The sequence below is a fragment of the Lissotriton helveticus genome, chromosome 1_1 (assembly GCF_964261635.1).
Source record: "Lissotriton helveticus chromosome 1_1, aLisHel1.1, whole genome shotgun sequence".
Taxonomy (NCBI): Eukaryota; Metazoa; Chordata; class Amphibia; order Caudata; family Salamandridae; genus Lissotriton; species Lissotriton helveticus.
The window spans coordinates 1,449,458,692-1,449,747,049 of record NC_136057.1 but is presented as its reverse complement, the minus strand read 5'-3'; the positions used below and the strand labels follow the sequence as shown (position 1 = coordinate 1,449,747,049).

The window sequence follows — 288,358 nt, the reverse complement described above, 5'->3', positions numbered from 1 at the left end:
TCAATTAGATCATGGACAATGCATACAAGTGCTTCTTTGCCTTCTTGAGAAATTCTGTATTGAGGCAAGCGTGACAATGAAGCACCCTCCTTGACACTAATGTGTACTGGCGGAATAACCATTTGCCCTACATCGGTGTCTGAAGTTGCCCGGTGTCTGAAGTACTAGGGAGAGAAGCTAATGCAATGTCCTCTTGAACAAGACAAGATCTCTCAATCATGGGGTAGTTGTCATTCAAAATAACACGCACACCTTCTGGAGAACAACTTATCGTAGCCCTGAAATAATTGAGCATATCAAGAACCACAATATTGTCCGGTGTGTTTGGAGAAAGCAAAAATGGACATGGAGCAGTAAATTTGTCAACATGAAATGCAAGTGGTTGTGACAGTGGGCTAAGGGAAGGTGTTCCGTCGAAACCTATCGATGTAATGGTTAAGCCAGACAGGGGAGCCCTTGGAACCAATTGTTTAGACAAGGCGCTTCGAGTAGCTCATGTATCAACCAGAAACTGATCAGTAGAACCCAAAACATGTGCTGTAACATAGGGACCCTTCTGATCTACTGGAACTTCACCTGATTCCTTACCCCATCCTAGGCAGTCCTATGCATAAGCAAAATCTTTCAAATCAGATGGCAAATAATCAGACATTTGATACTGGTTCCGTCTAGCAAAAGTGTTAAACCCATCCTGTCCACGTGTATTAGCATCAAACCTAGCACGATCATCCGTGCTTCCTCTAGGCCCTGAATATCCTGAACGATTTCTCATTTGTCCCCGTCCATGTGGATACTGCTGAGCACGCAATGCTGGACAATCGGCAGCTCAATGTCCAAATTTCCTGCAGTACGCACACTGGTCAGCAGACAAAGTCTGACGAGGATAAGGAGGAAAAGACGGACCATAAGAACCACGTCCACCTCTATCATTACCTCTAGAAAGCGTACCATAAGCCTGAGCCAACATAACCTTCGTTTTTAACTCTTTAGTCTTCCTATCCGTATTGCCCTTCGCTTTTAACTCCTGTCGTTCATAATACTGAGCCATAGTCAAAAGAGAAACCAGAGAAGAAGTAGTCCATGAACTCTCACTGGCCTTTAGGCGACTAGCTATTCCTGGCAACAGGTTGGCGACATATTTATCGACAAACAGATGCCTGCCCGTGTCATCTGTCAATGACTGGCCACTAAAATCCTGGAATGCCTCCTCAAAGCGTGTAAAGAAGTCAGAAACTGATTCATCTTCTTTTTGCTTGCAAGATGCTAACACAGTCCAGTCTATCTTTTTAGGGGGAATGATCATCTTTAACTTAACTAATATAGCTGCAGGAAGATGTAAAATTAGCTGACATGGCTTCTGTGCGGGTTCCCTTTCTACATCCATTTGTTCCAATTCTTTCCATAACGCCCCAAAAGTCGCACGATCATCAACTTTACGAACAGATCTCCACATATCAGGGGGTAATATCAATCCAAAAACATGTCAATATCAGGCAGAGTCATAGTACAAGAGCTAGCAGCTCCCTCAACTTCCTCATAAAAAGTGGCTGGATTTTTCCGCGGATCAGGTAATGCAGTTTTAAGGGCCATAACATCTCCTCTATTCCAAGGAGTATAAACCCAATTATAAATAAAATAACCCTTTGCATCAGCAGAATCCTTATTATCACTTGTTCCCTCACCTCTAGGAGAAACATACAAAGGTGCAGCTTCCCGCATAGGTTTTGCATGAACTATCATACTCTCATCTGTTCCGAAGATAGAAGACTGTGCCACGCCGGTCTGAGATGTTTGTGCAGCTGCCCCTGCTGCCTTTTTCTCTTCTCGCAAACGGACTACTTCAGCACGCAGTTTAACCAAACGTCTAATTGAATCAGCCACCTGAGAGAAGAGGAAAAGACCATCACGCATTTGCTTACAATCATTTGCTATATCATCAGGTTCTAATTCCTCAGAATATTTCCTAAACCGCACAATGACTTCTGCGGGAAGTACCTCAGTAAAATATATTTGCTCCCTTTCCTGCCAACCTTTCATGTTATCTATAAGTTCAGAAGCAGGAGCAGTACTACGAACGGCTTTGCGAGCAGCGGATCTAAGATCAGCCGCACGTTCGCCTGTCAATATAGAACGAGTTCTGATGATGACCTCAAGTCATAGAGGTTGAAACGCCGTCGACCCTGCAACGCCATTTGCGGCTACATTTTGGTCAAATTGCAAATGATATAAATGTTTTGTATATAGCTGTAAATATTGTATTTTGACCCTCACATTATAATTGTCTATTCTGCGCCGCCTTACGTTGGTATATAATCACTTGTGTCACTGCGCCGTCCATTCACTTTCACCTTGCCAGTACACCTTTGATTGTTTTGGTTACTACAATTCATTTGTTCCTGTGTCCTTCTATATGCAAATAATAACTGTTAACTATCCTTTGGTCTTCCTTGTTTTCCTTGCCTGGTGCTGTTCTCTTGCTCTGAAGCAGAGTCCTCATCTGACTCATGAGGAGCAGAAGGGAGAACATAAGGAGGCGGAGAACGATCTAATAACAAGAAATCATCTTGCGGTTTATTAAGGATAGGATAGAGGGGTTGTCGAAAAGCGTATTGGCCAGTTACCTGCAAATGACTTTCCCTATCCTCTCTCTCTTTTAGTTCTTTCATTTCTTTATTTTTCAACTCTAATGCTTTCGCATAAATATTCTTTTGTTGTTCCTTGTCAATCAAGGCTTGCTCACGCTTCATTCGTTCATGCACTTCTTTCTCCCACATTCGTACACAGTCAAACATATTTTGCCTAGTCTTTCGCTTAAACATACATTGTTCCACATACTGAATCTTTCGTAAATCAAATGACCCATGCATAGGCCAACGCAACTCAGGATCCTTTCTAGTATATTTCTTCCATAACGTGCTGTACATTATAGAAGAAATACCATACTTAATATACATGTCCCTATTAGGCGTCCCCTTCGGGGGGGCCAGTTGTGCTTCATCAAGTCTCAAACTGGTACCACTACAAAAGCAACACATTCTACGAAGTGTGCTAGAAACAGGCCTGCCGAAATAGTGCAGAATATGCAGTATTATACACAAAGTAGCGCTTAAAGTACACTTGTACGGTGCACCGTTCAAATCTTAGTCAAAACAGAGAAAATTCTCCTCATTACCTGCCTATATAAATTGCAATTTATATATTCTCAATCACAAATTCCAAAACCAACAGTAAGTCGCATAAACGATCTTACCAATCACTGGTATCAAACCAACAGCAAGTGTCGCATAACGACCCTTACCAATCCCTTGGTGTCCAGATTCCAACTGCCAACTTCTTGAATCGACCAAATGGTCTCTGCACGGAGAATCAACAGAAGAGATCTCAGTCGAGGACCGGTGCCACCTGGAGGGTCAGATCAGAAAGAGAAGAAAAACGCGGTGGTTGCGAATACGCGGGTCTCCTCGGGCAGCGATCGTCTGCAGCGAGATTCCAATCCTTCGTTTTGACCACTCCTTCTGGCATCTGAGTTGCCGATGAGCCCCACTGGTTGGGCGCCAATTTGTCGGGGTAGGCCTCAGCTAGGCCTACCAGTGCTAGGGGTTCGCCCTTCTCTGCACAAAGTACTCAGACCAATGGGATAGAAGTTGGCACGGAAACTGGAATATAAAACAAAGTTTTATTAACCTCATGAGCTGGAACTACATTCACACAACACCCTTTGGTAGTGTATGAAGTAGCACACTGAACAGAAGGAGCATGGTCCTTTTATACCCACACAGGGGCTCAAAAGAAGGTGGTACAAGTACAGAAGAGAATGGTTACATACAAGAAAGGTCATACAGAAATGCACAGTCAACAGTAGGGTGGAGCTAGCAGCTTGCTGACTCCGGTAAGAATAATCTGACATTTAAAGACTAGGACAGGTGTACGGACAGTCACAGTCTCCTCTGCGCATTTGCAGAGTAGCAGAGCACGACAGCAAGGTAGGACAGAGCACATGGTGAGCACATGGCAGACAAGATGGCTGCCGAATACAAGATAGCTTCAGTTAAATGCTAACCCCGATCGCTGCCAATTTACAACAGTAGGGTGGACAGAAACCCAGCGAGGTCCAGCAGAGGCCATATCTCCAATTTATGAACCAAGCCTGGCATATGGTGGCAGGAATGATCGTTAGAAAGAGGAGACATCTGAGTTGCACTATCCAAGTCTTCCCTGTGTAAGCCTGTCCTAATTTTAGCCTCTAATTGTGCTTGGATAGTGGCTACCTTATTCACAAAGAACCATGCTAATTCTGTACATTGAGACTGAGAAAGGGAGGGTGTGGAGGACATTAAGGTCAGATAGTTCTTTAACTACCTCATAGAGTGTCTTGGAACAATCCTGCGATTTTGAAATTTTGTCTGGGTAGTGGGATGCTCTTACTACTCTGTAAAGAGCATGATATTTATAAATGGCAGTTTTGTAATTAATGTTGGCCTCCAGCTCGTAGGTTTTTCTCCAAAGTCTTTCGAGGCCCTTGCATTTTTTCTTTTCTAAGTGAAGCATATTGTTAAACCAAGCGGCCGGCGAATGCACCCTAACTGCTTCCTTGGCTATTAGAGGGAGAGTGGACTCCAAGGCCTCTCCAATCCAGAGGTCTATTAGAGGCTAATCTGGAGCTGATATCCAGTTTTGTCTCACTGCTACAGAGAAAATGGATATACCACTACTACTAAAACTATTCCAGAGTGATAAGGGTCATCTTTAGGAATCAAAGGAAAGTGGGAAAAGCCTATACATAAAAGACCCCAAACAATTCTGTTCTGGGAACATGGAGGCAAAGTCAAGGCATTTGGCATTTCCTACTATTGTGAAGATGTCCTGTTCGGGAGTTCTTTAGTGCATAAATACAACTACAATCATATACATTGCTCTGCCTTTAACAGAGTGCTGCTGAACGTGCCTACCTCTATATTTCCTTGTCGGAGGGGTTAAAGGCTGCCATTCAGGGTGATCACTTGTATTCACCAAATACCAGATCCCTTTATTCTCAATAACCTTTATTTTTTAGATAATATAATTTTGTCATGTGTTTTGATTGCATAGAAAGAAGAACACCATCAGTCTGACTAACTCTTTTGAACTGCTAGGATGTTCTTGTGATTACATTATTCCACTACCATTAACACACCTGTTGCGATGGCGTGAACTGGAGTAGGTTTCTGAAACATGGTCTTTTCTTGGAGCCACCAGGTGACAGCCTGTTATGCCATTACAGGCAAGTGGATTGATCTTCTTGGTTCTAATGGTCTGAACAAGGGTTTTTAGTCAGGTTCTAAGAAAAGGGCGCACTGCTAAGTATTAGCGCAATCTCATTTAGCAATTCTCATTGGGATTTGAGGTGCAAAAGGGTGAGGAGATAAGCCCCATAACCCCTCCATGAAGTGTCAGCCCAGGCTGCCATTGCGTACGTTAACAGAATACCCATGCACACTCCAATAATATATAAACAGTAATGTCAGTGTCGACACTTTAAGCAATGGAGACAAAGCCTTTCATATACAAAATAAATAATTATATTCTAGAATCAATCGTTGGTATATGGTGTCTTTTAATGTTCTTAACGAGAAACCAGCCGACACGTGTTTCGTCGCAATGGGACAACCTTCCCGCGACTCCTCAGGGCTATAGAAATTTGAAGTGTCGTAGGGAAAGTCGCTCCGTCGGTGATACTTCCAACCCGACAGGGGCCTGGACTGTTGAATAGCGTGCTGATGAAGGAAAAAAATCTTGCAATTGGTGTTCGTTGTATGATAATAGTATGGTAAGTCGATTGCGTGGGACACTCAAGGGTGCATTGGATTTGATATGTAGTAATCTACTCGTATTTGAGGTGTGTGTCTCCACGGTGCTGTGCGCTAGGGACGGTCACATCTCCATAAGGTAGTGCCTTGGTCATCAGCCGGGTGCATCTGAAACAGCCTGTCACTCTGTGGTCCGGGTGTGGATTGATCTTCTTGCTTCCACAATTTCTGAGAACACTGGTCATATAAGTATAGCTTGAGTGGTCTCATATGCAGTTGCACACAAGTTAAAATGAAGATGTTGGGTACCACTAAACCAGAATGAGGACATTCTTCTGAAATAAGATAAGCATTTGTTTGAATGGGAAGGCACTTCTGATGCAAGGTTTATTATCTGCTGAATGATAAATATTTGCGTGACCTATGATAGGTTGGCTTTCAAGCCATCCTAGACTTTAAGTCATAGTGTTGCTTATCTTGGGAAGGCTACAATCACAAGATATCTCTGCTCAAGACCACCATATGAGCCACGTAGAGGTTGGGAAGGCTGGCTTCGGCAATAAACTTTTCACTGATGGCCCTTCCATCACAGGGCTGATGAATAATGTAAGTTGGAAGGCCCGCCCTATGTAGGTTGATCCTTCTGAAGTTAATTTTTCCTGGTAGTCCAGAAGAGGAACCAATACAAATGGTCTGCAGCCTCTGGTGTGCATTCGTCCCATCAACAGATGCACAGTAGGCAGTGGGATCCCGCCAGAGAGGGATAGATCTCATATATGGCGAGGTCTAAATTATCTACTTTCAACTTATGTTACCCCTTTGGGGGTCTGTGCTTGCCCTGAATATGCAGACATCCTTATTCCATTCCTTTTCCATTCCATCATTTAAAGAAGTATGTGTATTGAGTGGCATGATACAATTACAGAGAAAGTAGGGCTTTCCAGACTTGGGACACTCATATAAGTGCATCTAAGATCTGTCCTATCCCAAAGATTAACAAGTTGCGTACCTTCAGTAACACCTTATATGGTGGATACTCTGTCTAGCCACAGATTTCTTACCTTAGAATATTCCCCAGGCATCAGACTGGATCTGGAAATTTTCAAGCAGTACCTCTTCATGCTGATAGGTGACGTTGATCGTCACAACGTTGGTGTAGTCACGCCGCATGTGCATAGCACAGTGCCTATATAGGAGCCACCACAGCACGCTGACATGAGTTTATTTTGTGACATTACTGGCCTGAAGCACGGAGCCACACCAAGAACTGATGAACTAGTGTGCAGATAATAAGGACCTACAGGGGCCTTCTAAATGGAGAAAATCCGTTCACAGAAGCAGGGAGGATGGAGGGGTCAGTAAGGAATCCGCAGCTAGATACAGTCTCTACCAGCTAAGGCATTACTAAAGGTAAGTAACTTGTTCATCTGTAAGAGACTTCTAACCACAGATTCCTTACCTTAGAATAGATACCCAAGCAATACTTCCTTAGAGGCACTTCTGCAAAGAGATTAAATCAAGAAATCCTGGTAGACCAAATGTGCAAAGTGCCTGTCGCGACAGACCTGGATGTCTAAGCAGTAGTGTTTGGTATAGGGTGGAGAGATTCCCACATAGCAGCCTGACAAATGCCCAGGACACAACTGCGCAGGCTTACACAGTGGTCACAGCCTTGGCTCTGGTGGAATGAGCCCTCAGGTGGTTGCTTCTGCATCTGGTAATGGTCTGTTTCTACACAGCTTTTCCTTTCTTTGCTCTGGTGAACCCAACAAAGAGTTGATCGTCCACCTGGTTTCTTTGGTGCAATCAATGTAGAAAGACAATGATGCTGTACTTGTAGCAATCAAGCGCTGAGTCTGCCTTGTCACCAAAAAACTGGATGCCGTCAAAAGGCATTTCCATAAGGGATGCCTGCATATCTCCCAAAACGCCAGTGGACCTCAACCAGGTGTGGCGACGGAGTGCCAATGACTATACAATCACTTGGCACAGTGAGTCAGTCGTATGCAGTCTGCAGTGTATGGTAAACTTTGCTGTGTCCCTGTCATTGACAATAGCCTGGTACAGGATGGCTCAGGCCTACTCCAAGACCATGAGCTACACTTGTGCAACAGAACCCCAAACTCTGTGGGCATACCGGCCAAAGAGGCATGCCGTGCTCACTGATTGCAGTGTAAGGCTGGCAGAAGAGAACATCCTCTTGTCCAAGGTGGCCAGCCTCTTGGATTCTCTATCTGGTGGAGTAGAGGGAATGTGGCAGGGTTTATTTTGGGTTCAAAGGCCTGGACAAACAGGTTCTCCATGGTGGGGTGCTGGTGGAGGAAACCTGGAACCTTAAGAGCAGGGTGATGGTGCACATGAGCCCTTTCTGTGCACATGAGCCCCTGTGCAGGGCTTGGCTCATCATGCCCAAGCAGGACATCCTTAAAGGCTTTCTTAAAAGGAAGGAGAGGTTCTGCAGGGAACCTCCCTGCTGAAATACCTCTGTAATAGCATGTGTCTTTACTGCCACCAAGGGCAACATAAGGCCCAGGACCTCAGCTGCCCTCCTCACCAAAATAGGAAACGAAGAACCCAAATCCATAGCCACACTAGGAGGAGAGGCTAGGCCAGTGTCTGGGGAGGTGTCCAAACCGCTGGCATCTGCAAGTAGCTCATAACAGTTATCCTCGGGCTCTTCTATGGGGTAGAGATTGCCAAAAGAATCCTCAGATCCTTCCCAGTCATACTCCCCACAGGATCTATCAGAAAAATTAGACCCTGGCTCCGACTCGGAAGGTCGTGTTCTGGCCGGCGCTGGAGTTAACGTCAGGTAATGCTGATCCGGCTCCATATTGGAGTTGTGTATAATGATGGTAATGGCACCACTGGTATAGGCTATGGGGAAGGTCAGGGCTTCGCAAACAGAGCCGATATGGGTCCAAGAATGGATCCGAAGGGTTGAGGGCAAACCCGATTCCGGAAATTCCATGGGGGGTACCTGCCAAACCCGTTTGGCTTGAAGGTGCTCCAAAGGGGTCAGCCTGCCCAAATATGAGGGGCATGGACATTTTGGCTGTGGGAGATTCTCGAAAGAGTGGACCCAGACTCGGGCTCCATGGCTGTCGCATGGGAGCAGAACCTGGATCTGTGGTGTCATTCCTGCACCTCGTCCGAAGCCTTGAATTAGCGCAGCAAAGTCAAAGAGTGATTCAACTACTTGGATTTCCTATGGAACTTACGTGACAACATCAAGCACGATGATGCATGCCGGGAACGGCTCGGCAAATGGAGCTAGGACCTGCCACATGACCGGGAACTGGAGCGTCGAAGTCAACTGACATATGCTGACCAAGAGCTTCAGGGAGTGTTCCCAAACAACCTTGGGATTCATGGTGTGACAGTCGGCGCAGGCCTTAGAGTGGTGGCCTGGCTCCAGGCACCAGAGCCAAACTAGGTGGGGGTCTGTCACAGACATCTGCCATTGACAGGATCCACAGGGTTTACACCCCTCAAGTTTTATAGGGGACATCACCAATAGGACAATGGTAGCAATAGTTAAAAACAGGTGAACAAAACATCAAAAAATATAGTGCAAAAAATGGATTGAGGTGCACTCCCTGGATCTGCGCTGATGGCATGGAAAGAAAAGAACTGATGTTAACTTGCAGGGGTGGGGCCTATCTAGGCACCATGCATTTCACATCCAGCCTGGATGACAGTGACGCAGACTCGATCCATGCCACCTACCGGCGCACAGAGGTACTGTTTTAAACTTTTCAGATCCAGACTGATGCCTGGGGGAATTTCTAATGTAAGGAATCTGTGGCGTTAAGTCTCTATCAGATGGAATGGTTATTTACCTGTAATCCTAGTGCTTTGTTATCGTCCTTCTCTGTGAATACATAAACAGAAAAAACTCTCAGAGTACCTATGGGGTCCCTTAGCACCTTTTAAAACAACTTTGTTCACCCTTAAAATGTTTTAACAAAAGAAAATATGTCTATAAGACACAGATTTTCTTGTTTTTTTCAAACATTCAATTAGCCAAATTAATAGAAAAATTCATATAGAGAATTGTACTGTATTAAGCCCTTTACTAAAAAAACTAAAGGGAACATATAGCCTCTAATAAGTTATGGTCTAACACAGTATCTTTAAGAACTCCACCATCTGCCAGCATTCACAGTATTTAATGTAGGATCAGGGAGGCAGGTCATTTTCAGGACTGACAGTGGAAGATTATGTCAAAGCAAAAAGTCTGTGCAGGAATCTTGAACCACTAGGAAGTTGGAATCAATAGAAGAATAGTTACCAAATGTATGTATTGAGCTAAAGTTCGCTGATCTGCAGATTCCTAGAATAGGAACATTCCTCATTAAAGCCAGTACAAACTTTCCTTTGAGTGGAAATACCCTGGGTTTGCCCGATAGTGACATGTTAGCTTTCTGATAACCAGATGAGACCACCCATCTAGGTATGGTTTGCTCAGAGTGTGCTTGCTGCCAGTAACAGGCCAATAAATACTGGATAGCCAGTTGAATTGTCAACGATCTCAGTCTTATCTAGATAGTACCTTAAGATACCTTTTTTGTCTAATGTATGCAGAGTTCTTTTTGGCGTGGAAGAATGGTCAAGAAAGGACGTTGAAAGTGAAATAGACTGATTAATGTGGAACACAGAAAATACTTTGGGGAGAAAGGAAGGGTGAACCTTTATGGAGATTTTTTTTTGATGACAAACCAAGTAAGAATATTTTCCTTAGAGAGCCTGAGGTCATTCACCCGCCTAATACATGCAATTGCACCAGGGAATCAAGCATATTTGCTCATAATCACAACCATTAGAAACAGAACATAAAATGGGACAAGCATAAGAAGGAGCACACCGCAATTCATTGTCACATTCAGGGCACAAGTCCTAAAAAAAGAAGTGGGGGGACGCTGACGTCACAACAGGAAGTGACGTCACGAAAGGTGGCTTGCACCATCAGTCATTGCCTCCCGTCGCTCACCACTTAGATGCAATTGCATCAGAGAAGCCAGCGCGTGAGCAGCGTTCTGAATGAGCTCCGATCCCGCCCCAGAGAGGCCAAAGAGTGAATATGTGGCTCCATTTGCTCCAGTTATCGAGCTCCCGGTAAAATAAGTGGGGGGACGCCGTCCAGCCGCGTGGTACCCCGACTCGAGCACTTGTTACATTTATCTCTGCTAGAAGTCGGACTTAATCAGACTAGGTCAAGAGGACACAAACAAAGGTTTGTTTTCTGTGAAGGGTTATCACATATATTTGAGACACAAAGGATAAGATCGTCACCAGAATGTTCTCTCAAATGTTTTTATTTTTGTTCATAATTGGTACCCTTATCAAAAGGGAGATACCACAGAGAAAAAGGCCAGCCGACACGTGTTCCGTCAACGGGAGATTCCCGCGACTCTTCAGGGCTGTTCTCGTGTGAGTCGGACTGACCTGCTAGTCAGCCCAGGGATCAAAGAAGTAAAAATACCTACTGTACCCAATAAGTTACTTTTTGTGTCGCCTGTACAGAATTAAAAAAAGATCTCTTTTCCATTTGAGCCATGTCTTTGCAGCATCACCCCTCATGCAAAGAGCACATGTATATGCCAAGTAGACACCTGTCTACCTTCCAATAGCAACATTTAATGCAAGGCTCAAACATGTTATGCAAGACTTAACCAGACACCAAAAGTCCAAACAATCAGGTGGAGGGGTCTAGTGTTCAAACCCTCCTCAGAGACTCCAACTACCAAATTGTCAAATCTTGTATCATAAACTTTACTGTAGCCTCATACATGGGGAAGTAGGTTGAAGCATGTGAATCTTTGAAAGTTACCAATGCTCAAGAACTGTAGTTACAGGTAAGAAACCATTTCGTCTCCAGCATTGGATCTTTGATAGATTTCCTTGCTTGAATTATAATTCCCAAAGCAGTACATTCCATACAAAACAGAAGGAAAAAGGTTTACCTTAATGGAAAATGTTGCATAGCACTGCCTATCAAACAGTTGTCTCTGCTTTCGACTTGTCAGCCACACTGTCATGCTTGGCAAAAGTGAAGGTTGAAGAATAAGTTGCTGGCTTGCATGTCCAGTGGCCACCTGAACGAAGAGTGGTGTTGTGGGAGTTATGCCTTTTGTAGTATGCGCCTGTACTCTCCTTCTCAGAGAATGCCCAGCTTTGGCATGGCAGAAAGAGATACATGGCATAATCCAACGTTGTGTGCCCTGTTTTGACAGAGGGCATTCTTTATGACATTTTCCATATAAAACAAATAATTGGACCGTCACCCAAAAGTCCTTGGTTCCATGGATGGGAAACTTTAAGCACCTCTTTAAATGTAAAGAAGAAAGAGATCTTTCTACAGCCATTGGAAACATGTTGGTACATGAATCTTTTAAATTTGGTAAAATGTAGTTGGTACCATGGGCATACATTTTGAATTCGTAGACAGCGTGACTCTGTTTTTATTGAATTTTCATGCAAGGAGTTTTAATGGCAATCACCTGTATGTCTTGCATTGTTATGGCAGTAAAAAACAGTCTTCCTTGAAAACATGTGCATAGCTGCTTTGTTAAGATGCTCCAAGGGTTCCCTGGTTAGTTCTCTGTGGTCAGCATGCGCACTGGTGGATTTTTTGCCAGATAGGAAAAAGAGTAGAGTACACCTCTCAATAATTCTTTAACCGCCCTGGTCAACAGCAAGGATGGTGCAGCGGGAGTCCTTAGAATATGACAGCTAGATGTACCCTGATTGTGGAATACTCCAAGGGGAATTTTAACAAGTGAAGGAGGTAAGGTATGAGGATGCACTGAAAGGGGATCAATATTATTCCCTGAAATCCAAATGCTAAATCGCTTAAAGAATATGTTTTAACAGTGTAAGTAGCTCTAAATGACTGTTGGATTTTCTTGTGGTTTGGTGACATGTTCAGAAAAACATATTTCTAGGTCTGCAGCCGCCAGGGAGAAACTGAAGGGGTGCTCGGCTCTTGAAGGTCTCGGAGCACAGGGACACAGTCAGTTTCTGTGAACCCGGGCTTGGGGGCTCGGGTGCAGAGGTGTTTTGGCCAGCGGGTCGCTGTGGTTAGAGACTCTCACTTGGCTTGGCTGACCAGGAGAGAGAGAGAAAACAGGACAGCAGTGACACTCTCGATGCTGGCCTCGGTGATCCTAAAGTCCCTCATTGGCAGTTCAGTTTTGGCATCAGTGTGGACCGGACTGGACACACAACAAGCCTAGGTTGCGGCAAATGCTCCGGTTACCAGGTTATTGGTGCTGGGTGACACCTGAGGGCCTGGCATCTTCAAATTCGGCAGGGAAATGAATCTGACCTCCTGGAGTAGCAAAGACTTCTTCCTGGTGAGACGCTCACTCGGTGGACCCGATGGTTTGCCAGTCAAGGTACAGGGCAAGTGCAGTCGTGCCTGAAGTTGCTGTGGGATGGCTGCTCCACCCCAAGGAAGATGTTGCTTGGTTTTTGAAGTGCTTGACAGTCCCCACAGGCTTGGAAGGATGAACAGCTTTTGGATGAGCTTGGTCGGTCCAATTATCAAGGTCCTAGCAGCAAGGCAGGGTTTGGTGCCAAGTTCAGGGTAAGTCCTCAGTTCTCACAGTGACTGCTCTCTTCTGTCATTCGTTCCCAGGTAAATGAATCTGAGTTTCTGGTGTCAGGAAGACCCCTAAATACTGATTTTAGGAGGGCGGAGTGGCTTGGACAGCCAACATGGCGGGCATAGTCTAACCGGGCTTCCACGTCCATGCCACAAAATCCTTTTTTAATCCACCTTAATCCTGCTCAGTGCTGCCTACCGGACATCGGTATTGCTCCGTCAGCGGCTGGAAAAACATTTGTCGGCGAGGAGTGCAAGACAGCGGCTTTCGGTTGGCGCGCCGCAAGTCTGAGTCGCCAGGGGCGTGGTGCGGGCCTGGGCCTGAGGGAGCCCGTCTTTCATTCAGCTCCTGAGTTGGGGCACTGCTGCAGTTTGTGGGGCCAGATCGGGCCCCAGATGTGAGGCGGGGCGTCCGGTGCTGGGAGAGGCAGTGGTGGCCGCCTGCGAGGCCCGAGACCCGCGGATCGCAGCGGGCCTGCTGTGGGGGCAGGCCCGTTGTGCAGCAGCCGCCGGGCTCCCTGAAGTAATCCCCACCGCATGTGTGCCTCTCTATCTGGCTTGGTTCCCCCCGGTGGCGGAGCACTCTTGGGTCTGGACGCCGGCCGGGCCCAGCATTGATTCGGTGCCTAATGAAAACCTGCTGTGATGCAAGCCGGCCCCAAACGGCCCCGTGAGGCCCTATGCCTTGAAGATCCTGGGTGCCCAGTGCCTCGCCCCTCTCCCTTTGCATCCCGTGGGGCTGTAGTGTACCAGGCTGGCTGCTGTAGTGGGGCCCCAAGGCCGGGGTTGGCCGCCCCTCCCCCTATTGGACTTCTGAGGACGTCCCCACACCTTACTGGCCATAACTGGAATTTCTGGATCGTGCCCTCTGGTCGGGCACGTGGAGCTTTGCCGCTGGGACCGCACTGGCGCTACCTGTAGAGTGGGGTGCCCCACCATCGTGGCCTGGGCTATGACATTGGGCCTGACACCCGACAGCTTGGTGGGGGCATGTGGCAGGCTGGTGGTCCGGCGAGTCTGGTCCCATTAGGGGGCCTACTTGGCTGGCCGTCGTGGGCTGCAGAGGCGGCTGAGCTAGGCTCAGTGCAGCTTGTGGCCCAGGACATGCTGGATTCCATAAGGACCGGCCTGTAGTGTTCCCAGTGCGCCGCCAGCGGGATACATCTGCGACGCCCCGAGGCCCATTGTAAACATCCCTATTTAGAGGTGAGCCCCCTGCTGCCGGCTCCCAAGGACACCGGATTAGTCATTCCACTGCATGTAATCATGGTCAAAAGCAATCTGGGTGGTGCAGGAGCCAAACAGAGCACCCTCAACCACTACACAACGACCCCTGGCAGAGGGGACGCAAGTGGAGCCGTACAGGACAATGCAGCGCTCTTGGCAGTTATCATAGAGGCCAGAGACAAGCTTGATGCCAAGATCAGTGCTGTGGGATCGGAGGTCTCCTTCCTGCGAAAGGCAGTGGACCGCATCAGGGAGGCGGAGGTGTGGGTCTCGACTGTTGAAGACACCATGACTACCCTACAGAAGAAAGTCCACAAGCTGACAGAAGTGTCGCAGGAGCTGGCATATTGGGTGGAAGATGCACAAGGCCACCCCAGGCGCAACAACATCTGCTTCATGGGCTTCCCGGAGGGCAGTGCAGGCACCTCCATGTACTGCTTTCTCACCCAATGGCTCAAGGATCTCCTACCAGAGGACATGCTATCCACCTGCTTCGTGGTGGAGACAGCCCATCGAGCGTTGACGAAGAAACTGCCCCCTGGGGAAAGCCGACGGCCAGTAATAGCTAAACTGCTCAACTATGCGGACCGGGATGCCGTATTGGAATTTGCCAGATCGCACAAGGACAAACTCATATTCGATTCCCGACCCATAAGGATTTTCCCGGACTACGCCCGCTTAGTGCAACAACAACGCCAATCCTTTGTGGCGGCAAAACATAGGTTGCGGGACCTTAACATCCAGTATATGCTCCTATATACTGCCAGGCTGCGCATCATTTTTAACTCCAAATCCCACTTCTTCGACACACCAGAGGCTGTCTTTACCTGAATTGACGAACAGACCCAACTGAAGCCCCATTCTCCGCCGCCGCTGGAGTTGGACTCCTCCTGAGGCTCACAGTGGAACAGACCAAAAAGGACAAAATCAAAACGGCGACACAGATCTGGCTCAGACCGACGTTCCTTCAGCCCCAAACGGACATTTGGATCTGGGCCGGCCGACAAGGTTCCCTGGCTCTAATACCATACTGACTGTTCGGCATTTGGAATATCCTGTTCCATACTAAAGCCTGAGTTGGCGTGGACAACTGTCCATGAGGCTGCCTAGCCCCGGACATTAGTATCCCATGTTGAAGTTTTGTGAGAGGGTTGGGAACCATTGGCAGAGGGGCTCTGGGTTCCCCAATGGGGGCCTGGGGTGTCCTTCACCGCGACAGATGCTCCTTGTTTATGGCAGTATCCGGGGTAGGAGGGAGGGGGTTTCACAGGGTTTCTTGTTATGATGGTGTCAGTTTTTGCATGAACGCAGACACATAGTCCAGATCCTGCTACGCTACGTCCTCAGAGCGCGTACATGGACGTTAGATGACTACATAGGCTCATATACGCCCAAATCGGGACCTGACCGTGGTATACTGGAAATGTCAGGAGGTTGCTCAATAAAATCAAGAGGGGCGCCATATTTCGCCAGGCCAAGTGCTATGAGGCCAATATCCTTCTCCTACAGGAGCCTCACCTTGGGCACCAAGGCTCCCTGCTTGGCCAGATTTGGATACCACTTAGTATATCACGCAGGTTTCACCAGGGGATCCTGGGGGACCGCCATCCCCATTCACCGTTGCGTCCCCTTTGTCCACATAAAGCCCTGGGTAAATCTGGGGGGACGCTACGTCATAATATCAGGCACACTATATGGGGAACACATTAACATTGGTAGTATTTATGCTCCCCCTACTTTAGGGAATACATTTGTTGACAACATTTCCCTGCTCTGGGGTGAACTCCCGGATGGTTTGACCCTTCTTGGAGGAGACTGGAACGATGTCATGTCACCACTAGATAGAAGGCGTGGGTCTGACCCAGCCCCCTCAACTGACACATCTAAGTTGCGCCTCCTGGCCACTATAATGGGATGGTCGAACATCTGGCGCGAGTACCATCCCGACAAACTAAGTTACGCATACATGTCTATCATTCACAGCTCCCTATCCCAGTTGGACTGCATGTTCACACCACGTAGCATAGTCATAGGTTCTCTCAGGTCTCCCACCTCCCTAGGGGACTGTCGGATCGTTCCCCGGTTAGTCTCAAAGTCCATACACACTCCCAAAAAAAAACCTTTAGGTCGCGTATGTTCCCATGGCACCTCCGGGATCCTGACCACCAGGAGACACTCACCAGGGCAGTCCAGGACTATCTTGATGCGAACATAGCCTCTGCCCCATCCAAGGGTACCCTATGGGAAGTCCTAAAGCCCACAATCCGAGGGGTTGACATTAGTTATCGTACGAATGAGAAACGCAAACGCTTCGCCCAACTGGCCGATCTGGAAGCCCACCAGGCATCACTAGAGGCACAGTTTATCCATGAACCCAACCCCTCCCTCCAATGCAACATACTTCAAACACAACAACACATACAGCAACATCTCATGGGTGAGGCAAAAAAAATCTGGCTAGCGTCGCAACACCCGATATACCAACGGGGGACAATCAAGAAAAATGCTTCTTAGGCTATGTCAGGCGGGGAAATGCCCTGCCACTATCCTAATTATGCGAGGCGCAGACGGCGCCCTGCACTCGTCCCCCGGGGCGGTCGCCAAGAAATTTGCGCAATTTTGGCCTGTGCTCTTTAGCATATGTCCGCCTGCTTCACACAAATCTCTCAGCTTCGGTACACATAGCAGGGCACCGGTTGGCCCACTTCTCGGGGCTTTGATTGGCCACAGTCATGATCTGATCGTATTGCACTTTATGCAAATGACGTCCTTTTCATTATGACCGACCCATGGATCTCGGGCCCACAAATGCTGCAGATCCTTCGAGTGTTCGGCCAGACCACTGGGCTCCATAATTACCCCTATAAATCTGTGCTATTCCCGGTATGCGGAGACCAGGGACGAGGAGCCTGGGTGGCACAGTCGGCCCATGCGACCGAGGGCTTCAAATATCTGGTTATCTTTATGTCGCCTTGCCCAAAGATTTCATGGGCACGCAATATAAATCCGCTTGTCGCCAGTCTCGAGATGAGACTCTCGTTGTACGAGCGCTCAGCGATTTTCAAAATGGTCTCTCTGCCCAGCGGCCTATATCGGCTGTAGAACTTCCCTTACCATATACCACATCCTGGTTTTCACAAATAAACACCATTCATAATAAATTCCTATGGAATGGTGGGGCAGTTCGGGTGACACTACATACTTGTTGACAATCAACGTACTGTGGCGGCATCGTGGCTGCGGATGTATATGCATATTATGTGGCCTCCCACTTATTAATCATAAACGAATAGTGGTATAGTTCACCAACGGACCTGGCATTCACACTTAAACACGCGGCAATGGAAGGTGTCCCACTTCTTCAGCTTTTACACAGCGCACAGAGCCTGGACTTCTTACCTCCTGCCAGTAGAACAGTCGTCCGGCTTTGGAGGGACACGATTAGACAAATGGAATATAGCTGGTTACATTGCATGCGTTTACAACGCATGCGATTACAACACGGTTGTTACAACGACACGTTGTTACATCGCAGTACCTTTACAACTCAAGTCGTTACATCGACTTGCTGTAGGGGGCGCGCTGGACTTAGAATAGTATAATTTACTATTCCAACTCCAGTGTGTGCAACAGTAGGGAAGGTGTTGGAATAGTAAATTATACTATTCCTTAGGTTAGCATGCCCCCTACAGCAAGTCAATGTAACAACTTGCGTTGTAATGGTACTGCGATGTAACAACACGGTCATTGTAACAACCGCGTTATAATCGTATGCGTTGTAACGCATGCAATGTGATGGCTGTTTCAAGACAAATGGGATGGCATAGTTGACTGACTCAGGCTACTCCCTTGTGGCACGGTACCAATCTACGGCCGGTGGCGGATCTAATGGGATTTCGCAAATGGGATCTGGTGGGCATATCCACCCTGGGGGATGTTATGCAGGGCACTACTTTAAAGTCCTTCCACCAGTTACAAGAGGAATACCAGTTACATAAGCTGCAATTTTACAAATATCTCCAACTGCGCCATGCACTCGTCCCCACAATTCTCTCCTTGGACAATCTGTAGGAGTTCCATCCCCCTGAGGGCTGGCTCCTAATGGGAAACCTGGGTGCACATAAAATCCATCAGATTTATCAGACTTTAACGACACACACCAGAACAACATTGCATAAGACTAGAAGGGCGTAGCAAGATGACATACCAGACTTAACCGATGATGACTGGGCTGAAGTCCTAGCTAGCCCCCGGGGTGCGGCAGCTTCTCGCTATCGTCTTATTCAATATAAATACATACACCGCGTATACTATACGCAATCCCGTCTCTGGAAGATGGGGGTCATCAAACACCCCCTATGTCTGTGCTGCGAAAGAGAAGAGGGAACATTTATAAATACAGTCTGGAGCTGGATAGCACTACAGCCCTTCTGGCGCAAGGTCTCAACCTGATTCGGCAGAGTATTATGCTGGGATCTCCCATTCAACCCAAAGTTATTCCTACTTCATATTACTGACGTGATATGGGGAACCAGTACAAACAGCACCTACTCTTCCTTGCCCTCACTATTGCTAAGCGCAACATGGCCCAGTTATGGAAGGGGGCGTCCCCCCGACATTAGGGGGGAGGAGAAAGGACCTAGAAAGATGTATGGGTACAGAGATTGCTGTTTTCCAAGCCTGAGGCGGCCCCCAGAAAAACAGGAAAATATGGTCCTGATGGGCAACATATTGGGGTATAGACTTAACTCCCCTTCCCTCTCAGACCCCCTGATAAGAGACTCTTCCCGCATTACCCTGACCACTGTACAACCTACACCACACTACATCACCTTCTGTACATGTACTAAGTCTGCGCCATGTTTTTGTTATTTTATATGCAAGTTCTGCAGTTAATAATGTATGCATGCTTTGGTACTTTTGAGTAATTTTCGTCTCCGATATGTATACGCAGGGCTACAGCCCAGACTGTACTATGGAAATTCAATAAAATGTGTTATTTAAAAAATAATACTGAATTTAGGGGCATTTAGGGAGTGTAGGGTAGTAGCTAATTGGCTACTTACCCCTGGGGTGACTACACCTTCTTTATGACCACTTCCTGTGGAGAGTGGGCATAATATTGACCCAGAGCTCCTAGTTTCACCAAAAACAAGATGGTGAAACCCTTCTTCGACTGTCCACTTAAGGGGGCATACCTTAGGGGTGTGCCCTGCCTGTAAGTGTTACACGCCTTCTGACTAGCCAATTTTCTCATCTGCACTGGTGCCAAAGGGTTGCATATTAAAGGTGGCAGAAGCTTTGGAGCATTTGGCCTAGATATGTTAAATCACTAGCCATCTTGCTTGAGGAGGTGTGAATATTTTCCTCCGGAGCAGGCATTGTTTCTGGCCTCTGAGCACGTGGACTCTCACCTCCAGGGGGTCAGAAACCTGTCGGTTGTGGCAGGCTGTATAATACCAGTCAGCCAGCACACTAGAGGATTAGTTGGTTTCAGGAAGTACCTCTAAGGTGCCTTCTGCGTGCTTGTCTTCATAAATTGCTGATATCAGTACGGATCAGTGGCGTAATGAAAATTGAGGGGGCCCCCCTCAATTTTCCCCATTCTTCGTGCCAGTCAAGAGCTCTCAGGCCAGCGACCCGCCATACTGACCATGAAACACATAAAAACGTGCCTCCCTATGTCTTTAGTCGACCCTCTCTGAAAACCAGGACATGTGCTAAAATTGTTGAAATCTAATGGGACAGCTGGTGAAAAACCTGGACTGTCCTGGTGAATCCAGGACACCTAGTCATTCTAGGCCCTCCTGTGCCCTTCTCTAGTAGTCAGTGCTAGCTGCGAGGCAGGGGTTCCTATTGAGGCACTGCAGCAGAGGCAGGAGCCAATGAAAAGTACCAAGAGGAAGGTTGCAGCCATGGACTATCATTTAGAAGTCGCCAGGGATAGCACCTGCAACACCTTGCTAACAATGGCACTCCCCTTGCGACCCATGGCACTCCCCTTCCGAACCACGGCACTTCCCTTGCGACCCACGACAGGTAGATCAAAATGAAGAGCAGAGGGCAAACAGGATGCCGATAAGAACTGTTTACTTTCAGAAACTTCTTGTGTCAGCAGCTTTCTGTTTTGTGAACTAAATATATTCATCCTGGCAATGTACGTTCTGAAAAACTTTCCTCGCTTGTCTTGATTGCAAAGATTAATACAATATACTATCCTTAAAATGTAAAGCCTTATTTCTCTATTCTGACCAGATGGATAGATTCCAAATTACAGTACTTTGTAAAAGGAATAGATGGCCCTGAATAGGGTGCCCCTGGTGGCCCTCTGTTTGAGGTAGCTGTTGGGCTTTACAAGTGTCTGTATTATTATTATTATTATTATTATACATTAATACCAGCCTAAGGGGAGATTGTATATCTGATAGATATTGAGGACAGAGCCAAACGTTGCAATTATAAAAACATTTTAAAAATAAATTATGTGACACCCCACCAAGTCAGCTATGCCAGGTTTGACAAACTCCAGACAGTCCTGACCTTCGAGCCTATAGCATGTTGGATTTTTGGAGATGTTATTAATTTCCCTGATGTATGAGGTTGGAAATCCCACCAATCAGTGTGCTTCGATGAAGAGCTGGAAATGGCTGAGGGTATCACACTTGCTATATATCAATCTCATATAGATGCACATATTCACTCCCTGCCTCTCTCTAGAGTATGCACACGCACAGCCTGGCCATTTGGAACTTCATGATTCTTATTGTGTGGAGTCAAGGGATGCCTACCCGGTCTTAAATCCAGGTTACTATGCTTCACAGGAAGGAAAAGAGAATGAGGAGACAGTGAGGCAAGGGAGAGGGTAAACAAGTGTGGCAAATAAAGAGCATAAGGGAGAAGCTGAGTGAGACAGAGACAGAAGGACAAATAATGGAATAGTCAAAGAGAAAAAATATTCTTATAGAGGGGTATTGAGGAGAACAGTGAAAGAGAAAGAGAAAGTGAGTCAGACAACTAAGCAAAGAGCTAGAGAGAGAGTATGAGAGAGATAGAGGAATATATATACAAAGACAGACAGGGCAAAGCAGGTCACGAAAGTGAGCCTGGGTTAAAGAACAAAAAAGTGGAAAAGATAGAAAAAGAACACAAGCATGGGGGCGTGGCTTGCGCGCCGCTGCAGTATGGCGTGTTGCGCTTGAGCTCCGGGGTGAGTTGGTCCCGTCGAGCGTCTCTCTCCGTCTCTTCTTGCCCTTCTGATCGGGAAAATCATACACCAGCAGCGGAACATGTGGTGAACTCGACGGCGCTGCTTTTCCGCTGTTTTAGCCATCGGAGATATGCTTTCTGCTTCAAACCTCACAGGCGCTCGCATTCCTGAAGAGCGGCCGCCATTTTGCCGCGCATGACGTTCCTGTCATCTGTCTTCTGAGGCGCCGCCGCGGATACAATTTTGCAATGTCAAGTGTCTGACTAAGGGTTTCTACACACGACGTCTAAACTGGTAACATTTATGCTTTTTTTCTACTGTTACTCTCTTGCTTCTTGGCTGGTTTTTACGCTGCTCACAGTTTATTTTTTTTTATTTTTTTTTTCCTTCTCAAACTGTTCATGGAGGTGTTCATATCGCTTCATTGAGGTGATTTCCTGCTCAACTATGCTCATACTTGAACCGCTAGATTAGCGTAGCGTGATTTTGAGCGTGAACTGCCACTTTTTTCACTGTATTTGACTATTTTGCGCAATTTTGGTGTTATACCCTATTCCAGTGGTATTCTGTTAGGCTCCTGCTCCAATACTGTCAATATGAATCGGTCCTCGAACAGCAGAGACTCTAAGGACCCGGGTGCATCTTTGAAAAGACTTAAGGCAGTCTCTCCGACTCCTGAATCCCCTCAGGCAGACAATACTTCCACGTTGAACACCATATTGGCGCGCCTTAATGAGGTTCATGATATTGCGCAGTCAACAAAAACTAATACTGACTTACTACAAGTGGAAGTGTCTGCTATCAGGAATGACTTTAAAGCCCTTTCTCTACGTTTATCAGCGACAGAAACACGGATAAGTTCCGCAGAGGATGGTATGCAAAAGCAATCCAGGTCCCTTTCTCAACTGGAGCGCTCTATGGCGGCGATGCGCAGAGACCTCACGGAGCAGGAGGACCGTAATAGGAGATCTAATCTGCGTATTTTTGGCCTACCGGAGGACTCAGAGAAATCATCCTCCTCCATGATTGAGTTCTTATCTCATTGGATTCCGGATACACTTCAATTATCTTTCCACAGGGATTTTGAGATTGAAAGAGCACACCGTGTTCCAACGTTCCGTTCTAAGGCAGCCACCCAGCCAAGAGCAATCATTTTTAAGCCCTTACGACATCAACACACTGAGCTGATTCTGTCTCATATGCGCAAGATTAAACAACTCAACTGGGAGGGTCATCGCATATCCATTTCCCAAGACTTTGCCAGAGACACGGTTATAAGACGGAAAGGATTCTTGAATCTTCGAAAACGTCTCACTGACTTGGGCATCCCTTTTTCCTTTTCTGGTCCATCCAAGTTTCGCATTACATATAAAGGGCGTTCCAGAATCTTCGATGAACCGGCGGACTTGGCAACGTTCTTAGATAACCAGGAGGAAATAGAAATGGAAATTCAAAGAGCAACTTCACAGGCTCATGGTGCCTCAGGAACCTGATTTGTCTTTCTCTCTATTTCTGGTTGTGTCTTTTTCTGGATAGTTACCTCCTCTTTTTTTCCAGCCATGTTTACATGTTGATCTAATCCTCTGCTATTGTACGTCCTATCTCTTTTCTCTTCTCCATACTACTCTTGAAGCTCTCCTTCTTTCTCGTATCCGTCCTCCCCATCTTTTTCTCTTGTTTATCCTTCGAGAAGACTTTTTTCAGATCCTTTCATTTTTTTATTTTTTTTTATTTTACCCGACTTATCTGGCCTCTTTAGTTTTTGTACCTCTTTATCTTTTCCTTTTTTCTTTCTATTACCTATTTTTGTTACGGTGTGTCTCACTTATATTGTTGCTGTTTAAACTTACATGCTACCTGCCTTTTTATAGCTATTGTGTGCAGATTTATTGCCTGTAATTACAGTATTATTACTTCTTTTACTAACATTTTGTATTACATTTGCATTATACTAGGTTTCATTATATTATGGTTGTGTAGATTTCTCCTTATTCTTTCCGCTCCTTTTTATCTTCCCTCTCTGTTTCTTCCTCGTCTCTATAGGCTGTTCTCATGCTCCTCTTTTTCTTTCTTATACAATTCCACTTTATAGTATAGTTATATGCAGGTGTTTTTTTATTATTCATATGCGGTTTCAGTGCATATTTGTTCCTGTATTCACAAAATGATATATGTTTTTTAGGATGTTTCGTACATAATTAAGCTTTTATTACATTTTATATTATTGTTATTTAATATACGATCTTGTTCTCGCTGTGGTATTGCTAATCTACTCTGAGTTGTATTATTCTTCTTATAGCAATTTAGTACTTCATTATCAAATGTATTTCTAGGAGTATGGTTTTTCTATTGCTTTTTTATCTCATTGACAGTTGTTTGTTAATAGTGGGCTATTCTTCTTTACCAACTTTTGCTCCTAGTACGGGTCTCCTACTCGCCTTTTCCACGTTCTCCCTTGCATGATATGGGTCTCTTTTAGACCTCCCCCTCTGCCTCTTCTCTTTCTCTTTTCTAGTCTTTCTTCTCCTCTTCTGTCTTTTCTTTTTTCCTGGTTCTCCCACATGGATGCTCCCGTAACATCTATTTTGATTAATGGTTGGTCTACTATATTTTTGACCTTCGCCCTTTCTCTGTTATCCATGTTGTCTTCGTTTGTATCCCCTTCCGTTATATGCCAGGTTTAAATGTATTATCCCTTAATGTTAAGGGTTTGAATCATCCGGTGAAACGATCTAAAATCTTAGATTATTGTAAGTCTCTCTCGGCGGACTTAGTCCTATTTCAAGAATCTAAGATCACTAGTAGAGAAGCATTATTCTTAAAGAAAGAATGGGTGTCGGATGTGTCTTGTTCGGATGCTTCTGGTAAACGCAATGGTGTGGTTACGTTAGTTTCGAGGAATTCAGGTTTATCAATTCTCTCTTCTGAGCATGATTCTGAGGGTCGCTGGCTCTTATCTAAATTGTCGGATGGACAACATGATTTGTTTGTTATGAATATCTATGCTCCGAATGTTGATAACCCTGCTTTTTGGAAATCCATTTCTAAAAAATTGCACAACACCCCACATGCTGGCAATCTCATTGTTGGTGGGGATTTTAACTTACCAATGGATCCTTTATTGGACAGGAATTCGGCATTTCTGTTTCGTCCGCCTAAAGCACACAAACAGATGCTCAACATGTGTTCCATTGCTAAATTGCATGATATTTGGCGTCTCCATAATCCCACTGGTAGTGACTTTTCTTTCTTTTCCTCCCCTCATTCCTCATTCTCTCGTATTGATTATCTCCTAGTTCACTCTTCTCTTGTCTCAGCTTCTTCTTCCCCGCTTATACATCCCATTGTCATCTCGGATCATGCTGCGGTCACTTTTACACTATCGTCCTTTGCTCCGAAACCACGTGGTCGTTCCTGGAGACTTAATACGGAAGTGTTACATGACTCTTCCCAGGTGGAAGAATTTTCATCGGCTATAAACACTTTTTTCCGTGAAAATGAGGATTCTGTCTCTTCTCCAATAACTTTATGGGACTCTTTTAAGTGTACTTTCCGGGGCCAAGTTATTGCATGCATGTCCAAACGTAATTTCGCGATTAAGAAAGAACTTACTGATTTATCTTCTGAAATCAAGACTCTGGAGGCTTCCTTTAGACATACTAAAGATCCGACTATCCTGCAACAAATTAAGCTCCTAAAATACAAATATAATTCAATTGTCACTAAAAGAGCTCATATTGGTTTCCAAGCACAAAAGTCCAAAAAGTTACTTTTGAAGAATCGGGCTGGCAAACTTTTGGCTGCTACCTTAAAATTCCAAGATTCTTCCTATAAATCCTCACAGATCTCTTCTATTAAGGATCATACTGGCTCTAAAAAATTCCAAACTGAGGAAATTCTTGAAGTTTTTCGCGATTTCTATCACAAATTATATACCCCCTCTCACCAAGCCTCTTTTGACAAATGGCAAGATTTTTTAAAATCGATTCCGATTCAATCAGTATCAGAAGAAGATCGCTCCACTCTGAATGCACCTATCTCACCTGAGGAAATAGTTTCTGCTATCAAGGCCACCCGTTCGGGGAAAGCACCTGGCCCAGATGGATACCCGATATTATTTTATAAAACCTTTCTCCCGTTGCTTGTTCCTAAGTTACAAGCTGTCTTTGACGCTTTTGTTCATAATGGTTCTGTTTCTGGTACGGCTGCTGAAGCCACCATAGTAGTGATCCCGAAAGAGGGGAAGGACCATTCGGACCCTAAGAATTTCCGCCCTATTTCGCTTCTCAATATGGAAGCGAAGATTTTTGCTAAAATCCTGGCTAAACGTCTAGAATCTTTTATTCCCAATCTAGTTCATCCCTCCCAAACTGGTTTTGTTAAGGGTAGGCTGGCAAGAGATAATATTCGCACTTTCTGCCATATTATTGGGGCGGCTAAGCGATCCCAATTACCTGCCGCGGCCTTGGCCCTCGATGCGGAGAAGGCCTTCGATAAGGTCTCTTGGCCTTTTCTTCGAACTGTCTTATGTGCACATAACCTTGGGGACTCTTTTATTAACATGGTAATGTCTTTATATTCCCAACCTAAAGCTAATATTAGAGTTAATGGTTCTACATCCTCTTTTTTTAATCTTTGCCAGGGCACGAGACAAGGATGTCCCTTATCCCCTCTCTTGTTTTTGTTATCTATTGATCCTCTCCTTCGGCTGATTGATTTACACCCTGATATCAAAGGGTTTTCTTTTGGCCCTCATTGTCTTAAAACTGCAGCCTACGCTGACGATGTTCTCATTTTCTCAGACGATATCGCGTTGGCCATTACTGCTATCTCTGACACCATTTCTTTGTTTTCTAAGGTATTGGGTTATACTCTAAACAAAGATAAGACAGAAATGTTCCCTTTAAATGCCTACTGCTTTCCTGCTAATATGGGTTCGGCTGGCTTTAAATGGCAATCTACCCATCTCAAATATCTAGGCATTTATTTCTGTTCCACGCTACATACCACGGTTGCCTATAATGAATCTCAAACTCTTACTAAAGTTCGTCGTCTTCTGGATACATGGTCTCCAAAACATATTTCATGGTGGGGTCGCCTACAAACCCTTAAAATGATGATCACGCCGATTATCAATTTTGTCTCATCCATGATTCCGATTAAATTATCTGACTCTTTTTTTCGGGAAATTGATGGTATCACCTCCAAATTTTTATGGAACGGCAAACGTGCCCGGTTAGCATATAAATATTTACGTAGACCTTGTGACATGGGGGGATGTAATTTCCCGGACTGGGAAAAATACCAGACTGCTTTTTTGGCCTCTCAAGGTGCCTTATGGTTTTCTCCCCCAACCCGTCATATTCCTCTATGGCTACTCATAGAACAGGATTTAGCTGCACCTTTACCAACTGCCTCTTTTTGTACTACTTCCACTCTGCATGTTCTGTTTTCCCGCTCTATAATTATTGATACAATTGTCGCATTTAAGAAAGTGGACAGAAAGATGGCATTTCCTCTGCACAAAACTAGATGGTCTTCCATTTGGCGTAATTCCAAAATTAAACTTAATATCACTCCCACCCTCATGTCATACTGGGCGACGAAGGGTGTCTCTCTTGTACAACATTTGTTTACTGATTCTGGTGAGCCCTTACCTTTCTCTACCTTAGCGCTCAAACACTCTCTAACAAATCTAGACTTCTATACCTTTCTTAAGATCAAGGTTGCGGTCTCGAAAACTCGTCTTCACCCCTCCTCTTCCACCATCTCGCTGTTTTGTATTTGGCTCAAAGCGGGTCATGTTGCTTCCCACATATATAGGTTTCTATCCTCTACTTCGCTTCCTGATCAGACAGTGGCACAGCAAAAATGGTTGCGTCATTTTGATCACAATATTACGGATCATATATCCTCCGAAGCTTGGCAATCCATTGGCAAATTAGCGCTTCGTAATAAAATAGCTCCTTCCTTAATACAGTCCAAGTTTTTCTCGATCAATCTACTCCACTGGACTCCTGTACGTCTTCATTCCCTCAACCTTAAAGAGGATGACCTCTGTTGGAGTTGTGGCGTAGAGTCGGGTGATTTTCCACATATGTTCTATAACTGTTCCTTGCTTAAACCTTTCTGGGACCCTATTCAGCAACATTTGTCTCTTATCTTTGACATTGAGCTCCAGCTCTCTTTTCCTTTAGTTATATTAGGTCCCTGGGCTGCTCCTACACCTCTTCCCTTGATCCGTTGCAATTACAACTGTTAGACCTTCTTTTATCTGTAGCGGTCAAAGTTATCCTTATGGAATGGAAATCTTTCTCGTCTGTCTCCTACCATACATGGTGGGCATGGGTTTCCTTCTTACGCAGTGCTCACACCTCAGTAGATCTAGCACACCTGTCGCCTTCCATCTCTAATGGGGTTTGGGCAACCCTAGATGACTATATGGAACTCTCCGCGAAAGGTGTAGTCCCTCAAGTTCCTGTTGTTCTGTCTACCTAATTTTTGTCTGGTAGTTGCGTTACATTGGGTTATTCCTGTGGGATTCCTTCTTCCTTTCTTCCTCTTTCCTGTCCTCTCATCCCGTTCTTTCTTTCTGCTGCTTTTTTCCTTTCTCTCCTTCTTTCTTCCTTTTCTTCTTATTATCTTCCCCTGCCCCTATCCTCATCTTAGGGACTGATACGTTCTGCGTTCTGAACAATGTACTCCTTTATTGGCTCATTTCATTAACTTCATATTGATTGCCTTTTCTCCAATTCTACTTACATTGAGCTTAGTTACTGATCAAATGTTATCCATGTTTTCACGTTCTTCTCATATTGGAATGTATCACCTCTTTGTATTTTGATTGCTATTATTTGGTCATTATTTCTCTCAATAAAATCTTCTTGAAATGAAAAAAAGAAAAAAGAACACAAGCATGAGAGAGAGGGGTACACACATACAGTTTCTAAGCGCTGTTATTAAGGTTCCAACTCAATCCCAGTATTGCTGATTTTCAGTTTTTTAAACTCTTTTGTTACAGCCCAGGCATTTCTAAGTGAAATAAGTGCATAACCTTTAGATGAGCAACAAGAACAAGCACACTGATACAAATAAGTGGGTGTGTTTTCATTCTGGGCAATGAGGACCTACGTGTTTTGTACATGACTGCAATCCCTTCCTTGTTTTATGGTCACTAAGCCTGAGGCACTCAGCTGTCTCCGGCTGTGCACCTGATAACACTTAAATTAAGTGCCCACGTGCTGCTTGTAAGCTGAACAAGTTGAATCAAAAGAACTGGACACTCTGACAAGTCTGAATCAGAGCTTTGAGTACCAAGACATTAGTAAAGGAAAAGCCAATAGAGCACATTGTACGTGGGAGCTATTCTGTTGCTGAAATCTGCCATGTATCTGCAGAAGCAGTCAATAAAACCTTATTGATAATATTGTCCAAACTTGGACCCCGTAGACTCCTCAAGTCTGAAACCGACTCACGCATCCATGATGTCATCAGCAGGTGGTTAGCCAAAGCGGAGGTGCGCAACGATCTTAGGAGTATCTGTTGACCGTGAGCTCATCCAATCATGTTGACCGAGTCCCTCGAGCGCTTGCTGAGATAGACGTCACAGGGGGTTGACTCACGAGTGGCAGGTCTTGTTAGTGAAACTGCTCTTCAACACTTGTTTACACGCTTTCATTGCTAACCACAGGGCAATAACTTCTAAAAGAGTTCCTGCTTTTATTATTTGTTTTGTAAATCGTTTATAGGTGTGGCTTTTTAACGTGGTGTGAAATAAGCTTATAGTTTTATTTACAAATTCATATTGAAAACTGAATTAAAAAAAAAAAACTAACTGGTCGAACATTTTATTTTTCTGGTAGGAGCCAGAACCCTGCCTGCTCAATAGTATGTCCCTCTCTTGTCCTTCTTCTATTTCTCTACACAGTCCTTCCGCCCCCACTCTTTAGTTTCCCCCCTCTGCCTGACCCCTTCCCTTCCATCAGGTCTCTTGCATCTTCTGTTTCTCGCCCTCCTGGCCTCTTGATCCACTAGTGAGAGGGAGTCACTGGCCCTGGCACAGAGATGTGCCCTTTGGTCCATGAGCCCTGCAGGAGAGGCCTTACTGAGACACCCCTCGCCCACCCCCCACTCACGCTCTCTAGTGACCCTCGTTTCAGGATCAACTGCTTATTCCTGTATTGTCATCCAGTCCAACAAAAGCCGTTTAATGAAAAGATCCGATTTAACCAGAATTGCATTATCAGGCAGCACAATACAGCGCTTCCTGCCTCACTTCGGGTGTTTCTAAATGCTGTAAATAATGGGTGATGGCTTATCCAATGTCATGATTCTCAATTTACCAGCCTCAGAAGGATATAGAGACAAGTCGGGCTCGCAAGGATTCAGGCTATGAACTGCAGGTCACTGAAGTACCATTGAGAAAGTTCTTTTAAAAGTAGATATAATAAAACTTTGGTATAAAAACGTGATACTTTTTAATTATGTTTGAACTTGTAAGTCTTGAATATTCCTTTTTCAACGTGGAATACATATTCAATAATCGAATACCATAGTCGACTGTATGATTCTTTAATAAAAAAACATAAAGCTAAAAGAACATGGACAATGCCTTGGAAATATGACAAACAAGCATTTTCACTCTGGGTTTGTATGTGTAGGTTCCGAACTATAAACATTTAGGCCTTGAATACGAATGCGTTGTTATTTTGCGATCCCTGTGCAAACACCTGTTTGCAAACATTGAAGATACAAGAAATCTGCCCCACGGAGTTTTGCCTTCGTTTCAGCAAATTAGACGCGTGGAAATGCAGCGGATGGAAACGACAGAGTAAATAACCAAATGTCCAGATTTTGGTGCAGAAAGCTTCAAAATCCACAGTTATTTCCTATTATTGGGGGAGAACTTGCAATCGGTGCTGTTTGTCACAGCTGCTAAAATCAATCCTCGGGCCCCAGTGGCTGTACTCACAGGTTGCCACTAGCACTGTCCTCATGGCCATTGGGTTACTCACAGGCTGCAGACAGCACCTCTTCCCTCCCCTCCCTGCCCCTAGCGGAAGCTGCACCCACAGGGGACCCACAGGACACCTTCCTTTATCCCCTGTCTGGGCCATACTCACGCCCCCAACCCCCCAGCCCGGGCAAAGCTTCTGTCTGTAACCGCGTCAGAGGCAAAGTAGCGTTGTTGTGGGTACTCACAGACGGGCAGTGTGCATCCTCTGGGGCCCATGCCCCTCTGTCCTGCCATGGAGCAGAGTATAGGACTGAGCGGACAGGTGCTCTCCCACAGTGGAAGAGAGGGCAGAGAGGAAGGCCGGGCATCGCACAGAATGACTTGCCCTGTCTTGACGCAGAAGGTAGTGAAACCTTCCGCATAATCAGTCTTCCACTACAACATAATCCTGGTCCCCCCAAACATCCCCAACCCCACCCCATGCAGAAATATCACTGGGTTAACACGCCTACTTACAGAGATCCCTGTAAATGCATATCCCAGGCCTGTAACTCTGAGGGCCCCCACCCCCATCCTTGTTCTGGACCCGGCTCTAACTGAAGAGAAGCAATGTAAGTTGTTACTTTGTTTCTCTTCAGTCCTGGGTCCCGCGAGGAGCTCAGAGGAGGCTGCAGACTACAGCTGCTTTAGAGCAAGAGACATACTGCTTTCTACTGATGAGCTGAGGGGGCCCCCTTCACATATTGAAGACTTGGGGCCCCGCACTGCGGGGGCTGCAGCGGTGTTTGTTATGCCCCTGGTACAGATTTATCAAGACAAGCTGCTTGATTCCAAACACCATAGTTTACAGTGAAGCCATCATGTAGCTGGGTAACTTGCAATGACCAGTGCCCAGTATATACCTTTAAGATGGCTTCCCTGATCACTTGAAATATCTAGTAATCGAACTAGACACCACAGGGGCATAACTGCTCATGTAGTTAAGTCCTCACATGTAATGTAGTGCACCCTGCCTTAGCGCTCCTAAGGCCTGCTGTAGGGGTGACTTAGATATAGTACATGCAGTACAAGGGCATTGCTCACAGGGTGTGTGCAATGTATTTTCAAACGGCTTGCTCTCTTTCATGCATCCTGCAGTGGCAGTTTGCTGCAGTTTTTAGATGGGTCTCTTTGGATGGTACAATACATGCTGCAGCCCATAGGGACCCTCTTTAGTACCCATGCCCTAGTCCCATAGGTACCATTTATCAGGTCCTTACAAGGGTGCTAAAGTCCTTGCCAATTGGGTTACAATTGAACATGTGGTTTGTTTTAGGGAAAGAACACTAGCACTAAGGCCTAGATAGCAAGCTTCAGTTTACGGTCAGAGTAAAAAAACTAGCATCTAGTAGTTCAAATGGAATCAAATAGTGGGTAGGCATCTGCAAAGAAGTCAAGCTTTTGACAGTCATCATTCTTTCAATTGAGAAAAATCGGGAATAAATTCTTGATTTTTGTGATCTTGCACTAGCTCTCTTGCACCCTTCTGTAATTGATTGATTATTGCTCATTCTAGGGCTTCCAAGTATTTTTATTTGGAATTTTCTATAGCGCTAGCCAGACCCGGAGGTATCGGAGCGCTTTACAACATTTGTTCATTACAGTTTATTACACCAAGAGTGACCAGGTAAATAGTGAGTCCAAGGAGGTTCATTAATCTGTAAAACGTCTGGTAGTAATCGATGCAGAGTTGAGAGTTTGATGTTCAAGTAGGTGGGAGTAGTGTTCAGAATGGGGGGAAGTGATGTCAGGAGTGACTTTAACGTAGTTGCTGGGTCTTCTGTCTTGTGGTCAGAAATTAAAGCAGATCCGTTGTCACTTTGTGAGGACTCGATTGAGGAAGAGCGCTTTGAGCTGGCTCTTGAAAGCTTTGTAGGAAGAGTTCGTCCTAATATGTATGGGGATGGCATTCCAGATTTTGGGTGGATTTCCTGTGAAGGACCTAGATAGCGTCTTTTGTTTGCAGGTTTTCGGAGGGATGAGTAGCAGCGAGTTGGTGCTTCTGAGGTTGCTTGTCTCTCCCGCTTTTTTGAGTTTGGCAGCTAGATAGGTGGGTTTGCCAGTGTGCAGAGCTTTGTGTGTGAGGCAGGCGGTACTGAAATTGGCTCGCAATTCTACTGGGAGCCACTTAAGTTCTGTTAGCGCGGGAGTGATGTGTTCGTATTTCCTCACTCCTGACACCATTCTGGCTGCTGCATTTAGTGTTGTTCTGAGCGGAGCCAGGTGAAGTTTCGCCGTACCTGTCCCGTAGTCTAATCTGGATTGAACAAGGGACTGCATGGCTTGTTTAAGGTCCGTTGGTGGGATGAAGGGTTTGATTTTGCGCGTTTCTGACCGAGCACTGTCGGTAGCGGTTGCATTAATTTAAATTGCACCGCCAGTGAGCACGTGATCTTGTGACACGCTGTTCAAAGCCAATGATGGTTGCTGGTATGCAGTAACGGGCAGCCATCAGGTCGAGTGAACTGGGAAAAACAAAACTTGATTTCAGAACCCCGAGTTTGCCCTGACGAATTTGCTGAAGTTATAGCAATGAAACATGTCGGCACCATACAAACATGGTATAATATGAACCATTTTTAATCCTGGACTACTTGCAGCAGCAGAATAAAGTTATTATAGCCAGCAAGTGGTTCCACATTTTAGCAGCAGTGGCCATTTCGCCTTTTGGCCATTGCAGGGGTTTTAGGTGCACACACCCACTTCATTACTTTCAATATAGATGAGTGGATAGTTAGATTGTTTATATACACGGCACTTATATGAGTTGGGACTTCACCTTCATTATTACTTTGGTGTTTTCCTCTGTTCTTTTGTCACTACGAAAAGAGAGCAACCAATGATGAGAAGTGGGTAAACTGGCAATCACATGCCAGGTACCCCCTTGGGTGTTACTACCGTGAGGCGCTTTCTCTTTGTTCACACATTTTTTCACTTTTTCCAGCAGCAGGAATTAGATTAGACCTTAGTAAACTTGTTAGTATACACGCCACGACCTGCAGACTAGTGTAAAGCAAACACATCTAGGGTTGGAATACGACTGATTGTGCAACTCTGCCTCTGGTCATTTGACGTTTTGGTGTCTGTTGGAGGAGGCATTTATTGTTGAATACTGATTGAGTGGGGGGCTGCCTCCTCCTTCATATTGCTTTCCTCCTTGAGCTCCTTTTGTCTGTTATAGTTGTTCTGAGCGGAGCCAGGTGAAGTTTTGCCGTTCCTGTCTCGTAGTCTAATCTGGATAGGACAAGGGACTGCATGGCTTGTTTAAGGTCCATTGGTGGGATGAAGGGTTTGATTTTGCTTAGTAGCTTTAGGTTGAAGAAGGCGCCTCTTGCGGAGTTCTTGATGTGTTCGATCATATCCAAATTGGGGTCTAGAGTGATACCCAATGACTTCACGGAGTCTGCTGGGATGAGCGTACAATCGAGAGCATCAATAGACTTTATCCATTCTGTGATTTGCGGGGTCTTTTCCTTTCTGGCTATGAGAAGAAATTCCGTTTTATTTTGATTTAGTTTCAGATGGTTAAGGGACAGCCACTTTTGTACTTCTCTTAGGGTGATGTTTAGTCTTTGCATGTCTGCTAGGGAGGAGATTTCTAGGTAGATCTGGGTGTCGTCGGCATAGAGGTGGAAGGGAATGTTGGCTTTTTTGAGGATGATGGTGAGTGGCTCCATGTAGATGTTGAACAATGCGGGTAATAGAACTGAGCCTTGGGGGACACCTCTGATTATAGGGTGTAGGTCGGACGTGGAGTTTCCTATTTTTATTCTTTGTGAGCGGTTTCGTAGGAAGGAGGTGAACCACTGTGAAACCACCCCTTTTGCTCCTACCCTGTCTTGGAGAGTGTTAATGTGTAGTTTGTGGTCGACCGTGTCAAAGGCCGCTTAAAGGTCACGGAGTATGAGTAGACAACAGCGGTTCTTGTCCAGTGATTTGTGCATATCATCTATGACATTTAAGATGGCAGTTTCTGTGCTACATCCTTTTCTGAAGCCTGATTAGTGTGGGTCGAGGAGGTTGTTGATGTCCATGTGGTGGGTGAGTTGACGGAGAACACATTTTTCTAGTAATTTTGATAGGAAAGGAAGATTGGAGACAGGCCTGTAGTTGTTGAGATCATTAGGGTCAGCACCAGCCTTTTGTTACTAATGGTGTTACCTGGCCTATTTTGAGGCAGTCAGGTATGATTCCTGTTTCCAGGGAGCTGTTTATAATCCCAGTCCAGATGGGGGCTAAGGAGTATGTGAGTTGTTTTGCCAGTTGAGCGGGGAGAGGGTCGTCAAGGTGCGATGAGGGTTTGGATCCGGTGGTTAGTTCAATAATTTCCATTTCAGTAGTGGGAGTAAAGGTTAGCCAGTTGTTGGTTGGTTGGCTGGGTGGGTTTGCATCATCTTTGGTGAGTAGCGGGCCTGCCTTTGATGGAGGCGAGTGGTCCGTCAGTGAGAGCTCAATCTTTAGAATTTTTTCGCTGAAGAAATTGGCAAATTTGTTGCATAGGTCTTTGGAGGCCGGAATTGCAGCAGGTGTTGGTTTGGATGTTTGTTGTCTGATAATGTTGAAGAGTTCTTTGGGGCGGTTTTTCGCATTGTTCAGCGAGTCACAAAAGAAGGAGGATTTTTTGTGCGCGATGTGCTTATAATACATCCTACGTTTCTTTTTGAGTAGTTCGAGGTGGGTTGTCGAGGGGTTATTGTGCCAGAGTCTTTCAGTTGCTCTTAGTTGTCTTCTTTCCAGGTTTAGTTCAGTGTTCAACCACAATCTCGATGGTAGGGTCTTGCTCTTTTTTAGTTTCATGGGTGCTATTTTGTCCAACATGTCAGTCAGGGCCTCATTTTATTGAGAGGTAAGTTCTACTGTGGACCTTTCACCTTCATTGGGGGGAAGAGTGTGCTCAGTCTTTCTTCTAGTTCTTCCAAGGGGATCTGTCTCAGGTTTCTTGTCCAGTGGTAGTGATCATTCACGCTAGGAATTCGATGTGTTTTTTGATTGATGTGGAAGAGGATGAGACGATGGTCTGAATAGTCGACAGGGAGGGTGCGAACGATGGTGATTGCATCTTCATGGGCTATGATGGCATCTAGGATTGAGCCTTTGTCGTGGGTTTGTACAGTGCAGTGTTGGATCAAGTTGTTGTTGTGAAGGAGATCGTTTAAGGTTTGTATTTGAGGGTTGTTAGTCTCATTCCAGTGAAGATTTAAGTCTCCTAGTATTAGGTTGTTCTCGTTTGAGAGTGAGCAGTGCGAGATCAGGTCAGCCAGCTGTTCACCAAATATGGTATTGTTTCCTGGTGGTCGGTAGATGAGGTGACAGTGAAGCATTTTGTTGTCAGACATTTTGATGGTGGCTGAAACGTATTCCAGTTAATGATAATTGAGGGAGTCGGTTTCTGTTATAGAGATGTTCTTTTTATGTATGATTGCCGTCCTTCCACCTCTTTGGTTGTACCTGTCCTTGTTGAGGATAGAGAATCCTGGAGGTACGAGCATATCGAAGATAGGTGGGGAGGATTCATTCAACCAAGTTTCGGTGATGAACAGGATGTCTATGTCATGTGTTAGGATGGTTTCTGCCAGTTCTGTTGCGTGTTTGTTCGCAGATCTGCAGTTTATGAGCATGCAGTTGGCCACCATCTTGTTGTTTAGTTTTACAATTGGGGGGGCCCTAGGAATGTTTGTGAGGTGCGCTGGAGGTCTCGCTATTTTTGTGGTTGTGATTTCTCTCCCAAATCCGGTGATTGCTGGAATCATAGAACTTGGGGTGGTGGTTGACGCTGCTTTATAGGATTCGGCAAGATCCCTCACCTCTTGCATGGACATTGCAGTGATCGTTCTCTTGGGTCTATGTGGACGGTTACTGTGGGTGGTTGTCTTCCAACTCAGTCGTGTATTTTTGTGGTGATATCTATGTTTGTGAGGGAGCCAGGGAGTGAGAGGGGTAGGCCCTGAGTAGAGGGGATGTTTTGTTTGGATAAGATTCTGTTAATATTTTGGGTAGCTATTCCTAGTTGGAGTTCTAGTCGAGACAATCGTTGGGTTATGCTCAAGGAGGGAGGGGTGGGGGGGTTAGGACTTTGTGTGTCCCGTGTCCAACCATTGGTGGTTGGAGGGTGATTTGTTGTGATTGGTGGTGATAGCAAATCTATGAGGTTGTTCTTCCCTATGTCTGTGGTCTTATTATGGTTTATGGGGGTAATCACAGGTATCGGTGGGATTGCTGGGTTTAGAGTAGGCAGGGAGTTCGGGGTTGTTAACAGCGGGTCGGTTTCTTTGGTTACTGGATGGGGGTAAGGGGAGAGGGGTGTACTGGAGGGGGGTTATGGCGTATTGTCTAGGGTGGGTTCAGAGATGTGTGTGCCTAAGTGGGATGAATATTGCGGGCTCAGGGAGGCGTTGAGGTAGATAGTGAAACTGGGGGGCGGTAGATTGGCGGGGACAACCGGGGGGGGGGTTGAGTGGGTGGATGGGTTGGAAGGTTTTCACCGTGTGTGTGGCTTGAGGCTAGGAATTCTTTCGCGTTGGGCTGGCATGGATGGATAAGGGCAAGGCGTAGCGTGGGGAAGAGTGAGTCGAAGGCCTCTAGGTTGTCATTGTTGGCTTTGATCAGGATTTAGCCATTGCTGTATATAGTCACAAAGAAGTTTTCGCAGAGAGTGCGGTGGTTGGGTATTAGTAACGTTAGTTTGCAGCTTACAGGGGTGGTGGTAGTTTTATATATGTGGAGGTGGGATCTGAGGATGGAGTTCCAGCCCCTAGGATTCTGGGTGTGGAAAATGAGATCCATTTTCTGTAGTCCTTTTGTGGCGCAGTAGTATAAGTCCGCAATTAGGCATTCTTGATGTTGTTTTAGCAGCTTTTGTTTAAAATGTCTTTTCGCTTTGGGTGAGAGGTTGGGGGGGTACATGATAGAGAAGGAGTTTCTGCCATGGGGTTTTAAGCCATGTGCTGAGTTCGTTTGGGGGAGAGACAGGCTGACCAGTGGTCCCTTTATTCTGTTTTGTAGGTGCATTGTAGTCCGCTGGGGGGCTAGAAGGTAGGGAACGGAGGAGCCAACTGTGTCGGAGGATAGATTTCGAGAGTTCAATACAATCTTACTGCCTGATTTGTCATTCTCGGATTGAGGAGCTAAGTCAATGAGTGCTTTTCCTTGCCATGTACTGGTTTTACACTGTAGTCAATTTTTAAGTTAAGGCCAATGCTTATTTGGCATGGTTTATTATGTCCTGTTTTGTTGCAGGGAGCTCCGGGATGATTTGTCCCGACTGGGTGCCATTTTGGGGTCAGGCTTTAGGACTGTTCGGCTTGTGATGAAGTGTAGAGGTTACCCTTCGGGATTTTATTATTGTTGAGCTCTCTTAGATTCACTGGCCAAGTGTCTGCTGAGGTTCACTCGAGTTATTAGGCACAAACCGGGTTATGGACAGATAGGTTGTCGATGTGAATGTCCCCGTGTGGCCGCCATTTTGGGATCAGGCTACTTCAATGATCCATTGGTGTTCCTGAATTAGGCTATCATGTCTATCTTGGCTTTAGGGGAGCTTCATATGCCTGTTGGAGTTAACCGATTGTGGGGATTGCAGAGGCGGATCCTGTTTTGGCTTAAGATCAGGACAGTAACTGAGCTTGCAGTTTGACTGTCCTATGCGATCGCCATTTTGGGGTCAGGCACCGGGGCTCGATGCTCCTGTAGACGTCGCCTCGCATCAATAGAACGTTCCCTGTTGTTGGGCCTGTGCCCTTTGCCTCATTGCCACTCACCATATATTGAGGGAGTGAGGGAGCGGGCGAACGGCGGCATGCAGGTCGGCGGCTCTCCTATTCAATTGCTATTTTGAGGTCAGGCACCGGGGCTCGGCGCTCCTGTAGACGTCGCCTCGCATCGATAGAACGTTCCCTGTTGTCAGGCCTGTGCCCTTTGCCTCATTGCCACTCACCGGATATTGAGGGAGCGAGCGAACGGCGGCAGGCAGGTCGGCGGTTCTCAGTTTGTGTTGTCTTTCACGCGGCGGTGGTTTCCTCCATGGGAGCAGGGGACCGGAGGCTTTGCTTGCGCAGTCAGCAGCTCCTTTTCCCGGAGGGCAATGATTCAGCAGCTCAGCAGCTCCTTATCCCGGAGGGCGATGATTGCGAGGAGCGTTGGTATTGCCTTCTCTTGATGGCGGTGTAACTCGCTGGTCGTTCATCTGTGTAGGGGGAGACGAGGTGCGGATCACTTTTTTCGGGCGTGCACACACCTTCAGGCTACTAGTATCTCTTCTGGCAGGTACGTTTGTGTTTTCTGTATTCCTTGTATTATCCGTTCGTCTGGAGGGGGGTGTAAGCGAGGATTTCCACTCTTTCGTGATCCAGGCGACAGGAGCTCCGGATCATAGCTCCCTCCTCTCGGTCATTTTGGTGGTCTGTGATAATGGTGGTCTATTGATGAAGTCATTGTTTGTGATTTTGATGTAAATTCTTTTCTATGACCAAGCTCTATTATGTACAGCATCCAGCAAGATATTGTTGTCCTCCGCGAGGCTGAGGCTGACCAGGCTGTGGGACCTATCCACCCACAGAGCATGGAGCTGGAAGAACTGCATGGGAAGCATGCATTAGCCAATACTATTTGCCTCACTCTAAGTGAGCTGGGTATATTTAAGCAGAGATCTGCTTGCCCTGAAATCTTATATACCTCGATTCCCGCTTCCCCTACAATATTGCATGTCCCCAATACCTCACATAGTAAGGAAATGATGGGTCTCTTAGTCAGTTACCTGAACACATGGTCTCTGGTGAAACATCAACTTGAAATCTACCAATTCTTAGAGTCTGAGAAGCCCGATTTATTTCTTCTCTCTGAAACATGGCTTAATGAAGAGTCCACCCCTGATATTTTAGTGGCAGTACCAGATAACTACTATATCGTACAAGCCAATCGCTCCCCTGGGAAAGTGGGGGATGGCGTAGCAGCCATTACCCATAAAGACCACTAGTTTCAGATATTAGGGGTCAACAGCCTGCCCTCTGTTGACAGCTTAGTATTTAAACTAGTATCCCCTCAATCATCTTTCACTTGCGCTCTCTTTTATAGACCTCCTTGTTATATGTCTACATTTCCTCAGGCTTTGGGTGAAATGATTTCCCACTTAGCCATTGCCCACGCCCGACTTCTTATCATTGGTGATTTTAATTATTGGCCTCATGATGAACAGGAGAGTGCCAGCTCAATTGAACTGTCAGACCTTCTGTCTGGTATGAATTGCACCCAACATGTGCATGAAACCACCCACATTGGATCAAGTTTGGACAGCCAACTTGATGATTTCGCCCCTTACGGTCTACCCATGCACTTGGTCGGATCACCATTTTATCTCTTTTACTCTCTGACATACCTCTCACTAAAACTCAACTAATAAAGAACTATAAATGTAGAAACTGGAGAAGAGCTAATGTTGATCCTCTCTGCTCTCTTCGAACCACGACGGTCCCGGATGCCCGGATGGAGTGGTGTGGCTCACTGGTTAGAGGCGGCAGACCCGGGAGCAGAGGACGGCCCGGGACCAGGGTTCAATTCCCGATGCGGCAGGGTGTTGGACCAGGGTCAGCGGATTTGATAATTCTCGCCTCGGTGCCTACTCTAACTAGGGATCATACTCGGCAACTCTGGGCATTAGCTTGCCTCCTCTCCACAACGGCCCCCCACATACGCCGGGGATGCCTGGTTTCACCTTGGAGATACCCAGTAGGGACCATCTCACAGGGAAAGCCAGGACGGGTTCCCCAGCGGTCTATAGCGCAGAGATACTCCTTCGGGAGTCGATTCTAGCACGTTAGAAACCTACAATTAATTAATTAATTAATCGGAATCGGTTCAAACACAGGCAACAAACTTTAAGGCCTGGCTTGAGTCTGCCTGCGACTGTGCCGCCCCTCCTAAGCTCACTAAGATTCTCAGACCCACATGATGCACAGCAGGGGTTCTCTGATGATCTTAAGATTAAGAAGTTGGCACTGAGACAGGCAGAACGTAGATGGAGACTTCACTATCATGTAGGAGATAAGATCAGTTAAACCAACTTGATGAGAAAAATATAAAAACTCTCTTCTTCAGCCCAAAACTGATTATTTCTCCAATAACGTTCCCAACTCAGCCAACAAGTCTAAAAATATCTTCGCAATAGTAAATGAGCTCTCTAAACCTGATAGAATTATGGCAAAACCGAATCCCTCGCAGATCCTTTGTGATTCTCTCAATTCCTATTTTATGGAGAAAATCACTGCCATTAAGGCTAGCATCCCTACCTCCGCATCTTTGCGGATGCCTCTAATTTTCGTGGATCGTCGCCTCAGCTGACTATGATTCCCACTATTTCTCAGGAGACCTTTCTAGGCCTACTAAAAAAAGTCGCCTCTGGCTCTCCAACTGACTGTTGTCCTCCTCACGTTTTTCAAGAAGTTTTCTCTAAATGCTCAGATTCCCCACTCTCCCTTCTTAATACCTCAATCAAGTCAGGCATAGTTCCTGACCTCTTTAAAAGTGCAGAAATTATTCCTATCCTAAAAAAGCCAGGTGCTGACTCAGCCTCTCTTGGTAATTACAGGCCAATTTCATTATTACCTTACCTGGCTAAGGTTCTTGAAGCGCATGTGTCAAATCAACTAAGCACCTTTGTTGAACAGTCCCATATCTTGAACTCCCACCAGGCTGGGTTTTGACCATTCCATTCTACAGAGTCAGTCATACTGACAGTAAAGGATGATCTTAGAGGGGGGTGGTTGGAGGCCTTACCCAGGCATTGGTTCTCCTAGATTTGTCAGCAGCTTTTGACATGGTCGATCACAACATCTTGATTGACCGTGTCTGTAATGCCGGGATCCAGGGCCTGGCCTTAAAGTGGCTCTCTTCCTATCTTAGTAACCGTTCTCAATCAGTACCTCTTGACAAGTTCTCCTCTAAGAAAATGGAACTGACCTGTGGGGTTCCTCCTCAGGGCTCCTCCCTCTCCCAACTTCTTTTTAACTTGTGCCTCCTCCCTCTAATCTCTTCTTTGCGGGAAAGGAAAGTTGGGACCTATAATTATGCCGATGACCTTCAACTGGTCTTTGACATTGATCTCCTTCCATCTTCTGTGTCTCATTTTCAAGACACTATGACATTTATCAGTGAGTGGATGAACAAAAAACCAATTGAAGCTCAACCCTGATAAAACCGAGCTTATCCTCACTGGAGGACTCGCTAATCCTTGGAACTCCAACTTTTGGCCTTCTACACTGGGCAATCCTGCTCTTCCTGTCAGCTCAGCCAAGAGTTTGGGTATTGTGGTTAGCAATAACCTATCGATGAAGGCTCAGATTAGTTTGTTGGTTTCTACTGGGTTTTTCCAATTGCCCAGAATCAAGAAGATCAGTAGATTCCTGTCCCGGGATGCTCTGATCTTGGTGATCTTGGCATTGGTTAGTTTCCGACTGGACTATGCCAATTCACTCTATGTAGGCATCCCGGCGTTTCAACTGAGACGCCTCCAGCTAGTCCAGAATCAGGCCGCTAGATTAATCTTCCACCAACCAAAATAGCACCGGATTTGACCATTGATGAAAAATCTTCATTGCCTCCCTGTGGCTAAGCGTGGCTTGTTTAAGATGGGTTGCACGATTCTCACTGTACCAGCCCAGCTTTTATCTCGTCCAAGTTTCTTTGCTATATCCCTACTCGTAATCTACGATCTTCCCACCTGAACCTATTAGTCACTCCTACTTTTAAACGCAAAAAACATGGTGGCTCCCATTTTACTTTCTTGGCCCCACAATTCTGGAACTCGCTCCCTGCAGAAATGAGTTCAGTCACCTCCTATGCACCTTTCAGGAAATGGCTGAAGACATGGCTGTTCTCTCAGGCATATAATGATTATGCTTTCTCTCTGATGCTCCATTACATCCCACCCAGCGCCAAGAAACCGTTGGTGAACGTGCGCTTGATAAGAACCTTTTAACATAACATAACATAACATGTCGAGGGAGGCAAGCCGCCCAGGAAGTCATGTGCGGTAGCTTCTCTTTTGGCTCTTACTAGTCGTTTAACTCCTCTGATATTGCTGCTTCCTTCCCCTGACTCACATCTTCCAAGTTAAGAAGCAAATTGACTTAGGGAATAAGAACCCTATCTAAAGGGACACAACGTTGTGGAAGTTCCTAGCTGGAATGCTTTTGCCTGAACTGTGGTCTTCTGAACTAAGAAAGAGGCCTGTCAATTTTGAGATCCTCCCAATCACCTTGCTATGTCCTTGTCAGTTTTGTAGCCCAGGAAGCATAACTGTCATGTTAGACAAACAAATGCTGGCCACTGAATGGAATGTTCAGTACCCTAGACTTAACCCCTGTTCAAAACGTAGTGCTGCGAAGCCATCCGCACTGTCGCAAAAAACTCTCCTGCCTGAATCTGGTATTTGAAGCATCCAGTGACGAGTCTGAATGTCTACATCTTGGCAGTCATCCAGGAGTTTCTCGATGTTCTATAATTACCCTATTTGTATACCACAAAACAATTCCACTTAAAAAATGTATGTATGAATATATTATTTCTTATTTTTTTCAAGAAAAACAAATCCAATGTTACACTCATAAAAGAATCCATAAAACCAGTAATATTCACAATATTGCACATCCCATTCCTTATTTCATTTTACACAATTGATCAGAAAAGGACTTCAAATATCATCCAAAACTGATTATAATTATTTTTTTTTGTGATTTTTGTTTGTGGTATTCAAAAAGAATGAAACCGCTAATTATAACATTTATTTGTACATAGTGATAGTGTGTCACAGAGGGAAGATTTTAAGATCACCGTCAGGAGTGACTATGTCAACGATGGCGTTTTTGTCAATGAGAGCTTCGTAAGCGATGAATGATAGATTCGTAAGTGATAATGGGTTAGTCGTCGGTATTGATTTTGTCGCCGGTGGATGCTTGCTCATCGACGTTGGTGTCTTCCTTGCCGACAATGAAGACATACTCGTTGATGGTGTCTTTGTTTCTGATGCGGCTTTTGGTGTGGCTAGAATTCCTCACTTTGCTGATAATCTACTCGTCAAAGGTTTTGTGGTTGACAGTACAGACACAACATTCGTCATCAAAGTCGTCGATGACTCTTTTTTAGTAACAGACTTCTATTCTGAAGGAGAACTGGACTCAGGCGTAGTTGAGGGCGACCTCATCCTGACCAGAAATCTGTTCCTACAAAACAGGCACAGGTGTTTTTTTGGTGGGAGTTGCACAGGACTCTGTGACAGTACTTGTGACTAAACCTTTTGGTGCGGTCATCTCCATTTCACGCTTTTTGGTTTGTCAAATGCTCTTCTCAGATGTTGATCCAGGAGATTTAACTTTGAAGAAACGCAGCAGCCAAGCCTCTATAAGGCATATTTACAAGGGCATTTCACCACTGGAATATCATTTTTTCTGATGTTCTGGTGGCGCAATGCCCTGCTCCATATTTGCAAAGTGGCATTAAGCCACTTGGCATGGCTTAACGCCGCTTTGTAAATAGCGTCCCCTTTCAGACAGGTATCTGCGTGAAAGGGGCGTGCAATGGGTGTTGCCGTGGGCGTTTCACCTCAACACCCATTGCTTTTTTATGCTGCCCCTGATTTACATGGATCTGTAAATCTGAGGCAGTGCCAAAAACCAACACCACTGAATAAATAGCAGGTGTTAGATTGGCGCAACGAGGAGGAATACTTTTATTTCTCGTCGTTTTTGCTCTTTCTATGTGTGCTGCATTCTGCAGCACCAAAGAAAGAGCAAACCACCTTTACAGATTGTTTATGCACAGGAAGGTGTCCCTTTCTTCACATAAACAATCATCCCTTTACCACAGACACCCTTGCACCATGGTGCAGCTTTTTTTTTTAGCTCCAATGCAAGGCAAAACACAGGGGTGCGCTGTATTCTTGTAAATATGGCACATCCCTGCATTTTTTAAATGACGCAGCACAGCGCTGCTAAATTCCTCGCAGCCTTGCACCATTTCCTAGTAAATATACCCCAATATTTTTTAAAGTCACAACTCCTGGGTTTGAGGTCTGACATGTGAAGACAAATAATGAATTTTTCATGTGGGTCACCCGTAAAAAATGTACTAGCTCCGCACACCTCACTTTGTTTAAGGAGTGTTTCTCAGTAGGAAGTTTCGGCCATGATGCCCCATTAGGCAGTCAAAATATTTTACGTCAAATCTTTAGCACAGGAAGGAGAAAACAATGTCTACTTTCTATAGCAGAAAAGAAATAGACGTTTTCCTGTGAAAAAGAGGTTCAAAAGGATGAATTTGAAGGAAAAAATTGAATTGAGTAGACCTCAAAATTATCTGTAGCCAGATACCATGCAGTAGAAGATCTGAAAGTTAGAGCAAATGAGGAATGTTAGAACCCAGCTTCCATCCCTCGTTGTATAGACGTTGGCTCATAAAATGAAGTGGATGAACTACTTTTGGATCATGGAGGTCTTCCATTTTGTTTTTAGTCTCAAATGCAGTATTGAAATACTGCTACGTGGACACTGACTAACGAGGGTTCCCAGTCTGATGTCAGGGAATAATATAGCATTATCGCAAGCTGTAGCGGGCTCTACCAGCCATTAAAGGCCTGCTCCAGCGTTAAAGGCTCGAGAAGAAGGTGAGGGGCTTTAACAAGGGAGTGGGCCTTTAATGGCCGGTATAGCTTGCTACGGAGGGCTCTAAGGCTATTAGAACATTTCGCCCCTATAGGGCAGAATGTTCTAATTTGTAAAACAAAGGACTCATGGAGTCCATGGGGGTTGAAATCCCCTCGGGCTCCGTGAGGCCTTTGTTCACAGCAACAGCTGTGAAAGGAAAACATTAGACTGTTGATGCTCTGGGCTTCTACCACCCATTAGCAGCCCGGAGCACTCCATTGTCTTCAATTGAGCGATCAACATTCCAATGTTCTAATCAACCATATAAATCTATGAAAGATCCAATGCTGATGAAGCTGATGAATCTGATATTCTAGGTTTTAATATTTGGCATCCATGATATACAGGGATGCTCACCCTTAAGAGGAACACTGGTATCTTTAAAACATACAGTCTACTTCTCTTTCCTCAAAGAAGTCCATGTACTGTGGAATGTTGTGCGGCATATAACGGAATTTGCACCAAAGTGGCCTGCCACAATACCCCAAGAGAGATGTACTAACAGCAAAAGGTTTCTGAAAACAGTAAGACCATAGAGAAGGGAAGATGATGAAGGCTTTCCAGTCTTGTAATGAGGGGGGGTGGCTGTAAATCATTCCAATCTGAATGGCATGACTGTCTGTAACTCACTGGAGTCTGAACCTCCTCCAGCAAAATCTGTTTCAAGGAACAAAAGTCAAGTGTCTCTACATACCCCTAGATGTTGATAATGACAATCACCTGCATTCTCTTAAGTGTAGCACATGAAAGGCTACTTTGAGGAGATCCAAGCAGATGTAACTGTCCGAGGCACAAAAAAAGTTTCAAAATAATGACGACTATAGCATTGAATGATGCTTTGAGGCTGAGCATTTTCTCAACAACAAATGCTATTTGGATGTTACATCTCAGTTTTAGAAGACTCCAATGATTAAAAAGGCACCTCAATGTTGTGTGCTGTCTGCCCTATGGGCAGTCTGACGAGTGCGTCGACGGTTGCCTCAACCTCTAATGTGGCTACAATCTGATCGCCAGTGCAGGACATACCACAGGCACTTGTGATAGACATTTATTAATGCCAGATGGAAAGTCAACCCGAAGTGCCTTTTAAATGGCCGATGAATCTACTCTCTCTTAGCAAAGGACCAGCTCAGCTGCTAGAAGTCTCTGTTGATGGGGCTTCAAGGAGCCTACGCTCCCTAACAGGACCTGTTAACCAAAAGACCCAAATGATACTGGAACAGTCGTCCCTTCTTTTCTTCAGCGCCCTCAAAGGGTGCTTCCCTGTCTTATGGTGTATGGTGAAACAGAAGAGGGACTTTGAGTGGCTTTCTTGCAACCCCTTTTTCACATCAACTCTCAGCTCTTTTCAAACAGTTGGGCCATGCTGAGCTAAGAGAAAAAGAGGACTAAAGGTGCCAGAATTTCAACAGGAAATAAACAATGAAAAAGAAAAGGCCCAATAGTAGAATCTAGAAACAGTATCACCGTGCGAAAAAAGGTGTACATTTAGGAAAGGAAAATTGGTGTGTGTGTGTGTGCGTGCGAGTGTATGTGAGTGTAAATCGCAGCTAGACATGTAAAGGATGTCCAGGAGGCTTCTAACCCAAAACAGATTGATACTGTGGTGCAGTGCATTGTGGGAGCTTAAATTCATTAATGTAATCCACAAATGGAGCTTATGCCTTTCTAAAACAAGAAAGAAGAGCTAGATAGTTTCTAGAGAGTGTTTCAGTGGATGTTAAAAACACAAGAATCATTTGAAATGCTGCTATCAACATGCCGATGACCCCATCGTGGAGAATGGACATCTCTATCAGTAGTGCAGACACTGCGGTGCAGGTGGCCTGGTATACATTCGTAGCATTTGCTGCAAATGTGGTTACTAGTGGAATTAAAAGAACAGCGGTGTCTGCTAAAGGCAAACGAAAAGGAACAAATAAATTAGCAAAGGACAAGGTAATAAAGTACAACGTTGCGGTTTAATTTATTTGTTAGAAAGACATAATACATTTTTGAATAAATAACCTCCTTTGATCTCCCCTAATGGACCAGCCTCCTTCTCTCATCCGCCTATGCACTCCCATGATTTTAAAACGGTGTGAGTGGCATCGCCAGGGCACTGCCTTCCACCCAGACGCCACTGGTCCAGTAAAGAAGCTGTTGGAGGCAACCCCTGCTTACTAGACTGGCTCTATGCACAAGGGAGGCTCACACTGCTCGAACTACCGGAACATACCAAGACTCTTCCCAACTTCCATGAGCAGTTAGACTACAAGTTGTCACCACTTAGATGTAGTCACAAAAGTGTCCTAGCGTCCAGCAATGTCTAAAGCCGGCAGGCGAGAAGTCCACGGTGTGACTGCTTATATGTACAAGGTAGGACAGAGGGGTCCTTCTCCCAGTGTAATCATATGCCTTCAAGTCTTAAAATATTTTTTTTACTTTGACTCTCACACAGGAAAATACGTTGGTTCATTGGGGTTCATGTGCCGGCTTCCCTACGTCGTACACCTGTGACACCCAGGAAGTGCTTTCCGAACCCTACAGAAGCAGAGGCGTGCCAAGCACTTAAAGTTTGTTTTTCAAATTCTCATTGCTGAGCTGGCAATACACGAGTGCCAGGCCGTCGCATTCATATTTTTGTAGCTGCTGGTGGCATTGGTTGGAACGGCAGAATCTAGCTCTTGTGCCATCAGGACATTGTTTGGATGTGGGCTGCAGGAGGGCGGATAGTGGCCAAGGGGATTCCCACTATCTGTGCTTCTCCCATAAACAAGCCTATTTTTAGCCTTGTTTGTTTGGCACCGAAAGCAGCTGCGACTTGTTCTCACAAGCCGTGACCCTACCTAAAATACCTCTTCAAATTAGGTTTTGGCGCAGCTTTGGCGACCATAGTGGGATACACAACAAGTTCCCACCCTGTAGGAGGAGCTTTGGAAGACAGGTCCACATCTTGTGTTTTTGAGGAATTCTGCAAGTTGTGACGATGTGGCACATAGAACTTTGTCTCTGCTTCTTGGCGAGGTCCACTCTTACTAGACTAAATCCGCTCGGTGGGATTCCAGACTTTTAATAACTCCTACAAGGTGAACAATTCAGTAGCTTCTCATATGTGTGTTTTCATCCCTCATTCTGCTGCATGGAAAATTGACACGTTGTGTCCAGTCCCAAGCTGCACTATGGGTACCTTTTCTACGCCTTTTCACCAGCGCACTCCACGAATATGTTAAATATTCGAACACGCAGAGCATTCTATGACAATGCCTGATCCATGAGCCTACAGGAGCTTTCATAGACTCATAGTGCTCAGAAACAATGTAGGACATGACAGCCCCTGTAGAACCCTGCAGTCCCTTCACTTACACACGTTCACCCATTCTGTGACCTTGCACTCCTCACAGAGCACGTAGCAGCACCAGTGGAAGCGGCAGTTGCAGCGCTCACTGCGCGTCTGCATGAGGATGTTGTGGCCCCTCCCACAGCACAGGTTGCCGCAGCTGTCCATCTGATGACTGGTCTTATTGCAGATACGCCCCTGAGTGCCGGGGGAGTCCACCTTGGAGTCCTTCTCACAGAAATCGGGAGACTTCTCAAAGTACACAAGCTCCTTAGCTAAACGCTTCTTCTTGAGTCTGCGTGGATGGAAGACCCCAGTGTTCTTGTTATGGGAGTTGATGAAGGTAGCACGCTGGAACTTTTCCTTCAGCATGGCGCCGACAGATCGAAACTCTGGGGTGACGTGCCAGCAGGTCTTGAACTGGCAGCTGCCGGACGTGCCATGGCATTTGCATCGACGCTTCATATTTTCCATCACCGTCTGGAGAAGAAAAGAAAGGGTTTTAGTCAAGACTATACATGCAAGTAGAGGTCCTTTTCACATTCACCCACTTTGGGTACCATGGACCATATTTACCATCATCTCTAGTTCTAACTAATCCTCAGCCCCCTTCCATGCCTCCCGCCCCCACCACCACCACCACGACCACCAAGGTGAAATTGGAAGCAGTAATGGAATTCCTACAAACCTACTCACTCCTTAAAAACATTCTTACATTTTTCGGTTGAACCTGGCCAGCGCATGCGCTGCACTGCGAAGCATGCTGTATTTGAGTATGGCCTTGAAGCTCCACCCACTCTCTGCCTATATTTTTCATTGGCTTGTGTCATTGTCCTTTGTACATTCTGGCTTCTGATTCGTTAATAGGCTTGTTATTCCCTCCTTAGTACTGCCTTGTCTTCCTTTGTAGCCTCTCATGAGGACCGGCCCTTTTACTTCTGTTGTTACACGGTATGTCTTATTTAGTTTGTAAGCACTATTTTCTTTAATGAGTTTCTCCTAATGCATGCATGACATGCTTTCCTGCAACATTCTGCGCTCCATGTGTGCTTTTACTTTCCAAGCAGCCTGGGACAATGGCGACCACTACTTTGAAATTAAATAGGTCTCGCATTTACAATAGTTTGAGCATTTGGCATTGTAATTGACAATCCCTTTCATTTATGTGCTAATTATCAAAACAGATAAATAAAAGGCATTGTCATTTACAATGCCAATAGCTTAAACTCTCGCAAATGCGAGACCTATTGCATTGCAAATGCTTGTTAATAACTGCCTCTGGTGCTGCTGGTAAGTACTTCACAATGGCTCATTACCATTTTGGTAATTCCATCCCCCTTATCTTTTTCCATTACTGCTGTACACACCTGCTGTCAGCCCTCAACAAGCAGTTTCCCAGCTCTGATTGCATAAGATGAACCCCGACTGTTATCATAACCATGGACACTAAAGGCCAAAAGAGGAGGAGGAGCTTGTAGAAAAAGGCATGTCTATTAAGGAGAAACTGCAGTCTATGAAAGAGGTCTGATTTACAGGCTAGAAGGATGGTCTACAAGAAGATGTGTTCTAGTGTGTGGTCTACAGAGATGTGAGCTTGTCGGAGATGTTGTTTAGAGAAGGAAGGCATAAGTGTAAGCAGAGGAATGGAGGCTTACATTGAAAATCTAACCGTACGGCGCACAGCCAGTCAAGGTCGCGTATGTTCAGCTAGTCTGGGGGAGGCCTGGTTTACTTGGAGGAAGTGTGATTTAAATGGGTTTCCTCAACAGTCAATGGTTACCCTAAAACGTTTGCATAGATCCAGACCCCTGACTCCAATCCTACACCAGGCACTCCAGGTGGAGTGAAAGTGAGCTTAGATGGTGTGCTGCTTCAACAACAGAGAACGCGGGTCTACAAAGTGAAGCAGTGAGCTGCAGTGAAGAGGCGCAGTCTAGAGGAAGGCAGCATGGTCTATGTGAAAGAGATGTAGCCTAGATAGAGTAAGGCCTAGGCGGAATAGATGCATCTACAAGGAAGAGGTATTGTCTGCAATGAAGAGCCACGAGCCAAATGGAGTCTCCATAGAGAAAAGGGAGGATATGCTGCCATAAGAAAGAACTTTTTTCAACACGGAAGAATTTGAGAAAACTTGTTGTGACGTGAGGGATTTGCATTGAATCGTAAGCCCCACGCACACACTCTAAACATTTTCCCGTGTTTGGCACTTGTTTGGCCCAAAAAACAATATAGCTCTAACGGTATTCTAGTTTCTGATGTTATGATGCAAAAGTCCAATGTTGTTGTATACAAATGTGTTTGTATATACGTATTTCATGCACTGTCTATTGTGAAACGTCATAAGTATTTTTCATGTTTTGTATGTAAGATTGAAAAATGTGTGTCTCTTTACTTCTCATGCAACTAAAATCTTTTTGGAAAATGCAAACAATTGCAAAGAAAGGAATGGTTTAATAAAAATTCCATTCAAACAGAAAGATAGTGGTCTATTTGTTGCTCAAAAATAATAAGAGCATAATGTCAAACGGAGCCAGGTTCCTCTTTTTGTATTCAATAAGAAAGAAGGCATATTACATGGGGTAGCCGCTAACACAAACCAGAAGATGGCACCTGGGTCTATAGGGAAGAGACTTGGTCTACAAGGAAGAGCCATGGTTAACCAGGTCCTATGAACCGAACATCCAGAAGCTCTTGCTCCCATTGAGGAAATAAATAAATGAACGTATTCAGTAAAAAATATTCAATAGTGACATGTTTAAATGGGCTGCTTTTAAAATGAAAACTAAATACAAGTATGTCAAAAGACCTTTGCCTGGCAACACCCTGGTTAAAGCTGCTTACAAGAAAAATATCTCTGCGCGAGACATTTGAGTGCAGCCACTCGGAGGTCAGTATGTCAAACACTACTGAATTGATTCTGGCTCCAAACCAGATACCCTGGTGAATCAAGTCTCCATCCATAAACTATTTGCGTAAAGAAGGATGGTATTTTCCTTTCTAGTTTGTCCCTGCCTTCAAGGCAGGGTCAGTCTTCAGCGTGTTACTCTCATCTACTATTCATGAATATCAGAAGGAAGTCAACGAAGGCTAGAGGATGTGGTGCAAGGGCCAGAGCTGACAACTTTGGAGCTGGGGAACCAGGTTCGAGTCTCTGCATACTTAGGGGCACATTAGGATAATGAGCGGATCGCCACTGCCCGTATGGCAGTGGCGATCTGCCCGCCAAAAACCTTCACCCGCTACCAATTCCCCCCGCCACATTACCATGGCGGGGAGGACTCCGGCGGATGAGAAGACCGTCTGCCGGTTTTCCGTCGGTAAGCAATCCGCCCGATTGCCTACCGGGCATAAAAGCAGTTTATATGGCGGCGGGGTCTATTAGACACCACCAGCCATATTACAATGAGGGCGGAAGCATGCCTTTCCGTGGCGGCATTGCCGCCACGGGAAGGCATGCGGGAATTGCTTGTGGGGGCCCGTTGCGGGCTCCCTGGGACTCTGCAGGGGTGGGGGAGGTGCACATGGGGGTACCTATAGTACCCCCTCTGCAGTTCCATGCACAACATGGGAGGCACCGCGCGGTGCCTGCCATGTTGTGCATGGAAGTGCACGACATGCCTTCCTGGCATTGTGGCAGGCGGTGCTGAGTGCACCGCCCACCACAATGTTAGGAATGCAGGATGCGCTCACCACTGTCGCAGGCGCATCCTAATGGCACCCGCGGGACCACCGCCCTTATGGCGGCGGTCCCTTTTTTACCACGGGATGGCGGCCGGACAAAGTCCACCCGCCATCCTAATATGCCCCTTAGTCTCCCCGAGTCACCAAACAATGAGCGTGACTTGTGTTCTGTAACTGGTGCTCATATAAAGAACTCCAGTAGCTTTGGGTCGCGTTCGCGCTATATAAAGCTTAATAAAATAAATAAATAATAATAAGATGGAGAAAAAACACTACTAAGCTGTAAGTTCTCCACCAAGGATACTCCATTTGAATGTTTGATCATTCCTCCCATATACCAAAACCATAGGATAGGAAATGTTAGTTGCTTCGGACCCTTTCACTGTGTTTCCTTCAAAAATGAAATGCCTGACTGACCAGACAGTGTATGATAGAAAGGTGCAGCTTTGGGAATACTTTTTCAAAAAGTAAAAATATATTGTACAAAATGTTGTGGGGGTCCTGCACACACAGGACGATATTCTGGTGTTAATTTATATCCAAAAGAATCCCATAATGGAGACAGAGTTCTTGAGATGCCGCTGCTGCTTGGAAATATTATGGTGCTAATATAGCCTTAGAGCCCGACGTAGCGGGCTCTACCTGCCATCAAAGGCCCGCTCCAACATTCGGCGAGGGCCTTTAACAAGGGAGCAGGCCTTTAATGGCCAGTACAGCCCGATACGGAGGGCTCTAGGGCTATTGGAACATTCCGCCCCTAAGGGCAGAATGCGTTAATTTGAAAAACAAAGGCCTCATGGGCCTGAGAGGATTGAAATACCCTCGGGCTCCGTGAGGCCTTTGTTCACAGCAACAGCTGTGAACAAACAACATCAGAATGTTGCTTCTCTAGGCTTCTACCAGCCATTAGAAACCTGGAGCACTCCATTGTATTCGATGGAGTGCACAACATTCCAATGTTCTGATGTATATGAGAGAAAATTCAATGTTGGAAAATGCTGAAGACCTCATCAGAGAAGAGGCTCTCTGCGAAGCCCCCTTGAATTTCCCAAGGTCAGATTCAGCATCTTCAAATGAGAAAGTGGAAAAGAGAAGGTGTCAGCACAACCCAATATTATAGCAACCTCACTAGCAACTTAAACTTGTACAACAATACAAATTCACCCAAGACCTCTTAAAATGTAGTGCTAAAATGTAGTGTGAGAAGGCAAATATGCACCACAATCCTTCTGAGAATTCAGAAGCCTAGATCAATCTAAAGGGTGAAAAGAGGAATTTTTTAATATCCTCTGGCTGGCTGTCTCTAGGCAGAAAGACCAACCTTGCATCATCAAAGAAAATATATGCATACCACTTGTCCTTCGCATCTTGAATTGGCATCTTCCTCAGCCTGATTGTCATTCTTTGTCTAATTGCCTGTGTTCCCTTCTTTTTCTGCCTCCTTTACAGCAGGTAAAGGAGCTGTATGAGGAAAAGCCTGAGGCATGTGATGCCTTTGGCAAATATGGAATTGGCTGAGGTGCCTCAAAACATGGTGACAAGGGAACTGGAGAAAGTGCCTTTGGAGGCTGAGGTATAGGAGGAGATGGCAGCTGAGGTTTAGGAGGGTGTGGTGTTAATGCCACAATGAAATGCCTGGCATGGAGAACTTGTCATACTAGACCAACATCACGTCCTTCAAAGCATTAAAAAAAGCGTCTGATACTTGGATCATTGAAGGGTTGTCTCTCAGGCTGAAAAAAGTTTCACCTTTTCCTCAGTGTTAGAAAATGGGTTATTGGTTGGCAGAGGTATGCACCCTGTCCAAGTAAGAACCACAATCCTAGTCCGGGTAAGTCAGATACAAAGCATACATTAACCTGTGCTCACCCTCTGGTTGCTTGGCACGGAGCAGGCAGGCTTAACTTAAGAGGTAATGTGGAAAGTATTTGTGCAACACTTCAAACAGTAACACACTGAAAACACCACAAAAAGACTCCACACCAGTTTTGACAAATAGATTATGATTCTATAAATAAAACAAGAACAAAAGGACAAAAATCCAATAAGTAGAAGTCGAGATATTTTTTTTAAATTAAAAGTAAAAATTGCGCTAAGCTAACTATAACTTGTGCCCCCACCATGCACAGTTTTCTCATCAGTAATTTAACAGCAAATGTTAGAGTGACGTTATCAATGATGTCATAGAAGATGTCATGAGTGATGTAATATGTGGGGTAATTAGCAGTGCATGGCGAGGGCGCGAGTTATAGTTACCTTAGGGCATGAGTTATAGTTACTTGAGATAACTATAACGATAACTCCGAAATGTCTATGGTTTTGTGTGTGTAAAATCTGAACTTGACCATGATGTCCCTGTAACTTTTGTTTTTTAGTGAATTTCTAAGATTTTTTTAATTCTATTTCTTAGCAATAATGTGCCTATAACCTGTGTTTTTTTCAGTAAATTTCTACGTTTTTTAATGCTATTTCCTAGCTATAACATCCCCGTAGCCTTTGGTTTTTTCAGCGAATCAATGTTTTTTTTTTTACCTAAAGTAATATTGAATTACCATACGTTAATCCAACCTCTGCTGCGCACGGCCAAAGGGCTTGGCGACATTGGCCTGGCCTGTGGCCAGGCACTGTGACCAACCCCCTGCATGCAGCCAACTCCATGCCGCGCAAGACCTTTGGTCGTGCGCAGCAGGGGTTTGGTCATAGGGCCAGACCTGTGCCAGGCCGGTTGGCTGCCCCCCCCCAATGGCAGCCACTCGGGAGGAGTGCACACAGCACATCCCCCGTGGGCCGCCACATTTGTATGGGAAGGGGTACGTAGCCCACCTCCACGGGCCATATTTGGCCTAGGGAAACCATCTCCTAGAGCCCATTGCTTGATTTATGGGGGTGGAAAGAAAGCAGCCCCCCTTCCTGGGATAATTTGGGCCCTGGGGACCCCATCTCCCGAGACCCAACTATATTGTAAATGGGGAGGGGGCATGCAGCCCCCCTCCCCAGGCTGATTTCTGGCCCCGGGTACCCCATTTTACAGGGCATGGCCATATTAAGAAGGGGAAGGCGGACATGCAGTACCAGTCCCCGGGCAAATACTGGCCCCGGGGACCCCATATTCTGTGTCCTATTCAGTTATTCATGAAGGCACACAGCCCCGCTCCCTGTGCCAATTTTGACCCAGGGGACCACATCTCCTCAGACCTGGCCACATTATGACATTGGGAGAGGGCACGCATCTCCCCCTCCCAGGGCCTATATTGGCACTGGGAATCCCATCCCCCGGGGTCCAGCCAGTAAAGGGTGGGTGCCCTGGAGCCCACCAAGGACACCCACTACATCATTGTTGGAGGCCGTGGGGGAAGCCTCAATGTCCCATGGCCCCAGCCGGCTCCCCGCCTCCAGCGGGAGGCGGCATTGCTCCCACCCACAGGGAGCAGCTAAAAATGATGCTCCCTGTGGGCGGGAGCATGTTTGATACTCCCACCCGCTGGGCGCAGATTTAGGGCCTTATTAAGATGGTAGTTGGTCAGATTGCCGACCGTCATCATATCGGGCATGACACCGCCCGACAATGAGTCAGCGGTCCCACCCACCCAATTATGATGAAACTGCCATTGCGGTATGTGCTATGGCCCAGGAAAAGGACCACAGCACAAGCCGCTGCAGTAAAAAGTACTTTGTGCACATCCATGCACCGTGTGCCAGGCACCATCTGGTGCCTAGCACACGGTGCATGGATGTATAGGGGGGTCACTACCTGGGCCCCCCAGTCCACTTAGCAGTGGCCCACGGGGGACAGGGGCCCTGCTTGGGGCTCCCAAAGTCCGTTTCCACCTGCATTTTCAGGACGATGGGACCACCATGAAAAGGCAGTCAGAAAGGGATATCCTAATCCCTACGCCAGTGCCTGCGCAAGCACCGCCTCCATTGTAGCGATAGGATTCTGACTACCACTACAACAGGATCTTGCATCCTGTTAGAGTCAGTGGTCTTTCTCCGCAAACTCTGCGGTCCGCCTGCATGCATCAAAATGCAGCAGTCGGACCGATGGCAGGTCTGTCAGGCAAACCGCCACTGACACTGTCAGTGGCGGTCTGCCCAAAATCCTAATGCGGCCCTTAGTGTTTGCTCTGGCTTGGTGGTAGCTTTAAAATTGCTCCCGCCAAGCCAGCACAAGCACAGGTTTTCCTGCCCACACCAGTGCAGCACCCCGGGAGATAGCTGGAGCTGGCCCTGGGGGGTGGGGTCCCCAGAATCATTAATGGCTTCAAGAGTGGGGCTGCGGAGCCCCCTCCCATTTGTTTGCAAGGGGCTGTTGGGGTCCCCAGGTCGAAAATGGCCAGGGGAGGGGGTTTGCATGTGCCACCTCCCTAATTAAAATTCTAAATAATTCCGCCTGGGACCTGGCCCACCTTACTCCTTTTTTTCATGGCTCGGCCTTGGGAGATGGCAGTCAACGGAATGAAATCGGGACCTAGCCCACCTTGGGGGCAAATACCAACAAGCTCGGGAAACTGTACTTGTTATTTTTTATTTTCCTGTGGATCCTCTGAGTATTTGCAGAAAAATTAAAAACATTTATCCCCCCCCCCCCCATCAGGGCCCTTGTGGGACACCACCACCATACTTAGGGGGTCAGGTTATTCCTACCCTGCCCCCTTTTTATTTTTGTGTGAATGTTCGCAATATGGCTGCCACCTCTTCCTGGTTGAAGTGGTGGCAGCCAATCAGATCTCACCATGAGCGCTGCAGGATCCGTGGAGATTCTGCATCCCTACGTATCTATTAATCGTTTTTCTTTAATAACTCCAAAACTACTGAATGGGTTTACACCAAATTACAAAAAGCACATTTTGTCCGGACCAAGATCCAGCTTTCTGCAAAATTTGGTCTAATTCCGTTCAGCAGGTCGGACTGCACTCATATCTAAAATCCCTATAGGAACTTGCATGGGGAAAACGGATTTTGGGACCCCCCTTTTTTCTTGGCCCTCGCTTGATGGATCACCCCGAAACTTTCCAGACAACAGCTGAATGTATACAGCTCGACCCTGAACCATGCAGGGTTCTCAGAAATGATGTAATTTGAGATGTCATGAGTGTTGCTATGAATGCTATGTTTTAACGTGGTACAAGTGATGTAATATGAAAGGGTAACAGCTGTGCATGGGGAAGGGGCGAGTTATGGTTCACTTAGTCTGGATAGCAAGTAGGTTATCTTCAATCTTTGTTTTTTTCATTGAATTATTATTTTATTTTTGAAAAATTGGTTTCTAATCATATATTGTTATTTATTTTGAAATTCATATATATATATATTAAATTTGAATAGTACCGATGTACTTTGTCTGATAGAGTTGCGTACACTGGAGTGCCATGGCGTAGACTGGTGTGGTCTGGCATAAAGTGAAGTAGAGTAGAGTGGAGTGAGGTAGAGTAAAGTCGGTGGGGTAGAGTGGCTTGGAGTGGCATACAATAAAGTGCCATAGAGTAGAGTTGCACAGAGAATAGTGGTGTAGAGTGTTGCAGAGTAGAGTACAGTGGTGTAGAGTGCAATAGTGTAGAGTTGAGGGCATCAGAGTAGAGTAGAAGGGTGAATAGATCACTGAGGTACAGTGAGGTACAGTGTAGTGGAGTAGAGTGGTGCAGACTAGAGTAGAATGCATGCAGTGCAGTGGCATAGAGTACAACAGTGTACAGTGTAGCGGCGTAGTATACAGTTGCATAAAGTGCAGTTGCCTAGAATAGAGTGGTGCAAAGTAGAGTGGGGAAGAGTGCAGTGGTGTAGAGTAGAGTGCAATGGTGTAGAGTGCAATGCCTTAGAGTAGAGTGGTGCAGAATAAAGTTGTGCAGAGTGCAGTAACACAGAGTTCAGTGGCGTAGAGTGCATTGGTACATAGTAGAATTGAGTGACATACAGTGCAGTAGCGTAGAGCAGAGAGGTGCAGACTAGACTGGAGTGTCATACAGTGAAGTGGCATTGAGTGGTTTGGAATGGCATAGAGTGGAGTAGAGTGGTATAGAGTGACCTAGAGTAGAGTGGAGTAGAGTAAAGTGGAGTAGAGTGAAGTGGGGTAGAGTAGAGTGGCATTAAGAAGAGTAGTATAAAGGACAGTCGCATTGAGTGTAGTAGGATATAGTGATGTGGGGTAGTGTGTGTGTGTATGTGTGTGGCATAGAGTCCAGTGGCACAGAGTGAAGTGGGGTACAGTGAAGTTGGGTAGAGTAGAGTGGCATAGAGTGCAGTTGTGCCGAGTGTAGCGGTGTGGGGTAGAGTACAGTGGCATAGAGTGGAGTACAGTGGTTTGGAGTGGTGTAGAGTTAGAGTGGCATACAGTAGAGTGCCTGAGAGTAGAGTGGCATAGAGTGAAGTGGGAAAAAGTGAAGTGGGGTAAAGTAGAATGGTGTAGAGTGGAGTGGCATAGAGTAGAGTGGTGCAGAGTGAAGTGGGGCAGAGTGAAGTGGGTTACAGTGAAGTGAGGTAGAGGAGAGTGGCATAGGGTAGAGTGGTGTACAGTAGACTGACGTAGAGTGAAGTGGAGTAGAGTGAAGTGGGGTAAAGTGGAGTGGCATAGAATAGAGTGATGTAGAGTGACATGGGGTAGAGTGAAGTGATGTAGAGTAGGCTGGTGTAGAGAAAAGTGGCATAGAGTAGTGGCATAAGCTGAAGTAGGGTAAATTGAAGTGGAGTAGAATGAAGTAGGGTAGAGTAGAGTGGCATTAAGAAGAGTAGTATAAAGGACAGTCGCATAGAGTGTAGTAGGATATAGTGAAGTGGGGTAGAGAAAGTGGCATAAAGTAGAGTGGCGTAGAGCAGAGTGGCATAGAGTGCTGTGGCACAGAGTGAAGTGGGGTACAATGAAGTTGGGTAGGTTAGAGTGGCATAGAGTGCAGTTGTGCCAAGTGTAGTGGTGTGGGGTAGAGTACAGTGGCATAGAGTGGAGTACAGTGTTTTGGAGTGGTGTAGAGTTAGAGTGGCATACAGTTGAGTGCCTGAGAGTAGAGTGGCATAGAGTGAAGTGGGAAAAAGTGAAGTGGGGTAAAGTAGAATGGTGTAGAGTAGAGTGGTATAGAGTAGAGTGGTGCAGAGTGAAGTGGGGCAGAGTGAAGTGGGTTACAGTGAAGTGAGGTAGAGTAGAGTGGCATAGGGTAGAGTGGTGTACAGTCGACTGACGTAGAGTGAAGTGGAGTAGAGTGAAGTGGGGTAGAGTGGAGTGGCATAGAATAGAGTGATGTAGAGTGACATGGGGTAGAGTGAAGTGATGTAGAGGAGGCTGGTGTAGAGAAAAGTGGCATAGAGTAGTGGCATAAACTGAAGTAGGGTAAATTGAAGTGGAGTAGAATGAAGTAGGGTAGAGTAGAGTGGCATTAAGAAGAGTAGTATAAAGGACAGTCGCATAGAGTGTAGTAGGATATAGTGAAGTGGGGTAGAGAAAGTGGCGTAAAGTAGAGTGGCGTAGAGCAGAGTGGCATAGAGTGCAGTGGCACAGAGTGAAGTGGGGTACAATGAAGTTGGGTAGAGTAGATTGGTATAGAGTGCAGTTGTGCCGAGTGTAGTGGTGTGGAGTAGAGTAAAGTGGCATAGAGTGGAGTACAATGGCTTGGAGTGGTGTAGAGTTAGAGTGGCATACAGTAGAGTGCCTGAGAGTAGAGTAGCATAGAGTGAAGTGGGGAAGAGTGAAGTGGGGTAAAGTAGAATGGTGTAGAGTAGAGTGGCATAGAGTAGAGTGGTGCAGAGTGAAGTGGGGCAGAGTGAAGTGTGGTAGAGTAGAGTGCCGTAGTGTAGGATGCATAGAGTGAAGTAGGGTAGCGTAGAGTAGATTGGCATAGAGTAGAGTGGCATAAAGTGAAGTGGGGTAAAATGAAGTGGGGTAGAATATAGTGGCACACAATAGAGTAGCATAGAGTGCAGTAGTGCAGAGTAGAGTGCAGTGGAGTAGAGTACACTTAAGAAGGGTGGCGTAGAATGGCTTCAAGTGGTGTACAGTAGAGTGGGATAGTGTACAGTGGCATAGAGTGAAGCGGGTAGAGTAGAGTGACGAAGAGTGAAGTGGGGTTGAGTGAAGTGGGGTGGAGTAAAGTGGTGTAGAGTAGAGCGGCATACAGTAGAGAGGCGTAGAGTGAAATGGACTATAGTAGAGTGTCAAGAGTAGAGTACAGTGGCATTGATAGCAGTAACACACAGTAGAGTGGCAAAGAGTAGAGAAGGGTTGAGCAGAGTGGCATAAAGTGGAGGGGAGTAGAGTGGCTTTGAGTGGTTTAGAGTAGAGTGGTGTAGAGTAAAATGGTGTAGAGTGCAATGGTGCAGAGTAGAGTGCAGTGGCGTAGAGTGGAGTACACTAGACTGGAGTACAGTGGAGTGGAGTACAGTGGTTTGGAGTGGCATAGAGTGCAGTGGCGTGTTGTGGAGTGGTGCAGAGTAGAGTAGAGTGGCATAGAGTACAGTGATGTACAGTAGAGTGGTGCAGAGTAGAGTGGCATAGAGTGCAGAAGCAAAAAGAAGAGTGAAGCAGACTAGACTAGAGTGGTATACAGTGCAGTTCCGTAGAGTGCAGTGGCATACAGTGGTGTAGAGTGGCTTAGAGTGGAGTAGAGTGGCGTAGAGTGGAGTAGAGGTGCGTAGACTGGAGTAGAATGGCTTGGAGTGGCGTAGAGTAGAGTGGCGTGGAGTACAGTGGTGGAGAGTACAGTAGAGTGGCAAACAGTGCAGTAGTGTGGCGTGCAATGCAGAGGTGTAAAGTTCAAAGGACTACGGTGTAGTGGTGTAGAGTGCAGTGGCATAGAGTGCAGTGATGTGCTGTAGAGTGTATTTTGTCACATATAGATTTTTTTTGATTTCCTTATGTACCGCAGTACTTTTGCGAAACTACCATGGTACTCAGTAAACTTTTAAAAATATATATTTATCAATAAAAATGATTTTTCCTACCTCTACAGTTTCCTAAACAAACCTATGTCTTCCTACACATTAGGAACATATTAGTAATGTAGACAAAATATTGATTTAAAAATACCGGGAGGCAGAAATATCAGAAAGTAAATTAGGTAATACACAAATATCGAGACAGGAGTATTATTTTATTAGGTAACAAATATCATTTTGAATATTATTGACGTTTTTAATATAGTTTTCAATAAAATAGCAGTTAAAATATTGTTGATTTAAATTATTTGAATATGTTTTAGTTGATATATTAATTTTATGTGTTACTGTTGTTATTTTTTTTAAATATAGCTTGAAATTTTAAGTGATTTAGACTTTTTGTAGTAATTTCTAGTATTGTAGCAGGTTGTTGGGTTTATGAAGGATAGGGAGGAAATATAATTGTTGCTATTAATTATGGATTACTTAATACATTTTATTTAATACTATGATTGATATTCATTATGCAAATTATGTTATACTGATTTATTTTCATTATATGTTATTAGCGAGCTGTTAAGTTGGTAGGGGTACAGGGTGGGATGTTAATTAAGTAATAGTTAATTAATAATTAATTATTAATTTTGAACTTATTATTTTACTGATTTTATTTGTGTAATTTAAGGAATACTTGTTTATTTTATGTATTTTTTAGTTGCAAGCTACTTGGTTTGTAGAAGTCTGAGATGGAAAGTTAAGTAATAATGAATTAATAATTTAGTAATAATTCTTAATTAGTTATTTAATCATTTTTTCATTATATAAAATATGGAATACTGATCTATTATATTGATATTTTAGTTGCAGGATGCTAGATGTGTAGGGGTATAGGGTGGGAATTTATCAAATTTAAATTCATTAATTATTATGTGTGAAATAATTATTTCATTGAATTTAAAATCTTTAAATTAGGAAAAATTTAATTGTTTTTATTATATTTTAGTTGCTGGCTGCTAGGATGGAAGGGGTCAGGCTAGAAAGTGTATTCATTAATAACAATGAATTAATTATTTAATTAATGTATGTAAATTATATAATATATATAACTGCTACTAAATCCTCCATCCAGATATTTATATTTATATATCCACTCAAATTGCTATATATATAATACATATTTAAATAACAAAGCAAACCACATTCACTTGATGATGTCATCAGTTATGTCATTTGAGATGTCATCAGTGATGTCACTGACTATGTCATGAATGATGTAATATGTGACATCATCAGCAGTGGATTGCGGGCGCGCGAGATATAGTTAGTTCAACTAACTATATCGGAGAAATTTGAATGGTTTTGTATCAGTGAAATGTCCAGCTAACTATAACACCCCTAAAACCTATGGTTTTTTCAGTGAATTTCAAAGGTTTTTTAAATGCTAATTCCTAACTATATCAAACCTGAAACCTATGGTTTTTTCAGTGAATTTCAAAGGTTTTTTAAATGCTAATTCCTAACTATAACATGCCTGAAACCTATGTTTTATTCAGTGAATTTCAAAAGTTTTGTAAATGAAAAATTTTAAATGTATTAATTGTTATATTTATTTTTTGATACTGATTTACTATATTTTTTAAACTATTTATTTTTAGATATTTTATTTTTTAAATTACAATATAATTACATTATACATTACATTACAAAATATACTTTCTCAGAATTAATAACTTTAGTTTAAATACTTTGCAAATAGGCAATAGGCTTTTAAGTACAGTAGTTACAGTTGTTGCAAAGGGCAACACAATTTCAAACAAAATGCAACATTGAGCTCAATGTGAATTTCTAGTTAAATGCAATTAGTTACTTTATGGATTACTTTTCTAACCACAGGACTGGATCCTAGATTCAGTCCTTGGACATCTCCTGTAAACAGTTGAGTAAAAGCGTTTTGGTTACAGTAGTGATTTTTAAGGAATATTATTGTATTTTAAAAGTTGACAGAAATTTTTTCACATGGAATCACCAATGTTATCCTATGGCAGGAAATTCACTTAGCAGGTAAGTAGTGTTATCGTCACTTTTTCTTACTCAGTGGTGGATCCTGGATCCAGCACTGGTGAATCTCCTGTAAACAGTTGAAAGAATGTGGAACTGGGCCTGGGTTGCTTGTGTTTCAGTTCAGGGAGGACCTGGCCTGGCTGTATGGCCTGGATTGTTCCATTGAGGAGCAGGGTCAAGCCTGATTTGCATATGGCCAGGTCTAAACTAAAGTGACATGGTGAGCAAAAGAATGATCGGTTGTGTTGCTACCCAAGTGATTGCTAGTGGTTAGACACATAATTTTTAAAACCCAGGGCGCAATATGCTAAGGACCTTGGGTAGGTACTTAATTTTTAAAGACAGTGGTCCTTAGACAAGAGGAAGATTTTAGGAGAATGAATATAGACCAAATGGAACTATATTTTTATAAGAAGTGTCCAGCCGGACAATTTATTATCTTGATAGAAATAATCACAAAACGATAAAACACAGAGTGTGATAGAAGCGAGACACCAGCCGATGTCCGACTAACACACTAGGGGAACACAAACAAAAAGGGAAAAGTAGTAGGCAATATCAGGTCATCTGGATATCGTAAATCATAAAACAGATAATCCACAATATACACATATGCATGAAAGATTTGTGTCAGCTATGCATTGGACATTTATTGGGTTATTTCTACTGTTCAATGAACTTCATTTACTGAACACGAGATGTTTTGAAATTTGAACTTATGAAAATACAATAAGATTTTTCAGTTCGAACAAAAACTTTGTATGAATCTTTCTTCAAAAATTGTTTAATTTGATCATAGAGCGGAGCGCCGGGGGATGCTTGTAATGTCCATTGCAAGCACTTCTTTGCATATTTTCCGACGTCTTTGACAGGAGACGCCACCCAGGCTGCATACCACACAAAAAAGAAAACGTTCTTTCATTTGAACTTTTAAAAAAACATTCAGCTGTGCGACCTTCCACCTAACTTTTAGCTATGCATTTAGTGCATTTAGGTCAACGACATTTCGAACCTTAAACAATATCGGTTCATCCTCAGGACAAAGAATAATTGCCTAAAGAGTTAACATTCACAGTTGTCCCCACGGTGGAGTGAGGCTGAAAGGGGTTCAGCACGAAACTCGATATAGGGCTGTATTCAATGGGTGAGTCCAAATCTAGACTCGAGTGGATCAGCAGGGAAGATGCCCTCGTTTTCCTCACGCCTGCAAGGACCCCCATTGCGGACCTGCTCCTTATACTGTCAGAATTCTAAACGAGGGCATCTTCCCTGCTGATCCACTCGAGTCTAGATTTGGACTCACCCATTGAATACAGCCCTATATCGAGTTTGAAGCTTCAAAATATATGTATGTTTCACTCCGCAGATCCACGGTGGATCCTTCGCGGTGGATCCACGGATCGTGCTGAACCCCTTTCAGCCTCACTCCACCGTGGGGACAACTGTGAATGTTAACTCTTTAGGCAATTATTCTTTGTCCTGAGGATGAACCGATATTGTTTAAGGTTCGAAACGTCGTCGACCTAAATGCACTAAATGCATAGCTGACACAAATCTTTCATGCATATGTGTATATTGTGGATTATCTGTTTTATGATTTACGATATTCAGATGACCTGATATTGCCTACTACTTTTCCCTTTTTGTTTGTGTTCCCCTAGTGTGTTAGTCGGACATCGGCTGGTGTCCCGCTTCTATCACACTCTGTGTTTTATCGTTTTGTGATTATTTCTATCAAGATAATAAATTGTCCGGCTGGACATTTCTTATAAAAATATAGTTCCATTTGGTCTATATTCATTCTCCTAAAATCTTCCTCTTGTCTAAGGACCACTGTCTTTAAAAATTAAGTACCTACCCAAGGTCCTTAGCATATTGCGCCCTGGGTTCCCTTGTTTTGTTTAAATAAAGTGGTTAGACACATTGCAAGCATTCCTCACATCACCTTATGTGTAGTTCATGTACCACCATAAGTGGCATGGGTATACCCAGACGTGGGTCCCGTGCACACTGTGTCACTGGAATCATGCTGTACCCAGCTGATGAGCCCATAACCAGGGCAAAACTGATCCTGGGTTGCTTGATATCTCTGATTCCCCTAATTCGATCTTTGTCATTTTGGTGTTATTTTGTTTATTACATTTTACTCTGTTTTTCAAATTTGTTTTTCAAATAATTGCAGTGCACCAATCACAGTGCGAGAGGATCCGTGGATCCACCGCGAAGGATCCACCGTGGATCTGCGGAGTGAAACATACATATATTTTGAAGCTTCATTTTTCAAAAGCTACTGAACGGATTTACACAAAATAACCAAAATCACACTTTCTGGATGAAAAACTAGCTTTCTGCAAAAGCTGTTGTAATTCCGTTCAGCTGTTTCCTATGGAAAATTGCACAGGGAAAACTTGTTCTGGGACATGAATATATAAATGTTCCAGGAGCACTCTTCCAACAATTCAGTGTTTATGACTATACTAAAGATCCCTTTGGAGGTACACTGGCATTGCAGGAAAGTAACTATTCCTTCATTAGCAATATTCACATAATGCATCTAACATTGGTTAATCTTGCATCTCCACGTTAGCCAATGAGGTGAAGAGACTTTGAACTCCAACTTCCTCAACAACTTTCATAGCTCAGATTTTCTGTCATATATCAAATGCAAAGTGGGATACCTCAGAGCTCTACTTTTCTATACCTCATTTCTTTTGTTTTGGATTCTTGATTGTAGACTGCAATCTCACTCTCAGTTTCCGGAGGTTTCAGAGACTCATTTTTGTGTAATTGATCTTCTTAAAATGAAAATTAGATTAAATCTGCCCATTTGAGCCTTCTTTTAGTTTATATGTAAAATACTGTTGTAAACAATTTATATGCATATATGTATAATTTGTAAAACTGCCCCAGGATCCTAGCGTGTGGGTGGGACTATTCAGTGCTTATGACTGTTGATAAGAATCCCCTGGAAGTGAACACCATTTTCCACCACTGCTGACAATACAACTGAGGCCATAAAGTCCTTATTTGGGGTGAGTGACACTTTTCATTCCCCTTCCTCCAAACCCTCTGTTTCTGTCATGCATGAACATATTTCTGGTTTGTGAATGGCCTATTCCAACAAGGCTAAAACATGGTCGAAGAGTAGCTTTATGAATAGGCCTAAACAGGGGACACATTAATTTAGACAAAACCAGATTTAGTTTCCGGAGAAGGGAAGGTTTCCTTAAGGGAGGATACACCTTCTTAAGTCCTCCTAGAAAGTCTTGAACATCAGGGTACTTCAAAAAGAGTACAGGTGTGTTAAGGTTTTTTTTTCTCTAAGCAGTAATGGATGCTCAGTATATATTTATAGAAGAAAATTGCAGCCCAGACTTCAGTAAATGAAGAAGGTATAGGCGTACCAATTCCTCCTGACATCTGAATAGATCAAAATTCTTTTGTAGACACCAGATTAAAAAAACCTCTTTTATTTAAAGAAATAGGATGTTCTTTTGGCGGGGGCTTCAGGCTTTCCATAAAATGTTCAAACAGTCTTCTGAAAAGCTAAATGACCATATTGCTGATGTTTTGGAGCACGGCTGCCAAGCTCAATGACAGAAGGTTGTGGCAGGATCAGGCTCCTAAATTTGTATTAGAAGATCCTGACTGGATGGCAGCCTCCTATGTGGTTATTCCAATAGGTGTAGTTGGTCGGCGAACAAGCACTGCCATGGCCATTTTGGAGTGATGCAGATCATCTCCGCCTTGTCTTTTAGCAGTTTGATGAGTACCAACAGAATGAGTGATTTAGATGCCATGCATACGCAAATGCTTTTGACCAACTGATCCAAAGAATATCCCATTGTATTCCTGGTTTGTAGAACCTGGTTGTGTAATTTAGGTATTGTTTGTGCATGCATGTGCAAATAAGTTAATATCTGAAAAGCCCCACTCGCAAATTATTTTGTACAGAACATGCATTTTTCTGTTGACAGAATCCGCTACTGAATTCTGAATGCCAGTCATGTGAACTGCTGTGATAGGCAGGTACTTTGCAATCAGTCACTTCCACAATGTTTGGGGATCTAGAGACAGAGCTCTGTATTTTATGCCTCCATGTTTGTTGATGTAATGCAATGTTTTTGTATTTATTATTTATTTATTTATTTTTAACACTTATAAAGCGCACTAATACCAACCGGTGTCCTGGCGCTGAAGTGGTAACTCCCTGAGATTAAGAATACCCGGTTAAAGGGTGAAAAGCCATGTTTTAAGGTGTTTTCTGAACGCTAACAGATTGGTGAATGATTTAAGGGTCAGGGGGAGGGAGTTCCAGGCCTTTGTCGCTCCTCGGACGAAACTCCTGCCCCCCCAGCGTGCCTTCCTGATCCGAGGTATTTTTACCAGTCCCATACTGGCAGACCTCAGCTGTCTCTCAGGTCTGTACCATTGGAATTGATCTTGAAGAGACACTGGGCCCAATCAGTGCAGTGCCTTAAAGACAATGCAGAGGGCTTTAAACATAATCCTCTTTCGCATCGGGAGCCAAGGCAATTTCTCCAGTTCCTTGGTAGCTGAGGCAAATTTAGGCAGACCTCCAATAAGGCGGGCTGCAGCATTTTGAAGGACTTGCAGCTTGTTCAAGACTCCCTGTTGGGCCTCTAGAAAAAGACTATTACAATAGTCGAGGCGCGACAGAACAAGTGCCGTCACTACCGTCTTTTTGCTTCCCTCCGGTAAAAAGGGGAACACTTTCCTGATGGTTTTCAAGAGCCAAAATATGGACGAGGTCAGCGCCATAACTTGGGGTTTGAAAGAGAGTTGGCTATCTATAACGACTCCCAGATTTTTTACCTTCTGAGCTGGAACTGGCGGGTCCCCCATATCTGTTGGCCACCATCTTGGACTCCAGAGATTTGAGTTGGACCCAAAGACGATCACCTCAGTCTTGGAGGAGTTTAGTTTTAGACAACTTTTAGCCATCCAAGAACTGACAGCAGACATACATTCCTGAAACCTGGCTGCCACCCCCAGCTCTTTCTCTGGATGCACCGAGACCACAATCTGGGTATCGTCAGCATACGAAGTTAATTCAAACCCGAAAGCTCTAATCACCGGAGCAAGAGAAGATACATAAATATTAAACAGAGTGGGGCTAAGGGAGGATCCCTGAGGGACCCCCCCGGGGAGTTCGAAAGGTCTTGATTCAATGTCCCCCATAGCCACCACTTGTACCCGGTCTTTCAGGAAGGCTTTCAAGATGTTAAGTGCTCGCCCCTGGATCCCGCAGCCCTCCAGCCAGTCCACCAGCAAAGCGTGGTGAACCGTGTCGAAGGCCGCCGTCAAATCCAAGAGGATCAGCACTGCTTGGCCCCCATCATCAAGCACCTTCCGGATCTCCTCTGTTGATTTAATCAGGGCGGTCTCGGTGCTGTGTCCTTCTCTGAACCCGTGTTGAGTCGGGTCTAGACCCTTAGCGTGACGAAGAAAGGAGCAGAGCTGGGAGTTCATGATTTTCTCGACCAGTTTTGCAGGTAGGGGTAGTCTGGCAATAGGTCTGTAGCTGTTCGGGTCCATAGTGTCCAATGAGGGTTTTTTAAGTAGTGGACTGATGGATGCCCGCTTCCATACTGAGGGGAAGTCACCTTTTTCGAACATTAGATTAAAAATACCGGTTAGAGAGTCTGCAATAGTGACAGCTGCCAACTTTGCAATTGACGTCGGACACGGATCATGAGGTGAGCCTGACCTGGTTTCCATCAAAAGTTTTAAGACCTCATCTGAGTTTACTGGGTTAAAGGCCTCAAAAGTTTCCTCCCATGTCCCGGCCGGGAGATCACCTTGTAGATCCTCTGCCCTACTCAGAGTTACTTGCCTTTCCAGTGTGGAGAAAATAGCTTGAACTTTATTTAAAAAGAAGTCAGCCAGTGATTGAACGAATTCGATCTTGGGGGGAACAACCACCAATTTCGGGGAGGTTAAACTAACCACCGTGTCAAAAAGTTCCTTTGCTGAGTTCTGAGCCTTCTCGATTTTCTCTGTGTAAAAATCGCTCTTGGCTTTCCTGATGAGTTCTTTATATGACCTAAGGCTGGTTTTCAGTCTCTCTTTGTCTGGTTTGTGATAGTTCACTCGCCAAATCCTTTCTAGCTTTTTGCAATTTGTTTTGCTTTCTCTTAGCTCTGCCGAGTACCATGGGGCCGAGGGTACCGACCTAGTGGGTCGACAAATTTTGGGTGGAACTAACCTATGACATGCTTTATCAAGCCATTCAGTGTATTCGATGGAAGCTTTATTCACATTAGATTGTGGGAGTGGCCTGGACGCTATCAGCAAGCCCTCCAGGGCTGTCCCATCAGTGTTTTTCCAGGGCCTACACATCCTGGATGATTGTCCCTCTCTCGCCTTCTTTCTAACCAGTGGACTAAGGATGGTAAATAGCACAGCTCCATGGTCTGACCAGGTCATAGGTTCAGCCTTGCTAAATATCAGATTGGGATTGTTTGAAAAAATCCCATCTAAAGTATGGCCTGTCATTGTACTGTCTGTTTGAACAAGCAGCGAAGATGAAACTTGGTAGAAAAGACTGGAGGGCCAGCTGGCCCACCCTCAGTCTAGAAGGTTGATATGGTAAGCCTATTCTTTTGCTGGCCATGCACCTTGAACCTGAAATCTTTCCATGTGGGCTTTCCAATCCAGCAAAAAGTCATCTGTCATGATTTTCTGAGACAGAGCCTCAAATTGGAAATGAACAACCATCAGGAGACTTGGTGATCAGCAATACCATGGAAAGGAGTCAACTGCAGCACCTGAGAGACTTAACTTGTCCTCCCATTCACCTCAAAGCTGATACCACTAGTCTTCCAGGCACTGCTGCAATAGCCTCATCCACAGATGAGGGTTCGGAATAAGAAATATACAGAGCACCATCAAGTCCAATAGAAATCTGATGGGCAGTCAGAAGATTAATTTTAGAAGTTTCTGACACCTAGGAAAGATAAAGCACCGGCTCTCTTGTGAAGGTTACAATTTTGCTGGTAACGCATCTATGATTGTCCCCAGGTAATGGGTGGATTGAACAGGAGTCCTAGCTGCTAAAGTGTTAAAAGTGCCATGTTATCATAGCTGTGTTGCTGCTTTTATGAGCAACAGTTCACATAGGGCTAGATGAAGATTTTCATTTTTCTGACATGGACTGCGACCGCGGCCATGCACACTGAAAAAGTTTGTGGTGCTGACTTAAAGCTGAAAGATAGTACTTAGTAATGGATATTTCCTACCAGAAACTACAGAAATGTGTGATTCTTCAAAATGATGGAGATGTGAAAATATACATCTTGCGAATGTATGGTACACATTCAATTCTCTTGACAGAGCTATGGGTAAATCTGGTGAAGCACCAAATTTAAAACTGCTTTTGCTATATGAAATGGTTCATTGTGTGGAGATCTAGAATAGGGTAGTATGCCATTTTTGGTCCTTTCTTTTGAAACAGAAAGTAACAGGAATACATGCCTTTTCAGTTTTGGAATGGAGGGATTGGTTCCACTGCTTCTTTGATTTGGAGAGTACTCATTTTCAACGGAAGCATTTCTAGACAGTATTGGAATCTTTTCCTGAGAGGAATGGAAAGAGGTGATGATTTTGACCTCAAAGAATACCCATTTTTCCACAAATTTGCCATTTTCTTCCACTCATCTAGATGATTGCTGGTGCTTTCCCCTACTGGAATGGGGAACGGAAGTGTGGAAAGAACGGAGTCACTGCTCGGTTGGCTTTCCTAATGCAGCTGGAGTTGCTTTCCACAGATCCCTCTTGCTTTTTATGAAGTTGGAGAGATCTCTGGTGTTGAGGTTGCTGTAGGAACTGCTGTAGCCACTGATGGACTTCAACCCTATGCTGTTGGTAGTGTCTGCCATATGGTATGTACCGGTGTGTTTTTGTACTGCTTACACTTTTCAAGCACACACCCTCATTGCCTCTGGTTCTGTCTTCATATACTGCATCTCATCATCTGCATTAACTCCAGAGGGGTTCCAGAGAATGGAAGATCAAGGATTCTCCTCTAGCAGGCCTCAGGTTTTAGGCACTTAAGACGCTGCCATGAAGAATGGCGAAGGGCTAAACCACGACAATAGCAAAGCGCAGCCGAGTGCACTAAATCAATAGCAGCACTAATGACCTCACTGAAGACCATCATTTGCTCTTTTACCTCTAGGAAATCCTGCCTGTCTTCTTGAGACATCTTTTCTGGGAAGCATTGAAGGGTATTACATACTGACCTCTCATAGTGACAAATAAAGCTGTGGCATTCACAATCTTCATTGTCATTGTCATCTAACAAGTCCCAATCCAAAATATCTGTAAATCAGCCACTTTGAGAATAATACATACTTTTGCAAGACACTACTGTCTAGACACAGACACTCAAGTTGAAGCAAGGGTTTGCCACAAAACACTTAGGAACCTCTTTAAATAGATGAGCGACCTTTCCCTTGGAACAGACCATATTCTCAGATTTTCTTCTACATTGGAGTGTGGTATTTTATCTTCTTATAGCATAAGGACAGCCACAGAAATGGTTCATCTGATGCTTGCTACTTTATTTAATGTTTATGACTATCTATGAAGATGCTATGATGCAGAAGAAAGGTTACAGGGCCTAGTTCTGCATCATAGGTATCTTCATTGGAGTCATAAACTACCTACCCTCCTCCTTGGCTGTTTGGACATATGAGTCCTAGTACAGATAAAAAAAGAACTGACTCTCACAGGCAGACTGCCAGTATAAGGCATTATGGGTAGGGGTGTCTCTCAGGTCGTTAAAGGAACATGCATCTTTTTTTCTCTTCTCCCAGTGTAAGCCTATCACGCTGCATTTTCTCTTCATGCTCTTTATGCTAAAACTAGCTTTTTCCATGACAGGTGAAGTACACTCAAAGAGCTGATCAGTGTCATCACATGTTTCCAGCAGTCAGAAAGAAAGTGACATCTCTGACAGTCTAACACTGAACATCCATCGGAAATTAACTTGAATTTGGAACATTCTACAAGGCTAATTTCTCCAAGGACTATATATATTTAAAAGGTGTTACGGGGTCAGCGCAGACCGCAGGAAATTAATCAACGCTTATGACTATCAATGAAGATCCCAGGATGCAGAAAATTAATTACCTATGATTCCTAGCCTGATGATGGTGAATAATTGAAGCATATGAATCCATAAGAAATCCAGTGCTGGAAAAAGAGAGGATTTTACAGAAGACCCTGAAAAAAAGAGTGTTTTTTAAACCAAGATAGCCACCATGCTTGGCTACCTTAGAGATAAGCATTATGGGTGTTACTTCTTGTGGTAAAAATGTAAATGGACTTATTCCTGGCAGCGGAACAGCGGAAGACTATGAAGCTTGGGAAAGGACAATCAAGCTACTAATCAAATGAGAATGTCTTATCTTTGGTGCTTCATAATGAATATACACCTACGACTAATAGATACCAAAACAAGCTGCCACCTCGAAAATGAAAAAGATGCGCAGGCTAAGGTGATGAAATTCCTGTTTAGGCTCCGTGTGACCTTTTGTTTGAAAATAAGTGATAATGTGAGTTTTTCTGCTGCGTAAGTAAAAGATTGGTGGGGCTGAATTTGCAGAACCGAAGACAAGTACTCAGATAAGAAACACTTTTGTCACCAAAGAATATATATTTTGTACATATGATCTGTACATCTCCCAATCCGGCTTCGGAAGCAACCACGCCACTTCTCGCGAGACCGCATTTCTTGCCGCCAGTGATGACATCCGCTCCCTCTTCGACTGGGGCAATACCGCAGCCCTCATCCTTCTGGACCTCTCTGCCACCTTCGACACTGTCTCCCATTGCACCCTAATCAAGAGACTCCATCACACCGGCATCCGCGACAAGGCCCTGGACGGAATCTACTCCTTCCTCATTGGTCAACATAGCGTGTCAGACTACCTCCGTTCCTCTCCAAACCCATGGAAATCAGCTGCGGAGTACCCTAGGGCTCCTCCCTCAGCCCCAGCCTCTTCAACGTCTACATGGCTCCACTCATGGCCATCGTCAGGAACTACGGACTCCACATCGTCCTCTACGCTAAAGACACCCTACTGATCCTCTCCCGCACCAACAAACCCACAACTGCCAGCGAGATGAAGGCTTTTGCCACCGGGATGAAAAACTCAACTAAGACAAGACTGAAGTCCTCATCCCGGGACCCACCCCCTCAGCTTGGGATGACTCCTGGTGGCCCACCACATTGGGAACCCCCCTACACCCCCACTGACTATGCACAAAACCTCTGCATCATACTGGACACCTCGCTCACAATGAACCTTCAGATCAACGCCGTCTCCTCTTCATACTTCCACCCGGTTTGGCTGCTTCGAATAACATTCAAATGGATCCCAACCAAATCCAGAAAACTGTCACCCATGTATTCATCAGCAGCAGACTCTACTATGGCAAGGCACTGTATGCCGGCATCACCTAGAAATTCCTCAGGAAACACCAGAAAGTTCAAAATGCTGCAGCCAGACTGGTACTCGACATCCCCCACCACAGCCACATCACCGCACACTTTTAAGAACCCCACACTGGCTCTCAGTCAACGAAAGAATCACTTACAAGCTCCTCATGCATGCCTACAAAGCCCATCACGATGCAGGACCAGAATACCTGAACGACAGCCTCTTAGCTGTGCGCTATATAAGCTCAACTACATTATTCCACGTACCCAACAGACACCTCACCTCCACTCAACATGCCCTGGCCGCCGTCCCTTGAATCCACAAGACTAGAACTGGAGCGAGATCCTTCTACCCCACTGCCAAGACCTGGAACACCCTGCCTCTCCACCTCAGACAATCCCTGTTGCTGAACCAATTCAGGAAGGATCCCAAGACCTGGTTCTTCGGCTGAACCCCAGCGGACACACGGAGCAGCAGCCCCCCCCCCCCAATTCCACCCCAGCACCTTGAGACCCTCACGGGTGAGTAGCCCTGCTATACAAGCCCTGATTAATTGATTGCTTGCTTGATTGATACATAGTGCAGAATCACATACTTTCCACATGGCCATACTTTTACAGACTCTGTGACATCAGAACCCTTTAGCTTAAAGCCCACGTTACCTTTCGACCCACACGGTTGTTGTGAATCCTCATTCGGGCGTGGATGTCCCGGGGGGATTCTTTGGAATCTAGGAAGTCCCTCGAGAACTTTTCCCCAAATTCCAGTTCATGGCTGCAGCCTCCCCACTCCCAGGTATCCTGTGGGTTGGGTTCTGCAGGCTGACGGAGTAATGGTGACAGATCTGGGTGGTAGCCTTTCACCTTAGCCAGAGCCTGTAGCTGCAGTTGGTTCAACTTGTGTCGGATCTTCTCCTCATTGCTACGCCGCTTTCCCTCACAGCCACAGCCATGCAGCTTCCCAAGGCTGCATGCTGTAGCCACTGAGTGCATGACACCAGCTGCCAGCAGTGAGAAGGTGAATGCACTCTCACGGAAACCTAGGGACAAAGGAGAGTTAAACATTAATGATGGTCAAAGGAAGACAAAGGACAATGCTTTACTATTTGTCTTTGGGTGTTTAATTCAACACAAATGCTATAACTACTTCCCTTTCAATTAACTACTTGCTTATTACCCAGCTGTATTTGCTATGACTTCGTTTCCCCTCCAGCCAGTCACCTGCTGCAGCTGCTGGACAATATCACCTCAGAGCCCCCTGTTAATGCTCCTTCCAACTCCAAGTGCCGAGCCCTTCCTTCCCCTTCACTCCTCTTCCATCTGGTGACATGATGAAGGTTGTTTCTACAGAAGGTCCTGGTTCACTCATGCTTTTTTGAGGCACTTACTGTTGCTGTGACCAAGAGTAGGCGCCCTAACCGTTGATAATCTTTTTAGTGACTTTCTGATCTTCCATCCTCCATCAAGAGCAGTCCTACACACTCTAAACATTCCTCACTGGAATCCCTAACCACTCCGATTTATATTATATGCTTATGGTCTTCTCCCTTCTTTCTAGTGACTTGCTTGCCAACGAGAACAGTCCACATGCCCATCCATCGTAACCGTCTTTCTAGTGATTTACCAGTTTTCCACCCAAACGCAATTATTCGGCCTTTGCCTCATTTCCTTAAGCCGAAATGCTAACTGTCTTCCCATTCTAAGATACACCTACTTGGTTTTCACTCATTCCAGTGACCTATTGGGTGCAGCTCTGAGTGCCTGGCCTTTCTTCTTTTCTTTCCAATGGCCTGCTGGCCCTCCACCCTATCTTTTGTGTCTTATCCTTCCTTACCACCTTCCATGATCTGATGATTCTTTAGCTAACCCCAAAGTGTCCACTGTTTATCACCATTCCTTCTGGTGGTCTGATGACCCTCCATCCAACCCCAAGTGCTAGCCTTCCTTCCAGTGACCTGCTGATCCTTCATCCATTTTCATGTGCTCTCTCCTCGTTCAAACTAACGATCATTGACTCAATAGTAAAGGCCCTGTCACTGATTTCTTTTTTTATATCGGGCCTCTGACCTGAATACATTTGTGGGTTTTCCGTTCCTCTACATTTATCTTCAGGCGATACACAATTTTGGGACTGCTGTGCCTTTTTCTTTCCTCTCTCACTGTCATCCTGGACACAATAAGGCAAGCTCTGCTCCCTCTTCAAGCACCTGTGTCTCGTGGGTTCTCCACAAGTGTGTTCTGTGCATTTCTATACACCATTTTCTCCTCTTTCTCTCTCTCTCTCTCTCTCTCTCACTCTCTCTTTTTTCTCTCTCTTTTCTCTCCCTGGCACCAACACATGAAGATAGCCCCTGCCTTCCTTGCCATTGATATGTCCCTTCTTGTACACAATGTGTTCTCTCTCTGGAGCACTGCTCATGCTGAGTTGAGTTGTACCATTCTTTCAGCTTTACGACTGGCCATCAAGCCCTCCACATTTTCTCTGCTGGCGGCAAACGTTTGCAACTGTAAGCCACAGCTATCTTAGCCTGTATTTTGTAATTGTTTTGCTCTAGTAGTACTCCTATTTTTGCTGTGCAGAACCCTCAAATGACCACAGGTATAAGCACCTCTAGCGCTCCGTCAACTGAGCCATGGTCTGCATCTGGCAGAAGTGTGTCTCTACAACTTCTCAAGTGAGAAATTCCCTCCATTAATTGCAGGTAGACTGCTTGGTTTGTGGTAGTGTAATCCACATTTGAGAGGAAAACTTTATACTGACCCCCAAGGGGTGTTATCTGTTGGGCTGTATACATTAAATAAAATCCATACATGTCCCCATATTTTGGCCCATCTCTCCCCCTCCTCAATTGCTTGGTAAAAATGAAATAATGAGTGTCTGTGCCTTTAATTAAAGGGCTTGATGCTTGCAGTATAGAGATTGTTCCCTTAAAGGCTCGAGCTATGGGCATGACCCTCTCCCCTCTATCAGCTGCATTCAATATCTCTCCCATGTATGAGCTTATTTACACGATGTCTATAATCGGGCAGGTTACTGCACAATAACCAAGTCCAGCCAGTCAAAATCAGCCTTTGCATGAGAAAACCCATACAGAAGTGCTCCTCCTTGTATTGTCAGGCCACCGTAGGAAAGTGGAATACTATGTGGTATGGCTGGGAAGCCTTACCATGTAATACAATCACAATACCCCAAAGATGGTCCTCGGATTCACACTAATAAATCCTTAGCTCAGTCCTGGCAGAGTGGCAAAGAGCAGTTAACAGGGCCGGACTGGCCATAGCGGGCACCGGGCAATTCCCCGGTGTGCCGCACTGGTGGGGGCCGGTTTTGGGCCCCTGGGGGCCGTTTTTGTTACAGGGCCGTTTTTGCAGCATAGCCCTGTACCAAAATCGGCCGAAAACCGGCCCGGCAAAGAGCTCGGCGGCATCTCCAACCCCCTCACCCCGAGTGGGGAGGGGCGGCCGAGCACTTTGCCAGGGCCGGTTGTGGTTCCCAACCCGGCCCTGGCAGTCAAGCTTTAATAGAGGAACATGTGTACCAACATGGGAGAAATCCAACACCAATTTATATAGAATGTATTCTTATCTTAATTTATACACCAAAAGGAATGGAATAGCATACATATAACCAGAATTATAGATTTTTGTAGCAATATTCAATCAATTCAGTAAAATACATAGACAATATAACATTGCGGTCAATGGCAAAATCCACTAGTGACAGTCGGTCTCTTGCAGGGCGAGTTACTTGGAGCTCTTATAGTGATACGGTAATGCAGGCCCCAGGAAAAGGCCAAAAACATCACATCAATTTTACTTAGCCTGGGGAGTCCGGTGGTGTAGGTCACCTTCTCTACCCAGAACAGACTATTTCTGCCCAGAATTCAACTTTAGGTGTACAGAGCAGGCTGCCCACCCTAGAGGTGGGGCCAGCCTTGCTGGTGGTATACACCTCCTGCATAGCTAATTTCCCACCTTGCCTGGGTGCAAGAGTGCCTGGAGAAAAGGACTGCTTCCTCCTTAGGAGCAGTGGTGGCTCTTCCACAATGGTGGAGGAGCATCACCTCACTGGCTCAGAGCCAGCAGCTGAAAAATAAAACAGTAGTTTACTACTGTTTTAGTTTTCAGCTGCTGGCTCTGAGCCAGCACGTGTAGGGAGGGGCAGAGTGGGACCAATGGGGGGAATGTTGTGTACTTTTAAGTGTGCATGTCTCTTAAGCCGTCCATCCTAGGTCCGCCAAACAGACATCCGCACGTAGGTTTCTGTAACCTGACTGTATTCATGAGCCGGGTTAGAGAAAGTCACAGACTCCCTGTACCTGAGCCGAGCGTAAAACCAGACAGATGAGGCTAAACCCGAAGCTTCTCTCATGGTATGAGAGCAGCATCTGGATTGGATGGGGAGTCTGTTGCCCCAGCGACTGCGAGGGGACCGAAGCACGAGGCGGGTGTAGGAACAGATATGTTCTTTTAAAATTCAATCCCCCTGCTCTCCGTCCGATGCTTTTGCTGCCATGCCGCCCCGCCACTCTGTAGTGGTAGTAGCCACGACTGCTCAGGAGGACTGCCCAGATGCATATCAGAGGCGATGTAGTCTTAGGTGGTCACCGCTCCTGGTTTCCGTAACATAAGAGGAAGATGGCAGATTGACTCCGCCGTGAGAAGCCGTGCTTGACGAGAGCTCCTAACATTCCGCAGTGCTGAATGCTAAAGATTGAACCCCGTACTGGGAAACGGCATGCAGTGGTGAAGATAAAGCTTACTTTTCGAGCTTTAAATGCTTCAATTTGAATCCTGGCAACTATTTCTTTTCGGAGACATCCGAAGCTACCTGCATCGTCGGAGCGGTCAGAGCAGTCTGCTCTGCCTGGTGATTAACAGCCCCGGCTTATCGGCTCGGCCGCTTATGGCTCCTCCTAAACTGAATGCTCCACAAGGTGGACGTGTAACACGTGCTTCTGTAGCAGCTTATGTGGGTAATTCTACTACAAAAATGAATGATGGCAAGCTGAAGAAAGGGGCCTCCCGAGTGGGTAGACCGGTAATGAAGCTGCTTAACTCTGAAAGAGCCAAGGATCTCCTTACAGCTGCGCCTGAAGCCGCCATGGCTGAGGTGGTGTTGGAGGCGGTGCAGCGCAGGTTAGGAGCAGGCGCGCAACACCCATTGGGCTCACCGGGCTTCAGCCCCCCCCCCGTCGCCTCCTCTGCCCGGGCTAAGATGACACGCACTGAAATCATTAACTAACGCTGCGCATCGGAGCCGAGAATGTGATTTTTATTATGCATTCTGAGAGGCCCAGCAGCCCGAGCCAGACAGCCAGCCTCTGAACAGTTTCCTCGAGTGAACCCCCCTGCCCTGACCTCTTGATTTCCTTTAGAGTGGCGCCGCCGAGGTGAAATCCTTGCCTGAAGGCAGGGATTTCACCTAAGCACTTGATGGGTTATAAGCATGGGGTGTGAAGTGCACACCAGGGGGGAAGGCATGGCCAGTGCAGGCGACGCTTTTCTTTTGTATGGGAATTCCTGCTGGCGTCATAGCCCAGGGTGTGCTGTCTGTGCACTTGTATAGATGTGTATTCCATACAAGTGCACAGACAGCAAACCCTGGGCTATGACGCCAGCAGAAATTAATTTACAAAGGATAAGCGTCACCTGCACTGGCCATCCCTTTCACCCTGCTGTCTGTGCACTTTGATGGAATTCACATCCACTGCACTGCTCACTAGATCAATGGTGAACAGGGCCATGGATCTTTCTATTTTCGCATCCAAGGGCAGCAGCGAAGAAGCAGAGGGGACCCAGGCAAGGAGAATCCAGGAGACCTATCTACTCTGAGACCTTCGAGGGGCTGGATGCCAGGACGCAGTGCTGCTGATCAGCCCGACTCCACAGTATAGTATTAGAAGAGCAGGCAGCAGTTTTTTATGTAAGTTCCAGTAACTTTAATGCATTTTTCAGCACATCATTACATACTGCCTGCATATCTAGGTTACTGTGAATGTTGTTCTTGACTTACATGCATAGAAACGTCAAAGAGGACAGTCCCCTCCAAATATGCAAGTGTAATGTAAGTTTGTAGTGTTCATTTTTTTTTGGGGGGTGCTAGTGGGTAACTTTAGAGTTCAGAGTGGGTGTGGGTTTTAGGGAGCCAGTGAGTAATTTTATGGTTCATGCTGGGTTACAAATTGGGGTGCCAGGGGTTAATTTTAGGGTTCTGAGCGGGTATGGGTTTTGGAGTTCCAGGGGGCAATTTTAGGGTTTAGGGTGGGTATGGGTTTTGGGGTGCCAGGGGTCATTTTAGGGTTCAGCGTGGGTATGTGTTTTGGTGTGCCAGGGGTAATTTTAGGGTTCAGGGAAGGTGTGGGTTTTGGGGTGTCAGCGGGCAATTTTAGGGTTCTGGGTGGGTATGGGTTATGGGGTGCCGGGGGAATTTATGGTTCAGCATGGGTATGGGTTTTTGGGTGCCAGAGGGTAATTTTAGGGTGTGGGGTGGGTATGGGTTTTGGTGTGCTAGGGGTGGGGGGATACTTTTAGGGTTCAGGGTGGGTGTGGGTTTTGGGGTGCCATGGGATTAATTTTAGGGTTCAGCGTGGGTATGTGTTTTATAGTGCCAGGGGTAATTTTAGGGTTTAGGGCAGGTGTGTGTTTTGGGATGTTAGGGGGCTATTTTAGGGTTCAGGGTGGTTATGGGGTGCCAGAGGGGAATTTATGGTTCTGCATGGGTATGGGTTTTGGGGTGCCTGGGGTAATTTTAAGGTTCAGGGTGGGTATGGGTTTTGGAGGGCAATGAGGGAATTTATGGTTCAGCATGGGTATGGTTTCTGGGGTGCCAGGGGTAATTTAAGGTTCAGGGTGGTAATGGGTTTTGGGGTGCCAGGGGGTAATTTTAGGGTGTGGGGTGGGTATGAGTCTTGGGGTGCCGGGGGGACAATTTTAGGGATCGGTATGGGTTTTGGGGTGCCAGGGGTAATTTTAGGGTTCAGGGCGGGTATGAGTTTTAGGGTGTGAGGGGGTTAATGTTAGGGTTCAGCGTGGGTATGTGTTTTGGTGTGTCAGGGGTAATTTTAAGATTCAGGGTGAGTATGGGTTTTGGGGGGCAAGGGTGTAATTTTAGGGATCACTGCGGGTATGGGTTTTGGGGTACCAGGGGTCATTTTAGGGTTCAGGGTGGGTATGGGTTTTGGGGTGCCAGGGGTAATTTAAGGGTTCAGGGCGGGTATGGGCTTTGGGGCTCCAGGGGGGTGATTTTAGGGTTCAGGGTGGTAATGGGTTTTGGGGTGCCAGGGGGTAATTTTAGGGTGTGGGGTGAGTATGGGTTTTGGGGTGCCAGGGGGGGGATAATTTTAGGGATCAGGATGGGTATGGGTTTTGGGGTGCCGGGGGTAATTTTAGGGTTCAGGGCGGGTATGGGTTTTAAGGTATGAGGGGGCATTAACCGATCCTGATTATCTGCCATTTTAGCTCCGCCCCATTGATTAACATTAGCCATGCCCCTTCTTTTGCCATGTTAGCCCCCCCGAAATGAAGACCTAGTTGCGCCCCTGGTTAGGAGGGTCACCTGAAGCGAGGCTGGAATCTCCGAAAGGAGCGGAGACAGCGAATGCTCTTGGAGAGGTACTCCAGGTACTTGAGACTCAACCTGACGGCGGCAATGAACTCAGAACTCCAGCGTCCTTATCTCAGGTAACCGGCAATGATTATTCACTATCAAAGACCAGCGATATTAGCGCAGCTACAGGGGGCTCCTCTGTTTCTTTTACAGATGGTGGGCGATTATCTGTCTCAATCGATCCAACTATGCCTATATCTGCGCAGCTAATAGATCAATCTGCAGCAACGGTAGATCCTGCTCCCGCTAGTGGGCTAATTGAATACAGTAAAGCTAATCTCCAGTTCGAGAGCAGTGTATCAGCTGCAGTGAATTCGGACTTGGAACCGCAGCGACAGGGCAGGTTCAACAGAATCATCGAGTATACACGGAACAGGGGAAATGCTCGAGCTGCCCACAATGCTAGTGATTCAACAGAGCAAGGAGAATGGTGAATTATCTGCAGATGCTGTTGCTGATGGGATATCTTTATCTCCGATTTCAATAAATACTGATGATTTATCGATACAGTCATTAGATGGGACTATTACCCCACAGTCAGCACAGTCAGCAAAAAAGAAAAAAATTTACTTTAAAGCTGGCGAAACACGCTAAGACTGGCCTAAAAATTGTTGAAGTTAATCGCAACAGTAATGTAGCTCAACAACAAGCCGGCACAATTTTATACATGTAAGAGCAAAAACTAAGAATCACGATAGACCTTTGCGCAAATGGGTGACTTCAAAAGGGGAAGTCAAAGCAATCATATTGAGATTGTCTGGATCTGGCTTTGGTCCGGGGCAAAATCTGGCAACTACTGGTGCCCATGCTCTTCCCCCTTCTCAACAAACGGCACATGGCTTACTAAACGGTGATAGTGCTGTCGGAGGTGCTAGTGTTGCTGAGGACTTCTATAATACTGAACTGTCTAACACTGAACACCTGACGAGGGACGCCTCAGGCCCAATGACTGCCCCAGCTATTGTAAATACATCAGGTACAACAACAACACTGGAGCCCTCATCAACTTTAATTATGCAGGCATTATCAATGCAAAGAGCTGAAGCACAGGAGCACTTCACACAGCTTAAGGCAGATAACGCCAGTATACAGCAAACTTTGGTGGCAGTAACTGATAAGGTGGCAGCAATTACAACTGAACTGACTAATCTTCAGCAAAGGCTATTGAATAATGAGGATGCAGTTTCACCCGCAACTAAATTACTTCAGGAACATGATATACAACTCAATGCTATACAGGCGAAGGTCGAAGATTTTGACAATCGGCTGCGCCTGAATAATCTGCGAATATTTAGGATCCCGGAAGGTAGAAAAGGGTCAGATCCACGTGCGTTTATAGTTCAAATCTTTCAGAAAACTTTCCCCGACTTATCAGATTGGAACTCTCAAATACAGCGAGCACATAGGCTACCAATTTTTCGAAACCAAGTATATCAGCTTAATCCGTGCCGACCACGACCAATACTCATTAATATAGGTAATTTTTTGCTATGCCAGGCTATTGAAATTAAAGCCCGACCTACTACACCAATTTTAGCTGAATCATTCTCTATCGTTGCAAGGTCTGACTTATGTAAAATTACAATGGAGAATGAGACAATTTATCGGTTCTTAGAAAGCTCTTGGCGCTCTGTTATATCTGCAAGAACCAGCTCGAATGAAGGTCATTAGGATGACAGATCACAGATCTACTACACAGATCAGGAAACAAAATTGGCACTTACTAAAGCTCAACAAAGCTCTAAATAATAATTTTCAGATTTGGGAATATTTAAAGTCAGGACGAATTGGGACATTGAGTATGGATGTTATAAAAATGTTTTTTTTATGTTGTTTTTTTCTTCCTCTGTCCCTGACACTTGGGGTGATTATCTCATCATAATAATTTTTATAATTACGTCTTACTAAATAATGTTGGGAGATTCTCGAAGAAGCACTGCCTCTTCAAACTGTCTTTGATCAACAGCAGGGTGGTGGGGGTGATTCCTTTTCCAGGACACTGGGAGGGGGTGGGTAACCTCTCATGGTTTTGTAGGGGTGGAGGAGGGGAAGGGGAGGGCAAGGGCTGTCGATGATTAAGGGGTTCTGTGCCGATAAACAATGGCTATGGGGTGTAAATTAAGGGGTGTACAGACTAAATTAGTTCATAATGTACATAATGACACAAGCGGCAGAATCTGCATGGGCAAGAATAGTTTACTTATGTCTTTTATTCAATTACTTAAAAGGCTTCTATTTTTAAAATTAATGTTGAAGCCCTTTATGGCTGAGAATCAGCGTGAGCCTGAAGTACCTCAAATATATGTAATGGGGACAATCAGATGTATAAGCTGGAATGTGGCTGGGCTAAATTCATCTACTAAGCGGCGCTTGGTAAGAGAGGAGCTTAAGATATATAAGCCACATTTGGCAGTTTTAGTAGAGATACACTTAGCATACAAGGATAGGGGATTGCTCAAACAGCTTGGTCTAGGAGTGTTAGAATGCACCCCACAGGGTGCAGCAATCAGAGGTGTAGCTCTTCTTAAAGATAAACACTTTGCTTGTGAAAAAATGTAAAAAGCTTTTGATCCAGGTGGTAGATGGGTAATCTTACAACTTGAATTTAACAACAGGAAGTTAGTTCTGTGTGCATTATACAGGCCAAATCAGGATAACCCTACTCTCTTTGATAAATGAATGCTTGGACTTTTGGACTGGCAGGGGGAAATTATAATCTTGGTGGATTTCAATTGTACCTCAAATTATTCTATTGACTCAACAAATCGTCATGCCTTTCCAAGAATGAGTAGAGTCCGAAGGTCAATTCTTGAACTGGCTCCGCTCCAAGGGCTGACTGATCTAAGGCGTGCATTATACCCTGCAAAACCCCAGCTTTACGTATTTCTCTAGACCACATCAACACTACTCTAGAATTGATTCAGTTTGTGTGAATCACTCCCTCTTAGGGAAATTAAACATAGAAGTATGCCCATGAATAACATCTGATCATAACCCATTATTGATATACTTGCAGTCTTTCACAGAGGACAAGAGCAATCACTCTTTTTCATTTCCTAGGCACCTGCTGTCTGATCCTGAATACATTTCTCATACTTAAGGGGTTCTTACTGATTATCTACAACATAATATGGATACTGCTTCTCCTTTTATAGTATGGGACACAATGAAAGCTGTCATACGGGGGTCCAGACAGCAATATATTTATCATCTGAATAAGGTTACTCAAGGGCGGATGAAGGAGCTTTTTAATACTTTAACAAAATTGGAGTCATTACATGCTCAAGAGATTATGCCGAAGTCATTTTTTAAATATTTACAATTCAGAGATTACTTTCTCAAACAAAAATTAATGCATTTGCCCACTCTCATGTAGTTCTAACATGTTACAAGTGCTAATCTTAGTGGACTAGCAAATAAATGGAGTCAGATTTTGAATATGGATATAGATATATCTGAAATCACACTAGCTTTAGATAAATTAAATAATTCAGTACATTCTGTTAATTTAAAGCTGCAATCATTTTGGACCATTTGCATGTTATACTACACTCCGGATAAAATAACAAAGTGGCAACAATCCGCACAATTATCTGGTAGTGAAAGTAAGGATAGAACTAGTTTTTGATACGGTTCCCCACCAACTCCTCCTGGCGCGCCTTACATCTATCGGCATCACCGGGTCAGGGTGGGCCTGGCTGGAATCTTTTCTAGACTCCCGCTCCCAGCAAGTTTGGATGCCCCCGTACTCCTCCTCAGCCAGAGAAGTTCAGACGGGGGTCCCACAGGGCTCAACATTGAGCCCGCTCCTCTTTAACATCTATATGACCCCGCTGATCTTCCTGGCTGAAGAGCTGGGCGCCAAAATTATGGCCTACGCCGACGACACCCAGCTCCTGTTTACCTGGGACAACTCAATGGTGGAAACGGACGCGGCACAAAAATACCTTGCTGCCGTATTTACATGGCTGGCTCAGGCCAAACTAAAATGCAACGAGGGAAAATCCGAAATAATACTATATGGGCAATTCCCTGCCCGATTCACAGAATCAATATGGCCAACTGATTTCCCATGTCCCCGGTCGGAGGGCGGCCCAGCAAAAAATCTCGGCATTTGGTTTGATGACGACTTGAGGTTCTCAGAGCATATAAAAAGACTCACGGGCATTTGCTTTGGGACCCTCAAATCTCTAGGCAAATTTTTTCCTCTGCTCCCCCAACCAGCAAAGGAGACGGTCGCCCGAGCCCTCATACTGTCCCGTCTGGACTATGCTAACGCTCTCTACCTGGGCTCCCCCTAATTTCTGGTGAATAAGTTGCAACTTATCCAGAACGCGGCGGCGAGACTTCTGTTGGGCATCCCCAAACGCTCCAGCATAAGATCTCAACTGGCTTCACTCCATTGGCTACCGGTGGCCCAAAGAGTCCAGTTTAAGGCCCTGGTGCTAACTCATAGAGCCCTGCATGAGACTGGCCCCGCCTACCTAAAGAAAAGAGTGGCCTTTTATACTCCCAGTCGACCACTTAGGTCGGCCTCGCAGCGTCTGGTGACAATCCCCCATTTCCGACGAACCAGGCTGGGTGGCCAATCGTTTTCGGTGAGAGCAGCTTCTCTCTGGAACTCTCTCCCACTAACACTCCGCCATATACAGGACCTAAGAAGTTTTAAAAAACACTTCAAAACCCACTTATTCAGTCAGGCCTACTAAAATGCTTATCTCTCGCTGTCTATGTAGCATTGCTCCGCGCCAGGATACTCATGAGTAGTTGTGCGCGCTACAAATACCAATATAACATAACATAACATAACTAGTTGCCTAAAATGTGGTCAAAAGGCTGCCGATATCCTTCACATGTTTTATTTATGTCCTAAACTATCGGATTTTTGGGAAAAGGTTATACAATATATTGGTCAACATTTGAACCTTTACTGAACTATATCTCTTAAAGAGATTATGTTGGGGTTTAAGATCTGTGATGACCCCTATATGGGATGTTTAATGTCCATTTTACTAGTAACGGCCTGTCTCTGTATAACTAGAGTGCGGATCAGCTCTAATCTTCCTTCATTATTTGATTGGCTGGTTCTTATGAAGGATACTTATGAAAAAGAACGAGCACTAGCTAAAACTCGATCTATTTGTTCAAAGTTAAGATTCAATCGTATTTGGAATTATTTAGAATATTAGTGCGATATGTTATCGAACTGATTGAGGATGGTCTTAGAATGTCTCTATATAAGTATTTTTCTTTTGGGATCTATTTTGAATGTGGCTATGACTTGTTTTCTAAAAGCCTTGTATGGCCCTTTTTCTTTTTATGTAATGCATAACTTATGTTCTCCTTCTAATAGCTGTCTGTGTAACTTGTCAAAATAAAATAGGTCACCGCTCTGATAGGCTAATTTAACAGTGATGCATCTGGGGCGGACGGAGCTGTGACCTCCTTCCTGCCCCGCCTTTGTCTCTGACTCCTGGTAGTGATCACACTGCCGGGCAGGAAGTCCGAATTCTGTCTTGGTGGCAGTAGGTGCAGGAAAGCACAGGCTGGTCAGCAGTGCGGAATAAAGATGGGGCAACCTGAGGATAACCTCTGAGGTGTCCTCTTTGTACATGCCAAGTCCCCCAGGGCATGATAAATGTGTCAAGGGTGAGACAGCACGTTATTTGATACCAAACATGACTTATTTTAGTAGTACCATAATGGAACGGCCAATCTCATGGGTGCCCAGTTGGCAGCCCTTGTTATCCAATGGAACACAAACACATATAGTAGTTTCCAATGGGGAACGCACAATAGAGCCATATAGGCTTGCACTTATATTTTCACAGCTCTAATATAATGTTGATATAGTGCACCCTGCCTCCTGCGCTGAGGAAACCTTTCTTAGGGATGCCTTAGATGTACTAAAGGCAGTGTAAGTGACTGTGCCACACGTGGTGAGGGCACATTCAAGCTCGAGTCGTTTGCACTGCTCCTGCAGTATGCAATGGCATGCCTGCTGTCAGTAGGTTGCATGGGTCACCAAGGGTGGCACAAAACCATGCTGCAGTCCTGAGGACCCCTTTACCACCAATGCCCTGGGTACCATATACTAGGGACTTATGAGGGGGTAAGTCTTTTGCCAATTTGGCATTACCCAGTCGAACATAAGTTTTAGGAGAGGGCACAGGCACTGGGGTCTGGGCAGCGGACTCCAGTGTACTATCAGAGTCATAACCATCAACATTTGGAGCAAAAAGTGGGGAGTGACCATACAAAAAGGGGCACTTTCCTACATCCAGTCAAACAGTCAGTCAGTCAGTCACTTTCCTACATCCACTAAACGCTGTTCAATTATCTCTGTCTTTAAATCAGTACTTCAAAGAGCCACCCTGACAAAAACTGTGTGGCTTTGTGGGAGCACACCAACTATTTGGTGCTGTGTGTTGGAAGTCCACCTTAGGGGGAGAGCAAGCTTTAAGAGATATATCATGGACCCTGCTCGACTACTTGCTTATATAGGAGAGTTTGTGTGTGGGAGCAACCTTCATACCAGAACATGACAGTGGGACCCTAGGGACGTATGCTCGCCACTAGCCACCAAAAACGATACAACAGAATTTTAGGGCCCAAAAATGACTAAGACAGCCAGAGAATTATCATTTCAAAGATAACTCTACGGCGAAACTGGCATAGGAAGTGAGGGTGGGGGGATCAGACAGTCCCAGGTGGGAAACAACCTTTACATCGCGGACATTACTCCGCAATACCTTCACAACGTGGTCGTTACAACGACCACATTGTTACCACACAATGCCATTACTACGCAAGTCATTACCTCGACATGCAGTAGATGGCACTCAAACATAAGGAATAGTATAGTTTAATATTCCGACACCTTCCCTACTATTGCGTAGGCTGGAGTTGGGATAGTAAATTATACATTCCTAATGTTACGGCGCCATCTACTGCAAGTCGATGTAATGACTTGCGTAGTAATAGCATTGCGTGGTAACAACGCGGTCGTTGTAACAACCGCGTTGTGAAGCCACGCGATGTAATGAGTCATGTAGTAAAGAGTCATATTCGTCCCAGGTGGCACATGTTTTGGGGGAGGCGGCCGCAGGGATTGCCAGCACCACCACTCTTAAATTAGACCGCAGCGTGCGGCAAGCGCAGGGTGCACAATGGGCAGCCTAAGGCCTACCTATGCCACTGTCTGACCAAGGAGTCAAAGGGATTTCTCTACCACAATTGTTCAGTCAGATATATTACATTTTAATATTTTAAGAGATGCACAGTTCCATGTGAGTACACAAAAACCTCAATTAATTGGTACAGGCACACATGTCCGTTTTAGACCACAATAGTCACTAATCACAAATCAACTTGCTTCTCCATGGAAGTGTACATTTCATCAATAGCATTAAGGAAAGTGCCAGAGGTATCCTCGCAGCTGACATTTCATAACATAACATTGATCTACTATATCATATAAGAACTCAGATCAGCGGAAAGGATTGAGGCCCTGCTATGTTTGTGTGTAAGTATATAAGTATGTCTGCACATATGTATGTCTGTATATCCATATATATATATAGACATTGGGTGTCCTACGTAATCCAGTCGGACTTTGCTGAACATTCAATTCCGGGGGGCGGAGCTTACTGACACTTGGCAGGAGGGGCACTAGGTACTTAAAACCCGTGATTGGCCCATTTCCTGCTTGAACCATCTGGCGCTGATGAAGGCAACAGACAACGCCGAAATGCATTCGCCCTGTAAGATTGGTTTACCTGCTGATTAAAAGCTGTCTCCGCTGTTTCCCCAGTGTGGCCTCTTCTTCTTGGTTCCCGAGGAGGTTCTGTGCATATAAATAGCGCGACTGTCAGATTCGCGCATCAAGAGGCCCCCGCACTGCAAAGCTGGCCCTGGGTTACTGGCGTCCGCCTTGGAGGCATTCCTTCGACCCAGGTTATTGGGACGCCCGGGGCCCACCTCCTGACCTGGACATAGGAAGAAGCAGTGTTGGGTGATTGTCACGCCACATCGGGCGAGCTGGATTTCCGGACTTGCCCCTGCAATTTGCTATTAAAGGACAATGAGGTTGGTGCGGTATATTGGGGAGCAGAGGAGGCCTTTTATTTTGCCTTAAGTGACAGTATCCTGCATTATTGGTTGTTCTACTACCCCCGAGGTCCGACCGAGCCTATGCAATGCATGCTGGGACTTGTAGTGATGTGACATTGGGTGTCCTACGTAATCCAGTCGGACTTTGCTGAACATTCAATTCCGGGGGGCGGAGCTTACTGACACTTGGCAGGAGGGGCACTAGGTACTTAAAACCCGTGATTGGCCCATTTCCTGCTTGAACCATCTGGCGCTGATGAAGGCAACAGACAACGCCGAAATGCATTCGCCCTGTAAGATTGGTTTACCTGCTGATTAAAAGCTGTCTCCGCTGTTTCCCCAGTGTGGCCTCTTCTTCTTGGTTCCCGAGGAGGTTCTGTGCATATATATATATATATATATATATATATATATATATATATATATATATATATTAACTCAACCTCCTTTTACAGAGAACCAGCCACACTCCACAATGAAGATTGCATCCATTTTATTTCTATCGCAGTCGGCATTCCTGACATGTTTCGTTCGCCTTGAACTTTCTCAAAGGTGCGCCGCTGACATCGTTTTGAGGACAGTGAAACAAACAAGTTTATCCACCCATTTAAAGTCTTCGCCCCCTGGTGTACGCTCGTAGTGAGTACAGTGCATTGTGGTCCTTGCAGTTTCAAAGTTCTGGTAATTTGTACCCTCCAGTGGGTGATGTCAGTAATTATTTCTTTTTGCTGCATTTTAGAATTCATTGCGTCTCAGGACCAGCCCATTTTCAAGGCTTCCATGATCCATACCAAAGTTTGTCTTTGGCGGCACCTGTTTATATATATATATATTTACATACATACATATACGCAGACATAGCTATATACTTATTATACCCTACCTTCTTTCTGTCCAGCACTAATGGCTCACCTTATACTGTGGTCAGGTGGGCCTTCATTTCTCTTGAGAGTGCTTTCTGTTAGCTCTCAGGCCCTTTGAGAATTGAGGTGTGCTTTGTGTTCATCATACTACCCTTCAGCCCTTCAAATATTGACCATTACTGTACATGTTCTCACTGGGCCATAAGCTCTACATACAAGATGTTTGCTATTCATTCATGTGTCTCCTATTTGAGACTCTGCTGTTATTAGCCCCCTCAGTGACTAGCATCTGCCCTTCTACAGTCCACACCAGGCAGGCCAACACCTGGCAGTAATCTTGCTTCCTACGTCAAGACAACCAATCTTGCCAGTGATGACCCTCTCCTTGCCAATGCCATACACTTAAGTCTCCTCGTACCTCTCTATTGACAACGTTTACAACAGTTGTATATCTCTCTCTTGCCCCAACTTCTGCCACCCAAGGTTTTGTCCCTCCCTCCTGGCCTTCTTCCTCAGATTTGTTACTGTCTCCGCCCCAACCTCTACACACAGGGTTTGTACCCCCCTCTTGACCTTGTTCCTAAGAGTTGTGTCTCTATTCTACCCAGTACCTCACAATCTTATGCCTTCATCATTTCCCACTGCTTCAGACTTGTATATCCCTTCTGCCATCAGCTTCACAGTCATTTGGTGCCTTTCTGGCCTCTGCCCATCTTCTACTTTTCTTCTCCTCTTGGCTTTTGACTCAGACATATGTGCACCTCCTTCTTACCCAGTCTCATGCCGCCAGGCTTTCCTCTGTCTCATACTGTCTTATGCCTTCCACCTTTTCCTGTTCTCTGCTCTCTATCACATATTTAATAGTGGGTGAATCAATGAAAGCCTGAGCCAGGATCAAGCCAGGCTCTCTTGGATCCTTGATTCCAAAACGAGCTGAGCTTTCAGAAGGAGGCGATGTGGCCTAGTGTTTAAAGTTGCTGACCATGCAATGGGGAGCAAGAACCAGGTTTAAATCATAGCATTAGGTCTGTGTATCCCAGCAAATCTCCTTGTGCCTCAAAATGAAGGTGTAACTAGTGTGTGTCTGTTGTGAAGCACTCTTATGCTCTTGTGCAAGGTATGTGGTATGTAAAACTGCCAAAAATAAAATGTGAATTCTGCTTGTCATCTCTCTTAGCTCATCTTCCAAGAATTAAGAACAAAGCACCAATCTTTGATGTGGAAAGAGATAACCATCTCTAGTGGCTGAATTGCATAGTGCGAAACAGGTAAATAAGGGGAAACATCCTTTACAACGCAACTTTTACCACGCAGTGCTATTACAACGCAGGTTTTACAACGAAAACCATTACAACGCATTGCGCTGGGGGGCGCTCTAGGATAGGGAATAGATTTAATTTACTTTCCAACACCTTCCCTAGTGTCCACGGGGACTGGAGTTGGAATAGTAAATTAAACTATTCACTATCCAGCACCCCAAAGCGCTATGCGTTGTAATGGTATGCGTTGTAAAAACAGCGTTGTAACAGCATGCGTGGTAAAAGCATGCGTTGTAACGTCATACATCCGTAAATAAGCATAAATAAATTCTAGCTTCCCTATGTGACCGAGTTTTGTGATCTTAGGCAAGTACTTATTTCACTGTGCATCCTTTGTGTTCATTTTGTTAGTTCAAGATGTGCGCTGTACAAAAACAAATCATGTTTAACAGCCTATAATGTTGCTACGTGTACATTATGAATCCAAGCCACATAAATACTACACATGACAACTGGCTTGCCTCTTAGTTCACTGATAGCATTCTCATCAGGAGGAGAGGCAGGATTACTTTTCAGTTGCATGTTTAAAAATGATTATATTTAATAAATACTTTCCAATGCAGAGCTATAAACTGATGTACTAAGGTTACTAGCTTCAGTGTGTCAAAGAAACACACATTTTTGAATTCTGAAAACACCTTGCCATATTCTAACATGATGTTTGTTGCACACTTTTCATGCCCAATATTTACTTGGCTTGGCTCGTCCACGTGCTCTTAGAGCCAGAGCCTACCCTTTAATCTGCTCTGCCTCGGCTCTCCTTGCTAATTTGTTGGCTTGTCCACTTCTAAAAAGTGCACGTTCAAACCCTGTCAAAAATGTATAGTTAGAATATTTAAAATTCAGGACAAACAAGCAGTCAGAAAAAAAATGGAAGCAGTATTAAAACCATAGGCTTCCCTCAAATACGTTTTTCTGAGTGCAGGTATAACAGAGAAATGTGAAGTTATTGACAACTGTGGCACACCTAAGGGGTGGCAGGCATTCACTGTACACCCGCAGTCTCTACTTTCCATGCTGTCAGCCCCAGACTGTCTTGCTTTGTTTTGTTTCCTAACTTCTATTGGCTTTAGGGCTGAAGATGTTCTTACTTGTTTCAGGGAAAGTCCCTTCAAGGGAAAGGCTTACATTAAGTGTTTCATTGCTGCCTGACAAATAAGATGCTTCGTTTCCCTTCTTCTTTTCCTAGCCATTTCTGTTATTTTCATTTCTGGACACCTCAAATTAGGGGGCGTAGCTTGGTCAGGAAGATTGGAGGGTTGTAAGCTTCAGATTTTCCAAAAATCAGGCTGTTATGTAATGTTTAAATACATTATGTGACATGAAAGGGGCCTAAGAGGCAGTGGAAAGGGAGAGGAATACGGATTGATAGGAGTACTAAGAGAAAACACCAGGGCAGATTTACAAGAAACTGATGCATCTGTACAGATGCTTCACTTTCCCTGCACCTCCATGTAATACCCTTGCGCCACTATGGATGCACCGTACGGCGCACCATGGTGCAAGGATTGATTGATGCGGAAGAAATTCTGACACATCTTTTGGGGCAAAAGTCACGCATTGCTAGAGTCGTGTCACAAGCACGACACAACTCCGGCAATGCATTTTGAGCCCTATTCCCACTACACTGCGCCACTCCTTATGCCTCCTTCAAGCAGGCATAAGGTTTTGACTCCGTGGCGTCCTAGTAGTGAACTTTAGGAGGCTTTCCTGTGTGGGAAAGCCCACCCTGCATACATTCTACCTGACACTGGTATAATGTGACTCAGGGCTTTACAACGCGACGCATCTCCCTAGATGCGTCATGTTGTAAATTGGACGCATTTTTTACGCCGCCGTTGCGTCACAAAAGTGATGCAACGGCTGCGCAAAAGTGTTGCAAGGGGCTTGTAAATCTGCCCCACGATATTTGATAAAATAACCAATATTTTTGAGACCTTCCAAAACAGAGAGGGAGAGTGTGTGTGTGCGTTTTTGTGTGTATGGAAATAATCCTGCTGAAATCCGACTGACATCTCACAATACCCGACTGAAAGCACCTGTACCCAACTATTTATCATAAAATACATTTGTTAGGGAGATGTAACACCCCAAACATCCCCCTGAAACTACGGCCCTGCTCACATTGAATCCTCACACTCAAACCTGCATTCACACCAATTATTCCCGATTCATTACATTTGAAACTAACGCCACATGATTCAATTATTCTCATCAACTCATAACATACACAACAGCTAGACTTTTAGCCTCGGACACACTCGTATGTTTAATGAGTTATGATAAAAACGATATCTCTGTTTTAACAAATATCCACATTCGTTGTCCATTGTAAAGGAAGGACGTGCTTCGTCTCGTTAAGAAAAGACACCTGCACACTCCCTGTACCAATGGGTAAGAGTGATGTCAACCATGTTACATCTGATTCCACACATCTCACCTGAGTCTGCAGACTGAAAATTGACTCTAAAAGCCTCGCGCTGAGCCCTCCTGCCTTAGCCTGATTCAATAAACCTCAAAATGAGCTCCTACACCTCAGCCTTGCTTTGTAGTGAGAATGTTCAAAATTGCTAAGAAAAAGACACTATGAAAACGTTACTTACCTGTATTCCTACTTTTTTGTTCAGTACTGCCCATATGCAGGATTCTGGAGCACATGTATGTTCACACTTTTATACTAGGAAAGTAATTTGTAAAAAATAAAATCGAATTTTAGTTGTGGGAATAGAGCTTATTATAGGTTACCAGACCATTGGTACGGGACATGTTATGTGGGTTTGGTCTTTTCAAAATGTTTTCATGTAGACAGAAGCACTAATGGAAAGCATGAGATAGGTAAAGTTCTAAGTCGAAAAAGAAGAGAAAGTGTGTTAGAAATAATAGGCGATGTATTTGGAGCACTGATACCAGCAGTGGGAATTTCGTTTAATGCAAATAGAATCCGAAAATTGTCCACAATAGTTGATCGATTATCAACAGACACAGCAGGAGGATTCCAGATGGTCAATACTGAAATTGTTGCTATGAGAGCTATGGTTATGCAAAATCGACTTGCCCTTGATATAATTTTAGCAAAAGAGGGAGGAGTCTGTGGGATTTTTAAGGTGCAACATTGTTGTACTTATATCCCAGATAAAAGTCAGAATATTGAAAAGTATATTATAAATATTACAGATTTGCATACAGAAATTGAACCACTGGAGGTTGAAGGTGTCCTTGAAAGGCTGGGTAAAAGTTTCTCAGCAATTAAGCATTGGTTCCAAGAAATAGGTAGTTCAATTATAGGTAAAATACTAATACCGATAACAGTCTTAGTGATAGTATTTTTTGTGATAAGATTATGCTGTATATACAAAGGTAGAAGAAATTTTAGAAAGTCAATAAGAAAAAGTAATGAAGAGCAGCAGGCAAGAATGAGAGAAAAGAATGAAATAGAAATGGAAGAAATAAGAGAAAAGATTTTCAAAGACTCAAAGGAGAAAGAAAAAAAAGTATAGATAACATTAAACGGAAGAATTCGAAACATGTTCTGCTAAATTTTCCACAATTTTGAGAGATATTTGGTGATAAAATCACCAGATGAGGGAATTGATGGAGCGAGGTGGTAAAAACAACATTTTGTATACCCCTCTCAAAGTCAATGTTCCATAACGTTAACATTTACTAATGGAATGTTTTTGTGACTAAATCAACCTTAGTATAAGATGCATACATTTTTACACCCGGGAGTACTAATTTTGCCTGCATGTTGCAATAAAATGAACTAATATGTATTGTTATCGTGTTGTGAATTAATGCACAGCTTAGATATAAACAAACGCAGCTTAAATGTGCTTATTGTACACGTTTTGTGCTAAGAAGTGGTCGAATATGTAAGTATAAAACGCATTTGTGTGGCTTATTTGCTAGGTAACAACTAATGGGGAAACATTAGTATGGTGGGAGGTAAACAGAAGGGTTTTATTTCCATATTTAACATGAATTTGTGTTTGTTTCTATGATAGTTCCAAAAAGTGGCCTCTGAGGCCTGTATGAAAGATGGCTGCCCGGGTAAACTGTGAGCAAAAGCTGGACAGCGCAGGCGCGCCTAAAGCCTGCAAGTCAGAGTGAACTGCCTGTGCTCGGGGAGGTTCAAGGCTACCCTGCCCCGGAACCTAGGATGGGTGCCAAACATGGACGTTTGAATGTTCCGATCCTGGGAAAAGGTCCTGATGTTGCCACTGAAGGAAATGACTAGGCCATGGACTGTCCTAAAACAAAGCCCCTTTATTTTTCTGCTGAATCGTTGTGAAAATGATGTTGTGATGGTGAGGAGATGCTCACCCACCTCAAATTTGTCCAATCAGAATCCAAATAAGTAATAGTAGATACTTTTAGATAGATTAAGTTAGGAAATTAGTGTATAAAAACCCCTGGTTTCGTCTAGAGGGGGTCGCTTTTTCGATTTGTACTCGAAGTGCTGCCCGACTGAAGATTGACTCCTGGATGTAAGAACTCTTTGAATTTATTTGATTGCTTTACAGGACTGAAGGATAAGATGAGGGTGTTAGTTAGGGATGTTAGGAGAGAATGAATTTGGAACCATCTGTTCTTTGCTAAACTTGAACTGATTTCTAAAATTAAGCGATTTTCCTAAGCTCTAAATAAAATGATCATTTTGAAATAAAGTTTAAGATTTTACTGAATAAAGAATTAATCAATGCATAAATGTCAGACATAATAAAGTTTTGCTTTAATAAAATTGGGAAGATGGAATTTTAAAAGCTGGTCTTGTGATTTTCCTACGCCTAATTTTCTTTCTAGTAGATCCATTGCCACTATGGTGGTGCGTCTGAATAAATAAATGTTTGAATAAACCATGGTAAAGTGTAATAAACTGTAGGTGTAAATAATAACTGACTAGATAGGTTTTAGACACTCCACCAAATGTTACAGCATTTCTCCATTGCGATTCACCAAAAGCCCTGAAGCCAAGTGTAAGTGAATAGAGTAAATGTGCAGTGTTATGGGCCCCACTGACGAATGATTGTGTGTTTAAAGGGTTTCAGGGAAATGGTGAGTATTGATTAGAAATGATTTTTGGAGTCCCGCTGTAGCACCTCTACTTTTGAGAGTTGCTTATATTTTCAATGGAGATTAGACTGAAGGAGAGTAGGATTACAGGAAAATTTCTCTTTTTTTTCAGGGGATCTCAATTGATAACCATAAGCACCGAATAGACAAGAAAGCCTATTCCCCAAAACACAGCAGAAGAGAAGAGGCAAACAAAGGCCTTACCTTCTTTATCCAACCATATTTCTCAGATAGGCTTTACCCACTTGAGGATCGGCTCTAGGTTAGAATTCAAGACATTAATGCCTTGTGAATGCATGGACAGGCCTCCAGGTATCTGATTTACAAATGTCTGCTAAAAGGATGTTCCTTAGCAATGTAGTAGTGTCATATTTACCTCTTGTAGAGTGAACCTGAGGTCTATCTAGAATAGACTTGTTGACTTTTTGTTAACTACTATCCATCTTGAAATAGATTTTTTTGAAAGTATATAAAACTGTATGAACGGACTCTTAATTCACAAATAGCTGTTTAGAATTACAATTGTCTTTTGTTTCGTCCAGATAAAACGTAAGAACTCTTCTAACATCTAATATACTCAGACATTTTTCTGCTTGAGTGGAAGGAGTTGGGACAGAAAAGTCCCTTGCATGGAAATGGCAGTGCACCCCTACCCAGAGTGCCCCAGCTGCATGGTATTTCTGGACCCCTGGCTGATTTCTAGTCAAGGTAGGCTGGTGCATACCACTCCAGCAACACAGGTGATAAAGCCTGCTCACTCTACTGATTACTACAAAGCGCAAAAAGGGTATGCAGCCACCACTGCGCTTGTGTCACTTAACTTCTGGCAACGGCAGTAGCCCTGTACCACTATCATGGTAGCACTTGGTGCACCCCTCCCTGTCTAGCAAGACCACAGGACCATGAGACAGGCCTAGGTAATTGTGCACACTTTATTTTTACGGAATATCCTGTAAGGTTCATGAGAGCCTAGGGCCTTGTTCCTATACCTTGGGAATCTTTCTAAACTAATGTGTATATGTGACAGCAACCAGAAAAGTGGCTTTCTACAATGTATGTTGAGGGGAAGCTTTGTGAATTTTTTTGAAAGGACTACCCATGATGTTTGAGAGGATCACATTATGTTTTCAGGGAAGGAAAGGTTTCCTAATCGGGGGGAAAACTGGCATTTTGTTGGCACAATGGTTCTCTAAATTAACCAAATGCAGAATCTCTTCCATTTAAAGGAAAAAAGCGTGTTTGGCCCCTCTGAGAATAATCAAGCAATCTTGCTGAAGGCACAAGTGACCATGTTTAGGAGTCGAGCAGTCAAGCTCAGTAATGGTAGAATGGGAAGTAGAATCTTGAACTTGACCTTGTGAAGAGAATCTGGTCTCCAGGGCAGCCTCCTTTGTGGCCGCTCTGACAGTTGAAGAAGATCTGTGCACCACCACTGTCTTGTCCACTCTGCTGCAATGGGAATCAGCCTGATTTTCGAATAAGTCAATGTCTACTGGAATCAAAGGAACTGGATGGAAGGCATGGAGAAATTTCCCTAACTAGTCTATCAAAATGGCATTCCCTTTAACTCTGGGTGGTACAGTCTGGAGGCAAAGTCGAGGCATCCTTGTTTTCACCATTTGCAAAGAGGTCTAGCTAAGGGAACCTGCAAAATTAGAAGAGGTACTCTAAGACGTCATTGGTTATGACCCATTCAAGATTCTCCTGAGAAATTCTGCTGAGAAAGCCCACCTCTGTAATTTTGCTCCCCTGGGAGAGGTAATCGTTTTGAAATATGCGGTCAGAAGCCACTTCCAGATTATTTGGGCCTCCAGGCACAGCCGGACTGGGAACCGAAACCGGCCCTGGCAAACAGCTCGGCCTGCCCGGGTGGGGGTGCCAATGGAAACCACCACTCCCGTCTCACCGCTACCGCTTTTGTTCGAAGGGGCCGATATTGCAGCTATGCTGCAAAACCAGCCCCCAGTAGCCATAATGCCTCCCCCCAGAGGTCCAAAACCCGACCACACCCTGGCGGCCCATCGGGGAAACAGCAGGTGCCCGCTGCGGCTAGTCCGGCTCTGCCTCCAAGGAAAGAACCCCAAGTCTAGTTCCTCTCTGCTTGTTCAAATAATACATCATTGTTGTGTTGCTGTTTTCAATAAGGATGAAACTGATCTTGAAACTTTAGAAAAAACACTACTATGATTTGGGAAGGAACATCCTGGTGGAAGTGAACTCCCCTTTAGGAGACTGATTGGATTCCACTCCATAGGAATTTGCCCAGAGAATTCAGACCACTGGTCTTTGAGACATCATTGGAGGGGTTTCATGTGAAGGTGGGCAGTGGGAACCAGGAAGATTCATAACGCCACTGAATGCAGAGGAGAGTAGAGGAGACTTGCTGTCGGATCATTTAGACTCTGAATATTCTGATATTTCAGATAGATAGAAGAGAGTCCTTCCTGCCAAGGAAATGCTTTTATGCTTTAGTTGTACAGCACAGCCCCAGATGATGACTGAATTTACCTGGATTACGTATTAACTTGGCATGATGGACTTGTAAATCTAAGCTCCGAAGCATGTCCTCAGTCAATCTAAAATAATGACAACTGATTGAGGACAAGCTTTAATCAGTATGTCATAAATATAAGGGTAGATGAAAATTCCCATTCTTCTTAAATTTACAGCCACCGCTGCCATGCACTTTGAGCAGGTACTTGGGGCAGAATTTAGCCCAAACAAAGGGGTCTTGATGGGTGATAGATGGGTGAACAGCGTTCTCTCTTTTTTTACTAAGTAGATAGTGGAGAACCTGGTCCAGAAAGACTAACCAGAATTGATGGTGACTACCCTATCCTAAAAGGCCAGACAGGAGGGGTGGACCCAAGGTATCTGCACCACTGAAAGTAACAGGTCCTGTGTTGTTAATAGTACATAGAGAGGGGGACGACCTGTTCCTTGTATCCCCTAAGCTCCTTTTTGGAATAGGTATTGAGAACGGCAGCCTAGCCGTGAGAGCCAAACAATATTTTAAGACACACAATCTAACATTACCTCCTGTCAGGGAGAGGTATCCACCTCGGCAGACTACTCTACAGCAAACATTATAAATTGGGAACACACCCTAACCACAAGAGTCTCTATCGGCAGTGGTATGGCTAAAAACTGTTTAGCCTTTACAGATGAACACATAGCCTCCATTCTATCCGCCCCCTCACTATTACCAGACGCCCCCTGAACACTAAATCCACCACACGGGATGAATGGGAAAAACTTTCGAATACCAGGAAGCGACAGATAAGGATAGCACTGCATGGGGCTCTAATGACAGAGTACCTCAGGGCAGGAGCAGCCCCAGCCAGCCTTTTGGTCCGTATAGAACCCAAGATCTTTCTAGAAGATAAAAGGTTCAGGGTAGACTGGAGTTATATCGCAAATAAGTGTACAAGGGACTGGCTGGTATTAATAATAGAAACAGCCATAAGACTCAGCGAGGAACTCCTAAAAGAAATCCTTGATATAGAAGCAACCCTGAAAGCAGATCAAACTATTACGGACTTAAAAGAGCAGCTTAATAAAATCCAAAGCGATTTAGGCGACTACCAGGCGTATATGCTAAACCAAAAAATAAAAGGATTAAAATGCAACCTGGATAGATTCAGCCACGAGTGGGCTTACCCATGCACAGAAGATCAACACTACCAACAGGGGCAAGAACAGAGCACAGCACCACAGGGCCAGAGAGGGGGGAGACGGCAAGGTAGAAGGGCTCCAAATAACTGGTCCTTCGAGAATACCAGTAGTGAAGAGGAGGACTTAAGCACACACCCAAACCCATCTAATCAAAGGGTTAGATTTGATACCACAGAAAGAACCAACGAGGATCTAGGAGCACTGTTCAGGGCTTTTTTAGGTCAACAGAACCAGCACCCCCACAATACAAGAGGGGCAAGCAACAAGGGCAAGGGGCGAGGCCGAGGGCAACAGAACCCCAATACAACATGGCAAATGTTCTCACCACGATAAACACGCAGTCGAGGCAGGGGCACACTACAACTATGAGACCAGAGACAATAGTGGTAAATCTATCAGAACACCAACTGAGCCCAGATGAACTAGGAGTACTCAATAAAGGGTTAGGATTCGTACCCACTCCCAAACATGACAGTTTCCAACTCAGAGGAGAAATCCACGGTATCATGAGAAAGATCAAGCTTAAGAAATTTTTCCAGGGGAAGGAACAAGATGAATATAGTCAACAATCCTTGTTCTCTACAAACTTGAGATGTCCGTCCACCTTCTGCCCCGCTAATAACACAGTGGGCCCAGAAGTACAGGTTTTCGAACAGAAAATACTACAAGACATTAATTTACTAGAACAAAAGGCTTCAAAATTCCCCCACACAAATATGAATAAAAAGGAGTGGGAAGCCTTGAGAGACCTGGAAAACAACTCGGCCATCACCATCAAACCGGTGGATAAGGGCGGGCGGTGGTGGTTATGGACACGAAGAATTACAACATGGAAGTCCAGCGATTGCTGAGTGACCGCCATAACTACAAACCACTAGCCAGGGATCCAACCAAAGAGCTACAGGACATAATCATAAAATTGGTAGCAGATGCCAAGGAGAAAAAATGGGTGACCTACAAAGAGGCAGAGTTTTTGGTCAACACAACACCGAGAATGCCGGCGTTCTATATAGTGCCAAAAATCCACAAGCCACAGAGCCCCCCCCCCCCCCGGGACGCCCATTGTCTCGGGGATACAATCATTACTTGAACCCCTATCACAGTTTTCCGACTTTTTCCTTAGGGAATGTGTCGTGACACAACCTTCCTTTGTAAAAGACACCACAGATGTGTTGAAAATCTTACAAGAAGTCGTTTTTGACTCGGACAAAGACTGGCTTGTAACCATAGACATAGAATCTCTATACACCAGCATCCCCCAGGAGGCGACGCTGGTGGCAGCAGCGCGCTCCCTGGGGGCATGCGAGTGGTTCTATGACACACCACAGTCGTTCGTTTTGCAATGCATAGAGATTGCTCTCACCAACAACTTTTTTGCATTTCAAGACCAGATCTATCTGCAAGTGTCTGGGACCTCAATGGGGGCTACATTTGCCCCGAGCCTGGCGTGTATATACGTGGGCCAATTTGAGACGCACTATATCAACCATGAAACCAATCTCTTCCAGGGGAACATCACCCTCTGGAAGAGATATATCGATGACATCTTATGCATTTGGCATGGCACAGAGGACCGACTGATGGAGTTCCTTCACTGGATAAATAATCTAGATCCAAGTCTAAAATTTACATGGACCAAAAGCCAAACATCGGCGACATATCTCGACCTCGATATTCATGCAATAGATAACAAATTAGTCACAGGAGTTCACCAAAAACCAACAGACAAGAACTCGCTATTGCATTACAAATCTTACCACCCCCGAGCACTGCGCGATAACTTACCAGTGGGCCAATTTTTAAGGTATCGTAGAAATTGCTCAATCACGGAAGATTTCACAGAACAAGCACAACAACTGGCTGTCAAACTGAGGGAACAAGAGTATCCCAAGAAAATCATCCGCAATGCGCAGAAGCGAGCACTAAACACCCCACGACCTGCATTATTGGAGCGAACAGTTAAAGAAAGCTCGGATTGCATTCCAGTGGTAACCACATTTGGACCCTTATCAACCCAGGTACGCCAGATCATCAGACGACACTGGCACCTCCTAAGTACCAAGAACATGACCATGCCGCAACCCAGATTTGCGTTCAAACGCTCCACGAGTTTTCGCGATCGATTAGTTCACACACGTCCTAAATCCACACTAAAGCAGTCCAACCTCCCCCAGGGACATTATCCGTGCGGGGGCTGCTCAGTGTGCGAACTAACACAAGCTACCAAAACTGTAACCTTGCAGAACAACCAGATCTGGCACCTAAACAAATTTAGTAATTGTAACTCAACACATGTGATATATAGAATAACCTGCCCGTGTGCTTTACATTACATAGGTTTAACATCGCGTAAGGTCAAGATCCGAATCCAGGAACATTTGAGCACTATACGAACGGGCAAACTGACTACCAAACTAGTTCAGCATTTTAAAACAATGCAACACAGCCCGAGACAATTGCGATGGACTGTACTGGAAAAAGTACAAGGTGATCAGTTTAACATTGAACGCAAACTCTGCACCAGAGAAGCAAGATGGATATATCGGGAGGGTGCGGATCAAACTGGCCTGAATGATTACATTGAATGGAGCAAAGTAAACATCTAACCCATATATTCACACACCTCTAGCATAGCTAAGGCACTGATTTAAAAATGGCAGGCATATTAATCACTTATGGTAAGAGATGTACATTGACTCGAAGTGACATCCCGTCTAAGCCAGCCGTAGATGAGTGGAAAGTGGGGCACAGGGAACACTGGCTTGATATTAATATGGTCAAATAGTGATAAAACATGCATACGAGATCACTCCTGTATCGCACAAGATTAACCACTTAGCGCCGAAATAGGTTAGAGTGTATTGAAATATTGAGAGCAGTGACAATTAACAGTGCCCTTAGAATCGGGCAAGTCCGCTACAAATCGCAATAGAACAGCAAAGGGGAATTTTCATTTGTCTCCCGTCTTAATGTAAACAGCGCAAAACTGTAGAAAGATTACCTATAATACGACATTACAGTTCAGAATTGAGGTACACACCGCATGGGTCAACAGTGATATGAACAATGACACTATATGACATGCAAATGATAAACACGATATACTAAAACAGTTCTAAAACACCCTACAAGATGGCGGCCATAGTGGAGGTTCTAGAGGGGAGGAGTTACTGAACGAACACGGCGTCCACTACGCCCACAAACATTTAAAAGCCAGCTGCTTTAGGAGACGGGTGCTGCCGAGACAACGCCCGGATCCAGCCGTTTCTGGTAAAACGACGAAATAGTAATGTCGTGCATTAATGGGGTTCTTCTCTCTTTTAACAAGTGACAGCAAGGGATTTTAATCGGCACATTAACAGAAAGTGCAATCGTCAGAGCGAGAAGAGCAAAAGCAGACTAACCAGGGCGCAGCAGTCTGTAAGCAATAAGCCAAACCTATTATTTCTCCAGCCCCAGACATGAAATGGAGACTTATAAACGAAATTGGTGTGCGCTAAGACATAGAAATCGACCATTGGGGAATCAGTGAAATAATTATTTTTTCATGTGAGGAGACTTACAATAGGACACTCTGGAGTAAGCAAATCAAAGAGGGGAACTTAAACGGACGTGCAGAGCAGTAAAAGAGGGATATGCACACCAGTCATAGTGGGCAACAGGCATGCAAGGGATGAAATGTTCATACCACACTGGCAGATCTATGTAATGAACTATACTGCTCCAAGACATAATCACTAACATGGTTTTATATGTGTTGCAGAGACTGACAGGAGCAGTTTTTGAGGAACAATTCACGAACTGGAGATACAGATATCACTATAAGAGAGGTATAGGTATGCCCTCTGACATAGGTGAAATGGTAAATATCCCACAATGCGGTTAGAGCCCATTTTGACACATATGTTTTGCTGTAGAGCAAGTCAGCCTTGTATATAGAAAATCACTGACACAGAGAATGCTGTTTTTTCTTTTTCTTCACATTTACAGGAATACCAGTGAATGGGTGTAGGGTGAAGTGACACACACAAGCCCTGAAGAAGTTGCCGTAAGTTTTCTAATAGGCAACGAAACATGTCAGCATTTTAAAATGAGCCCACTAGCAGCCTAGAATAAAATAGAGCAGGCCAGCGAGTAGCAGCTCACTTTTAACTTCTGTCCTAAGGGGCACAAGCTTGCAGCACACAATCCTTGGTGCATATGCAGGCACTCTCGCCCAAGCACCTTCACCTATTCTTTTCCTTTCCTTTTTTACTTCACAGTTTATGTTGGAGTGGTGTATGCTAATGATGAGAACCTAGGCGGCAGGTGAGTACCTTCCTGCAGAGCCTCCATGGTGTTACTTCCGTGAGGCGACACCACTCCGTTCCTCACTTTTCTCTCACTTTCCCTCACCTTTCCTATACCGAGAGATAGGTAAGGATAGATGGGTGAACAGCGTTCTCTCTTTTTTACTAAGTAGATAGTGGAGAACCTGGTCCAGAAAGACTAACCAGAATTGATGGTGACTACCCTATCCTAAAGGCCAGTGTGGAGGGGTGGACCCAAGGTATCTGCACCACTGAAAGTAACAGGTCCTGTGTTGTTAATAGTACATAGAGAGGGGGACGACCTGTTCCTTGTATCCCCTAAGCTCCTTTTTGGAATAGGTATTGAGAACGGCAGCCTAGCCGTGAGAGCCAAACAATATTTTAAGACACACAATCTAACATTACCTCCTGTCAGGGGGAGGTATCCACCTCGGCAGACTACTCTACAGCAAACATTATAAATTGGGAACACACCCTAACCACACGAGTCTCTATCGGCAGTGGTATGGCTAAAAACTGTTTGGCCTTTACAGATGAACACATAGCCTCCATTCTATCCGGTCCCTCACTATTACCAGACGCCCCCTGAACACTAAATCCACCACACGGGATGAATGGGAAAAACTTTCGAATACCAGGAAGCGACAGATAAGGATAGCACTGCATGGGGCTCTAATGACAGAGTACCTCAGGGCAGGAGCAGCTCCAGCCAGCCTTTTGGTCCGTATAGAACCAAAGATCTTTTTAGAAGATAAAAGGTTCAGGGTAGACTGGAGTTAAATCGCAAATAAGTGTACAAGGGACTGGCTGGTATTAATAATAGAAACAGCAAAAAGACTCAGCGAGGAACTCCTAAAAGAAATCCTTGTTATAGAAGCAACCCTGAAAGCAGATCAAACTATTACGGACTTAAAAGAGCAGCTTAATAAAATCCAAAGCGATTTAGGCGACTACCAGGCGTATATGGTAAACCAAAAAATAAAAGGATTAAAACGCAACCTGGATAGATTCAGCCACGAGTGGGCTTACCCATACACAGAAGATCAACACTACCAACAGGGGCAAGAACAGAGCACAGCACCACAGGGCCAGAGAGGGGGGAGACAGCAAGGTAGAAGGGCTCCAAATAACTGGTCCTTCGAGAATACCAGTAGTGAAGAGGAGGACTTAAGCACACACCCAAACCCATCTAATCAAAGGGTTAGATTTGATACCACAGAAAGAACCAACGAGGATCTAGGAGCACTGTTCAGGGCTTTTTTAGGTCAACAGAACCAGCACCCCCACAATACAAGAGGGGCAAGCAACAAGGGCAAGGGGCGAGGCCGAGGGCAACAGAACCCCAATACAACATGGCAAATGTTCTCACCACGACAAACACGCAGTCGAGGCAGGGGCACAAAAGAACTATGAGACCAGAGACAATAGTGGTAAATCTATCAGAACACCAACTGAGCCCAGATGAACTAGGAGTACTCAATACAGGGTTAGGATTCGTACCCACTCCCAAACATGACAGTTTCCAACTCAGAGGAGAAATCCACGGTATGATGAGAAAGATCAAACTTAAGAAATGTTTCCAGGGGAAGGAACAAGATGAATATAGTCAACAATCCTTGTTCTCTACCAACTTGAGATGTCCGTCCACCTTCTGCCCCGCTAATAACACAGTGGGCCCAGAAGTACAGGTTTTCGAACAGAAAATACTACAAGACATTAATTTACTAGAACAAAAGGCTTCAAAATTCCCCCACACAAATATGAGTAAAAAGGAGTGGGAAGCCTTGAGAGACCTGGAAAACAACTCGGCCATCACCATCAAACCGGCGGATAAGGGCGGGGCGGTGGTGGTTATGGACACGAAGAATTACAACATGGAAGTCCAGCGATTGCTGAGTGACCGCCATAACTACAAACCACTAGCCAGGGATCCAACCAAAGAGCTACAGGACATAATCATAAAATTGGTAGCAGGTGCCAAGGAGAAAAAATGGGTGACCTACAAAGAGGCAGAGTTTTTGGTCAACACAACACCGAGAATGCCGGCGTTCTATATAGTGCCAAAAATCCACAAGCCACAGAGGCCCCCGCCCCGGGGAGGCCCATTGTCTCGGGGATACAATCATTACTTGAACCTCTATCACAGTTTTCCGACTTTTTCCTTAGTGACACAACCTTCCTTTGTAAAAGACACCACAGATGTGTTGAAAATCTTACAAGAAGTCGTTTTTGACTCGGACGAAGACTGGCTTGTAACCATAGACACAGAATCTCTATACACCAGCATCCCCCAGGAGGCGACGCTGGTGGCAGCAGCGCGCTCCCTGGGGGCATGCGAGTGGTTCTATGACACACTACAGTCGTTCGTTTTGCAATTCTGTAGCTACATTCTTCGCAACCAAGGTCGCCAACATATACTTCACTTTTACCACTCCCAATTCTCCGGAAATTGCTCCGTCCCATCTTCAGCCCCTTGTTCCTAGACCTAGTTTTTCCGCCTTTCACCCGGTCTCATCCCAACAGATCAGTAAACTCATCATATCCGTAAAGTCAGGATCCCCCTTAGACCCATGCCCACCTTCCGTATCTAACTCCATTATGGAGGCTATCACTCCCTCTTTGACAGACATTTGCAATTCCATTTTTCAAACAGGAGTCTCCCGGAAATATGGAAAAAGGCAATTATTAAACCACTGCTCAAGAAACCGTCTCTTGACCCTACTGAATCTGTCAATTATAGACCCATCGCCTGTCTCCCTTTCCCTGCTAAAATCTTTGAATCTGTGATGAACAAACAGCTGTCAGAATTCATTGATATGCATCAGCTTCTTGATGACACGCAGTTTGGTTTCAGGAGGGGCCACGGAACAGAAACCGCCCTGATAAAGGCCTCCGATGAAATCAGGAACATCTTAGACCACGGTGGGGCGGCGATCCTTATACTTTTAGATCTGTCCTCCGCCTTCGACACGGTTGATCATAACATCCTGATCAACCGTGTCGCAGCCTTGGGGGTCAACCATTCGGCCAAGGACTTGCTTGCTTCTATTTTGGCCAACCGCACGCAGGCGGTGAGATTGGGGGAATTTTATTCTCCCTTCTTCACCTTACCCTGCGGGGTACCCCAAGGCTCATCGTTAAGCCCTACACTATTTAATATATATGTAGCGGACCTAGCGAGAGTGATAAAAACTCACGGTTTATCTCTAACCACCTACGCTGATGACACTCAGCTGGTGTTGGCGGTTCATAGGGACGGACCAGCAGTTGCCTCGAGATTCCAGGAGGGGATGTTAGCCATCTGCTCCTGGATGTCGAGGAACTGCTTGAAACTTAACTCCGACAAAACCGAGGTTATGACCTTCGGCCACCTCTCACCGAATTGGTCCTCCATCTGGTGGCCCAAGGAAATGGGCCCCCCACCGATCCCGGTGAACAAGGTCAGAAACCTTGGAGTTATCTTTGATGACAGGTTGTCATTTAAACATCACGTGAATTCAGTAGTCTCTTCCTCTTTTTTCACACTGAAAAAAATAAAAAAAACTACTTCCATACCTGCCAACCTCAGCAGGAAAAACCCTGATTGCCACCTTGGTCTTCTCAAAAATGGACTACAGTAATGCGCTATTCCTTAACGCACAGGAACAAGTCCTAAACAAGCTGCAGTCCATTCAGAACGCGGCAGCTAGAGTCCTGCTCGGCATTCCCAAACAGCACTCTACCTCCTTGGCAATACGCCCCCTCCATAGGCTACGAGTTAGGAACAGGATTAAGTTCAAGGCACTTTGCATCGCCTACAAAGCCATACATGAGATGGGACCTCGCTTCCTGAGGAATACATTTCAGATCTATGCCCCAAAAAGATCGCTGCGATCAGCCTCCATTTTCCTGCTACCGGTTCCTCGCACTAAAACTTCCACTTGGGGAGATAGACGCTTTCTGGTGGCGACCCCAAAACTCTGGAACTCCTTGCCCCTGTCGATCAAAACCAGTCCCACACTTATCTCCTTTCGAAGAGCCTTAAAGACCTGGTTATTTGATCAATGACTTCATCTGCTGGCCCTTGTCCCTTAAAGATCAAAAGCGCCGAGACACCCCAGAGTATTTGTTGCGCTATACAAATTACATATACATAAACATAAACATAAATGCATAGAGATTGCTCTCACCAACAACTTTTTTGCATTTCAAGACCAGATCTATCTGCAAGTGTCTGGGACCTCAATGGGGGCTACATTTGCCCCGAGCCTGGTGTGTATATACGTGGGCCAATTTGAGACGCACTATATCAACCATGCAACCAATCTCTTCCAGGGGAACATCACCCTCTGGAAGAGATATATCGATGACGTCTTATGCATTTGGCATGGCACAGAGGACCGACTGATGGAGTTCCTTCACTGGATAAATATTCTAGATCCAAGTCTAAAATTTACATGGACCAAAAGCCAAACATCGGCGACATATCTCAACCTCGATATTCATGCAATAGATAACAAATTAGTCACAGGAGTTCACCAAAAACCAACAGACAAGAACTCGCTATTGCATTACAAATCTTACCATCCCCCGAGCACTGCGCGATAACTTACCAGTGGGCCAATTTTTAAGGTATCGTAGAAATTGCTCAACCACGGAAGATTTCACAGAACAAGCACAACAACTGGCTGTCAAACTGAGGGAACGAGAGTATCCCAAGAAAATCATCCGCCATGCGCAGAAGCGAGCACTAAACACCCCACGACCTGCATTATTGGAGCGAACAGTTAAAGAAAGCTCGGATTGCATTCCAGTGGTAACCACATTTGGACCCTTATGAACCCAGGTACGCCAGATCATCAGACGTCACTGGCACCTCCTAAGTACCAAGAACATGACCATGCCACAACCCAGATTTGCGTTCAAATGCTCCACGAGTTTTCGCGATCGATTAGTTCACACACGTCCTAAATCCACACCAAAGGAGTCCAACCTCCCCCAGGGACATTATCCGTGCTCAGTGTGCGAACTAATACAAGCTACCAAAACTGTAACCTTGCAGAACAACCAGATCTGTTACCTAAACAAATTTAGTAATTGTAACTCAACACATGTGATATATAGAATAACCTGCCCGTGTGCTTTACATTACATAGGTTTAACATCGCGTAAGGTCAAGATCCGAATCCAGGAACATTTGAGCACTATACGAACGGGCAAACTGACTACCAAACTAGTTCAGCATTTTAAAACAATGCAACACAGCCCGAGACAATTGCGATGGACTGTACTGGAAAAAGTACAAGGTGATCAGTTTAACATTGAACGCAAACTCTGCACCAGAGAAGCAAGATGGATATATCGGGAGGGTGCGGATCAAAGTGGCCTGAATGATTACATTGAATGGGGCAAAGTAAACATCTAACCCATATATTCAAACACCTCTAGCATAGCTAAGGCACTGATTTAAAAATGGCAGGCATATTAATCACTTATGGTAAGAGATGTACATTGACTCGAAGTGACATCACGTCTAAGCCAGCCGTAGATGAGTGGAAAGTGGGGCACAGGGAACACTGGCTTGATATTAATATGTTTTTTGAGACAAGGGAAACCCGAAGGAATAGCACTAGGGTCCTTGGGCGGTAATATGTTGTACAAGACAGGGGACCCTAGTTATTTAGGATCATTGGAAAAAATAGAGATATACTGAATAGTATATAGCCTCTGTCCAGCCGGACAGGAATTTATTAATTATATTGTTGGTAATAGTACCTTTTTTCACACATTGATACAAAAAGTGGGCACGACCTGTGACCCACAGAAAGCAAGACAAAACAAGTGACAAGGGTTCATGTGGAAAGCGCACAAGGCGGTCTGCACTATTACTCAGTAATACAGACTCAGATTCATTTCTAGCAACCCATTGTTAGCGACGTTATTGTAAATTCATAACAACATATGGTGCTTTAAAGTCGACGACGTTTCGATGCAATTCAAAGATACATGCATCATCTTCAGGACAAAGTCATTTAAGTCATGTTTGTCTTAGAGTTAATTTGTACATTTTACATAACCACTCGGTGGACTAGGTCATCCCGGATAGGGCTGAAAACCTTGGCCGTATTGCAGCAATGGCTTGATTACGAAAAAAACGTGGGTGGCCTCGGGAGTTTTGCGGCATTTAGTGGCGGTCAGCACGGGGAATTAACTGCAAATTGATGGCTAGCATGGCTAGTACTGCAACGCGGTGCTGCCGGGCTTCCGAAATTGGAACGTGTAGCTGGTCCTGCTCGATGGCCGGCCGAATGGGGTTCTGGCGGTGATCGCCGCCAGAACCCCATTCGGCCGGCCATCGAGCAGGACCAGCTACACGTTCCAATTTCGGAAGCCCGGCAGCACCGCGTTGCAGTACTAGCCATGCTAGCCATCAATTTGCAGTTAATTCCCCGTGCTGACCGCCACTAAATGCCGCAAAACTCCCGAGGCCACCCACGTTTTTTTCGTAATCAAGCCATTGCTGCAATACGGCCAAGGTTTTCAGCCCTATCCGGGATGACCTAGTCCACCGAGTGGTTATGTAAAATGTACAAATTAACTCTAAGACAAACATGACTTAAATGACTTTGTCCTGAAGATGATGCATGTATCTTTGAATTGCATCGAAACGTCGTCGACTTTAAAGCACCATATGTTGTTATGAATTTACAATAACGTCGCTAACAATGGGTTGCTAGAAATGAATCTGAGTCTGTATTACTGAGTAATAGTGCAGACCGCCTTGTGCGCTTTTTACATGAACCCTTGTCACTTGTTTTGTCTTGCTTTCTGTGGGTCACAGGTCGTGCCCACTTTTTGTATCAATGTGTGAAAAAAGGTACTATTACCAACAATATAATTAATAAATTCCTGTCCGGCTGGACAGAGGCTATATACTATTCAGTATATCTCTATTTTTTCCAATTATCCTAAATAACTAGGGTCCCCTGTCTTGTACATGATATTAATATGGTCAAATAGTGATAAAACGTGCATACGAGATCACTCCTGTATCGCACAAGATTAACCACTTAGCGCCGAAATAGGTTGGAGTGTATTGAAATATTAAGCAGTGACAATTAACAGTGCCCTTAGAATCGGGCAAGTCCGCTATAAATCGCAATAGAACAGCAAAGGGGAATTTTCATTTGTCTCCCGTCTTAATGTAAACAGCGCAAAACTGTAGAAAGATTACCTATAATACGACATTACAGTTCAGAATTGAGGTACACACCGCATGGGTCAACAGTGATATGAACAATGACACTATACGACATGCAAATGTTAAACACGATATACTAAAACAGTTCTAAAACACCCTACAAGATGGCGGCCATAGTGGAGGTTCTAGAGGGGAGGAGTTACTGAACGAACACGGCGTCTACTACGCCCACAAACATTTAAAAGCCAGCTGCTTTAGGAGCCGGGTGCTGCCGAGACAACGCCCGGATCCAGCCGTTTCTGGTAAGACGACGAAATAGTAATGTCGTGCATTAATGGGGTTCTTCTCTCTTTTAACAAGTGACAGCAAGGGATTTTAATCGGCACATTAACAGAAAGTGCAATCGTCAGAGCGAGAAGAGCAAAAGCAGACTAAGCAGGGCGCAGCAGCCTGTAAGCAATAAGCTAAACCTATTATTTCTCCAGCCCCAGACATGAAATGGAGACTTATAAACGAAATTGGTCTGCGCTAAGACATAGAAATCGACCATTGGGGTATCAGTAAAATAATTATTTTTTCCTGTGAGGAGACTTACAATAGGACACTCTGGAGTAAGCAAATCTAAGAGGGGAACTTAAACGGACGTGCAGAGCAGTAAAAGAAGGATATGAACACCAGTCATAGTGGGCAACAGGCATGCAAGGGATGAAATGTTCATACCACACTGGCAGATCTATGTAATGAACTATACTGCTCCAAGACATAATCACTAACATGGTTTTATATGTGTTGCAGAGACTGACGGGAGCAGTTTTTGAGGAACAATTCACTAACTGGAGATACAGATATCACTATAAGAGAGGTATAGGTATGCCCTCTGACATAGGTGAAATGGTAAATATCCCACAATGCGGTTAGAGCCCATTTTGACACATATGTTTTGCTGTAGAGCAAGTCAGCCTTGTATATAGAAAATCACTGACACAGAGAATGCTGTTTTTTCTTTTTCTTCACATTTACAGGAATACCAGTGAATGGGTGTAGGGTGAAGTGACACACACAAGCCCTGAAGAAGTTGCCGTAAGTTTTCTAATAGGCAACGAAACATGTCGGCATTTTAAAATGAGCCCACTAGCAGCCTAGAATAAAATAGAGCAGGCCAGCGAGTAGAAGCTCACTTTTAACTTCTGTCCTAAGGGGCACAGGCTTGCAGCACACAATCCTTGGTGCATATGCAGGCTCTGTCGCCCAAGCACCTTTACCTATTCTTTTCCTTTCCTTTTTTACTTCACAATTTATGTTGGAGTGGTGTATGCTAATGATGAGAACCTAGGCGGCAGGCGAGTACCTTCCTGCAGAGCCTCCATGGTGTTACTCCCGTGAGGCGACACCACTCCGTTCCTCACTTTTCTCTCACTTTCCCTCACCTTTCCTATACCGAGAGATAGGTAAGGATAGATGGGTGAACAGCGTTCTCTCTTTTTTACTAAGTAGATAGTGGAGAACCTGGTCCAGAAAGACTAACCAGAATTGATGGTGACTACCCTATCCTAAAGGCCAGACGGGAGGGGTGGACCCAAGGTATCTGCACCACTGAAAGTAACAGGTCCTGTGTTGTTAATAGTACATAGAGAGGGGGACGACCTGTTCCTTGTATCCCCTAAGCTCCTTTTTGGAATAGGCTCCCTTAGATGAGTCAAAACTGCCACTAGACAGTACTCCGATCTCTCTCCAGCAGGTACATTAATCACCTGAGTTACCTTGGCACTTTTAGTGTGGCCTGAAAACTGTTGGATATACAAAGAAATCTGCAGTGCTTTTATAACTGCTGCACTGCTTCAAAACTTGCGACCAGTAACAAAAGTGGTCCCCCATCTTTCCAGCCTCCCGAGGAAACACCCGATGCCTGGTACAGCCATTTTGGCCTTGCCCCTCCCAACAAACACTTAAGACCGCTATGTGATCTAGATAGGCTACATGAGACTCATCCAGACTAATGAGAAAAAATATATACTTACTTGTAATCCTAGTTCTGCATTGTAAAACTATTCAAAATTCTGCATTGTAAGACTACTCTTTGAAGTCGCACTTGAAAGGAGACTCCCCCCCTTGTACAGGATACTGGAACACACACACACACACACACACACACACACACACACACACACAGGCACAGTCACACACACACAGCCACACACAAATGTATGAGTATAGATAGATAGATAGATAGATAGATAGATAGATAGATAGATAGATAGATAGATAGATAGATAGATAGATAGATAGATAGATAGATAGATAGATAGATAGATAGATAGATAGATAGATAGATAGATATTGCTTCTGCGGGCTCCCATCGGGATTCCGTACAACATTGGTGCCGGCTAGCACAGACACTGTACTTTCCATGTGAAAATTGCTCGAACAATCTTTCGTTTACAAAAGTACAAGTCACACCTTCAGGTACAGCTTGCCAAAAAGCATTTTGCAGAAAAAAATCTATGCATTTCAGCTATCTCTGCCTTACTCACGGTAATAGGCCATATTGCCTAGTGCAATATAAACATTGTGTCATGTAATTTTGTCACATGAGCATAGAGATAGAAGATAACATACCATCACCAAGTATAATTATTTTCACATGCCGTTTTTGCAGGCATTATAATTTTTTGACTTTCAATCTTCAATATAGTAACTGATTCAATGTATTTGTTTCACAAAGAAACAGTAAGCATAGAAATAAAAAAATACTACCAGTATTTCCTAGTTTGCATCCATTTAATGACTCCTATTTCCATCAATGCATTAATGATGGCCATCTTATTACTATTCATTTATTAAAAATGATGCTATTATAGAGTTTTTTTTAACAACGCATTCATCAATCAAATGTATAAAATGAAAAATTCCACCCCAGGTGATTGTGCATCAAAGTGTCATGGTATGGTCTCTCAACTCCCATCATTAAATCAATAATGATTCTTCAAAGTCTGTTGTCAATAAACAAGCCCTGCCCCATTGGGCTAAGTAAAAACAAATGTTTTCGCCCCCCAGCAATGCAGATCTTCATGTGGGTTGGTGGGAGTTACAGGTGCTCCATAGTAAAAAACATGACATTTTGGATAAAAGGTCAAATTTTGGTTCTGGGGCATAGATGACGTTTTTGTAATATGGAGCAGCAGAGAACGTAAGATTAAGGCTTTTATTGGGGAAATCAGTATGAATGATTTCAACTGTACTTCAAGGACACCACAAGTAAAAGAGAAATTGTGCTCCTGGATATTGAGTTTGAAATTGTAAATGGCAAAAAATGGAAACATCAAATTATAGAAAGGAACCATCAAGTAGCTGCATTTTACATGCGAACGGCTTACATCCTGAGCTTCTTTAACAGAACACCCCGTATCGCGAATTAATAAAGTGCTTGTACAGCAGTTCAGTGTCATATTTAAAAGTGTACATGTGTTTTGCGAGTAACTTTGGCACCCTTTGAAAAACCTGCACAAAACGTTTAAAAAAAGTATGCGATTGGAGTTTGCGTGGAAAGTTTCATGCATATACTTCAGCCGGGAGAGGGTGACTGTATAAAATCTCACAGGAAGATGTTGATAAAGTAGCTGAATGGAAAACCACCAAACTTTACATAAAAGAAGAACTTTATTGAAGGAAGTTCCTTGACATTGTTTGGTGTAATCACTTCAAGAGTTTGAGAAATTAGCGCTAGAGAAGTGTTTTTATAAGTAAAAAGTTGAGAACACCTGTCATCATCATCAACAATTTTCTTGATTGAATTTTTTGATTAAACCATAAAATATAAAACATTTTCATAACAACATACAGCATCAATAAAATCACCAAAAAACGAATCTTTTTGCATAAAATATAAAATTATAACAAAAGAAACAAATCTACTGTCCATCATAGCAGATCCTTTGAGTTCATCAATTTAACAGCGCTAGCTAAAAAACATGCCACATGGGAGCAAGTACGCTGATCTAAAAGTCTTTGTAAGTGGATAAAGGTGGGTTTAATCTGAGTAAAGTGTTTCTCTTTTAAAAATGGAATCATAATTTTTTAACACAAATCCACATAAAAATGACAAAACATCACAATTACAAGGTTCCGTAGATCAATCTTTGTACAAACCCTTATGACCGCCAACAAGTGATGTATCATATTAAGTCTAAATGTAGTCAATAAAAAACAATGATTACAAGGCAGTCCTAGGTTTAAATAAGGTTCACGAGTTGGCATGGTTAACAACAAAACGTGAGGTCTAAATGATGGTTTCGCTCTCGCCCCTATTATTTGCCTTGGCAATAGAGCCACTGGCGGATATGATTTGTCGGGCTCCTGACATCCATGGCATCCCCCTAGGCGGCCAAAACAACAAAGTAGCGCTCTTCGCGGATGACCTCATTCTTACGCTTACTAAACCCCGAGAGTCCTTACCGGCAGTGCATTCAGCGCTATGCCTTTACGAAAGTGTCTCTGGCCTGAAAATCAACCACAGCAAGTCCTGGGCGCTCAACTTTACCATCCCGCAGGCAGAAATCCCCCATCTGGAACAGATAGCCCCCTATCGATGGACGGCACAGCATATCCGCTATCTTGGCTTACAGTTGACCCCCTCGCTGGATGGTTGGACGCAAGCCACTGGAGGGAGTGCCGACGATCGGTCCTAGAAGACTTGCAGCGGTGGAAGCTGCTCGTGCCGTCATGGCTGGGCAGACTCAATGCGATTAAGATGTCCATTCTACCTAAAATCTTATATTTATTTCAGTATCTCCCCACCCCCATACCGCTGCATAACATTAGAAGTTTGCAGAGAGACTTAACCAATTTCATCTGGGGAGGAAGGAGGCCTCGCTTCTCCCAAGCGCTTCTCATGGCACCGCGAGATCGAGGGGGGCTGGCCTGCCCTAACCTGGTGGAGTACTACTGGGCTGCGCACCTTCGTTATATAATAGAATGGGGCGTGACTGAGAGCGAAAAGGGGTGGCTACACAAGGCAGAGCCGTGATGGGGCGCACCATCTGGGACATTGCACGGAAACCCAAGGCGGGGCGGTCCCCGAGTGCATACTTGGCGGTGCCCACGAACACGGTGCTGGAGATCTGGGACAGGATAGCGGTACGCAGGGGCCTCACGACCTTTCCCTCGCCACATACCCCACTTGAGGGGAACCCGAGCTTCCCCCCGGCCCATCGTACCAGAGCTTTCCGTAAGTGGCCTAAAGGCAATTGTAGAGTTCTTACGGATCTGTTTGATGGGGGCTCTCTTAAGACCTTCGCCCACTGGAGAGAGGAATTCGGACTGCCACCTGAGGCTAGGATGCAATATGCTCAATTGAGGCATTTGGTGATGACAGATGAAACGTATCAGGCGGCTACACGCGCTTTCACCCCGTTTGAGCGGCTAGCTCGCTCCTTCACTGAATCGAGGGGCCTGATCTCAAAAATCTATCAGATTCTGCAGCCTCCTCACATGCCGCCCTCTCATCCGTACATGCAACGCCTCGGGCACAGACATCACTCCGGCACAGCGGCTCCGTTTGTGGCGCGACATACCCAAAGTATATCATAGCATACCTCAACAAGAGAATGCATATAAAATGATGACCCAGTGGTACTACAGGCCACAGCATCTGCATAATATGTACCCGGCCTCTTCCCCTAGGTGCTGGAGGTGTCGGTCGGTGACTGGTGATTTTCTGCATATATGGTGGACCTGCTCTTCGCTAACCCTCTTCTGGAAGGAGGTCTTGAGCCACATCAGGGGGGTTCTGGGGTTTCCTCTGCCTGAAGCCACTAGCACGATACTGCTGGGTATCAAACCTGCAGGCCTGAAGGCGCTAACCCGGATCGATTGGGCATTGGCGCTTCAAATTGCTCTATATTGGAAGAAAACGGAAGCGCCGCCCATTGCTGCGTGGTTTGTGCGACTCTGGCACGTCATATCAATGGAACTTCTCACAGCTAGACTGCAGGCTCGCGACACACGCTTTACGGCGGTGTGGCAACCCCTGGTGAAATATCTATGTACAGTAGAGCATGCGCGACACATGACCCCTAAGCTCCGGGCGCTGCGACTACTGGAGGACGCTGTGGCCCCCCCTGAACCGCACAGGCTGCTATCATAGACTCCCCAGTGCATGAGGCCTAGAACGATGTGGGTGCTACGGACGGTGCAGCTGTCTGATGCGATGCTCTTTCACCCCCCCCCCCCGCCATCTTTGACGCGCCCTGGGCCCCTTCTCTTTCCTAGTCTTATTCCTTTACTTATTCCTACTGTCTTCTATGATCTGCTATCATTCTTTCTGCTATTCTATTGAAGTTCAGACCTCTTGGGGTCTCATAGTTTTAACCGTTCTGGTTTACTGGTTACATCTGGTCCTAGGAACCGGGCTATCTTAGGCAGTGACTGCCCGGTATACACTAGGGCAGTGGTTCCCACTGGAAGCCGGGGACCCCCAAGCAATTTGTATGAGTTAAATTTCAAATATTAAAACAGTAATTCGAAAATAATACACACGTGTGCACACAAAACAAATACTCAAAGTACTTAGGGGCAGATTTACAATAAGTGGCGCATCCATGCATATCAGCAGGGATGCGCCACTTATTGTGCGCCATGCCTCTGCCACCATTGATACGACGCATTTACAATGCTGCGCCTCATGGGGCAAAAAAGCACAGATGCATGACGCATCTGTGCCGTAAAGGTGGCGCATTGCTGGAGTTGCGTCGCAAGCGCGACACAGCTCCAGCAATGCTCTGGGGGGCCGAATCTTGTTAATGCTGCGTCAATCCTTACGCCTGCTTCAAGCAGGCGCAGGTTTTGACACAGCATGGCCCCAAAGTGACTGAGTGAAATCTTGTAGATTTCACTCAGCCACTTTTAGGAGGCGTTCCTGTGCCGGAACGCCTCCTTCTGGCGCAGGGCTTTACAACGTGGCGCATCTCCCAGATGCGTCACGTTGTAAATACCCTGCACCCTGGCGCATCTTTTGCGTCACCGCTGCATCACGAAAATGACGCAACGGTGGCGTAAAAGAGTCGCAAGGGGCTTGCAAATCTGCCCCTAAGGATTTCGGGCCAGATGTACGACCATTTCATTTAGCGCCACGCAATTGGTGACACATTGCGAGTGGCAAATTGCGAGTCACTAAATGAAATGTACAACAGTGTGTTTAACACTGTTTCGGATTCCCAATGGGGTCACAAATTGGGAAGTTCATTAATATTAATGAGCCTCTAGCAATTTGCGAGCCTATTGGGAATGGCAGCCCTCCTAGGTATGCAGCCTGCTGGGCTCTGCAGGCCACCATGTCTGGGACTGCTTTTAAATAAAGCAGTTTAAAAAAAAATGCAGCCCATTTACCATGCATTTTTAAAAAAAAGAAAATGAAACGTTTTCGTTTCATTTTCTAAGGGCAGGCAGAAGTCCCTGGGACCACTGCCTGCCCTTAAAAAATAATTTTGCATGCATTTGCAAAGGGGAAGGAGTCCCCAGGGGACCCCTTCCTATTTGCAAATGCATTACCATCTACTTGAAGTAAGTGGTAATTGTGAGTGTTTTGCGACCGCAAAACATTTGTACATGGTTTTAAGACTCGCTATCTGGAAGGGAATGCCCCTTCCACATAGCAAGTTGCAAAACCTATTTAGCGAGTCGCAAACAAATTGCGACTCGCGAAATAGGCATTGTACATGGCCCAATACGTTTTTGCATGTGAAAGCGGGTTCACAAACCTGTTCATATAAAAATGGATCATACGTCTGGCCCTTAGTATTTTATATTGAAGTAATAGCCCCTCTGTCACATTCATTTAATTTGTTTTATAGCATCTCTCATACCATTGTAGGATGTCAGAGCACTTTACATCACACACATATAGAGACATTGAATCGTACATGTAAATCAGTGTCTATATAAAATGTTTAAAGAGTGCTTGGTCTGGAAAAGCACAAACTCAGGATTCAGAACATAACACAGTGGCCAGCACTGACTTTAACATTAAAAATGTATTTCCACCCAAATAAATCTTTTTAGCAGCATCAGGATAATGAATAACTGGGAAAAACAAAAGTTACTAACTGGTACCATGCAGTTTGCAAGCAGCTCTTTGATGACAGTTTATAGGTCCCTCTGCTACATTGCGATTGTCACTATGAAGTGCACAGTCACAAAAGGATCTGTGACAAAAGCAGTAAGCACAAACCTATGCACATAAAATGCTGCTTTTTAAAATGCATGTTACACGTTCTTTTCAGTAGGCACATTTACCCTCTGTGCTACATTAGTTAAGTCAAAGCTGCCACTGAACAAAACTCTCCTCTCGCTCCAGCAGGTACATTAATCACTGGCTTTATCTTGACACTTTTATTGCTGCTGGAAAGCTGCTAATTATACAAGAAACTTTTCTGTGCTTTCAAAACTGTTGCCTGCGGACCCCCTGGGAATGTGTCACGGACCCCTGGGGGTCCGCGGACCACAGTTTGGGAAACACTGCACTAGGGAATATATGACGCGGCCGGCCCTGATGGGTTGTAGGCGGAACGCTGTGTATAATGTTGCTATATTTGTGAACTGTCAATGTTATTTATTGCATTTTGCCTTGACGCGGCCGGCCCGGAAGGGGTTGTAGGCTTAACGCTGTGTACCAGTCACTCTCCAGCGTACTCCCTGTTTCGGGGGTGAAATAAAAAAAGACTTGAACATAAATGATGGTTTCGTAAACTCCGAACTTTCCCTCATAGAATTGGATAAATCCATATATTAATAAGCTTATCTGGGTTTGTTGTAGAATTTTTTATTTTTTTATTTGTTAGGTGATGGAGCAATATATATACATGTCACATACGGATTTGCATTTGTTAGTTCCAACGAGAACCCTTGAAGTAATTAGACCAACATGTGCCCCAATCGATCTCACAACAACTTATCTAAATAAATGAATTCTCACCCCTGTCCCCTCCTGCACCCTCCCTCCACTCCTGCCCAGAGCTTCCTTGGTAGGTACATTGAATCTCATTCCTGATTGGCCATGATAACTGACTCTTTCGGGTCACAGTAGTCCATAATATTCATGCGCCGGATACATAATAAAACCAATTTTTACCACCTTTGGGCTTCACTTACTCTCCCCCTGTTGTAATGGTGTGCCTTCCCATTGTGTATGTGTATATTCAAGCAGGGACCGTGTCCTTTCTGCCCAGGCTGTCAAGAAAACCTGAGCTTTTACATCTTTTCTTGTCCTCCTCATATGAACTTCTTCCGCCACAGCCCACTCCACCATGTCTGTCTCCCAAGCTTCCCTTACTGGGGTGCGTGGCCTTATCCAGTGGATTTCGGTGCGCTTCTTATCTGTAGTGAGGCCTCACTGGGTGTAACATCTCCTGAGCTTCTTTTTTTGTTCTCTGGAAGGAGTCCTAATAGGCATATTCAAATTGTTTGCGGGACCTCCCAACCCGTGGCCCCCTTTAGTTGAACCAGGACCTCAGTCCAAAAGACCTTCACAATCAGACAGTGCAAGACCAAATGCTTAAAATCTGCCAATTCGGGCATCTCTGGTTCCTAGAGGGGTATATGGTGTGTAGGCTTTTTGTGGGGAGGGAAGTCACATGTATGAAATTATATTGTATCTGTTTAAAGCGTGTGCCTACCGCTGCCCCTTCACGCCTGCATGTTTCTTGCGCCAATCTCATGGGGAAAGTGAGTCCTCACTGTGGTGTTGCCAAGTGCTTTCTATGGATATTGGTTGTGATTGCCTTTCAGAGAGAGCACAGTGTTCGGTATAAATGTGTTATAAGTCTGTGTCCTCCCGCCATCACCAGCATTGTGACAAGTGTATGAGTGGATTCTGGAGCCTTTCAAAATGGAGGCCATAATTGTCTAGCTGTTGTTGCCACCTTTGCATATTGTCGAAATTGACCGGTGCCCAGGTTAAACGCCTTCAAGGCTTCTTGCAGAGTAATGAATCTACCCTCCGGGTAAATGTACGACAACATTATGCAGCCTCACACCTGCCATAGAGTGAGCAGTTTGAGCGGAGGGTGACAGTAGCCAAATATCTAAGTCAGGGGCATAGGATGCCCTTTTCAGTACCTGTCTGACAGGAGGATCGGGCCGAAATATCAGGTTGTTGCATAGTCATCCACATATAATGAGACTATACCCCCAGATTCATCATTGTCCCGTTTTGTGAGTCCTTAATAGAGATTATTGAGGAATCGCTATTAAGGACTTGCAAAACGGGATTCATGTAGAAATCGCAAAATAAATTGCGATTCCTACAGCTTCCTTATTTGCGATTAGCAAATTGCTAATGGCAAATAAGGAATAACTCCACATTCATTCCGACGGGCCAAAAATTGGAGTAAAACTTTTCTTTTCAGCAATAAGATTAACGATAGCTGTGCATCTATCCTACACAACATTAGTAAACTCTAAATAAGGCCATAGGTTTGCTTTGTCCAAATACCTTTGAATATTAGCTAAAGGAACCTTTGGGCATTCTAGGATCTTCCATGTTTTGAAAAATGAGACACCCCTGAAGGCTGGCTTGCTATACAAGGTTATTAAATTCCCTTTTTGCTGTATTTATTAAGTCCACAAAGAAGCAGCCAAAGGGACTAGTTGCACAGAAAATATACCCTTATGGAGTATACCAAATATATCCCACTTGGATTTCTTATCTAAAGGATCCAGAGGAGTGAGGGTAGTGCAGACAAAGATATAATTTGTTGTAGCGTCTTGAAGGGACACATCCTGAGAAGATTCTGATTGATATGACAATGTACTTCCTCAAATGCTGGCTGCACATCTTTCTCTTGAAAGTGGCCCATCCAGAATGAACATCTATGCATTATAAAACCTAGTATCAAAGGGAAACATTCTTATTCCTGAGTCAATAGATCCCTTGGCTCCAAACTTTTTCAAGGAACAAAAGAGGACAGTGTGGAGGTCAAACATTGGAGACTTGGTCAGTGCAAAAAGGGTCTTTAGTAGTGGAAAAGACAATCCAATAGGAAAATGACAGCGGAGATGAATAGAAAGCACTACAGGCACATTTGTAAGAGGCATGAAAGCCTCACCTAAGGTTACAGGGACAGGGTACCACACTTTTCTAGGAGGGAATTTACATTTCATTGTAGGTGGTCTGTTTTCCTTGAAAAGGTTCTTGATCTCTTACTTCTGTTCAGATATTACATAGTTCTATTGTTTCTTTGAATCAGCACAATGTTGCTGTACTTACGGGATATGATTCCTCTTTCCATGATCAGGTGACCTGTAAAGTGTGCTGCCCATCCTAGGAAACAGGTCTCTGTAATAAATGTGTGTTATAAAGGGACATATTTCATTTAATGTGGATGCTTTATCTACCATAGGATGGATTTCTCTCCTGTCTCCAGCAATTCCAAACTGTGGTTCCAATTTCGTAATTACTGACTCCAATGGTCTTCCAGACATTCTTGCACAGGTCTTCTATGCAATCTGGCACTGGGGACGCTGATGATGCAGGATACCACTGACCCCGGAAGAGGTGATTACTTATATACCTTGGAAAGTGTCTTGTTGGCCAACATAATGCATTTATGACAAATGGAAAACAGTGTCTCCTCCAACAGAAACAGTTTTGCTTGGCTTGAGTCAGAAGTGCTTTTTGACACTGACATGCCTTCTCCTAAAGGTACTTTTACTCATGAGTGAATATACACATGTACATTTACTCTTTGAAGCACATATACTACTCTGGCTATTCACCATTTCTGAGTGTAAATTTACTTAGAAGCGTAGACTTACATGTCTCCACCACCTGAAACCAGGGGGTGGAGCCAAATATACAAGGGTAAAGTTATTTTTTTCACACATAGGTGGAGATCTCTGCCACCTTGATGGAGATCTCTGTCACTGTGGTGGAGATCTCCAGTACCATGGTGGAAATCGCCGCCATTGTAGTGGCGATCTACCTATGGGAAGGAATAGGATATGTTTATTTATTTGATTGTGAAATATAAATGCAAAATAAATTAAAATAATTATTTTACCCTAGAATTAATAAAAGAAATGTAAAGTAAATATTAAAAAGTTGTGTTTAGCTGAGGTAAATTGTATTTTATTTTTTAACAAAAGGTTTAAAAAGATGTTGTTTTGGATGAGTTATGATTAATCTTTCAACAACAAAATATTTAACTATTGATTTTGTATAATCTTTATGGCTAAAAAATATATTTATGCTCATAATTTAAAAGTGGAAATAATTTAATAAGTTTAATATTATTTTCTATGGGTGTTATATTAAGTTCCTGGTCCCATTATTTTCTATAGGAGTGTGTTGCCATACCTGTGATTTGCCTTGTGTGGTGCTACACTTACTCCAAGGTTGGGCTGAATACAGTACTGAGACTATGTGCACTAGGAACCTTGCGGTTCTGGGCAGACTCCACAAGGAATTACTTAACTTGCTTGGAAGTGTTAAGGTGTGGTTATTAACAATTAGATGTAATGAGAGGGCAGTGTGTCATTGTATGCTGAGGAATAAAGACGTATAATCCAAAGCTACAAGTTTGGAGTATTCATTATGCATGCTCTTTGGCTGGGGAAGATCCTACAACTGGCAAGGAGTAGGGTATCTGTGCCCCAAAGAAACAAAACTGCTCTCCCTGAGAGTTTGCAATGCTACAGCAACTGCTTGTGCATACCACGGGTGCTCAAATCAATGAGAAATAGTTTGAAGTTGGTGTGTGTGGAATCAAAGCCATGCCCCAGCCCATATACAGCCCTCGGAGAAGTTGAAGGCCCTGTGGAGGAGTGCATTCGAAAAGCTTACCAGAATCCGTTGGTAAATCTGACAGAAGAAATACTGCATCGCGCCACAACACAGAGCCAGTATCCATGCAAAGCAAACGCTAAATGCAGTGATAACCAGGTAAGCAAGCGTACTTACCAGCAAGAGTGAGGGAAGTGCCACACGACCTCAAATCTGGTCTCATGACCAGTCCCGGTTGAGCTGCAGATTCACGCACAGGGGAAAGTGGCATCCAGTGCACCGAAAGGTCTTCGGGATAGTGACATTTTTGAATGGCTGCAGAAGGGAGCGCGAAACACGGTATCAGCCGCATACCTGAAACCATCGCTGCCATTTGACACGGAAAAGAAGCAGAATATTGGCACCATGTGGAATGCATGGATATAGACGTTCTATGATTTCATAGACGTACTTGAGAAGCAGACAATGTGAAAGTAATGAAGTACTTCAAGAAACTTGCTGGTGATGGAGTGAAAGAAGTAATTAAAAAAATCACAAGTTGGTGCAATATCATACCGTTAGAAGCCAAGTTTAATGCAATGCCGAATGTCAACTATGAAAGGTACATTTTCAATCAGGCATGACAGCAAGCTGGTGAAATGATGGATGAAGTTGTTGAGAGACTGGATGTGCTTATCAAACACTGCAAGTTCAGTGAATTTAATGATGAAGAAGCCATACATCTTCGAATCATCGATGGCTGTCTTTCAGGCTCTTTCAGAAGATGCATGCTTTAAAAAACGCTCAGCTTAAAGAAAGTACTAATGGCTGCAACGGCCGAGGAAAGAGCAGGTCTGCTAGCCGCTGATATGGAAGCTAGATCAGCGAAAAAATGAATAAGCATTGGTCATAAAAAGCAAGGAAAAACACAAAGTAGATGCACACAAGTTGAAGCCTCCAAAGGAGAAAAAGCTGTGTTTCCGATGTGGGTTTTCATTTTCCCATCAAGGCACATTGTCCGCCATTTGCTAAATGTGCAAAAATTGTGGTAAACAAAAAACACTTCCTAACGGTTTGCAAATCAAAAGAGAAACAAACTATGTCAGAGCAAGAAGAAAAAATGTACGCCTAAAGGTTCCAGAATCATTCTTGCCATGCCCACAAAGCCAAAAAGCTACATCATTTATGACAAGTAGAAACCAAACAATGTCGTTCTTCATCAAGTTCATCCTACAAAGGCTCATCAACATCATTATCAAGCACTATTGAAGAAGATGGGAGTGTGCTGATGGCCTCTACTAAGGAATGACAGGCTATGTAGGTTTGGCTGCGTGCAAAGACGAACAAAAGACCAAGGTGAGTCACTACAACAAACAACAGAATTAATTTGGACATTGCCCCAAGATTACAATAAAGGTCAACGGTTGCCCCAAAACCTTTATCATAGACAGTGGTGCATTGATTAACATAATGTTGGTTAAAAAGGTCAACAGCCTATCCCCTATGCCATGCCTCAACCCATCAAATACAAAAGTATACACGTGGCATCCGAGCCAACCTCGTCAGATTAATTACCATTTTATGGACTAAGACCCCACTTTGAGCACCATGCTGAATCTACCACCAGTGAGAGGACACAATAAATGTGGGAAATGTTCTACTTGTGAAACCATGATTGAAGGAGAGGAGTTCATTTATAGACAAATCAGGATAAAGCATAAGGAATTTACAAATTGTCATTCCATGAACATTGAATGCTGTGTTACTTGCCCATGGAAAAGGTCCACATTGGGAAAACAAATTAAGAGATACGTAAGAGTATTGTTCAACACAAGTCATACATCTGGTTCAAGATCTTGAATGCAACCATGGTACAACATTATATGGAGATGAACCACTCCCAGTCAGATCGAAAACGGACAATATTAAGACACGTGAGAGCTACATACCAATAAAACTGTTCAAATAAGTTTGTTAAAATACAAAATTGAGACACTGAAAACCATTCACTCTAATGTGCTATTAAATATACAATTTAGGGGAGGAGCCAAGCTGGCGACCAAGATGGGCGCTTAGGCTCCCGGCTCCGCAGACCTCCTTATCCTGCCACAAGATCCTGTTACTTATCCTGCGCCTATGCAACACCCTCGTACAGATGAATCGTAATGACGCCTGATCGAGTGATCCCGAGCGATCCACCAGCTTCTAGAATGGAGAAACGTCGCCTTGAAGTTTGCGGCCTACATCAGCATTTGAGCCGGGGGCCTCGAGTATGGGAGCAGCCGGCCGCTAGTTGAACAACATCGGCCATAAATGTCCGGGAGGGACCGGTCCACTGACATGGAGGTGGAGTTTTGCCCAATTCCAGCGGCAAACATCAGAATTGATTAGTGGCGCAAGTGGAGCGATAAAATAGCACGCTGGAAAATATTTGGATCGCCCCAATTCACGCAGCCCGGAGTAGATCGATTTGGACATTATTTGGGACTCGGCCCGTTGGATACGGGCACAATCCTGAACAGTACCCTGAAATATCCCAACACATCGATGGGTCAACATCTGGACTGGGTCTTTACAGCAAAGCGGGGTCTATATCTATAGACACGAGGCTCAAACCGTGATCAAGAAGAAAGTAATGGCACCCAAGTTTGAATTAATCACAAATCAGACTCGCTCCTCCATAGTGACCGAGAAAGATCGAACACCCCACTTGGGTCGATATATCCTGTCCAAGGATGGTAAGAATGTCGACGATTGGGGAGAAGAATTAGCGCTGGCCGGGGCTGGACCGACGATTGGAGCTGTCATTGCGGCTATCGGAAACCTATACTCTTCCCTGGGCCAGAGAGCCCGAGCCTTGGAAAATAAACTGGTCGCTATAACTTCTGAAATGGGGCTAATGAGAAAGACTATTATCCCACCGATCGACAAACCGAGAGCCAGGATGCCCGCAGCATCCACGCCAACCAACAATGCACGCCCCAGAAAACCGGAGAATCGGGAGTGTCTAGACTACACGTCTACTACTTTCCGACCACTGAAGGTCCTGGATGCAGCCTGCCACTCAACAGCAGCTCTGGTGGTGGAAGGTCTGCGTGGCGCTAGTCTACTGACTGATCGGACTGAGACTCAAGGGTGGTTTGACTGTATGGCTCTTTCCACACTGCTAGTTGGGGTCGAGCGTAAGCTATATGCAGGGGTGCAGGGTGGGGGGTGGGGAGTTGCGCTTGCTGCGCTGTTTATTTTTCTTTTTTCTTTTTTTTCCTTTTCTTGGTCTCTCCAAGTACGAATATCCGTCATTTTTCCTGTTTATATTGCAGTATCGGGTGGCAGTACAAGCTCAACGATTCTGACTCATTTATGATAGATGTCGATGTCCATAATTTATCCTGCATTTGACTTAAACATTTTTCTCACTTGGCTCAATGAGCGTGACCCTTACCTACGATTCAATGCAACTCCAGTGCCACCGAGCTGGCCTTTCTGGATCTCAACATTACAGCAGAACAAGGGACTCTGCGCACTACCACCTACTACAAACCCACAGCTAGGAACTCGCTGTTGCAGTTTGATAGCTTCCACCCCAGACCCTTAAGAGAAAACCTACCCTTTGAGCAATTCCTGCAGATCCGAAGAAACTGGAGCCACCTAGCGGACTACAAAAGACAATCCAGCAACTTATCACACAAACTACAGGAGCGTGGATATCCCAACTCCATTATTGCCAAAACCAGCAAAAAGGCCCGCAATATAAACAGAGAATCGCTACTGGAAACGGTGACAAAAGACCAGGAACCACCACCCATGACCTGTGTCACCACCTTTAATACAGCGTCAAATCAAGTTTCTAGTATCATCCGCAAACATTGGAAGATAATCAATTCAGGCACCAGAGAATGGGAGACCCCGCGCTTTGCATTTAAACGTGCTAACAACCTTAAAGACAAACTAGTGTCAACACGACCACGTGCCAGTCCTAAATCTATGGACAATACAGTCCTCAACTGTTGGGGCCTCCCCCAAGTCACTGGCCATTACCCATGTAACAACTGCAGTGTGTGCCATCTCACTAAACCAACGAAAACTCTCAACCTTGAACCTGGCAAAATCTGGACACAATGCCAACACACCAACTGCAACTCCAGCAACCTTGTGTACCTCATAACATGCCCCTGCGGGCTCCGTTATGTGGGTATGACGACCCGCAAAATCAGGACTAGAGTGGTTGAACACAGAAGCACGATCAGGTGTGGCAAAAACATCAGCAGACTAACAGAGCACTACCTCACGGCACACCACACCCCCAATGACATGTCCTGGACTGTCATTGAACAATTTGACATTAACCAAACAGACAATGACCAGATCCTTCATACAAAAGAACAGAGATGGATTTATCGCCTCTCCACCCAGCAACTGGGTTTGGGCCTGAATGACTCCATACCCTGGAGCTCACTGAAAACATGAATTTTTTGCCCCCACATGAAACACTACTCTTGATTCCTCTCCGTATTAAATGTCCCTCTGTCGTATTGGCCAGTTGTAATACACCTGGCCCCACAACTTAACCCTACGGCGCTTTTTAAGTCCTTTTTTCAACGTTAGCGCTCTTTATTTCTCAACCGTTCATGCTACTACACCTGTACACTAATCTGTGTACACTGGGTACAGCTTACAGAACCACACCCAATGCGCAGGCGCCGACAATCGGTACTGCTCATGCTCATAGCAGAATACACTACTCTCCCGCCCATGGGCATGCTCACAGCAGGATACACTACTCTCCTGCACATGCTCAGCATAGCCATGGCTCAGCATGTCCCCGCACATGGGCATGGTCACAGCAAAATACACTTCTCTCCCGCACATGTGCAGCATAGCCATGACTCAGCATGTCCTCGCACAGTCTGATTTCTCTGACCTTCCCCGCACAGGTGTTCTGAATGATGCAGACTGCATTTAAGGCACAAACACAGCCCAGGAAAGTCTTACGGAGGCCGCAGAGACAACAAGAGGTTCAACGCAGACACTGACCTAAAGTTTAGTGAGTAACCCGAGCGCTTCAGCTACTAGCCGGGTAAGTTCTCTCTCCACAAGTCCCTAACCCCCTGAGGCCCCTTTATCTTCCCAGAGTCCACTCCTCTGCCGGACTACTCCATGGGGCTAATTTGGCAACAAGCCAACGTGAGGATAATCTTCCTTTCATGCACCTACCACCGTTTTTTTGTGTTGATGCGCTTACGATGTTTAGCCTACCACAAAACTTCATGTATATATGATAACTTTCACCTTAGTCATACCACCAATATGGCTACACCATTTGCCGCTTATTTATCGTCTACACAGCACAATAGATATCGGCAATCAAACTGTTTTGTGAATATGTTACCATACTAAGACTCTTCCCTGTATGTGTGTTTTGTCATACTTGTTGTATGTCCAGTATTGCTCTAAGAGGGAATCCCCCTCACACATGTAAAGCACCTTAGCGAGTGCTACACATTTTCAAAATTACACAATCACTTAAAATTAAGTAACTTGCACCTACACACTTTGGTCCTGAGAAAAGCCAGTTTTAATCATAAAGGCCTGGCTGAAACATGTATACCACACCTGGATGTAGGAGACCCTAATTAACACTCCTATAACATCCAACAGCCTTTTTTTTAATGCTAACAGTGACCCAGTTATTAAAATATAATTTACCCTCGGGCACTGGGATCCCTGTATAGCTTTTAAACTTTCACCTTCGTGTCACTACACTGTACACTCAGAAACATCCCAGTTCCGCTGTATTCAGGCGTCGAAGCACACCCGGGACACACTCCGTGTCACTGGGTGGGCCCGATAATGAAGCATGCCACCAACCAGGTTGGTGGGTAAGGGCTTCATGAACAAACAAAAGGGTTTGTACCCTGCCTTACAGTCTTGAGTCTATGTAAATTCACAAATAGGCTAGTCCTTATTGATTTTACATATAAAACCCTGGGGATACGGAGTAGCTACCTAGTTCTCTCTCTCTCCTTTGATAGTGATATCATCTCATAGTAGTCATCGATGAGTATTCATGTTTCCCTTAAATAGAGGAGTTTTGTCAACTACTCAAGACAAGGTCATCCAACAGCTGGATGACATCTATGCAGCATGGGGTATTCCACCATTCTCAAATCTGACAATGATTCCGCCTTTCAATAGCAAAGAATTCAAGGAATTTTTGTTCAGACTAAATGTCAAGCATCAAAAGAGCACACCTCTGGGGCCCCAAGTTAATAGACTTCTGAAACGATTCAGGGGTACCCTCAAATGGGTAATTCAACAAGCATCGATGGAGGTAATCAAGTTCAACCAGGCCCTGTGCCAAGCCCTTTGTGCACATCGCAACTTCTTACTCCACAACTCATGAGAGTTCTGCTATCTTGCCATTTAGGAGAGCTATCAGAACTAAACTGCCCCACTGGACAGTAGAACACTCCTTGAATGTGGATATGGTTCATGTCACAGACACTTCTCAGAAGTGGCAGATGAAAACATATGCTGATCGCCGTCGATGAGCTCAGAAACAGTCTTCAATGAAGGTGACTGGGTCCTGATCAGGCAGAAACGAAAGCAGAAAACAGATATTTCATTTGCTGTCGATCCATTGAGGGCTGTGACGTGCAAAGGACATATGGTGACAGCGCATCGTCTCAGAAAGTCCATTACATGGGACTCGCCACACTTTGCACCTCAACCATCTCATAACACTTGATTTGGCCGACTAGTTTGAGCACCTGAACACCATAGTGAAGAAATATGATTCAACTGTTGTTTATACTTTGTATTTAACAAGGGCAGAGATGTAGTGTCGTAAGACAATGTGCACTAGGACCCTTGCAGTTCTGGATGGACAAAAAAAGGATTTACGTAAATTGCTGGAAGGTGTTAAGGTGTAGTTATTACTGGTTATGATGTAATAAGTGGACAGTGTGTGATTGTATGCTGAGGAATAAAGACGTACAATTCAGAGCTCCATAGGTGGCGTATTCATTGCGCATGTTCCGAGGCTGGGGAAGACACTACAGATACACTTACTACTGCTTTGTCACATGTAGGACAATAGTAACTTTAGAAGTGTAGTTTGTGAACAGCAGTTGTCTTACTCTTTTGTGGGTGGGTCTTTTTATTAGCATGCCACTCGCTAAAGTCCTCTTTCTCACCTGTAAGAAATTGGGAGTATTAAGTGAGGGGGTGAGAACCCACCTCTAGCAAATTACAACCATACATAACTTTATGTATGAGTGATCGCAAAAGGTTCTTATTAATAAGTTTTAGGTTAAACATCCTTTTTAGAGTTTTTAGTTTCCCTGAGATGAATACTTGGTCAAGACATATGATTAAATGCCCTTGTGATGATCTATCGGAACAATCAGATATTCACATTTGATTTTTCTGTAAATTTAACACATTGCCACGGAAGAGATTGATTGTTCCTATATTGAAGGAGATGGAAGTAAATCGGTGCCATCCTGCTTTTTTAGTAATACAGAAATTAGACAATATATTAACAGTTGCATCTATTTCTGAATTTTTTAGAAATGTTTTTAGATTGCGGAAATCAATTTGTATATGAGAATCTCTCTTTAAGCAATGATTGGCTGATGTCCTATTTTTGTCTTGTAATTTTTGATTGTAGTTTTTATTCATTGTAATTTGTATTGTACTTTTATGGTTGTTTTTATTGATAATAACCGAATAAAGTTTCTAATGAATGAATGAATGAGATCCCACCTCAAATAATAATTACAATCCTTGTCAGGATGAAGCACAAAAGTCACTAAATAAATCTGTGTTAATCCTCTGGTAGCAAGGCCCAATTTAGTCAGGCAATGAGTGAAGCATTTATGCAGTACTAAAAACAACAAAAAAGTCCAAAGGCAAAACAATAAAATCACAAAGGGAGTTAGAAAATAAGAGTCAAATGTTATTAACAAAATGAAAAACATACAATAAGAGGAACTGGCGTTATGTATGTGTAAAGCTTTTAGTAAAAATAGTGGTGAGAAGTTCAAAGAGACAAAAATAGTCAATGGTCGTGGAAGAGTAGGATCTAGACGCAATTTGTCGCCGGCCACAAGGGATCACATGCCAGGGGCACCAAGAAGGTTTGTTCTGGTCCAATATTTTACCTTCTGACTTTAGTCCTTTAGGTTTAATGCCACCACAGGAGTAGACTTCTAAAGTCTGCCAGAACCCCAGGGAAGGCAATTAAAGACTCACAGGGTGGCAAGATGAGGACACAGCAGGGTGCAGTCTTGATCGGCTGGGCAGCTGCAAGAAAAGGCCTCTTGCAACCTTGTTGTGTCCCTGTAATTTTAACAGGAGGTCAGCCTTATGGCCCTTGGAATCCACTTCTTTGCCCTGGGTACAAGAGGGAGAGTAGATTCAGTCTTCAGAGTTCTACTCAGATTATAGACATCAGGGAAGTCCTTCTTCTGCTCTTCTCGCAAAAGAGGTCCAGGGATTGCCACTTTTATAGCCAGTGCCCAATTGTGATGGAGGGTAATCCCTTAATCCACTCCTCTACACTAGTTCTGGCCATTTCTTCCCTCCCTCTGGGTTTTGTGACAGCCTGTCTAGAGGGAGAAAAGGAGAGGGAGTCCTAGTAGTGAGCTGTATCTGCCAGTGACATTGTAGGCACCCTTTGAAGTTAGGAAGTGGGCGTGTACCTCCTAGGATACCATTTGAAGCTTTTAAGATACATTCTGCAGGGTCATTCTGCTCAGGAGACTAACACCCCCTCCGAACACCCAAGGCCCTTTGTCCACTGTCACCCCAGGGGAAACATTCACAGTCAGGGGGCAGTGGGCACTGGCAGAAACGCCTTTCCTTTTGGTTGAGGCAGAGAAATAGCAACTTTCTTAAAATGCTATTTTAAAAATAGTAATATGTAATCTGACTTGACCATTAAGTTAGATTTTAAATTTCTATTAAAATTAGTCCTTGAATTATGGTTCTAGCTGCTCCCAAACTGAAGTTAAACATTAGAAGTTTGTATAATATACCCTAATGTTTTCCTATGGGAGAGCTAGCTTTGCTACGGTGAAAGGGTATGTAAAACATTACATATACAGGCTTTACTTTTAAAATTCCGTGCATCCAGCCATATGGGCATTTAGGGCCTACCTTATGGGTGACTTATAGGTCTTAAAAAGCAAGGTTTAGGCCTGACAAAAGATGTATTTTGCCAAGATGAAACAGCAGTTTAAAGCTGCACACACAGGGCCAGATGCACTACCATTTCATTTTGTGACCCGATAATTGAGATTTTTAGCAACTCACAATTAGCCAGTCAGAAAATGAAATGTACTAATGTCTCTCACACACATTTAGCGATTCCCGAATTACCTACCTTATAAATAGTCATGAGGAAAATTTGCGACCTATTCGGAATGGCATGTAATCACAGGGTTGTTGGTTTGTTGGGGTACCAGACCATCATGTCTGCGATTGCTTTTTAAATATAGCATTTTTTTTCTGAAATGCAGCTGGTTTTCCTAAAAAGAAAACTGGATGCATTCAAAAAAGAAAAATGAAAAGTTTCCTTTTCATTTTTTAAGAGGAGGCAGTGGTCCATAGGACTACTGCCTGCTCTTGAAAAATGTTGGCGCTCACATTCACAAAGGGGTGGGGTTCCTTGGGGACCCCTTGCAGTTTATGAATGGGTTACCACCTCCTTCATGGAGCCGGTAAAATATTAATGTTTTGCGCCCGCATTCCGGTCGCAAACATTCATACATACCACTGCAACTCGCTATTAGGAACGAACACCCTTGAAACGCCCCTTCCTAATAGCTACTCGCAAACCCTATTTTGCGAGTTATTAATAGGTTACCAACTCGCAAAATAGGGTTGCTACATGCTGACAACCGTTTCAGCAGTCGCAAAAGGCCCGATTCTCCATTTGCGACTGCTAAAAACAGTCGCACATCTGGCCCACAGGCTACAATGGCAGGCCTGGAGACATGTATACATGGCTACGGTAGGACGGGGGCAGAATGAGTACTGCAGCCCTCTGGTAGCATTTCATTTATAGATAGTAGATACATTTAGTAGCATACTAGTGTCTTATAAGTAAATTAAATGTGCTAATTAGATGTAGGTCTAGGTCGTCCCACATTTACTGCTAAGTAGTAAACTTACATGTGCTGAGATCTCCCCATAGAAAGTATAGGAGAGGTGGCGGTGGAGATTTCCACCTATAGTTCTATTAAATTGCATTTGTAGTAAGTACTTCTACTGTAGTACTGCTTTACTTACTACAAAATGCAGTTTCTGATTCGTTAGCAATATCTTTTAGATTAGCATGACAGTGGATTTTTCATAGTTTGTATGAAGTCCCCGTTTTTTATGAAGGATATTCTTTTTTGAAAGTCTTACAGTACTTTCTCTTGTGAATTGGACTTCTGGAGCTAGTCAGTCAGAAAAGCGTAAGCAAAAATATCTTTCTTCTGGAGATGTCTGGTTACCCCCACATACTTGCATATTACATTTAGAGCAATCATGAGGCCAAATGGAATAACTCTGAAATGAAATGCTGATTTTGTCATACACATCTCAGCAACTTTCTGTGATTCTGGCTACTTCCACATGACAATCCTGATTATCCATGGAACAAATCCAGTACCTCCACTAGAGCTATGGAGGAATTGATGTAATGATATGATTCAGAACTTGTGTTTTCCCCCCATTTGTTGAGTTTTTCAAGTCCAGATAGGGCCTGTACTCCTTTTCTCCACCCATTTTCCTACTGGAAAAAAACGTAGTAAATGCCATTGTTCTTGTGGGTACTCATTACCCTCTCTACAGCTGGTTTTCTTTGAATAGTGTGTACTTCTTCTCTGCGCTGTTTTGGGCATTGCTGTTTGGCGTTTATTGGCTTTCTTGTTGGAGGAGTTTGTTTGAGCCTAAGGGCCAAGGCATTCGCCACAGAAAACTGGTATTTATAATGCTTTGCCATTCTGTTAGGTATGCAGATAAGCTCACCACTACAAGAGTGGGTAACGCTGAGTGTGGAGAGAGGAAGTCATTGTTTTGTTGAGGGGACTTCAGACGCTGCAGCTGAAGGTTGATGTCCTTGTCCAGTGCATTGGCGGAAATTAGATCTTTGATGAAACAGCTGCTGTTGTTGATGTGTATGTTGGTTACAGGGCTAATCGTCCTGCTGTTGATATCTCTACTGGGGCCAGCAGCATTCTATACATCTCTCTAGGCTGACCACTTTCAGCGTGTCCATTACTGCTTTCATTTTATGCGTGTCATCATCTACATGAGATCTGAACGATGAGGAAATAGAAATGTGGAGGTGCAGGACCTTCAATTGAGAAATATTCAGAGTTCTTGAGTCGCAATAAAGATTCACGATAGAGAAACAATGCTACCAGAGTAAACAGCAGAAAGTACATTTATTCCTTTATTGAAAGGTTCAGAAGACACTACAGGGAGGTTGGAAAACCCTCAAGAGGGGAGAAAGGGACATCTTTTGAAGTTGGAAATGTCATGTGAAACCACAAAGAATGTTTGGCCTTCTCTGATGATTCTGAGAAAAGAATTAATGTTTTAATTGCTGCCCTGTGGATGGCCTCTGGGCCCCAAAATAGTAATAATAAGAACATTCAAGAACACTGTAGATAGACGCTACCTTCACTCAATTGAATGGTACTCAATTTACCAACCACAGATGGATGGAAGGATCAGACTGCCTTGCCAGGAAAAAAGCCTTGATCCTTCCTTTACTGCAATTGTCACTAGCTAGAATTACCTCAATGATCCACTTTTCCAGAAAGCAAGTTCCACTCACCATTAACATTTTCAAAGCTTTATTGACATTTACATGCATGATAAAAAGTGTACCCAATGTATACTTGTAAGAAATTGGGTTTTTGATTGAGAGGGATGGAAACTTTAGTTAAGCAACAACCACAATCCTTCTCAGGGTGAACCACAAAAGTCACTAAATTAACCTGTGCTTAACCCTTTAGTAGCTTGGCACAAAAGCAGCCATGCCTAGATAGAGACGATGTGTGAAGTACTTGTGCAGCACACAAACAGTAATGATATGAAAACATAAGACCAGAAAAATCATTTTATGAATAAAGTAAGGCCAAAGCGACAATCCAATCAGTAGAACCAGAGATATGAAATTTTAAAGGTTTAAGTAAAAATTACACCAAAAAGCTCTAACTGTGGGTATCTGGTTGCGCTAGACCGAGATAAAGTCACAAGTAAGCTGACAGCGATGGAGTGCGGGCCAGATACAAGAACCAGGCTAGCCCTGCACAAAAAATTATCTTCTCAAAGTCTGGTATGCAGAGTTCAAAATCTCAGGATTTCACAGGAGAAGTTCAGCTGATGCCAGCCAAGAGTCCAAGACCTGGGGAGGCACCTCTTGGGGATCAAGAGCTCACTATAGCAGAGGCCAAGAGGGCTCAGGCAGGTCCAGTTGCAGGCACAGTTGCTGGTCCAGCCAGGTTCAGTAGCAGGCCAGTCAGGGCCAGTTGCAGTAAGTCAGGTGGGCAGTTGCAGTCCTCTGGAGCTCGTTGTGTTCCTGTAGGTCAGAACAGGTCAGCCACCTGACCCTTGGAGTCACTCAGATTAGCTTGGGATGAACGGAGTTGGTCCAGTCTTCCTTCTAAGAGGGCAGGCCTCTAACAGCAGGGTAGTCCCCTGAAAAACAAGTCAGGCCTCAAGCAGTGGGGCAGTCCTCCGGGGAACAAGGCCGGCCTCAAGCAGCAGGGCTGTCCTCTGAAGAACAAGCCATTCCTCAAGCTGCGGGTCAGCCCTTTGGGGAACAAGGTAGGCCTCAAGCAGCAGGGCAATCCTCTGAGGAACAAGGCAGTCCTTGTTCTGTAATGCCCACAGTTCCAGGAGTGTTCTGCTGAGTTGCTCAGGAGGTCCAATATTTATACCTTGTGCCACCCTTCTAAGTGCAGGAAACCTCTAGTCCGCCTCCACATCAGATTCGGGAAGGTTCCTTCCTTCCCCTTCCCAAGCTCCAAGTGGTCTAGGGTGACAAAAGGCTGGTGTCAAGCTCCTTTGTGAGTGTACTGGGGGCAGCCCTTTAAAATGTAATTAGAGCAGAGAACAGGGTCCTGTTGGTCACTGTCAGCGCCTAATCTTGAAGGGGGAGCAATTAAACACCCCAAGCAGCTGGAAACTCCTAGAAGGCCTCAGAAAGTTTAGGGCAGAAAAAAGACAACTTTCAAAAGTGGCATTTTCAAAATTGTAATCTAAAATCCGAATTTATAGTTAAAGAGAATTTTACATTGCAATTCATTTTAGTCCAAATATGATATTTCTACTAGCACCCAATCAGAAGTTAGCACTTATTAAATATACTAAGGTAACCCAAGTGTATCCTATAGGAGAGGTAGGCCTTACAGTAGTGAGCAACACATTTACTTGTTTTTCACTAGAAGGACATGTAAAACTTAAAAGCTTAAAAACACATGTCCTACTTTGAAAGTATAGTGTACTCTGCCTGTGGGCTGTTTAGGGCCTACTTTGGGAATGGCTTATATGTATTTAAAAGTAAGGTTTAGAACTGACAAAAAGTTTATTTTATTAGGTCGCTTTGGAAGTTTAAAACTGCACTACAGGCCGGGGAAGAACATGGCGGCGGCGCACTAGCTTGCCGCGGTGCTTCAGGTCGATCCCCGCAGGACAGTCCCGCTGAATAGATGAGTGCGCGACCGCAGAGGCCCTGAATGAGGCACTTTTTCTGAATTGTGTAACTGCAGATATTGAAAATATCTTCGCTTACTTTTAACGGATCCCGCTCTTCATTTTTTCGTCCCGATGGTGGTTGCCTGGCGAAGCGGCTGGTGCGGTGCAGGAGTCCTCTTTCCACCTCCATGCTCCCTTACTCTCGATTTCGACCGGAGGGTATGCAGCGAGGAGGACGGCTGCGGGTGCGGCGGCAGAGGTAACGGGTGTAACGGGGGAGTAGGTGAGGCTTCAGCCACCAAAAGTAAGTTGCTTATTTTTGCCCAGAACTTTGGAATCTGCTATAGTCAGAGCAGCAGTGAACTGAGTGGGGAAGATTTTGAAGCTATCTACACTCCACATCAATCAGGATTCGGCAACAACGTAATATCTCCCTCAAATCCTGCTAATTCTACTAATAAGTGTTTAAATACATTGGGCACTTTATTTAGTCCGAGGATCTGCATAGCCGCCCTGGAGCTCAGAAAAGGGAAAAGATTGAGGAACCTCTTTTCTTCTCCCCCCAAGGGCTTAAAGACAGCTTTAGAGCCTGTAAGACACACTGCCATGGATATTGAAATAAGCGGGGTTTCTCCTTCTAAGGGTGAACCTCACCCAGTCCCCCAATATTCAAAGCACCTGCTCTTGCCTCAACAGTGGAGGGGTCTCTTGGGCAGGAATTGGTTAACGTCAGCTCTATCAGTCAGGAACTGCTAGAGATCACTCTGTCTGATTTGAGTGGTAACGCGGTCAGGGTAGGGGAGCAAGCACAGTCCCTTCTTGACAAGAATACGTCAGTAACATCTGGTGCATCTAATGCAATTAATGACTTACCTAATACTCCCAAAAGCGGAGCTAAGTGTGGTCGAAGTTGCCGACAGAAAAAGAAGGTAGAGCTCAAGAAGGTCGGAACCTTAGAAGGGGGGGCAGAAACAGGAGAAGTAACTAAAACACTATCCAAACCGAAACCCTCTTCATATCTAAATACCGAATTCAAGTCTAAAGCCTTAAGTGTGAGGGCTAAATCCAAAGCAAAAGCAAAGTTTAACTCTAAGGACACTAAAGTATTACTTCCTGCAGGTTCTAAACTAACACCTTCGCGCCTATTTTAAAGCCATTCCTCAGATTATACACCTTTCTGAAGGCTTAAAAAGTCAAGGCATGGCATCGATATCGGATTCCAATACTACATCAGTGGTAAAATCATTCACATCAATGGATATGGTATTATCCAAAGAGTCGGTTCAAGACGGGAAATTCCCTGATCAAATAATCGACTTTGCTAAAGCTACCGATGTAACCTCTGGTGAAGAGGCTAGTTCGCGAGGATTACTAGATCCAGGAAGAGAGCCAGACCAACATCAGTCACAATCACAGTTGTTCTTGGAGCAGCAATTGAGTGAACTTCAATCCCCCACTACAGCTTTTTTTCAAGAGGATGAAGAATCAGATTCTACTGATTTGGGTGCTGTTGGTGGTGCATCTGGGGGGCCACTTGAAGATGCCTCAGCAATTTCGGTTCGACCCGAGACTAATTCCTTACCGATCCCTCCTCTAATATCTCAAGCTCCGTTGACGGCAGCCTCTGTACTAGAGATGTTCTCAGCCCTCACTAAGGAGATAAGGAAAGGATTTGCTGAGTCTGCAGCCAATCAACAAGGGTTCAAAAATTATTGCGAGTCCCTCGACAGTAAAATCGAAAACCTCACCATAAGAACGGGAGTATTAGAGGAAACAGTAGGTGTCCATACAGTTTATCTGGATCAGGCAAGGCAGGATATAGTCAAACTCACAAAGGAAGATCTGGCCCTTAGTGAGAGGATGGAGACCCTCGAGAATAATGCGAGAAGAGGAAATATCCGCATTTTAAATGTCCCAGAAGGCTCTGAAGGGTCAGATATAAAGCAATACATCGTCTCACTACTGAAGGAAGCTTTGCCATTAGAACATACTACCGAGGAGTTGTCTGTTGACATCCAGAGGGTACATAGAGACCCCTTTAGGCTTAATCCTCAGCGTTCTAAACCACAAAAGATTTTGGTAAACTTTCACACCTACGTTTTAAAGGAACGTATTTTGAATTTGGCCCTGAAGCAAAAGTCTTTGTCTGGGAAAGGCTTTACTTTTCTGATAAGATCTGACCTGTCCCGAATAACGCTGGAAAAACAGTGGGAGTTTGGCAAACGCCTGGATACTTTCAGAAGATTGGGGGCAACGGCCCAGTTGATGTTCCCGGCTGCTCTAAAAGTTATGCATAATAACAAGATGTATAACATTAGGTCAATGCAAGCGGCAGATGAGTTGTTAATGGATCTGGGTAAAACAGCCTCTTAGGGCAAAAGTATAAAAGTATAATAATAATCCGAATACCCAGTAATGACTCATAAATGGGCTTGGATGGAAGGAATCTTGGTATAAATCTTGATTAAAGATAGCTCCCCCTCTCCCTAGCACTAAATGGACTCAATAAGTTTGATGTTTGTTTTTTTCATAGTCCTAATTTTGATAATAATGATCAGTGGTACATATCTCCACATGTGGCTACATGTGTTAAAAGGAAACAGAGAGGGATTGGGAAAAAAAAAAAACTGGAAAAAAGAAATAAAAGAAAGGGGGAAAAGGGGAATGATTAAAAAAAAAACACAAAGAAAAATTAACACAAAAATCATCTTATTCATTAGGTTCATTTAGGTCTATTTACCTGAATAGTTAGCGGTTGGACTTTTCTGTAGGGGATCAACCGGTGGGGCACTATCTACTGGGACTATGTTCCGGTTAGATAATGCAAGGGTTCTTCACGGGGGGGGGGGCTCTCACCTCGAGCGGGTGAGTGCACAGGGATGGAAAAAACATAAAATGTCCTCAATAACCAGTTTGGAAATTTTTGGAATAGCAATTCTTGGTTTATACATTTCACATATCTTACATATCTTACTTATAATTGTTGGGTACAAACATTTAACAGTTTTACAAACGTATCTTTTTGATGCAATATTAATTGAATTGTCCTACCAATTAAGAGATGAGTAGTATAAGTCTCCTTTCCTGGAACATCAATGGCCTGCGCACAAAGCCCCGTGCAAATAGAATTCTACAATATCTGAAAGAATCGGCAGTGCAGGTCATGGTATTGCAGGAAACCCATCTTACGCATACTGAAATGTTGGAAATAATTAAAAAGACTAGATGGATTGATGTTATGGTCACTACCACACAAACATCCCATACGAGAGGGGTTGCAATCATTTTTAAAAAGGGAGCCAAAGCCAAATTAATCTCAAAGGTTGTGGATTCTTCAGGCAGGTGGGCTATTGCGACAGTTCTTATTGCTGGGGTTTCGATTACAATAGTTGGCTATTATGGTCCGAATCAGGATGACCCCACGATACTGGAAACAATTTTTTTGAAGTTATTATCAATATCAGGACCCATTATCCTAGCCGGTGATTTTAATATTGTCTTGGACCCCATCCTGGATAAGTCTCCCAATAATCGCTCCGGGGTTTTGTCTAAAACCAGATCCTTTCAGTTAGATGCCATGAGACAGCAAGGGTTCGTCGACGTCTGGCGACAAAGATCAGGAAACCAACAGGGGGTCTCTTATAGGAATTATAAGTATCACCATAAGTCTAGGATAGACTACATTTTAATGACCCAAAGACTGGTCGATTCAGTTAGAACAATAGAATATCTCCCGTCACACCTCTCAGATCATTCTGCTGTTAAATTGGTGATGGGTCTTCGCAGCAAAAAAACCTCGACGGTTTGGTCCTTTGATCGTTCCTTACTCACTAATGAGGAGGACATTTCGCTTTTAAAAACAGAGACACGTAATTTCTTTCTATCTAATGAAGGAACTGCATCGGATAAAATTATCTGGGATGCATATAAGGCAACATTGAGAGGGTTGATTGTCGCCAAAGTAGCCTTCCAGAAAAAGAATTACAACGAAACGATCTCTTCTATAGAATCAGATATGGCTGCTATCGAACGGGAAATCCATCTAAGTAATAGATCTTCAAGGTCAATATTAGACCCCCTACATAACAAACTGGCGACCCTGAAGGGGACCCTGGCATCGACTCTGAGTTTGAGAATCCAACAGAGGTGGGAAGCCAGCAAGTTGGCCCACTTCGAATATAGTGAAGGTGCAGGCAAACTTCTGGCCTGGAAGACCAAAGTAGACCAGGTCCGGAACAACATTGCAACCATAAAAATAGGTACCACTAATCTCTCTTCCGATGATGACATCAGGGAGGCATTTAGGGAATTCTTTCAGGCTATTTATAAAGAAGACAAAGTGATATCGGTTGAGTCTGTCAAGAGCTGGTTGGATAATATCACCTTACCTTCCCTCTCTCTGGAACAATCTCAATATCTGGACAGCCCCATTACTGAGAGTGAGGTGATATCAGCTATTAAGAAATCTAAGAAGGGGAAAGCATCGGGTCCCGATGGCCTTCCGGCTAGGTTATATAAATTCTTAGACTCAGAGATTGCTCCTTTTCTTACAAAGTTGTTTAACCAAATTCTCTTAGAAGGTATGTCTCCTCCAATATCTTGGGATGGTGCCTCTATACCCTTATCTTAAAACCAGGTAAACCGAAGGAAGAATGTGGGTCATACAGGCCAATATCTATTCTGAATGTGGACTATAAAATCTTTACCACGGTTTTATCATCAAGATTGGCCAATATCGCACCATCGGTCCTTCATCTGGATCAAAAGGGATTCTTAAAGGGAAGACAACTATATGAACTGACCTTTGATCTAATTGGTGCCATAGATATAGCCGCATAAATAAGAGGGGTATAGGGGGATGGGGATGTGCGAGGCAGCCCCCCACTCAGAAAGTCCTCAAACAACGACCCCGCCACCGCCAGAGCCAACCTGCACGAAGGGATGAGAGACGTAGCCGAATGGATGACGACCAGCCGCCTGAAACTGAACTCAGACAAGACGGAGGTCCTCATCCTGGGCTCCACGCCCTCCGCCTGGGACGACTCCTGGTGGCCCCCCGCCCTGGGCACCGCGCCCAAACCGACGGACCACACACGCAACCTGGGCTTCATCCTGGACTCCTCCCTCTCCATGACCAGACAAGTCAACGCCGTCTCCTCGTCATGCTTCAACATCCTGCGCATGCTACGTAAGATCTTCCGGTGGATCCCCACCGAGACGAGGAAGACGGTCACCCAAGCCCTCGTCACCAGCCGACTGGACTACGGCAACGCCCTCTACGCCGGAACCACTGCCAAACTCCAGAAGAGACTCCAGCGGATCCAGAACGCCTCGGCGAGACTCATCCTCGACATCCCCCGACGCAGCCACATCTCCGGACACCTGAGAGATCTGCACTGGCTCCCGGTCAACAAGAGAATCACCTTCCGTCTCCTCACCCACGCACACAAAGCCCTACACGACCAAGGCCCGAGCTACCTCAACAACCGGATCAACTTCTACACTCCCAAGCGCCTCCTCAGATCAACCAACCACGCCCTCGCCGCCGTCCCCCGCATCCGAAGAGCGACAACAGGAGGAAGGTCCTTCTCCTACCTGGCCGCCAAGACCTGGAACTCACTTCCCACCAATCTGCGCCTGACCCAAGACCACCTCTCCTTCAGGAAGAAGCTCAAGACCTGGCTGTTCGAGCAGTAGCGGCACCCCCCCCCCTCCCAGCGCCTTGAGACCCTACGGGTGAGTAGTGCGCTCTACAAGTGACCTGATTGATTGATTGAACAATTAGTGCCTCGCCCATGTAGACATCCTTATTTAACGTAGACCGGGTAGGGATATAAATTCTCACTCCTACCTTGAATATGTCCAATAACATATAAAATAAGGTCTGGATGTACTCTTTTCTCTTAAAAATAATGCATCACACAGGACCAGATCATTCACCAACAGAAAAGTAGTGAAGAATAGAGAGAGTACCTCACGGTAGAACAACCCGAGGGGGTTCCCGGTCAATGATTCCCGGTTTACCCACTTCTCATCATCGGCGCCTCTCTCTATTTGTGAAAAAACAAACGTGCACTTGACAGAAAGATAGTGCAAACTTGAGAATAGTGAGAAAATATAACAAACAGACACAAATAGTGATTCAACAAAGAAAAGTGTCCACATACACGTCACGAAAACCCCAACACACCACACCATAAACAAATAAGGTGAGTGGTGGTGCTTTGCTTGCTAGTACCGTTTTATTCTGATGCAGCAAAGCACTACCAAGTAAAATTGGTTATTTGTATACCAACACAGATTATCTCCTCAAGCCGACATGTTTCATCGCTCCTTCTTGTGGCGATTTCATCAGGGCAACTGAGGGGTTCGTTATTCTCAAGCTTTTTCACTTTAAAAATGGACCTGGAGTGCGCTATGTCAGCACATACCAGCGTCACTCCTCAGGACACCGTGCCAATTGTCCACGTGTCCGTGACCGTGACCTGGACAATTCACAGTCACTTGTGCCGCGTCCCTCCGGCGCGATGTATGCAGCAATGTTGGAGGGGGAAAATATCAATCACTCTAGTTTTCTTTTTAAGTTTGGAAATCCTAAGTTTTTAAAAAAAATTCAACTGAAGATCCTACAGGGTCTTGCACGAACATGGGCAGAAATCATGAAAGCTATAAAAGTAAACTACTTTTGTGAAAAAAAACCGTTGTGGGACCTACCTGAAAGTCCGGTTTGGCTTGATGACATCCTGGCAGTCCCTTTGAGGGAGGCGGGCATGGAGGTTTGGGGGGACCTTTTCTATGAGGGAGATTTATTTTCATGGGAATATTTGCAAGCCACGATTGGTCCTAACTTTTCACGCTTCAAATATATCCAGATTTATAGTTGGACAGCAGCCTATAAAACATCTCCTGCTAATAAAAATAAGTTCAAACTGGGTGGACATAGCCCCTTTATCTCCGATCTACTAATCAGAGGGCCAGAAAAGAAAGAAATATCTAGATGGTATAACTCTATAATGGAGGAGGTAGATGGAGACTTTGTTTTACCAGAGTCAGTATGGGGTTCTGTTCTGGGGGATGTGAACTTACAAACACTTTGGAAATCTTCTTTCGAGCTCTTGTGGAGTATCGTCAAGCCATCATGGCTTCGCAGAAATCACATCTTTACCCTATATAGGGCGTATTACTCCCCCTCTAGACTTTCTAAATTTGCAGGAGGTCAGACAGTGTCCTGCGCAAAATGTGGTCAAGTTGCTGCTTCGGATACACATATGTTCTTGGAATGCCCGATACTAACAGCTTTTTGGCAGAATATCAGCAACTGTCTCACTGAGTCTTTAGGAAGACATGTCATAATGGATCTGTCCTTGATTATCTTTGGAGTGTTGGAAGGAGTACAACATCTACCTAAATGTTTAGTTTTTTATTCCATCCTGCTTGCAAGAAGAGAGATCTGCAGGAAATGGAAGGACCCCTCACCTCCTACCTTTAGAGACTGGCAAGACTCTGTATTGGGGACATCAGTCATGGATTTGGCTAGATCTGGAAATCGCAGAAAAAGGGCACTTTGGCATCTGATAAAGTGGTCTCAGTGATGTATTCGGTTTTTTTTTTTGGTTTTTTCCCCCCCGAGTCCAATGATTGATCTCCTAAGGTGCTTTTTGTCTCCAGCACCATTGGAACAGCTGCTATCCGGTTCATGCCCAGCTCCTATATGGCTGCCAAAACTACTCCGAGATCTGCTGCGGGATGGCAGATTAGGATCTAGTGCCTCTTCGGATTACGGTGGAAGACTGTGGGATAGATGGCCTTCAAGATATGTGTCCCTACCAGTTTTATCTGAGTCAGTTATTCTCCGTGGATTCGTTTTTGGCACTGGTCTAAACGGTGGTTATGAGGACAAAAAAAAAAAAAAAAAAACTGCACTACAGGCCGCAATGGCAGGTCTGAGACATGTTTCAAAAGGCTACTTTAGTGGATGGCACAATGAGTGCAGCTGCCCACTATTCGCATTTAATCTACATCGCTGGGTACCCGTGGTACCCTATACTGGTACTTACAAGTACATTAATTGTACCAATCAGGTTTAAGCATTATGATACTATGTTTTAGGGGGAGAGCACCAGTACGGTAGTAGTAGTTAGCAGTGGTAAAGTGCATAGAGTCCAAAAATCCAACAAAACCGAGTTCTGAACACAAAAGGTGTGAAGGCAAAAAGTTTGGTGGTGACTGCAGAGAGCACCAAGTCTAAAGTCCCTACACATAACGCCATTGCCTTATGCAACAAATGACACAGGAAATGTCCTTACAGTCTCTACACAAAATCAAGGACAACAAACATTTGCAATGCAATAGGTCTCACATTTACGCGAGTTTCAGCTATTGGCATTGTAAATGACAATTCCTTTTATTTATGTTTTAAGAACGAAAACAAAAATAAAGGGCATTGTCATTTGCAATGTCAATAGCTCAAATTTGCGTACATGCGAGAGCTATTGTATTGCAAATATTTGTTTTTATATATACAAGAGATGGTATCCATGGGTTAGAAGCCTATATTAAAAAGCAGAATTGGCTTAACTCAACAAAACAGTGATTACCACGGAGCTCTCTCCTATGCTGCCAACACGTCGAACTTCCCTCATACCACCAGATAACTACACCCAGCAAATAAAAGTCTTCCCTGGCCTGATGCTTTACAACTGCCCTCGATAGGAGGCCGTAGGAGCTTTACTGAGGGCAGTACACTCTGGAATAGCTTACATGAAGCTCTTCTTTCTGAGCATATATTGATGTGCTCAAGAGAACTAGAGCTCTGTTGACGTACTGTGACCTCTTTCCATACCCTCTCACATGTCTCACTAGTCCAGCAGCATTCAGTGTCAGTGACCATCTCTTTTCTAGAAAGGCAATGCCAGAGCAGACCTTAGAGTCCAAGGTGAATGTTTTACAACACTCCCATGCTTTACAGCTAGGTTTTCACCACATAAATACATACACATACATAAACCTATGTCACTGGACTCATAAGGTTCCCCAAAAGGACAAGTACTAAACTGTAAAGGGCTAACTGCATGACTATTCTAGAGCGCTTTTTTTCCAAGGATCACTTAATTTCTGGCCGTTTATGTGCAAACTTCACATATATATTTGTAAAGGCACATTCCCCCAGCAAGGAAATGATGGCACTGACAGAAAAAACTGATGTTTATTGTTACCCAACTATACCATGCAGTCGAATACAGATTTCTGCCTGAATGTGTTATCACACTGAGCCCCCAGACCAAGCTTATATTTTGCTCGAACATGTGATTCCGCTGTTGCAATTCTAAAGTGTGTTCTTTTGCCTGTAAGCACCCCTTTGGTCCAAGGTTGCCTACATGCACACCCACACTACATCCAGCTGCTTGACCTCTGGTTGCTGACACCTTTAAAACTGCAACATCCGTAACCAGAACCACACGCCTTTACAGCAAACTCATTAGCTCTTATGGGGATCCAATTTCTTCACCAGATTCCCATAATGCCCTTGGCAGTATCACAGGCACACTGAGGCGAAACTCCAAAGACTTTGGAGAGTGCAGGCAAGCAAGATGGCTGGACCCTCTGATCCCCTGGTGGAAATGCACTCTCCGAGGTGAACGAAAAAGCAGTCTGTAATGTAATGTGTTCTCTCGAATTACAGCAGCTGACCTATCACAGGCCTGGTGCAGTCGGCAGTGGGCACTTGGGCTTCTCGGGGACTGAGCAATTCTCAGCAGCAAATAACTGGCTTAAGTGTACAAGGTGCGACTGGAAGCAGCAGCAGCAAGAGCCAGTTTCAGTCAGTGCTCAGCCGGTTGCAGGTGCGCATGTTAATAGTCAGGGCAGGCAGCATCAGCCACATGGGGCACCTCATGTCACATCAATGTCTCCCATGACAGTGTATAACTAATAAGCCCCTCTGTATCAACAGCACTAAGAAGTTCCAAAGCACTAGCCGCCACTATACCATCTGTGAGCCCAACTGCCCCAGCTATGACGACAAGCTCCACACCACTTACTTCTCTATCAACACCTACGATGAGCTCCATAGCTTCTGCTGATAGCAGTCACTCCCACCAACTTACTCGGCACAGCTCTACGTCGCATATGTATCCTACAAGGGCTGTCAAGAGTGCAAGCAGAAACAGTTCGAACATGACTTCTATGCGGGGAGGGAGAGAAACCGAAAGCGCCATGCGCAAGTTGTGCTAAAACGCTGCGTACGTGTGCACATCTACTGTCCTCTAAGCGTGCACATCTCCTGTCTCCCTTCGGCACTGAAATTGACAACAATAGATCACGCCAAGGCGTGCTGCGCATGCACTACGTCGCTAGGCGAGACCTAAAAATAGATTTGGCACTACCATGCACAAATACCATTGCCGTAAAGAGTGAAAACACACTTTAAAAATACAGGCCTTGTTTTAATAGGGGGATGCAGCTTAAGCTGTTTTTTTTACTGTATTTATAAAATTATTTCGAAAAAATGCAAGGTAGAAAAACACATTTTTATTTTAAATACGACATAAAGACAAATTGTCCCTGTTTCCGAGGACCAGCCTGACTGTCGGGCATTATTCTAAGACTATGATTCTGCTAGAGAATTCACATAAACACTTTGGCAATAATGCCAATAAAATATTTTGTATTGCATTGTGCTGTATCCTAGTTCTGCAAAAAACACAGTTGATGGACAGAATGTAGAACAATGTCATACATTCACCCCAGTACAAGGATCTGGGCCTAAATCCATCGTTTTTTTGCACTCCACACCACCCTGGGTTAGACACTGGCTATATGCAAATCAGCTCTGACCCTGTGCCTCATGGGAACAGTCCAGTCCGAACTACCAAGCCATGTCTTTCCCAGACCGGAATCAAGCATCCAAGGACCGGTTTCTGGCTATCAGCCTTCATTCAGCCTGGTAGCTTGACTCCAGTGGTGTGGAGAGCCTGGGACTCACGTCTGAGCATACCAAGCCCACTTGGGGTGAAAATTGCAAAAAACAGTATCCTAGTTCTGGGCTTTCCTACTGTTTTGCATAATGCGCAGGTCTTGTAATCCTATCTTCCTGCCTCATGCCATGTGTCCCAGAAATCCTAGAAGAAAGCAGGTAGACGTGTCCCGAATAAGAGGCTCAACCCAGGCTGGGCTAAAAGCACCAACCACTTTGTATAACCATAAATGCACTTTTTGTCACACCTCTGAATATTTCCAAATGTTCTTTCTATCTCATGAAACTTTCTTCAATACTCCTAAAACATAAATATGCACCTCGATGTGCTTCAACACTAACTTGCACCAGTAAATATCTAAAGACTTTATTACGAGTCTGGAGGTCCATGGGCCGACAGACTCGCGGGGGCATAGAGGTGACGTTCTTCCGCTTGTCCCATTATAACACGGCAGCCGGGCCGCCCTGGGACGATGCATCCACCAGGAATCAGAAATACCTAGTGGTGGCGCAGCGGTATTGAGTCCGCAATATGCTTGCCACTGCCAAGCATATTATGAGTTTCCTCATCACCACACTTTTCATGGCAGTGCGACTGCCATGAAATGTGTGGGAGGGGGGAAACAAAGGGGGCCCTATAAGGCCTCCTTGTGCCTCACACCAGGTGGATGCACAGAGGGGGACAACATGTACCCCCCTGTGTGCATGCACACCAGTACCGGCACGGCAAGGACGGCGGCAGTCCATGCTGTGCAGGTACTGCCTTTGACGTTTCCATTGCGGTGCCTATTTCAATGGCAAAGAACTGCCCATCAGACAGGAGAAACTCCTAATTTGGTGGGCAGTTTGTACATGGGTTTGGCAGTGCGGGTTGGGGCGGTCCCGCTCCTGCACCGCCAAACTCATAATAAGGCCCATAGTGTGCACGACACTTCAGCATTTATCAGTTTCTCATTGTACATCAGCATGAAACAGAATACCTCCATCAGCATCAATAACGACCACTGCCACCTACCTCGGCTGCATTATTACATCAGGGTGTCCTCAAGAAAACTCAGCATGCGCCAACAAACATCAACCTTCCATATCCTGCAAACACATTATAACTTCCTCCCCCGTTTTTCTTCGAGCACTTGAATAGTCGTTACACAATGTCCATGGGATGAGCCTAGACCTCTATGTTGGATATTTGACACACATCAGCTTGCATAACGTGAACCATGGCATCTTAAGTGGCACTATGACAAACATGTCTTACTCCCTTAGAAATACTGTGTGCTTTCCCATAATACTCTTGTGGAAAGGCGCAGTCCAATGAGGGCAAAGCAGCCTCGTGTACACCTCTGTCACATGTATGGCATAGCTGCCTTATGCACCCCCTCCTCACAGGAAAACAGTAGCTCGAGCTCTGCTATACCGCTTCAGTATGCCGCTATTCTGAGAACGGAAGACCTACTCCTCATAGGGAAGGATTGTCTCCCTTACTTCTTCAGAAGAACTTTACTCTGAGGACAGCTTAGCAGTCCAATGCTATCCTCTGTGCTTGCAGATCCCCGAATTTCTTCAGAATGACCCTGTCCTCTGGACGGCATAGCTGCCCTCCTCACAAGGACCAATTGAATTGCTTGCACTTTGCATACTCTCTTCAGTAAGATATTTCCCAGAGGATGGCCGTGCTGCCTATGCGAATGCTCCACGTTGCAAGGGATTGCTTATCTCTGTGGCCCTAATACGTCTGCACCCCCTTCTCCCTTGGAAGGTTTGCTTGCATTCTCTCACAGCCCTTTTCAGTATGACACAACCCCAAGGACAGCAGAGATCACGCATGCACCCCTGCTCATGGCATAGGATTGCAAGCGCTCTAGCAGACTTCTTCAGTATGGAACTATCTGGGGGACGGCAGAGTGGCCCTCTGTTCTCCTGTCGCTCACATAACAATATTGCTTGCGCTCCCCCACACACTACCCTATGGATGGCATAGGAAGTTCTATGCCCTACGGAACCCTGTCCCAACCGCTTCACAATAGAGGATTGCTTGTGCTCTTCTCTGTCCATACCTCTTTTCAAAATGGCGCTGTCCTGGGGCACTTTGCCCCCATTCTCCAATGTGGAGCAATTCCACCGCTGAGCTCGCAGCTGATGTTGACATTCGTGGATGGCGATCTGAATCCCCTGGAGTGCGGAGGCAGTGACATCAGGACTCCGTACGCACAACCCCATTTGACGCTTGCTGAGGCCTGGAAGGGTGAGGCATACTGTGTTTGGGGTCAGGATGGGGTCACCAGGGAGGCGAAGGCCCAAGATGTCGCTGCAGAGTACTCTGAACAAAAAAAAAAAAAAGAAACAAATGACATACTAAGAGAAGGTCTTATTGAGGGCTTTGTGTTGAGAAGAGGACCCACTTTCAACCATGAAGCCCCCCTTGGACTACCCATGAAATGTTTAATATCTCACACACACACAACAGTTGTTAGCAAATAACTGGACATACACGTGACAAAGATGCTACAACTTTGGGTTGGCTTAAAAAAGGTTTGGAATTGATGTTACTTTAAAATGATGGAAGGTTGTGTGGTGGAAAAGCATCAAGTGAGAATTACCTGATTTTCCTCTTGCAAGGTGCGGTTAAAATAGTATGACCTGATCGTTACATTCCAGGTACCCACCCAACCTCCTTTACTATTTTAAACTCTGGATGATCTAAGGCAACTGCAATCCGCTACCAATCTTGCAGCACCGTTGGGGCTGGGGTGACCATGGGGCATATTACCAACAACTAGCGATAATTATCGCTATGTTGGTTTAGCGGCGATATTTTTATCGCCGAGCTGTGGCGATTTTTATCGCTTAGGAACCATGCTATTATCAAGGTTTATCTCCTAAGTGATAAAAATCTGCCGAAATGCATGAATATCGCTGAAAAGTCAGCGATATTCATGCATTACCGAGCTAATGCTCTTAGCCATGTTATCCACCTACCATTGGATAACATGGCTAAGAACTGCTCAGGGGCAGGTGTTAGCTTTTGGAGATATTCGCGCTTAGCGCGAATATCTCCATAAGTTGGTAATAGGAGATAGCGATGTTAGCGACTGTTTCCAGTCGCTAACATCTTGGCACGCCCACTTTGCATGTTATTAGTGATAAATATCACTGACATGCAAAGCGGGGCCCAAGATGGTCGCTATCTCCTACTAGCTGTCGCTAACTGGTGTTAGCGACAGCTAGGTAATAGGGAGATAATTTTATCTCCGCTTTCTTGGCTTTTAAAGCCAAAAAAGCGGAGATAAACCCCCTTGATAATATGCACCATGTCCTTTCACCTCTCAACTTTACTCTTCTGGGAGTCAGGCCAGTGGTGAACTGCAAGTTCTGCACGTGGGTTCAACAGTACCTGTAACGCGTCACCAACATATTTGTAGTAATAAGTACAAATATAGATAAGTCAATGTATAGATTTATTGTAAGAACACAGGTACTGTGCAGCAGTGTTCATAAATCAACGAGTCTGTGGCAGCTGACCAACGGTAACCCTTCAACATTCCATCAAAGAATGAGATGATACAATGGTTCCACAAGTTCTACTGGGTTAATTTAACGTCAACCCCGCATTCACCACTACATACTGGTACCAACTAGTTGTGAAAGAATGAGCAACCCAGCCCCAGCTCAGTCTACAGTGGGCTGTCTCGCAAGGGAGCACTGGCAAAAACCATGCAACATTGGCCAATGGTCAGCGTGCCCGACCCCAGCGGGTGACATCACGGTATCTCAGGCACACGCCGACACCTGCGCTACCACTACTCATCCTTCACCTGCAGAACTTTCTCAAGGTAAAAGACGATTTAAGAAACTGGAAAGCCAATGGCGACTCCCATACAATCCTGTCCATAAAGCTTTCTACAAAATTGAGCTTTGTGTCCATAAAAGATTGGTTAAGAATGCTAGAGCTAAGTAATATCATAAACGCATTTCATCTGCTAAAGAGGTCTTTTGGATCTACAATGCCATGGTTCATCTTTCTCTGCTAATACCCTTTTTTATTCCCAGTCAGTAGCTCTGCACTGAACTTTCCGATTCCGATTTTCCGAAAAAAAACAGGAAGCTATTAAGACCTCTTCCTTCTGACAGGATGTCTCAGCCCCTCTCTGGTCGACCTTTGCACCAGTAAATCTTTATCACATTACTTCCTTCCAGTCTATCTTCTCAGGCTCCCATTTGGAACCTTGTTCTGCGAGGGTTGCTAAAGTAGCTGCTTCTTCCATTGCACATTTTGTGACCTCGCCTAGCAGACCCTTCCTAAGCAGAGGCATAGTGCCTGACTCTCACAAACATTATTACAGGCAAAAAGGGTTGTCTGCAGGCGAAATTAGAACTACAGATAATTCAAGTCTACAATAATGGATTCGTCATTATTGGAAATTGCAGCAAATGTAGTTTGTACAAAAATACTTAGGGGCAGATTTACAAGCTCCTCGTGACACTTTTGCGCAGCCGTTGCATCACTTTTGTGATGCAGCAATGGCGTAAAAAATGCAGCCAATTTACAACGTGACGCATCTAGGGAGATGTGTCACGTTGTAAAGCCCTGCTTCACATTATACCTGCTTCAGGTATAGTGTATGCAGGGTGGGCGTTCCCACGCAGGAAAGCCTCGTAAAAGTGACAGAGTGAACTTTACAAGATTTCACTGCATCACTCCTAGGTTGACACTGCGTCAAACCTTACTCCTGCTTGAAGCAGGCGTAAGGAGTGATGCAGTGTAGTGGGAATAGGCCTCAAAATGCATTGCTGGAATTTTTTGTTTTTTTTAAAGTTTCAAAAACCTTTATTGAAGCATAACACGCTATCATGTATAATATGATTTGCTAAGCTTATCAGACAGTATTACAGCAGTAGTGTGCATCCATCAACTTCCAATAAACATCCCGCCCACTCCCCCCTCCCACAACATCCAACAGACGCGACATAGCAAGCACATTACATTCTAATACACTGTGATCACTTGGGTGCGTAACCTCTCGACCCTTATCAAGGTGGATCCCATATGCAATGTGAGGAGCTGACGTGTTGATCTACATCTATGTCATGATTCTAGACAAGCATATTCCACAATAGTAACTGCTATCCCCATGTGATCCCTCGGCCCTTCAGCGTGGTTCTCCCATACTTATAGCTACTTCATCAATAGTTATGTCATCCTGGCCCACCTCTACTGGTCTAGATTCCCCTTCTTCACCCGCCTCTTGTGCAAGAAGATATGTCACAAGGGGTCCACAAATATCTTTGGGTCGAGATTTCATAGGAAGCAACTCAGCATAGTTGTGTAGCTGTTCCTGCCAAGTAGATAGATCTCGTATCCAGTCCTTAAATTTAGGTGCCCGCCCCCGTCCCCATCGACATGCCACCCTTCGTTTGGCTATCAATATTCCCACAGCGAGGAATTTCTTGTGCACTGTCTGCACTGTGTGTGCTAAACCAAGGAGTCCTATAAGTGAAGACACTGCGATCTGTACACCCAACATCACGGACATTCCTTCGAAGACCTCCGTCCAGTAAGCTTCCACCCTAGGGCATTGCCATGCTAAGTGCATGAAGTCCGCACCTTCGCCGCCGCATCGTTCACAACATTCATTCTCTCTGATGTGGTAGCGGTGCAACTTAGCGGGGGTATGGTACAGGCGATGTAGGAATTTAAAGTGAATGAGCCTCAGCCGACTACTGCCAGTGATCACTTCGGTCTGTGCGCAGCACTGCTCCCACTGTTCATCAGTTAGAGGTACTTCTAGATCCCTGTCCCATTGCGCCCTGGCACGTAAGGGACACGGGGGGTGCACTCCTGAGCTGTCTATATAGTAGGGAAATAACATGGGTAGGCATCTCGGTCTGTAGCAGCGCATGCAATGGTGCAAAAATGTCAGGCTCTGTTGGAAATGCTGGGGTAACTGCCCTGATATTCTGCCGAAGCCGGGTATATAAAAACATCTCCATGCTAGTGGGTGCGCGGTCTCCAAAGAGCGGAATCATCCCCCCATGTATAGGTCGCCCCATGTTTTATGTTTCAGTGCTTTCAGCATTCTACAGCCCAGACCCTCATATGCTACTTGTAACAATGGGTTACGCATCAGTGCCATTTGGAGGGAGTACATTAGGGATATGTCCAGCCGGCGCACCATCCACCTCCACGCCGTCACAGTACATTCCACAGTGGATGGGTCCCAACAGCTTTCCCTTACCTGCGTGAACAAGTACCCGGCTGGGGGGGTAGGGGCCATGTACCCATCTTCTACCGCCAAGTGTGCCATGAAGGGAGGCAGATGCAGCCAGTATACAGCAAAATGTGCATGCGCGCAATAATAGTATTGTTCAAAATTGGGGAGATCGTAGCCGCCCTGTTGGTAGGGCAGCATCATCGTCGCCAAGTCCAGTCGAGCCTGCTTCCACCCCGCATATGAGCCGGAGAAGTTGTGTTTTTAATGTGCGGAAAAAGAAACTGCCCGGATGATATGGTACGTTAATGAACAAATATAAAAATGTCGGCAATATCGTCATTTTGATGAGAGACATTCGACCTGCCATCGAGAGGGGTAGCTTCACCCACTTAGAAATACTATCCGTTATCTTATCCATAGCCGTACCATAATTCGCCCGCATTAGCTCTTCTCTATTTCTGGTAATATGGATACCCAGGTATTTAAACTCCTCCATCTCCCACTTCAGTGGATAGTCTAGCTGATGTTGTTCTGTTCTGTCTGTCAATGGGAATACAGCTAATTTAGTCCAGTTAATCTGAACCCCCGATATTGCGCTGAATTTCGTGACTTCCCTAAGTACTGGATTTAAGTTGTCTTGGGGTTTGTGGATGTTTAGCGTTATATCATCCGCATAGAGGGAGATTAACAATTGCCTAGCGGGATATATCAGGGCCCTATGGTTAGGGTGTTGTCTTAGCTTCGCCGCTAGAGGTTCGATTGCCAGCGCGAAGAGGACCGGGGACAGAGGGCACCCCTGTCTCCTGCCTCTTGAAATGGGGAAGCTATATGAACTGGCCCCATTCAATAACACCGTAGCCCGCGGATTACAATACAACAGTTGCACACAGTTAAGGAAGGCGTACGGCATTCCCATATGCCCCAACGTATCAATGAGGTAATCCCACTCCACGGAATCGAAGGCTTTAGTGGCGTCTAAAAAGACCGCCACCGCAGCACTAGAAGGATCAATATCTTGCATTACTGGAAGTAGGTTTCTCAGATTATGCGCTGTCACCCTGTTCGGAATGAAGCCCGCCTGATCAGGCAGTACCAGTCGCTCCATCAGGAGATTGAGGCGTGTTGCTAGAACCTTCGCCAAGATTTTGGTGTTACAGTTTAAGAGCGATAACGGCCGATAAGAATCGCAGGAGATCGGGGACTTCCCCGGCTTCAGCAGCGTAACAATCTGGGCTTCCCTCATTGTCATGGGTAACGTTCCTTCCTCCAGTGCCTCATAGTAAACTGCCTTTAGAATGGGAGCCAATATCGTCACATAAGTCTTATAAAATTCCACCGGCAGTCCATCGGACCCAGGTGGACGCCCCGATTTCATGTGCATGATCGCCTCAGTGATCTCGTCAACCTCCAGTTCCAGACCAAGGAACTTTTGCTGGGTATCGCCTAGCCACTCCAGTGCAGTGTCTTCAAAATAGTGCTGCAAATCTAAGGGCGGCCCCCCTGGGAGGTGTAAAGTGTTTTGTAATACTGTACAAACGTGTGTAACTGGTCCGGCAGGTTCCCGTGTGACTGGCGTGTCTCGTCCTGAATTTCTACAATGTAATTTGCAAATTTTGGGGGGCGTATTGCATTCGCCAGCGCTTTCCCGGGTCGGTCGCCTTCCCCGAACAGTCGTGCTCTATGAGCTTTCCCTTTAAACTTGCATTCCCTGTTGGTTGCCTCTTCATATTCTGTCATTTTAGTACGGAGCGCAGCTCTAGTAGCGCACATCTTGCCTCCTTCGACAATTCTGTCTCGAGGGCCTTTTCAAGGTTTTGTAAGGTTCTCCGCAGGTCTTTCAGAATCCCTCCCCCTTTGGAGATGCACCACCCCCGTACTGTCACCTTGAAGGCTTCCCACACCACCGTCAAACTAGACACTGAGTTCACGTTAAGTTCAAAGAATTCCCTTATTTCTTGTTCAATTTCAGCCCGAAATACTGAGTCCTGGAGGTGTTCGGGATTGAGGCGCCAATGAATGTATGGGGATTGGGCAGTCGGGGGTAGCAGTTCTGTCATGACAGGTGAGTGGTCCGAGTAAGTGCGGGCCAGATGGGATGCCTTCTCTATCCAGTGCGCCATTCCCACCGACACCAGCACGTAATCAAGCCTCACCCAGGTTCCGTGCAACGCGGAGTGGTGCGTGCCTTCTCGCAGTGTGGGGTGTTTGTACCTCCATGTGTCTAGGAGATAGTTAGTGGCTACGATATCGTGGAGGGTCTCCTGAGTGTTAGTATAATGCATAGGACCAGGTCGTGATCTGTCAGTCCTAGGGTCTATTACAGTATTAAAATCTCCGCCCCATATCACGTAGGTAGTACCTATCGCCTGGATCTTACCCCATACTTCCAGTAGAGCATGCGGGTCATCTATGTTGGGCCCGTAATAATTGGCAAACACTACGTCGTGGGAGTGTAGTCTACCCCAAAGTAAGCAATATCGCCCATTCGCATCCACCTCCACCCCCCCCTTGCACCAAGTGTACCCCGCGTTTCACCAGGATGGCAACGCCTCGAGAATAGCTTGAGTATGAGGCAAAACATCTATGGGAAGCCCACCGGGATGCAAATTGGGGGTGACTATACAGGCCTAGATGTGTTTCTTAAATCATGACCACCTGAACACAATGCCTATCCAAATAACCCAGCACTTGCCTCTTTTTTCTCGGGTCATTCAGCCCACGGACATTCCACGATATAACATTGAGTCTCTTAACAACATTTGCTCCTTCAGCCATTGTCCCAAGTTGTGCTCATTGCCAGTGCCTGCTTAATCTGTCCATTGTCCATCCCTGTAACTAATAACAATCCCTTGTCCCCTCCACCGCCCCTCCACCCACGCCGGCTTCCCCAACTTAGCGGGTATACAACCCTCCCCCCAACTCAAGTTCAAGAGTCCGTTAAGCTCCCTCTCTCACTAGAGGGAAAACTGGGGGTATGCCCGTTTAAAGGGGAACACTAGGGGCCCGCGATGCACCATCGATCCACCTCCGATATTCCACCCACCCACAGCCCTACCCCGTAAGGCGGTCTGCATTAGTGGGATGGAGGGGAGCGCCCGGGCGGAACACAAAAAGTATAATGCCACTGTTAATACATCACCAAGTAGGAGATAGTCTCTAGGCTTCCTTGTGCCTTGGTAGTCCATAGTGTTTCAGCCACGGCCCAGCACTCAGTCCGAATCAGACGCGGGCGATTGGGATCTGGATTGTCTGCGCTCCTCTGCCTCTCGGGAAGCGGCCCTACGATTCCTCCTGAGGTAGTCTTCGGCTTGCTGAGGAGTAGTGAAGAAGTGTTGTTTCCCTAAGTGAGTGATCCTGAGTTTCGCCGGGTATAACATTGCATACTGGATATTTTGTGCCAGAAGTTTTTTCTTTACCGCTGCATACTTGCGCCTCGCTTCCTGAACAGCTTGAGTGAAGTCCGGGAAGAATGCTAGGGTCGTATTTTCGTACCGCACCTGCTTCATTTCCCAGGCCAGCCGCAGCACGCTATCCCGGTCTCAGTAATTTAGGAAGCGGACAATGACTGGTCGCGGTGGCGCTCCTGGAGGTGGGCGCACAGCGAGCGATCGGTGTGCCCTTTCCACAGTAAGATGGGCTGAAAAGGCTTCCCTGCCAAATAGTTCCACGATCAGTTTTTCCATAAAGTCCTCCATCCGGCCCGTGTTGGTGGGCTCTGCTACTCCCAGGACTCGAACGATGTTACGGCGAGAGGGCGCTTCTAAATCTTCATTCTTATCAGCTATAACCTTTAGCAATTTGTCCATTTGAAGCACATGCGCGCTCGTCGCTGCAGCGCCATCCTCCAATTCCGCCACCCTGGTCTCTGCCTCCTTGAGTCTGTGGTCATGTTGCTCGAGTTTGTTAACCACAGAGTCCATTCTGGTGTTCATGGTGTCAATTTTTGCATCTATGGACGTGAGGCTTTGCTTCATACCCATCAGGATCGCTTTCCGGTCGTCATCACGCTGTGCCACTGGGCTCTTATCTCTGTGCTCAGCTGAGCTGGACCGCTGCCCCCTTCAGGAGTCAAACAAGAGCTTGGCCTGTTTAGGTTCTGTGCGCCCCATACTGTGGAGGTGGTGTTGCCTTATACTTCGGCCTGCCGGTTGAGTGGCCCATGTATGGGATGTGCCTTCACAGTGTTAGGCTTCCCACACTTCGTTCAAGGGCCTGCAGAACCCACTCTGCCCAGACTCGGGGCCTTCTCTGTGTGACGCTCCCACTACCAATTAGGCCGCACCGTCGCGAGCGAAGAGGCCTCTCGTTCACCTCGTGTGGGTTTCCTCACACCTATCTCGCTGTCGCACCAGCCTCTCCACGCAGCGCACTTGGTCTTCAGGGATGAGTGGGCATAGCGCCCCAAAATGGCGGCTTCGGTAGTATGACTCTGGTCCCACACCCGGGTGTCACATCACCAACACGCTCTGTTTAACAGTGAGGCAATGCAAATATCCTTCCAGGTTAGTCTCCGTGCGTGTCTGCTGTCCGTTCTCCCCCTAGGGTAACACGCGCTAAAAATGGCGGCCGCTGCTTCCTATGACCTTACGGGTATCGGTGCTCTATGCTAGGGTCCAGTGCCAGTGGAGCACAGAAGTCAGAGGTTATGCAGAAGCAGGTCAGGGCAATAATCTATCCCTCTGTGGGCTCTGCAGCCTCAAAAGTCTCTTCTCCCGCTGCATGCGCCTCGCCGATCACTCACCGGTCCCCCGGGGCTATTTTACTCGTTCTGCGGCGTCTCGCCCAGCTCGTCTCGCCGTCAGTGGGCTGGGAAACGGGCTCAGGGCCTTCTGTGTCAGTTCCCGCTCACAGTCGCATCCGATCCTCAACCGCTGCCTGCGTACGCGGCCACGACAGCTTGTGTTCCGCCGTCTGCCTCTCTTCACAGCTGGGCCCGATCAACCCCGGACTCGTCCTAGTTATCGCGACCGCCTCGGAGCTCCGACGCTCGGCTCCAGTCGGCCGCTCAGATATTCAGCAGCGCGTTACTCCGCCGCACGATGTCCCAGGATAACGGGAACAAGTTCACCGCAGGCAGGACGGCAATGGCTCTTCACGGCAGTGCCTAATTTACATGGGTGGCAGTGCAGGATGGGGGTTATGTATGTTTTTCCGCCCAAACCGGTCGGAGCCTCGCTAATGTGCGGCCATTTTGATCGCGCGCCCTCTAGCGCCCCCCTGCATTGCTGGAGTTGCATTGTGCTTGCGACACAACTCCAGCAATGCATGACTTTTGCCCCAACAGATGCGTCAGAATTTCTGACGCATCTGTCAATCCTTGGGCCATGGTGCGCCGTATTGATAATACGGCGCATCCATGGTGGCGCAAGGGTTTCTCTGGGTGGTGCAGGGAAAGTGACCCATCTCTACAGATGCATCACTTTCTTGTAAATGTGCCCCTAAATATGTATTCCCATGAGGAACAGAGTCAAGATTGATTTGCATATGGATTGATCCAACTGTGGTGGCATGGGGGGGCGAAAAAATATGGACTGGGATGCGGCCCTGAGCGACTGCCAGTGGCTGAGATTAATGCAAGCATTTCATCCATCACCTTGCTGTTTTTACAATAACGGATTCGTCATTATTGGAAATTCCAGCAAAAGTAGTTTGCACACAAATACTTAATATTAATATGTGTGATTACAAAAGTACCCCTCCAAAGCAACAACACCAGTATTCTTTTGTCAATTCTAGCAAACAATCAAGCGAGCAGGTTTAATAGAATCAATCATGAACAATGTATTTTCCTTATCACATAAAGACAGACATATATTCAAAACTATTAGATGTACATACACAGTCCTTGTAAAATTTACAAGGGATGTCATCACAAAATGAATGTGCCCATCGTACAACCTGAGCGTGTTCAAATTACAGCAAACAGACTTTGCGTCTTTTATTGCAGCTTATAATTCTCCCTTGGTATGAATCAATTGATACATTTACTGTAATCCATGTAAGAACTCCTCTGGAAGAAGGTCAACATGTTTCGATTTGAAAATTAGGCCCTCTCAGGACCATTACAATGTCGAGTATGAATAGACTTTCCTAGAATAATGCACAAATGCATACATAAGTTAACTATATAACTACATCTTTTGAATGAATATATATATATATATATATATATATATATATATCTGCTCCGTTTACACCTGCCTCCCGCACTCAAAGGCTGGTGCCTGCCTTGTCGGGGGTGCACCCGACATGTAATATCTGCTCCAAAAAGTCCCAAACCGCATTCACGCGGAAAATGAGGAGGCAGCACTCCCAGGGTATATACACAATATTTTATTCAAAGAACGCGCTTTCGGCACTCGGCCTTCTTCAGTAATGAATCAAAAGTCACGGCAAACAGCTGCCATTTAAAATCATAACATGACATATAGACAAAGAGATAGGACTCGATGACAAAGTATGGTCGCCATATTGGAATGGGTAAAAAGGTCATTGCAATATATGCATTGAATAGACATCCTATCGTCTCGATTAAGGAACGTTGCATTCAATATGATTTTGAACAACAGATTTAACCCTGAATGGGTATACCCTTATAAAATGCAAACAAAGTTAAATAAATCTATGTCTGCACCCATAAACCAGTCGATATTTGTTATCCTGCCCTGAATGGGCCATGGTCCAATCCCTACGCATATGTCAAAAAATACATTACATCAATAGTTCCAGTCATGTTTCAAATCAATTACATATTAAATCTTTGTAAAATTCAGAATATACAAAATCATCCACCAAATTCATATTGTCAATCATATTAGATGAACTCCCAAATCTTCATGCATGTTTAAACCCATAGGCATTTTACTTTGCAGATCGATTATATAACGCGACTCAAGTCGTCTAAGTTTCTGTAACCTGTCTCCCCCTCTCTCACTCGAGGGGACAGAATCTAGACAAAAATAGGATAACAGGTCCCTGTTACGTGCATGTTCTAGATCAAAATGTCTGGCCACAGGATAACTTACATCTGCATTCTGGATCGCTCTCTGGTGCTCTAAAATTCTTAGTTTCACCGGATTTGTTGTACTGCCGACATACCTCCTGCCACAAGGACATGTCAAGCAGTACACAACATATGGCGTGGTACAAGTAAGGAATTGTTGTATCCTTCTGGGTTTCTGAATCCCAGGAACTCTATACTGTACAATCCGCTTACTTCCCTTGCACGCCTTGCAGCGACCACACAGAAAGAAGCCTTTCAAGGGTTCTGACTTAGGTTTGGGTTTGAACTCTTCATGGTGACTATGCACTAGGTAATCTTTTAAAGCCCTAGCTTTCCTAAAAGTCACCAACGGGTAAGAGGGTAGATCTTTCTTTATAATGTTGTCCGTCATCAGTATATTCCAATGCTTCCGCATGATACGTTTCAGATCAGAAGCATTGCTGGAGTAAGTATATATATATAAAACATAATGACAGATTCCATCTCTTTGGCAATGGCAATGTTTATGGCACATAGCGTCAGAAACATATCAAGAATTGCATACAATATAACATGACAGATCATTGTAAAACAATAATGGTGACTTCATCAGAGCACTATAGGAAAGTACACTATTCAGGTAGACCTGCGTGACAACCCACTCTCTAGCAGAAGGTGGTCTTGGCCCCCTGTTAGTGCACTTTCTATCAAAGAAATCGTTAAAAAGGCTACTTGCATATGAGCGTATTCTGTGTTGTTATCAACAGGCATTTGTGTGGAAAGAGCTCTATAGGCCCTACAGTCTGCGATAAACTCTATGAATAATTCAATCAATGTAAGTATCTAGTGAGTACCTACATAAATCTAGAATTGACCTGCAATACTGAGAACCTCTAATTAAGAACTAAGGGGCCCATTATGATGGCGGGCGGATTGCCCCCGCCAGGCTGGCGGTGGCCACCGCCAGCCTGGCGGGGGCAATCCGCCCGCCATCCACTCACATTTCCCCCCCACCATATTAGTATGGCGGGGTGGACCTCGGGGACGGAAAGACCGTCCGCCGCTTTTCCGCACCGGTCGCCTTGCGGCCGGGGCGGAAAAGGAATAATATGGTGGCGGTGTCTATGAGAAACCGCCAGTCATATTATCATGGGCATTTCTCAATTCCTTTCCGTGGCGGCAATGACGCCACGGAAAGGCAGGCGGACTTCACTCTGGGGGCCCCCTGCAGGCCCCCAGAGTGAAGGAGAGTAGGGGGGGGCACACTGGGGGTACCTGTGGTACCCCCCTGCATTTGCATAATCAAAGCGGCAGGCACCGCGCGGTGCCTGCCGCTTTCATTATGCAAATGTAAAAGTGCTTTTTAAGCATTGTGACGGGCGGTGCTGAGAGCACCGCCCGCCACAATGCTTAACATGCAGGATGTGCCCGCCACTGTGGCGGGCACATCCTAATACCACCCCCGGGACCCCCGCCCTTATGGCGGGCAGTCCTGCATACGGCAGGATGGCGGGTGGACAAAGTCCGCCCGTCATCCTAATGACCCCCTAAGGGTCATATGTATCAAGATACCCATTTGCGATTCTCAAATAGAGATTTTTAAGAAATCGCTATTTGAGAATCGCAAATAGGTATGTATGTACAAAATCGCATTATTTTTGCGATTTCTTAAAATTTGCGATTAGCAAATTGCGAATCGCAATTAAGGAATACTTTCCAGTTCATTTCTATGGGCCAGGAGGCCCATAGGAATGAACGGGAAGTTATTCTCAATTTGCGATTCGTAATTTGCTAATCGCAAATTGAGAATAATTTCAAGGGTGCAGGGGTGTCCAAAGGACACCCTGTTGCACCCCTGAAATATGCATGGGTGCACATGTGGCGCACATACATGCCCTAAGGGCATGTATGTGCGTCACATGGCACTTTGAAAAATGCAGAAATGTGCATTTTTCAAGGAATGTTCTTAAGGAATTGCAAATTACCACCAACTTCTAGTTGGTGGTAATTTGCGATTCCTTAAGGACATTTTGCAAGTTTTTTTGGCTTCATACATTGCATTTAAGGAGTCGCAAAATTTGCGATTCCTTAAATGCAATTGCAAAATAAGGAATCGCAAATTTTGCGATTCCTTATTTTGCACCAGATTTTGCTTTATACATACCATTTAGCAAATTCGCATTCGCAAAGGCCGAAATTCTGCGAATTTCGTCCTTTGCAAATGCAAATTTTCTCTGATACATATGGCCCTAAGTATCATGTATTAAAGAAGGAGGATAATGGTGGTGTAAATCAAAGATCCAAAAGTAGATCCCCTATAGAACTCACTGGTAAGCCTAGAATATTTTGTAATAGAGACGGGCTCCTTTGGAATGTTATATCCTATTTGGGACAAAAGTGGGTACCGTTGTAGAGCCAGCAAGGGGCTGCCGGCAGACTCACATAAATTGTGAGTCAACTATAAGTACAATCATGCCTCTCAGTTAGCTTCCAATAGACATCTGCGCGGTTTAAGCATGTGGCAACATTAAAACAAATGAAAGTAGAGGTTAAACTAATTTATAGAGCCCCTCCTTGTAGTTAGCGAAAACCTGCAATCACTTTGGGCTTGCTGAATACGTGGTTTGATTCTCCCATCGTAATGTGTCTCATGGGTGGTGTAATACTGCTGCTTACCATGCCCAACATGAGAACGCCATTTAAAATGTGCCGACCTGGAGGCTGAAGAGAGTGCAGACACGACCTCATAAAACTAATTTCTGGTGAGAATTGGTCACACCATCTTGGAGTTTAGGGAGACCATGAAATGGCCAATGCCCAACAATCCTTACCAAATTTCGCAACACAAAGTGCACCACCACAGCAACACCCATGTTTCAAGCTTTCTGTGACTCCCTTACAGAGAACTTTGTGACCAAAGTAAATATGGTAGAAGTGCACCTTGCTAACAAGACACTTGCATCCATCCTAGTCAAAAGATCAAAATTAAGAGGAATGCGTGGACCGAAAGATAGCAACACACACTTCTTTCAAGTAAATCTCAGCCTCTGAAGTACCTCCACTTGAAATGATCTCATGACCACCATAGGCAGGAATGAATAATTACACTTCTACTACTATATCTGACTGCGGAATTCAACACAGTCTATTTCCACTCCCTCCTAGAGTCTAGAAAAACTTGGTATAAAAGGATACATCCTTGACTAGCTCCTACCTTTTTGATTTATCCAGCAGGATCAAGCAGCTTACATTCCCAGCAGTGCCTTTCAGCATCAACAGAGGCATACCTCAAGATTCAATCATTGGCTGTTCAATGCTGACCTCAGCCCACTATCTGATCTTGCTAAATCCGCAACCTACATGCACCGACGACACTGAGATCAAGCACACTGGATAACACATAGATTAACACAGCTTGACACCACAGGACAACAAAAGTGCATCCATGCTGCCCATCACTGGATGCAGAGAGGTCGTCTTGAACTTAACTCATTCAAAAGAGAGATTGGACGAACCATTAACTTATGACAGTTTGGCCCTAGCAACTTGGCGTGCTACCAGCAATCTTGAAAGTGCTGAGAAACATGAGAGTTATCATACGAGTCCAGCATATGCCTAGTCCCCCAAAGGAGCCAAGTTACAAAGAAACATTCTATCGGCACCACATGTACTCTAATGCGAAATTTGCTGCATCTAGAAGCACTTTGTCTGTCACGTTTTGGCTTTGCAAATGAAATCTAGCTAGGTGCTTTCGCCTTATACCCAGATTGCATAGAATCCAGAATGTAGTGGCAGGGCTACATGACCACATCTCACCAGCCTTCCAGGGCTTTCCTGACAACCCATGGCCAGATGCTTATCGTTCAAGAATCTGCATCATTATGTGGCCATACAAGGGCAAAGGCTTAGCCTACATCCAAATAAAGGTGCAAAAATATTCTCTGAAGTCAGTCAGTCAAAGATCTTTATTCGGTTTAATGACAGTCATAAAAGAACAAATAAAACATTATTTAACAACGGTATACATGATAAAATTTCAACCGACCTAATTAAAACTCAGGAATTCATTTTTCAACAATATTACGGAGTTGGACTGCAGAGGAGATATGCTTATAGACTATAAGACAAGTGAATTCATTGTTTAAAAGAAGTAGATGGCATAATGCAGAATGACACTTTCTAATGTTTAAAAATCTTAATAATGGTTTTAAAAAGGTGCGTCTCGGATAAAGATACAATTTACAAAAGAACATAAAGTGCAAAGTGCTCTGTGCAGAGGTTGAGTTACATGGACACAAGTCTAATTTGGCATCACAGTAAACATCACGTGGGTACGAAACCAACATATGAGCAATGGTGAACAACCTTTACAACGCAACTTTTACCACGCAGTGCCTTTACAACGCAACTTTTACAACTCAAACCATTACAAAGCATTGCGCTGGGGGGCGCTCTAGGATAGGGAATAGGTTTGATGTACTATCCAACACCTTCCCTACTATCCACGGGGACTGGAGTTGGAATAGTAAATTAAACAATTCACTATCCAGCGCCCAAAAGCACTATGCGTTGTAAAGGCATGCGATGTAAAAGCATGCGTTGTAATGTCATACATCCATGAGCAATACCCATCCTAAACCTAATCAGATAAAACAATTGTACTTAATTAAAAGAGAAAGTGAGATAGGATTCAATTCATTGGGAGTTAATTAACAATGAATGCTCAACAATCCTTTTTCCGGCCATCTCTTGACTATCTCTTACATGCTCAAGAATGAAAGAGGATCGCTTTTAAGCTTAGCCGTAGAAATTGAGGATATCTTTCCAGGACTTCTAAAACAATCCTGCAATCCCAGTTTTTCCAATTGTTCTTGCACATAAAAGAGCCAAGGATTTTTTTTGCATGGTCCAATTTCAAGCAATCTAAAATTGTATCACGATTCACTGCTGGTTCCTCTTTTACCCAAATGCTGCGCCAAAGCATCAACGGTGCTGATCGAATACGAAAGGATAATGGTGTTACGCCTGATTTGTTATGACACATGGTGGCAGGGGTACTTTTATGTAGGATCATCATACGTTTTAGCATTATATTCTCAGCTTTCTGGAGGCCCAATGTATTAGTACAGACCCAGACTCCGGCCCCATATAAAGTGACTGTGCAAGTTCCTTTCATTGTAAATATCAATAATTACTTTTATGGGGCGAGAGCCTAATTTATTTGTGAATCTAAAAAAGTCCTCCATATTTTTATTGAATCCCACAATCCTAGCATTAACTATGTGGGACCAAGAACTTTTTTCATTAAAAAGGATACCTAAATATGAAAAAGTTGGCACCTGACATAAAATTTCATTCTTTATATGAAAGGTTTTCGTTTTAGATGGAGCTTTTCCTGCTACCATGACATGTGATTTTGCAACATTTGTTTTGAACCTGAGAATGCTCATAAAATCGTTAAAACTGATTAAAAGCCTTTGTAATTCCACCCGGTCCTCGACAGGACACAATTGTCCGCATATAGCAGGGCTGGTAGAGCCTATTGTGGGTGCATCTACAATTCCAGTTCTGAGGTGATTTTCGAAGTCATTTATGTATAAACAGAATTGGAAAGGGGCAAGTACACATCCCTATCGCACCCCACAATCCATCTTTATGGGTGGGATAAGCTCGCCTGCAGCACCCTACCATACTCTGCCTGTGACTCCCTGGTGCATTGCGGCTAAAAAATTGACAATGGATGGATCAATTCACTAAAGAAATGTATCGGTGGAACCTTCTTTTCCAATCAAGCAGCCAAAATGCCAAACTCTCTTATAGCAAAAACTAAAAAAAGTCAAAGACAACCTGGAATTCAGGAACACATTCAAGACCTCTCTTTGCTCAAGATGATCCGACAATGAGCTGACAGAACCACTTGCCATTACATGGCGGGAATTTACAATACAGAACTAAATCACAATGGACAGCAGGTACAACCACACAGGTCCGGCTTTAGCGCTGGTTGTGCCTGGTGCGACAATCATCCCATTTTTTTTGTTTGAATATGTTTTATTGCATTTCTTTTATGAGAGTATAGGAAAGCAAGACAGTACAGTGGAAGCACAGATGAAACACGTCATATCACTTCCGTAATGTATACATAATCATACAAAATAAGAAGAAAAGTAAAGATATGACAATGGAAAAAAAGCATAGCATGACAAGGAAGTTATATGCAGCTGTACAAGAATACATCTCCACAACAACAGTTCGCAAGGAGTACAGGACTGCCCACTCATGTCCGGCAAAACTAAACTCGTAGGATGGGATACCTGTGTTTGTTAAACTGACAGGTGGAAAGGGAGTGGGCGCGCCAGAGGACTTATAAAGTGCATCTAGTAGGACAAATGTGGTGCGCCCCGGTCAATAAGGAACGTCCCAGCCAAAAAGAGTGTTTCTATAAGGGAGGACAAGACGGCCAAGGTGATACGGTGTGGGAAAACATGTGTATCATTTGTCAATGTCCCTCATTCCCAGGGTATGTCTCTTACTGGGCATCCACGAGAGTCGCGCTCATCCCAAGGGATATCCCCAACTGGGCACTCAATGTCGTCTCGCAGTCTCCAAATAAAGCCCAAGGAAAAAAGGTCTGCAAATACAAGCAATATTCAACACCTGTTGCACAGAACTATAAACAGCGAACAGGAACATGTGAAATTAGGGACTGAAAACTGAAAGGAAAAAAGGAGAAAAAAAATAAAGGGGGGGGACCTTGTTATACGTATAAAGACTAATGGGACGGGAGTACGGGCAGGGACAGGCGTCTGTATCGTTGTGTCGGCAACGGGTATCATTCAATGCGGCGCGCAGCGGGGGCGGCGGGGGGGGAAAGTCTTCAACAGATGCTCCGACCCCGAGGGGGCAGGTGAGAGGAGCAGGTGGAAAAAGGGGGGATGGGGGGGTACTGGGAAACACATAGAGGGAAGAGCTGTCAAATAATCCCCTCTTGTAGACACCTCTGATGAAAAGCAACTAAGGCGTCGTCCCAGGCCTGAGCTATGGGATACATGCGGAGCCCCGCTGTTTCTTCCCTATGCAGGGCTACGCTTTCTGCCTTCGCCCAATTATCAAATGAAGCACGCCAGCACTTAGTCTGGGGAGGTTCGCTATTTTTCCAGCGCTTGGTAATAAGCCTCTTTGCCGTTATTAGGCCACGGTCCCAGAATCTAGGCTGGACTTTCGTCTGCTTCGTCTGCTTATACAGGCCCAACAAACAAGCTTCCCATTTGTGCGGCAAGGTTCCCCCCGTCGCTGCCGCTAGAGTAGTCGATACTGCCAACCAGTAATCATGAACACGACCAGAGCATATGTAAAAATTCCGCGTCCACTAACCCAAACCTGGGGCACGCTGTCGTATCGAGGCCAAAGTAGCAGTTTATTTTGTCTGGGGATAAATACGCTCGGTGCACAATGTAGTATTGAATAATTTTAAAGCGGGAATTATGCGGGACATTCAACGCTCCAGCCAACACTATTGCCCATTCTTTATCGGTCCAGTCTCGTCCCCTATCTCCAGCCCATTTGTCGCGCAAGCGCTGTGGGGAGAACTGAGTATGTGTGTGCAGGGCTTGTGCTAGCCGATGTGGGAACCATTCCCCATCACATGCAGGTACTGTATCAACAAGTGGGTAGGCAGTTCTTCCGCAAGGTCACCCCAGGTCTGCGAGAATAAGCGTAGTATAATCGCGTGTGTCAGGAATTGCCCTACGGGTAGCCCCGTGTTGGCCACCAATGTCTCGAATGGAAGTAAGGCACCATCTGCAAATAGGTCCCCTAGTCCCTCTAATTCAACTCGTGTCCAGCTGCTCAGCGCTGCTTCCGTGAGAGCGCCACCTCCCCAGGGTGTCCCCAGTAATGGTAAGTTCGGTGCATATGGTTTAATGGAGCTCGTGAGTTTCAGACTTCTCACATAGCACTTACGCGCTACAGCTAGGTGTATTTGGTCGGGGCAGCGGGCTTTAGCTAAAGGGTGGAACAGTGCATGAACCTGCGCCGCCGTCATGACCGCATCATCTGTGGCGGTGTCCCCCAGGTTCTTCCCGCTCAGCCAGTAGGTTACCCACTGTATCTGGGCCGCCAGGTAATAGAGCTCCTGATTAGGAACTGCTAATCCCCCCTCTGCCGCTGAAGCGTACAGTTGTCTTTAGCGCAACCCGGGGCCGCCCCGTATTCCATATCAACCGTCTAGTCAGAACTTCCAATTCTCGGAACATTTGTGCGACAATCATCCCATGACCTCCTCCTCGGATCCCCTCACTACCACCTGGTAAAAGTGCCCCTCATCTCTCCATGGCCCCTCTCTCACATACATTTTATTTGTTTTAAAACAATGGTTTAGGCTGGCTTTACTAATCCACTCAGCTGTCCACATGAAATATAGATATGTTTTTGCAGCAGGTATATTAACCCTCTGAGTGACTTTATGGCGAGTCAAAACTGCCTCTAGACAAAACTCGATCTCTCGCTCTAGTAGGAACATTCATCAGAAGAGTTAACTTGACATATTTATTGCTGCCTGGAAGCTGGATGCACATGGAACTCTGCAGCAGGTGCTTTTAAATCGTCAGTTATTACTAAACACAATGCTCCGCCCCCCCCCAAGGTAAGTGCCCAGCCCCCAAGTTAAGTGCCCCCTCTCCAGGTAAGCACCCAGTGCGGCTGAACCATTCACACCGCGCTAAAGCCAACCCTGCAACCAGGGACGGACTGGATGTAGCGGGCACCGGGCATTTCCCCGGTAGGCCAACAGGATGGGGGCTGGTTTTCGACCCCTGGGGGCAGTTTTTGTTACCAGGTGCTAATTTTGCAATATCAGCCCCTTGGAACAAAAGGGCAGCCGTGAGACGGGAGTGGTGCTTACCTGTAGCACCCCCCTCCCCCGGCGGCCAGCCAAGCTGTTTGCCAGGGCCGGTACCAGTTCCCAGTCCGGCCCTGCCTGCAACCACATGCACAACCATCCCTCACTCCTTTGCTCCACTTCATGCATATAACTTGCAGCACATCTGCAGAAACACCTTATGAGCAGCCTGCAATGCATGCATGATGCCAACACTCTTCCCACATAGACAACATCTACAAACACAATTTCCTCCATGCATGCACTAGCGAGTTATACATTTACTGTGGATTTTAAAAAATTTGGCTCCAAGTAGAGGTAAGGTAAGAGATTAATTGATGCACCTCACCCACAGCCTCCCAAGGACCAACTGTCAAATGTAGCAGGCAACAGAATAGAACCATCATGTGCATCACCAAGGTGCCACACATCGTCCTTTACTTGCGTATTTGGGTACTATACTAAATAATAAAACAGGATGACAAAACCAAACCACAGGAACAGCATAGTTAAAAGATAATAGGCAAAGCTAAGTGGAACAATACACATTAAAGGGGTTAAAGTGCTGTGGAAATGTTCTTGCTTAAACATTGGGTATTTAAGTACTTTAATTCCATATAAAATAAATGTAATCGAGAAACAGAACTTGCACAAATTCTCTTACAAAGTCAAGGCTGAAATAATTAAAAATAATAAAGACTACTATTTAGATTGTCAAGGTAAATTTACGTGTGTAAATTTACTCATATATAAATCTACTCCCACATCTCTGTGTAAATCTACACTTTTGTGCAATTTGCCATCTTTGGGCCTGATTCACAAAGGTAAACTTTTATTTTTGTGTACATTTACACTTGCTGTCGTAACTTTAATGTTTGGTATTCACAAATGACGAGTCTAGTTTAGTCTCAGTAAAATTACTTGTAGTAACATTACAATCATAATTTGGGAATAGTAGTAAAGCTACTACATAAAGTGTCAACTTACGTAAAAGTGTTAGTTTAACTTTGTGAATCAGGCTCTTAGAGTGTAGACGTACACATGAATGTAGACTTATGTGTCTCCAACCGATGAATACAGGGGGTGGAGACCACTAAGCCTGAATGTACAAATGTAAAGTTACAACTAATAACTTTTTACATGAAGGTGGAGAACTCCATCACCATGGTGGAGATCTCCCTATGGGAAAGTAAAAGGAAAATGATTAGAGTTTTTTTTTAAAGATTTAAAATATTTTAATGCAAAATATAAATGTAAAATAATTTAAATGTTTTTTATTAACATTAAGCTAATAGAAAAAAAAGTTACAGGATAGTGACTCATTTAATTAAAGGTGTGTTAAATAATAAAACAATGTCACCAACTGTAACAATTTATTTAACATATATTCCGTTTTGTTCAAAGTTATGTGTTGAAATAATTTTAAAAATGTTAATTTTTTTCAAGAAAAGTTTACAATTTAATGTACTTATTTCATTTTATCTGTACATTTAGTTTATTATTACATTTAAATATAATCAAAAATTTGTTTGATAATTATGTATTTCACATTAGAAAAAGTCTGTGAATGTATATATAAATACATTACTTATGTATACATTACCTACTGGCGGTCGCCAGTAGGTAGTTATAGTTAGGACCTTGTTACCATAGGAAAATCGCGACATTCTATTCCCAATAACTTTGGCGCCGATTGACAAATCTTTGTGAAATTTGAAAACTTTTGGCCAGCTTCGGTCCGCTCCTATCTTGAAAGTTTTAGGGTGGTTCTGCAAGCGGGGACCTAGAAAAAAGGGGGGTCCCAAAACTTGTTTTCTCCCTGCAATTTTCCATAGGAAACTTTAGACACGCCTACAGCCTGAAATGCTGAACGGAATTACACCAAATCTGGCAAAAAGGTAGATCTTGGTTCAGAAAGAGCACTGTTTGTTAAATGGTATACATCCGTTCAGTAGTTTTTAAAATATTAATGGAAAAAGAAATATATATATCTGGGCGGAGCCAAACCACACATCTCATCGTGAGATCTGATTGGCTGTCAATACTTCATCCAAGAAGTGTTGACAGCCATCTTGGGACCAATATACATGATAGCACCTCATTAAAAAGCATTGCAGTTAATAGAAGGTGTTAAGACTTTAGTTACATTATAAATCATTTGTTGATGGTATCATACTCATTTTAGGAATCGTGGTGTGTTCTAAGGTGATTTTACCATGTGAAAGAGCCTTCTGCTCGGATATCATGAATCATGTTTGAGAGCAAACTATTTTCTCATGCTTTTCCCACAGAGGTTTGGAAGGTGATCTATAAGCTAAACTGAGAGCATATTTACTGTAAATTCACATTATCTTTCTCAGTCATGGGAGAATGAAGTCTGACATTCCCAATAAAACATGTACATCCAACAAGGACAGAGACTGTCAGTTGATTCCTTTGTGTTCTACTGCAGCTTCCCAGAGTGTTCTAAAGAACAACTAGAGCGCTAACAGTCCTACTTATGACAAACGTTTTGCACACCTGAAGCCATCTTGATTGGAATAAAGTGGTAACTCTTAAAACATTTAATTTAAAAAGGAACAAAATGAGGGGGTTCATTTTGCCATAGAAGGTATGGTTAGTGCTGCAGAAAGAAAAATTAGGGCACATTTTAAGTGACTTCTCAAATCATCTTCAATTTCATTAAAAAAATCTGACATGCAGACTGAAACATCCACTTTCAATACCAGCAGCAGACTTCCCTGGTGAGCAGTAGCTTTACTACAGTGATCTAATAACCAACTAGAGTGCTAACATTCTGAATTTATGGCAAATGTGTGACACATCTGAATGCCTTCTTGATGGAATCAAAGTAAAAAACTGAAAGTATTTCCTACTAAGGAGACTGTAGTAAATTAGGAAAATAGGAAACTTCATAACAAATAAGTCTCCCAAGATGGCCACCAGAAACAAAAGAGCCCAAATGTAGCACATATATCACCCAGATGTAGCCCAAGTATAGCCCAATGACAGAATGCCCCAGAGTGTTCTAAAGAACAACTAGAGCACGAACAGTCTTACTTATGACAAAATTATGGCACACCTGAAGCCATCTTCATTGGAATAAAGTGGTAACACTTAAAACATTTAATTTGCAAAGGAACAAAATAAGGGGGTTAATTTTGCCATAGAAATTATGATTAGTGCTGCAGAAAGAAAAATTAGGGCACATTTTGACTTCTCAAATACTCTTCTATTTCATTAAAAAATTCTGACATGCAGACTGAAACATGCACTTTGAATACCAGCAGCAGACTTCCCTGGTGAGCGGTAGCTTTACTACAATGATCTAATGAGCAACTAAAGTGCTAATATTCAGAATTCATGGCAAATGTGTGACATATCTGAATACCTTCTTGATGGAATCAAAGTAAAAAACTGAAAGCATTTCCTACTGAGGAGACTGCAGTAAATGAGGAAATTAGTAAACTTGATAACAAATAAATCTCCCAAGTTGGCCACCAGAGACAAAAGAGCCCAAATGTAGCACAAATATCACCCAGATGTAGCCCACATGTAGCCCAATGACAGAAGTGTGCAAAACACTTTTTATTTTTTGTGTTTTTGCAGTTTTATATAGTGCAGACTTGTCAGGTATTGGAGTGCTTTACATGAGCATTGGTTACTTCACACAAGAACAAATTCATTTTGGTTTTAGACATGGGGAGATTAAGTGATTTGACCAGAATCACAGAATGTCGAGCTGAAGCAGAAACAGAAACTCCAACCTGGTTCCCCAGTTGCAAAGTCTGCAGCTCTGGAAGTAAAACCATATCATCTCCCCTAAGTGCAACATTTAATCAAGTGGTCAACTGGACAAAAAAAAAACCTAAAGATAACAAATAATTTAAAAGTGCTTTGTCGCTATTTTAAAACTCAGAAAATATGTCCTCATTTTAGTTTTTTAGAGCACTAACCATAATTTTGATGCAAATGAGACCCTCTCATATATGTCGTTTTTAAAGGAAATGCTCTAGGTATTACAGTTTTGATTACATCAAGATGACATCAGGTGTTCCACACTTTTGTAATAAATATAGAATATTAGCAATCTAGTTGTTCATTAGGATACTGTTGAGAGGCAGAGGCCAGGGGCACGGACTCTGAAAATTGAAGGCAGGTAGGAGGGCGCAGAGGCAACAATTTTACCACGCTGGGCAGGCAGGAAGGACAGTGGCAGCACAACAGACTATGGAGGGCAGTGGAAAGGGGGGTAGGGGCAACAAACCAACAATACAGGACTGGCAAGAGAGGCTGTGGCAATATAATAGATCATTGTGGGCAGAAGAAAGAGGGAGTGGTATTACAACCATACATGCTAACAGACCAGATTCAGCCAGAAAATGTCCAATGTTTTTAAGCCCAAATGGGCTTTATTTGATCTGTTTCCTGTCTACAATCTTCTCTTTTTCAGTATAAGTCAAAGGGGAAAATCAATACACCAGTTTATTTTCAAAATCTCCCTCTTAACAAGGTCAAAATGTTAGCAAGTATGGTACACTGGATCATGGAAGGCAGGAGGAATTGGGGTAGGGACATGGACTCGGATAACAGAGGACAGGAGGGACATGGAGAGGTGCACCAAACTGACCCTACAGGGCAGGCATCAGGGTTTGCAGTAGCACAATACACCACACAGGGCATGCAGGACGGGAGTGCAGCACAACAATCCATAGAAAGCAATAGGGAGGGGAGAGGGCCAGGCACATGGACAACAGAGAACAGAGGGGAAAGAGGCAATGGTAGCTAGCTGGCCGTAATGGACAGACAGGCGAGAAAGCTGCAGCATAACAGACCATAAAGGACAGGAGGGACAGATCAGGGGCATTACAATGGAACAGACAAGCCAGGAGAGAGGGAAAAGGGGTTTGCACATGGAAACAGAGTGCTAGGGGCAAGGGGGCAGGGCAGAAGCAGCAAGATGACCATGGAGGTCGGGCAAGCTGGGCACTAGAAGCAAGACACATCATGGAGAGCAACAGTGAGACTATAATGGCATATACACAGACCATGGAGGGAAGGTGGGAGGGGGTCGGGCAGCTAGCTGACTACACAGGGAAGGTGGGAGGGGCTGTGGCAGCACAGAAGACCATGCATGGCAAGCGGGAGGGTTAGTGGCAGCACAATGGCTATGATGGGCAAGAAGGAGGGTGCAGGGGCATGCATAAAGGACCATGGAGGATAGAAGGGAGGGTCAGGACCTGGGCACAGACAAGAGAGTTCAGAGGAAGGAGCCTCACAACAGACCACGCTGGGCAGGCAGAAGGAGCAGGTGCTGCACAACAGACCAGGGAGGGCAGAAGAGTGTGGCAGTAAAATGGACCATGGAGGACAGGAGGAAGGGGATAGGGGCATGGAATGTGGACAGGCAGGGTGGAGGTGGCAGGGATAGGTTTCAGTCATCTGACAATGCTAGGCAGGTGGGAGGGGAGTGGCAGCTCAACAGAACACTCAGAGTAGATAGGAGTGGCAGGTCCATGGAACATGGTGGGCAAAAAGGATGGAGCAGGGGCATGCACACAGACATCAGAGGGCGGGGGAAGGAGAATAGGGGCAGCAAGCTAAGCACAAAGGCAAAGCAGGAAGTCAATGATGTGTGGAAAAGTAAATTTTGCCATGTTCTGTGTCCCTACGCTTCATCCATCATATGTTATGTGTGCATGACCAATATGCATATGTTATTCCCCATGTCCGATTAATGACGCAATTACAGTTGTGTCCACCTCTGGTATGTCATTTTCCAGTCCTCGTGAATACTACGAATATCAGGCCTATGTAAAGTAATGTTGCCACGTTTCTCAGTGTGCACGTTATTCCATTATAAAATCCCCGTTTCCAGGCCTCAAAAGGGCCCGGACATCAGATTCAGCTCCTGTCTCCTGAAAGCCTCGCTGAGGAGCGATACAGCCCCCACCTGTATCCTCGACCCTTCACTTACTTCCTGCCTCGCAGTGCCCGGTGCAGCTTGGCTCTGCCTCTGAGTCTGCCAAAAGTATGTTATAGTTCCAGTTATCAGTTCAGTCCTCCTTCTCTGCATTCCTGAGCTACTGAACTGCATCAATAGTTTCCGTCATTGTCTAGCCTTCTCGTCTCCACGTTAGAGAAATACTGTATTAATGGTCATTTAATATTCTTCATCACGCACTACATGTAGAATAATGCATGGTCCAGTCTTAGAGTCAAGTTAGCTTTTCCCCTCATGACTTCTAGTTTATATCAACATGTTCCCTAAACATCAGATACCAGATAGGGTTTAGGTACATGTCGCTCCGACCCTCCAGACTCTAGTCTCTGCTCCTAGCACAGAGTTCGTAGCCCCCAGCTTCTCCTAGTAACACGTCATTGCCAGTTTTCGCGCACCATTAGGTTAGAGGTCCCGGCTCCTTAGGTAGCCCCCTCCTATGTTTCCGCCCATTCATGACATATTCTGTTACGTTTGCACCACATGTCTATGTATACGCCCAGTTACACCTCTTTTCACTGTTATCTTTCGCGACTGCTACACGTCACGCCTTCTGCTCCACCCACTGCTACGCCTACTGCAATGTAATGCTATGTGTTCGCGCTATGTATATATGCCTGTGTTTTGTTATTGAATGTTAGCGCGCTCATCCCAGACCTAGCCCCAGCAGCTGCTGGGCCTCTTTTCCCCTATTGGGCCCCAGTTGTCCTGCTGGGCCCTGTCATTCTGTTCCTATGCAGGTTGTCCTGATCCTGTCCTTATGCTGTAATAAACCTGCAGAAACTCCTACTACCTCGAATCTTGACTCTTATTTATTGAGCTATCTGTTATGCTATAAGTCTAGTCAAAAATAGGGTATTATTTATTTATTTACCACATAATGGCGCCCGAACAGGGACTTGCCCTTTCCCCACGCGTCGGTGAAGCCACGCCGACCCCCTGACCCTCTGCAGTCGTGACGGAACTCTTCTGCGCAGTGGCAGATATTTCTGCTCAAGTATCCCTCAGGCCCACGGAGGAGACGGAGGAGGCGGTCCAGCATCCGAACGAGACGGTGGAGGAACGCGGCGAGTCCCGACCAGAGCCCAAGCCGAGAGTCCAAGGTCCGAGGTATCCGGAGGCCCACCTGTAACTGAAGTCCGAAGTCCGAAGTTCGTCGTCCGTCGTCCAGTCCAGTCCGAGGCCTTCCGTTCCGTGCTGCCCGGTGAGTACCATTGCTGGGGTAGTATCTAGACAGGACCAATCTAAATTGACTCCTGGTCCGTGGGTTGGTGGTGCCCAGACTCACAAACGAAGTGTTCACCTAGGTGGATACGGGTCTTGATGCGTCCCTTTATGGGACCGGTATGTTCCGTACTGTTACAGCAGTGCATCCAGTAACTCTAGTCTGTTCCGTTCTCGAGAAAATCTGTTCTATTTCTGTTCTCAGTATTCCAGGTAATATTCTGTTCGAACTGTTATTTATAATGTTCTTCATGTATTTTACTGTTGTGGTATGAGTGCGATGTGATTTCGTGTTTTCATTGTGTATTGTATTGTGTCCGGATTACAGTTCAGTCATGCCGCTCTTTTCCAAGTTACGTCAGATAAAAACTAGAAAGGGTCTGTTAGAGGAAGCAGTTCCTGTTCCGCCTAGGGACAGTCCAGGTCACTTTATGTATCAGAAACATGGCATAAGCGCCATATTGTATTTAGATTTATGGGTAGAGTATACCAAACAGTTAGAAGAAAAGTATAGATGGCCCGTATCGGGTACATGGGATGCCGAATGTATCATGCGAGTAGAAGAAGCATTATGGAAAAAGAAAGCCAGACAGTCACAGAAAGATGCCATCGAGTTATGGCGTAAAGAAGCTCATAGAAGAACGGAAAAGGAAGTCAGAAAGTCAGAGTTATGTAGAGAATCCCAGGAACGAGCCCAAGAAAGAGAATTAATCGAGATAGGTGAACAAGTCAAAACCGAACAGTCAGACAGACAGAGGCATGCCCTCATTAAGGGTATGTATCCTCTTCTTGCCGAGGGCGTGCCAAAAGCGACCCCAGAGGCATCCAGTAATTTCCCGCCACCATTAGTTCCGACCAAGCTACGTCACAAACCGACCGCAGCTGATATTTTTATTTCGTCCTATCTGGACGACACAGTTCCCGAATATGCAAATCCTGTTCGTGCTCCGCCAGTCCTTGCAAATCAGGCACTTCCCGCTCCTCCAGACACCGGAGTACCTGTTACGGTACCCCCGGTCCAGCCTACAGTTCCACTTCCCACTCTGCCAGGACGTAGAGCCTCAGTAGACGACTCCAGTCTAGGGGCCGCAGGAGGAGCTACTCCTCAAACCCCGCCGCCACACAAGCGTTTATCAGCACTCGAATTACATGCTCAAGCATCACAGCGTACTCCTAAAAGTAATAAGTCTGTTACAGAAATCAGGCAAGCCCTTAACGAATGTGTCTATGATCCAGTTCCAGGCGAATATACTATGGTTTTATATTCCTTACGTGTAAGGAGAGTGACCGAGTATCTAGTCACCTTACCGAATATGAAAGAAGACCTAGACAGAATATATCGTTTCATCCGTACAGGGGATGATCCAGAAAGTATTGGCGAGATTATGTCTCAAAGGAAAGCCGAGATCCAGCTCATGATATTAAAGTTCCTGATCAATTGTCTAATAAGAGAACAAGATTACCCGTCTAAAGATCCCGCCGAAATGAGAATCCTGACAAGGTGGAGTGATAATATAGCCGAGGGTAAGCACAAGACCGTCAGTGCCATGGAGAGTATGTACAAGAAAATTCGTAAAGAAATAATAAGGTTACACGACCAGCGTAAAGCAGCACAAGTAAGCGAGAAAGAAAGTATCTCTGATCCTGAAGAGGAAGAGAACGAGAATCCCGCCAGAATAGCGTATGTAGGAAAATCCAGATTTCCAGACCGCCATTTACGCCTAGAACACAAGCCTATTTTTCATCATCCAGCACCAGAACAAGGTTCTCTAGAACAAGTATTTCAAGCTACCGATCACATTCTGAAATCACGAGTCGGTTACAGTGAATTAAGTACTATGCATGAACAAGAACTAGCCCGATCAGCAGTCCGATGGATTACTGATTCTACCACTTTTCCAGACGAAATAGTGGCACAAATGTTTCTGAAATTGCCCCCAGTCGAGCAACGACTGGTGGGTATGTATATGATCCAGCACCTCATTACTCTGTATGAGGGTCAACATTCTGATCCAGGTCCGTTGCACGATATCCTGAACGAGTTACTCCAGTATAGATGGAGAGGTCTAGGTACCGATTTAATTAGTGTCATTCTAGAACAGCGCCACAAATATAGAACGTTCCTGAACCCGCATTTTGTTCATGTCTCACCCCCAGAAAGTAAGCCATTCTACATAGACAGACAGAATCCGTTACGAGAAGTCCACCCAGTCCAAGGGGCGGGAGGCGTAATGCAACGAGTGTTTGTATACACTCCAATTTCAAAGATGGAACTTCTTGAAATGAAGAAATTAATCCCCTGTCATGACAAAGATCCAGCAGGGTTCCATAGAGAATTAAAAGACATGCTCCGTATGGGAGAATACACTTACCCAGACATCATTAAAATGTTAAAGGTCCTGTTACCCGCAGGGGTGTATGAAAAGTTAAAGGAAAAAGAATGGGAGGTGGGAGAGAAAAAGATCGATTGGGCAGCTCTAGAAGCTGAAGACAAGGCACGAGTACCAGGTACCGGTCTTGGAGATAAATGTAAAGAATTACCAGAATTACTGATTCAAGTTTTACCCAGATTATTGACAACTAGGAAAGAAGACTGGGATGCAATCTCAGCCTGTAAACAGAAACAAGATGAAGATATTAGTGATTTTTATTCTAGATTTGAGAAATGTTTTAGTATTAACAGTGGTCTCAAGACAAGTAGTGAGTCATACCCTCATCTTTTCGTTACTAAATGAGTCGAGAATTCAAGTCCACAAATTAAAAACCGAGTTTTGAAAGTCGAAAGCACCTGGCAAGCAAATACTCCGTCCCAGATGCTCCAGATGCTCCAGTACCACCAGAATAGAATCAGAGAAGAGCAAGAACACGAAAGAAAACGTATGAAAGACACGAAAATGAAAGTGCTAGTTGCACAATCTGTTCCTCAAGACAGTCAGAAGAGGGGTCCGAATCAAGCCAGTCATCCTGCAGCTCCCGTTAAAGGGAACTGCAATTATTGTAAACAGCCAGGTCATTTTATAAACGAGTGTGCAGTTCTGAAACACAACATAGCTACTGGTAAGACTAAAGAAAGACCACGTCCGCCGAGACAAGAACAGGTTTCACAGATTCCTCAGTCACAGAATGCACAACAGACAGTTTCCGCACCGCAGCCTATAGCTGCAACACAGCACGTTACATCGCAGATGTATCAGTATGCACAGTCCGAGTATCCAGAGTACCAGTCATATTCATGAAACAGCCTAGAGAGGGAGGTAGGCTTGCCTCTCATCGAGATACCTGTAGATCAAGAGGGTCCCTATGTTCACAGTCAAGTATTAGGGAAAGACAGAAAGTTTTTGATCGATACAGGGGCAAGTAGGACCACAATTAGTCACGCCGAAGTTCCAGGGGCTCCGCTCTCAGGCTCAAGAAATGTTTCCCTTGGATTTTCAGGAAAACCCATCGTTAACGAGATATCAAAGCCAGTCACTCTAGAAGTAGGTCCATTGTCCCGTACTACTGATCTGTTACTTACTAAGTCATGTCCAGAAAACCTATTAGGTATTAGGACACTGAAAGAATTAGGTGCAGTTATTTGCTGTTCCCCAGAGGGAATACGTCTGTTCCTACGTGACTTTAAGGGTCACTATGTATTACGAGATTTTGATTCAAGATTGTCTAATGTTCCACAGCATTTATGGGCGCAAGGTCCAACTGATGTAGGTTACATGCAAATCACACCCCATCGTGTGACTCTCAAACCAGGTGTAGTGTTACCCCGAATCAGACAGTACAGATTGCCACCTGAGGCTGTAGCAGCCTTATCCAAAATTATTGACGAGCTCATGGCTCAAGGAGTAGTTGTAGAAACTGACTCCAATGTATGCAATTCTCCGATCATTCCAGTCATGAAACGTACTGATCCGAATGCACCTCCAGTATATCGATTAGTGATTGATTTACGAGAGCTTAATAAATGTATTATTCCTCAGTACCCAGTTGTTCCAGATATTTCTTCCCTGTTAACAGCCATTGATTCCGAAGCCATGTTTTTCACTGTCATTGACCTCAAGAATGCATTTTTTAGTGTTCCGATTCATCCAGACAGCCAGTTTCTTTTCGGATTCTGTTTAAATGGAAGGAGCTATATGTTTACACGCGCTCCTCAAGGTTTCACAGAAAGTCCTAGTATTTACAGTCAAGCACTCAAGAGACAACTAGACAATATTCACATGCCAACTGACACTGCCCTGCTCCAGTATGTCGATGATCTACTGATCACAGCCCGTTCTGAATGTGCTTGCGAGCGAGCATCCCTTACAGTTCTGTATTTTCTCGCCGAGATGGGGCACAAGGTGTCACCTTCGAAGCTTCAATTCTGTGTCCAGCAAGTGGTATACTTAGGACACTTGCTGTCCAAGAGGGGTAGGCAGTTGACACCAGACCGTATCCAGTTAATAGCGAGTCTTCCCCAGCCCAGAACCCAGAAGGAGGTACGTGCCTTTATCGGCCTTACTTCTTATTGTAGACAATGGATTCCCCAGTATGCATTTCTAGCCAAGCCACTGATACAGTTAACGACACAGGAGGCAGCCGTATCGACTGTCCTCCCTTGGACATCTGAACATACACTTAGTTTTAACGAGTTAAAGAAAGCCCTATGTCAAGCTCCAGTTCTAGCTACACCGAACTACAGTAAGCCTTTTACACTTTTTGTTACTGAACGCGAAGGTACAGCATTATCTGTTCTCACACAAGATCAAGCAGGTCAATACAAGCCCTGTGCTTATTTTTCTAGCACATTAGATCCAGTCGCCCAGGCGTTGCCTGCGTGCCTCAAGTCAGTTGCAGCCACAGCACTAGCTATCAGACAAAGTGATTCTATAGTTTTAGGACATTCCCTGACAGTACAAGTTCCACATTCCGTAGAAGTTCTTTTAAACCGAACACAAACTCAGCACTTGACAATTGCACGTTTAACGGGTTATGAGTTAACACTGTTCCAGCCACACATAGAAATTAGACGCTGCAACGTTCTGAATCCTGCTACACTGTTACCATCAGTTAATTCAAATTCTGACCCACATGACTGTGTGGAAGTAGTTAATATTACGACAAAACCAAGACAAGACCTGACAGATATTCCGTTACCAGATCCTGACCTGACACTTTATGTGGATGGTTCATGTATGAGAACTAGTACAGGAGAACTAGTCGCCGCGTATGCAGTGACTACTGACACTGAAGTTATTGAAACACACCGTATTGACACCCTGTCCGCTCAAGCAGCAGAGCTAGTCGCTCTGACACAAGCCTGTATACATGCCAAGAACCTGAAAGTTAATGTTTACACAGATTCACGTTACGCATTCGGAGTTGTACACGACTTCGGAGTACTCTGGCAGGAGAGAGGTTTCATGACTTCTCATGGAACCAAGATTCAGCATGGTCTCCTTATTCAAGCCCTGTTAGATGCCATACATTTACCGACATCTATTGCTATCATGAAATGTAAAGCCCATACGAAAGTTACTGACATTATTTCTCAAGGTAATGATCTAGCAGACCGCACAGCCAAGCTTACAGCACAGACTCCAGACATTCCAGTTAACATGACACATACTCCAGATCCGATTACATGCATGACAGTCAAGGACCCTACTCAAGATGTCATAGATATCCAGTTACATGCTACTCCCGATGAAATCAAGAAATGGTCTGAACAAGGAGGGGTCCAGACAGATCAAGGATGGTTAACAAAGGGTAGAGCCACATGGTTTCTCCCCGATTCTATGGTTCAAGTCATTATCAATACCGCACATAGTCCAGCACATTTAGGAGAAAAAGCTATGTTAGACAGTATCCAGAACATTTGGTTCAACAAGCATTTACGAGCTGCAGCCAAGCAGAAAGTCCGTACCTGTATGATATGTTGTCAGTTTAACCCAGGTAAAAGTGTCCCGGTGGAACAAGGTGGTTTCCAGCCCCCTGACCACCCTTTTGAGGTCCTCCAGATGGATTATATTCAAATGGAGCGATGTCGAGGTTTCAAGTATGCCCTTGTAGTTGTATGCGCTTTGTCCAGGTGGACAGAAGCATATCCAGTCCCAGATTACACAGCCGCGACCACTGCCAAGCAGTTGGTTCGTGAATTTTTCCCTAGATATGGACTCCCTAGAGTCGTATATTCTGATAACGGCCAGCCATTCTCCTCAGAGTTAATGAAGCACGTTTCCCTGTTGTTAGGGTACCAGTGGAAGTTCCATTGCGTACGCCATCCTGAAGCAGCCGGTCTGGTCGAGAGACATAATCAGACTCTGAAAATCCGCATTGCAAAAGTCTGTAAGGACAAAGGTGTAGACTGGCTAGTAGCTCTGCCAGTCGCTTTATTTTATATGCGCATGGTCGCACATTCCAGATCAGGTCTGTCCCCGTATGAGGTCGTATTCGGCCGCCCCCCTAACATGTGGGGTACTCCTAGACCCCGAAGTATTACCGATGTTTCATGTAATATGCTGACAGATTACCTAGCTTCCTTGATGTCTGCCCTCAACTCATGTCGTTCACAGGTTGCCGCCGCATTTCCAGACAATACCGAGGTGGCACCGCACGAGATCGTTCCAGGCTCCCTTGTGATGGTCCGGAATTTCGACAGATCAAGTCCGCTGGAACCACGTTGGAAGGAGCCACGTCAGGTCCTCTTGACCACCCGTACTGCCGTCAAGTTGGAAGGCAGGAAGGGGTGGGTCCACCTTTCTCATGTAAAACTTTTCAATGGATTGAAATCAGTCTCCAAGAACATTTCCAAGGATTTCCAGGATTCGAAAGATTGCCAGAACATTGTTTTAAAGGACTGTCCCGCACAAGACATTATTACAACCCCTCCCTTGTTAGAGAAAACTCCGCAACAGGAGTATAAGCTCAAATTAAGGTCTAGTAAAATAAGTCAGTCAGTTTGATTGTATAAGTCCTCCCCTAGGTGAAACGGTTAAATTGTTTCTGACATGTATAAAATAGACCCCCATAGTGAGAGAGTCAGTCGAAGTTCACTTCAATGTATCGTTTTTCTGAGTTTCATATTATTTCTCAGCATTTTGATTTCCTGCACCAGCTATGCGTTCTATCTGTATTGTCTAGTTCCTCATGCTAATATGTCTGCTAATGCTACAGTAGAGCACACGTTTAGTGATCTGCCTCCTCACGAATATTCATACCGCCTCGCTATGCGCAACAACACATTTATCCGTATGTTACATTATTCACACCAGACCAGCAATGCCACTAATTGTTGGGTGTGTGGTCGACTCCCCCCTTTTCAGACACCGAAGGGAGTTCTGCCACTGTTTCCTTATCCATTCTCACACAATGGTTCGTGTGGAGCATGGTCCACGTTAACGTCATCCTCAACAGATATGTCTTTTCTTAACGGTACATGTTTTCCAGACAAGCAAGGTCTCCCCCACAGAACAGGTTTAGATCTAGAAAATGAAGTTTATAATTTAGGTAATTATTCGTCGAATTTCATGGTCCTGAATGTTCAGTCTGATACTACTCCAGACTTACCTGCTATTTCAGTACTACCTGTCAAAGGCGAATTATGTGTCCGTAATTATGGTTCTGTACACGTAGGACATAGTGAATGTACTACTGTTATCAAGTATAGTGACAGTGGGAAATCTGTTTTCAAAGCTTCACGTCATTCTTATTTTATTTGTGGTCAAACTGCATATGTCCGTCTGCCCCTCGATTGGGAGGGAACCTGTTACATTGCTTTCCTACTGCCACCTGTTTTCCTAGCCCCATCTGATTATCACAGAAACACACATCTAGTACACATTAGACATAGAAGGGAGTCCCCAATTGTCGATTATACTGAAACTACTCTAGAACAGTATACAGATTTCAATAAAGGTTTCTTCTTCTTTGTAGGACCTGTCCAGAATAGTAAACTGATCCGTAGGTTAACAAGAACCCTTGAAGCTGTAGTAAATGAGACTGCCTCTGCTCTAGGTAACTTAACCGAAGAACAATCTGCTATGAGATTTGTCGTTTTGCAAAATCGTCTCGTCCTTGACGTCATACTGGCCGATAGGGGCGGGGCCTGTAGAGTCATCGGATCTAGTTGCTGCATTTTCATTCCAAATAACGCGCCGTCTGTTTATTCAGCTATAACCAGACTCCATAAAATTGCCCATCTGTTACACCAAGATCCAGGCACCTGGACATGGTCCGGTTGGTTCTGGAATATAATTTCCGCATGGGGATGGAAAGTCCTGTCCTTTTCAGGTATTGCAGTAGCGATCATATTTAGCTGCTGCCTCTGTATACAATGTGGCCCTGCGATTTGCAGCATGTGTGCTACCTCTTGTATTCCTAGTCCCAAGCCCCGTTCTAAATCCCGTTCCAGGATAATTCGAGACGAGCAAATGGTACTGTATGAAATGATAGATGGTATCATGAAAATTGATGTTTCCTGATGGAAACGTAGTGACAAGGAGGGAATGTGGAAAAGTAAATTTTGCCATGTTCTGTGTCCCTACGCTTCATCCATCATATGTTATGTGTGCATGACCAATATGCATATGTTATTCCCCATGTCCGATTAATGACGCAATTACAGTTGTGTCCACCTCTGGTATGTCATTTTCCAGTCCTCGTGAATACTACGAATATCAGGCCTATGTAAAGTAATGTTGCCACGTTTCTCAGTGTGCACGTTATTCCATTATAAAATCCCCGTTTCCAGGCCTCAAAAGGGCCCGGACATCAGATTCAGCTCCTGTCTCCTGAAAGCCTCGCTGAGGAGCGATACAGCCCCCACCTGTATCCTCGACCCTTCACTTACTTCCTGCCTCGCAGTGCCCGGTGCAGCTTGGCTCTGCCTCTGAGTCTGCCAAAAGTATGTTATAGTTCCAGTTATCAGTTCAGTCCTCCTTCTCTGCATTCCTGAGCTACTGAACTGCATCAATAGTTTCCGTCATTGTCTAGCCTTCTCGTCTCCACGTTAGAGAAATACTGTATTAATGGTCATTTAATATTCTTCATCACGCACTACATGTAGAATAATGCATGGTCCAGTCTTAGAGTCAAGTTAGCTTTTCCCCTCATGACTTCTAGTTTATATCAACATGTTCCCTAAACATCAGATACCAGATAGGGTTTAGGTACATGTCGCTCCGACCCTCCAGACTCTAGTCTCTGCTCCTAGCACAGAGTTCGTAGCCCCCAGCTTCTCCTAGTAACACGTCATTGCCAGTTTTCGCGCACCATTAGGTTAGAGGTCCCGGCTCCTTAGGTAGCCCCCTCCTATGTTTCCGCCCATTCATGACATATTCTGTTACGTTTGCACCACATGTCTATGTATACGCCCAGTTACACCTCTTTTCACTGTTATCTTTCGCGACTGCTACACGTCACGCCTTCTGCTCCACCCACTGCTACGCCTACTGCAATGTAATGCTATGTGTTCGCGCTATGTATATATGCCTGTGTTTTGTTATTGAATGTTAGCGCGCTCATCCCAGACCTAGCCCCAGCAGCTGCTGGGCCTCTTTTCCCCTATTGGGCCCCAGTTGTCCTGCTGGGCCCTGTCATTCTGTTCCTATGCAGGTTGTCCTGATCCTGTCCTTATGCTGTAATAAACCTGCAGAAACTCCTACTACCTCGAATCTTGACTCTTATTTATTGAGCTATCTGTTATGCTATAAGTCTAGTCAAAAATAGGGTATTATTTATTTATTTACCACATAGAATGGGGGATAGAATTGGGCAATGGAGGGCAGGAGGAGTGGACTGGTGCATCATGCTAAAATGGAGGGTAGTGGCAGCACATTAGACCATGCATGGCAGGAGGGAGGAGGCTAGTCCATGGATTTAGACAACAGGGGATAGGGAGGAGGTGGATGGGGCAGCAAGCTAACTGTTCAGAGAAGGCAGGAAGGCTAGTGGCAGAACAACAGCCAAACAGAGCTGTAATAAGTGAGCAGGGACATGGACTTCGACAATGGATGGCTAGGAAGAGGGAAAGCAGGAGCAGCAAGCTTGGGTGGGGGCAGCACAATGCCAGGCCCTGCTTCCAACCCCCACCATCCATTGTGATATGCATCTTACTTAACGTTAAAAAAAACCATAGAAATTTGCTGAAAAAAACAAAGATTACAGGGATGGTATAGTTAGACTCAGTTTTCACTCATACACAACCAGTGAAATTCAGCAGTTATAGTAACCTGATCTAACTATAACTTACGCCCCCGCAATGTACTGCTAATGACCTCAGACATTACATCATTCATGACATGGTCAGATACATCACTGATGACATCACTCATTACATCTCAAATGAGCTGTGAATGGAATGGAACTATAATTGCTAGAACTTTATTTAGGGATAGTGTGTGTATATTAACACCCCTTGTTTTAGGTCTCGCCTTAGACAGCGCATGCGCTGTCTATTCAAGACATTTAGTAAGTGGCTTTTATAAGTGCCACCTGAGGCTTTTGCTGGCCTGCAACTTGCGTTCACGAACTCGTGCACGTGCACAGCTGCCATCTGTGTTTTTATTGCTGTAATCAGGCTCCTCTGCTTGCACCCCTCCTCCCTTTTCCCCCTCCCTCCTTGTCAGCTTCATTCATGTCTTCTAGCTGTGAATCATGCTCCTCTGCTCGCACTCCCCCTCCCTCCTCCCCCTCCTCCCCCTCCTCTTCATCAGTTTAATTTGTGTCTTCTATCACTGTGAAGCTCCTGCTTCCACCAGGCACACACAACATCAGTGCACGCTTTCACCAGGGACACACACCACCAGCCGTCAGTGCACGCTTCCACCAGGCACACACACCACCAGCCGTTAGTGCACGCTTCCACCAGGCACACATACCACCAGCCATCTGTGCACGCTTCCACCAGGCACACACACACACCACCAACCGTCAGTGCACCCTTCCACCAGGCACACACACCACCAGCCATGAGTGCACCCTTCCACCAGGTACACACACCACCAGCCGTCGGTGCACGCTTCCACCGGGCACACACCACCAGCCATCAGTGCATGCTTTCCCCAGGCACACATACACCACCAGCCATCAGTGCATGCTTTCACCAGGCACACACACCACCAGCCGTCAGTGCACGCTTTCACCAGGCACACACACCACCAGCCGTCAGTGCAGCAGGCAGGCTCTTCTCAGAGTTTCTTGGTAAATATGTGTTTGATGCCTGGGTGGGAGTGGGTTGAGTTTCCTTAAACCATGCTGAGTATGCAGGTGCAGTGCATGAACTCCTGTGTAAGTGAGTCATGCTGCCTGGGGCTCACTCACTCCACACTTGTAAATTGCGCCTGCACCAGGCTTTTTCTCATTTGCAAAGTTCGGCGCATGCGCACAGCTATGCAGCCCCACACCCCCAGGAATGACTGCTTCCTACAACCAGAATGGAAACAACATTCAGAGCAATGAAAACAAGTTCATTTGATGCAAAGGACTGTTAACAAAAACCATGCCCAGCTATTGTAGATCAGGCAACTTAAACAAAACAGCAACAAAAAACAAACAAGCATTGGCATAGCCAAAAGGTCTCGCTTTTTTGACCCTATAAGTATTTAGTTATGCAGCAGAATATCCTTGGTGCAACAACACCAGCTGTTGCATGGCTAAACACTTATAAGGTCCCAAAAGCGAGACCTATTGGCTATGCCAATGCTTTTTTTCTTTTCTTCCGTGCAAGAACCATTATAATAAGCAACGTACCCAGATTAATATGGCCGATAGCCTTTCACTTTAAAGTAATTTGTAGTCCATTGTTTATGTTGATGTTTGCAATCCTAAGTATGTTTATTATGAATAAGTCACGTTGACGAACATACAGGTATGGCGGTCACGGGGCAAGATATGCTGAAATGACATTGTGTGCATATTAACATTTGTTTTCCTTTCTTTATTGCATCAATTCCTGAATTTTCACATCATGACCAGGCCAATATGGCCGCCAGCTTTTTGGATTAAAGTAATATGTAGTCCTTTGTTAATGTTGGCAACTTTAGGCATTTGTACATTTAAATAAGGATGCTACAATGACGTCTTGTATCGTTATCAAGGTTCGGACAAGCCGAAACGCGTGGATCACGTCCTTTGCAGATTAAATACTTTCAAACTACAACCTGAGTGCTGATTCCTTCCTTTTAAGAGTGAGAGGAGATTACATACATATATATAAAATTCACTGAAAAAAACACAAGTTTCAGGGACATTATAGTTAGAAATTAGCATTTAAAAAACCTCAGAAATTCACTGAAAACAACACAGGTTTCATGGACATCATAGTTAGTTGGACATTTCACTCGTACAAAACAATAGAAATTTGGCCGTTATAGTTAGTTGTGCTAACTATAACTCTCATCCCCGCAATGCACTGCTGATGACGTCACATATTACATCACTCATAACATGGTCAATGGCATTACTGATGACATCACTGATGACATCTCAAATTACATCACTGATGACATAATCCACGTGATCATCTGATGCACCTCCTCACACCCTAAAATACAGACTACCATTTTCGAAACCATAGACACACCAATACAAGTACAGCTACAATATTCTGTGCACTATGCATGCAGACCTCAAACCAGCTACATACTATTGATACGCTCTTCTAAATACCCAGTTAGTACCTATGCAGTCTAGGAATCCTTCAGTCTGTCCCATGCACTTCTCCATTCACCCATCCAGCACTATCTACATATCCTATCACTCCACCAATACCTAAGCACTTCTAAATTCAGCACGCACTTTCTTTGCAACACTGAAATTACTCCAGCTATTAGTCGTATACTTAAGGAATGGCGTAGTCACTAACACAAGTGCAGGTACAATATTTTGTACACTATGCATGCACACTTCTAACCAGCTACAAACTATTGATACGCTCTGCTAAATACCCAGTTAGTACCTATGCAGTGTAGGAATCCTCCTGTCTGTCCCATGCATTTCTCCAATCACCCATCCAGCACTATCTACTTATCCTATTACTCCACCAATACCTAAGCACTTATAAATTCACTATACACTCTGTTTGTAATACTGTAATTATTCTAGTTACTAGTCATGAACTTATGGAATGGCCTAGCTACTATCACAAGTACTGCTATAATATTTTGTGCACTATCCAAGCAGACCTCTAACTAGCTACATACTATTGATACACTCTTCTAAATACCCAGTTAGTACTCATGCAGTGTAGGATCGTCCAGTCTGTCCCATGCACTTCTTTAATCACTTATCTACCACTATCTACTTATCCTATCACTCCATCAATACATAAGCACGTATAAATTAAGTGTTCACTCTGTCGTCATCATTCCAGTTACTATGGTATTCTTATAAAATGACCTAGGCACCAACACAAGTACACATAAAATATTCTGTGCATAATCCCTACAAATCTCTAAGCAGATACATACTATTGTTCCACTCCATTAAATACTGAAGTAGTACCCATGCAGCGTAGGATACCTCCTGTCAGTCTCATGCAATTCTTCAATCACCCATCCAGCACTATGTTCTTATTGTATCAGTCTGCCAAGACCTAAGCACTTATGGTAAAGGTAAAGCTACCCTGCATGATTTTTCCTCTCCTTGTAAATATGACCCCTTCATACACAGAACTTTGCGTTGAATGGGTGTTCCATAGGTGTTGCTGTGGGTGTTCCCACGCATCACCCATAGTACAAGACACATCTCCAGATTTATGAGAAATCGTAAATCTGGACATGTGTGTGAATGCTGCGCCATCCTAGAGTTGGTGTAGCAAGGCGCAACGAGGAGAATTGTTTCATTTCTCCTCATTCTTTCCTCTTTCAATGCATGCTGCATTCCACAGCATACATTGAAAGAGGAAAATGCCTTTACTGATTGTTTTTGTGCAGGAAAGTGTCCCTTCCTGCACAAAAACAATCTCTGCACGACACAGACATCCTTGCACCATGGTGCAAGGGTGCCTGTGTCACCACATGGCTGCAATTTGTGCAGCAGTGCAGAGGGAAGCACAGAGTTGCAACATATTCATGTACATATGTCACATCTCTGAGCTTCGGAAGTGCCACAGTCCAGTGCAGCTAAAGAGCTTGCAGTACTTCCTCATAAATCTTCACCTATAAATTCACCATACACTATGCATTCTTTCAGTCAATCTAGCTGTATACATATGTTCAACCAAACTTTCACACATTACCTTGTTATAATAGTTCTTTCTTTAACCAGATAAGGTAGTTCTGATAAGAACTTTTTTCTTTTGTATTTTTCTTTTTTTTACAATTTTGTGTTTTTTTGGTGTTTTTTCAAAAAATGAACAAAAAAAAGAACAAATAAAACAGGAAACTTTTGGAATTACTTATCATTCCAAAAACTACAACAAAAATTAACAACGATGGTTGCGTTGCGCAGCACAAACTTCATCCACCACCTGCTCACCGAAGCATATAAGTTTCTTACACTTCATGCCGTGTTGCTTGAGAAAGGCGAATTCTGGCCTAATGTCCATTGCAGGTGTTCCTGAGGACGCTCCAGATGTACTTACCAGCAGGTGAGGGATTCAAAGCAGCTCGCCTCATTTCCTCCCAAGCAAGATTGAGAGGATGTGTGGTCTGGAGATGCTTCTACATAGAAGCAGTGCCACAAGAGTATTTTTTTCACTGCCTCTTGACAGGACTCTGTCACAAATTTTGCATGTCACCTTTCTCGCATTTACTTTCTTCTCTCCAGGTGGAAAAGTAAAGAATTGCCACACAACAGATTCCGGCCTCTGTGGACGTGGTGCCTCCTGCAAGAATTCTTCTTCAGAAGATACTTCCTCCTGCTGCTGCTGCTGCTCTCCAGATGCCATTTTGGTTGATATTTTTTAAAAAGCACCCAAAAAACACAAGCAAAAGGGTTCTTGTAGGAAAAAGATGTTTCTCTAAAGATGCTCCAACAAGAATGATTAAAATGGGTGGGATCCTTCAATAGTTACAGTGGGAAATGTTATGAACCAATTAAACCTTTTTTTTTAGGTCTCATGGGATCCGCGCACTCTGCACTCACGAAGCACGCACCCGACGCGACTTCGCGAAAATATATTTAAAAATAATGGGGCATATGTATGAAAATTAATTTTTACGATTTTCAAATAGCGATTTTTTGAGAAGCGCTATTTGAGATTTGCAAAACGGGATGTATTTAAGCGATTTCTTAGTATTCCTTAATTGCGATTAGCAAATTGCAAAATCGCAATTAAGGAATACCTTCGCATTCATTCCTATGGGCCAAGAGGCCCATAGGAATGAATGGGAAGACATTCTCAATTTGCGATTGTCAATCAAGGACACCCTGATGCACCCCTGAAATGAGCATGTGTGCGCTTATGGTGCACATACATGCCCTAAGGGTATGTATGTGCGCCATATGTTTTTTGCGATTCGCAGCGTTTGCGACTAAAAATTTGTTTCATACATATGCCCCAATATGTTTATTATAATTACAAATATATTACTTTTAGGAATATCTTAGATAATCTCTTGCCCTAATATGTATATTAAAGACACATACATGTCATTTTAGAACATAATTTTTTTTGCGGGAGTCGCGCACCCAGCACGCCCCAGCACATATATGACGTCATGCGGGACCCGCCACCGCGCAAGCGTCACTTTCCGTAATGCGAATGCGTCACAAATGCGCGGGAGCAGGAGTCACGGACTGGTCGCATACCAATCGTGCACATCACGTAATATTAAATGTATATGATGTAACTCATAAGCACACAGCTGTCGCACACCGTACGCAGATCCTTCATGACTTATCTAAAATGGCGGCTAGAATTTGCGCTCCCACCATGATGCGTACGCTTTAGAAGCGCGACTCCGAAAAACAATTGGAAAAAAAGAAAATAATATAAATATATTAAAATAAAAAAATAAAACAAAAAAATAAACAATATTTCAGTTTGCATTTTTTCCCCGCAATTTTCAGAAAAATATGTTATTTAATGATGAAAATATTTATAAATGAGCAGTTAAAAAACTGTAGAAAATCAGCACAAAAAAATATGTATAGCTACTATTACACTATAAAAATTAGCATTTACAAAAAACCTTTGAAATTTACTGAAAAAACCAAAGGTTTCAGAAACGTTATAGTTAGAAATTAGCATTTAAAAAAGCTTTGAAATTCACTGAAAAAACATAGGTTTTAGAGACGTTATAGTTAGAAATTAGCATTTAAAAAACCTTAGAAATTCACAGAAAAAAACATAGGTTTCAGGGGTGTTATAGTTAGCTGGACATTTCACTCGTACAAATAATAGAAATTCCTCCCTTATAGTTAGTTTTGCTAACTATAACTCGCGCACCCGCAATGCACTGCTGATGATGTCACATATTACATCATTCATGACATGGTCACTGAGATCACTGATGACATCTCAAATGACATAACTGATGACATCACTAATGACATCATCCACGTGACAATCTGATACACCTCATCATACACTAGTATAACCTTTCATCACTCACTGTAAAATACAGAGTACCATATTTGAAACCATTGACACACCAATACCAGTTACTACATACTAACTCACTGATTCCTAAGTCTACACACACAACTACCCATTCAACAACAGAATCACTTATACATGCAGTCACTAATTCATAGAACACTTTCAAATGCACTTATACACATATATAGACATTGACACATCAGCAGTCATCTTAGTCGGTTATGCAGTCATCCTACTCATTCATGAAAAAAATTTATCACACTTACATTTACTCACTTACACAATTATACACACAACACCTCATTTATTCAAACACATAGTAACTCTAAAAAAATCACCATTACAATTATACACTAATTCATATAGTTACTCTCACAATCACTGACTCTTACATATACTTATTTATATCCACCAACTCTCACACACAATGTCTTTTATTTTTTTACTTTGTTGAAGATGTACAACTTAAACATATATTCGCTCACGAACACACAAATAAATACACTCAGTCACCCAAACAACTATTTCCACATGCACTCTTAAACCTATACACCTAGTCAATCAATCATTCACACATCTATGCATAGTTACACACACCCCATCCAACCACACACAAACTCAGTGTCCCATACAAACTCACCCAACTAATCAATAACTAATATACACACTCATGTAGTTAGTGACCAACTGATGCAGCATGTTATACAACAACAGAGACAGTGATGCACACATTCATATATTTTAGTTACTAATCCATGTATTAAGTGAGACACTTATAATTACTCACTTAAACAGACAGTCAGACAGCTACTAAATCCTCCATCTAGACAGTTATATATCCACGCAATCTTCAATACAGATTTGTGTATATATATATATATACATGTAATATATATATATATATATATAGAGGGCGTGTTGTTTTTTCGGCTGAATAAACACTGATGCTGCACCGTGATAATTGGGCTTCGACTCTGGTTTTTCCCGCGAAGGAACCGAGGCCAGGAGTGTGTTTAATTGGAGGAGGTTGGCGAACCCCGTCGAGAGCCCGCCGCTAAAGTGGCTTAAGCACGCCAAACTTGTGTGTGGATATATATATATATATATATATATATATATATATATATATATATATATATTACATGTTTAAATTTCAAACTAAACCACATTCACTGGATGATGTCATCAGTGATATAATTTGAGATGTCATCAGTGATGTCATCAGAACATGTCATGAATGATGTAATATGTGACATCATCAGCAGTGCATTGCGGGTGCGCGAGTTATAGTTAGCAGAACTAACTATAACGGAGGAATTTCTATGGTTTGTACGAGTGAAATGTCCAGCTAAATATAACACCCCTGAAACCTATGTTTTTTTCTGTGGATATATATATATATATATATATATATATATATATATATATATATAAATATATTTTTCTTTCACTGAAAAAAACAAATGTTACAGGGACGTTATAGTAAGGTTCAGATTTTACACATGCCAAATCATAGAAGTTCAGCAGTTGTAGTTACCTGATGAGTGACATCACTGTTGACATCTCAAATTACATGACTAATGACATCATCCATGGATTGTGTTTTGTAAAAGTTTCTGACACTGAAAAATATATACTGAGCTACTGCATAAGTTAAATTGCTATTCTTTCTGTACTTCTAATGAGGTTTAGTATTTCTAACATATTTCATCTGAACTATAATCCCCTTTTTTAATTGTGTACTATTTATGAGTGATCTAACCTCCATGCTGACACATGACCCCTGCTGATGTATGCGTTATGTAGTGCTTTGCAACAGTCTAAGCTGTTCATTGAGAGTTCACTCCACAGTGATGGCTGAGTATAGTTGTGTTTTACGACATACTGACCCCTTCGTTTAGACCTGTCTTGTTTGGGATAAATGAGTATAGTAGTAGTTTCCAAAACATTCATCTGTTTACTAAGACCGCCCTCTATGATGATGGCTCAGTGTAGTAGTAGTTTGCAACAGACTGACCTCTGCCAAGATGAAGAATAATTTTACTAGTGTTTTGTGACACAGTGGCATGTCCGCTAAGACCTCTCTACTGGGTGTGTGTTGAAGTGGTTTGTGTAAAACTGACGTCTGCAATAAAACCTTTTTCCAGGTTGACAAATGATGTTGTGGTTTGCGATAGACTAGCCTGTACAGGAGGATATCTTATTTTGGTTATTAGTGTTTAGAGTAGAGGTTTAGAGTTGAGACAGAACTATCCACTGAGAACTCTCATCTGGATGATAAGTGAGAGTAGTAGTTGATAAGGTTACAGTGAGCTCTCTGCTGTATGTATCTCACCTGTCACATTTTTTTTAATGGTATTTTATTAAGTATATTGAAGTATACTTTGCTAGATGATGTCATGAGTGGTAACCCATACAGCCAATGACTCACCCATACAGGCACTCACACACCCAAATAGCCACTCAGACACCAGCTGACAGACTGATACAGACATTGCCCGAACCAGTTATTCACCCATACATTCATTGAGACAACTAATGACTCACTTATACAGTCAGTCGTACACCCACTGAATCATCCATACAGGCACTCATACACCCACTGATTCACCAATACACCTTGGTATATATATATTTAACAATCATAACATTTTTAAAAACATTGACAGTCACCAGATTATGTCATCAGTGATGCATTTGAGATGCAATCAGTGATGTCACCGACCATGTCATGAGTGATGTGATATGGGAGGTCATTAGAAGTGCATTACAGAGGGGTAAGTTGAATTTCTATGGTTTTGTATGTGAAAAATATGAACCTAGCAAAAACGTTCCTGTAACCTCTGTGTTTTTTTGTGAATTTCTAAGGTTTTTTTAAATTCTATTTCTTAACTATAACACCCTGTAACCTTTGGTTTTTTAAAGACTTTCACAGTTTTTTAAACATAAATTGTACTACAATTTGATCCATAAGTTTACTTTACTAATATACACGTTCGCATTTATAAATACATTTTATTCACACATTCATTCTTATAATATACTTTAAAACATTTTTTGTTTAAATAAGGTAAGGTAAATTATGTAGTCTTTCTTTAAATGCAATGCACAAAGTCTTTCTTTTTTGAAAATTCATTTTATGGGTACACAGATCCGTTCCCAACCAAAACCACACATTCAATACTAAAACAACAACACATTTAATACAAATGTGATCAGTCCCCAGGTATAGAGGGCGCAGAGTCGGGGTCAAGGGGTGACGAATACTTTATTGACCTGCTGGCATATAACAGTGTACAGGTCTTCAGGGGACCCAAAATAGAAAGAAGGGGGACAGCGCTGCTAAGCTTAAACCACAAAAACAATGGGGGCTCCTTGGGTGCCAGTCCTGTCAGAGTGTCATGGGGAGGACAGCTTCTGTGGTCTTCTCATCGGGGAGGGGCTTCTGTGGTTCCTGACGGGGTTCTCCTCACTGCCGGGACGCCAGGGGGGGTTTTGTGGCCTGTACCCTCAAAGAGAACAAAATAACAGTAAGGTCAGCAACATAGGGTTTGGGTCGGGTAATTCACTACCACAGTCACTCACAATCAGGGATGTGCCTTGAGCTTCGGAAGGGAGGGATTGTGCACGTGATTAGGATGAGGAAAGGGACTTTAACCAGGGGGCTTCTTACAGTCCTGACCTCCACCAGCCAGCAGTGAAATAGCTTAAAAATGGTACTTGCCTAGGGCCACAGCCCTCCTGTGTCGTTGCTGTCAGAGTCTTTCCGCCCTCCTCCTCTCCGGGCCGGCTGGACTCGTGTGTGTTACCACTAGGCGGTTTTCCAGGCGGGAGGCTCTCCATCTCCTCGACGTCGTCTTTCTCCTGGGATGGGGTTCCGGTCCAGCCTCCTTCACAGCAGTCTGCAGAAGGGGCATAAAACGAACCTCTGACTTCCTTGGCGTTCTCTCCTCGTGCTATTTGTTCCTCCTCCTGTCGCACTGTTGAATCCCCTTCCGAAAAGACTAGACCGCCTATTTCTCGTTCCGGCGGTCTAGTCGTGGGTGCCATCTTTGATTTCTCGCCCGCGTAGGGTGCGGGACTACACTAAACCTATGCTGTTGCAATTTCTTTAGGTCACTGCTTGTGTGTGGGTGTGTAAGTGGCTGTTTGCATGACAGTGTGGGTGTGCGAGTGGCTATATGGGTGTCTGAGTGGCTGTGTGGGTGTCTGAATAGGTGTGTGAGTGGCTGTGTGGCTGTGTGAGTTGATTTGTGGGTCTGTGAGTGGGTTTGTGAGTGACTGTATGGGTTTGTGAGTAGTTGTGTGGGTGTGTATGTGTGTGTCTGAGTGTGTGTGTGTGTGTGAATGGGTGTGTGAGTGGGTGTGTCAATGGTGTGAGTGGCTGTGTGGGTCTTTGAGTGAGTGTGTGAGAGCTTTTGTGGGACTGTGAGTGGGTGTGGCTGTATGGGTGTGTGGTTCTGTGAGTGGGTGTTTGTGTTTTTTTAACTGGGGTCTGGATCTGCAGATCCACAGCAAAGTACACAGGGGGTTGCACTGAGTGCCGCAGTGGTTCAGCCGGACCCTCATGCGCTGAAAAAACATTTTTGGGAATTTTCTTCCCCATCTGGGGTCCCTCACAGACTCCTCCATCAGTCCCATGGGGTCAGGGTACCTCTACCCTGACCACTGCTATCGCTTTTAACTTGTATTTCTGCTCCTGAGAACTGAGTCCCAAATCACAAACTGGCAGCTGCAACCTTCCAGTCAGGTTGTGGCCAGCAAATCATGGCATTGCTGTTAGCGCGTGGATCCTTGGATCAGTCGCAGTTGATCCGCATCTCTAGATATACATCCATCTTTTTACTTTGATAACTCTAAAACTACTGAACGGATTTACACCAAATTACAAAAAGCTATCTTTCTAGAACAAAACCTAGCTTTCAGCCAAATTTTCTGTAATTCCATTCAGCGGTTTAAGCTGTAGTCGTGTCTAAAATCTCTAAGGGAAATTGCATGGGAAAACACCTTTTGGGGCTCCCATTTTTCTCGGCCCCTGCTTGTCGGATCTCCCTGAAGTGACTGGCAAACTAGTTTTGAAAATGTCATAAGGATTCGTCAAACAGCACCAAAGTTATTAGGAAAACAAAGAAGCTCTTCCAATGGAAAGTAGGTCCTAACTATACAACCGTAACTACCCCCTGCGACTATATATATATATATATATATATATATCGACGAGTACTCCACAACACCTCCAGCAAGCAAGCAAGCCTGCAACACCAGCGAGAAAGGAGATGGACCACAGGATCAGGTGCAACGATGATTTTAATTACACATGCAGAAAACAGCTACGCGTTTCAGGCTACACGAGCCCTTGTTGACAATGCAAGTCAGTAAAGTTTAGTTGCTTTTTTTATATGCATTGAAGTGCTCCCCCTCACCATTGACATCATACATCACCTGATCATGAAAGGAGACAAAATACTATAGTTTGTCGTTCCACATATTAAACGACACATTTAAATAGATGTATCTTTTTTACATAAACATATATCTTTATCTTATATACATAAAAAAAGAGAAGAGAGAGCAACAAGAAATCTTTCTGCATGAATGCAATATGAAATTTATCTGAATTAATCAGGAATATTTCAACAGCATGTTGATTTTCTAACCCAATAGATATTCTAATGTATTTACATTATATCGGTATAAATACATGTAATAGAATTCAATTCATTAGAAAAATAAATAAACATGTTTATATCTATCTCTATATATGTATTTTTCGCAAATATCCCTAATACAAAATAAATATATCTTATATGTACATTGTATTATATGATCAGACAAAGTGCAAAACCAAGCAAAGCAGCAACCTATCTTAAAGTGCAGAACGCTGTGCAAATTTGGCAGTTTCAGTGCAAAGAAGAAGTTATATACATAACTGTTTGATTCAAGAAGTGCATCGATATTTATAACAATAATCTATATCAGAGCCCTGTAATAGATCTGCTAAAATCATATAGATAACCTTCAAAAATTCATCTAAACAGAAATAAAAAGGGAACATTTCATAACAAGTGAAAATATTTACACAATATTATATTCAAAAAAGTGAAAAACAATAAAAGGTCCTTAAAAATTCATTTCATATTATATACACGTTAGTATCAAAACAGAGACGTTTATGGTTGCGTGATCATGGTACGCAGACATATATATATATATATATATATATATATATATATATATATATATAAATTAATAAATACATAACAATAATATATATATATATATATTCCACAACCCTTTCAGAAAATAAAAAACGGCACTTGTGGTCAAGGGAATCAAACTTCTTTATTAGGGCAGGTTACCCCGGTTGCAGGAACACAGATATATGCGTTTCGGCAATATTTTATTGATCCATTAGTACTTGCGGCAGCACTGTCTCTGTCCACCACCAGCGACTGGGCAGCACACCAGCATTTTGCATTTTCTTTCTGTGAAATATATATATATATATATATCATCACGGTCAGGAAGCACAATTGAGAAAGGCCACAGGAAGCTTAAGTAAACGTTCATTTATTGTGCATTCGAAATCTTGCCAGCCGTCCCATCCATTCTTCAATTAAGAACACCTGCTCGTGTAGGCGTGGCATTTGCAATGCCTCATGGTGTTCGTAGTTTTATTCCAAGTGGATGTGTTGCTCACTCACCGATTAAGAATGCAAATCTTCAGCCCCAGTGGGTAGATGCACAGTGTTCAGGCTGCAATTCAGGACTGGAGCCTGCATAAGTTCGCATTTGGAAACTGCAAAGCAGGGCAGCCCTGTCACTGAACACTGTGCATCTACCCACTGGGGCTGAAGATTTGCATTCTTAATCGGTGAGTGAGCAACACATCCACTTGGAATAAAACTACGAACACCATGAGGCATTGCAAATGCCACGCCTACACGAGCAGGTGTTCTTAATTGAAGCAGCAATGTGAGGCTCACTTCACCGTCTGTGCCACTGATGAAAGGAATGTTTTTCCAGAAACGCGTCTGGCAGAGTACTTTATTTAAGAAGCCGGTTGTACTGTGATGGGACGGCTGGCAAGATTTCGAATGCACAATAAATGAACTTTTACTTAAGCTTCCTGTGGCCTTTCTCAATTGTGCTTCCTGACCGTGATGATATATATATATATATATATATATATATATATATATATATATATATATATATATATATATATATATATATATAACAACTGCATTCGTCCAACAAAAACCAGCACTCCCCAATAACTCAGGGCACCACCGATCCAGCAAAAATGAAAGCCGACCCAGCCATCAGGTGAAAAAGATGTGTTTATTCAGATATGATGCATCGCCACCCGCATAACGTTTCGGCCTACCCAGAGGCCTTGGTCACATGACGCTGGGGATGGGGCAACCCATTTTTAAAGTGCTAGTGCAAACTTGCGGCATCAAATAATTGGTTCATCACAAATTTCTAGTAATAGACATAAACAACATGCGCAATTCGAGCAACTAATTTGACACCAATGTTGTTAACATTATAAAGTGCTCGTTATCATGAAACCACCACAATAAATCACTGATGTGCAACAACTAAACAGGATATTTCCAATGAAAAAATTCCAGACAAAATTTGTAAACGTTATCGCATCACATCCAGTGAGTATAAATAAGAGTGTGTAAAAGTCGGGAGAAAACAAACACAAGAGAGAAATCAAGATTTGTAGTTGTTTCCCTCTCTAGGATATAGTATTCTAAAGTCTATTTGGGAAACTAACACAGTGTTCAATTGTCCCAATTTTCTCACCATAGATTGATTGATACACTCTTATTGTGATGGTTAAAGCATTGATATTACCCTAGTGGGTTGGTTTAACAAGTCATGTCGAATAATATTGTCAACCAGATCATCTGTGGCATACAGTTCTAAATGGTCATCAAATTTTACACAAGTGTAAATCGATCAACCGCAAGCACCAAAAATTAAAATAATTAATGTCGTGAGCAGTGTTGACAAATGAAAATAGCTGAAGATTAAAAAATCCCTCCTAGATGGATGATGGGAGTGTATTGGATTATTGGTTCAAAATTCTTTTTCCAATGTGGGAGACCTACAAAAACAGTTCTGTTTCAATTTCATTTTGAAAAACAAGCCTTCCACAAGTTCTAGTGATGCTTATAGTCCCAAGACTTAGATGTAGTTATAGAAGTAAACAGGAAAAACTGATTGAAGCTACCTAACAATTACAAGTGGGTATAGAAATCCACACTAGTGTTAAGGCCACAAGGAGCCTTAGTATCGAGGTCCAGGATGTACTGTGTCTCGAGAGCTCTCAAAATAGCTTCACGGTTACCACCCCTGCGTAAGGGTGGAACTGAGTCAATAGCAAAGTATTTCAGTAAGTGACTTTGTTGGTTGTGATGCTCCTTGAAATGCCGAGCCACAGGATAGGTGGAATCATCAGTGTTGATGGCCCTAATGTGCTGGAGTATCCTCTTGTGCACCTGCAACTTCGTGCTACCGACATATCGCAGGGCACAGGGACACTCCAGCACATACACCGTGTACTCGGTCTTACATGTCAATTGTTTAGTAATCAAACGTGGAACATCTGAAAACGGTGTTAAATACTTGGTCACACTGACACCATGTTTACAGGCTTTGCAAACCGAGCATTTTTTGAAACCATTGATGGCTTTATACCATGGTATTGTAGTGACCACCTCAGGACTGGATTTGACCAACGCATCGCCCAGTGAGTAGGATTTTCTACAGGAAATGTCAGGTTTTCCTGGCATGAGATGACCAATCACTGGATCGGAACTAATTAGATTCCAGTTTTTAGTGACAATCTTCCTGAGAGCCTGAAACTGGCGATTAAAGGTTAATACCAATCTCACCGGTTGGTTAGCATTGTCAATTTCCATATTGGCTGGTCTCCTGGGTTGCAAAGCTTTCTCTCTCGACATGGCATTAACTTTGCTAATAGCTGAATTTATTAGACTCAGAGAATAACCCCTGGCTAAAAAACGGGCCTTACTCTGTTGTTGCACGAGTGTGCACTGATCTTCCGTGCTACAAATGCGACGTATGCGCAGCATTTCCCCGTAGGGAATGCTGCGGATTAGGTGTGCCGGATGGTTACTTTTGGCATGTAGCAATGTATTGCCCGAAGTTGGTTTTCGAAACAAGGTGGTATGTAATTTGTTATTGGCAATTACAATTTTGACATCCAAGAAATCAATGCAGGTTTGACTCATGTTGTGGGTGAACTCTAAGTTATAGACATTGTTATTGAGTTGTGCAATGAAGTCGACTGCCTCCTGTTTGGTGCCCCGCCATATCAGCAAAATATCGTCAATGTAACGATACCAATGGGGCACGCATTCAGACATGATCAGAGAGTGCCTCTCCCAGTAGCCCATATGCAAACAGGCATAACTGGGAGAGAAGCAGGCCCCCATGGCAAAACCCCTGATCTGCTGAAAGAATTGATTATTAAATGAAAAATAATTGTTACTCAAACAGAATGAAATCATAGCAATCAACATTTTGTTGTGTTCCACAAATTGCACAGATCTATTACCCAAAAACCATTGTATAGCTCTTAGTCCATCTAGATGTTTTATGCTGGTGTAAAGAGATGATACATCAAGTGTAATCAACCAATACTCAGGCTTCCAATCCACAGTCTCAAGTTTTCTCAACAAGTCACTAGAATCCTGCACAAACGAGGGTAGGGCAGAAACAAAGTCTTGCAGAAAAAAATCAATATATTTGGTGACATTCTCCAGGAGACCATCCCTGGCAGAAATTATAGGTCTTCCCGGGGGGTTGTTAGCATCTTTGTGCACTTTGGGGATTAGGTAGAATACCGGCAGCACTGGAAAATCCTTTTTCAAAAATTTGAATTCATCTAAGGTTAGGAGGCCGGTACTTTTCCACCCCAACAACAGGCTATTAAGGTTGTTATGCGCCAATTTGATCTCAGAAAGTTCACATCTTTTGTAGCAAGAAACATCATTCAATTGTTTGTAAGCTTCCTCCAAGTATAACACACGTGGCCAGAGGACAACGTTGCCACCTTTGTCGGCCTGGCGCACTATGATGGAATTATTGGTCTGGATTTTGTTGACCAAATTGTAATACTTGGTATTGTGAGTCTTTTCTTGATGTTTGGATCGAAGAGTGGAAATGTGCAAACGCTTGATCCCATCTATCGCCAGATCGTGAAATACATCTAGGTTATCATGTAGGGTTGATGGAGAGTAAGTCGACTTTGGTTTAAATTTAGTTGGACATGGCGCATTGTAAACCACAGCCACATCTTGTGTCTCAGACAACGCCCCTTCAGCACCTAGTGAAGTTAGATCTTGGAGTAAATTGGCATCCTTAGCCATAGAGCCCAAGGTTGAAGAAACCCCACAAGTCACATCAGGTTTTGTCGATTGATGATGTGTCAGAAAGTTTTTTTTGAGCTTGAGTTTGCGGATATATTTGAAAAGCTCGATTCTGGTTCTGGAATAACTGAAATTATTCGCTGGACAGTATGTCAAGCCCAAGGAGAGAATTTCAATGTCAGAAGGAGTAAGCACAGTGGGAGTTAGGTTGATAACTGCTGGACCCTCCACCATGCCTTGCCATCCGCCTCCATTACTTTGACTTGTTCCAGCGTTTTTTTGGATAGAATTTTTTCTTTTTTGGTTGATCGCCCTCGTCCTGCTTTGCGGCGCTGTTGTCGCTTGTGGTTCCGTTTTTGTTTGGCTGTTGTTTTGACACCCGCGGGCGCAGTGTGGCCCGCCTGTCTTGCGTCAGGCAGTTGACCTCCTGGCCCAGAGAGAATTTTGTAAACCCCAACCTGGGGTCTCTTAAGGTGCTGTCTGTGTCAGAACCACTTCCTGGAGCGGAGCTAATGTCTGAACCAGAACCAGTAAGCAGCTAGGGCCGAAGGACCAGCAATGGCTGTTGAATTATTACCAGGATCGGGAGAGATATTGGCCGCTTTGATGGCGTCATATTTTTTGGAAAATGTAAACACGCGACCTTGTTGGTAGTCCATTTTATCACGTAAGAATTTATACGCCTTTCTTTTTTTGATTATCTCCTCCTCTTTATTTAGTCTGATGATCATTTCATCTCGTAATTTATTGGATTCAGCCTCTGACCCTTTTTCCAATTCCAAAATTTCAGCGTTGATCGTTTCCACCTGTTGTTGCACCTTTACACGATCACTCTCAGCATATTTGACCAAAATGGTCACTAATCTGCGGGATGAATCCAGATTACATTGAGCCCATTCGTCTAACATTTCGGGATCTGGTTGCTCAAAAGACGGGGCCAACATGATTCGTAAACCGCGAGGAATACGATTGACCTCGAGGTATCTACTTAGAGAACAGTGTTCCCACCACTTGGAAAGTTCTCGTTTCATCAGTTTTTCCAGTCTTTTGTATACATCTCTAAGAGTATTACTCGGGTTCTGAACTGCTGTAGGGTCTCCCACAACGATAATATCCCTAGCCGGGGAGTCATCAAATAGCCCAAGTGCCGCCTGCTTTCTGCCCCGTACAGCGTCTGCCGACATGGCGATGCGATGTTGCAAACGAGTGTTGGCTCACCTGAATGCAGCGGATAGAATACCAAGTGGCGTCGTCCGTCACAATGGAACAACTTCTCCACCGAACTTTACACAGGAACTCCGTATTGTCACCACAGCGAGCGCCGGACAGGCGTCAAGACGTCCGTCAGACAGCACCCGTTCTTGGTTACACGAAGAAAGTCAATGCTACCAGATACCACCAGGAGAACGTTGGTCCAGTCGCTAGTTTTAAGCAGGCTGGACTACTGCAATGGGTTAATGCTAGCTGCAAACGAGGGCATCTTTGCTAGATTGCAGGTTGTGCAAAACACGGCTGCACGACTGGTTCTGAATGTCCCGCCCCGCACTCCCTCAAAACCATTGTTGGCCAAACTGCACTGGCTTCCAGTTAAGCAGAGGGTGATGTTTAAGATCTGCTGTGTCATCCACAAATGCTTGACTGGAATAGGTCCTGGTTACCTCACTGAGAAATGTATCCCTTATGTGCCGTCCAGATTCCTGAGATCAGGAGATCAGGAACTACTATGTGTCCCCAGGGCCATGAAGGCAAGGAAAGGGGGAAGGGCCCTATCGGTAGCGGGTCCAAAGTTGTGGAACCTACTCCCGAAGGAAATTAGAGTATGTAGGGAACATTTCCCTTTTAGGAAAAAACTTAAAACATTCCTCTTCAAATCTCTAATCTGACTGATCTCTTGCCTATTTCATTAAAATGATGACGAGTTTTTTTTGTTCTCTGGTTGTGGCCTAAGGCGCGGAGATACTCCTTCGGGAGTCTATTCACAGCGCCATACAAACCTGAAATAAATAAAATAAATGTGGTCCGGGGGCTCACACAGCTACTCCTCACCGGAGTACGATTAACGACTTCCGGGGCACCGGAGGTCACAGCTTCCTGCCGCGTAAGCCCAAAAACGGAGGAGGGGTCAGCTTATATATATATATTTTTGTGATTATCTATCTATGTATACACAAATATATATATATATATATATATATATATATATATATATATATATATATATATATATATATATATATATGTATAGATATATAGTTGTATGACAGAACGCAGGTAAAAACATTGCACGCCTTTACCCCACATTTTTTACCACGCATATGCTTTTACCTCACATGCCAGTACCACGCATTATTAGTCTAACTAAGGTAAGTATTAGTAAGGTAAGTAAGGTACGTTTAAATATCTATGTGTATATATGTTTATGTATGTGTATACATATATATATATATATATATATATATATATATGTGTATATCTATATCTATATATTTTTTTTTTCTTTTTTGGAGAGACCCCCTCAAATCCCCATACTTACCTTTAATGTGAGGTAAAGTTGTAGTGTAGTTCCTATATTCCCAATAGGCTCTGCGCATTGGAATAATATATCCTATAGATGTGACGTAGGACTTATGTCGACTAGGTCTCTATCGAAATATATTAGACAATTGTGAGTGCCAGCTAGCTCAGAGGTCACTAGAAACTTTCTCGAATTCACAAGAAGGGATTTAGTTTCTGACAACCGCTTAAACATGACAACTTTGTTTCCCCAAGATAAAACTGATCTTCAGAGTCGTGGAAACAATAGATAGATATTTTACTCAGTCAATCGTGCATGCTTCGTTTCACCAGAGGTGCAGAGAAATGGATAGACAGGCATTTTCAATAAAAGGATTTATTGAACAATCTTCTTTCTCAAGCATAAGAAATGAACTGCTACAATCGTAAAACTGGTTGCAAAATATAATGCATACAGTAAAAAGAGTAGAAAAAAATAATACTGTAAGAGCATTGTATGGTTCCTAAACCATAGATAAATACATACATAAATAACAGAGGCTAAAAGTACTCAACTGGTGCTTCTAAAATACGCCTACCCCGATGTACCTAACCTAAGCTTAGTACGAGGGAAGAAGTAAGTGAGGTGTAGCATAAATGTACTATTCTTTGCCAAGAATCTGTCCAAGATTTCTCTTAGGGTCTAATCAGCTCCGCACCTTGATTTGGAATGATGAAGTTCAGGCTCAGGACTCGATTTCCCAACAACCCGCAAGGGTAGCTTGGAAACACTAGAGCTGGATTTCTCGGCAGGAGAAGAGACAGCATCTCTCTCAGTGCGTCTGCTGGAGGGTCGGCTTCCTTCGGCACTTGCAGTAGCAGGGCGCGTCGGGCAAGTAAATAGTCGAACTGCTCCAAACCACTGTGTGTGTGCTATGGCAAGTGTGGGCATATTTATACCTTGTAAAGGTGGACATAATAACGTCATCAAAGAGTCTTAGTTCTTTGAAAACTCCATGAGTTCTTGGACAAGTCAGTATTCGAGCAAGGGGAAGTCCCTAGCTGCTGAAGCCGAGTTTTCCAAGAAATCGTTGTAGATTTTCGGAACTAGTGGAAGTAGCCCTGCCGTATTTGGACTGCATGAGCTATGTCTAAATATGGCTATGATTCTTATCCCTATGTAAGGATAGAGTGATTTATATCTATACAAGGGCATGAATCGGGAAAATTATAATAGGGTCCTAAAATGTTATACAACACCCACTCCAGGTTATCATGTTCATCTAAATTCAAGCACTAAAACATATAATCTAGAGCATGTGTTCCCAATCCCACCCACAAATACATAAAGTGCATTTAAAAATGGTTGTACACATAAAATGAGCATTTGTACAGTACGCATTTAAAAGCAATGATTTCAGTGTAAGCATATGATATGATATTAGCAATGCTAAACGAATGAATCACGAAAATTACATTAATGAAATAGCTCTTAGTTACAGAAGAAAAAAGTCGAGACCATCCCATAGCAGAATATACAAACTGTTTTGGTTTTGGTATGCGTATTTAGGTCAATATCGTTCCTAGGAAGTATTCAAAGAATTCTTGTTCTCTAAGAATAGTTCTCCTCTAAGCAGATTGTGCGAAAGTTCATTGTGTTTTGGAAAAAAGTCAAATCAAATTGTAGAAAAATAAAGTTCCAAAGTTAGAAGCTTTTGTTTTGAAAAAAGTGAAGTTCGTATTTCAGAGTTCGAAAGAACGCTGTGTGCTAACTTCAAAAGTTATTCTCGGTGTCAGGAGAAAACATTAAGTCGTCAAGGCTGGCAAATAAATCATCTACCACAGTAGATGAAAGTTGAACCACTTCATTAAGAAGGTCAATTGTACACAGATGTGAAACATCGCAGTCAGCGTCAGTCGCATTAGCAATGTTCGCAGCAGATGGTACCTGTATGCCTGTTGGTCCGCGTATCTCACCTTCAGCTGGAATTGCCGGTGAGAATCTCAATGAATGCCGTCATCAGGATTGTAACCGGTGGGGGCAACACAATACATGAGCCGTTACCGGACCCAGTAAAGCGTCAACATCCGTTGGCATTGCTGATGGAAGTGTTAGACAGATATCTATCACGCATTCCTCTCCACGAAGCAGGCATCGTAGAACAGGTAAGATGCAATCTTGCCAGATTGGTCTGAATGACAGGAACCATGTGGTATTCAGATCTCTCAAACGAGCCAAGCCAAGGATCTGTGTTATTCTTTCACGATACGTCATTGCCAGAAGAGCATTCTCCATGGTAATTTGGGTATCGCTGGTAGCCGGACTTACATAACGGAGCAGGAGGAATAGAAATAGGATCCCTGCAACGAGTCACAAGATGAGAGGCAGGCCGCCGAACACAGAGTGCACGAAGTTAGGAAAAATGCCCAGGACTGCTTCAAAGGGTGCTAACAGTCCAGAAAAAATCGTCTTAAATAAATGTACAATACCGCTGGTATCAGACATGTTTAAGATACGACCTAACAATTCTGCGAAATGTATTGGGCAGTTTGTGTAGACAATAATGCATGTATCTCTGCAGAGGACCTTGCAACTTACAGATCATACGTCTCTTTGGACGAGGTCAGGGGCACAGTTTTTTGTAAAAGAATGGCGTTCATTCTGCTTAAAGTATCAATTCGTATAGAAGAGATGTTCAGTGAACGCCATAGTGACGACTCCCCGTCTGTCTTCCTTTTTGAAAACAATACTTGCATACAAGTGACCCTGGCTGACACACTAACGAGATAGGCTATTCCTGGCATCATTCCACAACAACTGTGATCATTCAGCATTATGTAGCTCCCATTGGAAAGCTGCCTAAAAATTGGATCTATCACTGCTGCCGGGGAACCCTGCAGGTGGCATGATAAATTGTTAGAAGAACCCTCACAGGCTCCATGTAAATTAATGCCTCGACACAGAAGTGTACCGCTTAACGTGGTTTTGCAATTTTTAACACTAAGAAATACCTCCTTTTCCCCACTCCAACATTTGTGTGTGTATGGTAAATCCCAGGTCAACTTTATGTATTCCTTCCCCAACCTTTCATAAAGGCCCGCAGGTATGTGTTTTAAGCAATATTGAAACTGGAAAATTGGCACTGGTATCATGATGGTGCCATGTATTATCCATTCAACTGATGATTTCTCAGAAACGGTCAACGGTAATCTCTCCAGTTTTTCTATACTCAGCACCGTATAGTCTGCTCCCCTCTGTGCCAAAGAGATTTGTTTATCTGTGAGGTTGAATACAGAAAACAATGACGTAGTGTTGATTAGCCACCAAGGCACATAGCCAGAACGAAGGTTTTGTAATGTCCAGCCTAACAGCATTATAGAACGTAATTGAGACTGGCCATGTTGTAACATTAGCAAGTCCTGTTCCATTATGTCAATGGCAGAGGATATGATGCTGTCCAAGGAATAAATTCTGGACGATAGAGTTGTTAACCCATTGTCAACTACAGAGAGTGCGTTCTCTAAATGAATATGATCAATTTCTCGTATTCGTTCAGCTGTTTCCATTTGCGTGACTTTCCATGCTTCATTATAAGCAGCGTAAATACCGGCGTATATGAAACGATTATGACGTGGTCTGTGAGGTTCAAGTAAGAATTCTCGTAAGTCAATGCCATCTTTAAGTAAAGTTAAGTGTTGTTTTATATCTGTGAGTGTGGATTTGTGTAACCATTCAAGGCACAGTTTTCCTACACAGTAAGTTGTTATTATCCCTGGATGTTGTCTCTGGACATATCTTGGATCTGGCCGAGTTACTGTAAACCCTTGTGTCTTGTTCAGGAATCTATCTTGACAGTTATTCGTGTCAGTGGGCCAGATTAACCATTTTTCCAATCAGGATTTGTTCTGTTTTGTTGTAAAATATAATTTACATCTACATCCTCATCTGTAGTTCTATTACTATCAGTTGTGGGTTTAGGTATGGACGGTTTGTTTAAATCTTTTATCTTAACCAGGCCAAGACAAAATGTCTGTTGAACAGTTTCATTTAAGAACAGTATTTGTTCTGGGATGATGCAGGCTCTGAACAATGCTTCTAAACCTTGTACCTGCTAGTCTTTTGTGCCCCAAACAGTTTTTGTCTCAATGTTGTCTTTCCAAAAGTCAACGCCTAATGTGGACAATTGAGCATAAAAGGCCGCAGAATAAATCTGTTTAGTATTTGTCAACATACTTTTCATGCCTGTCTTATTAACATTTTTAAAGTAAAAACTTTCTGGGTTTGTGACATTAAAACCTGTAAAATATGGAAATTTTCTATAGAATGTTTTAGAGCTACCTTTTGGAGGTGTTGGACAATGTTCCCATTGATTATAAGTTAAAACATTTCTAGGATTCTCAGATTTGTGCAAATAATGATGACCAAAATTATTAAAACAATACATTTCTTCATAATTTGATGAACCTTCTAAGTATTCATGTTTTGCAAATGTTGCCAACATTTCTAAGTCTGTCATCATGTTATTAACAGTCTCAAAGTCCCAATCATCAGAAAATGTACTAGGTGAAACAAAGTCACTCAAGTAAACCTTGAATTGATGTGGAATCTTTAGCAGCTCGACAGGGCCGTAAATGTCATAATCAGTTTGTTGTAATCTCCATTCCAAAATGTACGGACGGTACATCCCGCACCCCCCCTGTACCTTTCCCTCTTGGTATGCCCCATTAGAGTTTTACTTAGAATGTTGGCCACTCTCTGGGAGTTCTGGAGAGCAGGTGACAGAATAAAGACTGCTTACACTTACCTTTGCTTCAAGAATCTTCTTTACAACACCACATTTCTATCCCATGCTATTCCACCAGGTAGAGGAACAGCTGTGATGTTCACTGATGACAGGTCTTGTTGTTCACGATGAGCTGATTTGTGTGGTTTCAGGAGCAAGTTGATGTTCTTACTTGCTGTGTCCATTTTAATATGTTTTCCATCTATCAGCTTTCCCAAACTTAAAACAAGAATGAGCCATTGTAGGAGATAAAATACACCTAATCCAATCCAAAATTCAACCCATGGTGAAACCAGATATGTATTTGCAAGCTCTTGACCAAGTTACGTTAATTGTTCCTTGAAAGTTTTGTTTTTTGGCGCTGTTTCAGGTTCACTGGGATACTCAGAAAAGGTATCGGAATTGATGAAATAGCCAGAGGCAGTTCTGTCAATAGTTGGTATTGCATCTGGATTATTTGAAATCGCTGGAGCTGCTTGTTCCCTTGACATGTTAGTATAGTCAGATGCTACATCATTGTAGATGGGAGTTTCTTGACGAACTGTTATTTGGGTTTCAAGAGGCACAAGTATCATGGCTTTATTGCATAGTCCTTCTTTTCTCACTGCAGAATCTTCAAAGGTGATGAGTCTTTCAGTTTGAACCTCTTGGATAGTAGCAAGATTTGTTTGTCTGCTACATCTTGGGAGTACACTGGGCCTACTACTTATTATCGGCCACATGATGTGGTTTTACCAGGTCAATTGATACAGACCGGTTCTCCTTTCTTCCAGCAAGGGGCGGCAGTAACACGGTTCTTGATCCGTGGACTGCTAGTACAGGTACTGGTTTTCTGTAAGAAGGCCCAAATTCCTTCTTATCCGCTATTTTCTCTCTGACCAGATCCCCAATGTTTGGAATCCAGACAGGTCTTGCTGGGACAGGTGGTTTTTCTTCAGTGGTCGTTGGCTTTTGGATGGTGTTGCTTAGACTTCTTATTGTTTCGTTTAAGTGCTGTAAGACAGCCAAACGATCTTTGATATCAAAGGGTTTTTGTTCTACCACTGAAGTATGACGATGAAGGTCTTCAACCATCATTCTAGTACCAAAAAGGATTTCATATGGAGTGATTCCACCCAGAGAATTTCTTGGCAGGTTATTAAGACTACGTTGGACACTTATTAGATGTTTAACCCACCCGTCACCCGAACCTAATACCCTAGCTGTTCTAGATTGCTTTATGTCACGGGTTTTTCTCTTCACAACCAAATTTCCCTCAGGATGGAATGGACTCGAAAACCGCAATGCAACACCCAAACTGGCCATGGCCTCCTTATAAGCCTGAAAGCTAAAAGCAGGACCCTGGTCAGAATGTAGCGTGCCGATTGCGTATGTGCCGATAAAGACGCGCAAATCTTTTATAACAGTTCGGGCGTCAGCCGAGCGCTGAGGCCACATCCAAATGAATCTTGTCTAGTATTTGTTTTGTCCATAGGGACGTTTAAGCGTGAATAGTCTAATGCTATCTAACAATGGTGTCTGTACTGGGCTGGCCACACTGTAGTCAGGAATCTGGTGGCGCTCCAAGCTGTGATCTCTGTAACAGTCATCACAATTAATTCCGAATTAGTAAATGTGGGCTTTCATCCCTGGCTACCAGTACATCTCTTGTAATTCTAATAGAGATTTTGAGATCCCTTGATGTATCAGACCCTCTCCCATATGTGCTTCGTGAATCAGAGTACCTCTCTTATTCCTGTTTGGGATTACTCTATCTCCCACTCCAGGGATTCGAGCAAAAGGAACGGAGTTTGCATCAATTATGTATGTACATTCGAGTGGATAGTTTAGAGGTAACGCAGCTCAGCTGCCTTTGCTTGTGGCATTTACAGCGAGCATGGTTTCACTGTCTATTTTTGTTTTTGAACGAGTGATTGCAGCTACGGAAGCAGTTTGCAAACCCGCCTTCGCGGCTTCATCAGCCAATGAATTCCCTTCAACGTGAACGCCATCACGCTGATGACTCAGTGTATGGATCATGTGAGTCTTTTGTAGTTCTTTCTGTGAAAGAACTACTTGTTCTCAAAGCATTTTATGCTTGATTGTGCCAACTTTTGCGTCTTTAAATCCATTTTGAATCCAGTTCTGCAGATATTCATTGTAAGACTGGACTCAGTAATACGAATCGCACACTATGAGTGTGGGGAATTCGCGATCAGTATTTTCAAGTGCCATCTTGAAAGCCTGTAGTTCAGCTCGCTGCGCTGAACAGTCTCCGAGAGATTGAGTTTTTGTGACCATGGGTCTGAATTTACCATTGCGCCAGTGACCTTTAACAATCGCACACGCAGCACTATAAGCTTGTTTTCCCCCAATTGTGGGCTGTGCTGATCCGTCTGTATATATTATACAGCCGTAATGTACTAGCGGCAGAATTTCTGTGGGCAGAGTACATTCTTGTTCGTATTGGAGAAATTCTTGTGTTTTCAAGTAAGGGTCAAAAACGTATTCAACGTCTGTTGCAGAATTGACCCATTGTATCCATCTCGTATGTAGAGCTTTTGCATTTGGAATGCTTGCCTTTGTCACTGCCTCTAAGGCAGGTACAGGAGTAACGACTTTTATGCGTTTACCCTGCGTGAGGGCTCTCTCTTTTGCTACCGCTGTCTGAACCGCTGTCAGAATTTTTTCTGTTGAGGTGAATTTCATTTCAGCTTGTGTGTACAAGTGTGATTTGTAAGCCATTGGTACCTTTTCACCTTCATTAAAGGTTAGGTATGTGAATCCGCACCTCCCTGGGATGATTCGGATTACAAGGTTATTTATTATTTATTTATTATAAAGTTTTGTATAGCGCGAACAAGACCCGTGGGTATCAGAGCGCTTAACAAGAAATAAGCAATTGCAGTGAGGTAGATGACATATATATTCGTACCACATGTGACGTTAACGTAAGTAAATATTCTATGATTAAATAGTAACAAAACATGTATATATAAACAGATATGAGGTAGCAAGGTATAAGTTCGAGAAAGATGCTGTTATCTTGTTCAATCAAGTATTCATTCCTGTCGGCCTTTGGGTTGTTCTTATACGTATTCTGTTATATTATAGTCTGTGCTTCCCATTTTAATATCGTACTTGATCTAAACTAAGGCAGTAGTACAGCAGATCCATGATCAGTGATCTCCACTAAGTAATGTACCTATTCATCAGTAGGCTCTTCACTTCCCGTTTGAATGTTACCAGGTTCTGGATTTTCCTGATGTTTGGGGGGAGTGAGTTCCATATTCTGGGGGCCGCTCCTGAGAACGCTCTTTCATAGGTTTTTTTCTTTCGGAAGAAGGCTGGTCGTAGTAGCAGCTCCTCAGCACTCCTCGATGGTCGCTTGCCACCGGACAACTGAATTTTCTTTGCTAGATATCTTGGGGTGTTGTCGTGTAGTGCTTTATGTGTGATACAAGCTATCTTCATTTGGATTCTTGCTTCATATGGTAGCCAGTTTAATGCTTTCAGGTGCGGGGATATATGGTCATATTTCCTAGTTCCGGTGATAAGTCTTGCAGCAGCGTTAAGACAGGCTTTCAATGGTGCTGTGGACGTTTTTGGTAGACCAGCCAAGGTGGTGCACCCATATTCAATTCTCGAGATAACCAAGGATGCAATCACTTACACGTGTCTGTAAATGGGTTGTCGCTGACATGTCTGTTTGCACTGAACACAAAATGTCTGTGTGTTTTTGAGTCCAATTAGTAGGTTTGAAATCAGGTTTGATTAATTCGTAGAGAGGTTTAACCCTTTCTGCGTAATTTTGAATGTAAGTTCTTCCGAAATTCAGGAATCCTAGAACTGACTGTAAATTTTTCAGCGTTTTTGGAGGTTGGAGCAGCGCACATTTTTCTAAAAAGTTTGCTGCCAGTCTTTTGCCTTCACTTGAAAGTTCGTATCCCAAGAATAGGACATTGAGGTGGGCAATTCTTGATTTTTTAAGGTTGAATTTGTACCCTTCAGAGGCGAATCCAAGTATTATGGTGTTCACCCTGTTCAAGTGCCTGTCCAAGTCATCATCTGTAAGATATATGTCATCGACATAAGATAATGCCTCATCATCATACATTTGTAGTAACTCTGTTACTCTGGCTGAAAATAATCCAGGACTGTTCTTGAATCCCTGTGGGAGACGACAAAAGGGTCGTAGTGTCCCCATTATTGAGAAAGCGGTCAAATACCTGCTTTCAGGTGCAATGTTTTGACAGAAGAAACCGTATGAAATATCTAATGTCGTTTTATATTTTTGGCGCACAATGTTATTCATCAGTGCTGCACTGTGTGCATTTTGTACTGCAAAAGTTCTGCAACGGGAATTTAAATGTCTGTAGTCCAAAACTAGACGATATGTATTGTCTGGTTTGGACACAGGAAACAAAGGATTGTTCATGGACGAGGTGCATGTTTCAATCACCCCTTGGTATTCAAGTTGATCTAGGATCTCCCTGACCTGTTTTTTATATTCTTATTTAACTGGATACTGCTTCTGAGCAGTTGGTTGATGTTTTAACTGGATCTTATGGTGAGGAGAATCCTCATCCCATCCCACATGGTTTTCATATAATGCTGGAGCCTGGGCCACAGCCCATTTCCTGGCATAGGTGTATTTTTTATGTATAGGAATATGATTTGAGAAGGCTGGCATAATGATCTCTTCGCCATGTGGGCACTCCCTGACAAATTCAGGTGGCCAGTCTTTTTCAGCCAGAAGAATGTCATAACCCTTAGATAGTTTTTCCCAAAAGAGCGCTTTTATTTTCCTAGTTATGTCCCCCTCTATTCGGAGTGTGACTTCATATAACTTATGTGGTACACTAACCCTGGTGTCTGCAGTGTCAACCTGAATGCATTCATTCATGATTTAGTGCTTCACTCTCCCCTGAGGCGGAAAGCCGGGGGTTTTAACCCTGCTGCATTTTGTCCTTGTATTATTTATCTCTGTTGCATTTTGAAATTTTAAATTCTTTCAGCCACCCTACCTACCTTCCTTCGCCGTATCTAGAACCCTGCTCCCCGCGCAGCCGACTAGGCGCTGACACGGCAGGAGACAGGGGGAACGCCATCTTGGGTGTACGGCAAGGTAGCGGACCAGCTGCGGGCTTCTTCCCGCTCGCCAGGGTATTTAAATCACGCTGTAGCGCGCGCGCACATGATTTAGTGCTTCGCTCTCCCCTGAGGCGGAAAGCCGGGGGTTTTAACCCTGCTGCATTTTGTACTTGTATTATTTATCTCTGTTGCATGTTGAAATTTTAAATTCTTTCAGCCACCCTACCTACCTTCCTTCGCCGTATCTAGAACCCTGCTTCCCGCGCAGCCGACTAGGCGCTGACGCAGCAGGAGACAGGGGGAACGCCATCTTGGGTGTACGGCAAGGTAGCGGACCAGCTGCAGGCTGCCTCCTATCCTATCCTTCCTCTTTGCCTATAAAATGATTACCAGGTCCCGAACGCGCAGCGGGCGGGCGCAGCGGGCGCACCGGGGGCGCGCCAAAGGCAAGCCCGTCTGCGCCCTGAAGCGCCCAGCGGCCAGGAACCCTGCCCAAACTGAGCCTGCAATCTGCCGTCCAGTCTCATATTCATCTGAGGAGTTGCGCCGCCTTGATAGCAGCCTTCCTTTCTGTGTACCACTTGATTGCTCGCTTAAAGAACCGGTAAAATGTCCACACTGTAATTACGAATTTTCCTGTAACACTGCGCCTCTAGTGCCATTAACTCCCCTTTATAAGTTCTGGAGTATTAATTGTCGATCTCTGCCCCAAAACAAAAATCATATATTTGACCTATTAACTTCCACCCAGCCAGATGCTTTGTTTTTAACGGAAACCTGGCTGCATGCCAGCTCCGGGCCAGCTGTGGCCAGTGCCTTGCCGCCTGGATATGTCATAGTCAGGCAAGACAGAGCCACTGGGAAAGGTGGTGGGATAGCGATTATTTTCAAGGATATTTATTCCTGCTTTCTGGAAGCTCTTTTATTTCCGGACTGTGAAGCCGCACTATTCAAACTGGTGGTTACCCCTCAACTGACGCTATCGGGGATACTTATTTACCGCCCCCCCCCCCCCTGACAAACCAACTCAGTGGCTATCTTCGTTTGCTGAACGTGTAGCCCCTTATGTTATGAAGTCAGCCAATTTCACCATCTTGGGAGATCTAAACCTCCATTTAGAAGACACCCATAATGGCTTAAGCAGAATGTTTCTATCCGATTGCGAGGCCAATAATTTTATATTACGCAATCGAGGTTCCACCCATCAGGCTGGCCATCTACTTGATCCTGTTATCTCTAACATTCTGTTTGACTGCACCTCTCCTGCCCCCCCCTTGATTGGTCCGATAATTTTGCAATTCACTTTACTCTGCTTGTCGAAACTGCTAAGGATATGTCCTTCTTTGGCACTATGGACAACCATAGAGCCTGGACTAGGTTGAACATTTCGGCGTTTAACGCCTCACTCATTGCCACCTGCCCTGATACCAAACTTAGGTTTACTTCTTTGTTTCAGGAAGTATCTCACTGGCTAACTTCTAAAATCAATCGCCATCTGCCGCCACGTCCTAGACGACCTATTTCGCATCTTGCTCCAGTCCCATGGTTTACGGACGATTTGAAAGCAATGAAGTCCGAATGTAAACATCTGGAGAGATCCTGGCGAAAAACCTACGCTCTCAATTAGAAACTGACATATCGATCAGTACTCAGGCAATACCATCGAGCTTGCAGAAAGGCGAAAGCCTTCTATGTCTCGGAGTCTATCGAAAGGGCCATTAATCGGCCGAAAGCTCTCTTTTCAATGGTTAAGAAGTTAGCAGGCTCAAACACTTCCCCCACTCCACCTGCGTTAGGGGAATTGGAATGCAATGAAATTGCAGACTTTTTCATATCCAAAGTCGAAACTATCTATAATGCCCTTTCTTTGGCCTCCCCCAAGCCCCCTCTTGACTCCCCCACTTTGGACATACTGGGTCCTCCATCCCCGGAAGTGCAGATCTCGGAGTGGCCCCTGCTAGATTCAAACTTGTTTCTTGCCTGTATGGCTAAGGTAAATTCACGCTCCCCCCTGGATCCAATTCCTATGGACATTCTTTGCCAGCTATCTCCTGACGTTCTTCTAGTCATTCAAGAGCTTTTGAACTCTTCATTGCGGGAATCTATTGTCCCGGATGAATGGAAAAGAGCTATGGTGGTCCCACTCTTAAAAAAACCTGGCGCAGATCCCAAGACGCTTGCCAACTTCCGGCCCATCTCCTTGCTGCCAATGTTCTCAAAGATCCTGGAGAGGCATATTAACATACACCTTACTTCTCATGTGGAGACTACAGGATTTTTACATCCGTCCCAGTCGGGGTTCCGTTCCCACTTCTCCACAGAGACAACCCTCCTGGGGTTCACTGAGAATTTGCGCACTCGTCTTGACCATGGTGAAACCTCGGTGCTTATTCTTTTAGACTTAAGTGCCGCATTTGATACGGTCTCACACCCTATCCTTCTGAGAGCACTGAGAGCGGCCGGGGTGACTGGCCCTGCCCTTGCTTGGCTGTCCTCTTTCTTAAATCACCGTACATTTCAGGTTGTTTCTTCCGGTTCTTCTTCTTCTGTCCGTTCATCTGCGCATGGGGTGCCGCAGGGGTCCTCTCTGAGCCCTATGCTCTTTAATATTTACGTGAGGCCCCTGGCAACCATTGTGGAAGACGCTGGTCTCTCCCTTTACTCATACGCAGATGATACTCAGATTCTTTTCTCCCTCTCCTCGGCCGAAGCAAATACTCCATCTGTTCTTAAACAAGGACTTAGTCGAGTGGCAGAGTGGATGCAGGCGAACCTCCTGAAATTGAACGGAGACAAGACGGAGGTGGTCATTCATAAGTACCTCTGGAGCCCCGCACATTGGCCGTCAGAAATGGGTCCTCCACCCCTCCCAGTTACGCAGGTACGCAGCCATGGCTTTGTTCTGGATGATTCGCTCTCCATGCGGCAACAAGTGGTCAAGGTGGCAGCCACCTGCTTCTCCATCTTGGCGTGGCTCCGGAAAATCTTATGGATGCTCCCAGTCTCAACGAGGCGCTCGGTGGTCCAGGCTTTGATTACTTCTCGCCTGGACTACGGTAATGTGCTCTATCTTGGAGTTACCCTGGAGATTCAGAGGAGACTTCAGCTGGTTCAAAACTCGGCTGCCCGCCTCCTTGGTAAGGTCCCGTGGAGATCCTCTATCTCCCCCTTTCTCAAGGACCTTCATTGGCTCCGCATTGAAAACCGAGTCAAATTTAAAGCCCTTTGCTTTATGCATAAGATCAAACAAGGGTCGGCTCCAGCTTACTTACAGTCTCTTGTTCAACAATACTCTCCATCTCGCCTTCTTAGATCCTCATCTCAAGGAAACTTTCTGATTCCGCGTTTCAAACTGATGAGAATGGGTGGACGCTCCTTCTCTTGTGTTGCTCCTAGGTTGTGGAACTCTCTTCCACACTGAAACTTGAACCATCTTTGATGAAATTTCGCAGAGACCTTAAAACCTGGCTCTTTCCTCAATAACAACTGCTATTTGTAGCACTATTTCAATCGGCGTCGGGAGACCCCTTGCGGGTAGCTGCGCGCCCTATAAATTCAACTACAAATACAAATACAAATACAAATTCAGGCCCACTGTCTCCAGATGATCCTTCAGGATCTTGCGAGCTATGGTAACCTCTGCTGCACTGTCCAGCATTGTCTGGGCCCACTCCCCGTTCTTGAGTTGTGTCCTCAAGATCCTCGGCATGTCTGATTTTTAGACTTGCTAACTTCTTTTTGGTGAATTGAGTTTTCTTATTTTTCGGAATGTGTTGATCATCTTTGGACTTCACACGTTCTTCCTTGTGTTCTGATAGTCCTCGTCTTTCGGATTTCTGCGAGGAAGTCTGAAAGGTACGAGCGGAACGTATATCAGTATCTTGATATCTATCAGGTTTTCTTAAATTATCCCTATTTCTAAGGTTATACCTCATTTCAGAGTGCTCCTTTTGAGGAGACCTACCTCTGGATTGAGAACGCTTCTCTAAAGGAAGTGACTGTCTAGTATTTTCCCACTTCTTTTTAGGAGTAGTGAGATTGTTTTTGATTAAAACTTTTTCAGGATTTTCTGTCAGTTCAGGTTTTACTGGTTTCCCACCCAAACTATCTCTTCCTAGTTCTTCATAGCATTTTTCAATTATTCTAGCAAGTTCATACGGTTGCTCAGTAATATCAAGTTCTTTTCATTTTTGGCGGATTGTCACGGATGCTGCTTCACCTTTAAGGTTAGCTAATAATATAGCTGAGACCTGTTTGTAATCTTTTAGTAATTTCATACCAAGATTCAAGGCAGGTTCTGGTCCGTATTCATTTTGAATCTGTTTCAGGACTTCAGGTATTACCGGCATAGACAGAACACCATGTGTTTTTGTGTAGATTGAAGCAAAGACTGTAGCCCAAGTGTCACAGTCCTCCACGTGTGGTGCGATCCCCATTGGTAAACAGATTGTTAAAATCCGATGTTTCTCATGAGGTGTACTATCGGGAAATACTGCCTCTATTTGAGTAATTTTTTGAGCTAACCAGAATGGAATTTGTTCCCTTTTTGCGGGCAACTTACCAATGACTGATTGTATAGTCTGTGGGGTAATTTTGTTTGTGTTCCCCTGATGAGGGGTGTGCTGTGGAATTCTTATGGCAGGTTGGACTGTTAAAGTCTGCATGACATATTGTACTAATTGTCTATGGATTTTAATTAATTGTTTTAGCTGAGCTAATAGTTCTGGACCTGTCATTTGTTCATTGGCAGGATGTGGTATATAGCTGGCTAGTGCCGGCCATGTCGCTCCTGGTCTACCTAGTGGACCGAGCCTGGTAATGTGATTTTGATGTTGTTGGGCGCCTTTAAACCAGAGCTGATGCTCTTGGTAAGTTAATGGAATTTAAATGTCCTCGAAAGGAACGTATTCCGCTGGAGTTTCCTCTATCTTGTAGAAGTGGAACACATGTGTTGTTGGATTTGCTTGTGGAAAGATAATCCATGGATAGAATACCTCTGTCTGCCGATATTCATGTGCCTCTAGCACAAACATTACCCTACCACCTCTTGCTGATAGGCCATTTTCTATGAGTTTTATAGCTATGGTTTTCCTTACATTTTCCGGGATGTTTATAGCATCCACATCGTCTTCATTAAACCCTGTGGTGTCAAAACCTGGTCGAGCAGTTCCAGCTCCACCGGCTTCGGTAGTGTTGTCGTTATTCGACATTGTTTAATGAAAGTTTCCAGAGCAAGTTTTAAGTAAGGGTGGGCGCAAAATGGGTTCCGCTCGCAGATTTTGCGGATTTTTGGCAATTTTGCGATCCGCGAATCTCGCAAAATTGCCGAAAAATTAACGAATCCGCTCGCGGGCAGATTTTGGCCCAGTTGAGCACAAACCGGTGGCGTCTTCTTGGATAAACATGAAGGGCAGGGTTCATTCTGGCACGATGCTCCTGTCACAAAAACTAAACCTCAACAGGAAGCACTTACAGATATAAATAAAGCAGGTGCCCGAGTTGAAGCTCAAATTCAGTAACGTATTCATCAGCCCAAAAACAATCGGGAGCTTTGTCGAGGCAGGGCAGGTGTGCTTTCTCCCCATATCTACAGTCGAAAATTAGCTGTGATGCTGGATAGAGGCCTCTGCATCCTTCACTTTCATGAACGCAATCCCCGTGCAGTTCCTGTGACCAGGAGCTCCTTTCTCCTCATCTGCTGCTCTGATAGGTCTCTGACCATGTATACACACAAGAGGCCTGTGAACTCGCATAGGAAGCCCGCCCATTTGGCCCCGCCCACACACTTGTGGTGTGCACCGTCTTCCCGCCATTTACCCACTATGATGGACAGCTCACTCAAGGGACCCCTGCGCCCTTCGGCGCGATGGCATAGTAACACACACACATGGTCACTGGAGACAACTCTTCTGGCACTTTACACAGATGTAGTGTAGGAAAAGCACTGTACATTTACCCAACGAGGTAGCACTTACTGATTAGCCAGTAGAAAGTACTCCAGTTGAGTAGAGGTATCGCACAAAAAGATGGCGTATTCTTGGATAAAGGGCAGGGTTCATTCTGGCACGATGCTCCTGTCACAAAAATTAAACCTCAACAGGAAGCACTTACAGATAGGTGCCCGAGTTGAAGCTCAAATTCAGTAACGCATTCATCGGCCCAAAAACAATCGTGATCTTCGTCGAGGCAGGGCAGGTGTGCTTTCTCCCCATATCTACCGTCAAAAATTAGCTGTGATGCTGGATAGAGGCCTTTGCATCCTTCACTTTCACGAGCGTAATCCACGTGCAGTTCCTGTGACCTGGAGCTTCTTTCTCCTCGTCTGCTGCTCTGATCGGTCTCTGACCTTTTATATACACAAGAGGCATCTGAACTCGCATAGAAGCCCGCCCGTTTGGCCCCGCCCACACACTAGCTGTGTGCATCGTCTTCCTGCCATTTACCCACTGTGATGGGCAGCTCACTCCAGGGACCCCGTGCCCTTCGGCGCGATGGCATAGTAACACACACATGGTCACTGGAGACAACTCTCCTGGCACTTTACGCAGCTGTAGTGAAGGAAAAGCACTATACATTTACCCAACGAGGTAGCACTTACTGATTAGCCAGTAGAAGTACAGAAAGTACTTCTACTGGCTAATCAGTAAGTGTTATTTGTGCAAAACTGCAAATACACGAGTTCGCTAATTTTTTCGTGAACTCGCAGATTTTTTTGCAATTTCGCGCGAATTTGCGGACCGCAAATCCGCAAATTTCACCCATACTTAGTCTTAAGGAAATAAAGATAAGGTGCACAATATTTTGGAACACTGTATCCTTCAACGTTGAACAAAACCAAAAACTAATAAATAGGATTTTTCGTCCTACTCAGTTTAAGGTGGATATTTTATCCTTTAACCCACTCCAGATGTCTATTGGAGTATTTTACGGGAAATATATATATATCTATATATATATCTATATCTATATATTTCTTTTTTTTCTTTTTTGGAGAGACCCCCTCAAATCTATATATATATATTTATTTATTTTTCTTTTTTGGAGAGACCCCCTCAAACCCCCATACTTACCTTTAATGTGAGGTAAAGTTGTAGTGTAGTTCCTATATTCCCAATAAGCTCTGCGCATTGGAATAATATATCCTATAGATGTGACGTATGACTTATGTCGACTAGGTCTCTATCGAAATGTATTAGACAATTGTGAGTACCAGCTAGATCAGAGGTCACTAGAATCTTTCTCAAATTCACAAGAAGGGATTTAGTTTCTGACAACCGCATAAACATGACAACTTTGTTTCCCCAAGATAAAACTGATCTTCAGAGTCGTGGAAACAATAGATAGATATTTTACTCAGTCAATCGTGCATGCTTCGTTTCACCAGAGGTGCAGAGAAATAGATAGACGGGCGTTTTCAATAAAAGGATTTATTTAACAGTCTTCTTTCTCAAGCATAAGAAATGAACAGCTACAATCGTAAAACTGGTTGCAAAATATAATGCATACAGTAAAAAGAGTAGAAAAAAATAATACTGTAAGAGCATTGTATGGTTCCTAAACCATAGATAAATACATACATAAATAACAGAGGCTAAAAGTACTCAACTGGTGCTTCTAAAATACGCCTACCCCGATGTACCTAACCTAAGCTTAGTATGAGGGAAGAAGTAAGTGAGGTGTAGTACAAATGTACTATTCTTTGCCAAGAATCTGTCGAAGATTTCTCTTAGGGTCTAATCAGCCCCGTACCTTGATTTGGAATGAAGAAGGTCAGGCTCAGGACTCAATTTCCCAACAACCCGCAAGGGTAGCTTGGAAACACTGGAGCTGGATTTCTCGGCAGGAGAAAAGACAGCGTCTCTCTCAGTGCGTCTGCTGGAGGGTCGGCTTCCTTCGGCACTTGCAGTAGCAGGGTGCGTCGGGCAAGTAGATAGTCGAACTGCTCCAAACCACCTTGTGTTTGCTATGGCAAATGTGGGCATATTTATACCTTGAAGGTGCCGAGATTGACGTAAAGGTGGACATAATAACGTCATCAAAGAGTCTTAGTTCTCTGAAAACTCCATGAGTTCTTGGACAAGTCAGTATTCGAGCAAGGGGAAGGCCCTAGCTGCTGAAGCCGAGTTTTCCAAGAAATCGTTTTAGATTTTCGGAACTAGTGGAATTAGCCCTGCCGTATTTGGACTGCATAAGCTATGTCTAAATATGGTTATGATTCTTATGCCTATATAAGGATATAGTGATTTATACCTATATAAGGGCATGAATCGGGAAAATTACAATAGGGTCCTAAAATGTTATACAACAAAGTCATGCGTTGTAAAGGCCTACACGTGATAAAAACCTGAATGGTAATAAATGGTGATAATGGCACTGTGATGTAAAAATCACGCTGTATAGACTGTTTCTCTAAATAAATCACCACCTGTAGTATAAAATCCACCAAGGACCAGGTGCAGACTCCGGGTATCTTCAAAACAATGTATTACAGTTTAACCCGCCATAACGCATTTTGGTCACTACGTAATCTTCCTCACAAACACGCAGCGCCATTTTCCACTTGCTCTAATAGTGGCCACGTCATCAGTTGCACCAACAAAAAACTAAATTTCATAGTCTGTCATCATTTGAAATTACAACACAAGCTTTTTAAGACCAAAATAGTGTCTTAAATACAATTTCAGACATTTATAATTTGCATATATTTCTTATCCGAAAATGAAGGTGCAATCAGATTACTTTCACACGAAATGCTGGCCACAGTAAAGCTGTGACTCAATGGATAACATTTTACCACATTATTTTAACATCACAGACTGTGTATTTGAATTTTTCTCTCTCCAAATTCCATTAATGAATATTTGACCAACTGTTCACTCATTATAGTGGTCATAGACCAATCTACCTAAATGTATGTAACGTCATGATCCAAATTGAGCCCAAGTGAACAATCTCTACATGATTTCAATAGCTGGACCTACTATGTGCACAAAACAGATACAATTAGTAATTCTTCCCCAATACATAAAACCTAAATAATACATTCATGTCTTAACATAAAGTGCCTCTACTGCATCATCAGTTTACCCCTCATGTAAATCTTTCTAATAATTCATGTTGCACCTACACATTGAAATTATCTGATTCAAATTAATTTGCCAAACATTTGGCATGACCGTGGACATCAATGAAATTCATATTGTTAAGACCTGTTACACCAGATTTATATCATAAAAATTATTACAGTTTCTTGTATTTAAATTGACAATGTATCTGCTCTCCAGCTGTCTTAGTGCTCTTATTTGATTGCCACCCTTAGGGTGTCTTGGAATAGCATCAATTACGAATTACGTTAGGCATTCGGGGTCAATACTATGTAAATCGTGTACATGCCCAGCCCAGACCCAATCTATATTTTCCACGGCTCTTAGGTGTTGCAGTATCCTGCGATGAACCTGTAAGATAGTACTGCCTAGGTACCACAAGCCATACTTGCAAGCCAATAAGTAAACTGCAAATTCTGATTTGCAGTGGCATGTACCCTTTATTTTGCAAGCATTAATTGCTCAAAAACTACTGAACGGATTTATACAAAATCATAAAAAGCACGCTTTCTGGACCAAGATCTAGCTTTCTGCCAAATTTGATGTAAATCCGGTCAGGAATTTGGGATGTACCTGTGTCTAAAGCTAATAGGAAAAAGCATTGGCATAGCCAATAGGTCTCGCTTTTGGGACCTTATAAGTGATTAGCCATGCAACACTTGATGTTGTTTAATTGAAGGATATTGTGCTGGATAACTAAACATGTATAATGTCCCAAAGGCAAGACCTATTGGCTATGTATTGGGGGGCCTTTTAAGTGTTTATGTAGAGCTATTGACTTTGCCAATGTTTCTAAGCTGTGCTGTAGAAAAGTGTGGCTGCTGGGCAGCATGTTAAGAAGTTGTAATTAAAATGTGTAAAAAGCACTGAGTGATGCTGTGGTGTTGTTGAGTGATGCTGTGCTGGCCATGAGTTAAGCAGCGGTGGCATTGAGTGATGCTGTGCTGGCCCTCAGTGATGCTGTGGTCGCCCTGAGTCATGCTGTGGTGGTTCTGACTGATGCTGTGGTAATGCTGATTGATGCTGTTGTGCTGCTGAGTGCTATTTTTGTGTCCCTGAGTGATACTGTGGTGTTGTTGAGTGATGCAGTGTTGGCCCTGAGTGATAATGTGGTGTCGCTGAGTGGAGCTGTGGTGGTGCTGAGTGATGCTGTGGTGATGCGGAGTCTTGCTGTGGTGGCGTTTAGTGATTCTGTGCTGGCCCGAGTGATGCTGTGATGGCCCTGAGGGATGCTGTGGTGAAGCTGACTGCTGCTGATTGATGCTGTGGCGTTGCAGAGTGATGCTGTGGTGGTACTGAGTGATGCTATGGTACTACTGAGTGATGCTATGGTGGTGCTAAGTGATGCTGTGGTGATGCTGAGTGTTGCTGTGGTCGCGTAGAGCGGTGCTGTGGTGGCGCTGAGTGATGCTGTTGTGGCCCTGAGCGATATTGTTGTGTGCTTGAGTGACGCTGTGGTGTGCTGAGTGTTGCTGCAGTTGCGCTGAATGATGTTGTGGTGCCCCTGACTAATGTTGTGGTGGTGCTAAGCGATGCTGTGGTGGTGCTGACTGATGTTGTGGTGTCGCTGAGTGATGCTGTGGTAGGCCATTGTGATGATGTGGTGGCACTGAGTGGTGCTGTGGTGGACCTGAGTGAGTCTGTGGTGGTGCTGAGTGACGCTGTGGTGGTGTTGTTTGATGCGGTGGTGGCGCTGAGTGATATTGTTGTGTCCCTGAGTGATGCGCTGTGGTGGTGCTGAGTGATGCTGTGGGGGTGCTGAGTGATTCTGTGGTGTTGTTGAGTGATGCAGTGTTGGCCCTGAGTGATGATGTGGTGTTGTTGAGTGAAGCTGTGGTGGTGCTGAGTGATGCTGTGATGGTGCTGGGTCTTGCTGTGGTGACGTTGAGTGATCCTGTGCTGGCCCCGAGTGATGCTGTGGTAATGCTGACTGAGGCTGTGGTGATGCTGCTTGATGATGTGGCACTGCAGAGTAATGCTGTGGTGGTACTGAGTGATGCTGTGGTGTTCCTGAGTGATGCTGTTATGGGGCTGAGTGATGCTGTGGTCATGCTGAGTGTTGCTGTGGTTGCGTAGAGCGATGCTGTTGTGGCGCTTACTGATGCTGTTGTGGCCCTGAGCGATATTGTGGTGTGCTTGAGTGACGCTGTGGTGGTGCTGAGTGTTGCTGTAGTTGCGCTGAGTGATGTTGTAGTGGTGTTGAGTGATGTTGTAGTGCCCTTGAGTGATGTTGTGGTGGTGCTGAGTGATGCTGTGGTGGTGCTGAGTGATGCTCTTGTGGTGCTGAGTGATGATGTGGTGCAGTTGAGTGATGCTGTGGTGGCGCTGAGTGATTTTGTGGTGGTGTTGAGTGATACAGTGGTGGGGCTGAGTAATGCTATGGCTGGCGCTGAGTGATGCTTCTGAGTGAAGCTGTGGTGGTGCTGATTGATGCTGTGGTCGCACTGAGTGATATTGTTGTGTCCCTAAGTGATGCTGTGGTAGTGCTGAGTGATGCTGTGGTGGTGCTGAGTGATCCTGTGGTGGCGTTAAGTGATCATGTGCTGGCCCCGAGTGATGCTGTGGTGGCCCTAAGTAATGCTGTGGTGGCCCTAAGTGATGCTGTGGTAATGCTGACTGCTGCTGTGGTGATGCTGATTGATGCGGTGAAGTTGCAGAGTGATGCTGTGGTGGTACTGAGTGATGCTGAGTGATGCTGTGGATGTGGTTCAACTACAATGTGTGTTTTGATTTAATATAATAATAATCCATATTTGTAAGGGTCTCCAGGCGTTGGGGGCCGTCAGGAAGATTAAGCAAGCTATTGCCCAGAAACACATGGTGCTGGGCTAATCTGCCGCTGGCGCCGGGGATCGAACCGTGATCCCCAGATTCCAGCGTCAGTCACCCTGGCCATGGCGCCACACCTCTCCCTGGTGTGGCACCGAGGCCAGGGCCACATTAGCTATTTTTTCTATAATATAAAAAGCAGGATTATTGCCCAAAGTGTGTGGATCATTGATTGGGTGCATCTGCAAAATGCCTAGCCAGTTCCTTAATGGACATAAACCGCTTATTGTCTAAATTAGGAGCATTCAAATTCACAATAAATAAAGATCACGTTTTGTTATGCACATTTTTTGCTTACATTTCTGCTTATTTTTTAACAGTGCCTGCAAATACAATGATGTATCGGAGTGTCTTTCTGTATGGTGAGGTTTTAATTTAAAAGCAGCTAATACAGCTGTGAACCAAGGAATTTGTCTGTCAGCAAGCGAGAGGAAAGCCAGATGGCGCCTAATGGCAAGGAAAGCCAGATGGCTGCTGTGTGCGTGCTCATGCGCGTAATAGCAAGCTTTAGGCCACAAGCAAAAGCTTGTGGTCGCATTTCAAAAGTCCACTTACTAAATGTCTCAGCCAGGGCAGCGCATGCACTGGCTCAGGGAAGACCTAGAAATGAATGGGGAAAATGTGTCTAGAGACCTCTCTTTTCCTAGGCCCCCGCTTGACTTATCACTTCAAAACTTTCCAGACAGAAGCTGAGGTAGAAGAGTATTTTTGGGGAAAATGTTGTGAAGATTCATCATATGGAGGGGGCGTGGCTTGGCGCCGTGGGTGATGGCGGCGCCTGAGTGAAGCTCCGCCGAGGCACCGGGAGTCTTCCCTCACTCTCCGCTATGTTCCTGTGCTAAAAGCCTCCTAATGACGTCGGACCATCTCTGCATAGCTGCGGCACCCTTGGCGGCCTTTCTACAGCGACGGAGAAGGAGATAATCGCTGCTTCGCAGCCACGAACGTTCTGGTGAGCGCAGCCGCCATTTTAGACACCCAGTCCCGGAACGGCTCTATCGCGGAGACGACTTTAAGTCTCCGTCCTGCCTTCAAGTGTGCGCTCTTCATCATCCGGACCACACATGCGCCTCCTCATGACCCAGTCTCGTTGCTGTCCTTTTTTCAGCGCTCCATACATGAGGTAAAAAAATTTTCTTTTTTTTTTCCTCATACAGTGCGTCCGCCATCTTAAGAGCTCCACAATCTCTTTTCCCACATGTTGGACTATTTTTCTTTATACCTCAAAATCTGGCTTTCCACGCCCAATATTTTACATGGTCCTTTCTGGAGCGGTTTTCTGCATACATTCTTGCTTCATTGTAAGTAGGGATGGTAGAATGCGTACTATCCTTACTAGCTAACCTATTTTTGTGGGAATTGCCTCAATGACGCACCAGCTTCCTTTTTACCTCTTTTTCTGCCCAGTCATGTCTTGGTGATTTCTCCTTATTATTGGTCTGGCTGATCCTCTTTTTTGTTAAGGAATCACATGACTTTCAACGCAGTTTGTGAATACGCTGTGTGAGGCACTTGGTTGCACATCTCCGCCATCTTGCTCTTTGCTCTACTTGATTGGCTCTTCATTGCTGAGGTCGCTTTCAGCTCTTTTCCTGGCTAAATACCAATTGACATTTATTTTTTATTTTTTTTTTGCTTTTCTGCATATTTCCATGGGAAAACAGCAACTCATGTCTCGCTCTTCTTTTAAAGCATCTCCAAAGGTGGCTTTTATCAAGAACTCGAAAGTCTTTTCTGCTCTTTCCAACTTAGAGGACTCTCGTTCACCCTCAGGTTCGGAGGAACTAATGGACACGCCGTCCCCTACCACATTGGGTAAAACGGCCACCAAGCGGTTAAAGAAAAATCCTCTTTCTCCGCCCAAGTCACCATCCCCGGTATCCATGGAGCTGCTACTGGAAGAAATACGCTCCTTTCGTCCTTTTCTCGAGGAAATTGGTTCACTCCGCCCTTTTATGGAGGAGACTAATGCCAAACTTCAGGTCCTCACGGACAATTGGTCTCAACTTGACACAAGAGTCTCTTCGGTGGAACACTCTGTTGCATCCTTTCAGGAATCACAAGCCAAAGTTGCACATCTGTCTTCACAAGTCGGATCTCTGCAGAAGCAGGTGGAGGAGTTGGAAAATAGAGGCAGGCGTAATAATCTTCGCATTTACGGCCTTGCGGAAAATCTTGAAGGGTCAGACCCGATTGCTTTTTTCAAATCCTTCCTCCCTAAATTGCTCCATCTACCGCAGGATACATCTCTCAACATCCAACGTGCACACCGCTTGGGACGCCTACCTACATCCCTCTCCATGTCTCAAAGACCTAGAGGTGTCATCCTCTACTTCCTGGAGTATACTGATCTTTTGAAAGTTCTTGCAGCGGCAAAGGCTCTTCCCAAATTGACATGGCTTGAATCCCCGCTATACTTCGCTCAGGATTATGCCAAAGCCACTGCCAACCGTAGGAAAGCTTTCCTTAGCATGAGAGAGATCCTTCGCGGCATGGGCGCCCGATATGGCTTATATCATCCATGTTTGTTTAAGGTTACCTATAACAACAAAACCACCACCTATGAAGATCCGGTGAGATTGCAGAGTTTCATCAACGCTCATCGTACTTCTACTATGGATACCTCCGGTCCTTCGTCTTCTCCTGGTTGATTCTTCATAATGTTGCCGGTCTGGAGACTTACGCTCTTCTATTGCTGTGTTGTTGTTCGCCTCAGGTTTTAGGCTAATTACTTGATTCTGTTAGTCATTTCAAGTCTTACTCACACGTTCTGTTATTATGGCTTCCCCTTGTTTTTGACGTTTCATGTTTACTTGCTGTTTTTCTCCCTTCTCCATATTTTGATGTTCCCCATTGTGTCCTTTCCCTTATTTTCATTTTTTACTCTTGCTTTCTACTTTGTACTATTTTCTCAGATTACCCCGTATTTGTTTCCACAGGAACTCATTGACCCATGATGACATCTCCCTGGTTCCTCGCCCGGTTGTCCTCAGTTGTGTTGCCTTCCCTACCTGGCTCCTTCCCCCCTCATCTTCTTCTCGTATTCTCCCTTCATAGGTATGTTTTCCTCATGTTTTTTGTCCCATTTTTGTTCCTTATTCTACTTCACTTCCCTTTCCTTCATCAACTCGCTCATGTTTTCCATTACGATGATGTTCTTTTATCCTCAAGTCTTCCTTATTCCTTTACTACTTTAATTTCTTTTACCTGCTTACTCTTTTCTTTTTACCTCAACTTCCTTTTCTTTTCTCTCAATTTTTACTCACCGTTCTTTTACTTTTCTGATTCTACTCTCTTCTTTTCATTCTCCTTGTTATTTCTGGGATGCATTGCTCAGTTCATTTATGCTTTTATTAGTTCACTATGTCTTTAAATTTGATTTCATGGAATGTTAAGGGTATTAATTCACCTGTTAAGCGACAACGTATTTTATCTCACTTAGCTAAGTTGAATACTGATATTGCATTTCTTCAAGAAACCCACCTATCGGGCACAGAATCTGATAAGCTCAAAAGAGGTTGGGTGGGTGATGTCTTTTTTTCGCAGGGCGATGGAAAACGTAATGGTGTTGCCATTCTTTGCCGCAAGTCACTCCCTTTATTGGTTCTTTCTCAAGAATCTGATACCAATGGCAGATGGACGCATGTCAGACTATCACTTAGAGGTGTTCCAATCTCTCTCCTTAATGTTTATGGTCCCACGACGGGTGACCCCCTTTTTTGGGCTGACCTCTCTCCCCGTATCACTCAATTTATGGATGACAATTTCATTCTTGCAGGAGATTGCAATCACCCTTTTGACCCCTTTTTGGATAGGAAATCTGATGCTACTTATATTCCCACAAGGCCCCACAAATTGTTCACCCAAGCTATATCGCAACATAAGCTCATTGACTCTTGGCGCTTATGTAACCCAACTTTGCAAGAGTTTACTTTTTATTCCCCCCACCACCGTTCTCAGTCCCGGCTTGATTATATTTTTGTTTCGCATGCTCTCTCTCAAACTTTGCAGGCGGCGGAAATTGGTCCAATTTTACTTTCGGATCATGCCCCTGTCCTGATTAGTCTCGAAGTTTTACCCAAAATTGAAGGTCCTAAGAGATGGCGTTTTAATAATGCTCTCCTTTTAGATCCCAATTTTTCTGCTTCTTTTTCTGCCTTTTTTGATGAATTCTTCCTGCTTAATGACGTCCCACCTATTTCGAAACATACTCTGTGGGATGCATTTAAAGCGGCTGCACGTGATTTCATTATTACCTTTGTTGCTAAAAAACGTAGATCTGCCCGTCAATTCACCAAAACCCTCCTTCAGGATATTAAGAGACTGGAACACGCCTACTTTACCTCACACTCTTCGGATAGTCTGACATCTCTCGTTGCTGCTAAACTTAAATTTAACGAAAAATCTACTGAGGATGCTTCTTTATATTTGCTTAAATCTAGTGCCAAATTTTATGGTGGTCGAAACAAAGCCGGGAAGATTCTTGCTAATTACTTAAAGGTCAAACAAAATAAAATACACATTGACTCGATATATGATGATAATGCCCATTTACACCACAAAGATGCTGACATTCTTGCTACTTTTTCACAGTTTTATGAGTCCCTATACACTTCAGATACCCCTTCCTCCCCTCAGACTCTCACTCATTTTTTCTCTAACATTCAGGTCCCTCCTTCTTTTCCTCTAGACCTATCCTCCTTAGAATCTGACGCCTCGCAAAAAGAGCTCCTTGATGCCCTTAATCGTTTAAAACTAAACAAAGCACCTGGTCCTGACGGGTTCACTGTCGAGTTTTATCTTCATTTCTCCAAGCTTCTTATTCCAAAACTTCACTCCCTTATCCACTCTTTTGTTGACATGGGTAATTCGTCCGGTACTTTTTCCGATGCCCATATTTGTTTAATTCCCAAGCCAGGGAAGGATGTCCAATATTGTAAGAATTACAGACCTATTTCCCTAGTCAACATAGATTACAAAATTTTTGCAAAACTATTAGCACTTAGATTGGATCACTTACTTCCTGATTTGCTTGGGGATGAACAATCAGGTTTTGTTAAAGGTCGTTATATTACAGACAATACTAGACTCTTATTCAACGTTCTGACAAAATCCTCGCATCTCCAATCTCCCCTTGCAGCCATTGCCTTGGATGCGGAAAAGGCATTTGATAGGGTAGAATGGTCCTACCTTTTCCACACCCTTAACTGGTTTGGTTTTGGCCCTAAATTTATTTCCCTAATTTCGCTGTTATACTCTCACCCACGTGCTGCAGTTTTTGCAAACGGCCAAGTTTCTCCTTACTTTGATCTTGGTCGCGGTGTACGTCAAGGTTGTCCTCTTTCGCCCTTCCTTTTTAACTTAGCTCTAGAACCTTTTCTGTCTAAACTCCGTCAAAACCCTAATATTCATGGCTTTCATTATAATGATCTTTCCATCAAATTGGCTGCTTATGCTGATGACATTTTACTGTTCATCTCTAACCCTACTGTCTCTATTCCCGCTTTTTTGTCGGAAGTTCACCATTACTCCTCCGTCTCCGGCTACAAGCTTAATAATGATAAGTGCGAGATTCTACCTTTGACAAAGTTCACTTTTAAACAAGACTTTCATGCCTCCAATTTTACTTGGAGTCCTTCCAATATCAAATATTTAGGTTTGCATATTACTCCCTCGATCCCTGATACAGTTTCCCTTTGTTTAACCAAATGCATCCAGAATTTGTCCGATCTTACTGCTAGGTGGCACCCTCTTTATCTGTCCTGGTGGGGTCGCCTCGATACGATCAAAATGATGCTTTCCCCTGTTATTCTATATACCCTATCTAATATTCCCGTTGCTATTCCAGCCAAATTCATAAAGAAAATCAATTCTATTCTCTCTTCTTTTCTTTGGAGTAAGAGTAAACCCAGAATGTCTTTGGCTCGGCTCATCCGTCCTCTTTCTGAGGGTGGAGTCAATTTTCCAGATTTTTCTGCTTATCACAAGGCCTTTCTGTTACGTCAATCCTCTTTCTGGTTACAAGACCCTGATTCTCCCTGTCCCTTATGGACCAAGGTAGAGCGCCTCTTTCTCTCCCCTTTCTCTTTTGCCGAATGTATCTCCTTTTCGCGCAAGCCTGCATCACTTCTCACTTCTATCCATAAGCTTACTCTTAAACTTCTCTTATCTTCCAACCCTCCGCCCCCTGTTTGCATTGCTGATTTCCTCTCCTCCACTATCTGGCATAACAAATATCTTTTAATTCGAGGTAGGCCCATACTTTGGAAATCTTGGAGAACTAAAGGGCTCCTTTGGATTTCGCAATTGTTCTCCAATTCCGTCTTTCTACCTTTTCATACTCTTCGTCTCGCATTCCAACTACCTCTCTCTTCCCTTCCTCAGTATCTCCTCCTTAAAGCATCAGTTCTGGCCACATACAATACACTTCCTTACTCTCGTCCTCCTGTACCCATTCCAGATCCTCTCACCCACCTTCACTCTACCTTAATTACCTTTCCAAAAGCTGCACACTTATACAAACATCTTCATTCACGCCCTCTCCCTAGACTCAAAACCAAAGTAGAGGAGCAGTGGGAGACTGACCTTTCCTTATCTTGGCCTACCTCCACTTGGGATAAGATCTGGTTGAAAATCCGCAAAACCTCTAGAGCTGCCTCCCTGACGCAATCCCTTTTTTTCATTTATAACCGTTTACTCCACACTCCATCTTCCCTTCATAAACGTTTTCCCACCACACCAGATACTTGTTGGTCCTGTGCCTCCCCGAATGCCACTTTGTTTCACATGCTGTTCCTTTGCAAGAATGTTCACGCCTTCTGGTTACAGATATGGGCTCAACTCAATGTTATTTTTTCAACTACTATTCCATTTTCATATGCTCATGTTTTTCTAGGAAGCCTTTCTCCATGTTGGGAACATACTGACCTTAATGTTAGAATTGTTGATCTACTGTTAGCGGTTGCCTTTCAGCAAATCACGGTCAATTGGAAATCTACGTCAAATATTACGTTTAAGGCCTGGTGGTACAATGTATGTCATAACCATAGACTTGATACTGCCTTTGTTTTTCCTCCACAAATGGCTACTAAACGTGCTGAATTATGGCTTCCTATCACCTCGTATTTAGATAATTGTACTGCTCGTTCTTTCCGTCCAACTCCTGCTCAGCAGGAAGTCCCTAAACCCCCCTGATACCCTTCTCATTTCTTTTTGTTAGCTACTTCAATTCATTGCATTGCTGTATTTGCACTTTTATTATATTGCATATTTTTTGTATTTTGTATTCCTGATTTTCCATGATTTGTGTTTATAACATGCATTACTTCTTTACCATTGTATTGCTCCTATTTTCTTTTCTTATTTCATCATCGTATGTTTCCCCTCCCCTCTTCTCCTCCTTCCTCCTTTCCCTACGATACCTGTTAATTTTTGTACTTTTACCATGCATTTCTCTCAATAAAAATATTTGAACTGAAAAAAGATTCATCATATGGCGCAAAAGTTATTAGAAAAACTAAAAATTATTTTACTATGGCAAGGGGGTCCTAAGTATAACTACCCAGTGTTTACCATATAATATAGTGTTACAAAATATATAATTATATGTATATTTGTAAAAGTTGAATACATTTGATTAATTTAACATTATTTACTATTGGGTGTTATTTTAAGTCCCTACATCCATCATTTTGTTTGGTAGTTTGTTGCAGTACCTGGGAGTGACCATATGTGGTGCTTGACTTACTCCAGGGTAGACTGGAGTACATTTACCACTGCGGTGCCACCGTTAAAGCTGTAGTAACTTTAGAACTTTAGTTGCTGAAAAGCAATATACTTATTCTTTTGTGAATGGATGTTTGCATTAGCCTACCACTCCTTAAATCCCTTCTTACTTTTCCCTAAACTCCTCCCATTTTGTAGTAGAAATTCCCCATTTTCCCATAGCTCCTCCTGGTCTTTCCCAGATCTACTAGTAAATAGTAAATGTACATGTGTGTAAATATCGCCATAAAAAAGAAAAGAGAGGAGATTTCAACTTGAAGGTTTGGGAATGTTGTAGTCAGTACCACTGTTGTGCTACTTTACATAATTTAAAATGCAGTTGGCGAACTGGTCCCATAGTCTATTCAGATATGCTCTTTTTGCACCATGGAATTTCACCTTCCATTGTACATGGGTCCATGCTCCACACACACACCCACACATTAGACTCGTGTTTCATATGCTTACATAACTAGCTTTCTCCTCCCCTGTCTCTATTCATTTAGCTTTTGTCCTCTGAACTTTTCTTTGTCCCTCTCCCTTGCCTCCTCTGATCCTATCTCTTTCCCCCTCTTCTTTCTCTCCAATTTCTCCCGGTCTCTGCCTTGTTCTCCCTTCTAGTTTCTCAACTATCTGCCTCTCTTTTGCCCTCTTTTCCTCTTTGACCCTACATTATTCCTATATTTTAACCCTGTCTCCGTCATATTCCTTCGCTTTTCACACCGGTCTCTAAACATTTGTCAGTCTCTTTCCCCATTGGATCCCCTCTTTTTTTCTTTTTCTCTGTTCCCCTCGATCCCTATCTTTTTCTCCTTGCCTTTTCTCGAGCCCTATCTCATTTCCCTGTATTTATCCATGTCTGTGTCTCTTTCTCGCTCAGTTCTCCCAGTCCTTATCTTCTTCTCCGTCTGACCTCTCATTTATCCATGTCTCTCATTCTCTTTTTCCCTCCGACCTGCCTGCTCACACTGATCCTTTGCTCATCCCCTCTCTCTCATCTCCCTCAGTCCCGGCCTCCTATGTCCTTGTCCCTGGCTGGCCTGCAAAGTATGTTTTTTTGACGGTATACAAAATATGGCTCTGTCAGACTTATGTTATAGGAATTACGTTGCATATTCTATGCGATTCCGTGGAGTACCACACACCCCAGACTCACAAAAAATGTGAAATATAATTTCTTTACCATACTTCCGACAGCACCATACTATGTATACCATTACTTTACCCAGGATCTGAGGTCACCCCGTTTTGTGTAGTGCATGGGAAGTAATTCGGCACCCTATTAAATCAGTGTTTTCTCAGTAACACTCTTTAGACATGGAGGAGTAGGGACTGTACATTTCTGATGTTGGATGGCTGCTAACATTTACAGTTTACCTTCAAGTACAGAACAACCCGCCCCCCCCCCCAACACACACACACTCTAGCGTGGGGGGCTGCTTTTGGGGGCGTTGAGAAACAACAGTTAAAAGGACTGCAGGGTAGGATATGAATAAGGCTCCCTGTTTTCCGTTTTTACTGATTTTTACAGATTAATACAGACAAAAAACATTTCTTTTCTTGCCTGTATTTATTTTTAAATGTGGATAAAAACGGAAATTGGGTTGCTTTTTGAGTGATTCTAAATACTGTCTGCATGACTGCCAGGCAAATAGCTGTGTGGATTGATAGGTAAGGGGGTAAAAAAGAAAATAATTTTAGTAAAGAGGCTTAAACAGAAGTAGATATGCACAAGGTTGATACTGAGATTTGTATATTTTCTTATATGTGCATTGATTTATCTTCTGGGGGTTTACAACATTGAAACCTAGTAGGCATTTAAGCATGAGTGCATATTTACCGGTTAAATAAATGTAGAAATATACTAATTTCAGCTTAATTATTCCACAAAACCCAAAATAAATATGGATAAATACAGATGAAATTAGCAAAAAATAAATATGGATAAATATAGACAGAAATGTCAAAAAAATAAATACCATAAAACCGGGAGCCCTAGATATGAAGAGAGGAGTACAGACGAGCAGTAGAAGGGGGGTCTCGTGAAGGAGGGGAGGTAAAGGGGCGCAGGGAGCTGTAAAGCTGTGCTCAAGCCCACATGCAGGTTGAGTCCCTATGTATGAAACTAACATAAAGCTTAATGCGCTGTATAGTGTGATCCATTTCCTAGAAGGGGGGTCCTGAAATATGAATGCAAGCATTATGCAAAGCTCTCTGTATAGTATACACTACACAGTGTGACCACACCTCTTCTGTAGAAGTCTCTGTACTGTATATGCCCCGTGTACTGCACAGGACCATTGTTCAGTACCAGGGACATCATAAAAAATTCGGGGGTGGTGGGCCAAACGTATTTCTGGGCCCCCTGTTCGTACCAGCTTTGAATATATGATCCAATTTCAGCTCTTTCATACCCTCTTTGTCCAGGTCACTGAAAGTGCGCAGGCACCCTTGTCCAAATTTTAAATGTATTTACATCTAATATTCAGGGATGGTGATGTGTGATTTCATTAGCAAGCAGCATTTCACTAATATTATTGCACATCATCTTTGTGATTCCCTTCCATTTCTCATATGTGAGTCCCTGTTCTGATCTAAAATAAATGTTTTTTATGGATGTTGCATGGTGTTGAAAAACAGACATTTATCTGCTAGATAACGTACTGGACTTCAATACATCACCCACATTAAAAATAAATTAAAGGAAAACAGTATGTACGAAAATCTGTTAAGCATTATTCAAGGTCTTCAGGGCAAGAACAGAGCTGGCTGTATAAGGGGGCCCCTTTAAAGACTGGGGCCCTGGGCCAGGGCCCACTTTGCCCATGCCTTAAAACGTCTCTGTCCAGTACGTGCTTCATGTAGAGCATGAACAACCTGCATGGTGCACAACTCACTGTGCAGTTTCAAGCACTGTATTCTGGACTCTGCGCATTCTGAGCCCATACATAGTAACCTCGACACGCCTTTCACAAGTCAGACAAGGGGTGGCGTGCAATTCACTTCGCCTTCTCTCCCCTTTTTACCTGTGTCTGGCCCATGTTCTGAGGAGCTTCATTCCATGTGGCTGGTTGTTCAGAAAACCCTGCCAAATTCCGACGCCGGGGCGCACCTACAATGGGACAAATATAGGCCGCGCAACACCCAGGACACGTGTCCGCTCATGAGCCGGACTTCCCGTGGGAACTACATGCAGGAGTCATGGCCTCCAAAAATAAAGTACCGGCAACCACAGCCATAAATTAAGGACAACTTTAATGTCGCATCATAATTGGTGCAATCTTCATTAACTCTAAATATTCATGAAAACTATAAGAGTGCATAACTTCCTAATCAGTACCTATGATCATTATTTTTATTTATAGGTCAAGCAGTTACAGTAACACAATATTTCATACTAAGCATATGATTAATTTTTTTAAAATGCATTGATTAGGATTTAAGTATAGACTCACTTATTACTTAAAACATTCACAGCTTTGCGTTCACACATAAAATTAATGTATGTCTTTGCGTTAGATCTGAATATACACATTGCATACATAGATTTACATTCTTATACGTACAGTATTTCAGCTTTGGCCGTAAAGTTGCCTCATTTTTTCCATAAAGGATTAAGGGATATTTAATGGGGTATGGCATTACTTCTTGTGACATTTTTTCCTGTGACATTGCTGCATGTGATGTGCTAATTTGTCCCCCACTATTTAGGCTGAAGTCTACCAGATAGAGTAGCAGTCTGCTTTATAAAGACTTCTTAGGGACATCCAGAAAGGTCCCCTGGGAATGCATTCTGCCCACTCCTTACCATTGGCTTTGTGTTTTGTAACTCACAGTTGCTTGCTTTCTATTTGTTGGCTGAATTTGTTTTAGGGTGTCCAGTATGTCTTTGTCCCTCCCATGGAGCATAGCCTGTTTACTGTATTCTTCCATGAGTGCTCGTTGTCTGTAAGCAGGCCTTGGCATTTTGCTCTTTTCACATTTGCTGTACATTCAAAGACAGCGATCACATGCCAGGCTTTGTCTTCAGTGGGAACTTGGTGTTTACTTGTCTTTCCCTGACTTCAAAGTGAGAGGATTTTTGTGACAATCATAATGGATATTGGGGGTGTTGCAGAGGAAGGCTGTAGGATATTATTTTTTACTAGCACACAATAAAATGTAAATGTCTGTAAATTAACTGTGCAAATATTTCAGAATATATTAGAATTAGGAAAGCACTAATGATGCAAATTTTTTGGAATTCCTGAATATGGTGGAAACGAATATTTTAATATGATCAAAACAAATTGATACACTAGGCAATACCTTTTCAATACATTATTGTTTGTGCGCTGTATAGATTTATCGATAATGTAAAGGTCATTTCAATAAAAAATGTGCTGTCTGTAATGTCAGTGCGTTAACAAACCCTCTAGTCCATAACACTCTACTTCCCTCTACTTTATGCCACTCCACTCTACACCACTTTACTTCACTGTACGACATTCTACTCCACTCTAAGCCCCTCTACTCCACTGTACACCAGTTTACACCACTCCACTCTACGCCACTCCACTCTATGCTACTCCACCCCATTATATCCCACTTCTTTCTATGACATTCTACTCTACTCTATGCCACTTCACTCCACGCCACTCTATTCTACTTCACTCTAGGTCATTCTTCTCCATTCTACAACATTCCACTCTACAACACTCCACACTACGCCACTTTACTTTACTCCACTCCACACCACGCAATGCTGCTCCATGCTATGCCACTCCACTGCACTCTATGACACTTTACTCCACTCTACGCTACACCACTGCACTGTACAGCACTCTACTCTACAACATTTGACTCCACTTTACACTATGGCACTCTGCTCTATGCCCCTCCACTCTATAAAACTCAACTCCACTATATGCCTACGATGCACTCCACCCTATGCCTCTACACTCCTCTCTACTCTAGTCCACTCTACTGAGCTCTTTGCCACGCCACTCTACACCACCTACTCAACAACACTCCCCTCTATGCCACTGTACTCCACTGTACTCCACTCTACTCTAGACCCTCCATGGCACTCCACTCTAATATACTCCACTCTATGCCACTTCACTCTACGCCAATCTATTCTACTTAACTCTAGGAAACTCTACTCCACTCTACAACACTCCACACTACGCCACTTTACTCCACTCCACACCACGCCATGCTGCTCCATGCTATGCCACTCCACTCTATGACACTTAACTCTATTCTACGCTACACCACTGCACTCTACAGCACTCCACTCTACTCTACACCATTTTACTCCACTTTACGCTATGCCACTCTGCTCTATGCCCCTCCACTCTATGAAACTCAACTCCACCATATGCCACTCCATTCTACATTACTCTGTGACTCTATGCTCCACTCTACAGCACTCCACTCTACGATACAACCCACCCTATGCCTCTACACTCCTCTCTACTCTAGCCCACTCTACTGAACTCTTTGCCACGCCACTCTACACCACCTACTCAGCACCACTCCCCTCTATGCCACTGTACTCCACTCTATGACACTCTACTCTAGACCCTCCATGGCACTCCACTCTAATATACTCCACTCTATGCCCTTCACTCTACGCCAATCTATTCTACTTAACTCTAGGTCACTCTACTCCACTCTACAACACTCCACACTACGCCACTTTACTCCACTCCACACCACGCCATGCTGCTCCATGCTATGCCACTCCACTCTATGACACTTTACTCTATTCTACGCTACACCACTGCACTCTACAGCACTCCACTCTACTCTACACCATTTTACTCCACTTTACGCTATGCCACTCTGCTCTATGCCCCTCCACTCTATGAAACTCAACTCCACCATATGCCACTCCATTCTACGTTACTCTGTGACTCTATGCTCCACTCTACAGCACTTCACTCTACGATACAACCCACCCTATGCCTCTACACTCCTCTCTACTTTAGCCCACTCTACTGAACTCTTTCCCACGCCACTCTACACCACCTACTCAGCACCACTCCCCTCTATGCCACTGTACTCCACTCTATGACACTCTACTCTAGACCCTCCATGGCACTCCACTCTACGATACAACCCATCCTATGCCTCTACACTCCTCTCTACTGTAGTCCACTCTACTGAACTCTTTGCCACACCACTCTACACCACCTACTTAGCACCGCTCCCCTCTACGCCACTCTACTCCGCTTTATGACACTCCACTCTACTCTAGACCCTCCATGGCACTCCACTCCAATATACTTTACTCTATGAAACTCCACTCTACACCGCACCTCTATGCCACTCCACTCTACTTCACTGCACTCTACTCCACTGAACGCCGCTCTGCTCTACGACCCTTCACTCTACACCACTTCACTCCACAACACTCTACTTCAATCTATGCCACTCCACTATATGCCACTTCACAAAACTCTACATCATTCCACTCTGCACACCACTACATTCTATTACATTTCACGACACTCACAACACTCTATGACACTCCACTCTACAATACTTCAAGCCACTGCGTGCCACTCTACGGCACTCCACCGTACGCCATGCCACTCCACAACACTCTATGTCACTTGACTCCATGCCACTCTCCTCTACGCTTAAACACATTGGCAAGCCTCTAGCTCTTGCATAGGCAAGACCTATTGGCTTTGCCAGTGCTTGTTTTTTTTTTATTTAGGACTTATGCCCTTTACACATGGGATATTCTGACCGTCGCTCAGTGGAGATGGTACTATGAAAGCCACAAGTGCGGCACCGCCTTGGTGTGGGAAAGAGCCCTGAAAGTCAGAGAGTGCCGACCAGGATCTGATCGAGCCCGACCGTAGGAGATCCCGGGCTCTGCAGCTTGGATTGGCACTTTGGCAGCACGCGCGCTGGCAGGCCGCAGGGGACATTCCGAGCAGGGTGGGGGCCCACACTGCTGCTACCTGAGGTCTCTGGCTCCGTGTTTTCATAGCATCGCAGGGAGGGGCCGGGAGAACATCCCCTGCGGCCGGCCTATGCAGATCACAACACGTCGATGTTACGGGAGGATAGGATTCGGCTTTATATTACCCCACTAGCAAGGTGACATAATTCGAAACAGGAAATAGAAAGATACGAACGAATGCATACATCCTGTCACAGGAGCTGCAGCACGTGCGCCCAGCGCGCGCTCTCCCACAACGGATGAACCCACCGATGCCCATTTCAAGGGGGCGCCCTGATCGTGCCGCTTCACTGAATCATCGTAAATTGCAACAAAAATGCGACGAATTAAGTACTGATAAAATCCTTCCATGTTATTTATAAATTAATTGAATTCCCTCGAGTAGAGAGAGCTGCGAGAGGGCGCCGGGGGAGGGGGTGCGGGATGGGGGCGCAACCAAAGATATTCAGTATACCCCTTGATTGCTTCGTTTTGATAAATGATGATTTTGTTCTCATGGAACAGACAGCTTTAGGGGCAGTCGTTTAACCATGGTGTTTATTCGCATTGTCATAGGTTGTTCTTTACCTCCGAGCAGATCTGCTGCGTGAAACATTAAGACTCGATATACAGGAACTGAGGATGCTGAGTCAAGTGGAGAACACTGCACATTGGCATACTATATTTATCTAACCATGAACCCTGAATGATTTCTTATTTAGAATCACGTGTATTCGTTTTAAAAGGGTTGGTAGCTGCTGGTATTTTCATCAGCCACATCCTGAAATCTTTGTACGTGGTGAGTTTTTGTTGTCCCTAATTCCATGGGCCGCTCGAACACCAACGTGGGTTCCGTCCCCGTGACAGCCATGGTGTCAGCGGGGCAGTATTAGAATCCGAAAGAACGAGGGAGGCACCGCCAAGTCCGCTGTTTACTTTGAACACCATCTGATGTTTGTTGGAGGTACTTTTTAAAAGACTTAAACAGCACATCATCGCCAAGGGCACTGGTCCATGCCTAACCACACAGCAGTTTTATTTTTTATGGTATATGATATGAATGAGCTCTGCCTGACCCGAGGAAATTCTGTCTCCCCAAAAGCCACAATCAGAAGAATAGAAACGCAGAAAACGGTAGCAAAGTAATGTAACCACATAAAGGAAAACAAGCAGCCAAAGAACTAAGCCATAAAAACCCTCAGCAGATTTCTTGGCAAACAACAGGAGACAAAAAAAAGAGTTAAAAAATCGTCTGGCTCAGGAGCAGCGCTAACAGCAAAGTAAACGCAACAAGGAACGAGCACTGGCAACGACAAAAGACTGGGCCTTGGTGTAATAGTGTAGTTGTAATTTTGTTTAACTGTTTTTTTTTTACAAACATAATAAAAATTAAAAATTAAAAACAGACCACCACAAAAATATGCCACAATTTGCTTACAATGAAATGTAAAATAAAGATCATTCACTGATGTGGCAGTTTTATTAGGGATGTTTTCTTTAAAAAAAAAAAAAAACAAGCCTTTCAGTTGTGCAATGCATTTTACTATAACCTTTTATGAAAGAAGGAAGAAATTATCACCCAACGTAGCACTCAATGCTACAGCAACTTTAATAAGCAGTGGTGAAGCCAATAACGTTTGACTTTGTGACCTACTGACTTTGACAATTTTTTTTACAATGCCATACATCATTGCCAATTATACAGTACAAATAAGGAAAACAAAGAAAAAGACACAATGATGGTGCAGTGTCATTTTTAGGTCGCGCCTGCGATTGCAGGGGCAAAAGCCCCTGCTGTCGCAAAGCGATCTATTGCAATCATTTCAGCCATTTTCCCGTTCAAGGACTAGGCAGAGACAACAGACTGTCACGAGCACGCAGCCGGCCGGGATCGGATCAGGTCACGCGCTCCGATCCCGGCCGGCTGTTCACAACACATGCACACATGCACACGCAGGCACAGGCAGGGACACACACACACAGGCAGGCACACACGCAGGCACAGGCAGGCACACACGCAGGCACACACAACACACACACACACACAGACAGACGCACGCACACACATCCCCCTCCCCCCAACTCACCGGGCTCTTTTAGTGCATTCTCGATCCTCGATCTCCCTCTGCAGGCCAGCGCTGGTCTTCACCCGGGCCCCCTCCTGGGACCCGGGACTTCAGATGCCACACTCCGCCCTCTCACGCTCAGCCCGGGCTGCGTGCGGTGGCGCAGCAGCTGTTTGAGTTCCAGTCTTCGGGCTCGCCCTGCCCCGAGCGGCGGAGGCAGCTCCGCGAGAGGAAGGAGCACGCGCCGCCCCGCCCCCGGCTGCCAGCAGCAGCTGCACGCGCTGCGCCTCGCTCTGCACAGGCTCCCTCAGCCCCAGCCGCTGCGCGGCTTCCCCGGCCGCCCCCATGTACGGATCGGACAAGCCCGTCCTGAACATGATGGACTATGGATTCAGGGTTCCGGCGCCCAGCGGAGACTTTAGCCCCTTCAGCGCTAGCATTCCGGTGTTCCGTCGTTTTGATCTTCCCTTCGGTATGATCTCCCCCTTCGCATCTGCGCATGCGGATGCACATTTGAAACAGTAGCCAAACAGTAACACTTTTGCATGTATTTTTGATCTCCCCCAGCACAGCCGCAAAATACCAAATCTATTTCTCTTCCTCTGTGCTACCCTCCCACCCCGCTCTAAAGTTTTCAATCCAGCAGTCACACCCTCGTTGATATTAATCACTCACACTTTTATTTGTATTAATGTTAACATTTATTGCCTTTATGTTGCCAAAATTGCTAAAATACATCATACAGATATAATATACACCATTGTAATTACCTAAATGCATGTAAGAACCATGACATGAAGGAATAATTTTACATTTTTCTGAGCTACTATGGGGATTAAGCATCCTTTGAGATTTTATTAAGTGTGGACAGTAGCGTGACTTTATTTTGTTGGTTAAACATGTTCAACTGGCCAAGGTTTCTGTTGCATATCTTCTCACTTTATGAATTTATATTTTTTTCACTGTCAATTAATGTGCTTACACATCCTTTTAAGAAACTCTTCCAGGGAAACTAGTTGGTCTCTGCTGGAATCAATGGGCCTTATTTATTAAGGCCTTGCGCCGCCGGTGCGTCACTTTTTCCCATTTTAAAAGTGACGCACCGGCGGCGCAAGGCCTTCATAAATACGGCCCAATGTGTTTTGTGAACACAAGTGTATTTTTTTTAAATCATGCAAACAAACAGCGCAGAGAGTGTCTCACTGGTTAGCTCTTGTGTTCCACGCACAGATACCCAAGTGAGATGTCAAAAGAGTTACACATGTGGAGTGTTTACAGTGTCCAGCTTCACAACTGAAATACGTAATATCGACTCGTAAGGCACAAATGGGAGCTTCGCACAACGCTATCCCCAAAATTCCAATCAATCAGGTTGTAGATGAGAGAATCCCCCCACCCATCTCCTGTAACTATACAAACTCTGACCGGAACAATCAGGCGTCATAATTAAATCACATTTTTATTAGCCCTCTGCCAATTAGAGTTTATTAAATTTTGAACATACCATAAAAGCACAGCAGTTTATATTTGGAAAAAAAAATCATTGTTATTATAAACCTCTCTTTTATTCTACCCTTAATCCCGTCAGGTGGATTAGCAACGGGAGGCCTCCGGATCTCCCTCCCTCCCTCCCCACACACACACTATCTGACATACCTTACAGCACCTTTGCGCTTTTAAGGTGATAAAACTTCAGGTGTTCTCACACTAACACAGGATAAATACAATAATTCACTCATGCTCAAAAGGTCACCTTTCCCCCATAAGCAGTTCTTGGCAAAAGGCAAGTGAGACCCAAACTGGACACCAGATAGCGACAGCAATACAAAAGTTGTAGTTAAAAATCTGTCGAAAGCTGCTTCATATTTATAAAAACACAGCGAACCTTTCTGTCTGTTCCATGTTAAAAAAAGCATCGGCATAGCCAATAGGTCTCGCTTTTGGGACCTTATAAGTATTTCGTTATGCAGCACAATATCCTTGGTGCAACAGCATCAACTGTTGCATGGCTAAACACTTCTAAGGTCCCAAAGGCGAGACCTATTGGCTATGCCAATGCTTGTTTAGGTGAGCACATGACTGTTTACAAAATAACACAGGTGCCTTTTTAGGTCGAAGCCTATCAGACAGCGTTGTTGTCTGGTTTGACGCAGTGATGTGAAAGACTAGACAAAGTGCTCTTGAAATCAAATGATTAACATAAGGGAAGACGCTGTCGTTCACATCACTGCATCACTTAGACACAGTAAATTGATGTATGAAGTGTTATAGCTTTGATACATAATATTTTCATGTTCATTAAGTTGTAATATGACTCCTATGCATTATAATTTCTGGCCCTGAGGAAGTCTGTGGTTTACACCACACAAAGAACAAACACGTGTTGGCGGCTAGAACCTTTTGCTTTGGAGAATTGTTGTGAAATAAAAGAAGATTCTCTTGTGCTTGATTTGTTAAGGACTTTGATTGATGGTGAACTGTATACCACTGCACTCTATTCTGCAGCACTCCACCCTACACCACTGCACTATACTCTAATTGTCACACTGTGCCACTCTACTCTGCACAACTCAGAACCAGTACACTCAATTCCATATTATTCTGCACCACTGCGCTGCACACCACTGTACTGTACAACACTCTACTCTGCACCACACCACTCTAAGCCACTGCACTCTGCTATGCACACTCTAATCTATGCCATTGCATTCTATGCTGCGGAATTCTATGCCGCTGCACTCTATGCTACTATACTCTGCAACACTCTACACCAATGCACTCTACATCAGTCCACTCTACTCTACCCACTCCAATGTACCCCACTGTACGCAACTCCACTCTATGCTACTCAATGCACTAAACTCTATGACTACTCCACTCAACGACACTCTACTTCATTCTGCGTCATTTCACTCTATCACACTCCGCGCCACTGTCCTCAATGCCAATAACTTTTAAAGAGGCTGAACAGCATCTATGCTTTTGTACAGCATGCCTAAAACACATTGAGAAAACCAATAGCTCTTGCATAGGTGAGATCTATTGGCTTTGCCAATGCTTGTTTTTATTTACTGATCCAAGATGCATATGCACATAAAAAGCAAAGTCTTTTTTAATCTTTCATCAGAAGAGCATGGCAGGGAATTGGTTGGGGGGGGGGGGTGAAGCAACGCAGAGGGCTGTGTTTGAAGCTTTCTAAGGAGAGCAACATGCGGGCAAAGGGAGATGGGCACAGGCGAGAGAGCAACACAGAGAGCGGGGGCAGAGAAGCACACAGGCAGCAAAGAACATAAATGCAGATGGGGAGAGAAGGACTCAGGTGAGAGTGTGCAATGGGGAGCGTGTGGGGGAGTGAAGCATGCAGGCGAGAGATACAAACACAAGTGAGGGTGTGTGGACCGAAGCACACAGGCTAGAGACAGCAAACCGCAATTCCGGGACACAGAAGCAACCTGATAAACAAAGACCCCTCCATGTATTTATATTATGTATGACATTTTTAGGAAACAATAGTCTTGTGAGAGAGCTAAAGCTGTCTCAAAGGCCAGACACAAGAAGTGAAAAGGCAAAATACATGAAGGCTTCAAAGAATAAATATGGAAGCACTGTGAACCACTTTTCTTTCCACTTAGCTTTTCAAGAAATCACATGAACAGTACACCAATGAGTGAATGCTAGGACCTTCATCTTGATTGCTCTGCTTTTGTACCCAGCGAACATCCACAGACCTCAAGTAAGACATGTGTAATGTCAAATCTGCTCCATATTCTTGGCTGTGCAACCTAGGTCGCACGTTGATCAGCATTCTCCAAGACAGCATTGCCTTAAATAGTTGGTCTTGTCCATTCTAAAGTGTAAAACTCTTTAAATTCAGGCGGAGCACGGGGATGTATGTCATTACATCGCATTCTAATACCACGCATACCATTACAACGCGGGTATTACAACGTGATGACAATGACATCGCATGCCATTACATCGCATAATTTTACCACGAGTATGCTTTTACCACGCATGCCATTACAACGCAAAGGCATGCGTGGTAAAGATATACTTATGGTAAAAGTATGCAAGGTAAGTTACATCTCTATCCCTACACCTACACAACAAACTACCCCCACCCTTACACTACCCCAACCCAAAAACACTACTACACTACCCACACTACCCACACTACTCCCACCCTTACACTAAACCCTAAAACACTACTACGCTACCCACACTACTCCCACCCCTACACTACCCTAAACCCTAAAGCACTACTACGCTACCCACACTACTCCCACCCTTACACTACCCTAAACCCTAAAACACTACTACGCTACCCACACTATTCCCACCCCTACACTACCCTAAACCCTAAAACACTACTACGCTACCCACACTACTCCCACCCCTACACTACCCTAAACCCTAAAACACTACTACGCTACCCACACTACTCCCACCCTTACACTACCCTAAACCCTAAAACACTACTACGCTACCCACACTACTCCCACCCTTACACTACCCTAAACCCTAAAACACTACTACGCTACCCACACTACTCCCACCCCTACACTACCCTAAACCCTAAAACACTACTACGCTACCCACACTACTTCCACCCTTACACTACCCTAAACCCTAAAACACTACTACGCTACCCACACTACTCCCACCCCTACACTACCCTAAACCCTAAAACACTACTACGCTACCCACACTACTCCCACCCCTACACTACCCTAAACCCTAAAACACTACTACGCTACCCACACTACTCCCACCCCTACACTACCCTAAACCCTAAAACACTACTACGCTACCCACACTACTCCCACCCCTACACTACCCTAAACCCTAAAACACTACTACGCTACCCACACTACTCCCACCCCTACACTACCCTAAACCCTAATACACTACAATAAACATACACTACAACACTACACTACCCTAAAACCTAAATCACTACACAAACACTACACTACCCTCCCTAATACACTACACTAAATAAACACAACACCACAATACACACTAAAACGTTTTAAAAAAAAACACAAACAAACATTACCACACTACTTTAAAACTGCCCTAAACCCTACATAAGTAACCCCCACCCCATGCGCAAAACCCCTTACCTGTCTCCTTTCCAACGTCGCCTACGGATCCTGCTTCCTCCTTCCTGCTGAGTTCACGTCGTTGTGAATAGCCGCCCCCGCCGCTATTACACATTACATCGCATGCGTTGTAAAAGCGCATGCGATGTAATGGTATATGCGATGTAATGGTATGCGTGGTTTTACCACGCGTTGTAACATCCCATGCGTTGTAATACATGCGATGTAAAAGCAACGCGTGATAAAACCTGCGTTGTAATGGTTGTTCCCCCCAGAGACAAATTTCAGCAAGAAAGTAGATGGGGTACCTAAGACCACTTTGTTTTTCAGAAAGATTATAGCTCACTACCTTTCTGGCTTATGTTTGAGCCAACAAAAATAAACCTATTTTCTGAGTAATAAGCGTCCAAATATCCCTCATGTGTCATGCTCAGAGGGTTTGGAACTGGTGTCTTCAAAGCTCCATTGAGATGCCACAGAGGGTGCGTTCTTTCGACCAACAGAACTAACTTCTGAGGTTCCAGACACTGCTTCTTGACAGCCTAAATGTGTTGCAAAATAACTGAGTGGGTGTGGTCCTGTAGCCACCTATACATATTAGATATGCCGTACTGGAAGCAATTATAATGATCATGGGCGTAACACAGGCCCCGCAGTGTGGCGGGGGGGCCAAGGTCCAGGGGGCCCCATCAGCACAGCACTTCAGCCGGAGAGCTCCTGATAGAGTCCGGAGGGGGCCCCTTCATGTACCTTGCAGGGGGGCCCCTCAATTATCGTTACGCAACTGGTAATGGTCCATTGCCCCAAAGAGAAGAATACTGTCACACTTGGTTTAAAGGAACAGGTAAATAAATATATAATTACTCCCCAGTTGAACACCTATGACTTTGATGTTAAGGACATGCCACTATCTAGAATCTTTGAGTGGAAATTCTTTGAAAATGTTCCCCTTCAGGGCCTGCATTCATATTCTGCTTGAATTTTAACAGGATCAGAATCAAGGCCAACTGGTGGAATATTTTTCCCACCCTGAAAGAGGTCAGATGCATTAATGTTGTCTCATAAATATGAGACAACATTAATGCACAACCACTGTTTAATGGCAATAATCTGTTCCAGAGACTTTGTATTGAATTAGAGCAGATTTTAATTAAAGGTCATCATAGTCATAGAGGTCCACTGCAGAAAATGTTTTAAGATGCTGTTGAAATGCCTCATAGATGTGGTTGTCAATGAACTTTCCAGTCAGACTTCAAGGTGAAATTACAGATTTTTTTCAACAAATGGCCTACTCTAGTTGACATGACTTTGAAGCCCTCAGTGTCAAAGTGAGACAAAAGAGTAGGGTCCTCAGAAGATCGTCACCTTGAAGTGGTTGAGGGGCTTGCATATATCACTGACCTGGAGAGGTATGCTGGTGGGAGCTTAGTCTCCTGGCAGGGTCAACCAAGCCGGACAGGTCAAAAGGTTGAGACCAGATGAAGCGTGGTTCACTGGTCCTCCAGGTTGAGGGTTGGACACAAGATATGCAACCTTGTCCCATACAAATAATTTGTTACAGAAACAGCAGCGAAAACCACTATATCATCTGTGCATAAGGGACTTCCAGAGTCTTTGCATAAGATATGCATGATTAACTGTAGTCAAAACGGCAATGAAACTACTGACAGGATGACAGAAGTTCTAAGTGCCAAGGGCAAACCCAGAATCAGATTTTGGAACGTAATACTATCTTTGACACGGAAAGCTGACTCAAGTATCATCTGAGATGAGGCACTGCAGCCAACGTATCCTGGGGGTCAGCAAAAGTAGGTGGACCGGTTCTGGCAGACTGAAACCACCACAAGAGAGACAGTACTGTACTCTGGAAGGGACGATGACCAACATCTCAAAGGAGTATTCATCATCCTGAGGAAGGGGATTGAGAGGATGTGGCCTAATGGCTAGAGCGGTCGACCTCGAAACTGGGGAACCAGGTTTGAGTCTCGGCAGGGCAGCTCAACATCCTGTGATTCTGGGCAAATCACCTAATCTCCCATGCCTAACAAAATGAATGTGTCTGTCTGTAACGCAACTGGTGCTCATGTAAAGTGCTCTGATACCGTCGGGTCAAGTTCTCATTCTATAAAACAAAAAAAAACAAAAAATGCCTAATTGAGTGGAAGCCAGTCAACAGCAGACTCATACCAGCAAGGTTAAAAGGTAGACACATCAACACCACCATTATTCAGTGCTATGCTCTAGCAAATGATGCAAACGAAAGAATCAAGGACATAGTCTTTCAACAGATGCAAGTTGAACTTGAAGCTGTGACAAACCAAAGACCTGAAGATTGTGATGGGAGTCTTGAATGCCAAAGTGTGAAAAAACAACACGAACCACGACAATCAAGTTATAGTCAATCTTAGATACTTCAAGTGAGAAGGCCATATTGGAAAACTAGGTGCAAAAGAGTTCTTACAAGGACTTCTCAATTTCAGGATGTTAGGAAATGTATGGTCTTATCTAGAGAGAATTAAATAGGCCCACACTGGGATCCTCATTCATTTAATATTGATAAACATGAGGCAAAACACAAATCTAAAATGCGTCTCAGGCTTGCAGATGGATCTTTTGTGTGTTCGAGATAATACTTGGAGTACAGCCTTAATTTATCTGATGCCTCGGTACTCTTTCCCAAGCATGTTTGTCAAGAAGGATGACAAAAGGATGGCAGCATCGCACGTCAGGGGAATGCCTTAAGAAACAAGAAGGAAAGCTTTGCTGGAGAGATTTGAGGTGAAAATCTAAAGGCTTTAACCCCATGAGACTGTTTCGTCAATCCATACATCTGTGGTGACTTCTTTCCAAGAATACAGAAAATGAAGGCGATAGTATCAGAAATGATCTCAGTCCTGCCTGGCGTGTGTTTGTCCCTCTTACCACTGGGGCCCTGAAGTACCATATTCTGCATCTTGAGGAATGGACCCCACCCCAAAGGCAGGCCCTTTCTTATTCACATTCTCTAGAGAAGTGGTCTTCAAACATTTTTATACCCCGCCCCGTGTAAAAAATCACTGCCCCCCCCCCCGAATTTTTCACAATTAGTCTCTTAAATTGGCAATGTTTAAATATATCTAAAGATGTTTAAACATTGCAGTTAAGTTCTGTTGTCCCTTTAAAAAATGCAATCAATTACACCTACTTCTAGCCAAGAAATAAATCACAAAAGATGCTAGTGATACCCCCACCAGTCCACCCCCAGTTTAAAGAGCTCTGCCCTAGAGAGACACAGTCTGTAAACATGATTTCACTCCTGGTTCCTGGGATCTGAGTGAGTCGGGCTAGTGGCGCACTGCATACAGAAACAGCAGAAAACAAGTGAAAGATCTGGGAACAATTATACACACCAACCACTCAACACATAAGAAGGACCAGAGGCAAATGACCAAAGAAACCTCATAAGACATTGAGCTAATCAGAGTCAAAAGAATGTTGCCCTGTAACATTCAATCAATCAATCAGAGTACTTGTAAAGTGCGCTACTTACCCGTGAGGGTCTCAAGGCTGAGGGGAGGGGGTGCCGCTACTGCTCGAAGAGCCAGGTCTTGAGGAGTCTTCTGAAGGCAAGCAGGTCCTGGCTCTTCCGTAGGTGGATAGGGAGGCTGTTCCAGGTCTTGGTGGCGAGGTAGGAGAAGGATCTTCCACCGGAAGTTGTTCGTTGGATGCGGGGGACACCAGCGAGGGCGCGGCTGGCGGAGCGGAGCTGGCGGGTGGGTGTGTAGAAGCTGAGTCTGCTGTTAAGGTAGGCTGGTCTGGCGTTGAGGAGTGCTTTGTATGCGTGGGTGAGGCGCTTGAAGGTGATCCTCTTGTCGACGGAGAGCCAGTGTAGGTCTCTCAGGTGGGGGGTGATGTGGCTGCAGCGGGGGATGTTGACGATCAGTCTGGCAGAGGCGTTTTGGATGCGTTGTAGTCGTTGTAGGTATTTGGCTAGAATTCCTGCATAGAGTGTGTTGCCGTAGTCCAGTCTGCTGCTGACGAGGGCCTGTGTCACCGTTCTTCTTGTTTCGGTCGGGATCCACTTGTAGATCCTGCGGAGCATGCGGAGGGTGTTGTAGCAGGAGGAGGAGACAGGGCCGACCTGTTTAGACATGGAGAGGGAGGAGTCAAGGATGAATCCCAGGTTGCGTGCATGGTCGGTGGGTGTCGGTGCTGTTCCCAGTGTGGTCGGCCACCAGGAGTCGTCCCAGGCTGCGGGGGGTGGGTATGAGGATGAGTACCTCCATCTTGTCCGAGTTCAGCTTCAGATGGCTGTTCCTCATCCAGTCGGCGACGGCCTTCATTCCCTCGTGGAGGTTGGTTTTGGCAGTCTGCGGGTCCTTGGTGAGGGAGAGGATGAGCTGGGTGTCGTCGGCGTAGGAGATGATGTTGAGGTCATGCTGGCGGGCCACTTGTGCGAGGGGGGCCATGTAGACGTTGAACAGCGCCCGGCTGAGGGATGAGCCCTGGTGGACGCCGCAGATGATGTCGGTGGCCTCGGATCCGAAGGGCGGGAGGCGGACGCTCTGGGTTCTGCCGGAGAGGAAGGACGTGGTCCAGTCAAGGGCCTTCTCTTGGATTTCGGCTTCTAGGAGGCGTGTCTTTAGAGTGTGATGGCACACCGTGTCGAAGGCGGCTTACATGTCCAGGAGGATGAGGCTGATTAATGCCATCCTCACAGTTTTGAGGATCAAAATTGAAAAGACCGAGAGTGTGGCAGATGCTTGGAGGAGAAAATGGAGGGCCCAGCCAAAAGAGTAGGAAGCATCAAGCAGGAGCTGTTGAAAAGTGATGCTAACAGGGTGGGAGCTCTAGAAACTTGGGAGGCCCCTTAGAATATTGTGAGAAAGGCATGAGAGGTGTGCTGCAGGAGATGGAACCTTTAAAAAATTTGCAGTCTAAAGCGCCATAATTTTTCATGTCAAAGCTGATAACCCGCAAACTCTAAGGAGGGATGTCCACAGTAGGCTGGTTGGGTCCTATCTCATGTCCCTGCTGAAACATTGATAAATGAAAAGGGAAAGTTGTAACGGCTCTACTGAGAGAGAAGGCTAATAATGAGAAATGCCTTCAGTATTTCGATAAATCGTCAAGGGTCGCAGTTCTGACTCCAGGCCTTTGGCCAGATAAGGTCCTATGAGCAGTAATTCAAATGAAAACTGTGAACCTGGGTGAGGACTGAAAGTGTGCCCAACCATGTCACAAGAGTGGGTGATAGAGAACAATATCTCAGCCAACCCTGGGGGCATAAAAGGAACATCAGCCGAACCTAAACAAAGAGGGCAGAACCATGTAGTGTCCTTTAGTCAGACCCCAAGGATATTGCGGCATAAATTAGTAAATGTAGTGCCCAAAAACGATGATTTAGCGGCACAAAGTTTGACATTTTGCAGCCTTTTAGCTGCAAGTTATCTTAGTTTCTTTTTAAAAACAAAAAAATTTACCCCAGTCGGTCCTCCTGTATGCCTACAGGCGGCTGTCCATAATTCGCTCTTTTTTTTCTTCAAATATTGCCCCTAGCGGGTCCTGCCACATACCTACGGGACGATACAGAAAAGGGGGTGGTGATGAACAGAGTGTCTGAATTAAGCAGACCACTCTTACCCAGTCCAAAGATCAGGGCTTGATCCATCACCGTTATTTATCTCACTGCCCCATCCCAGCTCAGAACCTGGCTATATGCAAATTAGTCTGTCCCTGGCCCAGTGCATCATGGGAACAGGGCAGACCAAACTACCAAGCCAATTCTTCACCAGAAAGGAGACAAGCTACCGGGGACCGGTTTCTGGCATTTCAGCCTCTTCGCCCCGGCTTGCTTGAATCCTGATGGAGCAGTGAGAAAGGGACTCATGTCTGAGTATACCCTGCCACACCTATAGTGGCCAAAAACGATACAGAAAAGGGGGTGGTGATGAACAGAGTGTCTGAATTAAGCAGACCACTCTTACCCAGTCCAAAGATCAGGGCTTGATCCATCACCGTTATTTATCTCACTGCCCCATCCCAGCTCAGAACCTGGCTATATGCAAATTAGTCTGTCCCTGGCCCAGTGCATCATGGGAACAGGGCAGACCAAACTACCAAGCCAATTCTTCACCAGAAAGGAGACAAGCTACCGGGGACCGGTTTCTGGCATTTCAGCCTCATCGCCCCGGCTTGCTTGAATCCTGATGGAGCAGTGAGAAAGGGACTCATGTCTGAGTATACCCTGCCACACCTATAGTGGCCAAAAACGATACAGAAAAGGGGGTGGTGATGAACAGAGTGTCTGAATTAAGCAGACCACTCTTACCCAGTCCAAAGATCAGGGCTTGATCCATCACCGTTATTTATCTCACTGCCCCATCCCAGCTCAGAACCTGGCTATATGCAAATTAGTCTGTCCCTGGCCCAGTGCATCATGGGAACAGGGCAGACCAAACTACCAAGCCAATTCTTCACCAGAAAGGAGACAAGCTACCGGGGACCGGTTTCTGGCATTTCAGCCTCTTCGGCCCGGCTTGCTTGATTCCTGATGGAGCAGTGAGAAAGGGACTCATGTTTGAGTATACCCTGCCACACCTATAGTGGCCAAAAACGATACAGAAAAGGGGGTGGTGATGAACAGAGTGTCTGAATTAAGCAGACCACTCTTACCCAGTCCAAAGATCAGGGCTTGATCCATCACCGTTATTTATCTCACTGCCCCATCCCAGCTCAGAACCTGGCTATATGCAAATTAGTCTGTCCCTGGCCCAGTGCATCATGGGAACAGGGCAGACCAAACTACCAAGCCAATTCTTCACCAGAAAGGAGACAAGCTACCGGGGACCGGTTTCTGGCATTTCAGCCTCTTCGGCCCGGCTTGCTTGAATCCTGATGGAGCAGTGAGAAAGGGACTCATGTCTGAGTATACCCTGCCACACCTATAGTGGCCAAAAACGATACAGAAAAGGGGGTGGTGATGAACAGAGTGTCTGAATTAAGCAGACCACTCTTACCCAGTCCAAAGATCAGGGCTTGATCCATCACCGTTATTTATCTCACTGCCCCATCCCAGCTCAGAACCTGGCTATATGCAAATTAGTCTGTCCCTGGCCCAGTGCATCATGGGAACAGGGCAGACCAAACTACCAAGGCAATTCTTCACCAGAAAGGAGACAAGCTACCGGGGACCGGTTTCTGGCATTTCAGCCTCTTCGGCCCGGCTTGCTTGAATCCTGATGGAGCAGTGAGAAAGGGACTCATGTCTGAGTATACCCTGCCACACCTATAGTGGCCAAAAACGATACAGAAAAGGGGGTGGTGATGAACAGAGTGTCTGAATTAAGCAGACCACTCTTACCCAGTCCAAAGATCAGGGCTTGATCCATCACCGTTATTTATCTCACTGCCCCATCCCAGCTCAGAACCTGGCTATATGCAAATTAGTCTGTCCCTGGCCCAGTGCATCATGGGAACAGGGCAGACCAAACTACCAAGCCAATTCTTCACCAGAAAGGAGACAAGCTACCGGGGACCGGTTTCTGGCATTTCAGCCTCTTCGGCCCGGCTTGCTTGAATCCTGATGGAGCAGTGAGAAAGGGACTCATGTCTGAGTATACCCTGCCACACCTATAGTGGCCAAAAACGATACAGAAAAGGGGGTGGTGATGAACAGAGTGTCTGAATTAAGCAGACCACTCTTACCCAGTCCAAAGATCAGGGCTTGATCCATCACCGTTATTTATCTCACTGCCCCATCCCAGCTCAGAACCTGGCTATATGCAAATTAGTCTGCCCCTGGCCCAGTGCATCATGGGAACAGGGCAGACCAAACTACCAAGCCAATTCTTCACCAGAAAGGAGACAAGCTACCGGGGACCGGTTTCTGGCATTTCAGCCTCTTCGGCCCGGCTTGCTTGAATCCTGATGGAGCAGTGAGAAAGGGACTCATGTCTGAGTATACCCTGCCACATGTGAGTCCCTTGCTCATTGCACCATCAGGATTCAAGCAAGCCGGGCCGAAGACGCCTGAAATGGCAGAAACCGGTCCCCGGAAGCTTGTTTCCTTCCCAGTGTAAGAATTGGCTTTTGTAGTCTGGTCTGCCCTGTTCCCATGATGCACTGGGCCAGGGACAGACTAATTTGCATACAGCCAGGTTCTGAAACTGGGATGGTGCAATGAGCTAAAAAACGGTGTTGGATCTAGCCCTGATCTCTTGACTGGGTGAGAGTACTCTGCTTAATTCAGAGACTCTGTCCATCACCACCCCTTGTTGTAAATTACATACCTACGGGAGGCACGCCCGAATTCTGTCTTTTTATAAAAAAAACAGTGTCCAAGCAGGTTCCGTCGCATGCCCACAGGCGCGGGCCCGAATTCTTAGATAAAAAAAATATAACGCCCCTGCAGGCCCCGCTGCATGCCAACGGGCTGCGGGCCCAAAATCTGTCTTTTTAAAAAAGAAAACAGTGCTCAAGCAGTTCCTGCCGCATGCCCACGGGTGGCGGGGCAAAATTCTGTATTTGTTTCAAAAATAGTACCCAAGCAGGTCCCGCCGCGTGCCAACGGGTGGCGTACCCGAATTCTTCAACACACAAAAAAACAGTGGCCCTGCCGGTTCCACCGCATGCTAATAGGTGATGGACCCAAATTCTGTCTTTTTTTTAAACTAGTGCCCGAGTGGGTCTTGCCACATGCCCATAGGTGGTGGCCCGAATTCTTTTGTAAAAAAAAAAATTGTGTCCCAGCAGGTCATGCTGCATGCCAATGGCCAGCGGGCCCGAAATCTGTCTCTTTTAAAAAAACAGAGTGCTCAAGCAGTTCCCACCACATGCCCACGGGCGGCAGGCCCAAATTCTGTCTTTTTTTTCAAAAATAGTGCTCAAGCGGATCCTGCCCCATGCCCACAGGTAGCAGGCCTGAATTCTTACACTAAAAAAAATAGGGTCCTGCTGCATGCACAAGGGCGGCGTACCCAAATTTTCTTTCATAAAGAAAATGTGCATCAGCGGGTTCCCCCTTATGTCCACGGGCAGTTGGACCAAATTCTTACTTTGTTTTTAAATCATACCCCTGCAATCACATCATCCACATTCAGCCTGTGGATTGTGGGTCTGCTGAGGGTGGGGGAGAGGAGCAGAGAAAATGCATATCCTGCTGGGGGGTAGAAAATGTACTTGCTATTTGGTGTCCCAGTACAAGCACCAGCAATGTTCTCCAGGCACCTCCAGGCAAGGGGGATGCGGCGCAGCGGGTGAGTGAACAAACACCTCACCTGTTCACTGAACCCGTCCTTTGATTTGGCTCAGTAGTCAACACTGGGCCAATAAAAGGAATTTCGCTGGCACTTTTGTAAAAAGCACTACCTTTTTGCAAAACTGCAGATTTTGCAGTTTTTTTGTAAATCACGAAATCCTGGAGGTTCTAGTCAGTGGCAGCTGTTGCTCCTATTACCTGTAACTGGCTCTTGACAGTCTCAGATGGGAAGCCGTGAGATGTCCTGTCTCCAGAAAGTCTGTTTCTTGAATTACTTATCTGCGTACCAAGAATGAGTTGGAGCAATCTTGCTTCAAGATTCCTATGGTGAATCACACTCCAGTCATTGCATTCAGCCATGTAGTGACTTTTAGGAAAGACATATGGGCCTCATTATGATGTCGGGCTGAAAGCCATCCAACAGCTCGTCGGAGGCTTTCTACCCGACATTGCAGGTTTCCATCCAACTGCCATATTATGATACTGGCGGTCAGAGGGAAACGCATGGGGAATACCGCTCTGCTTCCAACTGACTCACGGAGCTCATCAGGGCGGCTGTCGGAAATGTAATCAACAAATGGACGTCAGGATTACAATTTCGCTTTCCGCCTGACCTTTCCATTAAAAGGCAGGTGGGAAGTGACTTTGGGTGGCCCCTAGTAGGGCACCCTTCCCCTCTGGCCCTATGCTATGGGCCTGGGGGACACCTGTGTTGTCCCGCTAAACATCCCTGTACGGTGCCTGCCATACCGTGCAGGGATGTTTCAACTCTGCATTTTTTCCTTTGCAGCTTGTGCTGCGAGCGGCAGCACAAGCCGCATTGGAAAAAATACAGGATCGCCATATTGAAACAAGTAAATAAAGAGCTGAGCCAAAGGTGAGAAAAGAAAAAGAAAATGGAAGCTTCCGGAATCTTGACAGAATGGCCAGAGTAGTTTCTTGAGGAAATACTCATTGAAAAAGCCAATAGCTATCATCTATTAAAGACGTTAGCTGCGCTTTTGGCTTTGCCAATGCTTTTTGCCAATGTGGAACAGCATCAGCAAAAACAAACAAACATTGGAAATGCAATAGGTCTTGCATTTATTTGAGTTAGAGCTTTTGGTGTGGTAAATGGCAATGTCTTTTACCCATGTGTAATGGAGTTTAAGTATGTGGTGTGTAGTGGAATTAAATGGGTTGTATTGGAATTGTTAGTTGTGGATCAGCATGAAGCATAAGTAAGGAGAGTTAGGAGGAGAGCAGTGTGAAGAAGAAGGAAGGAGTGTTGAGAAGAAAAGCATGAGGCACAAGGAAGTAGAGTGAGGAGAAGCTCAGCGTGAGGCACAAGGATGGAGACTGAGGAGAAGAAGAGCATCGTGAGGCACAAGGATGGAGAGTGAGGGCAACATATCAGGTTATAAGGAGAATGCAAAACAAGTCACCTCGCTGGCTCCAAGGACAACAACATATTTACAGTATCAACACTGTGCCTCATAGATAGCTGGGTTAGGATCACAAAATATTCATGAAGGTGTTATCACTCCTGGTTCATAACACAATTGTTTAAATGAAGGGGATTTCTTTGCAACATCCTTAAATGGCATCAATTAATGTTGATAGGATCTTAAATGTTAATCTCGGACCTCCCTGGAAGGTAAGAAGTTGAGAACTATGCACTAAGCTTCTTACCCCATATGCCCTCCATATATCAGCATGCATGTAGTTTCACAACTGCCAGTGACTAAAATCAATTGATGGAATTACAAAAGTGCAAGTAATTACTATGCTAGAGTGTCTGTTTGCTGTGAGGAGCCGCGGTACTTAATACAACTAAAGCACAAGAGTAGTGCTGGCAATCTCCTTTTTAAAGTAAAATGCAGATACTGAGTGCATTTAATGCACTGACTTTAGCACATCCCAGCCCAAAAGTTAAGACTTCTCCCCTGCACATCACCCACCTAAGGCACTTGGCACATCTGGATCCCCTGGGGTCCAGTCTAACATGCCCGCCTCCACCTCACCTCGATGATCTTGATGAACCAGGGGAAAACCAAGTTCCTGGTGAGGGCGATGAGCGGCACATTGGGGAAGACCTCCGGGATCATGAGCGGGGCGGGGTAGGCTTCACCCCCTTCCTCTCCTCCGCTGCTCTCAGCCCCTCCGTCCCCTTCGGCCAGCGAGCTGAGGTGAGCCCAGGAGGTCTACAGGTGCCCCCACTGGGACTGGGAGGGCCCTCGGCCTCTACAGACTGGGAGCTCCCATGCCCTGCGCGGGGAGGCCAGGGGCGGTGGAACAGGGCAGGCGGCGAAGGCACGGGGCTCCACTCTGGCCCTCGCCCTACAGGAGCTCCAGAGCCGCAGGTATCCGGCCATGCTGTGCGTCTGCTGTCACCGGGGAGGAGGTGCACACTGCTGAGCTAGCACCCCTGCACGCGCAGGGGACCCCTCCAGGAGCTTCACCCACTGCTAAGGTCAAGGGATGCGCTTCAGGAAGGTACACACAACACCAGAGTGTGTTATCATACTTCTTAACAAGAAAACGTATTGTTTAATATTGTGAACACACACACAACATGTTTGAGAAAACTAATAGAATTTTTTATAAAGTTATAAAATGCACAATTTAAATCATACAATGGGAACATAATAACTGGACGCAGTGTCCATTTATTATGTTCCCTTGTTCCTACTGCAGTAGTAGTTCTCATTGTAAACTCAAAGAATCTGCGCCATTTTGACTTCATTATTTGAGGTCCTATTGCAGTGAATATGAAAAATGATATTTCAATATGGCTGCACAGCTGCCTGGAATTCTGGGATCATCATAGTCGCTCGCCGTGTACTTACTGTCACATACTGTGTCGATCCACACAAGCTAAACTCAAATAGTGTCACTATCTTGGAATTGTCATGCTACTCAAAGGACCATCTCCAAAATAGACGTTTTCTTGAAACAATTGTTACCCGCAAGGAAAATTCTGGTATTCAGAAGTGAGAGCATTAACAGAACATGTCCAACGGGATGCTTGCTGTTACAGTTCCTCTAATTTGAAGTCTAAATGTTCACTAACTCATGAATAAGTAATGGCACCCATTTAAGTTGGCCTGTCTCAGGTTTATATTGACCAATGTTTGTCGAATTAGCTTGTTGCCACCGCAACGAGTACTTCAGAATAAAACAATAAACAAGCACTGGCAACGCCAAAAAGTTGGATATTCACTGCCAGCTTTTTACGCTGCCAAGGCTTGTTCTGCTCAGTCATGTTTTTTTAAACACTGTTTTTTTGGGGGGTATTCTGCTAGTCCCTTACCATTATAAAAGAAGAGGTTGTGGTCTCACGGCCAGAGTGGCTAATTTTGGAGCTGGGAAACCAAGGTTCTAGCTTCTGGGCTAATCACTGAGGGCCAGATGTAGGTAGGCTTTTACCGGGTGGTAACGGCCGAATTCGGCCGTTACCACCCGGTAAAAGCAATTTGACATGTAGGTCCCTGTAATTTACAGACTCGGTAAATTTACCGATAGGTAAATTTACCGAGTATGTAAAATACCGAGTCGGTAACATTACGGATTCCGGTAAATTGGTATGTAGGTGGGACTCTTCTAAGTCCCACAAGCAGTACAAAATCGGTATTTTACCATCAAATAATACTTGATGGTAAAATACCGATTCTGGTGTGCATGCACATGTGTGCATGCACACCTATGCCATATGACAGGCAGACCTGCCCTTAGGGCAGGTATGCCTGCCACATGGCACCCGAGCCTCTTTTGGGGGTGCCAGAGGGTGTCAAAGTGACACCCCCTGCACCCTTGTGACAGTCGGTATTTTCCGACGCGGTAAATACCGACCGGTAAATACCCAATCATTCCTATGGGCTTCAAAGCCCATAGGAATGCATGGGCATTTACCGGTCGGTATTTACCGCATCGGAAATTACCGACTGTTTCCGATTCGGTAATTGTACATCTGCAATTACCTACATCTCGGTATTTTTATTTTCCGACCTCTGAAATACCGAGTCGGTATGACTCGGTATTTAAGAGGTCGGAAAATAAAATTTACCTACATCTGGCCCTAAGGGCCAGATGTAGGTAGGCTTTTACCGGGTGGTAACGGCCGAATTCGGCCGTTACCACCCGGTAAAAGCAATTTGACATGTAGGTCCCTGTAATTTACAGACTCGGTAAATTTACCGATAGGTAAATTTACCGAGTATGTAAAATACCGAGTCGGTAACATTACGGATACCGGTAAATTGGTATGTAGGTGGGACTCTTCTGAGTCCCACAAGCAGTACAAAATCGGTATTTTACCATCAAATAATACTTGATGGTAAAATACAGATTCTGGTATGCATGCACATGTGTGCATGCACACCTATGCCATATGACAGGCAGACCTGCCCTTAGGGCAGGTATGCCTGCCACATGGCACCCGAGCCTCTTTTGGGGGTGTCAGTGGGTGTCAAAGTGACACCCCCTGCACCCTTGTGACAGTCGGTATTTTCCGATGCGGTAAATACCGACCGGTAAATGCCCAATCAATCCTATGGGCTTCAAAGCCCATAGGAATGCATGGGCATTAACTGGTCGGTATTTACCGCATCGGAAATTACCGACTGTTTCCGATTCGGTAATTGCACATCTGCAATTACCTACATCTCGGTATTATTATTTTCCGACCTCTTAAATACCGAGTCGGTGTGACTCGGTATTTAAGAGGTCGGTAAATAAAAATTACCTACATCTGGCCCTTAATCTCCACGTGCCAAGCAAAAAACAAGCCCAATCCTCTGTAAAACAAAGTCCAAAACCAAAGTAACATCCTACTAAAAGATATCCCAAATGATGGTCCACAGCAAAAATTGCTAAAAGCCAAAAAAATATAACCACGAAGAGGGAGGCATGGTGAAAGAAGTACCCCCAATACAACTGTGGAATTAGGAGGAGGTGGGAGGGAGGGAATTTATATTTAAATGTAATCAGCTATTCCGCTGAAACTACACACAGGCAAACAGAAACAGAGCAGGAAACAAAGAAATAAAGTAGTCCCCCAGAGAATAGACAAAGAACTGTAATGTGATGAGACAGTACTTAGACCCTGCTGAATGGGAGGAACGGAAAAGAGAAAGGAGGGACAAAGAGGCAGGACTGACCACAGGCAAGCAAGGATTTTTGAAGGACACCAAAACAAACAAATCAAAAGCTGGGGGATGGCTTTAACCCAAGATAAGAAATTGCAATAGGTCTTGAATGCTCGACCTAAAAAGGATATAGGTGTGCATTCGTTATCATGTATGCGCAAGTATGTGTCGTGACAGTGTTTTTTTAAACTTTAAATTTACTGTTCCAAAATGGCGAATGCCAATTTGGGAGTGGTAAGTTACAAATAATATGACCAAAAGCGCATCAAAGAGAAAGGAACATTCCAGTAGCGAACTGAAGCTGTTGGGCCGTTCAATCAAGATAAAATGTTTGTTTTTTTAGAAACTAATTTGACGGGGAGGGTGTGGAAATTAGAGAGGAGTGTGTGGGTGGTGGCAGGAACAAGTCTACTCTGTTAAGTGTCAGGAACAGCAGGAGGTGCAGGGAAGCTCTCTAAAAGCAGGACGGTTTGAAATGTGTTTTAAAAAGTGGGAACGAAGGAACAGGCCAATGACAGATGAGTTTTGGAAAGGAAGGGGAGCAACACTGAGAATACAGAGGGTGGAATGGGGATTTGAGAAGAGAAGCAGCACAAAAAGGAAAGAGCAAGAATACACATACACACACATGGAGTGCAGAAAAACAAACGTGTCCCTGAATGTAAGCAGTGTAAGGATACAAGTCATCCTATTAACATGATGGTAAAGTAGCTATTGGTCCATGGGAGGGACAAACACAGGAAAGCCATTGAAAAGTAGTCAAGCAAATGAGATTTACAAAAAAGAAAGCCAAGCAATAGTTAGCCACGGGCTGACCCAAAGCCCACTGTAAGTAATCGTTTAGTACAAAATAGGTCTTCCACAACAGAAAGCTGATAGCGGCGGTGGGCGAGACATAAAAAGGATGGGAAAACATGAGACTGGTGCTTAACATTTCTTAAAATCCAGTAAATGTAGAAGAAAAAACACAGAACTGACAAAAAGGGTAAACACGACAGATTCTGAGAAAAAGTGTCTTGAAAAGTTTCAGGCATTCTCTCATGACACCCGAGTCTAATGACGTCACTTACCGACTGCAGAGCCAGAGGGAAAGGGTGAGAATCCAAGGGCAGGTGTCGGACGGGCTGCCGGGGGCCATGCTCCGGCCGCACTCTCCGCCGGGGCCTAGTCTGCTGTGGAAGCACCCTAGGGTAGAACCGAGTCTTCATCTCCTGGCCCTGGGGGGGCTTCTTCCCTCACACCCCCAGGTTGCCAGGTCGCTGCAAGAGGAGTAATCATACGGTTAACAGGCAAAGCAGCAAAGACAAACAGCGAACAATATGAACGTCTGGTGCCGGCAAATGGACAGAATCGTACCCTGTGATTGTCATGTTCATGAAAGGAAATAATAATCCCAGAGACTCTCACTAAAAGCGGATAACATCACCTTCTTACAAAGACCTTCATGAAGAGAGAAGACCTCACAAGTTCAGAGACCCTCACAGATGCAGAGGTGGTCTCATAAACTCAGAGACCCTCAGTGACTCACACGCTCATAGAGACCCTCACAGATGCAAAGGTGATGTCACAAACTCAGAGACCTAGGGCCAGATGTAGGAAGGTTTTTACCGGTCCGTTACTGACCGGTAATAGACTTTTCCTATGTAGGAGGCACATTTACCGATTCGGTAAATAACAAATCGGTATTTACCGATTCGGTATTTACCGAATCATCATTTACCGATTCGGGTAAATGAAATGTAGGAAGCACTTCAAAGAGTGCTTCTGGGCTTTAAGGATTCGTTATTTACCACCAACTATTAGTTGGTGGTAAATAACGAATTCCTATGTAAATGCAAATCTGTGCATTTACACTTGTGCCATGTGACAGACATACATGCCCTTAGGGCATGTATGTGTGCCACATGTGCACACAAACACTAATCAGGGGTGCAACAGGATGTCAAAGTTGCCACCCTTGACTTTTTCCCATTTTTACTGAATCGGTAATTACCGATTCTGTAATTGACATTCATTCCTATGGGCCTCCAGGCCCATAGGAATAAATAGCAAATACCGAATCGGTAATTACCGATTCGGTAAATACCGAATCTTAACGATTCGGTATTTTTTACCGAATAATTATCTACATAGCATTTACGGATTCAAAAATACCGAATCAGTAAAATTCAGTATTTTCGAATCGGTAAATGTCAATTACCTACATCTAGCCCCTAGACCTTGAGAGACTCACATGCTCATTGAGACCCTCACAGATGCAAGAGTGGTCTCACAAACTCAGAGACCTTCAGAGACTCACACGCTCATAGAGACCCTCTCAGGTACAAGAGTGGTCTCACAAACTCAGAGACCTTCAGAGACTCACACACTCAGAGAGGCCTTCAGGAGATGTGTGGCTCAATGGTTAGAGCGGCAGACCCTGATGCAGAGGTCTAGCCAGGGACCAGGGTTCAATTCCCCGCCTCGGCGGGTCTTGAGCTAAAAAATTCCACGGACCTGATAATTCTCGCCTCGGTGCCTATTCCAATCATGGAGTCCCACTCTGCAACTCTGGGCAATAGCTTGCTTAATCGCCACAACGGCCCCCACAACGCTAAGGATGCCTGGCTTCACCTTGGGGGTGCCCATAAGTGGACACCTCACAGGGGAAAGCCAGGATGGGTTCCACAGCGGTATTCGTACAAGCGCCTTGAGACCCTTGCGGGTGAGTAATGCGCTATACAAGTATCAATTTACATTTCAAAGATACAAGAGTGGTCTCACAAACTCAGAGACCTTGAGTCTCACACACCCATAGAGACCCTCTCAGATGCAAGAGTGGTCTCACAAACTCCTCGGGGACATTCAGAGAGTCACACACTCATAGACACCCTCAACGATGCAAAGGCCTGTCTGGATGTAAAAGGCATCAGACATTCAGAGACCCTCAGAAGAACGGTAGCCTTGTGAACTTAGAGGTCCTTACGAGTACTCATAGAGACACAAAGAGAGCTTCACCCACATGGAGATATGCAGCCATACACAAGGACTCACACACAAGTAGATCCCTTAGAAATATAAAGAGGGCATTGTGACTTCTGAGGCCTTCCCTGAGATAGAAGTCCTCACAAACTCCCAGAGAGTTGCAAAGATGGTCTTATAAACTGAGAGCCCTTTACAGTTAAAGAAGGTACATAGATTCATAGAGTCCCGCAGAGGTGCAAAGGGGGGCTTATGAACTCAGACCTTTACATATACTCACAGAGACACAAACAAGGCTTTGTGTGCTTAACAATTATTGCTGATAATGAAGGCATGAAACACTCAGAAAGTCTCAAAGGGATGCCAACGGGGGCCCGTGAGATCATTCACAGACACAGAAGGCCTCACTCACTCACAAAGAGTCTCAGAGAAACAGACAGGGCCTTTTCAACTCAGAGACCTACCCGGCTATAGAAGACCTCACAGATTCTGAGACCTAAGGGTAACAAAGACGTTCTCACATATTTCGATATCTTCACAGATAGAGAATGTCTCACACACCAATAGAGACTGTCTGAGATACAAAGAGCATGTTGTGAACTTGGTCATGAACGTGGAGAAAAAAGAAGGATTCACCCACTCAGAAAACACATTTGAGGTATAAAGAGGAACCTGTTTAATTAAAGATTGCCACAGATGCAGAAGGCACTGACACGCTGCCAGAAACCTTCAAAGATATAAAGAGGGTCTCCTTAATCTTGAAGCCCTTCACAGAAACAGAAGACAGTGCATGCCCACTACAGACGCCCTAAAAGAGATAAGTAATGCATTTTGAATTCACAGTAAGAGGTTTTGGGGTTGCATTTCCGGAGGCTTTTCTGGCTTTTCCTAAAATGTATTGTGACCTCCAAGCAGTTATTGAGACCGTCTTGCGCCTGCATCTTTTTAGCTTTCTGGAACTGGCATTTATTTAACTTACAGTTGTATGTTTGCATACTCTATTGCTCTCCAGGAATACTGGACGCCAATCTCATCTAGCCTACCAAAGATTTTCTAACCTTCCGGTCACCCCCCACATTCGGCTCTATTGCATCCTAATAAATGTAAAATCCTTAAGCAAGACCAGAATTTTTATCTGCAATTTAATATCGAACTCTAGCCCACAACTCCTTCACTTTAAACAGAATAAGGCACTTCACATTTACTGCAGGAGCCCATCCCCAAGGGTTATCGAACACCATTCAAAATGCAAATAAATAGGAAGTGTGGAGGGTGAGTAGTGCTTTATAAAAACTCATTACTGACCTTTTGCATCAAAGATTACTCAACATGGGCGCGTCTGTCCTTATTTGTCCCTGCTCACCCTCCTTGAATTTCTCTTCTTCCTATCACCCCCACATAGTGAGATTTTGTTAGAGGCTGTCCTGGCATTGTAGCAGAATATCAAAATATGAATATCATTTCACACAAAATATTTTGTCCTAAATATAATGTCCAAAAATATCGCCCAATTGGAGTTAATAATAGAAGATCTACACCCAATATGCCACCTGTGAAACGGCCTGATATTTGGTTAGTTCAGCATCGATGTAAAATTACAGAAAATTGAACTAGAAGCCTAGAAAGACATATGAAGAAACTAAAGAACCAGAATGTGGAAAACGGACTCTAACAACAGTACTGAATCTATAAAGCAGTCGTCAAAAAGCCAAGAGATCCCATTATATGCAATGCATCTCACATGCGTGACCAAAGAAAAACTCAAAATCATCTCTGAATTCTAAAAAGCAGACTGCTCCAGAATCTGCACTAACCACTGTAAGGATCTCTGTAACTCTCTGGAAGACCATTTAATGGGAAACGGTAACGACATTGAGGCACACTTTCCATGCATCCTCGTGCTAATCAAGGTAAACCTGGCTTCCAACACCACAAAACCAAAACTGCCTCTTTCAATTTGATTTCCATAAAAGAAACCAATGAACTAGTCAAGTCTTTCAGCATCAATGACTAACCAGTAAGAGGGTGCGAAAATCACATATTATGCTTTTGTCATAAGCCTTTTTCATAGAATTTTTCTCATACTCAAAGTCTTGGTTTTTGTCCCTCTGTGAGCATGAAAATCACTGTAAACAAACTTTTCTGAACTCCACTACGTAAAGTGGAATTATGGTGTAATTTCAGGAATCTCATGCAAAACACGAACTTTCTGAAATTCTACACATTTATGCCAGTGTAGTTTACATTTTTCCACGGCCTACTGACCAGCTGACTTTTGTCATATTGATAAAGTCCGAAAGAGGTCAATGGTGGTCCTCTGCTGTAACTAGACTGATTTTCCATTGTATCGCGCTGTCCCCATGAGTGTTTGAGAAGGATTCAGCTAAGGAGGTATTTATCATTTTGATGTGGCTCATAGAGTAAATGCTTTGAGGCCTATGACATGCAGTGAGCATAATGTCCAAAGATAGCAGCCCACTATGGAAGCCACTAAGGATGCCCTGTAAAAGGATGCTCTTGATATGAACATGCCATGGGACGACTAGATCCTCTCTTTGGGTGAATCTAGCCCCCACTCTGCCTCTCTGTGTCAGGACACCTGAAGAGGAGAAACCTGGTATTGGGGCAGAGGTGAAACCGTATGGCAACTCCAACTTTACTCTTATATGGGAGGTTTCCCTGAGAGGTAGGACTTTACACTGTGGAGCTGACCCTAAAGTTTCCCTATAGATTACCTTTACGCACAAATGTGTTAATTAAAATTGAGCTTAACGCATCACCAGCATGTAATAGTTTCTCCTGGATATGTGCATTTAATCGCATTGCTCCAAAGCTGAGCAGGGTGACCCATTTAACTACTAGTGGGAAATGCAAGCTGGGGGTCCGGAGGGTCAAAGTTGGTGCACTCCTTCACGACCATAATGGAGGAGAGGAGGTCAGCAAATCATAAGCATAGAAATCCAAAACTGGGAACCAACTTACCAGCTGTGCCAGTACCTTGGAGACCAGCTGAGGCAACTGGTGTTAAATTTACGTTTTGGTCCTGAGAAGGAGAGTTTAGGGAACCAAGCAGGCGGAGCTCTTAGCCTCCAATCAGGGACTACAAGAGTTATTTATCTTCGGGGTACAGAGACCACCTCTTCATGGAAGACTGTCTCCCTGTCCCTGTTGGAGCTGATGAACCTGGATTAAGGAAGGGACCTGGTAAAGGAGATTACCTTTGAAAAAAGTCTTTGCAAGCACGGATGTGTGTGTGAGCTACATTTGTGGAAAATCTAGGTCATTGGAAGAAAACTTCAAAAGTCTGGAAAACTTTATGTGGTGAAAATCATAGCAAGATCCAAAGCTAAGGCACGATGTCTTCTGCAGCGAATGCACCTTTCTTCCAAATGAAGCAGTTTGACATGGCAAAGACCTGCTGTTTCCGAGCCCTGTCACCAGAAGAAAGACATTGTGCTCCTCTGTCTAAGCCTGGCTGTGGATTCTTCACTTGGGGCTCCAGTTCACGAATCCATCTAAAGAAGATGTGTGCCTTGCTAAAGTGACAGAAATTGTGGGCTTTCTGCACCCTATATTTGAGCTTCCACTAAATACTGAAACCTCCATATGCTTGTTCCACACCTGTCCGCTTCACTTACATGAACACATTCCTATACAGTACAGCTACAGTCATATCATGAGTTACGGTCCAGGCAAGTGCACATTGAAACCGGCAGTTACCTTGGCAGTGTCCCTCGATTGTGAGCAGACATCAAATCCCCCGCATGAGGCTTTACTGTCACAATGAAAATCTTCACTCTCTTAAAGAAAATGCACATTTCACTATCTTCACTTTGATAGTTTGTCTTAAGTTCATGCTTCCTGAATTCAGAGACCTCTTTATAAATGCAATCCTGCTTAATTAAAAAAAATCTTGGCAAATTCTTCTAAACATACAAATTAATGCAGGTTAGAAGTATTCTGAGGGGGTGTTGATTAGTGTCTAACGAGATATGATCTAAATTCATGACCTTTAACAATGGTTGACCCAGGGTTAAATCACGGTGGGCGTGGTGTAGCTATTTTGTCCTCTGGGATAGAACAACAAGCATTGCCACCAATACAGTCAGAGAGCAACCCCTAGATTGGAAACTCAAAGGTGAAAGGACTTTCAAGGACATCGACCAGACTAACAAATCGGTCCAGCAGCATTTCATAGGAAGTCTGATCAAAGCCAGGTTTGTAAACACAGATTGGAGGGTATGAGATTTCAGAACCATTAGAGATCCTTATGGTGTGTTGTTTCAAAAGGTTTGAGGGTGCCAAGGTAGGATAAACCCTTGCTGAATAATTGTAAAACTTGAAATCCCTATCAATTAAGGGTTTGGGGTTTCTCTGTGAATGAGAAACTCCCTGTAACCATTTTGAGATACTCATGTCCCCGTGAAGGTTAAGGCCAGACTTGCTTGCCTGCGCTCCCAGCACCGGACCACGGGAACATTGGGATAGTCTGCCCTCACTGGAGACATATGGCTACTTTGTTTTGAGATCAATTGCAAAGAAGACCTTAGGAAGAAGAGCTTGTTAGCCACGAGGCCATGCTCATCTAAAGTATAGGGGAACTCAGAAATCAATTTCTCAACCCAGAGGGTCTCTTGATAGGACCCGCAAAAGTGCTAATAGTAAATGAAAGCTCTTGCCTCTAAGCGCTGCACAAAGTACACAGCAGAATCTGTAAGTTGACAGTGAGCATTTTTGTGTAATGACAAATGAAATTCAAACTTTCATTGTCTGAGAAAAACTTAAAAATAAAGAGCTGCGCATTTTATACCAAAACTGGGGTACTTTAATATTTTACCCTGAGAGTGAGCTGCTAGATGTCTAAAATGATGCTGAATTCCAGTCATTGATCTATCTGCTTGGGACAGCAGAGAGTGCATGTAGGCTTGTCTGTTGTGTTCATCTATGACACTTCTCAATGTGAGGAGGAAAACCCAAACAGGGATTCAGCCTCAACCAAATTAGAGAAAGATGATTTGCCAGGCCAGAGGCGGGTGTACCCTGGAACGGATCCTGCCATAAATCTCAGAGAGGCCTGCAGCCAGAAAAAGGCACTGCAGGGTGGTCCGAGATTCTTGACTTTGCTTTCTGAGAAGTGCAACACTGTTTTTTTTTTACTTCAAGCCTCGCCCCCTTTGTTAACACCGAGACGCCCAATTGCACACACGAAGTTCAATTGTTTTTAATCGACTACAACACTTGGTGGAGGTAGAAATCCCTCACTCATGACCTGAGTGCAACCCATGGCAAACGTCCTTCACTGTCACCAGCCTCGTGTGTCAGCAGGCCCTTAAAGCTGTTTGTGGACTTTGATGTCCTGTTGCTTAAGGTATACAATTAGACCTTCCACGAACGAGTCAAACCTTTGGAGTTCCTATTCGCCTGAACTTAGTTTCTGCTAGTAAAGCGTTGGTCTACTGGTGAGCGTACACTTAGCAATCATTGTCATTCCCATGGATGCTAGGCTTCTTTGCCACATATCCTCCCCCTGTGCCGCATACTTGTTCTCTCACACATCCCCGCACCCAATAAATCTCCTTCAGCTCTTTTGCCACATTCCCTTTCTTCTCCCTCGTCTATACTCGTTCTCTGTCACTCCTTCTGTGTGCTTATAACACCCCCCCCCCCATTCTTCTTTCCAATTACAGTACAATATCTCTCAGAAGTGCACATCTGAGTCACTCTCGAGCACTCTCGCGCCAGCATTTAACGAGCCCTCCCTCGCTTACGGTTGTCCCTCTCTCCCTACCACCTACGAACTCCTTCCTTCCTACATCGAATTCACTGCCCTGGCCGCCTGCTTGGATGATGCGGTCCCTCTGCCTCTTTATTAGTGCAACTCCTTCCCTCTCTCCACCCTCCCCTCTTTTCTCTTGCTCTGTCGCCCCCTTCCATCAGTCTGCCGTCCCGTCTCCATCCTCCCGTTCCTCTCTTTGTTTTTGGTAATCTTCCGTCGGAATCCTATGCCTGTCTCTCCCGTCTCCCGTTTCTATCAGCGGGGTTTCCCTGTCAGCCTGACCTTGCTTCAGTCTAATTCTCGCTGCCTCTCTCGTGTTTCTTTTCACTCTCTCTGCCTTGTCCCTTCATAATCCTGTCTGATTTCTATCGCTCTGCTCGCGTGCCCGATCACTTTGACTTCCCTGGTCTCGCTTTCTTTTCATTCTGCGCCCCTGGGGGTTCGCAGTAGTTGCATCTCAGGTCATCATCCCGTCTCTCTCTTCCCCTTATATCTGTGTGCCCCTCTCGCTCCTCCTGCCCCGGCCCTCTCTCTTCACCTGCCTCCCAGCCCTGACTCTCTCAGACCTCTTCTCTGTGCCTCACTCAGCCTCTGTCTCGCTCCTGCTTGAGGGCCAGCTCGCTTTCCTAGTCTCTGTCCCTTTCCTTTCTCCGTCTGTGCGCCCTCGACCCCCGGCTCTGACTCTCGCGAGCCGTGTGCTCTGGCTGTCCTCCCCGGTGCGCTGCTCCTACTGCACGCGCGCTCAGCTCGCCCTCTGCTGCCGTGTGTTACCTGCAGCCGCTGTGCCCTGCTCTCTCCGGGGTCTCGCTCCTGCTTCCCTCCACAGGTGCAATCCCATGTCCCCCCTCATCATCCCCCCGCGGCGCCGCTCACCTGTCTGGGCGGCTCGCGCTTGGCTCCGCGCGCAGGGCTCTGGCTATTGGCGCGCGCCTCGCCTGGCCCATGCCGCCCGCGGGTTGCCGGCCCGCTCCTGGTGGAGCGTGGAGGCAGGTGCGCTCGGCGCGAGACTGCCGGGTTCTGAAGAGGCAGCGCGCGCCCCGCGGTGGTATATCCTGGAGACAAGCGCCCCGGGCAGGTCCCACGGCGGGTACTGGTGGGTGCTGAAGGTCGATGCGCTGAGGGAGGTGGGTCCTCAGGACGGAGACCTGCTCCTGCCGGCCTGTCCTTGAACTTGGTGCTCTGGGCTGCCGAGTCCTGGATGCCGGTGCCCTACGCTGGCAGGTCCTGGAGGAGGGAGATCTGGTGGGTTGGTGCAGGCGGCAGGTTCCTTCCTACGCGCGTGAGCTGCAGGAAGGGTTCCTGCACCGGTCCTGGTGTGCGTGCCCCTCTGCTGCGCAGGCTCTGGGGCTGCTCTCCTCAGCCTCTGCTCGGTGCAGCCTCTTCCTCCCGAACGGTCCTGGCAGGCTGCTCCCGTCCTGTCCCCACAGAGCCTCAGCCGGCTCTCCTCTTCCCTCTGAAGTTGCGAGCGCTCTGCTGGCGGGGCCACTCCCTGCAGCCCCAGAGCACTCCCCTCCGCGGCACGCACCTCTCCCCCCCCCCCCCCCCACCCCCCAGCAGCACCCACCTCTTTTCCTGCGAGCTGTCGGCCGCTCCTTTCATCTCCGACACATTCTGCAGCCCCCGGTCTATTTACAGCCAAAACCATCAACTGTCTGGCTGTCCTTTCATCCTCCTCTCCGGCTCTGATCCCTCTGCTTCTGATCCCGCTCTCCCCTGACCTCTCTGCGCTCCCCCTCTGGTGGCTGTCTCCCCTCTCCCCCCGATCGCTCTCCGACCACTTGTCCGGAGTATTCTTCTTCCACCTCCACCCTTCTCTCTTCTTCTCATCTCTCTTTGACAACTTCTCACCGCCTCCTTTGATTGATACCCGCCTGGCCCTTCTCCACTCCCATTTTCACGTCTTCCCTCCTTCTTCTAATTAATGTATCTCCTGTCGCCGAACCCCCTTCTTTCTGACTCTTCTCTCCTACTCTTTATCTTATCGAGCCCTCCAATTCCGACAAGTACCTACTCCCTCGCTGACCCCGAGCCCAGACTGCTTCTCCTTCACTATTCTTTCCCTCTGAACTCTCTCTCCTGTCTCCCTGCTGTCCTTCCACCTCAAAGGTACCACCAAATAGCTACCTGGATATTTCCGACCATTCTCTCACTTTCCCTTCTGACTGGTCTTCTCCTCTTCCGCTGTCCACTGCCACTGGACACTTTTTTTTCTATACTTCGGTTCCATATCCTTCGGCCCCTATTTTGCCAATGTGTCCTCTTTTCCTCCGACACAACTCCCCGCCACTTAACCCTTTTTTTCTCCGCTGCCCGTCCTCTTCTCAGTTGTGACTTCTCCCTTTCTGCCTGCCTCTACCCAGCCACCTGTTCTTCACAGCCTGATACGCAGTGTTCCCTGTTCTGCCCTGACGTACATAGTGGCTAACCCAGGCCAAGACCGGATTGTCTGCACTGCACCCCAGCCTGACCGGAAGAAGGTGACCGAAGTGAGGGTACGTTCAAGACGACACTCTTTGCATGTGTGAAGTTCCAGGGCTGGCTTTAGCGCTGGTGGCGCCTGCGCCACGATCTTTGATGGCGCCCCCACCTAAGTAGGGTGACCAGATTTTGAGAAGTAAAAATCGGGACAGGCCGGACATGAAAGTAGGACTAAAGCCTTGAGCATGAATACTCGCAGACATTTTCCCAATGGTCACACAGTTGGGTCTGTGATGTGACCGAGGCCACATTGATGCCAGCAGGGTGGCAGGCCTGGGGTGGGGGGCAAATGGGAGGTGGGGGGTTGGCAAGGTGGCTGTAGGGGAAGCAAAACATATACATCTAGTTTCTGAATTGCGCAATGAGAAACCAAAAGTTTGGGATTAATCCTGGCTTCTCCACTTAACCAAATTGTGTGATGCTAGGCAATGATTTTATTTCACTTTACCTCCTTTCCCTTCATTATCACATACATGACTTCAGGATGTGTCACAGAACCTTCTGTGTTTAATTTAATAAACTATAATGTGCATGTATAATAGGAACCCCTGCCACCCAAAGAGTTCACATAACAACTGACTTACCTTTTAGTTCACTATTGGCATTCTTCTAAGGGTGAAGGGAAGTTTGAATGTTTCTAAATTCATGTTTGAAAATTATCACAAAAAAATACTTCTCAACACACTAATGTATTTTGATCTACTAAGGTAAAATTGTTCTGCGTGTTAATGAAATAAACTTTTTATAATTTGAAAAGACTTTAGAATACCTTTGCACTTTTGCTGCAAAATGTCTTTAGTATAGAGGAGATTTTTCTAAAGTTTAGCAGTGCAGGACACCCTAATTACTTAATATTATTGTTGAGTCAAGTAAATAGCAGCCCACAGCTGCTGTTGATCAGGGGGCTGCACATAAAATAAAGGTCAGGAGGACCATGGGCCCGCAGCCCGTACTTTGAGTGTCATTAGCCTTGAGTCTTGTTTCTATGCCTGGCCTGTCCCGGTTTAAGCATAACCTTGTACATATGTACCTTTATACATATATGCCAGGCTTTTAAATGTGGGCCTATGTACATAGACACACGCGAATGAACATCTCGACAGGTACATACATAGGCATACATTTACAAGGCTGAATTTACTTTACTTAAAATTATCTATCACAGGACCTCCACCGTCTCCCCTCCCTCAGCCGACCTCCTCCTGAGCTGCCCGATGCAGCGGCCCTACCGGTCACAGGCTCCTGAGCTGCAAATAAAGAAGCCCCCCAATGAGAATCATTACAGGCACGAGGGCAGATAGCGTTAGCCTGTCCTGGAGCAGGGGCGGCTCTAGGCTCATGGTGGCCCTGGACAGGGAGCGTACGTAGGGGGGCCCCGGAAGAGCGGGATCGGGCGGGGCGGAGCCCCCCGGAGCTCAGGAGGGGGGGGTCAGGGTGTTAGGAAGTGGAACAGAGCCGGAGGCCACCAAATCCCTGCCAGGGGCCGCCACGCAAATATGTATCCATCCTCAGAGGATTATTATATTAAGGATATATATTGGCGTGGAGGCCCCTGGGATTTGGTGGCTCTGTGCAGGTGCACAGCTTGAACATGCCTAAGGCCGCCCCTTCCTGGAGCCTGTCTTAAAGGTCCGTTAGCTGCTGTAACTGAGCTGTGCAGTACGTGATGACGTAACTTCCTCAAAACAGGGCTCTACGTCCAATCCTGCCTCATAGAAGGCCTGGTAACTTTTTCAGACCAGTGCAGAAGCTCGCGAAAGCTGTTGAGAGCAAGACCTTCACCATTGCTGAAGTGAAGTTTGAAGTTTATTTTATTATGCTTGATTAATTAAAACCATTGCATACAAAAGATAAACATTTCTGGTGTTAAAATTGTTCCGTAATAAATGATTTTACATTGTATTAAAATAACACAAATTATTAACACAAATTATTAAAACATTCTGTACTTTAGCCTTGCTCATTACTAATATTATTTTGAGTATGGCTATTCTTGTTACGTTCCAGTCAGTTCATGTGAAGATTAGTCGTTTTGCGGCTCTTTCCCATATTTTATTCTTTTTGCGGTTATATCGAGGAATTTCATTGCTGAAGTGTATTCCAGAACATTCCCGTCCACTGCAAAGCGCAAAGTATCCCGTGATGAATGCCAGAGTATTGTAACCTCCTCCAACTTCTTCAAGTTGTTCAACGTATTATTCTCATGTGAATATTTGTTTTTGCCGAATGGTCTGCTGAGGTGGGGCGGGGTGTTGTAGGGGCGGGCATTGCACCGGACGGATTACATCAGCTGGTTTTGACATAATCCCAGGACATTTTCAGATCTAATTGTTTGTTCGCTCTAATGAATAATGTTATGTAACCATACATCTTTTGCTCTGTTTGCTCGTATTTAACTCCATGTCTAATTTGCATACCTTATTTACCGTTTTCGGCCAGTTGTTGACTGCAGGAGGATTAGGTTGCGCCCAATTTATAAAGACCTTCCTTCCAGCAAGAAGCTTCACTTAGAAGAGAAGACTCTTTTGAGTAGTTCATCTAAGCACAATAAACTGGATGTCAGTTACAAAAAATATCAAATAGAAGCTTACGTTTATCCCCAAGGAGAGAATTTCTCACAATATGTGTCTTACTTCTTTCCAGAATTTCTCCAGGGCGAGGCAGGTAGTGAACATGAATTCATATTTGGCACTTATCTCCCTGCACTATTTGCAACAGGGTATTTCCTTCTTAACGAGTTTCGTCAGTTTCTTTAATGTCTAATTCTGTGAAGGGTCTAAACATGATTTTTCTTTAAGGTAGCCAATTTCACAGTGGAATGAAGAAGGCTCAAAGATACTTGCCATAAATTCAGTTGCTTCAGAGATGATAAGTATACTTCCTATGGTTGATGTGGAAGCTTCAGGATTCATCACCTGTATTTGTTAGCTCCCAGTATCAGACTGATATCTCCTTTTTCGTGTCTGTGGATGTTGATTGTACTACGGAATATCAAAGAACACAAATAGCGCCACATACAAATATCAACATCACAATATCAAGACCCAAAATATTGAAAATAGATTATGTCTATGTAAAATGGCAACATCTCAAAATGCTAAATATTGTAAAGAACAATATCAATAACTTAGAATATCAATAATGCAAAGATTGTAGAGCACAAATTCGACAATCCTATACTTTTATAATTATATGCCACAAAAATAATGATGTCCTACAATATCAACTTAAAAACCAAAACGAATACAATACAAATAACATTTTGAAACTACATTAAATGCATATAGAATACATAAACAAACACAAACTAATTATCCACAATGCAGGTAAAAAAAACAAAAAATAAAACAATGAGAACACTGAAAAATGAATTCAACCAACCACATTACACAAAAAATTGACTAATCACTATAAAAGAAGGAACCTTTCTCAGTAGACTTGTGCCAGTAACCACAGAGAAGAAATAAGCCAGCCACGCTATGGAAAAAATACTACACAACAAAGCAATTAAAAATATCAAAAAATAGCCTACAAACTTCCCAACTCCCAGATCCCTTTTCCAAACCCCTTACAACTATTTAAAAATTTAACAATATATACACGTCTCTTCTTTTAAAAACAGTACAAACCTGCTAACAAAATCTAAGCATAAGACAAGACAAACGTAACCAAAGAAGAAAAACACCAAAGCAAAGCAACCAACAAGAAAAAAGAAAACTGTTGCTTCATTTAATTATTAAATACACACAATGTGCTGTAAATAAAAAGTTTAAATTAATTAAATCATACACAAAACACAATCATTAACACTGTTTTTATTTTTTTAATCTAATACAGACTACATCATTGTCGCATTGGTGAACACTGACTGGATGTTGAAGGCACGGTTATGGGCTGAGGTCTTAGAGCCCGACACTACAATCATGTCTAAAGAAGCAACATATACTGCCTCCCAGAATGGAAAGCTGCTCCTATCATACATAGGATTCACCTACAATAAAGAACGTTGCAGCAAAGAACGTGACCACTGGAAATCCATGAAATAGTATTCTAATTGTTGCTTAGGGAGGGAAATTGTTGTTCCTGATGAAGTAGAAAACACCACTGAGCATAACAATCCACCAAAGATAATAGGACCTGTTAATAGAATCCACATTTTACAAAGGATACAAAGATACACTAATAACTCCACGTTTAGATCACTTTGAGGACACCTGAGTTGGTCACCTCCACCACTCTGGAAAAAGATGCCAAACCAGTTTCCACTTTAACTGGTGGAACGCATATGAAAGGACACCCTTAAGAAGGATTCAGAAATAGATGGAGCAGAAGGGTGGCACAACTCAGTTCAAGGCACAATTCAATTGGCAGTCACCATCCAACAATGTATCAATTCATTGAACTTCTCTAAAAAGAACACATTCATCAAACCTTATGAATCCAACAATCCCAATCAGAAACAAAAAGCCAAAACTAAGCCATAAAATCTGACACATTCATGAAATTCTTTGCAAAAAGGGAAACCTATGAATAGAACTATCATGCCTAGAGTACCTTGCCTTAATCACATACACAGTACATTAAAAATGTAAAATACTCCCAAAATCCTATTTTACTTCAGTGAATACATTCTAGTACACTAAGCTACAAAAACACTATTAATTTAAAACCATATGCATAACAAACATTAATTAATTGAAATACATTAGATATCAAATACATTTAAACATAACATTTATAAACAAACAGATACAGATGTAAAGCATTCCTACCAACCAAATAAAATAATTGTAAACTATCGTTATATTTCAGTAGCAGTAGGGCGACTTGATAATCCCATCACTCCAAAATAAATTCACAAAAGGGTACCCCAAAACAAAAATAAATCCAGAAAACACTTATAAAAAACGGCATCAGAAATAATACTATAATTCATTTCTCAAAATAGCAAATAATCCCCCAAAATGTATAAAAAACACACCTAGCAATAATAATAAACATAGTATAAAAAATAGATATTATAACATATCTCAAACTTCAATTTTAAAAAGCAGCATCCACAAATAAAACATTGTAAAATAAAATGTCTTTTCTCCTATATAAAAAGAGAAACCCAACCCATCCTAAAATACCACATCCAACATTAAATAAAACATTTCCATAGCATTCACATTCTAATCATTTACAACCTTCAGAATACATATTGAAAATAAAGCACACTACCTCGCTGGTGCTGCCGTCGGCCAATGGCCGACGCTGCTCCATCCGTCTTGCGGAAGTGCCGCACTTCCGCAAAACGGGTGGCGCAGCCAACGGGTTAAATACATTATAAACAGTAACTCTTCACAAAAAAACCTTGCTAAATTACAAATCTAGTGTATTTGTTAATTTAATTTCTTTATAAGTATATTGAGTGGATCCACAGATGCACTACTTTATAAAAAAACAGAGAGTTAATAATCAAACATTACAATAGTGCTTAAAGACATTATATAGCTTTACAATGTATTACATTGTATGTTTCACAATTGGAGCTTTGTTTCTGTATGTTGTCATAACGTTGGTACTCGCAGTGCGTATAATTCCTCACAATCCTTCCTCGCTGATTCTCTCCTGCCAATTATTTAAACCAACATGCATGATTTACATTTCTTTCTTTGTGTACTCTTGTTTTTACCTGAAGGCTCATGCATGTAGGCTTCCGTTTGTATTTTCTTTGTATTATCCTTTGTTTGATTTCTGTCTGGTTCATGAAAAAATTTCAATAAAATTCCTTTGAAGTCAAAAATAAATATATTTGCTCACCTGAAAGGGAAAAAAAACATTATCTAGCCATCCTCCAAACAAAAACGGCAAGATCAAATCTAATAATACTCACTGACAATTTTGTAATACTACAAATCTATAAACGTTAGAAATTAAAACACAGAACAAAAGCACCAAGCATACCCATAAGACATATAAAAACCACCCATAAAATAACAGAAAAGGACATGCATCCTAAAAAATACAAACTTTAATAATAGAATAAAAAAACAACATAGGTCTCTCAGAATGTATGAGAGAGGTCCTCACTGTAATTGTACAAATGCAGTGAATGCATTCTTCAACATATAACAAATGTTTATAGAAGGAGGATTTATCATGAGGTTTAGAGTCTCCTCATATGAGGTACAGAAATACCTAAACCATATAGGAGCAATACATTTATTTCTAATATATTTCAATGCAGGACAAAAAAACATGACTGAAACTACCCTGAAACCTAGCAATGCAAAGTTGTCAACTCTAGGGTCCTCTTTTTCCTACTACCTATATCCATGGATTAGCACCTAATGGGAGTAAATGTAATTTAAACTTCATGAAAACGCTCTGTAGTTAAAAGTGCATTACGGCCAAAACTAGAAAAAGTACAGTTCATATGAAGTCTTGAAATCTGCAACTAATGTTCCAGATCACTTTGGCAATGCAAGCACCTTGACAGTTTGTTTAATTTCAAGGCTAAACATTTAAGCGAGTTGCTTGCAAATCGTCATCAAATGACATATTTAGTCAGTCTGCAGAGTATTAAAATAGTTTTCAAAAACAAAAGTGCCTTCAACACATCATGAGAAAAGGCATTCCAAAAAATATTTTAATACCTGTTAAGGCCAGCTCTAATCTAATCATCTCTATGGGAGATGACTGCCCCAAGCATAGGTATGATATCCGTAATTTACATTCAATATATGCATATTTCATCAAGGCAGCAGCTGGACGAGCCTCTACAGCATTTAATGCCATAGGTGGATAAAGTGGGATTACCCCCAGCCTCTATACTATTAATTAATTTTTTTTTATCACAAAGCCAGTAGCAGTGGTTCTGGAAATTTGCCACTTTTTATGATTCTCCCAGGATAAGTTGTTTGAGATGTGCATCCCTAAATAACTATATGTCTTATGATTTCAAGTATTGAACCATTATAGAACCATTGAAATAGAGATTTTACTCCTAAAGCCCACTTACTCATTATTTTTGTCTTTCCTTTATTAAGCAATACATTGTGCCTTTCCGAGTAACTTTCTAAAGCCTCAAGCTGCCTCTGCAGGCCAATCGGCACAAGGGACATCGGCAGTAGGTCATGGGGATACATTAGCAAAGACAGACAGAGCCTTTCACTAGTTTCTCTCCTACGTAGGGTGTCAAGAATGTGTCAATTACCATCTTATAAAATGCGTCCCTCAATTGTAAAATTTGTGACATGATCGAACTTTATAAAAAAATAAGGCACTAGAGATTAAAAACAATTAACCATTTATCCTTTTAGAGGAAATTCTAACCAAGGCAATGCAATTTGACACTATCAGTCTCAACACATAAACATACTGCAAAAGATTTAAAATATTATTACGGTTTAAAAAGAACTATTCATATGAGGGAAAGAGATCTACGGATGTTATGGAACTATGCAGCTGATAAACAGCCTGATCTTTCAAACCAGAATACAATACATACGCTATAACCAATGACTCATACCTTGAAGAAGGCTTGGGTAAAAAAGTAGAGACCGAGGAGTTCAGAGTTTGAATATACCTTTTATAGTTGGAAGCATTGTTCACATTTGATCTTAACTAGCTTGGCACTGCCTGGGAAATCTTGGGGAGACTAAACATGTCCACCAGGAGATATCTGCATTAATAAGTCTGTGTGACAAAGGCTTGAAATTGACTTGCATTGGCAGTGAATCTACACGTTTTGCCAGATTCTTCCAGGCATTTCAACATTTTATTATCCTTACAGGTTTCTTTTTTACCCAACTTACTTTTGCTTGTTTCTTATTGTTTTATTGCAAGCTTTAATATTTGTTCTGGGGGGACCTTCATTATTTTCTTTACTTACGCTAATTAATAATGAGGGCAAATTTGAGTCATAGGCGCATGCCAGACTTCTTTTGTCATGCGCTGGCAAGCGCTATGAGACTTAGCAGCTGACTTGGCAGCTGCTAACGAGCACAAACAAGATTTTGGCGGCTGCTAGTGCTGCTTTCTCCCGTGACTACGTCTTTTTCGTGACATTGTCGAAATTGAGCGTGCGCGGATGCACCTCGTGCATAATCTCTACTCGAGAAGAAGCAACATCTACTCAAAAAGACGTTTTCAAGTTGATTTCCTAATCCAACAGATATTCAAGATGTTTTTAGTGAGAGAAGCCTTTTTAAAAAAAAAGATGTTTTCAATAGGAAGGAAGTGCTCCAGAGACTCCAACTTCCTGTTCCTGTCCAGAAGGCTCCTCCTAGTGGTTTATCTGTCTTCTGGTAAATTTTCATTTGGATTTGGAGCTGGAAGGATCCCTCTCTTTGTCTGCTGCATATAAACCATTGGATTTAGGGACATTGTTTTTAAGAAATCGCAAGTAAGTTTAAAAACCCTTGTATAAGCATATTATTTGTTTGATAAAGGGCTTGTACCAATATTTATTTGTACTTATATTCAATTGTTAAAATGTATTGAGGTGGGTGGCCTGCAGTTTTAGTAGGGGCCTAGTTGAATGAAATGACATTTTATTGTTTATGTTAATTAAAACCCCAACAATACATTTTTAATAAGTTAGTGAACTGTAGTAAAAATTATTATTATATGATTCATAAAACCGACTTAAAAAAAAAAAAACTTGAGTTTAACCGTTATCAGTTCTCAATTCTGTATAAAATGCCATCAGTCAGTTAGTCAATCTCTTGATGATATGCTGGGGTTTCCAGATGGTCGTCGTTAGCAGAAGATTAGACCAAAGCTTATTTAATGCCTAGTAGGGGCCTAGTTATTTTTTTTAATTTAATTTTTCAACCTTTATAAAGGAAAACTGTTGCACATTTCAGTACATTTTCTCCATGTTTCTTAAATGTGCAATATTAATTTATTTTACCATGTGGCCTAATCTGCCAATGTGCCATCCAGCCAATAGCCCCAGGCCAGTACTAGGTGCATGAAACAACTGTTTCTGTAGTATATGCTGTTTTAAAACATCGTTTAGGGCTGAAATGGCATCGGATTAAATAAAGTTATTTTTGCATTTCACTTTTTTCTGCAAAAAGTGTATAGGGATGATATTAATTGCCTTGGGAGGATGAGTGTCATTTTTGGCATTGCTTAATTAATGGTAGTGCAGTGTTTTCTTCAGTGGTACCAATGACTTCTTTGTCTGCCCAGTGTGCCATAGGCCACCATTTCTTTTTGTTCTCAATGCCATGTGGCCAGGGGCCATTTTGTGTAGTCAGTGTCCATAGGCCTGCATATGTTTTTTGTTTTCTATGCCTCCTTGCTTGTTGTTTGACTACGTGGCCGGTGACCATTTTGTGTAGCCGGCCAGTGTGCCTTTGCCACAGGCCTGTATGAGTTCTTTGTTGAGGCAATGCCTCCTTGCTTGCTGTTTTTGTTTGACCATGTGGTCGGCAACCACTTTGTGTAGCCAGCCAGTGTGCTTTTGCAATAGGCCGCATGTGTTTTTTATTGTGCTATGCCTCCTTACTGTTGTTGTTTGACCACGTAGTCTGTGGCCATTTTGTATAGCCATACAGTGTGCTTTTGCCAAAGGTCTTCATGTGGTCCTTGTTGTGGTCATGCCTCCTTGCTTGCTGTTGTTGTTTGACCTTGTGGTCGGTAGCCATTTTGTGTAGCCAGCATGCTTTTGCCATGGGCCTGCATGTGTTATTTGTTCTCGCAATGCCTCCTTGTTTGCTGTTGTTGTTTGACCATATGGTCAGTGGCCATATTGTGTAGACAGCCAGTGTGCTTTTGCCATAGGCATGCATGTGTTCTTTTTTCTGGCCATGCTTTCTTGCTCACTATTGTTGTTTGACCATGTGGCTGCCAGCCATTTTGTGCAGACACCCTTTTAGGGAGATTGATAGGAGAGGACACTGCCTTTTTGTATTTTTTCATTTTTTACTTTTCCGTGATATCCATACTAATATAATAAAGAGAGAACCCAAACCTCTGAGGCGGGTAAGCACAGGAACCACAGCGCCAATCAGAACACCCAATACAGCATTGGAAAGGACAGTTTCAGTAGATGGACATAGGCTATGCAGCAGCCCACCATATACATTAGAAGGGTGAAAGAAGGTTAGGGGCAAAGTATTCCCTTGTGGGCGTGGGCGCGGCATTCGTCAAAACCAAGCTGCGCGCGTGGCATCCGTCAAAAGCAAGCGTTCACAGTACTGCCTTGTGGGTGTGGCCGTCATTGTGGGCGTGTGCAACAGTACTGCCTTGTGGGCGTGGCCGTCATTGTGGGCGCGTGCTTTGTAGCACACAAACACGCTCGCGGCTCTATATTGCTCCGGGGCTCAGGCAGGTGCTGAAGCGAGTCAGCGTAGCAGCGGGAAAACAGTAAAACAAAAAATTAAACAGACTGCTGTTTCACACACAAAAAACCTAGCGTTCACAGTACTGCCTTGTGGGCGTCGCCGTCATTGTGGGCATGTGCAACAGTGCTGCCTTGTGGGCGTGGCCGTCGTTGTGGGCGTGTGCTTTGTGCCATACAAACACGCTCGCGGCTCCATATTGCTCCGGGGCTCAGGCGGGTGCTGAAGCGAGTCAGTGTAGCAGCTGGAAAACAGGAAAACTAAAAATTAAACAGACGGCTGTTTCACACACGCACAGATTCGCGTGCGTGTGCATAGATTCGCGTGCGTGTGCTTTGTGCCAGACAAACACGCTCGCGGGTCCATATTGCTCTGGGGCTGGATTCGCGTAGCAGTGGAAAATCAGAAAAACTAAAAATTTCACAGACTGCTGTTTCACACACGCACAGATTCACGTACGTATGCTTTGGGCCAGACAAACACGCTCGCGGCTCCATATTGCTCAGGGGCTCAGGCGGGTGCTGAAGAATTTAGTCTCCATCCAGACTCACATGAAACAAAAAATGTGGTATACCGT

The 288,358-nt window shown here is 44.4% G+C and overlaps 1 protein-coding gene across 2 annotated transcripts; it reads right to left on the bottom strand.

Moving 5' to 3' along the window:
* Window positions 1–48,089: 48,089 nt before the first annotated feature.
* Window positions 48,090–276,746, bottom strand: WNT10B (Wnt family member 10B). Of its 2 annotated transcripts, none has more exons than XM_078685835.1 (5): window positions 276,528–276,746; window positions 267,297–267,485; window positions 151,528–151,790; window positions 74,563–74,939; window positions 48,090–49,313 (listed from the first exon to the last, which is right to left on the bottom strand). In XM_078685835.1, exons 2-5 carry the CDS (start codon window positions 267,362–267,364, stop codon window positions 48,852–48,854), a joined length of 1,170 nt encoding a protein of 389 aa, XP_078541961.1. In that variant the 5' UTR covers window positions 267,365–267,485; window positions 276,528–276,746; the 3' UTR covers window positions 48,090–48,851. The 2 variants fall into 2 exon arrangements, with proteins under 2 accessions (XP_078541961.1, XP_078541956.1); XM_078685830.1 differs by lacking the exon at window positions 276,528–276,746 and adding an exon at window positions 275,837–275,926.
* Between the last annotated feature and the right edge of the window lie 11,612 nt (window positions 276,747–288,358).

Bases quoted from the DNA above. Each gene is read 5' to 3' on its own strand.
- WNT10B (XM_078685835.1), bottom strand. From the start codon at position 267,364: ATGGCCCCCGGCAGCCCGTCCGACACCTGCCCTTGGATTCTCACCCTT. The intron at 74,940-151,527 runs GTATGGACAGAG...CTTTGTCCCTAG, and splicing joins CAGCGCCATTTTGAAAAGAG to GTTTCCGTGAGAGTGCATTC. The intron at 49,314-74,562 runs GTAACGTGGGCT...TTTCTTCTCCAG, and splicing joins ACAACCGTGTGGGTCGAAAG to ACGGTGATGGAAAATATGAA.